General features: G+C 36.3%; 12 protein-coding genes and 1 long non-coding RNA gene across 20 annotated transcripts; 6 read left to right on the top strand and 7 right to left on the bottom strand.

Moving 5' to 3' along the window:
- Nucleotides 1-17,630: 17,630 nt before the first annotated feature.
- Nucleotides 17,631-22,376, bottom strand: hccsb (holocytochrome c synthase b). 2 transcript variants are annotated; one of them, XM_084103327.1, is made up of 7 exons: nt 22,296-22,376; nt 21,150-21,284; nt 20,908-21,062; nt 20,667-20,815; nt 19,549-19,668; nt 18,666-18,752; nt 17,631-18,573 (listed from the first exon to the last, which is right to left on the bottom strand). In XM_084103327.1, the coding sequence occupies exons 2-7, from the start codon at nt 21,268-21,270 to the stop codon at nt 18,375-18,377; spliced, it is 831 nt and encodes a 276-aa protein (XP_083959453.1). In that variant the 5' UTR covers nt 21,271-21,284; nt 22,296-22,376; the 3' UTR covers nt 17,631-18,374. The 2 variants fall into 2 exon arrangements, with proteins under 2 accessions (XP_083959453.1, XP_083959454.1); XM_084103328.1 differs by having other exon boundaries at nt 21,150-21,304; nt 22,296-22,366.
- A 319-nt stretch (nt 22,377-22,695) lies between these two features.
- On the bottom strand, nt 22,696-44,441 carry tlcd4a (TLC domain containing 4a). 2 transcript variants are annotated; one of them, XM_084103486.1, is made up of 7 exons: nt 44,131-44,441; nt 37,421-37,590; nt 35,864-35,953; nt 35,659-35,717; nt 34,117-34,211; nt 28,114-28,187; nt 22,696-25,287 (listed from the first exon to the last, which is right to left on the bottom strand). In XM_084103486.1, the coding sequence occupies exons 2-7, from the start codon at nt 37,573-37,575 to the stop codon at nt 24,972-24,974; spliced, it is 789 nt and encodes a 262-aa protein (XP_083959612.1). In that variant the 5' UTR covers nt 37,576-37,590; nt 44,131-44,441; the 3' UTR covers nt 22,696-24,971. The 2 variants fall into 2 exon arrangements, with proteins under 2 accessions (XP_083959612.1, XP_083959613.1); XM_084103487.1 differs by lacking the exon at nt 34,117-34,211 and having other exon boundaries at nt 35,690-35,717; nt 44,131-44,410.
- A 7,127-nt stretch (nt 44,442-51,568) lies between these two features.
- On the bottom strand, nt 51,569-64,360 carry cnn3a (calponin 3, acidic a). Its single transcript, XM_084102381.1, has 7 exons — nt 64,100-64,360; nt 54,756-54,877; nt 54,197-54,263; nt 53,720-53,857; nt 53,466-53,582; nt 52,897-53,043; nt 51,569-52,801 (listed from the first exon to the last, which is right to left on the bottom strand). Exons 1-7 carry the CDS (start codon nt 64,154-64,156, stop codon nt 52,460-52,462), a joined length of 990 nt encoding a protein of 329 aa, XP_083958507.1. The 5' UTR covers nt 64,157-64,360; the 3' UTR covers nt 51,569-52,459.
- A 3,447-nt stretch (nt 64,361-67,807) lies between these two features.
- Nucleotides 67,808-81,358, bottom strand: alg14 (ALG14 UDP-N-acetylglucosaminyltransferase subunit). Its single transcript, XM_084102382.1, has 4 exons — nt 80,992-81,358; nt 80,091-80,242; nt 76,544-76,666; nt 67,808-68,170 (listed from the first exon to the last, which is right to left on the bottom strand). The coding sequence occupies exons 1-4, from the start codon at nt 81,146-81,148 to the stop codon at nt 67,940-67,942; spliced, it is 663 nt and encodes a 220-aa protein (XP_083958508.1). The 5' UTR covers nt 81,149-81,358; the 3' UTR covers nt 67,808-67,939.
- Nucleotides 81,359-104,755: 23,397 nt separating this feature from the next.
- f3a (coagulation factor III, tissue factor a) lies at nt 104,756-109,767 on the top strand. Its single transcript, XM_084102011.1, has 6 exons — nt 104,756-105,021; nt 105,165-105,273; nt 106,071-106,264; nt 106,357-106,541; nt 107,870-108,038; nt 108,474-109,767. The coding sequence occupies exons 1-6, from the start codon at nt 104,943-104,945 to the stop codon at nt 108,620-108,622; spliced, it is 885 nt and encodes a 294-aa protein (XP_083958137.1). The 5' UTR covers nt 104,756-104,942; the 3' UTR covers nt 108,623-109,767.
- Nucleotides 109,768-109,989: 222 nt separating this feature from the next.
- On the bottom strand, nt 109,990-116,542 carry acp5b (acid phosphatase 5b, tartrate resistant). Its single transcript, XM_084102010.1, has 6 exons — nt 116,307-116,542; nt 115,931-116,121; nt 113,024-113,151; nt 112,740-112,931; nt 110,774-110,921; nt 109,990-110,611 (listed from the first exon to the last, which is right to left on the bottom strand). The coding sequence occupies exons 1-6, from the start codon at nt 116,374-116,376 to the stop codon at nt 110,366-110,368; spliced, it is 975 nt and encodes a 324-aa protein (XP_083958136.1). The 5' UTR covers nt 116,377-116,542; the 3' UTR covers nt 109,990-110,365.
- Nucleotides 116,543-118,023: 1,481 nt separating this feature from the next.
- Nucleotides 118,024-128,278, bottom strand: abcd3a (ATP-binding cassette, sub-family D (ALD), member 3a). 2 transcript variants are annotated; one of them, XM_084102993.1, is made up of 23 exons: nt 128,119-128,278; nt 127,530-127,563; nt 127,178-127,276; nt 126,684-126,772; nt 126,471-126,540; nt 125,746-125,843; nt 124,712-124,835; nt 124,537-124,593; nt 124,310-124,452; nt 124,151-124,220; nt 123,339-123,408; nt 123,153-123,250; nt 122,922-123,013; nt 122,701-122,792; nt 122,544-122,610; nt 122,400-122,463; nt 121,751-121,828; nt 121,577-121,642; nt 121,402-121,491; nt 121,171-121,290; nt 120,526-120,630; nt 120,343-120,399; nt 118,024-118,845 (listed from the first exon to the last, which is right to left on the bottom strand). In XM_084102993.1, exons 1-23 carry the CDS (start codon nt 128,226-128,228, stop codon nt 118,768-118,770), a joined length of 1,971 nt encoding a protein of 656 aa, XP_083959119.1. In that variant the 5' UTR covers nt 128,229-128,278; the 3' UTR covers nt 118,024-118,767. The 2 variants fall into 2 exon arrangements, with proteins under 2 accessions (XP_083959119.1, XP_083959118.1); XM_084102992.1 differs by lacking the exon at nt 126,471-126,540 and adding an exon at nt 126,113-126,182 and having other exon boundaries at nt 128,119-128,277.
- A 1,110-nt stretch (nt 128,279-129,388) lies between these two features.
- Nucleotides 129,389-135,382, top strand: fam168b (family with sequence similarity 168 member B). 3 transcript variants are annotated; one of them, XM_084103114.1, is made up of 7 exons: nt 129,389-129,523; nt 130,806-130,894; nt 131,051-131,134; nt 132,224-132,366; nt 132,684-132,879; nt 132,956-133,075; nt 134,190-135,382. In XM_084103114.1, exons 2-6 carry the CDS (start codon nt 130,825-130,827, stop codon nt 133,063-133,065), a joined length of 603 nt encoding a protein of 200 aa, XP_083959240.1. In that variant the 5' UTR covers nt 129,389-129,523; nt 130,806-130,824; the 3' UTR covers nt 133,066-133,075; nt 134,190-135,382. The 3 variants fall into 3 exon arrangements, with proteins under 3 accessions (XP_083959240.1, XP_083959241.1, XP_083959242.1); XM_084103115.1 differs by having other exon boundaries at nt 132,699-132,879; XM_084103116.1 differs by having other exon boundaries at nt 132,702-132,879.
- Nucleotides 135,383-136,308: 926 nt separating this feature from the next.
- Nucleotides 136,309-139,163, top strand: LOC311075376. Its single transcript, XR_014604482.1, has 3 exons — nt 136,309-136,380; nt 138,446-138,611; nt 139,029-139,163. It is a non-coding gene; the product is annotated as an uncharacterized lncRNA (long non-coding RNA).
- A 453-nt stretch (nt 139,164-139,616) lies between these two features.
- On the top strand, nt 139,617-144,323 carry cremb (cAMP responsive element modulator b). The gene is made up of 3 exons (XM_084103422.1): nt 139,617-139,755; nt 142,601-142,751; nt 143,190-144,323. The coding sequence occupies exons 1-3, from the start codon at nt 139,680-139,682 to the stop codon at nt 143,332-143,334; spliced, it is 372 nt and encodes a 123-aa protein (XP_083959548.1). The 5' UTR covers nt 139,617-139,679; the 3' UTR covers nt 143,335-144,323.
- Nucleotides 144,324-144,790: 467 nt separating this feature from the next.
- cpne3 (copine III) lies at nt 144,791-162,920 on the top strand. 3 transcript variants are annotated; one of them, XM_084102842.1, is made up of 17 exons: nt 144,791-145,013; nt 146,774-146,928; nt 147,015-147,194; nt 147,296-147,370; nt 147,982-148,053; nt 148,133-148,213; nt 151,332-151,421; nt 154,496-154,594; nt 154,684-154,770; nt 154,873-154,932; nt 155,621-155,754; nt 155,833-155,887; nt 155,965-156,016; nt 156,112-156,245; nt 156,325-156,561; nt 159,038-159,152; nt 159,760-162,920. In XM_084102842.1, the coding sequence occupies exons 2-16, from the start codon at nt 146,779-146,781 to the stop codon at nt 159,146-159,148; spliced, it is 1,617 nt and encodes a 538-aa protein (XP_083958968.1). In that variant the 5' UTR covers nt 144,791-145,013; nt 146,774-146,778; the 3' UTR covers nt 159,149-159,152; nt 159,760-162,920. The 3 variants fall into 3 exon arrangements, 2 of the variants coding, with proteins under 2 accessions (XP_083958968.1, XP_083958967.1); XR_014604495.1 differs by lacking the exon at nt 159,038-159,152 and having other exon boundaries at nt 144,793-145,013; nt 159,760-161,825; nt 161,858-162,920; XM_084102841.1 differs by lacking the exon at nt 159,038-159,152 and having other exon boundaries at nt 144,793-145,013.
- A 15-nt stretch (nt 162,921-162,935) lies between these two features.
- Nucleotides 162,936-184,986, bottom strand: LOC311075006 (uncharacterized protein; the record flags this gene model as incomplete). Its single annotated transcript, XM_084102059.1, has 35 exons — nt 162,936-163,932; nt 164,104-164,257; nt 164,344-164,496; nt 164,601-164,719; nt 165,483-165,566; nt 165,751-165,848; nt 165,989-166,148; nt 166,429-166,570; nt 166,890-167,012; nt 167,331-167,395; nt 168,714-168,800; nt 168,880-168,930; nt 169,014-169,222; nt 169,310-169,609; nt 170,326-170,486; nt 172,548-172,671; nt 172,991-173,048; nt 173,996-174,223; nt 175,819-175,978; nt 176,752-176,904; nt 176,992-177,110; nt 177,177-177,260; nt 177,345-177,442; nt 177,530-177,689; nt 178,888-179,029; nt 179,906-180,028; nt 180,414-180,478; nt 180,617-180,703; nt 180,803-180,853; nt 181,039-181,247; nt 181,484-181,852; nt 181,999-182,159; nt 183,791-183,920; nt 184,208-184,262; nt 184,861-184,986. The coding sequence occupies 35 exons, from the start codon at nt 184,984-184,986 to the stop codon at nt 163,900-163,902; spliced, it is 4,641 nt and encodes a 1,546-aa protein (XP_083958185.1). The 3' UTR covers nt 162,936-163,899.
- A 3,821-nt stretch (nt 184,987-188,807) lies between these two features.
- Nucleotides 188,808-224,510, top strand: cnbd1 (cyclic nucleotide binding domain containing 1; the record flags this gene model as incomplete). The annotated part of the gene is given in 10 exon segments (XM_084102060.1): nt 188,808-188,902; nt 191,179-191,298; nt 204,761-204,906; nt 206,869-206,960; nt 209,725-209,857; nt 218,672-218,754; nt 218,757-218,919; nt 219,083-219,150; nt 219,468-219,527; nt 224,397-224,510. Coding segments are annotated over 10 exon segments (1,050 nt in total). The 5' UTR covers nt 188,808-188,831.
- Nucleotides 224,511-255,711: the final 31,201 nt, after the last annotated feature.

Here is a 255,711-nt window from a genome sequence, read left to right on the forward strand (position 1 = left end):
CTAGAATTACTAGGATACCTGGTAACACCCTGAATAATTAATACATTTATGAATAAATATTTGGTTAATGCATTCTCTGAGTCGGAAACTAGGGAGCTAGGGTGTTCTGAGTGGTTTCCAAGGTGTAACTAGGGTGTGTTTTGTGTTTGCTAGGGAGTCCTGAATGGTTGCTAGGTGCTGATTCAAAACAGCAATGTAAATCTATGGGATTTTCCCACCCTTTTTATCATCTGCCAGATGAAAATTGTAAATCTGACCACTTATAATAATGATAGCATTAGGAAACCTCTTGTCATCATGCATAATTTGGGTAACTAACCTTAAGTATGAGCAATAGTAGCACATATACATACATATTTTATGAAGTATGTTTATTTGAATGCACACAAACTATTGATAAGCTCATTATGCAATGTGTGCTAATCACTTAAGTTGTTATATTTAGCTCTCATATGAATTCATGATCAACAGCAGACCTAAACACATGCACAGTCTCATTAATAGGCCATGTAAGTTATGTAAACTTTGAAATTCGTGTGGATTTGTTAATTATTCTGAAAAACACAGCCTTGATGGGCAGCCTGGTTATCTAATGATATGGGTTTATGCAGCATCCAGGCTCTCTGAATGCATTAGCTGCTGGAGTACGATCTGTGGACCGCTCTAAATAACGGCAGACCGCTGAAATGCTCATAGGCTCTGGAGAGGTGCACAAATAAAATAAATTCAGATCATAATCAAGAATAGCCACCCACAGTCTCTGGTGGAGATCGTAATTCACCTTAAAAACTCTGAGATGGGAAAACCCGTCCACCGAGCACAGCGAGGTTTTCTAAATGATAATATGAGTGATTGTATAATTTAGTGTTTATTGTCTTATGCCAGAACCTAATAACCTGCAGAGAATTCATCCTAAGGCTCAGGGCTATCCAATCCAAAAGAAACAGCAAAATGTGTTTATATTATATTGAATAAATCATAATAAGTCCATTTGAACTAAAAAGGGGGGCATTACTGTCTGCTCATTTTAATAAACAATTTTTGACTCATGAAACAGACAAATGAGTCCATGAGTGTTGCATCTGGATCTGGGGATCTGCAAATTGTGTCCTACATTTTTAATCCACTTCTGTGTAAAAAATGTTTTAATTTTTAGCAGTCTAATTAAATACTGGGGCTGCATCCAAATTCGCATACTTGTGGCAAAAGTAGTATGTACAAATTCACAGTACTCATAAGAGTAGGCAGAAAGCACCCAGATGACCTACTATTTCCGGCGAGATTCTGAAGTGTGCAAACAATGGACACTTTACAATCCCATGAGGCCACGGGAGAGGATTTGTGAATGGCAGTGGAGCAACGCAACTGACACTGGTAGGTCACATGATAATGACAACATGGCAAATGTAGTCCATTCATACTAAACACATGCATGCTATATAGAACATACTTTTTTAGCAGTAGCAAAGTAAGAACTTATTCAAAATCAGTACCTACTCAAGAGACTATCACTGCTGGCATTACTTCCAGTTCATTGGTCACACTGGAATGGAAGTCAAATGCATTGCATTGTGGGATCGATTCTGCCATGCAAGGCTAAATCCAGAATAGCATGCTAGCATACTACTTACAACTTCAACCAAAAGAGATATGGCAGAAATAGTATACACACTTTGCTCAGTGTAGTATATACTGCAGCAATAGTAAGAATAGTCTAGTATGCTATTCCTAATGAAACAAAAACTTTTTTGCAAGCAACATACAAATTGCAAAAATGTCCTTATAATATTGCAGATGTATATTTTTAGAGCACTCTTTACAGCGCGCAACAGACTGTGTCATTTACAGCTCAGGTCATGTTTATTGGCTTATACTGTATTGTCTCTGCACAAAAAGCTAACTTCACCTTTAGTGTACTGCTTTTTCACTCATTCCCTTTTCACCATTTCACTCTTTTTGTTCCTTTTCAAAGGTATATCCGCTCCCAGGGGTTTAAAGATCACAGTTATTGAACCTACATCTGAAAACCAAATGTCTCAAAGTCATTTTGAGTGGGAAAATTTCATCCGCCCCTCAAGATTGTCATGTGTAGGGTTATATGATTACAGCTATTAAAATCTATGCAATACAGTTTCCCTGATTCCCTCCAACCCACGCGGTTCATGGGCAGGTCTCAGAGTTAACCACCGAGAATTAGATTGCAAATGTGGAAGCAAGGTAAAGAATATGCGTTGTATACTGGCTTAAAGGGATATTTCAGCCAGAAATGGAAATTCTGTCATAATTTACTCACTCTCATATCATTTTAAAATGCTATCATTTTAATTAATCTGCAGAACACAGATAAGAAGTTTAGAATGTTTAGAGTACTCTTTGCATGCAATAAAAGCTGTTAAGCTCAGAAAAAAAAGAAAAATAACAGTTTCATAAAAGCATTCAATAAAACATGTGCACTATATTCTACATTTCTGAAGTCATACAATTGCTTTCTGGGAGGAACAGGACGAAATTTAAGTCATTGTTCAATGTCAATCTCATTCACCTCTTGGGTCTTTTATTTAGCAAATATGCATTAAATTTGACATATGTGACCACAAAACCAGTCATATGGGTAATTTTTTTGAAATAGAGATTTGTACACCATCTGAAAGCTAAATAAATAAGCTTTCCATTGATGTATGGTTTGTTAGGATAGGACAATATTTGGCCGAGATACAACTATATGAAATTCTGGAATCTGAGAGTGCAAAAATATCGAAACATTGAGAAAATCGTCTTTAAAGTTGTCCATTTATGTTCGCGATTGTGCTGCATTCACTCACAAAAATAAATGTTTTATATATTTACGGTAGGAAATTCATCGCAAAAAAATGTAAATAAAGAATTTAACTGTTTTCAAAATTGATTTCTTGAGCAGCAAATCAGCATATTAGAATGATTTCTGAAGGATCATGTGACACTGAAGACTGGAGTGATGATGCTGAAAATACAGCTTTGCATCACAGGAATAAATTACATTTTAAAATATATTAAAATATATTAACAGTTTTCTTGTATTTTTGACCAAATAAATGCAGCCTTGGTGAGACTTCTTTCAAATACATAGAAAAAAGGGTTACACTTTATTTTAAGGTGTCATTGTTACAGTGTAATTATATATTTAAGTACTGAGTATATTAATAAACTACATGTTCTTACTATAGGGTTAGGGTAGGATTAGGATTTGGTTGAGGGTTAGTTGCATGTAATTATGCATAATTTACTGTTATTACTATGGTAAGTACATGTAACATATGTAACAAGGACACTGTAAAATATAGTGTTACCAAAAAAAGTGACCAACCACAAACCTTTAAATAATATTTAATTTACCAAAAATTTTGAATATTGGTTATACAATACGTTAAGGGAAATTCAATTTTATCATTTTACAAACATTATGGGAACTTTACTTTTGAACGTTCTCTATCCATTCTGAAACAAGTAGCAGAATTACAAATTTTTTTAGATAAATAATGCTGTTGTGCTAATGTTTTGAGAACATTATTAAAGACCAGAATACTTTGAACAAACAATCTGTTAATGTTACTGAAATAATGTTTGTTCATAACTTTGAAAGAACATTGGCCAAAGTTTTGAGAATATTTTGCTGTTGGCTGGGGAGAAGTCGTTGCAAGAGGGAAGCGAAGTTCATCTGATTTTAAGATCAAGGGTGAGAACGAGGATGCACGAATAAGAAATGAGAAGCGCCCTATGAGGGCAAATGAATTTAAATAATACTAATAATTTGCACGGATAAATCATTTATAATAAATACAGCAATATTCCATTTCTCATAAGATTTGTCAATTTATTTCCAGCCGACTAAAGCATGCTCCCTCGGTTCCCTGACGCTCTCCTCACTAAGTGGCTCCACCGTGGACGTGTTTACCCAGAGGATAGCTTTGTCTGTGCTAATAGATGCTGTGTTATAAGTAGATGACCAGCTCAGTGTGTCGTGTCCTACCGGCTGCCCGTGAGCTTTCTAATCCAGGGAAATGTGGGGGTCTGGCCTGATCTCTATTCAACGTGGCACGGCAAAGGTCGCTTTCGTACAAGCCGCCCGTGTGAGCTTTCAGAAACAGCTTACGATGCTTCGGAAAGGAAATTGAAAAAGTGCTGTAATCCTCCCACCCCTCTGTGCTCCAAACACACTTACGCCGACATACACACGCTTATGATGGCGAAAAACCAATACACACACACCTCTCAAACACACAGCTAAGAGCATGATTATACGAGGTTCTAATCCCTCCCAAACGTCCACACTGCTGTCACCTTTGGAGTCCGAAGTTTGAGATTGTTCGGAGATCTCTTGCTGTTGTTGCTGTTCCTGTTTACCATTAGATCCTCTGTTTCCTTTGTCTTTCTCTGTCTTCAGTAGACTGTACTCCAAACAGCCTGTTGGTGGCTGATGCCAGCTCATGCTCGCCAGGCCCAGGGTACCGTCTCAAACGCTAATCCGTGTGGATGTACCTATTTACCCCCTCCTCAGCGAGCGAAGCCTCCCCACCTGCCATAATAAACACTGACAAATTACATTTGTTAAGAATTCAAACAGCTCATTCCACCCCGGTGTCGGGTTGAGCCAGCTTTCGTCGCGCTCTAATGACACCAGACTCCTTTGCGAGGGAACTTGGACTAAAACACAACAAATTACAACGTGACATAAAATCATTTCTAACAGGGCTGTTTTGTTCCACTCTTAAAGGTGAGCGTGAGGGTAATACGATTCATCAAGACGCTATCCTTCTGTTAGAAAAGCTAGAGAGCTGTCTAGTGCCACTATGGGCGAGATGCTTTCCCAAGCGTTTTATCACTAGAGGTCACCAGGTCGCTGTAGGGTTGCGTACAGCTGGATGCGGCGCTACTTTAGTCATGTTTTTATGAATATTTTGAATTCTCTTTAAGTTCATATTTTCAGTACTTTTGGGAGTTGATCAAAACAGTTCTCTTTTGGATATATAATAACAATGAGATATTCTGTAGCCTACTGATTATCAGTTTGTCGCATGTTTAGACCTTGTATGTGTGTTGCACAACACATGTTGCACTTGGCGATCACGGTGGGGATTGATATGGTAGTGGACCATGATGGTCACAGAAGAAGTGAAGGGGCAGTACCCCCCAATTATGGTGGGGTAATTCGCACTCTGGATACGTGGGTTCTTTAGGGACACCTAATCTGTAGCTCCGCCTTAGCTCTGAAGCAGGCTGCGATGTAAAGATTGCAATGCTGGAATATGTTGAGAGAGAGGTGTGGGCGCGATCAAAACGTCGCAAAGTGTTTACTTATATTTGTGTGTGTGTGTTTGTGTGTGTGTGTGTGAGGCGCGGGCGCGATCGAACAGTGGAAACATAAAAACATACTCCGTCATTTTGTTTTTACAGGACATCATTCAAACTGCAAAGTGTTTAAGTTACTGTGAAATAAAATTAAGGAAAATATATATATAATCTGAAATGTAGCAAATTAATTTTCAATACATTCAGGTACAATTACCAAACATATCTCAAGGTCTTTTTGTCTTTTTATTAATTTAATTAATAAACTAATTATATAAAACTATTGTCAGTGCAATACAAATAAACTGGTTATATGCCTTTACTTTATTAATAAAACTTATTTAAAAAATAAATACAAGGCTTAAGTAATTTATTTTCCTTTGGTGGTACAACCTGAGACATGCACAAGCCTTCTGCATTTTTGTTTTGCTTTTCCCTCCATTGTACCGAACTCGTACCGATGATGTCTGAACCGAGGTATGAACCGAACCGTGACTTCTGTGTACCGTTCCACCCCTAATAGAGAGTGCAGAGTTTTCAAAGAACAGTGGACCAACGATTATTTTTAAAGTGAAGAATAACTTTAATTAAAACAAAGTGTGAAGACTTGATTACTACTTTTGCAAACCACTAGTAAAGATAAACAAATATGTGCCAGGAATCAAGTGTTGATATAGTAGTGGGGATATAGTAGTGGGGATGGCTGTGCCAGGCTAGTAATCTCTACTACACAATGAGGCCTGCTGGTGGTCATTTTGGTCTGGGTCATACAATTCTATGTTATATAGCTGAGCCGGCCCCCCCATCACAGTCAGGAACGATAATGTGGCCCCCAGAGAAAAAAGTTTGGTGACCCCTGTTCTAAAGTAAATGGATAAAATCAAATGTTTGGGTTCCAATTTTTATTGTCCAAAATTTCTATTCATCAGAAGCAGAAAAAAATTCACAGGAATGACATAGAAATAAATTACTTTTTAAAATAAAATAAAACTTCCTTTAATTTGTAATAATATTTCACAAATTACAGTTTTACTGTATTTTTGATCAAATAAATGCAGCCTTGGTGAGAGACATCAAACTTTTGAACGATATTGTATACGAAGCAATATAAAGAATTTATATAATACATTTATAATCAGCATTTTTGCATTTGGTTAAGGACACATAATATGCTACCTTAATGTTGCTTCTTTTATAAATGAATTAGTGCCATTATGCAATGAAAAAAAGAAGGGGGAAAAAAGCTATATCTTTCCTCTCCATGTCCATCAGCAAAACATTTATGCAAATAATTGCACTTTAAGAAATCGACTAGTACAAAGGCAACAGACGTTACTAAATATGTGTGTGTCAGAGTTTGAGAGAGTTTTTCTCGACTGCTTCTAAAGGACCAGAAACCAGATCCAGCAGAGATGTGTTATCCGTTGCGCATTTAACAATGTTTGTTCAAAACGAGCTTGTTACTTAGATTATTGTAGAAGTGTAAAAAAATTGTCTGAGAGGCCACAGAGGCGCCCAACACAGGGATAATGAAAGCTCTTGCAATCTGCTTGATGCTTAATCAAGCTCACACACACATGCTACTACTCTACATTAATATCTGGCCACTGCATAAATCATCCAGAAATTCAGAGAATATGCAGGAACAAATTGCTAACTTCACACTAACTCCACATGGCAAAGAGAGAGTGACTGCATCAGAGAGAGAGAGATTGGAATATCGCATAAAACATTCGCGGATAAAGCAACGTTTCCATTCCATGTGTTCAAGAGAACAAAATGATTTTGAGAAAGGGGCGGGGTTTAAGCAGACTAAATGATTGGAGAAGTCTGGCATACATCACCAGAGAGGAGACATTAACTCAGAAGATCAAGTTATGACATTAAGGAGCTGCAGAATCAGTGGCATTTCTGTGGTGGAAATATGTGAAACGGTTCAGGATTGGGCGCCTGCATTGGCAACCTGTAGGTGGAAAAGTGGCATGAGAGGTTAATGCTGTCAAGCAGAGAGAGAAAGAGAGAGAGAGCAGCTTTCTGATTGGCTGAGTCTGCACACAGTGAAATGAAGCCACTCTGATTGGTTTGTCATTGATTGTTTCAGTGGCCTTCTGTCCCCTAATGCATGATGGGAGGGCACTGACCCTTCTGACAGACATCATCTATCAGTATTAGCGAGCAAAGGGCAGGATGAACCCAACGAGGAGCTCGACAACGCTATGTCCAACCAAAGGATTCACACATTTGAGTTTCCAGAAGGTGCTGGGACCCTTAACACAGATGTTAAATTCTCTTTCATGGTTAAAGGGATAGTTCACCCAAAAATGACAATTCTGTCATCATTTACTCACCCTCATGAGTTTCTTTTCTTCTGTAGAACACAAAAGAAGATATTTTGAAAAACGGTGGGGTGCAAACAACATTTGACACCATTGAATTTCATTGTGACAAATAAAAACGTAAGATATTTGACTGGAAACCAAGGCTGTGTTTGAAATCGCCATATTTATCCTTAAATAGGCCACTAAATAGGACCCTAGTGGACGTTATTGAGTGCACTCATTCAATCCCACAATGCACCACAATAACGAGTGTACAACCAATGTGCGCTTAACGTCTAGACTAGAGAATACCCATAATGCACTGTGCGACAACCCTTCTGGCGCACTCAATGTCCGAATTCACTCACTCGTTTTCATTCACTCTATCAAATGGACGATATTAGTGGAGTAATGTAGGGAATAGTGTGATTAGAGGCGATTTTGAGACTTTTTTATTGAGGGCTGCAGTGTTAGTTGGAAAACATACATCACTGTTTTATTTCAATAGAGCAGACCTTATAGAAAACATCTGACAAAAGAATGTGACATTTATGCTAATGAGTCAGTAGTATTTGTTAATGCTTTTGAAAGAAGTTTCTTATGCTCACTAAGGCTGCATTTATTTGATCGACTAAAGAGTAAAACATTATAACAACGCTACCACGCTTTACCAACCAGTCCTTTTCCTCTTTATGAACCTTAGTGAGTAAATCTGGCTCTTTTCTGTCAAAGTCTTTTTGACTTCTACATCTGTAAACCGTTTTTCTGCTCACTTGCACTCTCTCGCAGATCTGATCACGCCTGTAGTCCTCTGTCCCCTCGGAGCCTGATCTCAGCTGCACGCTCTGGGAATTACAGGGTCAAGATTTCTGGCCTTAATGCAACAGACCCAGGGCTGAGCTTGGCCATGCAAGGGCACGGTGCCAAACAAACAGAGGCCACTGCATGTGTCAGCCAAGAAACAGAGAAAGCGCAACGCAGAGAGAGGAAACACCACAACTCAATACAATTCAAGAGCCAAGAAACATGTTTGTTGTGGCAAAACCTGAAAAAGCCAAGAACACTTAAAGGGATAGCGCACCCACAAATGAAAATTCTGTCATTAATTACTCACCCTCATGTCGTTCTAAACCCGCAAGACTTTCGTTCATCTTCAGAACACAAATGAAGATCTTTTTGATGAAATCTGAGAGCTTTCTGTCCCTCCATTGACAGCTACGCAACTGACACTTTGACACTTCAAAAAGTTCACTGTAAAACGAATCCATATGAATTGAGCGGTTTAGTTCAAATTTTCAGAAGAGACTCGATCGCTTTATATGATGAACAGATTGGATTTAGGCTTTTATTCACATATAAACATTCATCAACTCACACATCAGATGTGGTAAACGGAAGCTCAAGCATGTTCACTTGACATGCGAGAACCAACAAAGTTCATTCTTGTGTTACGCAGCACGTTTGAGCTTCCGCAAGAGGTTTGTTCTCGCACATCTAGCAGGTTTGGTTGAGCTTCTGTTAATGTTCGCTGATCACTGTTTATATGTGATTAAAAGCCTACATTCAATCTGTTCATCATATAAAGCGATCAAATCTCTTCAGAAAATTTTGACTAAACCGCTTGATTCATGGATTCATTTTACAATCTCTTTATGAACTTTTTGAAGAGTCAAAGTGGTAGTTGCGTGGACTGTCCTCAATGGAGGAACAGAAATCTCTCAGATTTCATTAAAAATGTCTTTATTTGTGTTCCGGCAAAAGATCAACGAAAGTCTTACATGTTTGGAACGATTTGAGGGTGAGTAAATGATGGAAGTAAGTGAGGAAATCCTTTTTTGGTGAGCTAACTCTTTAAATAATCCGAAACACAATCGAATCGAAGAAATTTAACCTTTTAAGAAGTTGCAAAGAGTGGTTGATAAAAGTACAAATCAAAGCCAAAGCAAAAGGGACAAATAAAGAAATGCGTATTTGATAAGCTTAATCATATTGCTAATGACAGCTCGGTTAATTCGCTGACAGAAGACCCCATCACTTCATGCAAGAGTGGAGGAAGGCAGAAATAAACATTTCTACAGGCTTATACACAGTCTGACAGTAAGTGTTATTTAAAGAAGCCCAATTAAGCATAATTCAGTGCATAATGTGTCTATCTACTCTCATTAATTTGAGTTTATATTTAAAGGGACTTATGATCAGATGTGACACATTCACCCACGCAAAGAGAAAGCGGTCACTTTGTTAAAGGGCAATGGTGTCCTCTTGTGGCTCATGAGCAACACTACAGCTCAAAGAAATGAGTTGCATCGTGCACTAAAAGTCCTGAATATGCATTATTTAAAAATGGATTTTTACATAAAAGCGCAGAGAAGAAACCGTTTTATTCATAATTTGAGGTTAAAATGCAACCTGACCATGGCATATGTCATTCAGAAGAATGTGGCAAAATACTGTAGCGTTTGATTTGACACAAATTTCAACAATAAAATATATTGCATCCAATATATCCAGCCTCATTAAGCAAATGCAGGTGTTTGTCTCGTTACAACCTGCCTCGACTGAGTGAATACAAGACATCTGCACAACTTTGATACATATTTCATGAGTGCACAGGGTGCATGCTAATGAGCTACTGTAATCTGGCTGTTTTTGTAATTAAGAAACCGTAATGATAATTTGACAAGGCCAGGGGACTGACTTGTAAGTGCACTAAACTGCACACTACCAGTATAAAAAACACAGTGAGACTCCAAAGTCCACAGAAATGCTATTGTACTTCTCAAATATTTCTACATTATTCAAGAAATGGCTTTAAAATACATAGTTGTGAGAAGAAATTTGTAAACCCTCCAAATTGCATCTTAGAGGACATGTTTTAACTTAAACAATGCTTTTTAAAGCATAATTCAGTATATAATCAGGCAGACCAAGGCAATTCATCACCATCACATTCTCTCTGGAAGCAAATTTGCTTTTTAAACCATTTTTACTGGCACTTAAATAAAAATGTGTTGCTTGTTACTTATTGAATTACTACTAGTGGCTCCAAAAGCGTTTGCACACTTAAAATGTATGAATTTTAATTTAATATCAAACCCCATTTTTTATTTTCTATTTATTTTTTAAATACATTTATTTTCTTCTTTTAAATAAATAAATTTATTTGAATTAGTTTGTGTCATTTCTTTTAAAGAAAGATAGCACAAGCACATTATAAAACTACTTCTACTAAAATAGTCACTGAAAAGTTGGTTAAAACCCTTTGTAAAACTGGGTAAAAGTGAAAGTCTCAAGCATTATTTGTTTGCAGCAGTGTTATTTTAGTATCATAGAGATCATTTAAATTTTTATTATTAGTGTTTTTGTCATTTCTTATAGTTTTTTTCTGTATCTATATGGTTTTATTAATTTTTATTTCAGGTTTAGCACATCAAATTCAACTAAATGAAACATAAAAATAGGTTTAAGTTTTTTTTTTTGTTTTTTTTTACTTTGAGCAACATTTTTTTTTTTTTTTTATGGTTTTAGTTTTAGTTAACTATAATAACCATGGCCGGTCTGCAGTTTTGATATGTTGTTACCTAATTTTAGGCATGATTAAGGGTGTCCATACTTCTGAGGTCACTGTATATTTAAAGGCCATTACAGCAGAAATCTAGATGATTAGTTTTTCTCACAACTTTGTTTAAAGTACTTTATTCATTATGATATGTTTTTAATGAGATTAAAGCTAATAACCTAACTAATGAAGCCATGCAGAGAACTTGATGTAAACAAAATACTAACTTTAAAACCATAATCGCTTCTCAAGTGTTTCTAAAAAAAAAACCACTTAATAAAGCACAATAATCCACCCACACCATTTTAAAGGCCATCCATCTACAGTCATTTCACAGAGAACAGCAGAAATCTACACTCTAAAGTTAAAAGTTTTCATTCTGCTTCGACGTAGAGCTGAGAAAATGAGTTGAACCTTATCAGAAAAGGTTGGTTATGAGTTTAAAATCGTTCTGGGAAGCCAAACATCCAGAATCCCACCTACTGACGTGCCGCAGGGCGTCCGTTCATGTACTTTATCGTCTGATTACAGTAATCTCGCCACAGCCTGTGTCTCTCACACACACTGTTATTATTTAAGACCTGCGGAGATAATAGCAGCCGTGTTCGGAAATGGCTATGTGTACATCTTTCCACCCGGGGGCCACTGGGGCTCCTAACCTGAGGGAGCAGGAGTGTCTTTCCTCCTCTCTATTGTGCTGTTTGTCTTCGGTGGTCTATCTCTCTGTCTATCTGACTGGGTCCCTGTTGAATAGGGTCAGAGGTTCCTTCAGCCTTTATCATTTATCACAGCCACAGAGCTGATATCTGGGAATTGAGGGGAGGGGTGTCAATCTCACGTTTCCTTTTCCTGAGAAAACACCGGCTCTCGTCCCCTCCCGTGGACCTCAAAATCCAGTCCAATCCAGCAGGTCAGGAGCGGATTTATCCCGCTAATGAATCCAACCTGAGCCCACAAACACAGGTAGCCTCTCAGGTCACCAGCCAGTAATTGGATAAAAGATCATCATCAAAAGCTATTACCACTCATGGCCAGATAGGAGCACCATGGTCGGCCATTACAATGAGACGGGTATAATTAATCCACTGTGGTCTTCAGACACCCAAAAGAGCTCATTTTAATTCAACATCAAGGATTAATTCAACTAAAACACGCAGGAAGCTAAAAAAAAAAAAAGAGAGAGAGAAGGATGTGTGCGATTAGACGTATGGTCATGTGAAGATCAGTGGAAAAGAAACTTTATTGGAGGGTTTTTATATGGCATTTCTTTTCTTTCTCCACACTTTAAACTGGATACACAACTGGATATACAAAGTGGGGTCCATAAACTCTCTGACCACACTGAAAATAGCTAATTAAAATTTGAAGAAAAAAAAAGTTTTGGAATTTTGAAAAAATTTAAACAAAGAAACATTTTAAAGAAATAAATAATCATGAAAAAAAATTATATATATATATATATATATATACAAAAAAGATGTATTCTGTATATACAGTGGGGCCATACCGACTGAGACCCCACTGAATATAATTTGAATACATACACAAACACACACACACACATACAGTACATACATATACAGTATTCTTCACATTTCAACTCATTGACTCAGTGATCCATTTGCCATGGTAAAAAGTAGTTTAAAACGACATTAGAGTGAGTAAACAATGACAGAATTGTAACTAGTACTTTAAGCCTGATGACAGGCGGTCAAATCAAATAACTATTACAATCGTTATCACAATTTCAGAAACGTTCACTCGCACAAAATCATGAAGCAGCGGGGCTCCAAACGTCTGGTTACATTTGATTACTTCAACAACTAATCTAAGAAATAATTAGTGTAGGAGAGGAGTATGTTTTGGGTCATGAGCAAAGCCAATCAGACAGGATGAACATCCATCCAATCGTGATGAGACAGAAAATGAGGTCACGATGGCGCAAACAATCGAAACAATTATTCTACAGCTGCTGATATTCCATCTTTTCTGAGCGCGATAAGAAGCCCCAAGTGAGGGTGGGTTTATTGATCTGGGTGGAGTGTGAGATGTCTGATCATTGCAATAGTCATTATGCATGGGCTGGTTTCCCCCCTGCACTTATTAAGCTGCTTCGTTTTCTACCTGTTTCCATCAGAGCTCATTAAAAAACAATGCAGAAGGCCTGCCTATCTCAGCGTGCTGGTTGACTGCACTATAAAAGTCAAGAACTCATCACTTCCAGTGCTGCGATAAGCCCACGGCACAAATTGAAACCGCTTTGATTAGGCCTTGTGGAAGGCTCTCTCTCTCCCTCTCTTTTTTCCAGTGGGCTGCGTATCAAATCTCCCCTGAGAGTCGTCTGAGATGGATCCATGCCAATCCTTTGGCCACAAACTACTCGGGTCCTTTCAGAACATGACCTGTGGTGCACACATAAACTAACAGTGTGAGGTCCGGTCATGGCGCCTAATGTATTCAAAACCCCTCTGGCGGTGTGCTGTGTGCATAAATTATCTGAGGTGAGGAAGTCAGACTGGATGTTGAATGTTGACGTCTTTGGATTTCTGCAGCCTAAGGGCTGCTCGGACCGACTTGATGTTGTAAACGCCTTAAAGACCTCCCAAACTTTCTCGTGTCAAGGATAAATTTCTTTTTTCTAATTCTGGGGCCTTGCTTTTTCCTTGTTGCATGGAACCGCACGTATTCGGCTAGAGGAAATTGACACATTTTGGGCAAAGCAAATGAGAAAAAATAAGTCACAGAGTTAAAGCCTTCACAATCACACCTCTATAAGCACCATAAATATTGTTTTGCTACACACTTCAAATACAAGATGTAAACAGACGAAATAACAAGTATGTGTGTGTGTCCAGAGGGGTTATTGGTTTTTAATATTTTGTTGGTTCTCTCTTGTTTTTGCACGTGTATATCATTTCTTTGTATGACATCCTGGCCAACAAATTATGTCTGCACAATTTGGCATGTTTCATTCATTTGCAATATCCAAAATAAAACTATTAACTCCACAATACGCTTGTTACAAGATGTACATTTTTCTATGCCAGACATTACTTTTGGCCACTACAGTTTATTAAGTTTAGTATTTTTAGCTGTTGATCCGTTTCGTTTTAATCTGCTTTGGAACTATTTAAATAAGCTCTAAATAAATTAGAATTGAATAAATTGTACCTAGTTTTATATTGTATAAATCAGCAGAGAGACTATTTAGGATTTATTGTTATTTTGACAAGGTATATTATTACTTTTGAAAGGTATTATGGCTGCCAACTTAAAAAATGTACAATTAATTTTCCTGAAATTCTTGAAATAAGCATTGTTTCACTACTGAAACCTTTACTGAGAACTGTAATTGAAAAAAAAATAAAAAAAACCCTGATGTATAATATAACTGCAAAACAAAATGCATGATGTGTGCAGAATAAACTCACACTGATTGTACAAAATGGTAGTGGGGTGTCATAAAATTGTCTCCATGGTTACTGCATTTTACTTTCAAATAAAACTCTTAAGTGCAGTAAAGCTTCCTATGGGACTCTTGTCTTCCTGTTGTAGGCCCCAGACTGACAGCCCTTAAACACTCTGCGTGCATTCATTTTGTTTTAGCATAATGCTCTTTTCTTTATTATTATCATGTAGAAGAGCACAATTACCTATTCAGTGTGTGTGTGTGTGTGTGTGTGTGTGTTTTTACTGATGTGTGTTTATGGTGAAGTGTGTGGGAGAAGTGGTCCAGATGCAAATCATGCATGGGATTTGCATTTAAAACAGTTGCTGATAAACAAGCAATTTCACTAAAACTGGGGAGAAGACACAACATTATATGGATTCACTGTGACAGCTTTTCTCACTGCTCCAGATAGGGCAGATACATATTTTGTATAAATATGCAGTGACCCTAAAACCAATTTCGACACTTATGCCACTTAAAAATGCATGAATGAAAGTGTGCTTGCACTATCCTTCCTTCCAAAAAATGCCACATGGATTTATATAATTCAATGACATTTATACATTTTTAAGTGCGGCCTAAAGATTCAATAGCCTACAAATATGCCTGGTTTCACAGACAAGGCTTAAAGGAACAGTACACCCAAAAATTTGAATTCTGTCATTAACCACCCTCATGACTTTCGTTCATCTTCGGAACACAAATAAAGATCTTTTTGATGAAATCTGAGAGCCTCCATTGACAGCTACGCAACTACCACTTTGACCCTTAGAAAAGTTCATAAAGAGATCGTAAAACTAATCCATATGAATTGAGCGGTTTAGTCCAAATTTTCTGAAGAGACACACAAACGCTCTATACGATGAACTTAGGCTTCATGCATTTATCTTCTAACTGGTCACTTTTAGACAAGCTCGTCATAACTTAGCCTTTAAAATACAGTAAGTGAGATGGAATCGGCAAACCACAAGCTTTTTCCAACATCATCAGCATTTGCAATCAATACAATAGCAAACACATCGGCCAACATCTGAACGTCCATGTCAGGTCAGGACCACCACTGACCCGCTAGCTAGAAACTTTCCAACTGTTACTCCTTCCCATAGTTAATGTTACAGTTCTGCAATATAGACAAGGCCTGGTACTTGGCACAGCTGGGCATCTTTTGGTATGTAAATGAAACAGACTGGAGGGATTGCAGGGGGTTTGAATCCCCCGCCAGACTCGACTGCCACGGGCTGTTTGTATATCTGTTCTGTGCACTACAAGGGGCTTGTCTGGTTCCCTGCCAAACAGAAGCCCTGACAAAAAAAACAAATACAAACATACAGTATCTTTGTCGCCACACATACATTATTCAAAAGACCAGGCCGGCAAAATGAACTCAATGGACCCGAAAATATAGCATAATCATAGTCTAAAAACGCTGGACTGCTGAGAGATCAGTCACAATTAAAACTGCTCTTAAAACTCAGCAAAGTCAGATTCCCATCTGTAAAGGACGGAGAGATGGAAACTTACCCCAGAGGATGAGGTTATTCTGGGCCGCGAGTGTAGATTTCTTTCCCACACCTACTCACAGATATGAGGAACCTCTGCTTCTCCTCTTGGGGCTTCAAAAAGCTCTCACAGGATTGACTTAATCACCTTTAGGGTAAATATACTGTTAAACACCAAGTGGCATCATCTGAAGCTGCTGTTTTTGTTTCTATCTGTATACTATGGGCAAAGGATTCAAGGAGGTATGTAATACCAGGTGCAAAAGCACAACTAACAATAATAACTTCTGGGAAAAAAATATTGTGTGTTCTTTTACCTTTTTAATATAATTCTAAATGTGGTCACATATATATTTTAATCCAGTCTAGATTAGAAGCCTGTAGTTTTAGGCATTGGCAAATCTAACTACTTATCTCAGAAATGCTCAATGTAGCATCATGCTAACCCCTAAACCAACTTAAAAATGACTCATTGTAATATAAAACTGTCAGTGTGCAATACACATTGGACTACAGAAAGCCAAAAGGGTCCAAATCAAGGGCGTAGATTTGGTTTGAACATTGGGGGGGTTGAAGTTTGGGTATGCCTCCTTTTCATGTAATCATGGTATAAATATTGGGGGGGGTTGTAATGCATAGATTTAAATATTGGGGGGGTTATCTCCCCCCCAACCCCCCCACAAATTACGCCCCTGGTCCAAATTAAGGGCTTTTTACATACACTGACTTAAACACACTATGGTTCTGTTTCACAAATAAGATTAAGACAGGATTAGGCCTTAGTTCAATAAGGACATTTAAGTAAATGTTATAAACATGCCTCATCACTGCTGTGGATCTTGAGACAAAACAATGTCACTTCGCACAAGAATGTGCGTGCAAGTTGCTTTCAGTTAAAACAGCTCAAACATGCATTTTAGTCTCCTGTCCGTGAAACCAGTGTAAATGTTAGTAGTTCAGCTAGAGTATTATTTAAAGATAGACGTAAAAAATGCAAGTGCATCATATTTAAATAAATATAAATTATCCAGTGACACTAGTAGAGTCGCACCATGCAAAAATGCAATGTGATACTTGATATCAAAATAATTAATTAAAATGGCGTATTGAATAAACCTGCCCTCCATGGTTCTTGTTCTTTCCGACAACAAAGTTCATTGAATGAGATGAACTCGTAACCGCGACTTGAGAAGTGGGAAGTAGGAAATTTCAGATAGCACGTGAAGCTGACTGACTGACCTAAATTTCGGTGAACTCCACAAACAAACCATAGGTTCATGATTATTTCATAGGAAGCTTAAAAAAAAGTTAAATAGTTAGTTAAATAGTATCCTTAACTCCTATAAATCATAGGTGACTTTGGAAATTATCAGTATTAAACCACCATTTTCTGAGGAAAGTGCACCACCTGCCGGTGTGATCTGGAAAGTGGCAGAAATGAAGAGCAGACACCCAAACAAAACTATGAGAAACGTGTATTTGAACACTGTTGATTTACTTCTTGGAATTGTTGGTAAAGGTCAGATTTAAAACAATAGAAATGGGTTACAAATTGTATTTAGAGATTTTCTTTTTTCAGGAACACTCACTCAAAGAGCACAGTCAACAACACATTAGCATACACACAGACAAAAAAGCAGTTTGCGCAAAATAAATAACATTAGGTATGAGAAATGACATCATTTTAAAACTGAACTTCATAGCAGGATGAATATGGAAGAGCTGAACATGAGCTTTTAATAAAAAAAGCCACTATTTTATATGATTCATCATATCAATTCATGAGCAAAGACCACCAAACCGTTTCGCCAAGCTACAAACACTAACAGCTGCCAATCGCTCTGCATATGAACTAAAACACTCAATAACTAGCCTTTGAAAGAGAAAAACAGCCAGTAGATATGTTTGACCTCTGGGTAAGATCAGATAGCGAGCTTTCAATTAAATAACCATCACTCAAAAAGTAGAAAAAGAGATGATTGCCAACGATGAATTCAGAAACTTCATCAGCAGAAAACAAAACAAAACACTGATTTATTTTGCTCTCCAGCAGAGGATATTAACAACCTGCACTTTTCTCAATGTGCAATAACTTGCAAGGATTCATGTTAAAGTCAGAACTCAAAGAAAGTTGAGCAGCAACCAATCTCAGAGAACGTAGAATTTCTAGTATTTTGGTACCAATGTCTTATAGTGGTGTTAAAACTGTGTTGGGATGGATTCTACGATGTCCAGCGCCACCAGGCAACCTTCATCCGATCCCAGACGGCCCCCATAGAATCGATGGCCGGACGCACGTCCAGGATGGAGAACTGGTAGGTGTCTTTATCGATGTCCCCGTCGTAGTAGTCAATGACATAGCGGACTTCCTTTCCGCACCGATCTACAATCCAATCGTGTCGGTCGAACGGCAATTCATATCTACAGAGAAAGTTAGCAGAGAGAAATCAAGCACTCTGCAGTGTATTAAACAACATGAGAAAGATCCTTTGGGATTCACTTTTATATCTCACCCCATCCAGTGACGTATTCTGGCTCTGGGTGAAAACTCTTTGGCTTTGCCCCCGAATCTCTTCAGAGATGGACCGCATGGACACTCGCTGCCAGAAACAAACATGTGTTTGAAACTAACAGTAGTCTAGGGCGCTATGATCATTCTTGCATACTTGGCAGTTTGTAAAAACAAAGCAGATCACACTGCCAGTGACCATCAAATGACAAACAGAAGGCGAATAACACAATATTATCACCTCGTTTATCTGGCAGCAACAGGGCGGCAGAGGTGATGATGCAGCTTTTATTTGTGTTAACAATATAAAAACTGCATTGGAACACATTGTAGTACAACACAAAGTCTGTTATACTCACCAAGGCTGCATTTGTTTGATCAAAACTACTGCAAAAACACTGATATTGTTAAATATTTTAATTATTTAAAATCCCTTTTCTATGGAAACTCGTTTCCGCCATGGAATAAAAAAAAATTAATTGACTTTTTTCCTCACAATTCAGAGTTTATACAAAGTCAGAATTGTGAAATTCACACTTGGAATTGTGAGTTATTAAGTCTGAATTGTGTGATTAAAAATTCATAATTATCTTTTTTATTTTCTATTCTGTGCCACAAACAAGCTTCCGTAGTTTTCTATTTTAATATTTTGAAATATAATTTATTCCTGTGATTTATTTTTTTAAGATTCTTTGATGAAAGTTGAAATCTTTTGTAAAATTATAAATGTCTTTAGTGTCTCTATTGATCAGTTGAATGCTTCCTTGCTGAATAAATGTATTAACTTCTTTAAAAAAAAACAAAAAAAAACACTTTGCTCTCTGAATCATACAGTAAAGTGATTTCAGTCACTGATCATGTGGAAATGAGAGTTGTGTTGCAGTCACCTGGCATGAAGGGCTTCCCACTTCAGGATTTCCTGCCAGGCTTGATCGTTGTTACGATTGTGGATCTTGATTATATTGGACATGTCTTTGGGATCAAGACTGTCATCCTTCCAGCGCCACCTAGCAAAACAACAAATAGCAATGAGCTATTAACAGTAATTCATGACAACAACACAAAAAAAAAAAAGAGCATGAGCATGTCTTGTCTGCAAAGTACCTTAAACAATAGTTATGTTCCAAAACTTAGTGTGCTCCCTACATAGACAGCATTTTTAAAGAATCATAGGCACACTCATGACGGCTGTTGTTATTGTTGGTTATTATTTTTTTTTATTTTACACACACACACACACATACATATATATACATATATATATATATATATATATATATATATATATATATATATATATATATATATATATATATATATAAAATTTTAAAACTTTTTAGTAAATAAAAAAGTATGTTTTTATTTAATAATTTATGAATAAAAAAAAAATATATATATATATTTTTTTATTTTTTTATTTTTTTATTATTATTCAGCAAGGATGTATTAAATTGATCAAAAGTGATAGATTATTAGAATAATTTCTTAAGGATTATGTGATGACACTGAATACTGGACTAAAGGCAGCTTTGCAATCCCAATTAACTACTTATTTTAAATAAATTAAACTAATATTTTAAAATATAATAAAATAGAAAACAGTCATTTTAAATTATAATAATATTTCACATTATTACAGTTTTACTGTATATTTCATCAAATAAATGCAGCATTGTGTTATAATTTTATATAAGCATAAGAGACTTCTAACATTATAACATTAGAATAAATCTTACTGACCCCAAACATTTGAACGGTAGTGCATGCATACGCCCTAGCTCATGCAAAACCACTGTTGTTGTCTCTTTCTTGACATTGGAGAATAATGTACAATATTTTCTATCTGGGTAATCAAGTTACAGCACTCACAGACTTCCTGAAACTAAGCCAAATGACATATCAGTTCTCCAAATCATGACCAGAATGTATCTGGTTGTAAAACATGGATTTAGGAATCTTTATAAAAGCTATACTTTTGTACATAGTACAGCACGCCGAAACTCACCCCTTCCGCAGCATGGCATTCCAGAACATCTGTTCAGAAGGATAGACCCAGTTCTGTTCCGAGCCTGCTCGAGGGATTTTAGACTCCTCTCTGTTGATGGACAAAGGGAATGGCTGGTCCGGGGCGGGCAGCTGGTTTGGAGGGGGCATCTGTGGTACACAGAAAAGCAACATTAACACACATAAGCCACAAACAAAAATCAAAAAGAGCATCATCTTATTCAGGGAAGTGCCCATCTCACCATATTTGTGGGATCGACGGCTCCTTCAGAAGCTCTCATGGGACATTCGACAAACTCATACGCTCTCTCCTGGTGTGCTGGGCTGGCCGGAGTCGTCTCCGAAGTCGACGGAGACGTCTGAGCCTGATGCATCGGGCACTCAGGAGGAGGAGAGCCTGGGTTTATATTGCACATTACAAATTATTAGCCTACATACAGTCCTCTGATATACAGCTCATGATAACAGATGGAGTATGACTCACTTTTAGGGATCTCTTGATGCATGGGACACCCAGGGGGTGGGGTCGCCCCACCAAAATGAGCCGCTGACATTGCAGACTCTGCCCGGATATCGGGGGCAAGACTGGATACGGATGCACCCATGACAAACACCAGTGCTGAAGAGATCAAGGACACCCTGTCGCATCATTACTTGTGTTATGCTGTTCAAAATCTATATCACATGACTTTAAATATTTAAAAATATAGCCTATTGCTGAATGATGTTAAAGGGACAGTTCACATTGACTTCCATAGTATTTATTTTTTTAACACTATGGAAGTCAATGGGGTCCATCAACTGTTTGAGTACCCACATTCTTCAAAGTATCTTCTTTTGTGTTTGGCAGAAGAAATAAATTCATAAATTCAACTTGAGGGTGAGTAAATGATGACAGAATTTTTTTATTTTTAGGTGAACTATACCTTTAATGGAATAGTTCACAAACATGTACACGCAAATTAAATTAATTGTTTATTCATACTCATGTTGTTCCACAGCTGTATACTTTCTTATGACAAAAAAAAGACCATAGTTTCCATACAATAGTCAATTTGATCATATTCAATCTTCTGCTCTTAAGTCTAATTTGTGGGGTTTTAATATGTTGTTTTTAGTTATGAAAAGAAGTGACATTTGGAATAATTTATGTCAAACCTCACGTGAGAGTTTGATGTGTCATATTTGAATATGGGCAAAATATATATCCCTCATGCAAAGCTATCATAATGTTTCAGATGACTTGGAATATATGGCATAAATGGTATGAACCATTATTTATAGTGCTTTTTATTGTCATTTTTGGAGCTGGTCACCACTCAATTTCATAGTTTGTAAAATAACATCGTAAATATTCTGTCATACACATTCAAAACAATATTACAATGTTGTTACGGGTGAACTATTACACCTTTCACTATTCTTAAAAGTGATCTTTAAGAGACAAATCCTAAAATGTAAGAGTTACAAAATAAGTTGTATAACATCATCCATACAGTCATGTAACAATATAACTGAATACCAAATCACATATTCCACTACAAACTCCATTATAACAACCAGCTTTTTAAATATCTTCACATAACAATCTCGATTCCTGAAGGTCTACATATGTGAGAGCATAACTCACCTTTCTGTGGCTCTTATGTGTGGCTCGGACGCTCTGCAATGTCAACGTGCACCACTACTTCCGTTTCACCCAGCATGCAATGCGCGCGGGGCGGGACGAAGACGTAGCTCATGAATATTAATTAGTCAATGTCCATGATACACTTTTTAAAGAGGAAAACGTTTTATTTATTCATTTAACATTTTTTTTTCATGGAACATATATTTTTTAATTACAGTACTTAAATTAATAAGAAATATGTGAAATCTTTAAAAGCAATCTCCGTTGTGTGTGCTTTCTAGTGCACTAAAACTATGATTTTGTCGTTAAAAAAAAACACATTAAATGATAAATAGGGAAGGCATAAGCCTACAAACTGAACTGAAGAAGAAGGGACATACAAAATGATTATGGATCAAAATGAGCATATTGCTTTATTGAGGCAAATGGCATAATGTGACAAATTAAGGTGAAAGAATAAACATGTTCAAAAATAACTTGTGTCATTCCTCATGTACATGCACTTTCCTTTAGCATGTGGGAACATGATCCCTGTGGCCACTGTAAGAACATATGTAAACATTTACATGGCAACAATTTCCTGTGACATTATGGAACGTATCAGCAATAAAAACACATACAGTCATGATATTGTGCATCTCCACATTTATAAACCAAAAATAAATGCTGAATACTGAGGGTTTGGACCTTTAAGTGTTTAAAGTTGAAAGACAAAAATCATCAGAACTGGAAAAGTACAATTCAATATTGCCTTGGCAAAACAACAAACAAACTCTTGAATGACATTTAATGGTCCATAGATTCGTAGATCAATCTTGGAAATGATCTGCAACAGGTCATTACAATGAATAAACTGTCTTCCCTTGTTTTCCTTTGCTTGCTTCATATTATATTCGAACAGTGTTATAATGCATGCCTGTAGGCCTAAAACAGGTGTGTAACCACTCACTTGCTTAATATGCAAGATTAAGAACAGACTTCAAACAGCCATTCTTACTTCTGACCTTTGGTCGCAACATTTGCGAGAACTAAAAAGATAAAACAATCAAAGCGATAATCATTCATCCCTTACATGACTATATAATGAACCATGTGGTATAAAATGACACTTGAAGTAGTAAATAAAGATGTTTATTGAAGAAAACAAAAAGGCATTTTAAGTGATTGAATGCAAAGGCAAAAATCACAACATGGATTCCTGTATAACTCGTGCCAGTAAAAGACAATTCTTCATAGGTCTGTCTCTCAGAACAACGCATTTCAATATTCAAGTACCAAGTTCAATAAAAACAGAACCGATTTCAAATTGTTTCTCGATGTAAGCCATCTCTAGCTGTCTTTCATAGATCAATAAAACTACTCATGCACTCACATCTGTGCCGCCACTGAATGCATGTGTGTACAGCATGAATATTCTACACTATATTTGTCTTACATAGTGACTATGAATTTTAAAACGGATTCATATAAGTATCTCTGTATTGTGAAATCTCTCATATGCTGTATATCTACTCAGATACATTGACGATTTTTATATCTTTCTGTTAAAAAATAATAAATATGTTGTACAAACATTACCATGCCTTCCCAGTGTAAAACTGGTTCAATAAATTAGATACGATGCAGGAAAACTAATCGACACCGGCGTCGAGAACTCTTAGGTTCGAACATTCATGAGCTACACAAACCAAAGCTCTTTCGAATTTCCTTTTAAACCCCATTTCCAAAATCAAAATCGATAATTTAAGTTCAGTATTAATCGGATATACTGTACACAAACGTAATTAAAATCATTATTGTATGTTCAATAAAATTTATATGTACAACGCAAACATTCAGAGAACAACATTGCCGCATGCAATTAACTGTACAGTGCGAACAAATCTTGACGTCTGTTTCGTGGAAACACAACGGAATCCGAACGGAATCTGGAGCGAGTGTAAACCGATTTCATTCTTAAAACAGTTTCGTATTAATGTAATCGCAATAAGAAGAGTTCACTGCTCGTATCTGGTATACATATAAAATAATTTGGCTATTTAAACCCACATTTGACCACATCGACAGAAGTCAGATCTCAACAACAGTCCATCATTTCCTCAGATAAAATACCTAATACATCGCAAGTACAGCATGACGGTGGATTTTCCAAGAGATTCGTCTCGAGTACACTGATCCCGGTCGCTGATTTTCCTCGTTTAGTGCAGTGCAGTTGTGTGGATGAAACGTTCACAGTCAGTATATGCGGCTTTGAAGTAAACGTGAACATCGGGTGACTCACTGACCGCTTGGCCCCTTTGCACAGTACAGTGATTGAGGGAGACGGACTGAACTTTGATGAATAAATAATGTGGTTTACCTGCCCCCAGTTTGAAATTAGAAACATACAGTAAAATACAGTTCAGCCGGTGGTCTTGTACAGTGCGTCATTTGCACATCAGGTGTACAGTTTTTAAAACAAACACAAAATAAAAGTGAGCGGCCAGTCTTTTCTGGTGTACTAGAATCTCTATTTGACACTTTGTCAGAGTTTCAGGTCTTAACTCTGGGAAATATTGCTCTGGGGTGGTTTTCATTCTCGACCGGTCACTATCATGCAATAGTGTCCGCTTCCCTTGAAGACCGTCAATATGACAACGACCCTGTTTGTGAACAACACTCGAATGTCCCGTTTGCTCAATCGGTTTTTCCATTCTCCTGGATCTCAGGTTTGAGCCTCCGGCTGGATCGCAGGACTTTGTAGCAGCCGCGGGCGATCTTATGCATCCACATGACGTTCATGATGTCCAGACAGATGCTGGAGAAGATCCAGGCGCTACGGCCACCGAGGGTGACCCTGTAGAAGGCCTCCGTGCCGTACACGGAGAACATTCGGGTGTAGTATAGCGGCATGACGGCGATCCGCACCAGGAAAAACACAGCCGCCATCAGGACCCCGTTAGCCATGTTGGGCTTGGACACTTTGGGGTAACCTAACACTTCAAAGAACCAGCTGGAAAACACAGGTGAGCAAAGTGACATGCTGTAAACTAATTTACTAACACAACATTTCTGTCATTTCTTATTAAAGACAGCATGAAATTGCATTTGATACATTTAATTAGGGATGTCCCAAGTTTTTTGTGCCCCCGATCCGAGTCAGTGAATATGCCGATCCGATACTCTAGTCTAGTCTAACATTTGAGAGCAGTGGCGCCGGTGCCACTAAGTTCTTCAGATGGTGGCACCATCACCTGATTTGGTAGCACTGAGGGTGGATTGTTAATCATAAAGGCAATTTAATCATAAAATTACAATTGTTTTGCATAATAAGTGCAGTTAGGCCTACTAATAATATTAAATGTTTTTTCTTGGAAAACATTTGACAGTAAAGCACTGAGCATGAGTTGAGATGCAGATCAAATTAACTTTTAGAACCACCTCATTTTTATAGGGAAAATTTTAAATATTGTACTTTTATTAAAGTGTTCTTCTATAGCATTGTTCCATCTAAAGTATCATACTGAACTGACCAACAGCTACAGTGATTATAAAAGGAGCGCTCTTTGCTTGCTTTCTGTGTAATTCTGCGCAATTCTTTTAGTTTTGCAAATGGGGACCATCTTTGATAGATGAACAAATAATGTTTTTGGTCATCACATAAAAAAAATAAAACATTAAAACTGAATAATATTTAGAGTGTTGAAAAAGTGTGAAGCAATAAGGCTTGAATTTCAGGTTTTACAAACCAAGAAAAAAAGTCCTGCCGGTGCAGTCTGGAGCCCTGAAGTATATTAAAGTTCTTAAAATCAATCCAATGTATACAAGGCCGTGCAGAGTGTTTCCCAGGGATAGGGGCACAAAAAAGGGGCATCCATTACTAATAAGTAATTCCAATATAACAATTATAACCAATCCTTGAGAAACTCCTACAAATACATATGCATTTTCATTGTTAATTTCACACTGAAATATTTTCCTTAAATTAAATTCCTTAAATTTCACACTTAAATTTTGTTTCCTTAAATTCCATTAGGTGGTTGGTTATTTCTTTATTTCTTTATTTTCAAGGATAACCCCTTGAGATGCACCATCTCATTTTCGAGGGGGTCCTTTACATTACAAAGAAACCAGCATCAAAATGGAAAATCATAATTAAAGGAAATACAACACAAGACTATAACAAACGTTTAAATACAGTAACATTCACATTCATATACACGCACGCACTAACAATGCTCCCACAAACCTAATCCCTTCACTTTTATATTATAAGCCATTTATTTTGTTTACATTCTGATCTCAGAAAAGTTAACATTGCGTTTGCTGGTGTCGTGGCAGCAAGCTTTATGCATGCGCGCGCTTGAGCACTTAGTTTATATTTTAAATGCTCATTATTATGGTTTAGTATTTCTCCCCTGACTAATGACTTAAATGAACGACTAATAGTCAACTAGGCTAGTCGATTTATTCAGGAACATTTACTAAAAGGAAAAAGTGTTAATTTAGATTTTATGTTGTCTTTAACGGCTTTAAAGGAACACTCCACCGTTTTTTGAAATAGGGCTTATTCACCTTCTTTCCTACATTTAGATAGGTGGGCAAATGCATTTTTGTCTCAGTGCATGCATTGTTTTAGTTTGACAGGGTCGGCGCTAGCTTAGCTTAGCACAATGAATGGAATCCTTTGTTGCCAGCTAGCGTGTCCGGAGTAAAAGAGATAAAAAAATAAAAAAACCCACCTAATTACTTCTTGTGGCCTGCGTATTCACAACGAGTACAAATAGCGATGCAGATTAACACTAGGCGATTTCCTAGGCAGATATTGACTTGGGACTATATTATGGGGAAGCACAGGCGAAGCACTGCTGCTTAGGCGAAGCACTGCTACTTGGACACAGAGATATCACGCAACACATGAAATCCCATGATTTCCGTCAACATACCGGTGTGCAACACGCCAAAAAAACGGAAGAACATCATACCGGCGTGACCTGCACCGAGTGTCTTCGCTTTTGGATTGTTTATTTTGAGAAGTTACAGCTACAGTTACAGCAAACATGATAATTACCTGCGTAGCAAAAGGTTGTGAGAACAAGCAAAGGACATACACGAATGTAATGTTTCACAGAATTCCATCGAATGTGGAACTGAGAAATAAATGGCTAGCAGCTCTGGATATCTGTACTTCCAACGCCTCTCTACAAAATTAAACAGTATCGTGTTTGCGAAGAGCATTTTGCACCGGAGGACTACTTTGAAAAAATGGAATATGGGGCCAGAAAGACGGTACTAAGTCTGAAAGATACGGCCGTCCCCATCCATTTTCAAAGCACAGGCAGAACAAAGTGCACATGTAAGTTGTCTTTTATTACTCTTCCTTATGTTAATCTGTGTCTTTATTCGGTTGTAAGATAGATGCTGAGGGGCTGTATATAGACTACGGCTCAAATAGCCTCCTCTAGTATAACCTCATGTTGAATTCAACCTGTTTAGCATGAACAACCAAGCTACTATTCACGCTGGTATGTTGACGGAAGTCGTGGGATTTCATGTGTTGCGCGATATCTCTGCGTCCAAGTAGCAGTGCTTCGCCTAAGTAGCTGTGCTTCGCCTGTGCTTCACCTAATATAGTCCCAAGTCAATATCTGCCTAGGAAATCGCCTAGTGTTAATCTGCATCGCTATTTGTACTCGTTGTGAATACGCAGGCCACAAGAAGTAATTAGGTGTGTTTTTTTTTTATCACTTTTACTCAGGACATGCTAGCTGGCAACAAAGGATTCCATTCATTGTGCTAAGCTAAGCTAGCGCCGACCCTGTCACAGCCAAATACCTACCGCTGGTTTACACACGGTGTGGAAAACTCTGCAAGCAGACGGAAGTTAGCAAAATAAGGCAACATTCCTTGACCCTGGAAAAACAAGGCAAAGAACAAACAAACAATGACACAGACACGAGTTACATAGCACAGGCTCATGAATCAGCTCCATGAACAGTCCCAATCTCTCCTGCTGTCAGGTACCACAGTAATTGCTTGGGTGCTGAGTTATGATACTTCACTCTGACAGACATAAAAAATAATATATCTAAAAAAAAAGTAGAACATAGAAAGGAGGTTGCATGGACACTGTTATTCTATTAATACAGGATGTATTTTTTAGATCAAATAATGCCTTTTAGTATTTACTGCCTATATTTAGCATGTTATTTTAAGTGAATATGTAGGCTAGAGGTGATAAATTACTTGCATTGTGAGTAAAAATAATAGATTCATGATAATTACAGTGATTATGTTAATATATCAAATTTATGACTTATTAAAGTCATACATCATAAAGGAATGTCTATTTTCCCTAAATAAATAATGTAATAATTACTGTAAAAGGTTAACAGAAACAAGATCTAACAAATTAAAAGTTAATTATGAAATCAGAAACCAAAACTTTGTTGTCAATAATAACGGTCAGCATTTCAAATAAGCCACATATTGTCAGGCACATACAGTCTGAGCCCAAATATCTGAGACCACTAGTGAAAATTATATTTTGATTTATTCTATATAAATAGATTCTATATTCTATATAAATTATTTTATATAAATTATATCAGATAATATTACTGAAATTAATAAACAGTATTACACACACATATGTACGTACGTACGTATATTATATATATACATATACATATATATACATATACATACACACACACATTTATATATATACACACACACACATTTATATATATATACATATATACACATATACATGTATGTATGTATGTATATAATTTATAAAAAAATATAAAATATATATTATAATTTAATTATAATTTAATTAATATTAATAAATTATTAAATACGTATGCATGCATGTATGCATGTATATATATAGAATTTATACAAAAAAATATAAAATGTATATTATAATTTAATAATTTAATAATTAATTATTCATAAATTAAATAAAAACACATATATACACATACATATATATACACATACATATATACACATACACACATGAATAATTATATGAATAATTAAATAATATATATATTTTTTTTTTTAATAAATTCTCTATATATATTTATATACACGTACATATATACACATATGTATGTATGTATGTATGTATGTATGTATGTATATGTACGTGTATATATAGAATTTATAAAAAAAATAATAATAAAAAAATAAAATTATATATATATATATATATATATATATATATATATATATATATATATATATATATATATATATATATATATATATAATTTATAAAAAATATCAAATATATATTATAATTTAATTATTATTCATAAATTATTAAAAACACTTATTTACTAAAACGTTTTAAAATTAAAAATGTACATAATGTGATGTCATGTGCATGGACTCTACTCATGTGTTCAAAATAGACAGTGTTTCTTTACAAAGTGGCATCATCAAATTCTGGCATGCATAGTAGTGTTTTTATTTGTTTTTTGTGGATCCGTGTGAACGGGGATCATTTTGACAACGTTGTCATCTGTACACGAAAAAAGCAAAGGAAAAACCTTTCCGTTTTTAGTACATCATTATCATGTAAACGTATCCCTTAAAGGGATGGTTCAACAAAAAAAAATGAAAATTTGGTCATTTATTTACTCACCCTCAAGTTGTTCTAAACCCGTATAAAGTTCTTCCTTCAGTTGAACATAGGAGAATATATTTTGAAGAATGCAGATAGCCAAACAGTTGCTGGACCCCATTGACTTCCATCCATAGTATGAAAAATAAAATACTACGGGGACCAGAAACAACTTTTGTGTTCAGCACAAGAAAGAAATGAATACAGGTATGGAGAGTGAGTAAATGATGACAGAATTTTAATTTCTGGGTGAACTACTGTAATAAAATCCCAGATTTGCAATGTGGTCTCAGACTTTTAGATCCCACTGTATCAGTGCAGCAATGATCAGCCATGCATGTTTTGTCAGAGAACGAAGCCTTTCCTTGAGTCTGTGCCAATGAAACATTGCTCTCAAAAAACATGGTCATTCCTGAACATTTTTGCATCTTGGTAACACACTTACCTTGAGGGCTGCAATTAAAAAACACATTAGCATACTTACTGCAAAATGGACCATATATTATAAATAAAAGAATAAAATAATAGTCAGGTTGGCTAGCAGATGCATGCTGGTACCCCTAAGTACTGGTAAGTCCATACTGTAACTGGGCTTCAGTAACTGCTCAGAGTTCCATAACAGCAGAACAGCAGACAAGACAGGAGAGAGTCCATCTAGATCAGCCAAGCCTATAGCCCTCATCTCCTAACCCCACTAAAAGTGACACTGGTAGTTTTTGCATGAAGGGTTTTGCTGGTCAAAGGAAGTGAGGCTGCGTTATTCAAGAAGTCATGTTAGGTGGGACAGAGACAGACTGACAGACAGATTCTTGGAAAAAAAGGTGCAGAAAAAAAAAATGCAAAAAGAACGAACGACAAAAGCAGCAACAACATTTAAGACTCGTTGGACATGCACTATGAGGAACAAATCGCACGACACACTGACAAATTAATTCAAACTTACACTACTTAAAAATAATAACGTTTGAAATACTGTTAAGGTTATGTGCCAGCACTAAATATAGCGAAACGCTTTGTTCTTAATATGAAGCACATTTATTAAACGCTGAAAAGATTGATGGGGTTTATTATGCTTTAAATGTTCTAAAAAGGAGGCGAATGTTATAATTTTGTCTGGGAAGTACGTAATAACAAAAAGACACTAAAAAGTTCTGCTTTGAACACTAATAGCATTTCTAAACACAGGAAACAATAACAACGAATGACATTTCGAACGACAGACTTGACTACTCAGTGAGACCCAACAGAGACTTCCAGATCCATGTTAAATTACATCTATTATCATGTAATAATTTAGAAAAAGGCTTGTAAAGGCAGTCATAAAAGTGACCAGTGACAGTATGGTCTACATCCTGACAACAAAATGCACGTTCAGGTTTTGAGGCGATCCTCAAAGTTGCATTAAATCAACTAAGGTATACAAGCAACAAAGCCATGAATATCATCAGTCGCTGCCCCAGATGCATATTTAGGAATCAGAATATATATATATATATATATTTTTTGCAGCTGATTTTTAGAAATGTACACACTAAGACAACAAGTTAAGCCACCAGAAATCATTTGTCATGGTCATTGTACATAACGTGTGCCTTTTGAGTCCCTGTTGTTTAGTAATATATCACTGAAATTTACAATTGTTATCATCATCATGAAGGTAGATAGTGGAATTACAGCTGATCGTAAGTAATAATACGTTACAGTATATGACTTTTTTTTCTTTCTTTTTTTTACAATTCATGCGTTAGTGCACACAACGTGCAAGCATGACCAAAAAAAATATATGTTAGTTATGTCAGGTAACTCTAAGGATTATATATTAATGACTTGAATAAATAAAGGCTTATGCCAACTATATGTATACTGTTTATTGAAAAGATATTTGTCCTAACATCAGCAAAATATATTTGTATTTTTTTATATAAATTACCTTTCTAATACAAGCGTAATATTGTGGCGTATGAATGAAAGCTAGTAATATCTAAAAAAAATTATCTATCCTGAAAGTGAGCTGTGCTTTGCGACACAAGAAATGGGGCTGATGCAATATGACAAAACAAGATCATTTCAATTAAAAGCAAAGTGAAGTTGGAAATCTTCATTCATTTTAAAGGGAACAATCTAGTTGTCACATCGCATCAACCCTGTTACCTTGCTGAAATTACTAATATTAATATCTCAATTTAGCTTGAAATGGCACAATGCAATTTATTATCATTTCAAGACATTCTTTGTCTGATATACTGTTAAAAATATTACCAAAGGCACCCATTTCACAGAATCACCTATGCCAAACAACTGCGCATCAACTGATGCTGGTTTAGGTGTTGTTTGTTATCGTTCAGATTTCTATCAAAAAACTTGTGCAACAAGTTTCCCAGTTGTGCAACAACTAAATGCGTAGTTATTTAGAATTCAGTTGATGACCAGATCAACCTGTTATCCTTCAAAACCTGTGTGGATTACAGAGAATCTCGACACAGCCCAACAAACAAGAGTTTTCTCGCTGTTACTCATCCTGCAGTTGAGATGTGGATGTTAGATTTCAGAAGAGAGAGTTTTTAGGAGGAAGATCGGCTCAAAGCAGGGGAAGGAATCAGAGCATGCACACGGGAAACCCTCCAACGGCACCACAGGAGCAGCGAGCATCAACACATGCACACAGTCCGGTGCAGTCTGGCCCGAGACCGAGACCCGGGCCACAACTGACCGTTTAGAGTTGCTGAGGGGAGGGGGGGGTCAGTGAGGTAGAAGAGGAGTTGAAGAGAAGAGAATGGACTTCTGCATAACCGTCAATGAGCATTCCATGCAAAAAATACCATCATCATCATCATCATCATCAGCTACAGAACCTGGTGACCTAGAAGGTAACCGTACAACTGAACCAAGAGTGAACAGCAGTGGCCTCAGTGGGTGGTGTAGTCTAGTGGTTAAAGTTCTGGGCTGGTAAATGCAAACATTTGGAGACCATTTTAACAATAAACTAAGGATATAGTAAATAGGGATGAGCAAAAAATAAGTTTCTTAGAAACGGTTTGCATAAGATGTGTTATTGTGCTCAAAACTAGGCAGAGCACAACAGAACAGGACAGACTGCATAGCTTAAGATGCAGTAAAAAAGTCCAAAAATGTTAGCCTGAATGTGTTGTACGCAACGGTGGTGCTTTAAAAATTAAAAAAATACAACTTTTTCCAAGACAGTTGTACTGTGCAAACTAATAAATGATCCAAAAAAACTCACAGAATCAACTAGTTAGTTGGATTGCTCATCCCTAATTGTAAATAAACACATTTTTTACAAATGAGAACTTTGAATACATTAGTAAGAAGTAGTAACAAGGCCCTTATTTCTTCAGAGAAGGTCACAGGCCCAATATGGGGTCAAATTTTGTTATAAATTTCCAAAGAAGGTCACTAAACCAGAATGACAGTGTGCGGTTATTTGTACAATAATTCCTGGACATTTAAGAAATATAATGTACAGTCAGTCTTGCTAAATAAACCCTATAACATTGATACAAGATTCCCCTGTTAGGGTTTATGTATCCTGTTTATTACACTGCTACTTGCATGCATAGATAAATAAATGCATCAATAAATGCAAATCAGATTTTAGTTTAAATGATGTGGAAAAAAGACAGACCACAGATTGTAAATGACCCACATGAAACTAGCTACTGTTGGCCTGCTCCTGTCATTATACAAATATATTTGCTGCAATTTGCCTGCGATGCCACAGAAATGACCAATCAGATTAGTATTCCAGAAAGCCAGCAGCTAACATTAACTTTAAAGGGTTAGTTCACCTAAAAATGAAAATTCTGTCAGTAATTACTCACCCTCACGTTGTTCCAACCCCATAAGACCAGTTCAGTCTTGCAGGGTTGGAACAACATGAGGGTGAGTAATTACTGACAGAATTTTCATTTTTGGGTGAACTATCCCTTTAACAATGTTGGAGGAGTGCTCTAAATGCTTAACATGTGTGCAATACATTTTAAAAAGGTGTATAGTGAATGGAATGACACAAATGGGATAAATCCTTCTGAAGAAAATGACTTCCAGCAGAATTCTGTTCATTATGTTCCTCTGTTTATAGAGCTTTCAGCACCAGCTGCACACCTGACACTACCACTGCTCACTCTTGGTTGTCTCTTTCCCATCTTGCCTGCATGTTCTGTTATGGGACAACAGGGAACTCACCAGTACAAAGTAGTAAGCATACAATGCCGCCAGGTGGTGGATTACAAAAAACTTGTCTCCTATTGCTCTCCAATAGTAAAATATAAGCAGCAGATCTGAAAAACACACAGAACAAAAAAGGCGAGAAGTGTCAGAACTACTTTCAGGAATATGAATTTGCCAGTTTTAATTTAGCATGTACACAAAAACACTGCCACAAAAGTGACTTAATACATTCAAAGAGCTACTTTTTGGTTTCCATGTGAGATGAGGCCATTTTATTGTTTAATAATATGGCCTCATCTCACATGGACATTTATCTAGGGACTTTTGCAGCATCTCTGGTCATTTTAACCTTGTTTCAGAGTATTCCTTAAAGGGATGGTTCACCCAAAAATGACAATTCTGTTGTTAATTACTCACCCTCATGTCGTTCCAAACCTGTAAGACTTGCGTTCATCTTCGGAACACAAATGAAGATTTTTTTGATGAAATCTGAGAGCTTTCTGTTCCTCCATTGACAGCTACGCAACTGCCACTTTTGACACTTCAAAAAGTTCATAAAGAGATCGGAAAACTAATCCATATGATTTGAGCGGTTTAGTCCAAATTTTCTGAAGAGATTCGATCGCTTTATATGATGAACAGATTGAATTTAGGCTTTTATTCACAAAAACATTCATCAACTCAAACATCAGTTGTGGTAAACGAAAGCTCAAATATGTTTGCTTGACCTGCGAGAACCAACGAGGTTCATTCTCGTGTTACGCTGGTTCAGTTGAGCTTCTGTACATTTTTGCTGATCAATGTTTATATGTGAATAAAAGGCTAAATTCAATCTGTTCATCATATAAAGCCATCGAGTCTCTTCAGAAAATTTGGACTAACCGATCAATTCATATGGATTAGTTTCACGATCTCTTTATGAACTTTTTAAAGAGTCAAAGTGGTAGTTTTGTTTGGAACAACATGAGGGTGAGTAATTAATGAAAGAATTTTAATTTTTGTGTGAAATATCCCTGTAAAGTCTCTGTCAACATCGGATGACTTTGATGGCTGTGAAGCTGAGAGAATTTTTTTAATGCAAATATTACATTGCGATATCAACTTATATGGCCCTTACCCAGCATTACAGTCATAAGAATATAAGAATTGTCAAAAATTGAAATAAAATAAATAAAAATAGAGACTAAAGTAAAATCCATTATCATTTGAAATTAAAAAACATTGGTAACACTTTACAACAATGTCTTGTTTGTTAACATTAATCATCTAAAACCAGGTTAAAACGGTGAAATGTTGCTAGAGAGACATTTATTTTGTGAAACTGGACTGTCACTGACCAACAACTTAAATATGTCTGTCACATATATCTTTAAATATATCTATCAGAAACTCCCAAAAATGCAATCAGGGGGCAAGAACAAGAGGACATCACATGAATTTTCAAATCAAACTCTCAGTATTACAACAAACAAACATATCCTGCATTTCTATGCATGATGCAGCTCTCAAACAAAAACCCTCCACCTCCAAAGTCATACATCTGCCGTAAGCTCTCACCAGATATGAGGTAGCCTGTAGTAATGCTCACGTTTATCTTCACCAGAGTAGGATCTCCCCTGTTGTGGTAAAGATGAGAACAAGGCACTGAGATTACTGCAAGACCATGTTACGACAGTTACTGAAAGCGTCCTGCTAGTCTGTAAAGAGCAGTGCTTTCCCAGCATGCAGTGTGACGGGTCGGTCTCGAGGGCAGGGCGCTCACCATACGGGGTCCTGATTGACGGCCTCATCGAAGAACAGGATGTAGAGGCAGAAAAGGCCGACCAACAGGGCGTGGAGCGTGGACACTGTCCTGCAGACACACGCAAGGGAAAGGGTTTAATCACACATGACAGAAGTCTTTATAGTGGGTTGCTTCTCCCGTAGAACCATGTCAAGTTGAAACAATCGAAACGGAGCAATTGACTGCTGTCAATCAACCACATACTGTGTGCCCTACATCTAAAGATCTCCTCCAGCTGGCTGTTCTCTTGACAGCCCGCTGAAATGAGCAAATGATCACTGCAATCTTCCCTCAGTTTCTTTCTGCATACACAGACATTAGTCATTCTGAGTGACAGCTTACAACCTGCTCTCCGTAGGTTCTCCTGATAAGACCTTTAACAGGGATAAATTTAAAGTGCCACTGCGAATCCACTGGCTATATTCAACATACTGCCTGTTAAGAATGGCTCTTAGCCTATAGTTTGACATTATTGTAACTGTATGTATAATTGTAATTTTACAGTAGTGTGATTCCTAAACAAATGACTCAGTTCTTCTCAGTGAATCAAAAAACAGTTCCCTAAATGATTCCTAAACGAATAAGTCTGAGTCACTTAAGCATAGTACAATTCCTAAACGAATTACTTTTATGTTATGAGCAAGTTTTTTTTTTTTTTATAGAGAATCAAAAACATACAGGGCATACAGTGATTCTTTTTAGCGATTCAAACGGTGCAACCAGTGTAATTTAATTCCTCAACAAATGACTATTACAGAATGTAATTATTTTTTGTGAATTTAAAAAAACAGTGCAACCAGTTGTCTAAATGATTCCTGAACAAATGAGTATTTCAAGTTCTGTTTAGTGAATCAGAATTCCCATCTGATTCCTCAACAAATGGCTCTTTTGAGTAAATCAAAAACATACAGTGCAACCTTACCACTTTTGTCTAAATTATTCCTGAATGTCTTTTGATTCAGTTCTTTTTAGTGAATCAAAACCAGAGCAGAGCAACCAGGTTCATCCAATTCCTAAACAAATTACTTCTGAGCGGGTTTTTTTAGTGAATCAGAAACATACATTGCAACCAGTTGTCTAAATGATTCCTGAACAAATTAGTTATTCAAGTCAAATCACTTTAGTAAACCAAACACATACAGTGCAACCAGTTGTTTAAAAGATTCACAAATACCTAAACAAATGACTATTATGAGCCAGTTCTTTTAAGTGAATCAAACCATGTGTCTAAATGATTCCTGAATGAATGAGTCGGTTCTTTTTAGTGACTCAGAAACACAGTGTGTGACCAGTACAGTCCATTTCCTAAACGAATGACTCTAATGAGGCGGTTCTTTTTAGTGAATCAAAAACATACAGTACATACAGTGAGTCTTTTGAGTCAGTTCTGAATCAGACCTGCACAATGCAACCAGACTAGCATGACTCCTAAACAAATGACTTTTACGAACTGATACGTTTTAGTGAATCAAACACACAGATATATCTGATCATGAGAAGACAACACATACAAAAAGAACAAGCATGCTTCATTACCTTGAGTTCCACTCGATCTTCTGTTTGTGGGTGAGTTTGAGGAAGCCAGGGCTGATTCTGGACGACACCCAGGGGCTCACGCTGTGAAAGAGCCACTGGAAGGTGCAAAAACTCACCACCGAGATGAGCAGGATCAGCTGGCTGAAGGGGTCCATGGCCACCCGACCCCACTGCAAGAACAAGAGAGCAGGAGACTGTTGAAGTTGCTTTAGAAAAAGACATGAACATCAATGTGCCACAGAGATCACACAACGGAAAAAACTCTAGCCAGGAGAAAAGCTAAGTAAATGTTTAACAGACATGCCCTCTGCCATTACGGTGTTAGTGAGGAAAAACAAATGAGGTGATATGAAGCCCATGCCTCTATCTCACACTCAGAAAGCTAAAACAATCATTGGTTGATATTAATGCATCCAGGCATGACGTAAGAGTTTGTTGACCATTCCAAAAGACACCAAAAATCTCACATTCTGGTTACACAACTGTTCTGGAAATCAACAGTGGGCTTTTGTTTGTAATAAATGAGAATACGTACGTAATCCTTGATGGTAGCGCTGTATATACACATCACACTGAGCTCAGATCTAAATGTCAACCTTCTCCTAAAGGTGAAATCAGTCTGGGGTTTAAAAGAAAGCAAGAGTTCCTCTTTCAGCCTGGCTCATTGTGCACCAGAAAAACAAGTCGGTCCCCTTTGAAGCACATAAGGAAGCAGTGATCCATAATGATAATCCTTTGGCCAAAATAATCACAGCATTCCAGCAGTAAAATCAGCACAAAAAGCAAAAGGCAATGGGTGCTTCTCAATATCCCTCCTCGTCTCCTCGCTCCTCCGTCCTCCATCCTATGACCCGGAAACCGATCGAGCTCATCCATCTTGAAGGACATCTCAATTCTCTAATTGCACCGCGAGGAGTCAAGGATCGAGGAGTTAGGAGGCTTCCTGAGGAGTCATGAGCGAGGATACACAGGTGTATCCTATGCGGAAGAGTTTTATCGACTTAAACGTGACACACGTCTAAATTCTCCTCCCCCTTCACATCGGTCACAATCATTTTAATTTATACTTTACCTTTGCAGTTTATATAAACCACACATCTCACATATTTCAACAGGGTATCTTGCTTTATTATTATTTATTATGAATTTCTTAAATAAACAAACTTCAACAACATAAGGGCAGATCCTTTGAGCGCTGCTGATGACGCGATGAAGTGACGCTTGAGTGATCAAGTATTCCAATGTATAAAAAAAAAGTTACATTCGAATCCTCCATCCTCGCGTCTTTTCCTTGCAGCCTTCCCTCGCATCCTACAGGGGGCGGAGCTGAGACGCGAGGAAAGGAAGCGAGGAAAGGAAACGAGGATGCACAAATAAGAAATGAGAAGCACCCAGACACTGCATTCATGCTCACCTGAGCTATTCTCACTTCCTGTAACAAGCGCTTTTACTTTCTTCCATATATGGTGGTTCAGTAGAAATAAAAGCCACCGGGTTAACATCCAAATTGTCAGCTGGACTAAATCTAGTTCGAGGCTAGGCCATATCAGCCTTCAAAGTCACTGAGCAGGTTTTTTTACCTTTCATTTGTAAACAAGCATTTAATTCACTGAATTAAGCTTGTGTGTGTGTTTAACGTCATTGCCTGGAAAAATGAAATTTGCTAATTTTATCCATCTATATTAAATATGTATTCATACAACAGTATATTTACATGACACTGATTCAATATTTTTGCTGAAAAATTCTGTGAAATAAACTGTTATATCCTAATACATAAGACATACAAGTATGTCCTTGACAAATAGAAATTCTAAAATACTCATGGAAGAAGCATTATTTTACAAGATATCTTCCATTGGCCATCTAAGTGCTCGTAACATTTCCCGCTGATCTACTTTCATGACATCTGGCCCATAACGGCTAATGGAAAACATGAATTGCACACTTACCTAAGGCTACAAGTGTTCAAAGGACGATAGAAATATACAAAACATGAACCCTCTGAACTGAGAGTGTAGTGAAAAGAGACTGACACAGATTTGAAAACCATGAAATTGGAGTTTTGTGGCTTTTAGACCATGTGTACTAGCTTAGAGGTCATCTACACTGTACTCAGTACTCAGTTTAGCAGAGATGCATATTTAAAGGGGTGGTTGATTATGTTTTCCCTTTTCTAACTTTAGTTAGTGTGTAATGTTGCTGTTTGAGCATAAACAACTTCTGCAAAGTTACAAAGTTAACTTAAAGTTAAGTTTTTGAAATTTTCAGTGCATGTCTGTGTGAGTGCAAGCTGTTGAAGCTCCGCCCTCTGTGCCGGGAGCAGCAGCTCATTTGCATTTAAAGGAACAGACACAAAATGGTGCGTTTTTGCACAACCTCAAAAATTGACAGTTTTAACATGCTCAATTTCAAACATCTGTGGGGTATTTTGAGCTAAAACTTCACATACACACTCTGGGGACATCAAAGACTTATTTTACATCTCGTGAAAAGGGCATTATACCACCTCTTTAAAATGTACATTCTTTCAAATATTAATGATCCATCTTGTTCACGGGGGTGTTTAATTAAAAGTCAGCCACTCATAACTATCCTGACATGCCTTAACTTGCTAATTATTGTTACAACAAACAGTGCCTAATTAAATCTCCCCAAACAAGGGTATTCCAACGACCTTAAAAAATAAAATGTGTCCCACTAGCGGTACCAGAACTGCAGGTTTCCTTACAGTAGTCTTCCCTAAACTAATGTTACTAACGTGGCTGTCTGTAAATCGGACGGTTCATTACCATACGATCTGATATTGATTCTCGTAGCCAGCAATACGATATTTGCTTATGCCTCAAAAAATCCTGCGATACGATTTGATTAGATTCAAGGGTATATGGATCTATATAATGGTATGTGCCTATTTTACACAACCAGATACATTTTTATGAACTCTCAAATGCAACCAAAATATATAAAATGGAAATTTCTCTGAAAATTGTATATCCTGTGCAAGAAGACATGACAGAAAACTTGCTTTCTGTGGGCACGCTACAGATGTGTGCGCACAAAACTTCTCACACAGTGCACGAGTAAGGAATTTAGTTCTCTTTTGTGTCTTTTTTGCGCTTGAATAATTAAATTAGCAACGAAGTCCCTTTAAGACAAGTCATTTCACTCAACAGCCATCTTTGAAACTCCTCTCGGGCTTAAAAGTGCAGCTCCTTACTCTTTGAATGTGGTAACATCAAATTCTCCAAAACTGTTCGCCAAGCTTATGATTAAATTTCATATTTGAAGTCACCAATGAAATATGACGACAACAACAAAAAAAAAAGAATTTTCCAGGCTGGACCAAGCTAATGCGCATGCGCAATCATAACCGCACGTCTCGGAACACTGACTGTGATGACTTTCCCAATCAGTGATTGGCTCTTATTTAGAAGGCGGGACTTATTTAGCCATATTGCGCATTACACTTCCTCCCATTCATAGTAATACGAGTGCACCATCTTTCTAAATATAGTCTTTATTAGCAAGTCTTAAAACACATTCATCTGTCCTGAGCATCTTTGTGTTGTTTGACAAGGTGCCTTCATTGCATGAAGATGTGGTGAGTGTCAAAATAAAGGTTTAAAAAAAATATATATATATTATATATAAAAAATATAATAATAATAATAATAATATAATAATAATAATAATAATAATAATAATAATAATAAGAATTCAAGAATTCAACTTAACAGGTGAAACTAATATATTATATAGACTCATTACATGCAAAGTGAGATATTTCAAGCCTTTATTTGTTATAATTTTGATGATTATGGCTTACAGCTTATGAAACCCACGAAATCAAAATCCCAGAAAATTAGAATATTACATGAAATCACACAGTAATTACACAGTGATACCATGGTCATTGAACCAGGTTTTGGGTCTTTTGGCGGTGTGGGCAGGTGCAAATCCTGCTGGAAAATGAAGGAAGCATGAAGTGCTCTGGAAATGTCCTGGTAGACGGCTGCGTTGACTCTGGATTTAATAAAGCACAGTGGACCAAAGTCCTTTTTTCTGATGAGAGCAAATTTTGCATCTCATTTGGAAACCAAGGTCCCAGAGTCTGGAGGAAGAATGGAGAGGCACACAATCCAAGATGCTTGAAGTCCAGTGTGAAGTTTCCACAGTCTGTGTTTGTTTGGGGAGCCATGTCATCGGCTGGTGTTGGTCCACTGTGCTGTCCACTCAACGCAGCCGTCTACCAGGACATTTCCAGAGCACTTCGTGCTTCCTTCAGCAGACAAGCTTTATGGAGATGCTGACTTCATTTTCCAGCAGGATTTGCACCTGCCCACACCGCCAAAAGACCCAAAACCTGGTTCAATGACCATGGTATCACTGTGTAATTACTGTGTGATTTCATGTAATATTCTAATTTTCTGGGATTTTGATTTCGTGGGTTTCATAAGCTGTAAGCCATAATCATCAAAATTATAACAAATAAAGGCTTGAAATATCTCACTTTGCATGTAATGAGTCTATATAATATATTAGTTTCACCTGTTAAGTTGAATTCTTGAAATAAATCAACTTTTTGATGATATTCTAATTTTATGACCAGCACCTGTATATATGTATATATGTATATATATATATATATATATATATATATATATATATATATATATATATATATATATATATTTTTTTTTTTTTTTTTTTTTTTAGAATTGACATCAATTCTAAAATCCCAAGAATCAATCTTGTAGTGCAGGGTTTCTCAAACTCGGTCCTGGAGGACACACCTAGCTGTGAGTTTCTAGTGATCCTGAAGACATTGATTTGCTTACTCAGGTGTGTTTGATCAGGGTTGGAGCTAAACTGTGCAGGACAGTAGTGGCCCTCCAGGACCGAGTTTGAGAAACCCTGCACTACAAGATTGATTCTTGGGATTTTAGAATTGATGTCAATTCATAAAAATGAGAATCGATTCAAATCAAGAAATCAATATTTTTTTTCACCCAGCCCTTATTGAAACAATACAAAAGCCGGTTGAAAACTGCATAAGCATTTAAGAGGATATAAGCGATTGAGTCGATACTAGTAAACGAACATGGTTCACTTACCATCTATATTTTAGAACATGGTCACAGAACGGAAGGAGATGTGCTGTGACGTCAGCACATCTCCTCATGGGGTGATGGGAGTCAAAAAACATGCTGTGACTAAATTTAGATGTTCTTTATGTTGCAATAGGCTTCATGCAAACATGTCCACCCAACTCAGGGGGAGGGGTGGGGGTGAGTGTATTTACAGTCCCTATACAGGTTCATGCAGGTTGTAAAGGGCAGGCGCCCAAAGAGGTCACGAAGCAACGTATGGCAATGGGTGTGACATAACAGGAAGTTCAGCAAGTTCTCACATTGAACACGTGTGACTGCACGTCTTCTGCTGTGTGTGCATGTATCATGAACAAAAAACCCCACAAAAAAACAACAGTAAAAGCCTTCAGTGGCGGAAAATTGTTGGGTAGATTAAGATGCTTTCCATTCTGATGTACAGGTTTATCATGTAGAAGGCAGATCACAGCATTGATAAAGCTGCATTGCTGGCATGCTTTAGTGCATTGCGTGAATGCATCATATATTAAGAAAAGCAGTGTCGGCTTATGAATGAAAGATTAGCTGAGCAAAGCAAGGCTCATACAGCAGCAGAATGGATGAAATGGATGCTTTAATAACCCAGAGGAAACGGCAAAGCAAAAGCAAAAAAATCTACAAAGTACATACATACATATACAAAATGAGAATTATAGTCATGATTCAAAAACTCATGATATTTGTAAAATTATGTTTGTCTTGAAAAGACGATAGAGGAAATGCTTTACCATTGCCTGATGGTTGTACCACCAGACATTAACATAAAAGCTTCTGTTGAAAAATGGCATTAAAGTTTTTTTTAAACAAAACATGACTAAACATATTACATTTCTAAGAGACTGGCAAGTGTTTTAAACTATATATATATATATATTTTAAATCTCTTTTCATCGGTTATTTGTTACACACACAGCAGTTCTCAAAACTGAAAGTAACCAAATAAAGAAGAGCAGAATAAAAGACCCCAGAAGAAAGTTTTTAGAAGTCAGAATGAAACACAGTTTGATGAAAAATCTCAAACACCTCCGCAAAACCTGTGCTGCATTTCATATTTTCATTAGATAAAGTAAAAGTTCGTGTTTTTCAAGTAACAAACCTAAACAAAATGTTTTCCTTCATACTGACATGCATCTTCAGTGCAGAGTCGACCATATAGCCTATTTAAATGTTAAACTCAGACATTGGCCTTTAAATGTCATTTTAGCCTTCATTTGTCAAAGTCGGTCATTTAACTTCGACTGATATACTGCATTGAACCGCATGGCTTGTGTAACAAATGTACATGTATATCTATATTTTTGCTTAGATGTGCCTTTTATGAAGATGGGCGCGTGTCAAATATACATCGACTGCAATTCAGCACTGACTATTTGATAACACATAATGGATCACATCTCTATAAAAGGTCTCTAAAACATTGCGATGGACGGAAATCGACTCGTGTTGTTACCGACATGCCTTTCTTTAGGCCAAATCACACCGCAATGCTGGCTAAAAACACAGCGCTTATGCAATAAAATATTGTTTGATATCATATGCATTAACCCATAATATGCTTACCTCTTATCAATCATCAATAGTGTCTGTTGGTTAGTTGTGCATGGTGTCTGAAAACATGGGCTGATTAAAAATCCGTGTTTTTTCGTCAGTCAGACACATGCATGATTCTCCTCTCTCCACGGCGATATGAAATGCATGATTTCATATCAAACAGAAACAGAAGGTCTTTACAATATTCTCAATCTACGATGCGTGTGGGTTTTATAAACGCGCGTCGGTGAGAACATGTTGAGGATGACTGAAACTGATGATGGCTGTATATGGTGGTGGTGAAAGGATCAAATTTCAGCTTCATTCTTAAAGAGATATTCACACACAAGGATACACCTCTTCTGGTGGGAATTTTGATTCATCAGTGAGTCGAATCTTTTGGATCCGACCAAAAAGATTCGTTTGGAACGAGGCAATTTCTGCAGGATACGTCGGTTACGTCCATGGTTACGTCCAGTTGGTGTCGAGACGTGAGTGACTGAATAATTCCCTCAACCATTCGTTAAAAAAAAAATTCGAGTTGTTCACGAAATATGAGTTTTCTATGGAAGCTTGTTTCTGCCACAGAATAAAAAAGGTAAGTTAAAGGCACACTATGCAAGATTTGTACCTTAATATAACAGCTTCGAAATCATTTCGATGGTAAACGAACTGATTGTTGTAAAAACCAGCAATGCAAGTTTGAGAGGTGGCGTCCTGACAAATCTCGCGAGACTTTTTATCTCACAATTCTGACTTTTTTCTCACAAATACCAGTTTACATCTCAAAATTCTGACTTTTTTCCTCAGAACTGGACTTTATAACTCGCAATTGCGATTTTATATCTCGCAATTCTGACTTTATAACTCACAATTGAAAGTTTATCTCACGCAATTCTGAGAAAAATAGTCAGAATTGCGAGATACAATTTTGAGGGGAAAAAGTCAGACTTTTTCTCACTTTATAATGATTTTTTGGGGGGACTTATGCGTAGCTGTGATGGTAATATCATTGTACTTTGATACTTTTAATAATTTTACTAATTTTAAATTGAATGATTATTACCACATTCACCAAAATAAATCTGATTTGGATAATCATCTAGAAAGATGTTAAGCTATTTTTGTCCCACAAAGCTAAAAATAGCTAAATAAATATATTTAATTGACACACCATCCGTCAGTCCTCTCCTCTAATCACCATTCTCATTATTTAGATATTTTTAGGATATTTTCTATTTTTTGTCATTCATGAATTTGGGCCTACTGGATATAGAGTGAAAAGGATTTCCCATGACTGAGCTTTCACCTAAACTAAAATTGTATTATTAAGCAGTCCCGGTGTCAGAAATGAAACAAAAAGGCACAATATTTGCTCTACTGTTTTAATTCTAGAGCCATAATATAAAAATACCTATTTGTCACTTTTGGTATACCCTTGATAATTTCTGACCCATGCAAGCCACTTCACAAAAGACTAAACTGAGGGCAATTTTCCAGGTATTTTTCACCAACTTGGATTATGATATAACTTGAAGTTTGGTACATATGTAACAGGCCAGCTAGATCTAAAAAAGCGCACTAGAGACTGCGGTCTCTAGCTCGTAGCTCGGGAAGGACCGGAGCGGTTACACATACACACAAAGTTCACATTATATTGACCAAACAAACAGGTGGGATGTTAAAATGCTGACCCACTGCCCTGTGGTGGTTGAACTAGGGCACTAGAACAGCTCTTTCATCACACTTGGCAGAATGCTCATAATAACACACATGCCAAGTTTGCATCACACATGTTCCCATATCTCAGGACAACAGCCAGGTGCCAAACCATTGTGACAGTACAAGGGAATACAGACAATGAGATTCTGCATCTGTGCAGGCGCCAAGAGGCAGTATAAGCCACAATACATTGTTGTACATGACACCCAAACACAAATAATTGAATATGCAATTTCTTCCACTCACCACCAGAGAGCAGTCAGTCTACAGTGGTGTGATTGCGATTTTGAGCAGGAACAATAGCACAGATTTGATACAGCATTCTTATTTTCCACATTTTTACGCAAATTATTACAGTAATCAGATTAATACAGTAATTTAATTTTCTTGTTGACTATCCAAAAAACTAGTTCATGGTTCCAGGATTATTCATGCTGTGTAAATCAGATCCATCAACATGACTTTCCTGCATGTGTGTCACTCTCCACCCTCCACTTCATTAGGCCCCATGCGGAAAGGATTCCATTCTCCAGACCTTTTCCTGAGGAAATAGAGAGTGGGCTAACTTAGCTAACACGTACAAGAAAGATGAAACAGGCCTGACTAATAGGAATGTGATTATGTAAAATCTTCTTTGAGCTTTAATTTTTATTAATAGTCTGTGCTGTCTGCCAATGTACAATGTGAAATTTCTAGAACTCCAGCTGTCTGAAGACAATTATGAGTGTCAAGTTATAATTCTGGAATCAATTTTGGGGCCTCAGGAGGGAAACATTATGAGTGTATTGTTGTTGCATAAATCAGACTCAATTTTATATTTCACTGGCACTCACCTACTTGATCATGTAAAAAAATAAATATATAATACATAATGTTAATTAATGAGTTTTTTATTATTTTTAATTTAATTTAAATTTTAATTTAATGTGTGTTATTAGATATATATATATAGCCTAAATTAAATGTGTTCATCATATAAAGCGACCGATTACTTTTATGATCTCTTTATGAACTTTTTGAAGCATCAAAAGTTTCAGTTGCGTGTCTATGTCGAGAAAGAAATCTCTCAGATTTCATCAAAAAGGTCTTTGTTTGTGTTCTGAAGATGAACAAAAGTCTTACGGGTTTGGAACAACATGAGGGTGAGTAATTAATGACAGTATTTTTATTTTTGGGTGAACTATCCCTGAGCACTAACAAATCAAAACTACTTCTGTTCATTCATGACAACCTAAGCAAAAACCGGTTGTTTAACCAGAGGAACATTCCTCCCTCCAAGGAGAAGAGGCTCAAAGTTACAGACAACCCTCTGTTTGGATCAACTCAGTCCAGCATTCTGAAAAAATACTGATGTGTGTGTGTAAGAGAAAGAGAGCAGTGGTTTATGCATTCATAGCAAGGTTATGTAATGTTCCAGAACCTTAGACCAGAGAGGTCTGGGCTCTTCAGCTGGATTCCTCTTCAATAAAGCCATTCAAAATGGCTCTCATGCAACAGACTGGACTCTATGGCAAGATGCCAGCCAGCCATCCAAAAAAATACAGTAGGAAGGTCTGTTTTTCTTCCAGTGGATACACTGCCAAAGTGAACGGCGATTTCCTTTCTACCACCGTGTCTCACATGTGTGCTAGTCTTCCCTCTCGACGTGCGAGGACATTCCTCACTGGTTGGTGATTTATCTCAGAGGACTTTTATAGAAGTTGAGAGCATGTCATAATCCCCAGGGCCATAAATGCCCGTGTTGTTGTAAATCTGAAGTTAATGCATCTGCAAATGTGCTTCCATTGCTTTCAGATGACATCCACCAATGGGTTACATCTAGATTTTTTGCAAGTCAGTAGAGAACCCTTTTATTAATTGGATGATGAATACTGTCCAGTTCTTTCGAAAACCATCTATGAGCAGGAAATAACCTATCAATCAATATTTAAAGAAACTATAATGTATAGGATCATGCAAGTTTTTAATATCCTAAGAACCATATAACTAAATAATCAATTCGGCCTTCAATGAAAACTGTTCCTAAAAAACATCTTTACAATAAACTTTGACTATTGCACTGCAAAAAAAATAAATAATTTCCTCATCAGTATTTTTCTCTTGTTTTCTAGTACAAATATCTAAACATTCTTAAATCGAGATAAATAAAAAAAATGTGCACAAGACCAAGAAAGTGTTTAGAAAGTATAAACATGATCAATTTATCGATTTCACGCTTACTTAAACTGAAAGATATTTTATTAAATATTTGTTTTTTATATATTTATTACATATATTCTAACATTACCCACTGTATGGCCCCTGATGAAGTCCGGGATGATTATAATTCAGGCCGGTTGCTGTTTTCCGCCTGTTAATAGAACAAACTATTTGACTAATTGGTTGTAAAACAGAGGAAGTCTTACCTCCTCTTTTATAAGCTGACTAAATGTGAGAAGGTTCACATCATGCTGGAGAAATGTGTGTTCAGAAGCTGATGTCATAAACTTCTAGGTAGTCCAGAAACCAGAAATGCTCTTACTTTGCTGTAAATTCACCTTTGTCTGCTTGGGCGTCACGACATATGAAAATGACTTTGGGCTTCATGAAGATAACATATGATTCTCAACTCAAATCCAGCTGTTTTAGATTAACAGGAGGTACTGTAACAGAAACTCCTTTTAATTAATAAAGAAAACCTTTGCGCATTCCAACATACAGCATGATTTTCCTTCTCTCTGCTAAGAAAAGATCCCTCCCTTTCAGAGTTGAATATCTGGGGGATGAATTGAGATGGCTAGAGGCCAATGGTTTGGATTTGAAAGCTGAAGAATCAATACCGAACTCTTCGTTTTGAAAACCGTAGAGTCTGAGCGGCCAGGGAATGTGAGGGTTCTGCAGCAAAAAAAAAAAATATATATATCCACAGGCATGTGAGGAAGTCTCAGATGTCACAGACACATGGTTTCAGCTTGTATCCAGGGAAATTTAAACTGGGAGAGCTGCTATAAACCATCTGTGGTTCTCATTAAAGCCCACTTCTCAATCTTTCACCTACAATAATGATCGTAATAATGTGTAATATACATTTAAATTGATGGAATGGTTTGGTTAAAAGAAAACTGAGGCAATCTGAGCACAGACAAAACATTTGAATGCATTCCTAGAGCAAACGCAACCAGATTTTAGAAAAATGGGCAGCTTTGATCAGATTTTTTAGCTTGAACCCATAGTGGGCCGGAGAGTCGCACAAACAAACAATCTTCGCCCACGTATCCTCACTGATCTTTCATCAGGCCTGTTTTCTCACCAGCGAGGATTGAAGTCCATGGTGATCAGCAATTCCTCCAGGCATGCTTGTCTAAGGATCAGTATATCTTCGTCCTTCATCCTCTTCCCCTCTGTTCATTCCAGGCTGGTTGCAGTGAGGCTAAGAAACTGCTAATGAACTCCAGGCTGTTTCCACTTCTTCTATCCTTTATTGTTTTTGGGTCCACAATATGCCTCTGACCACCTTGGGATATAAAATTCAATAGACAGCTACTTTTATATATGTGAAGCATACCATTTAGCAAAGCTCATATCTTATAATCAGATACTATATATTTTCATTATGAGTTTTGGTTTGCTATGCGTAGGAGTTCTGGTTGTGTTCTGAATGGTTTTTGGTGTGTTGCTATGCGGATGCTATGATTTTCTGAATATTTTGTTGGATAGTTCACCCCAAAAATTTCTGTCATTAATTTCTCACCCTCATGTCATTCAAAACCTGTGAGACTTTCGTTCATCTCTGGAACACAAATGAAGATCTTTTTGATGAAATCTGAGAGCTTTCAGTCCCTCCATTGACAGCCTACGCAACTACCACTTTCAAAGCCCAGAAAGGCAGTAAAGACATCATTAATAAGTAATCCATGTGACTCCAGTGATTTTATGAAGCGAACCGAGTGCTTTGTTTGCGAAACAAAAAAACATAGGTCCAATTTACCACTTTATTTACAAAATATTAATCTCCAACACACGTTCAAGAGCAGCATGACGCATGCGTGTTGTGTTGACGCGAGAGCAGACGTTGTTGCGTGAACGCGCGTTGGAGATTAATATTTTTTTAAACATGGATTACTTTAATGATGTCTTTACTACCTTTCTAGGGCTTGAAAATGGTAGTTGAGTAGGCTGTCAATGGAGAGACAAGCTCTCAGATTTCATTAAAAAGATCTTGATTTGTGTTCCGAAGATGAACGTGAGTAATTAATGGAAGAATTTTCATTTTTGGGTGAACTCTTCGTATTAGCAATAATAATAGCAATGCTTGCCTTTACAAACACCATTAACTCATGCTTTGGCACAGTGATGACTGCACATGGTTTTGGCCCCGGGCTCCTCAATAGCAGCGTGACGCAGTATACAAAAGCTGCGGCACCGGTTAAGTTCACGTCTGCCTTTAAAGGCTTTCTGTGGTTGCTGGGGTAACAGTCTTTTTCGGACCTTCTCTATAATTGAGTCTTGCGTTTTTGTCCCGGATTCCACAGCCAGCACAAAGCACTGATTATGCCGGAGTAACTTAGTCGGGAGGGGCAAGGGGGCAGCACTTGAGTGAATGCCATTGCTTTCTCATGAAGCCGATTGTCCTGTACGCACGGTTATACTTTTATATGGTCCTCCCCTCATGTGGACCCACTTATAGCAGTTTAACAGAGTTCACGGACACCCAAATTTAGCACGAACATGTTACTTAAATTAGTAGACTCAGTTCTTCATTTATGACTGGAACCACGAGTGCTTTTCTGAGGCAATGAACTACGTATTGAAGAGAATTCTTACATATTACTGGCCTTTCATTGGCCCAAATCACTATGGAATCTCGGAATGACCCAGAATGCAACATGCAACATGTTATTTTCTGCACATATAAATCCCCTTCTGCTCTCGATACGAGCCTGCAGCCTCAATCCAGCTCAAACTAGTCCAATACTTCTGGAATGTTCCATCATGAGCCCCATCACACCATTTTACCATTCCGTCATGTTTCGGCTGACCATGCAGCCCATAATAATGGAGAAAGGTCACGGCATGGGAAGCGTAATTCAATTCAGTGGTGCGCTACCCCGTAGTTCCAAATCCCTCCACAGACGTCGGCTGAACTGAAGTCATCAAGTGCAGCATTTCATTCACTTAATTGAAGGTTTAGAATGCAAAGACGCAGAGCATTATTTTTTTTCTCCCCTGGACACAAACAAATGTTTTCAGTAATTCATTTAAAAACTAAAATATGTAAGAATATGACACATACAAGCACAAAATGCAGTAGTTCCACGAATTGCTGCACAGACACCGACTTGCTCTACTTTAGATTCTGGTTTTCACCACTTTGTGTGGTTATATAACTGTTTCCAGAAACTCTGGGCTATCGACACAAGGAGCAGCTTCCAAACGCCTCTGAGGCTAGCCTCAAAAACACAAGATTTATGGCTCCGCTGTGATATTCGGGCAGAGTCAGCGCACATCTGAGGCTCTGTGCCACTTCAATTCACCCTCATAAAAGATACAAGAGCAAAGAACCAAATAACAAAATCAGGGCAGTTTCAGAAACCACACCTCAGCTTTACAAAAACTCTGACTGCTAGGAAAAAATGTGTTATTTAATCCTGAGAAAACCGAAATCAATTAGGATTTATAGATTATCAAGCAGCTATTTTTAAATTTAAATGCAATAATGGTCAAAACAATAGACATGCATGGAGAATCAAGTATTGAAGACATTCAATACTTTATTTATAACATAAAATTTATTCATAAAAGAACCATATAACAGAAGGTTTATAATGAAAAGCAGGGCAATAAATACAATGGGAAAGATTTTTTTCCAAAATCATTGCACAAAAAACTAAGCAATAGCGAAAAGTTTTTGGTCGTCCAGTCAGCTAATCTTTAAAATGCTAACATTTGTAGCTTGTAAAATTTCCAGGCATTTGGAATTCTAAATGGAATGACTAAGGAAGGAATGTCTTCGGAAGGCTTTCAGTCCATAGCAGTCTGTAAGAGTGGGATTTCAGTGGTGGATTAGCTTTAAAACTAGTAAAAATACTTTTTCTGTGATGCAAGGCCAAAATAAAACTCGAAAGACAAGGCACAGGGCATAAAACAAAGAATCATACTGCAAAAACTAGATAATTCTCTTAACAGTTCTCCATACTTCATAAAAAACACTTAAAAAAATGATAAAAGATCAGTTTCACCATTGTTAATGTGTGGTCACATTAGCGATATTTCAGGGAAATTTTGCAGGCAAAAAAAGGTCCATTGTCTCTTGTCAATAGCATAGCGAAGTATAAAGCACAGCGTAAACAGAACTCACTTTCAAACCAAGCAGCTTAAACATGAGTGTTTTTTGCCCTCACGCAAAACTCAAGAGGACTCCAATTGGAATGACTGGATTTCACCCGCAAAATTTCACTTGAGCTACGGTAAATGTGACCGCACCTCTAGGATGGCAGATTGTAGATTATATCTCACCACTCACCATCATTTTACCCAAACACATGCGCTGGGAGGGGAAGGGTAACTGTGAGAAGCAAAAGGCATTGCAAAAAAACTGCTCTGTTGATATACATGGTTGGTGTTAATACTGCTTTGACTAACAGCGCAGCAGAGTTCTCTAGTAGTCGATACCCTGGTCGTTGTAGTGCCCTCTGTACTCATCGTGGTATTCGCCCTGGTACTCCTCCTCCTGATATTCAGCCTGATAGTCACTATCGCTGATTTCTGAGCCATTCGTGCCTGTGCCCTGGCTGCCATTGGCGTGGATCATGGGCTCCGTGGGGGTGGCGCAATACTTGGGGTCGTAAACCTGCCGTCCCAACCCGTACACGCTCATGCCCTTCTGGGAGGCCACCTTATTGGTTCCCATTTGCAATGAGATAGTGGAGTTGTCAACTGGTTGCAGAGCTGCCTTCTGGTCATAGATGTCCCTTCTGGTGCCTGGGGCAGACATACCAGCCTGGAGAGGGATAGACACAAGAACAACATGTCATTTTCGATAACTTGACCTATTTGTGTGCTATATTGTTGGTACAAGTCAATCTTTGGGTATACCTGGCTGGCTCCTTTATTGGTGCCCATTTGCAAGCTGATGGTGGTCTGGTCGTAAGGTTTCTCTGTCTGTGTCTTGGGGTCGTAAAGGTGTCTCCTGGTCCCGTAGGCGGTCATACCAGCCTGGCTTGCGCATTTGTTGGTTCCCATCTAAAACAAAAGTCAGAAACACTTCAAAAAGTGCTTCAAAAATCACCTGTAGATGATCCAAGATGGTCATTGTTACTCTCCAATCAACCTTACTCTTTATGAACTACTCCCAGAAGCAGCTGATACTGGTTATTTAGCTGTTTGATTCTAGATTTGGTTTTGTAATTAAAGGGTTTTAGGTTTAAACGCCACAATGGGCGATCCCTGATCTATCACTATTGTGGCCTTATAGCCGCCTAACCGGAGGTTATTCCAGTCGCTTTCGATAAAAGCATCAGCTGAATAAGTCATTCGTAATGCGCCTTCCCTTCATGCCCTGTCACAAATCAAATGAGGTAACACTGTGGTCAGGCTTCCTCTAAAAACAATGTATGATATTCATCCAGAAACATTAAGGGAGTTCCAGGAAAAGTGCCTATAACCTGAAGTCCGATGACACACTGGCCAGCCTTCATTTTCTCGTCATCAAAATGTCTCTGCTGCTTGTCTGCATATTTCACGCCAATGTCGACATTTGTTTCCATGCCTTTGGTCTTTGCCTGTTGAAAAAGAAATAAACGTTTCATAGTTGCAAAATTTAAAATGTCAATAATATGTCTAAAATGCCAATTTCTGGGTTTTACCGAATATTCAACAAGACTCAAATTTAGCAGAATTGAAGGACTTGTAGACGTACCATACTGGCCAAAGCGAGAAGTGTGGTCTGGACTTGCGTCAAGTTCCCATTTTCGAAGAGGTCGTTGGCCTCAAAGATGTCGTTGGGCTTCAGCCCGTAGGCTAGGATGGCTTTGATGAAATTCCCAAGGTTCTCTAGCTGAGGGAACAATGGTAACAGTAAGGGTGTGTTTCTCAGTAAAATTATTGGTTACCTCATTTTCAGATAAAAGAGTTAGAGATGAATCAAAGATTGCATGAATGGGTCCATTTATTCTTACAGATTCTTCAGAGCTTTTATACTATAGGGTCTATCTGCAGTTGTTAGGAGCTTCTTCTTCGTGCGTCATGTTTTCTCAGCTGCCTTTCCTAGTATTTGCCAATAATTTGATTTGAACGCTGTATTGTAAGTCACTTTGGAAGAAAAGCGCTTCTCACTTTTTTTAAAGGGACTGATGTGGATGAAAACAAAGACCTCAAGAATTTCTAAAACATTTACCTTATGCCAGTTTAACTGTGTATGGTTTATTTTCTTTATCGATCCAGGCTGAAGTTTGTTTATCAATCTGAAAAGAATAAAAACAGAATCATCTCAATTAATTTCTTTTCCATATCCATAACATATATAAGCATCTTCTATGGGCACATTGAAGGTCAAGTGTGTAATTTTGGTGCTACTAGCATCACCAAATTGAATCAAGAAAATAATGATTGAGTTTTCTGCCATTGGTCAGTCAAACAGTTAGTCCCACCCCAAATTCATGTCATTGGTTGAGCCACTGTCATAACATCTGACCGGTACGCTTAAACAAGCAATGTTATGATAGTCTTCAAGCCTGACAAAGCTGGTGTTTAGTAGGTTTAGCTGGTCAGACAAGTGGCCTCCCATTCTGACCAACTGAAAAGTGCCCAAAACCACTCTAAAAACTGACCAACTCTGAGAAAATCCAAGACCAACAAACTAGCGTAGGCTGGTTTAAACAGTTTTTTTTTTTTTTTGTATTTCAGCAGGGAAACCTTGCCCACATGGCCAAGTATGTTTATGTTTACCAACTCACTCGCACAGTATGACGCCATCCTTAAGGCCTTTCTGAAAGCTGTCTCCGATCGGCATGCCGGTCACCTCCTCGATCCAGAAACGAAGCTCCTCCTCCTTCTGTAGGTCATATTTCTGTGCGATCTGAGGAGAAATAAGCCAATCAATGAGTTGGCCAATACACATCAGTCAGATATGAGTCAAACCGGCTCTGCGGGATGTGACCAGGATAATCTTACTTCAGATTGTGTAGTTATGTGTCAGCATGCATGCTTATCTCAACAACTGTAATGTCAATACACTTTGCTGATAGTCGCACACAACGTTATTGACTTCAAAACACATGACACAGGACCAAAACAGCAGTTTGAAACATTAAAAACACCTATTTGCCTTTTAAAAGCTGCATTAGAGCAAATGGAAAATCATCAAATGCAGCTTAATCAAATCAGATTGCCAATAAAACCTATTTTTTGGCTTCCTTTGTATTTTTCCTTTATGAATAGAACTGTTTGCCTTTAAAGCATGTGATGCAACGCCGTCATGCGATTCCACCAGCAACAGAGCATAAAATCCCCACAAAGAGTCGCCGCATTAATCTATTCTGGCCGTTTCGCTCTTTCTCAGGACTTTTCTGACTGTAAATAGCACCGTTGACCTGCTGACATTGAATAATGTACTTAGAACGGACAACTACGACTAACAACAGAATGAACTAGATCTTTACAAAATGCCTGAATGTAATATGAGAGTTGTTTGCCTGTGCAAAAACATCCTATGAAATTTGCAAAGGTATTCGGAGGGCTTTTTAGTGCATTGCTATGGGGTTGCTAGATAATTGCTTGCTCTCAAAAGAGCCCATCCTTGTTGATATTCTGGTCATAAATATGGCCTCAGTTGTGCCTTTAATGGACGTTTAGTTGTCGATCCAGTAGGCGATAAAGTAAATCTTAGAAAAGTAATAGTACACCTCTAATTAACAAGCTGCATGATTGGATGCATCAAAGTTTAATAGTAGGGTTTAGTACGTTTAGTAATTGGTTTATTCAAATAGCAAACCCCAAGTATGAGTAATAGTAAAAGCAAAGCATGCCTTTGCAAGCACTTTTAATTAATACAGACCCTCAAAGTATGTTTTTCTTCTTCATGAGTGCTAAACACTACTTCATCTTCAAGTACAAATCTTCAAAAACAGATTGCATGATTTTTTTTTATTCTGTTAATAAATAAAAGGGCATTAAATGCTTCAGTTTCCACACTTACAGCAAGATTATACCCATTTAAAGCAGCTATTAATATAAGTTCCAGGAAATGGCTTTTATCACAGAGACTCCATTTCAAGTTCAGTGTTCAGGGTCAGACTGTACAAAGACAAAGCTTAATGTGGCCATCAAGATTGATCATGAGAGAGAGGGACAAAGAGACATACAGTACAGGGAAAAAGGGTGGAGATATTCTCAGCAGTTGGCGTTGGACAAAGGCTCCTGGAGGTCCTGGAGTCTCACTATACAGCCAAAACATGATAAGAGCTTTCCTCGCGTCCTTCAAGAAGTCTGCTATCTCAAACCTTATTTCCAGCACAAACACAGTCCTAACCCTTCAGATTTTACACAGAAACTCTTCCTTATTCCTCTTAGTGTTTAGCTTAGGTTCTATGCTAATTTCAAGAACTTCATTTCCTTCTCAGAAGCGGAGGGAAACGTGCGCCAACAACAGCAATATTTTTTGGTCATGGTAATAATATGTTACAAACTGCAAAAAATTATTCTGTTTCTGTCAGGTAACATATGTGCTTTGTTTATACTTCTGTTCAAAAGTTTGCGGTCGGTAAGATTTTTTACTGTTTTTGAAAGCTTCTTATTAAATTTCTCACCAATATTACAATAATTTAAAAATAACGTTTTTCTATGTGAAAACATTTTAAAATGTCATTTATTTCTGTGATTCAAAGCTGAATTTTCAGCATCATTACTCCAGTCTTCAGTGTCACATTATCCTTCAGAAATCATTCGATTATGCTGATTTGCTTAAGAAACATTTCTTATTATTATTAGGGATGCACCAAAATGAAAATTGTAAGCTGAAACTAAAACTAATTCTGGATGCACTTGAAGGAAAACTGTTTTTTTATTATTATTTATTTCTTAGCCTTTTTTGTATAATTGTATTAATATTAGAGTTTTTAATGAAATTCAGTCATTTTAATGATACTGAATTTAAAAAACACAAGCCAATAAATAAAAAAGTAACACTCTAAAATTGGACAGAAAATTATTTAACAGATTTATTTTTTGAGGATTTTTTGTAACATTGTAAATATCTTTACTGTTACTTATGATCAATTTAATGCATCCTTGCTGAATAAAAGTATTTATTTCCTTCAAAATGTCTTCTGAACCTAATTATTTTTCAAGTAAACAATATTAACATTAACTTTACTCTATTAACGAGACATTTTTAAGGGACAAATCAGGTGAAAACAGCTCCTTAGGGAAACAATTTCACAGTTTAAGTGGCACGTTTTTCAAACAAGTGCCATAAACACTATTATTATACCATTTAAACACTATGGTATTTGAATATGATACTAATTTAGAATCACAACATTATGAAAGAATGAACAATGTCTCAAAGTGATTTCAGTATGATACAATAATGTTTCAGCTCTAGACTCTTACTGTATGCCAACAACTGTCTCATTTGTGCCTATTTTTATTTCTCCAGAGGGATTTTAAGATATAGCTCGGGGCCCATAAACTTCCATAGAAGGTCTCTGAGTAAGCTGAAGATCAATAAGACATCCTCCCACACTAAAGCCCAGCAGTCAGAATATGAGACCACTAGGAAAAAATGGTGTGTGGGGTGTTGTGGCAGTTCACTTGTGCAATTTGAGGTCAGCCGAGATGACTTTTCTCCTATAATGACAGACAAAAAAGCTCAACCGTACACAGTCTCTCATCTTTGAAGAACTGCAGAACCTTTGGTATGCTTCAAATAGTTCAAAAGAGCACTGGATGATTTCAGATGTAGTGGGAGACAAAGAATGTTATATCTCTGATATAATGAACCATTGACTGGGGTGATTTATAGTAGACATAAATCGGAAAATCAAAACTGACAAAAAGGAGGGGAAAGAACAGAAGAGCTCCACAGAGAGACTGAGGAAAGATTGGAGAACCATGTGCCTGTCTTGTCCTTCCTTCCAGTCCACTGGGAAACCAGCCAGTGGTAGAAAAAAGAGAGAGAAAATGTGGAAAAGTGACCCTTGATGGAGATGTTGGAGGCATTTGCAGAAGAAGAACATTCTGGAAGGTTGTGGGCTGATCCCGCTGGAGTCCGACCTCTAGCTCTCCTCCCCCACTCATAATTCTGAGAGCTTACTGATCACAGCACAAAAACCGAGCAAACATCTGACTGAAAAAGGTCAGGGAGTGAAAAGGCTCGATCAATTCGACAAACAGTCCCTCAGAGATCGATAAAACAGTGATGACAACGGATGAGGGCAGGGGTGACCTTTTCACCTTGAGTTTTTAGGCTAACAACACATACAAACACAGAAATATATAGTTTAGCAACAAGAGAAACAATCTACAAGATTCTACAATCCTCTAAAAATAAATCCTATTCGTTTCCAAAATAAGCATAGCTTCTATTATCAAACTCAGTTTACAGAATGATTAAGAATTCTGCAAACTTTACTTTGCAAAAACAAACTATGAACAAAAGAACGCGCTCACTTACCCTTCCTCTCAGACTAATATTGAGAATTGTGCTGAAAACAAACATAAATGCCTACTTATTTGCATGTGAGCAACTAGTTCAGCCAGTATTAGGCAATATTTAACCATGCGCTCTGGAAATACCCAGCAGAACAGACAACATAGAATAATTTGCTCTACTATACAGTAGGCTACCTGTGAATTCAACTGAAAAATAATTCACAAAAATCACAAAATGCCAGACAACATTCATCCTGAAATACAGTAGTAACTAGTTTTTTTAATTTTGTGTTGAAAATGTGTGTAGTAAATATTCACGTTTAGCAATGCTAGGGGGCATAGCTAGACGATAGCTGAGTGGTTGCCAGGTTTGCGTAACAAAAGCATCCCAATTGCTATTCAAAACCCGCCACGGGAAAACCACGGAATTGGTGATTGATTGTGCATTGGGTGTTCTGAGGGGTTGATAAGGGGTTACTTACTGGCTTCAATCAAAAGAGCCCACCCTAACAAGATTGTTTTTATATTTTATGAAGAAAATGTGTGTAATATACCACAATTCAAGTGCATTGCTTGTAGGTAATTGCTAGGGCGCTCTGATTGCAAGGTGATTGCTAGAGTCAAGTATAGAGCGGCACAATTAATCCTTAAAAGATCACGATCTCGATTCAAACACCCACGCGACCTTATTCCTAAATAACAACGATTTGCTTGTGTCTATAAAACATTTGACAAAATCCCACCAGAACATTCAGATCTGCGTTGGCGCTGCCGCTGAGCCAGAGAGAACAGTTGTCATGTATAGGTATGAAACAGCTTCACAAACAGTCTTTTCAACCACACAGTATGGTTATTTCTGTTATTAATATTCATATTATCACAGAAGTACTGGGATAAACGTTTTTACTGTTGTCTACGGTAGCGAACAAAATAGAGTAAATAACATTCTGAAAGTAACTTGGCGCTTCATTGTATCAAATACAAATGACTGTTAAAAATGAAATTGTCATTGAATCATTCACTCAAGAGATTCGTTCAAAAACGCAGATTCAACCAGTAATGAAACAAGTGAAGACTTTATGTGAGAGTCATTGAATCATTCATTCAAACAGATAATAAAAAAAACTTTAAAAAAAACATTCATTTAAATTAAATAAACATTTTTAAATAGACTGCAGCAATTAACATTTTGCCAGAACTTCGAGTAGATAACATGTTTAAATAAAATAAATAAACCGCATGATTTTGTATCATTCATGCGTGCCATGAGATGAGTTAAACACCAAGCGGTAATAATAATAATGATGCTTGACTTAATCATCACCATATATATGACAATAGCTATGTTTCCATTCAAAGTTGTGAATTTAACTTGGGAATATCGCATAAAACATTTGCCAATAAAGCGGCGTTTCCATCCAGTGAGTCATAGAGAACAAAATCGTCACTTCCTGATAAACTGGTGCTAAATATCACTAAGAAAAGTAGGAAAAGCCACTGTATATGATAATTTTCATATATATTGTATTACTTGTGTCTCAGAGCGCGCAGACAAAATGCAATAAACAAATTTCGGAGGAAGATGCCTGCTGTTTGGGAACAGTAAGGCATCATGTAAGACAGTTTGACGACAGACTTTGCTCAGGCATTTCAGAAAACAGCATTTCAGATGCTGTGCAAAAAGATCGGTCCGGTGGATAGTCCAGTTATGCCGTCCCATCATGCAAAGTCTTTTTTGATGCGCATCGAGGAATTTATTCTGTAAATGTGTTTCCACCATAGTTTATGCGCATGCTTTCTTATTGGATACAATTTTTTTATCCGACTCAAACGAACGTAAGTTTTTTTATGCACATTTTTAGAATTTATGCGCATCTTGGTGTTTCCATCCAGCAGTTTTTTATGCGATATCCCAAAATGCGCATAAAAATACGTGGGTGGAAACACCACCAAAAACCACCAAGCTCTTAAAAGCTTTAGAGTGCAGAAAAAAGGTTCAGACAACAACTTTAGCCAAAAGTTGTTGTCTGTGAACCTTTTTCCTGCACTCTAAAAGGCTTTCAGACCTTGAATAAACGTTGATAAACTTAAAAAAAAGGCTTTTTAAAGATTTTTCTTTTCAATGTTTACACTGTTATAAGATCCTGCTGTACAACAGACGCCAAACAATAGCCTCAGGAAAACACACTTTCCTGTTCTTCCTAAAATGGCAACACGGGGTTAAATCACTGTGGCCACACTTTGCAGAGCCTCATACAATCCTAGAAAATATTGCTGATCAGCACATTGTGGGGAATGTATGGCCCCTCACTGGGCAAGCTGCCCATCAGCAGTAAAAGTGTTTTTACGCCAAGGATCAAGATGGAATGTGGTGTTAGAGAGCGACGGATCAAAGCCGTCAGGGTAACCTAAAGTCTGGGTTTACCCAAGAACCACCGTGACCTCCCCAATCTGACCCACCCTCTCCCAGGACACCAGTGCTTGAGCTGTGGGCCCAGTGCTGGCGTGTTTTCAAAACTGCAAGACGGACATGTACGCTAAGATAGATGCAGGATGAGATGAGCGTGAGAGCCAAGAATAAGTAAAATTTATTACAGTCTGAAAAAGTTTTCCCAAGTCTGAAATCAAGGTTTCTGTTGAACCACATCCAAACATTTCAGGGGGAATTCCTGCATATTTAATGTTCTGACAACAGAAAAGTCTTGGAAGCAACATACAAGACAATGTATTAAACTAACTACTAAACAGAGCTACCAAAATCAAAAACATTTCTATTGAACATTGCCAATGGCTTACAAAAGCTCACAGTCAGGAAAGGCTGTTCTTCTATCCATTACTTGGGGGAAACAACTGATATGATTAATATAATGTAACACGAATGGTCACAATAAAAATAGGTTGTTAACTGACATCTCTTCCATGTGTAAAAATAAACCAAGCCTGAACAATATCTTCACTGTGCTGAATTTAAACAGATGATCATGCTTTGGCAACAAGCCCGTAATGAACGACCCCTAGTCTCTGCTGTTACATAACCAGAGAGAGTCATTAATTTGGTAATACATCCTTTTCTATTATGTCATTTGTGGGTTATATTTTAAGGAATAATTCTATTTGACAAGGTGGGGTGATTCGTTGACATTTACAGGCTGATGTACTGGGAAACTAACATTTTTAAATCTCACTGTGAGCTTCGATTTCCCACATTTCCAAAGTTCAGCTTGCAGGAAAACAAAGGCAGAAAACAGCTCTCGGCTTTCAGCAGAGCAAGAGTGCTGATGAAACTCAAGAAACGAGACAAACAAGTCTTCGGAAATCACATGACCTATAAAAGGTTTGAAACAAACATGGTTAGGAACGTTCTCGTAGTTCCAGGTTAATACTGCTTGAAAGGTATAGGTTTTTATTATATGAACAGCATAAAAATGTTTGCTTATAAGAAGCGTATTATTTATCTGGACATTAACATGGATGCCAATCAGGCTTAATGAGCCACTAGGATGTATTAAAGTGTCATTAAAGTGACAGTAAAGATATGCATATGTTACATTTTTAATTTCACAATATTACTGTTTTTGCTGTATTTTGATCAAATAAATGCAGCCCTGATGAGCATAAGAGGCTTCTTTCAAAAAAAATTATTAACATAAAACTTTTGGACATGTGCTCAAAAAGTGAATTGTATAACATACATTTGCTATTGAAATATAAGGATTTTCAAATCTTTAACTCGCTGATAAATGCCTGAAGAGTCAGCACAGCAAGTCAATTCTACTAGTATTACACATGAAGAAGAATACACGCCAAGATCAACAGCTCTTTATTGCAATAAACCTCAAAAGCATACTTTAAAAAAGGACCTGTAAGGAGGCAAGGGACTTTTCCTGTAGCCTTTCATTGTCCAGACAAGTAAAATGGAAAATAAGTCATGGATTAAGAGGGGAAATGGTGTAATGGAACTACTTTCCACTAGAAAGTAGTCAGGATCAGCGTTGCAATTTTAGCCACATGCTTTTCATTTTACACATAAAAGACCCAAAAATTTGAATGCTGTCATCACTTACTCATTACTTTCATATGTCTTTCCAAAACTGTATGTCTGTCTTTCAGCTGCGGCACACAAAAAGTGAATTTTTGGGCAACATTCTGGCCCCTCTTTACAATAATAATTGAAATTGGAGCTCCAAAATGGCAAGAAAGCAACATGAAAGTAGCCTTCTGAAGAAATGATTGACATAAAAGTTAATGAAAAAAGTAGCAATTTGTGAATTAATCATTTCTTCAAGTTTGATGATTTGAATTTGATTCAACTCACTAACTCAATGATTCTGGATGCAGCTATTTGTTTGTTTGTCACACAAAGATATAGTTTCAGAAGAAATCTAGCACACAATTTATATAGACTATACTTTTATAGTGTTTTTGCATACTTTCTGAAACTTGAAAGCCTTCCAGCCTTATTGCAATTCTCTCTTTGTGTTGACGAAAGGTCATAAGGGTTTGAAACAACATGAAATTACAACATTTCTGGGTGAAATATTTCTAGTAACGCATCTGGCTAAAAAGCAACGTTGTTTCTTTGAGCTAAAGAGGTCATTATAGCAATGCACACTTTGACAGTTCAAAGCCATAAACTGAACTCGTCTGAATGAAACAGGATTATACACATCACAGCTGTTCCGGCAACGTCGTCACATTTTAGGAATGCTTAAAATTCCAAGATGAAATGCTTACTTCCGAAGGGGTTGGATGAAAGACGGACAGATACCTAACAGGATTGCTCACTTCAGAGGTGAAATATTAAATTGTCTACCAAAAAATAGTTTACTTTAATTTACCTGTATTAAAATAGCTCTTTAGCACTGATGATGTCATGCTTGAGAAATGTGAATGGGGGTGTCCTTCTTTACCCTGATTCACTGGCTTTACTTATCTTTACACATAATCCTGTCTGATTAATTTGAGGAATAATATCCTGAATAAATCACTACTTAGAGACAAGATATTAAACATGCTCCATTATGTTTTCCCCAAATGACCCTCCTGCTTCTTTTGATGGGGATGTTTTCACTCAACAACTTTTTTATATGACAGTCATATTAAAAATCTAAAACATGGAGATGTTGAACTGGGCAATCTCAACTTGAGGAGAATATGTCTCTTGTATTTAATATGATTTTTTTAAATCCTAAACTTTTTTATTGGGGGATGCTTACTTAGCACATTTTTCATTCTATCCAATTAACTCAATACTAAACACAATACATCATATTAAACATTTAAATAAAACATTATTAGTATTATTATTTACTTGTATTAGTATTATTAATGTGCCATTTCATTCAAATTCACATGGATTCAATCTCCACGTAACGTTCATGGCCATGCGTAAGTCTTACATAATCAATAATACATTGGGAAAACAAAAAGATAGGTTGAAACTAAGTTAAAACATATTAAAACCAAACTAACAATAGTATCAAGCACAAACAATAAACTACTTTTGAAAGGTAACGTTACAGTAGCCTAGTTTCCCCATCCTATAATAGATTCCAGATTGGATAACCTGAACCACACATACCACAAATGTATACATACAAGGCTAAATTAATATTTTTTTAAAAGAAAGAAATACAATTCAGTTTACCTTGTTTTTAACCTCTGCAGATAACCCGTAGGCTGGTCCCTTGTTAAATTGGGTCATGATTCACTTTTTGAGTTTTCTCCTTTAGTCAATGAACTGGCCAACAGAGAATGAGAAAAGTAAAGTCCTAAAGCTGCAGTAAAAATCACAGTACAGATGATTCGGTGCTCCGTGTGAATGAATAATCCTCGCGCACAGTGAGTTTACACACAACAGACACTCTCTCGCGCAAAAACTTCCAGCTACTATCGCGGATTTGGGGGTGGAGCGAAGTGACTGACGCGCCTCTACAGCCAATCAGAAGCCTAGGCTCGTCTATTGTTTCTCTGGCTCTTGGTGGCCAGAGTAATGGATCACTTGGCAAAACCATTGACGAGTTTCTGTTTACTGGAAAACTGTGGCTTATCTCTAAAACTGTATGGTGTAATAATCCTTCCTTTGTCTTTTCGACGTTTTTTTTTTTTGCAAGTTTAATAACTGCAATAGCAAGATAAGCATTTCATTGTAACTTTTTTAACTAAAGTTAATTTGTGAGGTAAATTCAAATATGACTATATTAAACTAAACGGAAACTATATAAATACAATTTATAAATGATGAGTACAAAATTATTTATCAATAATACATATAAATTAAAAAGTTAAAACCAATAATTAGTTTTAAAATTAATATATAGGCTATATACAGTATATATATATATATATATATATATATATATATATGTATATATATATATAGGCTATATATATATATATATATATACAGTGCAATGCATAAGTGAATACACCCATGCTAAAGTTGACTAAAAAGAGGAATAAAAAATCATATTTTGGAAATTGAACTTAATGCCTTAATTTAAAAAATTAGGAAAAATCCAACCTTTAAGGACACCAATTTTCTTTGTGAATGAATAATGTATCGTAAATAAATAAATGTTCTTCCTTAAAATACATGGTGCATAAGTGAGTACACCCCTATGTTAAATTCCCATAGAGGCAGGCAGATTTTTATTTTTAAGTATTTAAAAAAAAAAAAAATTAGGATACTATGCATCCTGATAAAGTTCCCTTGGCCTTTGGAATTAAAATAGCCCCACATCATCACATAGCCTTCACCATACCTAGAGATTGGCATGGTTTTATTTCAGTTAGCCTAAAAGCTAGTTTGATTTGCATTGAGAGATGATCTTATGGAAAGTACCCCATGCCAATCTCTAGGTAATCTCCAATCTCCAATCTCTAATTATATATATATATAATTAAATAAACCAACATTTTATAAGATAATTCTAACTATTTGACTGTACATTGATCTGATTAATGATGATTAATTAAACATTGCATAATTTAATAATATATTATATAGCACATAGGGCAAATTTATTAAAAACAACAGAAGCTGACCAAGTTCTTTCTAGATAAGAGTGAAAAATAAAAAAAGCAAATAAGACACCAGTCTTTTACTGCTGTAACAATACCTATGGTACAATATTTTGCCAAAAAAAAAAAAAAAAGTTACTGTGGTTTGTGTAAAGCATTGCTTCAGTATAGATTGTTATTATTGCCTGAAGGGAAGAAACCAGTTTTGATACAGTAACAACAATTCATAAACAGAAATCAAACGCACAACAGACACATGCAGGCTCTGTATGATCCAATTTCTTCATTATCATGTTCGGTATCATCAAGTAGCTTTAAATAACCATTTGATGGTTTGAGCATGATGTGAGGGCTCTAATGTCAGGGTTTGTTTTTGTCTGAAAGGTTGAAGTGAAAACATGGGAAAAAAACAAATATCATGGAGGTTGTTTGTCAAAGGAGATCAGTATCTTTCGCTGTCACGTAACCTGTGTTGAGAATGTGTTGCGAATAAAGAAAACATGAAGACATTTTTTCTAAGGTTGCTTTCTATGTGTGAATATTTCTAATAACTTACATATTAAAGATTAAGAAGAATAGCTGCCTGTTTGGAGTTTTGCCATGTGTTGTCCCTGACAACTTGATGTATTTTATCAGACACTGAAGGCCCTTTGCCAATTGAAATCAATTGCAACATAGAATAAAGCGAAACTGAAGGGACATTCTGCATGGTCGACTGGGAAAGATATTGATAAGAGGTGCTTTGTGATGTTAATACTAACCAGTCAGTCAATGAGAAGTAAAAAAGTTCCTTTGGAAAACAATCTTTCTTGATAAGAGTCCGTAGTTTATGACTAGGTTAGTCAGCATGTTTTTGTCTGCAAATCCAGGCGATAAGATGCACAGAACGCATGAGCATGTTAAATGTTTAGCGCAATTTTCCACCGGACAAAATTGCGCTTGTTAACTCATGATTTCTGTTCTGTGCGTCTGTGCGCACCAATCTTGCACTTCTATCTACTCCTCAACCAAACCACCTAGAGACTTCGGGTTTTCGGCATTATGTTAAGGAAGGTCTAATCTCGGGAACGCACAAAAAAAATCCAGGAAAAGATTTACTATCTCTTAGTGTTGTGATCCCATGAGGTGAGAAAATTGCGCTAAAACACTCACCGAGTTTTTATTACTTGTTTTTGTTGTTGTTGTTTTTTTTAGATAAGATTAGGATTTCAAACTCAATCTGGATTAGTTCTAGATTTACAATATTCTTTTCGGTTTCTCTTAAACTAAATCACTTTTGCTGTTGGCATTTGGTTTTTACCCCCTCCTTCAAAAACTGAGGTTCAATTCATGTGTGAAAATGATTCTTCATGCTCCCTCCTAACCATTCTTTCACAATTTGAGCCTGATGAATCTTGACATTGTCATCCTCGAATATGGCAATGATGCGTCTTCCTACATGGTGGTTTAAGAAATGAAAAGCTACACACCATCAATTAGGGTTAGAAGAACTGTTGCCAAACATATAACATGCTAGAAACATAATAATCAATAATGATCCAATCATAGACTCTTAAGCATTTAAATCCAATTTGGCCGGGTGGTGTTTCATCACTTAAAAAACAATTTCTCTGTGGACAAAATTAATGTGATTTTAATTTCTGCAAGACTCCATCCATGCTCATAATAACCAAATTATACATGACATCACATACCTGACAGACATGTCTGATGGGATCATCCACTTACAGATGTTCAGAATCGTCACAGTCGAGGAACTTAATGCTGAGAAGTAAATGACTTAAGTTACCTGCGTGAACTTGTCCTGGCAAACAAAAGAAACCATCAGGGTATGTTCTACCTCATGCTATAGGTATAAGAGAGCCACAAAGAATAACAGGAAATTACAGAGCAATAAAATAAGATCTGCAGCTGAGAATCGCAGTTTTTCCATCTCCTCTCTGTTTAGTCTTTAACTCACACCGTTTCCTCAACCACACGCCAGCACAGGAAGAGATCAACAATGAAGTACTGCTGAATAGTGTAGTGAGCTGGACAATATTTCGCAAAAACACTGAGGAAAAAATGTTTATACATACACATGTAAGAAAGAGGTATGGCAATCTAAACAAAGTCTAACCTTTGAAAGGGACAAACCTGCGTTCAAAAGCCGATCTTTTTCGTGCAGTGTTGGAAAATGCTGAAACTATGAATGGAATTAGAAGCACCTGCACATGTAAAAACTTCTCTTTGGTTGACTGTTCAAGGGCGTAAAAGGAAGAAAAGGTGTGATAGGATATTTCATCAGCCCTATCGTGACTGTTTGGCGTTAAAAAAAAACAGAAAACGCTGATGCAGTTGTCATAGTTGTGTATTCAGCACGTCTGTAACTGCATAGGAATGATTCGCATCAGCTTCACTGAACACTCAGTTGAATTCATGAAGTCATGCAAAAAGACAATTTGGGTTTCTGTTAATGTTCTCCTCACTCCAATCTCCCTAGGTAGATGGACTTAGGGTATTTGTCTTTCAGTGGTGCCCACTGCACAAAGAAGTAGTCAGAAAGGTAGTAGAGGATCTTCCCAGATAGAGACAGTGTCTCCACGCGACAGATGCTCTCCACGTAGACGATCAAGACCCTTTTTAGGCCCAGGACGCCCAGGAGCAGCCCAGCGGCACACAGTGGGACACACGTCCCTGGACCGTTACACAGCACCTGAAACACACACACATACACTTTAAAAATACAAAAAAAGCACACAATAAGATTGTATTAATTACCTGTAGTCATGAACTGACAATGAACAACATTGTTTACAGCATTTGTTAATAAAGGGTCATGTTCATTTATAAATATACACTATTGCTCACTGTTAATTCATGTTTGTTCATAATGCAATAGTCAGTGTTAATTCATACCATTTAAAATTTAACAACCAAACTAATTAAACGCTGTAAAAAATATTGTTAATTTTTTGTTCATAATACCTAAATGTATTAGCTAACATTGCCAAAGTGAACATTTATTTAATGGTACACAATGAAAAGTAATGTTATATTAAATCAATCAAGTTGTCTTAATTAAACATAATAAATCATTACTTAAATGTATATTTGAAATAAATTAATACTTTTATTCAGCAAGAATGCATTAAATTAATAAAAAGTGGCAGTAAAGACATTTACATTGTTACAAACCATTTATTTTGAATAAATGTCTATTCATCAAAGAATCATGAAAGAAAAATATTAAGCAGCACAACTGTTTTCAGCATTAATAATGATAATAATTTTTGATAAGGATAATGTTTCTTGAGCACCAATAAAATAAATAAATAATTATATATATATATATATATATATATATATATATATATATATATATATATATATATATATATATATATATATATATATATTATAAAATATAAAAATCATAAAAAAATAAAAGTACATTTTTGAAATAAATTTGAAATAAATAAATACATGTAATAATTAGTAATACTGATAACATCTCAATTTTAACTTTTTTTTTCTTCTTCTTCTTCTTTTGATTACTGATGATGTTTTGCTGCAATTGGAATAGTGTTTTCTTTCTATACCGTATGCTATAAAATGACTTATTTTAATTGAATTAAAATTATTAAGGGACGATAATGGTATTTTTATTAAAAATTCGTGCTATGCCAACTTGCAACAAGTTATCTTTACATAAATGGTTAAGTTGACTCTTTGAGATAAACATATAAGGTGAACTTGTTGACACACACTTTGAGAAACACCATTCATTTGGGGATTTACAAGTTTCTGTAAAGCTGCTTTTGGATTTTGAAAAGCAGTATAATTAAAAATGAACTGATTTGACTTATATAGGCCATAGGACACAAAAACAGAAAGACGTCTGCATAAAGTATCCTTCTGACTATCCTTCTATACTTCAGTCCTCTGAGCTGGAGAAATATGAGCTTTCTGGTTCAAAACTGGAGACAGAGCGCGGCACAGGAAGGCGGTTAGACTTCGGTGGAGACGAGCCATGGGGTCTGGAGAAATCATCTTACACCGACTGCTCAGACACATTAACACTGGAAAAATCCAGCCTCTGTCTGCTCAGAGCCGAAACTGATACGACGCAGGAACCGAGGACAACGACCGAAGTGAGAACATCAGCGGTGAGGGACGTTTCCACTCACATAGGCTTCAGTTCTTCCCCCCTCAACTCATTTCTGTCTGCTTCAAGGTCCACTGGTGCTCGGATTCAGTTTACTGCCAGTTTCCAAACAGTCTAAAACACTCCATTTCCCATCCAGCACTTGGAGACAGATGAGCGATGAGGATGGGCATGGACGGAACACCAGGTGGGCGATCTGTCTCGGCCCGTGTTTACATTTCACACACACCTGTGAATTCACCTCGGGGAATGAGATCACTCTCACCCAACAGAGAGACGCTGACTTCAGCTCTGAAGGGCTGCTGGATTGGGTACAGAGATTGGTGAGTGTTTGCTATGGGAAAAGGCCAAACCGCCAGAGTGCTATTTGAGTCTGTCATCAGACTGGTGCAAATTTAAATGGCCATTTTGTTAAACTTCAACACGACATAAATCAAACATCAGAAAAACTCAAGTCTCTCTATGTAATAAGGAGAAGAAAGCCTAAGAGTGAAAGCTCCATATGAGGCCGTTTCTTTTTAGCCTCTTCCGCATTTTCCCAAAAGAAACACATGGCACTACCAAACATGAACTAAAAAACACTAAAGCTAAATCACTGTTCCACCAAGCTTGACTTCAATAAAAATACACCTAAATAAACATAGAAATAGCTGGATCAATGGAACAATCTAAATAAAAAATGTATCCAATATTTGTGTGTGCTGCTACATATAGTTATGCTCATACTACAGCATGGTGCCGTTAGCAAAGCAACATGCAAAAAAAATCTACCGATAGATAGATTAGATAGATTAGATAGATAGATAGATAGATAGATAGATAGATAGATTAGATGATAGATAGATAGATAGATAGATAGATAGATAGATAGATAGATTAGATAGATAGATAGATAGATAGATTAGATGATAGATAGATAGATAGATAGATAGATAGATAGATATTTTTGAGCCCTGAAATGACTCTAGCAATCATAGAACCAGAACCACTAGTTCAAACCTCTACACTTCACCACATAAACACGACATTTAGCTCATACAAGCAGTAAGTCATCTTAATATCTGTTAGTGGCCAGAGTGTGTTTAACTGCAGCGTGGGGATTATACACTTATGAAGAATCAAAGGCCTTCTGGAGTGATTGTTCCTGTGATGACATCACTGTGAGACATGCTCGTGTCATGCTGACAGACAGGTGAGGACGCCAGAGGGAAGCCTCATGCGCAGGTGCGGAGACATAACTACTGATGAGGTCATCGAGATCAGGCCACATCATACAGAGCAGCTACAGGTGAGATTAAACTGTTACCAGGTTTTGTTACTTCTCTTCTCAGGCTTCAGATGAGTCAGCACAGACCAGACTGAAGGTGTGAGGTCAATAAATGACAGACGAGTTCATTCGGAGTTTTGTAAATCAGTAACAGAAGAAATTTGTCTACAGTGTTTTATGATTATGATTATTATTTTACAGGTCTGTATCTTCTACCGCAATAACAGCACTATTGGATGGATGGATGGATGGATGGATGGATGGATGGATGGATGGGTGGGTGGGTGGATGGGTGGGTGGATGGATGGATGGGTGGGTGGGTGGATGGATGGATGGGTGGGTGGGTGGGTGGATGGATGGATGGATGGATGGATAGATAGAATGGGTGGGTGGGTGGATGGATGGATGGATGGATGGATAGATAGATATAATGGATGGATGGATGGATGGATGGATGGATGGATGGATGGATGGATGGATGGATGGATGGATGGATGGATGGATGGAATGGGTGGGTGGATGGATGGATGGATGGATAGATAGATAGATAGAATGGGTGGGTGGATGGATGGATGGATGGATGGATGGATGGATGGATGGATGGATGAATATAATAGATGGATGGATGGATGGATGGATGGATGGATGGATGGATATAATGGATGGATAGATAGATATGATGGATGGATGGATGAATATAATGGATGGATGGATGGATGGATGGATGGATGGATGGATGGATGGATGGATGGATGGATGGATGGAATGGGTGGGTGGATGGATGGATAGATAGATAGAATGGGTGGGTGGATGGATGGATAGATATGATGGATGGATGGATGAATATAATGGATAGATAGATAGATAGATAGATAGATAGATAGATAGATAGATAGATAGATAGATAGATAGATAGATAGATAGATAGATAGATAGATAGATAGATAGATATTTTGTTTTATTTACAGAAGGAACTCATCATTTTAATAAGCCTAACAAAATTAGATTGCGTCCTTTCTGGCATCTTGTACATTAATGTTTAATGTACATTATGTTTCTCACTTTGTTATGGTTTGCTATTAGATTTGTGATTAGGAATACAAAACTGCATGCACGTTCTGACATATTCTGACATGCAGATCCTATTTTATGATCTATCCATCACTGATTCTCATCAACACACGGAGGAACATTAAATAAATAAAACATATGGAGCTCCGTCCACCGCGCTTTCCAACAATTTCCAAATAAGGCTAAGATGAAACATATGGAGTGCTGGGGTGCACAAACAAAAAACCAATGTGCAGACTCAGAACAGTGAGGAGTCTCTCTGGAATGTGTGGGACGTCCACCGCACAACATCCAGACCCCTGTTATTTGTTATTGTAAATCAAACCCCCCTCCCCCCCACACAAAACCTGTATAAAACAGATTCTTTAAATTGTTTTCCCAAATTCGTTCTCATTTTGGACTTGCATCACAATTTGACTCACTCATGAAACAGACTCCATTTTTCCGACAATCAGCATATCTGTGCATTTCAGTCAACGAGTTTAAAATACAAGCATCAAGTGTAATCTTGTCAAAGCGAGTCTAAGCGGGAAGAGATGAAGAAAATAAATAGCAGAAATCATAACACTCAACCTTTTTGATTACAATAGAACACTTTTACTTTAATCTAAAAAAAAAAATCATTTTGTTTGTGATTTGAGCTAAAGAAGCAAAGTATATAATACCATTGTTGTCAATTTTATTCAAAATAAATAATTAAAATATATAGACCTGATGTAGCCCCGCCCCTTTTCAGTGCTGCGCTCGTTCTGTTCTCTATTTCCACAGTATGAAGGTAAGATCTTACCGATTCATGAATCTTCGTTAATCATTTGTTATGACATCCCCTTCGAACATTACAATGCTCATGATAACTTTCGTTAACTCTACAATAAGTAAATTCACTTCACCAGCTAAATACTCTTCGACAGAGATGCTATATATTTATACAGAAAACTGAAGTTCAAACACAAAATTCTAAAGATTGATGCAAGCTTGTTTCTCTGGCGCATAAGCTCAACAGTCTTGAAAGTTTTGGAGATTTCAGTCTAAAAATGAGCTGTAATTATTATGCAAACATAATGTCTTTAAACTAAGCTAATATTTATGAATAATAGTAAAATTATACAAATGCAGGCACTTCAGTCTAGACTGACGTATTGATAAGCTGAAGCTGTAAATAACAGTGATCAGTAGTATTCACTATTAACTGCTCCTCACGGCATGCAGAATCCGGGACGCTTGGCTTGTGCTGACACATCTGGAGCTCATGAGTACCCATGACGCACTTATTTCCTTTTATGGCTAAAAGAGGACTGAATCCACCCCCTCTTCACCTCCGGATTTCAGACCTGACCCCCCGTTTCCCCCAATTCCGCTCTGGTATGTGGACGAACGGGCCTCGGCTCCTCACCGAAATGCTCAGGTTTGGTTAAAACAAACAGCTGACATTTGAGTCACGCTGAAGGACGCTCCCTCACCGCGCAGACACAATAGGGGTGCGGGACCCCCTAAAGAAGATCTTAGACATTGTCTGCTGGACTAAAAAGGAAATCCTGCTGTTGAAGTCCGACGGCGGATCAAAGGCCACCTGGGACTTATATTTTAATCTCACATTACAAATAAACAACAAAACGTAAGAATAAAATATATTTAAACATAAATTACATTTTATATTTAAAACATAAATAAAAAATAAAACAATTCTGGATATCTGCCATATTTCATCCTAAAATTTATATTATATTTTTTTAAATATTTTTTTTAGGAATTTTAAAAAGCATTTTTATTTAAAAAAAATAACAATAGTTATTGTGTCCAGATAGGGTGATTTGTACTGTTGAGGTATGTGCTACTTGTAATTAATGAATCAGTGCTGTTATTAAACTAAAAGTTTGTTTGAACTAAAACAAAGGGTTTTTTTTTTTAATTCAGTAATTGGAATAAATAATTGAAATAAATATTAGATAAAATAGAAATAGATATATATTGCCATGGCAGCTAAGATTACTAGAACTAAAAAATTAAAAATTAAAATGAAATAAAAATATATTAAGGCTAAATAAAAATGTAATGTAACAAAAAAATTACAAAACTTTAACATTAAAATAAAAAATAAATTGAACTAACATTAAAATAAAAGATTTTACTAAATACTAAAAAAAGAAAAATACTAAAATAAAATACTATAACAGTATATAAAGAATACTAAAATAACACTGCAATGAATGTCACAATGCAAAAAAAAATCGTAAACATAATATATTATAAAATATATAATATGATTTTATAATAAAATAAAATAAAAATACAAATTTAAATGAATTATTTCCTAAATTTCTTTTAATTTTAGGGAAAAACCTAAAAAAAAAAAAATTACTAAAACTTTAACATTAAAATAAAAAATAAATTGAACTAACATTAAAATAAAAGATGATTCAAAATACTAAAATAAAATACTATAACAGTATATAAAGAATACTAAAATAACACTGCAATGAATGTCACAATCCAAAAAAAATCGTAAACATAATATATTATAAAATATATAATATGATTTTATAATAAAATAATAAAAAAATACAAATTTAAATGAATTATTTCCTAAATTTCTTTTAATTTTAGGGAAAAACCAAAAAAAAAAAAAAAAAAAAAAGAGAGATAAAGCAATTTTGTCTAAACTCTTTTACCATGAAACGAATGTGACAACAGTCAAAAAAGGCCCCAATCGTTCTTTCATTTCCTAGAAATCTGTAAACCTCTTTCCCATTAAAAAACTTGCCTGACTGGAAACCTAGGAAATGACGTCAGCATGAGGAGAGAGGGCTCTAATTAGAGCTGAACAGAATACTAGTGTGGTGGTCCGTGAGAGATTTGTCTGGTTAGCTGTGACCTTTGAGCTCTGCTGCTCAAGCACTGCAGCGCGGGCCGCTTAGTCACGCCCCGCCTCCTCTCAGCTGGTTGCCACGGCAACACGGAAACCCGAAACTGCCTGGCTCCGAGTGAGAGGAGTCAGGCCGCTGGGCCAAGGAGCCAGTCAGGTCTCGCCACATCCTGAGAACAAGACCCCTCGGCTGCCCCGCTCACAACCCTTCATTACACAACCACAGGAGGAGGAGAGAGAGAGAGAAGGGGGCTCTGGATTGCGGATCATTCCTGAAAAAGGGATTTAACGCTGCCCATCCCTCTCTTTTTTTACTAAATCAACCCCCTCTCTCACTTTTTTATCTATCCTTGAGTGTTTTCCCAGCAGCTCTCTCTCTCTTGCTGAAGACAAGCAGAGAAACAGCAGGATTAGTGTTTGCTTATACAGCAGATAGTCTTCCAGCGGTAATATGATAGTCTTATCACCTGCTGAAGGAAGAAATGTGCTTAAACATTCCCTTTGCTGCTTTGTGACATGCACAACAACCACTGCTTTTGTGTTAAAGGGATTGTTCATACAAAAATTGCCATCATTTACTCACCCTCATGTTGTTATAAACCTGTATGACTTTCAAAAGAAGATATAGTACAAAAAACATCGGATCCTACTGACTTTTATAAACACATTTTTCTAAATATCTTCTTTTGTGTTTCACAGAATATAGAAAGTCTTACAAGTTTGGAATAAATAATGACAGAATTTTCATTTTTGGGTGAACTATCCCTTTAATATCTTGATTAGACATTGTCATCCTGGAATATGGCCATGATGTGTCTTCCTACAAATCGCAAACACATTGCTTCTGTATTTCTCTGGTCAAACCATTCAGGAAAAGTACAGAATTTGGACTACATTTCACAAATGACATGGCCTCTATAAATAATAAAGGGTGGAGATATTTATAAAAAGCTGTTTTCCAAAACAGTGCACAGGATGTTTGAATTCTCAAGGTTATGGACCGGGCAAAAGACGCCACAGTGTTAATCTGAAGGACACAGATCAGTTACAGAGATTTGCTTTAGAAAGCACATTAAAGAACAATGAACAATATAGAACATTAATAATACAGTATAATAAATGTGCATGTTACTTAAGCTGAATAATAACACTATTGTCTTCTGTAGAGCTGCTTACACCTGAACTGAACTTTTTGTCTTTTTTGTTTTTATAATTGATGAACTTTGCAACATTGACAGCTATGACAGCTGAAACCACACTGAACTAAACTGAGCAGAATAATGACACTATTGTCATATGTGGAGCTGCTAGAGATGAAATTAAAGTTGTTTGAATTGATTCATAATTTTACAACTGTTATTTTCCTGTTTATTAATGGGAATCTACTTTGAAACAATCTGTACTCGTATAAAGCGTTATTTAAATAAATGTGACTTGTCTTGACTACTTAATAACATTCTCGAATCTGGTAATGCAAACTAATATTTATCATATCCATAACTATGTTTGCATAATTTTTATATTTAAATATCCATCTAAATTTGAATAAAAGGCTCTCATCATCCTCAAAACAGAGCTGGGCTGCCCATAGGCATGATCTCATAAATATGTTATGATGTGCTATTTCTGGAGGGTGTTATACAGAATTCTCTGCAGAAAAGAGGAAATTAATACTTAATGAGGATTTGATGGGGGATGAATGAGAGGAGAAGTTACCCACCATATCCGGCTGAAGCCTAAAGACCAGCGGTACGGATGACATCAGAGCGCTCAGGGAACTCAGAACTGAGGAACTCCATGACTGACGAACCTCCCGACTGCGAGGAATCCGGTGGAGAGTGAACTGTGAATAGTAAAATAAAGGAAAACATGACAAATGTCAGGGTTTTAGAGAGAATATAAGCAGAAAAACATTCTACACCTGACTGAATAAGGGAAATCTATCTATCTATCTATCTATCTATCTATCTATCTATCTATCTATCTATCTATCTATCTATCTATCTATCTATCTATCTATCATTTCAAAACCACAGTCAATACATGAAAAGACAAAGGAACTGCTGCCATCTGCTGGTCAAAGTAAGACAAAACCAATGAGATTTTTGAGTTCCACAGAAGAAAGGGTTTTTTATGGAAGCTTGTTTCCGCCACAGAATGCAAAATAAAAAAGGTAATTGCGACTTTTTAATCTCACAATTCTGACTTTTTATCTCAGAATTGCGTGATATAAAGTCGCAACTGCAGGTTATAAAGTCAAAATTGCGAGATATAAAGTCACAATTGTGTGTTATTAAGTCAAAATTGCGTGATATAAAGTCGCAATTGCGTGTTATAAAGTCAGAATTATGAGATATAAACTCGCAAATGCAAGAAATATACTTGAAATTCTGACTTTTTTTCTCAGAATTGCATGTTTATATCTCGCAATTCTGATTTTATAATACGCATTTGGGAGATATAAAGTCAGATTGCATGATATAAAGTCGCAATTGCATGTTATAAAGTATAAATATTGTGAGATATAAACTATTCTGAGGTAAAAAAAAAAGAAAAAAAAGTTTATATCTCAATTCTGAGAAAAGATGTCAGAATTGCGAGATATAAACTCGCAATTATGTGTTATAAAGTCAGAATTGCGTGATATAAATTCGCAATTGTGAGAAAAAGGTCAGAATTCTGACTTTATAAGACACAATTCTGACTTTATATCTCGCAATTCTAAGAAATAAAGTCAGAATTGCGAGATGTAAACTCGCAATTGTGAGATAAAAAGTCGCAATTATCTTTTAAAATGTTTTATTCTGTGGCGGAAACAAGCTTCCATAGTATAAATAGGCTATGTGTTCAGTTCAGATCAATCACCTATTTTGGAGTAATGTTAAAGGGATAGTTCGCCCAAAAATGAAAATTCTGTCATCATTTAGGCTACTCACCCTCAAGTTGTTCCAAACCTGTATGAATTTCTTTTTTCTGCTGAACACAAAAGAAGATATTTTGAAAAATGTCTGTAACCAAACAGTTGATGGACCCCATTGACTTCCATAGTATTTTTTTTTCCTACTATGGAAGTCAATGGGGTCCATCAACTGTTTGGTTTCCGACATTTTTCAAAATATCTTCTTTTGTGTTCAGCAGAAAAAAGAAATTCATACAGGTTTGAAACAACTTGAGGGTGAGTAAATGATGACAGAATTTTCATTTTTGGGTGAACTATCCCTTTAATGCCTTGTGTTATGGTTGTGACTTTTGTCTGTTGTGGTTTCTGCTGTTGTCTTCTCCTCCTTTTAGGATTGGTCCTGGACATAATGAGAAGCTATTGCTGGTTGGACCAGAGAAGAGGCCTGGACTATAAATTCCCCAGAATTCCTCTTACAAGGAAATTAATCAACATTGAGAATAACCTTCAAAGGTGTGGTAAAAAAAAAAAGGAATACAGGTTCCAGACTTACACAAGAATAAATATAAATATGCCAATGGACTTCCTGTGGTCAATAAACATAAAATAAACACCACATCCTCATTTGTAGCGCATTTGGTTCAAAACTTGTAGCCAAAACCGTTTTTCGGACAGCGGCCATATTGAATTTAGGGAATTTGGGGGGTCCTGATATACCCAATCATAAATGTAAGTATTCCTATGGGTTTCCCATGGTCAAAGAAGGTAAAATAGACATCAAGTTTGTATTTGTATCTTATCTGGCTCAAAAGCTTTAGCCGAATCCCTTTCAGGTGGTGGCCATATTGGATTTGGCCGCCATCTTGGTCTCAGGGACCATTGGCTCGGGCGCCCTGGCTAAATCATTTCAGTATCCCCTCAGCTATACATCTGTGCCAAATTTGGTGCTTGTAGATGAATTTGCGTGAACAATGGGGTGTAAGGCCCCATACTACAGCCCAAACTGCTTTTTTGGACAGCGGCCATATTGGAATTGGAGGATCAAGGGGTCCAGATTTACTAGGTCATAAATATAAACATTCCTATGTGTTTCTCATGATCAATTAAGCTGAAAAACATATCAAGTTTGCATTTGTAACTCATGTGGTTCAAAAGTTAAAGCCGGAACCCTTTTCGGGCAGCGGCCATATTGGATTTGGCCGCCATCTTGGCCCCGAGGGTCGCTGGCTCCGGCGCCCTAGCTAAATCATTTCGGTATGACCTGAGCTACATCTGTGCCAAATTTGGCGCTTTTAGATGAATTTGCGTGAAAATGTGCTTAAGGCCCCCAACTATCTGGATGGAGCTCTCTGCCTCTTTGACTGCACTTGTTGTTGTACTGTGTGTTTTTTCTGGTGAAGATGTAGCACAACAGATTGTGATTGCTGTGCTCCTTTGTATGTTAACAGAGTGCTGTTAGCCACTTGTGATTTGTTCCTAAAAACATCAAGGCCTTAATGATTCCACCTGTAAAAGTGTACTTGTTGTGAGAAGCAGTAGGGGGTGAGTGCCTTGTTTTTCTTTGTAGGCCAAAAGGCCGTTACTTTTTCTCCTGTTTTTGGTTAGTTAAGGAGATAGGGTATGTTATTGTATGTTTTGTTTCTTTTATTTTATGATTCATAGGGAAGTTAGTTTTTTTGTGGGAGAGTTAGTTTCTGTTTGCTTATTGTTCTGGCATTAGCTCACCCCTGAAGATTTTTGCTTTGAATCTTTTCTTTGTTTGATTCTTTCTTTTCAAGAGATTGTTTTGTAAAAATTTGAAGTACACTGCTCTGAAGGCAAACAAAAGAGCAAGAAAAGACAATAAACAAGTCTAACTAAAAAGGATTGTTTCGTTATGTTGCATCCCTGACATAGACCAGGGATCATAACACTTGATTGTCCAAAATGTGCTCTGTGATTTTTCCATATCTTATAGACACATTCTTTTGGGGTTTTATATTAATGACAAGAATCTAATCAAAGTAAGTTTTTGTATTAACCTCCTTTTATTTATTGGAAAGTTGTATATCCATAAATGTAAAAATACAAAGAGTAAACCCCGCTTTCATCTTCAAACAAGAATTTAAGTTGTACTTAAATACAATCTAAACGTCTGTAAACAAGAAAGCTATAAAAGCATCTAGAATTTGTACCATGTTTAATATTCTTTCATAATATGCTTTTCATTTTTTTGTGCCCCCACTCTCTTTCTAAATAATTTTCAATAGATAAATCAGGCTTCTTTATATCATTTTTCTTGTTCTGATCTATAACTTGTTTATTGTCTGAAAGTTTGTCTGTTTTTGTATCTTACATTTGTTTAAAAATAAATAAATAGATCCATCACCTGAGAGGTTGAATCACTTTTCTTCCGCTCTGCTTCAAAAGTTCGGATCTTCTCTTCACTCATTTTGTCAGTGTCTGCGATCACATAATGTCGAGGGTTATAAGACTGAGATAAACTCCCCAACAGACGGATGATTTCGGTTGTGTGTCCTCCTAAGTGAGACAGAAAAGAAACATTTAAAGTTAATAATATAATGATAAAGGATTATTGTTGAAATATTGCTAGTTGGAAAATAAAATGCATATTACCTTTTTATTAATAACAAAACATTAAGTTAAAATATACAAATGTAAAAATTAAATGTAAGGATGAATCTATATCTATCCATCTTCTATCTATCCGTCACTATTTCTTTCAGCAACTTTAATCACATTAAAGCTACATCTTAAATACAATTTAGGTGAAATTAGAGAAATTATGTTTATTCAGTTTTAAAGTACAAAAAAAGTTAAATACACAGTAAAATTTAAAGAATTGTAAAAAAAAAAAAAAAATCACATAGGGGTAGGTTTCAAATAAATTCTACTATTTCGTTTTGAACTTATTTTCCAATCCCTTTAACTAATAAAAGCCAGTTCCTCAAAGGCATCATCCTGCAGGAAGTGACATCATTTTGGAGGATAACAACAACACAAATGGATTTTATGAATTTTGTGATGTTTTATGGTATTAATTGCTGTGTTATTATGATGCTGTCTATGCATGTACGCTGCTACGAAACAAATTACCCTCAAAAACAATAAAGTTAATTGGCTATATATATATATATATATATATATATATATATATATAAGCGTGTAATATTATAGCATAGTTAACTTTAGGCTACTGTTTAGGCTATTGTTTATTATTGTTTATTATTGTGGTTATTATAGTTTAGGTTTACGAGGTTGATTCTTACCTGATCCAGCCACCACCAGCACCGACACAGAACCCTTCTGTCCTGGTTTATATTCCGATCCATGTCGCAAAATCCCAAATAATCGTAAAATAAACACTGTTATTAATACTACAGCAGTGAGAATGACACCACTCACCACAGCATACAGTAATGCCATCAGTTCCCAAACTAAACGCTATCAGTTACTGTCTCAAAACGTTAGTAGACTCATGTTCGTTAAGAAAGAATGCACATTTATAATTTAAACTAACGTTACTTTATAAACTAAATCTGAAATAAGTGCTGTAGTTTTGAGAATGGACTGATTTGTACACGTACAGCTGCTACGGAAAGTCATAGGGGACAAAAATGATATTAAGTTTTCACTGGAGTTTAGAAACAGCGACGCCTACTGAGCACTTTGAAAACTGGATCAAATGTATCAGTGTGTACAGTAATTGTGTACACTTTTACGTGTTTTTTGTTTGTTTGTTTTGTTTTTAAAGTTTGTTATTTAGATTATAACTTATTATTATATATCCTTTTAGTCAAGTGAATATTTTCAGGTTTTTTTGAAAGTCATTTCTGCACAGACCATAGGCTTACCTTGAGGTAAAAAAAAGGCATTTCCTGATTTCAAACCCAAACATAAACAATATTCTGCTCGGAATCTTTCCGATGAATGTATTTATTTAAGCTTCTCTGAGGTTCTGTGGGAAGTTTTCTGTGTTTGTTGTCTCATGGAAATGGTCCTCGGTTGTTTTGTCTATAGTACTCCGGAAGTGCTTCAAGCGCAACATGCCACTTGAATGTCTTGTAAATCGGCATGAAATAAATATTTACTAGTGTGAAATTTTAGACTCATCATCACAGCTCAATGTCTTGATGAAAGTCCAGGCTATTTGTCATTGTCAGTTTAGTAATGGCTCGTTATTGTAATCAGATGAGACACAGTCTCAGTAAAAACTTTTCAGTCAGCTCAAAGCCAGACCATCCGCAGCTGTAACTGTCTGGGATTTATAAAGGGAACATTGTCCAACAATTGCTCTCAAGATGTCTTAAAACATGTTCAGGTATATTTTGTTTTTCAGTTTCAAGTTTGCATGGTTTGTGATGATTTGATGGGCTGTGGCTCGGAGGAATAGACTTTTCCTAACCAGGGCTGAAACATTACATTCGAGTTTTCTGGATATTGAATCAACTCTCGCGTCTATCTACTTGTGAATTTATTTATTATATTTTTATCTATTAGTGAATAATGAGAGTTTTGTATCATAATAGTAATAATGAAATGTTATTATTATAATTTATTATTATTATTATTATTATTTAACCATAAATACAACTCATAAATGCACAAATTAATTGTTGTTTTCCCTTGTACACCCGATATATATGGCATTTAAGCTTGAAGAAGGATACAAAAAAAATTATATTATAATAACACAATAATAATTTTATATATAATAACACACTATCTTAACATTATTATTATTTTGCCAATAAATATAATATCATAAATAAATAAATGCACAAATGGATAGATTATTGTTTTCCATTGTTCACCCAACAACATTTATGATTACATTGAAATGTAAGCTTGAAGGAGACCAAAAATTCAAATATTAATATTTAAATAATAATAGGTTTTTATTATTATTATTATTATCATTATTATTATTATTATTTAACAATAAATTAATATAATGCAATAAATAAATGCACAATGCGATAGATGAAAAATTCCTTTTTCACCCAATATACAATATATCATGATATCGGAAATTATTCATAATATTAATAATTCTAATAATTATTATTATTATAACATTAATAATAATAACAATAATAGTTTACCAAAAATACAATAATAAATTAATACATTCATATATTTATTAACATAAGTGCTAAAATAGGCACCATTTCTGATGGTCACTGAGATTCTACTTTTGGTCTTTTGGATAATATTTATCTAATATTTGGTTTGCCACAGCCAATCACAGCGGGTCATATAGATCCACTGACACGTGTCCTCTCATTTGACTGGGCCAGCAGATAATTAGCTTGAACTGAATATGTTTGGACTGAATTGCCTAATTTACGCCCTGTTTAGAGAACCAGTCTCTGATTAATAACTCTGTCATGTTGTTGGTTAGATTTTCATTCAGACATTTTGGACTTTATTTGTTCAATGTCTTTTCTGAGTCCAGCAAGATTCCCAGCAATGCAGCCAACTGGCTTTTTTTAAAAGGGTCATTCTCAGGGCATGAGGTATGTAAGCCTGTAATAATTCTTAAATGTACCACAAGGGGACAGACTACACAGGGCATTTTGGTTCAAATTCCACAACACAAGCCTTTGGACTAAAATAGAGTCTGATGGTAATTAGTGCAAACATGCATTGCTTTGATGTTAAAGATCATATATCTCATACTATCTTCCTCTCCCACCCACCAATGTTTAATTTCTGTTAAAAGCTTTCCATGCCCATGTGTCCTAATAAAAAATGCCTTACATCAATAACACAAGAATTTACAAGCTGCTTATGTAGAGAGACTCTGACCTTTGCACCAGATTCCAGACAATTACAGCTTCCCTTCATATTCAGCCGGATATGAAGGCTGACCCATTTCACTCAACACGACCCTGACTTTATTTCTCTCACTGATTTCAGTCAATCATTTCTCACTTACAACCTCTGTTCTCTGTCCAGAAGCACAGCAGCATCATTTGAACTAGTAAGGAACAAACATACTGTAGGGAAACTGGGGGTAGTTGTCACACAGGCTATATACAGTATATCAGTGACTGAGGTTTTGGGTTAAAAGTCCAATTGTGTAAATGCTTGTTTTCTTCAGCAGTATTTCATATGGTAATTTCTAACACCTATTTTAACACTGTCTTAAGTTTTTTTTAATTTCTGCTGTTTCATAAAATATTTTGTGTTTCATAATAGTTGAAAAGCTAATAAATACATTTACAAACTGAAATTTTGAGTGTGGGGGTGGAACGGTACATGTTTTCGTATTGAACCGAAGCGGTACGGGCGTCACGGTTCGGTGCATAAATTTACACAGAGAATACACGGTATAAAAATAAATAAAACTCGCGTGGAAATTAATGTAATGCGGAACTACTGTTAGATACGCGGGTTCTTAAGTCGCAAAGTGTTTACTTATATTTGTGTGTGCGTGTGTGTGTGTGTGTGTGTGTGTGTACTTGTCTACCTATCTAAGTGTCGTTACACACTCACCAACTATTTTTTTGAGCTCATCTAAAGTGAGGACTAGTTATGCCTATGCATATGCTTAATGTCTATGCTTTATAAATTACGAATTAACTGTTTATTAATGCTTAACTAATGATTAATAGCGTGCAGTTATTATAAAGTGTTACTTAACTTTCAAGTATTTTCAAACATCCCCAAACACATATATACAGTGAGGAAAATAAGTATTTGAACACCCTGCTATTTTGCAAGTTCTCCCACTTGGAAATCATGGAGGGGTCTGAAATTGTCATCGTAGGTGCATGTCCACTGTGAGAGACATAATCTAAAAACAAAAAATCCAGAAATCACAATGTATGATTTTTTAACTATTTATTTGTATGATACAGCTGCAAATAAGTATTTGAACACCTGTCTATCAGCTAGAATTCTGACCCTCAAAGACCTGTTAGTCTGCCTTTAAAATGTCCACCTCCACTCCATTTATTATCCTAAATTAGATGCACCTGTTTGAGGTCGTTAGCTGCATAAAGACACCTGTCCACCCCATTCAATCAGTAAGAATCCAACTACTAACATGGCCAAGACCAAAGAGCTGTCCTAAGACACTAGAGACAAAATTGTACACCTCCACAAGGCTGGAAAGGGCTACGGGGAAATTGCCAAGCAGCTTGGTGAAAAAAGGTCCACTGTTGGAGCAATCATTAGAAAATGGAAGAAGCTAAACATGACTGTCAATCTCCCTCGGACTGGGGCTCCATGCAAGATCTCACCTCGTGGGGTCTCAATGATCCTAAGAAAGGTGAGAAATCAGCCCAGAACTACACGGGAGGAGCTGGTCAATGACCTGAAAAGAGCTGGGACCACCGTTTCCAAGGTTACTGTTGGTAATACACTAAGACGTCATGGTTTGAAATCATGCATGGCACAAAAGGTTCCCCTGCTTAAACCAGCACATGTCAAAGCCCGTCTTAAGTTTGCCAATGACCATTTGGATGATCCAGAGGAGTCATGGGAGAAATTCATGTGGTCAGATGAGACCAAAATAGAACTTTTTGGTCATAATTCCACTAAACGTGTTTGGAGGAAGAAGAATGATGAGTACCATCCCAAGAACACCATCCCTACTGTGAAGCATGGGGGTGGTAGCATCATGCTTTGGGGGTGTTTTTCTGCACATGGGACAGGGCAACTGCACTGTATTAAGGAGAGGATGACCGGGGCCATGTATTGCGAGATTTTGGGGAACAACCTCCTTCCCTCAGTTACAGCATTGAAGATGGGTCGAGGCTGGGTCTTCCAACATGACAATGACCCGAAGCACACAGCCAGGATAACCAAGGAGTGGCTCTGTAAGAAGCATATCAAGGTTCTGGCGTGGCCTAGCCAGTCTCCAGACCTAAACCCAATAGAGAATCTTTGGAGGGAGCTCAAACTCCGTGTTTCTCAGCGACAGCCCAGAAACCTGACTGATCTAGAGAAGATCTGTGTGGAGGAGTGGGCCAAAATCCCTCCTGCAGTGTGTGCAAACCTGGTGAAAAACTACAGGAAACGTTTGACCTCTGTAATTGCAAACAAAGGCTGCTGTACCAAATATTAACATTGATTTTCTCAGGTGTTCAAATACTTATTTGCAGCTGTATCATACAAATAAATAGTTAAAAAATCATACATTGTGATTTCTGGATTTTTTTTTTTTAGATTATGTCTCTCACAGTGGACATGCACCTACGATGACAATTTCAGACCCCTCCATGATTTCTAAGTGGGAGAACTTGCAAAATAGCAGGGTGTTCAAATACTTATTTTCCTCACTGTATATATGCTGAATACTGTGTGTGTTCTCATTGTGACAACTTACCCCAAATAGTGCAAAAATAAAATAAGATTGTAAGTTTAAAAGCTAATAAACTATTCACTAGAGTAAAAAGTGCGACAACTAGCCTCAGTCTATTAAATCACAAAAAATATTAAATAAACATGTTTAATTGAAGTTTAATCTCAGAGCAGATCATTTATCAACTGTAAATCGAGACTCAGATATGAATATGCTGAGATAGACTGGCAGATCAAACACCAAACCAGTTTCCCTCGATTAGTACATGCCAAGATTCCTGTTCCAGGTTGCCATTCTATTTGCACAAAGCTCCTTTTGTAAGTGCATCTGGCAAAAGCACTGCAGGGTGTATCCAGCCTTCGGGGAGCATGTGACCCTCCGAAATAACACACGATTTCAAGAGTAAAAGGTGAGGATCATGTGCCTGACAATCAACAAGTTTTAATTGCAATGGAACATAATGAGTCAATCACCTGGAAAAGATTTCGGCAACTCCCTGGCTAATTTGTTTGCGGCTTTGTTCATGTGACTTTTGCTTTGACTACTGGGCAGGATGGAGCAACTTTCATGTCGACACACCTGTATGCTTTCTGCTATGAGAGAGGGGTGACTGATGTTTCATTCTGATAAAGGAGAAGTATCATGCCCGGCCTAGTCCCTCGCTTCTGTCATAAATTCTTTTAAGGAGTTTAGGATGTGGGCTTAGTGGTAGGTCACTCGCCGACCGAGGATATGAGCTTAGAATCATTGCTAAAGGTCCCCATAAATGTGTTGACGAATTTTATAATAGGATTTAAACTAAGCAAACTAAAAACTGATAAGAAATGGTTTGCTGGCATTGCAACTCTAAGCTGTTACTGCGACAGTTCCCTTCAAAAGGGTTCTAATATGTACTCGTTTGGTACCAATATGTAACTTTGAGGGACTTCTATGCACTCTTTAGGTACAAAGGTGTACTGTACCTTTTGAAAAGGTACCGCCACAGTGACAGCTTTTGTACCTTTTTTTCTGAGAGTGTAGTTTAGTTTATTAACTAATGTCAATGTTTTAATGTGTTGATGTCGTTTAGCGTTTAACAAAATAGCGTTTAATTTATATCTGCTCGGTCAGAGCTGTTGAGCTCAGTAAAGCTGCAGTTTCCTCACGTTAGTAACACTAACATGAAACCAGACTTAATTTGCCCCAATGGGAAGTATATTTATAAGTATACACTGTCTGAATCATTCTCTATCCCCTATATAGTGCACTATGTGCCATTCACCATGTAGAAAATAGTAAATGTGTGAACAAGTGACTGATTTTAGCCGCAGCTTTGACGACTATTTGGGGGCGGGACGCTGTAGATTCTAGAGAGCATTTGATTGGACAAAAAATCTGACGAGAAGCTGAAGTGCAGTGTGATGTCATCAAAATCACTGATTCATATTGGCAGAAGTGAGAGACTGTATGTTTTAATTGCTTATAACATCTAAATGCGAATTTTGTCATTGATTTGGAGCCCATAATAGCTTATAGATAACAGTAAGGCTAGATTCAAACTAAAAAACTTTGATTTCATGGGGACTTTAAAAGGGGCACTTCATCAGAGACATTTGTAAAATGAACCATGAGAGTCACTTCTCAAGAGTCAGGAGCTTGTCCTGAAGTGGACAAGCCAATCGCATTGAATTTTGATCTTGCGTACAGCCCGCGACTAAAGACCTTTCTTGCGACATTATTTCACGGAACATTGTATTTATTGCATCACATTCAATACAGACTCTGAACTATTCAGTAACTCAGTCATTCATAAATACTCAGCTGAATGAACTCACAAAGAAGAATCAAACCATATAGCTGTATCATATAGCTGTATATAATGTATCTTGACTTCATTATCTTCTTTGCTTAATTAGAGATGTCATCAAAGGACTGTAAGAAAAAACACCTCCATATATGAACACAGGGAGGTGTCATTCTGAAGTGCTTCATTAATAGCTCTTTATTACTCGTCAGTGTCACTCCTACAGTTTCACACACACTCACATAAGCAATCAGTGACTCCTCTTGGTCTCTCAGTATGATAATGCTGCAGTGAGAACGGTGATGTCATGCCCCGTAAGCAGCTCTGAGTGGACGGCTGATGACATGAACCATGATGAAGAAGCTTCTGGAATGCAGTGACCCCGTCAGGCCTCCATCTATGTCCACGCCTGATAAATACGTCACTCTTCAAACCCGTTCAGGGTCGTGGTGTCTAATTTGGCACTTACCTGCCATTCAAGGATGTTGTTTAAGTGGTTTGTCCTTATCTAAGCTATTGTGAAACGATCCAAGGCCAGTTCATATTTCCCTTTAGACGTTCCCCTTGAGGCCCCAGATGATTTTGGCTGAAATGAGGGATTCTGAGACTCCTTCACAGGAAGCTGAAGTGATTTTGAGGACCAGCGTCTGAAGTATTGTGAGAAAAAGCTGAACGCTGGACAGAAGTGATTTAGGCATGAGCTCTAGAGACTGAAGGACCACAGAAATTATGTGAACGTCTGATGCGTGGTTAGCTGGTTTAATGCTTCACACGGCTTTCTATGATTTTCCAGATATGAGAAGTATCAATGCTGGCCACCCAGAATTTTCACATCAAAACCATATTTCTAGTTCCAGTAGTTTCATTACTATTTTTAACCATGAACTACAATGAACGAATAGTAAGCAATGTAATATTTAGGGTAACGCTTTACAATAAGTTTCCATTTGTTAACCCCGTAAAGGCAGACATATGAAATATGTTTTTTATTGAAGTTTTTTTTTTAAAATAGAACAGTTGAACTTTTAGCAAAAGTTTTCATATGTGCGTTTAAAATTTATATGATTGCTCATATATTAGTAAGAATATAGAGTCACTCAAGGGGGAAAACAAACACCTCAATTGCATATATTTTATTCAGAGGCCCAAATGGAGCAAATATATGCAATCATATTATTGCATATAAGCACAAAAAGAATTACAGCTGTGTGTGACTGGGATCAAGAGGGATGGACAATACCAAGTACTGTCAAAACCCATCACTGATATTCATATCACCTCTATCATAATAATTCTATACATATATATCAATAAAAAGCCATAATTAAAATCAGTTAGGCCTTATCTTTTTAGTTTCCCCTTTATTAACAATAAAATATTACAAATTCCATAGTTTAAAGTTATAAAGTTTTAAAGTGAAATAAGCAATTTCAATTATGCTCTTCCATCAAGAACAGAATTCTTATTGATATTTGCAGTGAAAAAAATAAGATTTTCGCATTTGTACGTGTGCACTGAAAACTTGTGTGTGCGAACGTGTCACATTTAAGGCTGTCTAGTTTGCATGTGCGCACACACAAATTTTCCGGTGGGTGCTTGAACTATTTACCCAAATGGAGCAAATATATGCAATCATATTATTTCCATAAAATGCACACACACACACACATTTTAAATATCAGTTGTCACACTATATCTCCCAATAATATGTCTTAGTAAATTATATTTAAATGCTTAGTTTTATGATCAAAGCTCTGTAGTTTTATTCATTGGGCACAAAATATGAAATAAACGTTCCTTAAAAGCCTGTTGTATCATATTAGATACATTTTAACAAGATTTGTCTTAAAATTGATGTATGGATAATCAAGTAAACCATTGCTTCAGTCCAGTAAATGTTCATCTTGAAATATTAATAACAATATACAAGTTATTCTTACATTTACTTTATAAAAATCATGAAATATTTCACAGCAAAAAGTGTGGTTGATGAGTAATGTTAACAAAGATTAATACTGCAACAAAAGTATTGCCATAATACTGTGTAGAGATGTTTATTTGTGTTTGCTAATGTAAGCTGTACTAATTAGTATGGGTTAAGGATTTAAACAAACTCCTATCCCTAAATATTAAAATATACACACACACAAAACAGCTATAAAAAATATCTCGTAGATTTACAATAAAGAGATCAGAACATCATAACAACCACCTAGCATTCAAAACACCTTAACCAAAGTAAAAAGTTGGCAGCATGCGGTGGGAAGTTCTGTAGGCATGTAACTACCACCCACTAAAATTATGTAAGAATTTATCTTTTGTATCTGATGTTTCAAGTCTAAACGTTTAATGTTTATTTGAGTCACAAAATTGAAATGCTGTCTGGAAAGCAGATGATGACAACTCAAGCTCCAAGAGGAATTCACAACTGAAGTGGAAGGATTTGACCCCTTTGAGGCCCCTTTGAGCCCCAACACAGCTCACTAGCTCAGAGGATTTTCCCCTAAAGTTCCTCTAATTTAATAAGCAATCCAGACACATACCGCTTTAATGACAAAGACTAGTAAAATGTTGGTTTGATGATTTCAGACTGACGTGTTTTGTGTTTGCTTAGCACCAGCAATTTTCTTTACCCTGTGTATTTTGCTCAAAATACAAATTGTCTAAGATCCGTAATAAACCGGTCACTATTTCTAAAGGCTTGCGGAGGGACCACAGCTGTTTGTTACTCATGGAATGCCGCTCACCCCAGGAGAGCTACAGAACTAAACCTCTGGTCTGAAGGTCACTGTCAAACATTTTTTATGTTCCCAGATAAACATATTAATTGGGAAAGGCTTTTGTAAATTGTGAACTGATGTACAGTCAATTTTGTGATGGTAGAATATGTAAAAACTTATCATTGTTTTGATAATCACTTTTGACTTTATCGTTGCACTTATCAATATGAATTTTTCATATTAAAGCCAAATAAAATGAAGAAAAAAATTGAATGTGCTCAGATTTCACAAACAATCCAAAATATATTGGAAAACAGTCCAAAATACATCAGTAGCTGTCAAAATTAGTTATTTGAAGAAAAAGAAAAAAAATGTTTTTGCACATAATTCCCTGTGGGCATAGATAACATGTTAAAATCAGCTTTGATGAGAATACACCAGTCTGGGTTCCTGTAATGAGTTGCTGAAACATGCTCTTATTTTGCATTTTCAAACTCAAAACAAGCGAGGACAAAAGGGTATGTTGTTGTCAAAAGTCTAGCGATATAGGACTGTGAAACACAGCTCACGCAGAAATCACTTTTAAACCGAGCAGCTTAAAATGAACCTGTTGCAAATTCTTAATTGAGAAATATTTCTCGCCCTCACGCGATTTAAAAAATGTGAACTATTGAAATTACTGCATTTCGACCGTGAAAATTCGCTTTCAAGTAGGAATATTACATCGCGGACGTAGCCTCGTCGTGCGTTAAAATTACCTCAGAGTATTTCATTACTGTAATAGTGTTCTGTCATGTTGCTTGGACGATTGTTTAAGGATTACTTTTAAAGATAATTCAGATAAGATTATCCATCTACAGCACACATTTTGATGGCACATTATATAAAATATTCCACATCATTTCTTGGCTCATTTTGGAACATTTTATTGATAATTCCCCCCACCGCAAAATGTTTTTGCGTCCCGTTGTGTTAACATAGTAGGCTACAAAATTAACATAATACAATGCTCAGAGAGCAATACAAAAATAGCAAATATTTTAAAAAAAATGTCAAGAAATCATTAAGTAAACAGTTAAAGTGTAAATTTAATTTTTTTAAATAAAAAAAAAATGGAACTTTACCACGACGTCCTCACAACGTTCTCCATGGGATAAACTAGGGACGTCTTTTGAGGACGTGCCCACAACGTTTCTGGAACGTTAGCCAAGATTCTAAAAAATGGAACTTTACCACGATGTCCTCACAACGTTGTCATAAAATAATGTCACGCTGACGAAATGACGACTAAATGACGACGTCGTCACAACGTACTGTGTTAGCTGGGAAAACACTTAAAACACATTGATATTTGATTTGATACAGCCATAGGTTTGTATAATTGTCATGACATATCATATACTTCATGTAATGAGTTTTCACTCTGTGTGAAACTCCAAAAAGCAGTTCTTCTCTGCTTTCTTATCACACAGTATTTGCAAGTGTGAGGTAGGCTACTGTCCAAGACATCCTTGAAAAGTAGCTACCCTTGTCACACAACATTGCCCTGGGGCAACAAAAAGAAAAAGAAAATTTCTGAACATGCAAAATAAAATAAAAACTACATAAAACCTGCCAAAAGGCTTCTCTACACCTTCATACACACACATATTTTTATATACAGTTCATGTCATTTTTAATAAGATTACTAAAGCAAATAATCTTGCCTTCTTATTAAAAACATGTACTGAACTTAGGGCTTTGCCTGAGGGTTAAAACATAATTCAATTCAAATCAACATTTCATGTCCACAGGCTATTTACTGTCCTATATGTTGAGTTCTCTTAATATGAAAAAAGTTGTTGTTTAATGTAAGAAGTCATATAAGCACACATATAAGCATTGTGGCATGTGGCTTATTGCCCATTAGGCTATAAAAAAAATCATGATTTCCCATTAGAAGATATGGTGCTTGTTTAACCATGGAACATGACATATCAGTCTCAGACAACAGGGAATAACATTTTCATAATAACAATTAGAGGAAGTCAGACACTTGATGAGGCAGCACGTAATTCCTGAAAGTTTCAACTACTTCCACAATAACTTCAGGAGGCAGGAGCTGTTGTGTTTTTGGAACTTTCCTCATCACTTATACACATTCAGTCAAAATCTATGTCACTCTGTAATGTTCCATGTGTGAATCAATTTCCCAGATGACGGCAAGTTCAGTGTTTTTACAAATGGTCTGACAAACTAAATAAGCCCATAAGCACAAAAAGAATTGCAGCTGTGACTGGGATCAAGAGGGATGGACAATACCAAGTACTGTCAAAACCCATCACTGATATTCATATCACCTCTATCATAATAATTCTATACATATATATCAATAAAAAGCATAATTAAAATCAGTTAGGCCTTATCTTTTTAGTTTCCCCTTTATTAACAATAAAATATTACAAATTCCATAGTTTAAAGTTATAAAGTTTTAAAGTGAAATAAGCAATTTCAATTATGCTCTTCCATCAAGAACAGAATTCTTATTGATATTTGCAGTGAAAAAAATAAGATTTTTGCATTTGTACGTGTGCACTGAAAACTTGTGTGTGCGAACGTGTCACATTTAAGGCTGTCTAGTTTGCATGTGCGCACACACAAATTTTCCGGTGGGTGCTTGAACTCTTTACTAACATATACATTTTTTCTCACTTTGAAGCTTATGATACACAATGATTTTCATGTAAATGCATTCAAATAATAACTAATAAACAGTATTAAAAACAGCTAGCGTTGATCCTATAGTCACAAATATTGCTATTACTTGATCAATCTGCCCATTCATATAATTAAGAGATTATGAGCAAGATATGTATCTTCTCAGTAGTTGTATAACATCCAGGCAGTGAGCCATGAGACACATGGGAAGGCGTCTTCCTCCAATCAGAAAATAAGAGACTCAGAGGGCCACTTAAGCCAGAGGTTTGTACTCCAGGCCTGATCTTACTCTGCATGCTGGGGTTTCGGGAGTTACGACATATTTACAAAGATACATCCTGAAACCTTTTAGGTCAGCACTGTTGAGTCAGAGAGTTGATTTGTCACTAGTGTTGCTTTCGTCAACGAAAATTATGACGAAATATTGTCGTCAACGAACCGTTATCACCTGACGAAAACGAGACGAGACGAGACGTAAATGCTGGTCATGTGACGATGACTAAAATACATGTATAATGCAATATCGTTGACGAATAAAAACGAGACTAAATGTGATTTACACAATAAAAACTATGCTAAAATGTTTCTTCATTTTCGTTGACCAAAACGAGACGAGACGAAATGTTATAACGTCACGACGAATGAGAACGTTGTGCGTGAACCCAGCTTTGTCAGCTTTAAATTCTGGTTTGCGATCTGGTCACCCGACCCGATTATCAGCGAATTTAACAATATAAGTTAGTTAACTTAACTTAGTTAGTTATTCCATTAAAATGTCTCATTGGTATATTTGACACATTCATAATCATTACTTTTGCCGGTTCTTTGTGACAGCTGTTATGTGCGTTATTAGCAGTGTCTCTGGTTACATGAACGCGTCACCGCATCAGCACCAGAACATGGAGATTTTATTTTAGAGAATAATCGCACAACCTATTCAATATTCTAGAATTAAATAAACTAATCGAATATCCAAAAATCGTGACTCATCCCTGCATGGAATCTCTTGTTTCTTTTCCCAAATCTTCACTCACGTCTCACCCATTTTCTAAAGGGATTATAAACGTGTCTTCATTGGTTTGCTTTTAATTAGGCCTATTATATTCGTATTCTTTACTGTGGTAAAGTAGAAAAACACTGTAGGACAGATAGCCTACATTTGTACTTGCATGTCAAATTATTTTTAACACAGTTTGTGCTTGTTATATTAGACATAGGGCGCGTCAAGTTTAGTTGTAAAGCGCGTTTCACACGCGCGGGTGATTTTTAGTTTCACTTTCTCTGGCAGCGCAATCTCAAACATAGCCTAAATATCTCGCCCTTGTGGAGAATAAAATTCGCTCTTCAGACCAATTTACATCAAGTAGAAAACACGAAGATATCATAAAGAGATCGATGGTCTCTTTCCTGCTCGTGTCCCACATCCCTCTCAAAGCGCAGAGTGGTAGGCTATCACGCGTCTTTGTGTGGAAATATAAAACGAGTTTTTATTTTTTTAAATAACCCCCAACCACCGCCGGTAGTTGGTCCATTACCGCGGTGGTAAAAAAAACTGCCACCGTCACAGCCCTATACTAAATATAATAAGATAACCTTGTTTGAAATTCTATATTGACTGGGTTAAATAGAATTACATTACTAAAAAGAAACTAAAATACAATTTTCATTGACTAAAACTAGACTATAATGTCATCAGTTTTCGTCGACTAAAACTAGACTAAAATGTCATCAGTTTTCGTTGACTAAAACTAGACTAAAATGTCATCAGTTTTCGTCGACTAAAACTTGACTAGACTAAAAAGAGTATGAACGTGACTAAAACTAATAAAAACTAAAACGAAAGCTTGACACAAAGACTAGACTAAAACTAAAATTAAAACAGGCCGCCAAAAACAACACTATTTGTCACCTTGTAAATTCTCAATAAAGTCTTTGGTTCAAAAACACGGGCGGTAACATCAAAGTAGCAACTTTGAACCCAACAAGTTACGGCCAGCTAACAGGGAACGTTCTCAGAACTTTAGCTAACGTTGTGGCAAGGTTCTCTCAAAGTTATGAAAAAGCATTCTATCAGTAATGTAAATAAAACATTCATTTAAATGAATCTGGTCTTCAAAAATGTTCTCAAAAAGTCAGCACAAAAACATCATTCATGGAATTTGTGTTTACTTATGTTTAGTTGTTTAGTTGAATGTTCGTATAATGTTATTTAAATGTTACTACTGTTCAGAGAACACTCAAAAGTAACAATTCCATTATGTTGGAAAAATGACAAAATGGAATGTTCCCTAAACATCAAGGTCGGTCAGAAATCTTGGAGTAATATTGGATGACCAGCTGACTTTGACCAGCTGACAGGTTTCCACTGCACAACATCAGGAAGATCAGGCCTTTCCAAACTGAGCATGCAACACAACTTCTCGTCCAGGCCCTGGTCATTTCTAGGCTTGATTACTGCAATGCTCTTCTGGCTGGACTTCCATCATGTGCAACTAAACCTCTACAAACGATTCAGAATGCTACAGCTCGTCTTGTCTTCAACGAGCCCAAGAGGGCCCACGTCACTCCTCTGTTCATCTCTCTGCACTGGCTACCACTCGCTGCTCGCATCAAGTTCAAGGCATTGACGCTTGCTTACAGATCTATCACAGGCTCAGCTCCCTCCTACTTTCACTCCCTACCAGAAGCCTACGATCGGTCAACGAGCGACGGCTCGTGGTTCCATCACAGAGCCACAAAATCACTTTCCAGAACATTCTCATTCACAGTTCCATGCTGGTGGAATGCTCTTCCCACCCTCATCCGGAATGCAGAATCCCTGACAACATTCAAAAGACAGCTGAAAACCCATCTCTTCCGAGAGCACTTAACCTTTTCCTTTAATCCTCCCTTATTGGGCTTATGCTACTCTGAACAATGCCTGAACTTCGTATTTTGAGCACTTCTTGCGTTGTTTTTGCCTCTTCACGATAACTCGCTTAATTTAGTCCTACTTTGGACAAAAGCGTCTGCTAAATGACTAAATGTAAATGTAAACATACTTGGTTTACATAACCAAGAAAGAAAAAAACTGGGCAGAGGAAATTAAAAAATATATTTTTTTTAACTTAATGGGAATGTTAGCAAAACATATTTTTGCTATATTTTGCATGTTCTCTGTTTGATCAGATATAGAGATAATTGTCTGTGCAACAAGGCCGTCAGTTCCCACACACATAATGCAATCGCATTATATTTCAACAGCTTAATGCATTGTCATTTAGCGAGAAAGTTCAGAGGAAGGCCCATTATAGCTGCATGTTGAATCTAGTCTGTTTTTGTATAGTGAATCAGATTAACCTCCGCAAGGAACAATAATACCTGCATATTTCCCTAATGTCTGCAATAAGTAAATGAGAACTGTGCATTCCTTATCATGTCCAGCATGCTTCAGCGTGTTCTGAGAGAACAGATTGTGACAGTAAAGCCGTTCTGATCTACTGTATCATGCAGAGTACATGACTGTATCAGTCATTGTAAAAGAATGTGTTTTTTTAATTTGCTGTAGGCTTCCCACGGTTATGTTCATAGTTCATATCTTTAAAGAAACAGTTCATCCAAAAATGAAATGTAAAAAAAAAATCACTCATCCTCATGTCGGGACCTTAGCTCTCATCATGAGAGAATTGCTGATGTCCGACTTGTGAAGCAGTCGATTCTTGTCAGTGAATTGGTTGATCCAGTTCACAAAACTGAATGATTTGTTCACAAACTGAACCAGTCAATCTGATTCTCACCTAGTGGTTTTATAACTTCAGAAGATACTGAACTGTGCGTGCGTGTGTGTGTGTGTATTTATTACGCGGCTCGGTGGAATAGCCTACTTGATTCTGATTGGTCAATCGTGCCATCCGGATGTTATTCCCTGAAAAACTGATAACACATGCTCGTCTGGGTAACTGAAGCTGGCACTATATGCTTGCAAGGAACGTTTTTTCTTCGTGGAGGTTTTGCGTTTGGCGAGCTAATAAAATATTAAAACTTTAATCAATATTTTGTGTACAGTTATTTAATTTTGTCATCCGGGTATCGCGGATTCGCTCTCGTTTCATACAAACGCTGCTACCATTTTTTTTTCACGCCATAATAAACAAAGGAAGTCAAATACAGTTGTTTATACCTAAGTAATTACTTTCCACTCATATAGCATTCAAGCATTTTTATATTTAAGCATATATGGCATTACTTTAAAAGTAAGCAAAATAAGATTATTTTTAAAATAGGCAAATAGCAATATCAATATCCAAAACAATAGCTAAACTATCCCTTTAATTTGAATGCATATTAGTGCATGGGAACTAGTAAAACTTGAGTCACATCTTATGGGTGTGAATTAGCATAATTCTAATTTGTTCATGATAATGACTCCTCGATCATCCACTATTTCATGTTTTTTAATGTTTCCAAGCAGATGCGCTATTTATGGTTATCTTTATGTTTGGTGGAGGAAGCTTTACCATATTTAGGGGAGTGATGTGTCAGTTCTGCTTTTAGGCATTTAGTTTGTATTGAGTGTGTGTCTGCCTCATGGCACTGCTGGAAAGCTTTGTCATTTGATAATTTGTTGTGATATAGTCTTGCACAGTCGGCCTTTTTGGATAACATCTGGTTTAGTTTGCAGCTTATCAATAGCCAATGTGTTATATAGGCTACAGTATGGAAAATACTCAATTGTACAGCAGCGTCGATCACTCACTAGACACAATTAACCGTAAGCCATAGTGTGAACACCCACAGCATGTACATTGCTCATAGTCTATCTGCAAATGTTTTCTCTTTCGCTCTCTATAAACCTTTCTTTGTAATTGGCATCCTAGAGGGAGCACGCTAAGGTCTGAAATCTGGAGTTTTAACTTCTCTCCAGGATGCCTGTTTGATGAGGAAAGAAAGGTAAACAAATAACAGTGGATTTGTTCTTGCTCATTGGCTCAAGTTCAGTCACATGGCTTGGAAATGTGGACGTACCGGTAATTCGGAGCGCTTTGCATTCTGCTCAGCTAACAGATGTTCCTCGTGTTGTTTTGTCTTTGTGGCATTTGGTCAGTACAGAATCTTTTCTGATTGAGGATATTTACTAGCTATTCTCTGTAGAAAAAGTCCTGTAGGGATCAAATAAATATAGCATTTACTTTTAAAATATGAAAACTTATATTTAGATTTTTCGATTTTAAATATGTGTATGATTTCAGCAAAGAAAAAGCTATGTAAAAGTTTTTTTTTTTTTTTTTTACAGTGTTTACCACCATCGTTAATGACAGCCATGTAATTGCTCTTGCTCATAAACCAAAGTCCTCTAAAGTGTACAAATCAGTCTGCCACAAGTCTAGCCACATGTATGTGGTCGGTACAGATGTTAGTTTTCTCTTTAGGGACCCTTGAAGAGGGGCCTGTTTTGTTTCTGATCAGCCACTTACAGAGAAGGGAGAACAGAATGCTGTTATTCTGTTCTCCCTTCTCTGTTTTTCTAAAGGCTTTTCTACCAACAAACAAAAGAGTTAATGTAGTGTGGGGAAAAATGCATCTGGACCTTCTGATATTAACAAAAGCAGCTCTTTACATTTAAATACGTTTCAGACGTGCAAAACTCACCGCTACAAAGCTACTGTGTTGTGTGTGTTTGCCAGGGTGTTGCAGTTGTTAGAACTTTCCTATATGCCACATCTTTGCTTCATTATTAAATAAATTTCATTGTTTAAATGATGTCAGCTACTAATAAGTTCTCTAAACTCTGTTTAACATATTTGACCTTTTTTTTTTTTTACCTAAAATTTAGCTTGAACAATAATTCGGTCACCTATGCATCCAAACATAAGTCATATTGATGTAAATAAATGTCAGATCATACAATGGTCAATGAACATCTCATGAAGCCGTAAACACAATCTTTTTTTTAAATCCCAGAATAGGAAACATTTATCCACCCAAAAAATGAAATGAAAAAGTTATTCTCTCCATCATTTGACCATGTTTAAATCCATTCCACACAAAAAAATTGCTGATTTTTGCATGGATAGTTTGGATATTCCTGGGCCTAGCAATAACAAAGCAATGTTTCATGCAATGCCATGAATGAACTAATAAATCAACATCTAAGGCATTTCAGTTACTCATCAGCTACAGTGAGAGCAGGGCACAGATTCAAACGAAACTAAATATCTTTCTTGCTAATGTTGTTTTTGTTCTGATTTTAAGAGCATGCCAGTAAGATCATGCCAGCCTGCCAAGAATGATAATGGCAGGACCACATTCTTGCTTTTGTGGTTATACGCCTTATTTAAGTTTGCTAAGTTTCGTCCACTAACTTGAAAGAGTTAATATGCTGTTTAAAATGTTTGAATGCCAGTTTGTTTATTCATTGTAAACCAAGCATTTCTGAATAAATAATCTGTATTCTCTGTTTATGTGAACTATTGGGCGCTGAAAGACATTTTCTGAGAAAGTCTTTCTGAGTTATACATGAAGCTGAACACTGTTTTTTTTAATGCGGTATGCAGTAAAAACAGTAATTATGGTGAAATCTTATAACTAATCTTAAAATCTTAAATAACTGTTTTCTATTTTTATATACTTTAAATTGTATTTTATTCCTGTGATGCGAAGCTGATTTTTTAGCATCATTACTCCAGTCTCTTTAGAGTCACACGATCCTTCAGAAAGCATTCTAATATGATGATTTGCTGATCAAGAAGCATTTATCATTACTATCATCAATGTTGAAAACAGTTTTTGCTGCTTAATATTTGAGTGATAACCTTAATAGCCTACCATTCAAAACTTTGGGGTTAAGATTAAAATAATAATAAAAAGAAAGAAAGAAATATTTATTCAGCAATGATCAAAAGTGTCTGTAAAAACATTTAACATTTTCATACAAAACATTTTTTTCTTAGTTTAAAATATTAAGCTGCAAAAACTGTTTTCAACATTGATCGATATACTCCCTATGTACAAATCTTGGTTAAGATAGCCCTGTGAAGTGCACTTCGTAGGGCACTATTGAGTGATTATACGGTAACTTTAGTTTGCATTTGGAACACCTTCATCTGATAGTAGAAAGAATGTAAATTAACTGTTCACTTGTTATCTGACATCTGTCCTAAGCCTGAAGATAAGAACAGAGCTGCTGTTCGCTGTTTGACTCTGACTGCAGCTTTGAAAGGAGTGAGTAATGTCTGTTCACATGTGCACCAATCCAGATAATTAACATAATTGTGAAAAAAATGCAGCTATTGCTTTTTGTCCAGCCTCTGTTTGGACTAACAGCATAAAGTTGATAGATGAGACCCAGAGTTAAACAGGAAGTTGCTTCCAGACCTGCTATAATGGTGGGAGTGATTATACAAGAGTCAAGACATGCCATGTGAACCTTAAGCTGATGTGGAATTTCTGGAAGTACGTATATGGTTGGCGTATATGACTCCATTCGTACCGTCAATATGGAATTATATATTCATTGTCTGCGTATGCGTCTGGTGTTTCAGGTTATCAGGTGTTTTGCAACTTGTTACTGTAAAAGCCTGTCAGAAGTCAATAATAAAGTTTCAGGTTGTCTTCATCACGTCCTTATCAGAACGGCACAGAAGTCTGATTCAGGATGACACACGTAAATGAAGTGTACCAATCGTACCAAACACTGGAGACCGTCTGTCAAAACATAGGGGTTAAACTCAAAGCAATGCTTGTCTTCACAGTTTCTCAGTCTAGAAAACACAAAACAGTAAAATGACCTCATACCCACAAGAGTCTGTTTACCTGTCATGAAAAAAAATATGTTAATGTTGTGTTCTAAGAAGTTTTGCTTCACTCTTAAAATATACAAAACACTAAATTCTTTAGGTTTGAATAGGAACCTGAGAAAAGGATGAAGGTGCAAGCCAACACGCACAAAAACTTTGTCCTGGAATTTTCAAAGTAATAACAAATCTGTCATCAGCCCAAGGGACTTTCCATTTATGCAGAATTTATTGATCCTTAGGGATGTTATTTCCAATTCAGAGAGCAATAATGCCATGGAAATACATGCAGGAACAATTTGGTTATGCAGTAAGTTGACCTAATTTACCAGCATGACTTTTGTTAAAGGAATACTTTACCCAAAAATCAAAATACGCAGACATCATTTACTCATGTTGTATCATCGTTCACAAAATCATGTTGTTCCAAACCTGCATGACTGTTATTTTTCTTTTTCATACGAAGATGTTTCTCCAAGTCCTTCAAGATCTGAGGAAACAATTATATACAGTCGTTATACAAATATCACCCTTCCCTAATATTTTATATATTTAACTGGTGCTCATTCTTCCTAATTTCATATAAAGATGCAGTCAAATAAAATTAAATGTTTAGCAAAGTATTCATTTAATACAAATTGATCATCTTCAAAACATATGTATTTTTCATTGTATTTCCATTGTTTTGATGCCTTAATTCACTTTACAAAATAATTTATTTGAGTTTTTAGTATTTTAAACTAATAATTGAGGTTTTTAATATTAATAATAATTAGTCCTTTTTCCAGTAGTCCAATAGCAGCCTATAAAAGGAAACACTTGCAGAAAGGTTAATATGTCACTTCCTGAATATCTATCTCTGGAAAGGTCAAACAAACTAAAGCAGTTTTGGTGTTAATGTTTCTTTATAGATGTTTTCCTAAACCAATCATTTTTACAGTATAGTCTTGAATGTTTTCTTAAGCGGTGTGTGGGGTTTTTTTTAGAGAGTGTAAATGAGTTTAGCCAAACACACTCTGCCTATTGTTTCAGACCTCATATCCTCTCACAGGTTTCTCCAGGAGCATTTGTGATGATCTGGGTAATCTGAGAGGTCGGAAAACCCCCAGAGGAGTAACGCTCACTGCAGAGGATCCTTTCTATTGTAGAACAAAAATGGATGATGACTTCATTCACATGAGGACTACATGTGTGATAATCACATTTCTGTTTATCCAAAGCGACTTACATTGCATTCAATGTATTAATAATCATTCTATCAGCACATGCATGCCCGGGATTGGACCCCATGACCTTGCAATTGTTAGAGTCATGCTCAACTGGTTGATGATGCAAGGGCATTATTCATGACTCATTAGTTTTATCTCTGGATATTTGGAGATGTCTTGCATTCAAGCATGTTTCATTTACCATTACAGTAATAATCTAAAGACTTTAAAAAGGTATTATTATTCTGCATACTTTGAACTAACCCATAACCTTAAAGTCCCCAAATCAAGTGAAGTTTATGAATATGTTAGCCTTACTGTTATCTATAAGCTAGTGTGCTCCAAAACAATGACAAAACTCACATTTAGAAGATATAAGCATTCAAACCTTACAGTCTCTCACTTATATTCAATATGGATCAGTGATTTTGATGACGTCACGCTGCACTTCAGCTGTCCAATCAAATGCTCAAATGCCCCCTTCATTATAGATGCTGCAGCAGAAATGTGCAGAAATGTGTTTTTCTGACACTAATCATTTTAATTTCTATATATTTTTTTTAATCTAGATTGATCATTTTAAAATTGTACTCAATAGAATGATGGGGGGGGGGGGGGGGGGGGGGCGTTATTTCGATAGTCCACATTAGACACTAGCCTACTATAAGTAACTTTGCAACCATGTCAATTAACTCTCATTAGAGTAATATTAGACTGTCTGCTTAATATCTGCTAACACTTTATTTTGATGATCCATTTTGATGACTATAAGTTGCAACTACATGTCAACTTGTCTTATTCTACTAACCCGAACCCTAACACCGACCTAACCATAACCTAACAGTCTACTAATACTCTAATGAGAGTTAGTTTACATGTAGTTGCAAAGTTATAGTTAATAGAATGTCTAAAGTGGACCATTGAAATAAAGTGTAACCAAAAATTCATGTAGCCTAATTATATTGAAGGAGGACCTGAGACTTGCAAAACATCCGCCACTCAGCTCAAAGATGTTAATTTACGACTTTATTGTTTAAATTAATTCATTAAATTCATGTTTAGGCATTGAAATTCCCTGCACACTTGAAAAGGGTGACAGACAACTGCCTAAAAAAGATTCTCAAACCGTAAAGCATGATGAGGCTTACAAGAAAACCTGCATTTTCCAGTCTGATCTTGTCTCTGTGGTTTTGTGTGAGTTTCTCTGGAAGCGCTAAGTCCTGTGAGTGTTTTAACATGCAAAGCCACATGCGAGAGTGAGGTGCCAGTGGGTCATTAGCATAAGGATCGGAATGGGCAAAAGATCCCTGCTGGCATTCAGCGCTTTAGAGGTGCCAGCGTCACACACCGCTTGAAACTGGGACAGAAATGAAGTCATACTTCCCGAAATACCAAGTCATTAGCATGTCATGAGTAATTTTCTTGTGTTGTCATGGTGGTCAGCGGAAGGGCTTATATCCATAATGAGTTGAAAGCCTTTTTACGTGACACAATGCATGATTACATCATGGTGGCTCGTTTGTGTCTCATCACTTCATGACTTTTGTCATTCAAATACAATAATCTCAGAAGTGTTTTTTTACTGAACTAAATTATTTATGAAATCAGATTACTTTTTAATGAGATATGAGGTTGTGTTGCTCTCAGATTGCCTATGATTGTTGTTTTTACATAACCTGCAGAAAAGCTGATGCTGTAATCGAGGGGTTGCTTTGATATAAGGAAAGGAAATTCATTTTAAAATCCTTCATAAAACCTTGTTAATTCATCCATTTCTAAATATTCTGATATTGATGAAACTTGTTCATTTTGTGGTTTTGTTGAAGAAACAGCTGTTCATTTATTTTGTGATTTTAGTATGTATACATTTAGGGTTGTTCTTATGTTTTTAGCCCTACAAATATGACCCACACCTTCATCCTCACAGAGGTTATCTTTAATTATGAATATTTTTTCATTCACAAGCAAAAACGTCTCCTTTATGTTTTCCATGATATTTATGCTTTCTTTTTTCTTTTTTTTTGTCGTTATGATTGTTCATCGTATGTATAAGTTATGCACTAATAATAATTATAATAAAAAATGGAGATATAAGTTACATAAGTTGACTTTTTGTTTTTGAGAAATCTATTTTTGTGACTAAACACATCAAATGATGTACTGATCAACTTGTGTTTAATGAAACACAAGTGTTGGAAATGTTCAATATTTATTTATTCAATTATTTATTTATTTATTTCCAGCAATTTGATATAAGTGTCTATATAGAAATTGACTTTCAAAAATAAACCAAACTAAATAAATATTTTTTCTGCTGGGGTCAATTTCAAAACTGCATAGGTAGGCTAATTAATAAACTAAACTAAAATAATTCAAAACAAATACATACATATTATTTTATAATTAAGTAATATATGTATTTCCTTTTAAACGTCCGTTATTTAAACGCTAATGCTCTTTGGTCATTTTGTGTTAATGCGGAAATCCATAAATGGTCATAAGCAGACAGACTTGTTCTGGGCGGGGCTTAATTAGTCCCACTCGAATCCCAACCAACTGGTCTGACTGACTGGGTTTGTTGCGCTCACACACTAAATCAGGAGGACTTTATAAACCGCTTGGGAGCTGGATACACTTATCATATTTTTATCCTACCTGGTTAAAGGAGTTTTATTCAGTCTTCGCACTGTAGTTGGATTAGTAGCCTACTGTCACCTTGGGACAACATGGAAAACAACAGGCAAATTAAATTTCGCATTCTTGTATTGGTCCTGGTTTCATTTTTCACGAAGGCTTTCGCCTCAGGTGAGTCTCTTACCTGTGACAACGATTGTATGCGTGTTATTCAGTTTTTAACCAGCTATTTTAAACCTTTTCTATCGTTTTATTTTAGTTAATGTGTTATTTAAAACAATCCAATTGATTCATTTGCTTTGCTCTTTTTATAGACATCTTTCCAAAAGCACAGAGCGTAACCTGGTCCTCCTTCAATTTTAAATCCATGTTAAAATGGAGTCCAGAACCAACGAATTATTCCTACACTGTTGAATTTTCAGAGTAAGTCATGTTTTTATTACAGTGGTTGTTTGTTATTACATTCATTGTTCTGAATGCAGTATTATAGCTATCAAAAATGTGCAGGAATTAGCTAAACGTAATTTGTAATTTATTACATCACATCAAAAGATATAGTCAGAAAACAATAGTGAAAATGGTCTAAATCTTTTACATCCTCCACAAGTTTAATATAAAAGTGAAATGTACACATATAGAGCTTTATATGTAGTATATAATGTATTATTATAACTGGTATTGGAGTTATCTAATATTACTTGGATCATATTGATTTTGACCAATCAAGTCATAATTCATTGATTATCTCAAAAGGTTTCTCACTGTGTAATCTCAGCATGGCCATAAACCAATACAAGTGAATGGTGTATGGGCAATAAAAGTGTATATTATGGATTTTCTCATTTGTTACCATCTATTTACCTTGTCAAAATAATCTCTGCCATTTATACTAAATTTTTTACTAGTGTTCACCACTAATTTAATCAAAAGTGGACAAAAAAGTGCATTGGATTTAACCCTCCAGGTTGTAACTTTGGAACCACTTTTTAAGGCTGTGATTAAACTTACAATTTTAGACACTCTTTTATTAATGTGTAACCCATAAAAACCTTTATGAACAAAAAAATTCCCTCACATGTGTAGATTTGGCAACTCTAGCATAGTTCCACACCCTTGACTTGTTACAGCAGGCACCAACCTGTCACTGATTCTCATGTAATGTAATTTATTATTTCCAAAAGTTGTCTTTACATTCTAAATGTCTGTGTAAATGTTTGTAGGCTGGGCCGGGACAGAGAACGAACGCCACACTGCATCAGGACCGTGAAAACTGAATGCGACCTGACTGCGGCGTTAAAAAACCTGAAGGCCAGTTACAACGCCGACATCCTGTCTGAACCCACGCAGGGCTTCTCCTCGGATTTGGTCGAGTTCCCTCATGTCACTTCTGAGAGATTCTCCCCTTATAATGACAGTCAGTATTCTCAACAACCAACTTTACACTCTATTTAATGACATGAAGATTTTGAACCATTATAAAGATCTTCTGCTTTGATTGTCTTTCAGCTTTCATTGGCAAACCAGAGTTTAAAATAGAAGTAAACAATGACGAGAGGAAGACGACGCTGCTTGTAACGGATGTCCCCACAGCTCTCTTTAATAGTCTTAATGAGAGACTGAACATTCGGGATGTTTTTGGGGACGACCTGCTTTATAAGGTTATCTACAGGAAAGCCAAGAGCACAGGAAAGGTTAGTGTTGTCTGTAAAATGTATTATTTCTTTTCTGAGCGCTTTTGCCACTTTGTAAATTTCAATCCGGATTTATACCATGTTAACTAAATAATAAACACAAAGTCATTTAACCGTTTTAGCACCTTGCATTATTAAATGATTAGATATTAAATGAAAATGAACCATCCACATTTTCTTCATTTAGAGACTAAAAGCTTCCTCCACAAATATATATATATATGTATATTTATTTAAATATACAAGCTTTATAAAAATTATTCTAGTAGAAAATTTCAGATGGCACTTAGAGGCATTTGCATCTGAACTCTTCATATATATATATATATATATATATATATATATATATATATATATATGAAGAGTTCAGATGCAAAAGCCTCTAAGTGCCATCTGAAATTTTCTACTAGAATAATTTTTATAAAGCTTGTATATTTAAGTTAAGTAATTTCACTTAAAGGACAATTAATAGGTAATTTGTATTGCCATTTAAGTGAAATTATTGAACTTAAATATACGAGCATGATAAAAATGATCATTCAAAAATGATCAAAATTGATAAAAAATTATCATTCTGTCAAAATACATTTCACAATTATAAAAAAATATTACTCACCATGATATCATAGGGCACAATAGACAAAAATATAATATAGTTACTATATATAACTATAGTTTCTGCAAAATAATCTAAACTACTATTCAAAAGTTTTGGGTTAGTAAGATTTATAAAATAAAAAAAAATAGATACTTTTATTCAGCTAAGATGCATTAAATTGATCAAAAGTAACAGTAAAGACAAATGTTACAAAAGATTTCTATCTTAAATACATATTTTCTCGATTTCATCAAAGAATCATAATTTCCACAAAAAATAAGAAGCAGCACAACTGTTTTCAACTTGATATTAATAATAAACGTTTCTTGAGCTGTAAATCAGCATATTGGAATGATTTCTGAAGGATCATGTGACACTGAAGACTGGAGGAATGATGCTAGAAATTTTAATTTTTTTTAAATAAAAATAATATTTCATAGTATTATTGTTTTACTCGATCTTGTATATCAAATGAATGCAGCCTTATTTCAAACACTTTTTAATTTGTTAACATTAGTTCTACATGAGTTAACATGAAGTTACAATGATTTTATGAACTAACGTTAACAAAGGTTAATAAATACTCTAACAAATGTATTGCTAATTGTTAAAACCTTAAGTAATGGGACCTTATTATATTTAATTTTTAAGGTGTCCACTGTAAAGTAAAGTGTAACCTATATGATACACTGAACGTATTATACATCATTTTATGTGTTTGCCTCTTCAGAAAGAGAAGATCAGTAAAAGCAGCATCATTGAGCTGACGGATTTGGACCAAGGAGTGAGTTACTGTTTCAACATTCAGGTCTACCTCCCCTCCCGCGCTTCGGACAAACAACACGGGGAGCTCAGCCGCATCCAGTGCTCTCCGGGAGATGGCACATCTATCTTTGAAGGTAACGCTTTCACTCTTTAAATAACAAGACTTTAACTTGGTCTGTCAGGGATTTTCAGCACAACTATCCCAGGAAAAGCAAACGTTGGGAATTTTGTCTGATAGGGAATTAATCATTTTCCCAAAATAGACTCACTCCCCTGATCTGGACTCTCGCTGGAACGCATCCATTTATGAAGTGTCGGATAGCTGATATAGTATCATATCAGAGGATTATATGGACTCTATGATTGTGTGATTCACAGCGCTGAGACAATGCAACTCATAATTGATAAGAAATGTGTCTGTTGGGCGGATTATGATAGTAACTCGTCAATGAATCATATCAGTGTCTAGGGACCAATAGAACTGCAAAATTCCTGTGGTGTCCAATCAAACTCATCATTGAATCAAGTGTTTGTGTGACCATAATGACGATTATGTAATGTTTTTGCAGAGTACGGCATGGGTGTCATCGCCGGAGCCATTTTTATTATCATTCTGGCAATAACAGCAATCATTATTGTCATCGTGGTGTGCTGCAGGCGAAGAAAGGCACAGAAAGAAGACACAGGAAAAGAGGGATTACCATTGAACGGTGTATAAGGAATGCAGATGCTCTTTTTGGTACGTTTAAATTAGACTCTCCCTTATGAAGGGCGGATGGTGTAACGTTTTTTCTATAAAAAAAATAGTGTTTCTGTGAAACCTCAAAATGTAGATATGTTAGACATATAATTTAGCAAGACAAGACCTTTATACTGTCAGGTGGTGGGTTCTTTAGTCTGGCACTGAAGTGTACTGTATAAGCACTGTCTAATTTCATCTACTTGCTAACAAATGGAAATACTGTATGATTTAAGAGAGGTTTTTTGTACGCACTTGGGAGAATCAAAATCAGATCATATTTTATGAAATGAAAGAACTAATTTATTTTTTAACTAATATTGTAAACTGTATTTGTTTTTAAAGTATTTTTGTTGTATGTTGTCACATTGCAACTGTACATGGCTAACCATTAATCAAAAAATAATGTTATATCTGGTGTATTGTTGCCATTTTGGTGCAGAAACTTTTTCATTACACTTCAGACCTGTGAATCCAGTGAGAATGGTACTGATGTGGATTTAAAAAACACACACAAATACATAAATATACAAAAATACACATGTGGACTAATCAGCATTCAGATCTTTGCCTTTATATTTTCTAACTTCAAAGAACATGTTATATATTATGCCTTATATGCACGTTCATTTAGAAAGGTCAAACTCGGATATAAAGATGTTAAATAGCTCAATGGCGCCACCAATTGTAAGTTAGTAGAGTTACATTAAATGTGAATCAACTGTGAAATATTTACAGGTCCAAGTTGTTTTAGGGGTGTAACAATATATCGCGTCACAATATATCGCAATACAAAAATGCAACAATATGTATCGTGGATAGTGACAGTATGTATTGTGTATAGTTCACCCAAAATAAAAATTACTGTGTGAGAAAAAATTCAAGTTTTCAGAGTTTTAGTGTCAGTACTACATTAAACTACTATGTATAATGTTGAATATAATGTATAATAATGTAATGAGGGAGTATGTGTGGGTCCTGGTAATGCCAAATGTCTTATGTTACCAGTAAAAAGTGGCCTACATTATTTTAAATATATCTAGTCTGTGACTGATCATTACACCCCAAATATATACGTATATATAAATGAATATTTAAAGAATAAACATGTTCTTGAAACCGAATTGGCTCATAAGAGTTATTTGCTAGTGAATCAGACAACATTGGTCGCATTGTGTGCACAAACTCGTTAAAAAGTTTCTTGCTAAAAACTGGTCTTTTGCATAACATCCAATACAGACTGCAAACTCACATTCGCAACTCTGATAAAATACGATTTCTGCACATAGACGTAAAAAAAAGAAAAGAAGAAAAAAAGTATTTTTGCAATAATCTCAGCAAACCACTTTTTATGAAATATAAATGTTTTATTTTGTTCACCGCAAACTAAACAGGAATTGAACTAAAAACAACAATAAAATATACAACAGAATTATTAGTGCAATTAAAAAAGGACGGTAACACTTTATTTTACAATGTCTTTGTTACATATGTTACATGTACTTACCATAGTAATAACCGTAAATTATGCATAATTACATGCAACTAAACCTCAACCAAATCATAATCCTACCCTAACCCTATAGTAAGTACATGTAGTTGCTTAATATTACTCAGTACTTAAATATATAATTACACTGTAACAATGACACCTTAAAATAAAGTGTAACCAAAAGGACTTTCGACAAAGTGACTGTTGTGTTTATTAAATTCCTAATGATGTCAAAGTTGGACTTTGCGTTTAGGGACGGACGTCTGGTACACACACTTCCCGTCTGGCTGGATGTAACTTATCAGCATCTCATTCGTATCGACCTCAAAGTACACAAACGCTCCAGTCGTCTGATTCACAATGTTGGAGAAAAGTTGCCAAGAGGACGGGAAGCTGTTATTGTGGCCAGTGTAAATATCCTCTTCAACTCCAGTCCCGCTGACAACATACAAACTTCCATCATCTTCTCTGATAAACTAATAAAACAGAAATACTTTTTAGGACACATTTATAGTTCCATTGCTTAATTCTGATTGGTCAATACAGTAACAGCCATAATGTAAAAAGTCACTTTAATACATTTGCTTAATACAACGTTTTATTAAAAAGCTGCTTGATTTCCCGTTCAAGATACCGACCTGTAGACTGTGGTCATGACCACACAGATATAAAGAGACTCTGTACTTCTTCAGAAGGGGTCTGAGTTTCGAAACCAGGCACTTAGTCGGCCCATGATGGCCAATGGACCAGACTGGATAATGACCGGCCACAATGACAAAATCTGACCTGAGGATTAGAAACCAAAAGATGCATTTATTATAAAAGCATTTGATGAATGTCAACTTTGTTTGACTTTCTGATGTGGAAAACAGCTGTGGGTGTTATTCTCGGGGGGGATTTTGACTGTATTTTCCCCTGCACGTGTGAGGGCATGTGTGGCTTGACTGTAGTTTTATCTGGCTGCTAACAGTTTCTACATTAAACACAATCCTCTCAGACGCTTAACCTTTCGTCCTTTTTCAAGATCAGTTAACAAGTATTCACTCGTAAGAATTGTGTTTTCAATTCATAAAACTGGGCAATTAAAAAAGGTTTGATGTACATTTATTAGTGCTATAAACTGTCCTTGTATGGAAAAGAGTCAGAGCTGTAAGATTATTTAACCGTGTAAAGCCTGAAATATGAAATAATCATCAGAATTTTTTTTATTTTTTTTTAAACGGAACAGTTTATTGAACCTTTAGACAAAATATAGGAGAAAAAAAAACAAAAAATGTTTGCATATCATATTTGATACATCAGGCTTGTATGACCCATAGGCCTATAGTATGACAGTGAGAGTATCAGTATTATTCAATTTTATCCTATATTTTATTCTTAGCAAAAATTTGTAGTATAGATGTTATTTATATGGCCAAAAAGTAAGAAGAAATTCGAATAGCTTGAAATAAAAATCAGATCAGAACATTATAAATACAGAGCATCTAAAGGGACATGGTGGAGGAAAAAATAAGAGATGGAGGAAAAAAAGATATTTCAAAACTTTTGCGTTCCCCTGAGAAACTTTGCGTTCGCTCGCAAGAACGCAAAAAATATTGGCATATCATTTTTCCTCAGAACTCTATTTTTCCCCCTTTATTATTATTTCTCTTTAGGGGCTCCATAGTATAACCGACTACTTACATAAAATGCATATTACTATCAGTTGTCACTCTATATCTCCCAATAATATGTGTTAATAAGATGATATTTAACTGCTTATATTTATGATCAAAGCTCTGTAGTTTTGATTGTGGGGGCAAAATATAAAATGCAATGCAATGAAGATTGAGAGATGTACAAATGAATATTCATCAAAAACCTGAAATATATTTGATTCATTTTAGTATGATCTTTCTCAAAAACAACAACAACAAAAAAAAAATTATCAAGTAAACCTAAAGTAAGTTGCTTCTGTTCATTAAATATTCATTAATAATAATATGAAAGTTATTCTTACCTTTACTTATAAAAATCATATATTTCTCAGCAAAAAGTCATGTACCACAATGTTTTACTGAAGTACTAAAAGGCCTTTTGCTTGCAAAAAAGTATAATCTACCAAACACAGATGACAGAACACATATAGAATATGATATTTTTCAGTTTTGATCGTATTGATAATTTCGAGGCCTTTCATGCATGAAATATGATACATTAGGAATTTATAGGGTTAAACGTTTTCTCTTTGTGTTCCCCACAAAACATAACAGCAATTGTTGGGTGAACTTTGTCTTAAAGACTTGGTCATATTTTTAGGAATGAATGCCAGGAATGTTTTCCAGGTCCTATCTGGGATTTAAGAGAATGTGAGGGTGGATCTGAGGAGGTGAAAGAGTGAGAGAGAATAAGTGAAGGAATGTGACAATGGAGGAGTGAAAGGAGTGTGACAGGCCAGGGCCTTTAAAACATGTCCTAAAATTCCAGTTTCAGGACTAATGTTTGCTCAGTAAAAAACAAAACACCGGATTTCAGTGTTTGTTCACCTATATATTAGATATTGGGCCGCTTGTGCAAGTGTTTGCATTTGGGTGTTAATTAACTACTGTTGTGCTAATATCTCACCTGGTATTTTGAAGTTTCTGCTCGATCCACTTTAGCTGTTGGTTAGCAGCAACGTAGTCCTCGGGACCCACCGGGTCAACCCCGTCATACGTGTTGCCACACAAAACCACTGTGTCGATCATCAGGACTGTGATGGACGTGTTGCTGTGAGGAACCTTGAAGTTCAGCTCATAATAGAGGTCGGGGTAGATCCTGCCGAACATTAACAGCACCTCACTGTGGTCACCAATGCTCATGTTTACATTCTTTAATGCACAGATGTTGACCTTTGACCTCTGACTCACCATCTTTCAGATCTGTTTGAGTAGGCGATCTGGGCTGACACGTTTCCACGGTGATCGTGATTTCCTGCTACCAGGTACCATGGCACGTTCATCAGCGCGGGATGAGAGAACACACTCTCATAGGTAGACTGAAGAATTTATTAGAGCCTCATTAGAACATCATTTAAAAAAATGATATATTATACATTATAAATATTAAATAATATATATATATATATATATATATATACATGTATATATTACTGTATATATTATATTACTGTATATATATATATATACACACACACATTTTATATATAATTGCATATAAAGTATTATATATTATATTGTATTTTATATATATAAAATATACACAAATATATATATATACACACACACACACACACACACCTGTATATATTAGTAAAATAATATTACATTATGTAATTGAATTTAAATATATACAGTGAGGAAAATAAGTATTTGAACACCCTGCTATTTTGCAAGTTCTCCCACTTGGAAATCATGGAGGGGTCTGAAATTGTCATCGTAGGTGCATGTCCACTGTGAGAGACATAATCTAAAACAAAAAATCCAGAAATCACAATATATGATTTTTTAACTATTTATTTGTATGATACAGCTGCAAATAAGTATTTGAACACCTGTCTATCAGCTAGAATTCGGACCCTCAAAGATCTGTTAGTCTGCCTTTAAAATGTCCACCTCCACTCCATTTATTATCCTAAATTTGATGCACCTGTTTGAGGTCGTTAGCTGCATAAAGACACCTGTCCACCCCATACAATCAGTAAGAATCCAACTACTAACATGGCCAAGACCAAAGAGCTGTCCAAAGACTCTAGAGACAAAATTGTACACCTCCACAAGGCTGGAAAGGGCTACGGGGAAATTGCCAAGCAGCTTGGTGAAAAAAGGTCCACTGTTGGAGCAATCATTAGAAAATGGAAGAAGCTAAAGATGACTATCAATCTCCCTCGGACTGGGGGTCCATGCAAGATCTCACCTCGTGGGGTCTCTATGATCCTAAGAAAGGTGAGAAATCAGCCCAGAACTACACGGGAGGAGCTGGTCAATGACCTGAAAAGAGCTGGGACCACCGTTTCCAAGGTTACTGTTGGTAATACACTAAGACGTCATGGTTTGAAATCATGCATGGCACGGAAGGTTCCCCTGCTTAAACCAGCACATGTCAAGGCCCGTCTTAAGTTTGCCAATGACCATTTGGATGATCCAGAGGAGTCATGGGAGAAAGTCATGTGGTCAGATGAGACCAAAATAGAACTTTTTGGTCATAATTCCACTAAACGTGTTTGGAGAAAGAAGAATGATGAGTACCATCCCAAGAACACCATCCCTACTGTGAAGCATGGGGGTGGTAGCATCATGCTTTGGGGGTGTTTTTCTGCACATGGGACAGGGCGACTGCACTGTATTAAGGAGAGGATGACCAGGGCCATGTATTGTGAGATTTTGGGGAACAACCTCCTTCCCTCAGTTAGAGCATTGAAGATGGGTCGAGGCTGGGTCTTCCAACATGACAATGACCCGAAGCACACAGCCAGGATAACCAAGGAGTGGCTCTGTAAGAAGCATATCAAGGTTCTGGCGTGGCCTAGCCAGTCTCCAGACCTAAACCCAATAGAGAATCTTTGGAGGGAGCTCAAACTCCGTGTTTCTCAGCGACAGCCCAGAAACCTGACTGATCTAGAGAAGATCTGTGTGGAGGAGTGGGCCAAAATCCCTCCTGCAGTGTGTGCAAACCTGGTGAAAAACTACAGGAAACGTTTGACCTCTGTAATTGCAAACAAAGGCTACTGTACCAAATATTAACATTGATTTTCTCAGGTGTTCAAATACTTATTTGCAGCTGTATCATACAAATAAATAGTTAAAAAATCATACATTGTGATTTCTGGATTTGTTTTTTTTAGATTATGTCTCTCACAGTGGACATGCACCTACGATGACAATTTCAGACCCCTCCATGATTTCTAAGTGGGAGAACTTGCAAAATAGCAGGGTGTTCAAATACTTATTTTCCTCACTGTATATATATATATTGAGACAATTTTAAACATTTTAAAATATTATATATTGTACATTTTATTATTATACATTTTTCTAAATATATATTTTGAAATATTGTAAACATTTTAAAATATTAAATATTGTAAATAAATAAAAGTAATCATTATTAATAAAAGTTAATGTTTATTTATAAAAAGTACATTATGCTATTTAAGTAAATGTAAGTAATTTAAAATTTTTGTAAGAGACGTAAATGGTTTGTGCAGATTCAGTACTATATTACAGAATATATCAAAGGACAATGGCATTACCATCTGAAGCCTCACTGTACCATGGCACTTTTTTGTAATATTTTTATTTTATAGTTTCTAAATGTGTTTAGGTTACTAATAACAATTACCGTAGTTGCATCTATCTAAATATGGTGACAAGGAGCCATCCAGTTTTATCTGTGGTAAAACTATTATTACTATGCACAAACCACGGTAAAGAAGGCAAAAGCTTGAGTGTTCTGTTCCTCTACCACTAGAGGGACCTATTTGTCTTTCACACACACTATATCACATGTCCTGTGTAAATTCAGTTCACTGAGCTAAAGTAACCTGGACAAGGTCCCACTGTCTGCTCTCCAACCTGTCTCATCCTAGTTACATCATCAACACCAGACATCAAACCTTGGCATGAGGGCAGGGCAACCTGTCACTCACATGAGATCGACCAATAGCAAACCACAACCATCCAATCAATTCCCAATAGACAAAATCAAGTCCAGCCCTTTTTCACTAAGATATGCGCCACAATAGGGAAGAAAAGACTATCACCGTTCCCTTTCATGGCGACTTTAATAATTAAATGCAGGAGAAGAAACTTGATCACCTTAAAGCGGGTGTCATCTACATCCCTGACCCCACTGAAGTAGAAATGATCTCCAAGACTGAGGACAAAATCCAGACCTGAGCTCTCAGCAATTCTGCCCAGCTCGTTCGCTGTGTCAAACTCATGTGGCGTGTAGTAGGGGTATGAAGGACGTCCACCCCAATCTCCAATCCCAACAAACCTTAGAAAAGCTGGAGAGACATAAGACTTTACATCAGAGCACATTCAACAGAACCATAACATGCTAGATCACATGGAAAATTCTTACTGAACCGGTTTGTCTGCACATCATGTGGCCAGGTATATGATTACACTTCCTGACTTTTAAAATTTGTATTATACAGATCATGAAGAAAATACATCAGAAATACTCTACCTTGTTCATTCGCCTGACATGGGCTGAATATCTGAAGGCAGGAGATAAGAAGGAAGGCCAACCACGCCATTTCATGCCTTCAGATGGGTGATCTGATCCTGGAAACGGTCACAGTGTAAAGAGTCACACAGACACTGACAAGCCACAAACAGCTTAAGACTCTATTCTCTGCAGCTAAAGGGAAACTAGATGTGGTTTATGACAAGCTTCCTGTATTGAGCTCTACATGAAAGAGTGAAGCACATGATGCAGAGGACAATGTTCACCAGTTTACACTGTAAACAAATGCATTTTATTATCAGCTATCAGAAAAAAAGTGCTTAGAAATACAATAGCAATATTAGTACAATTACTTATAATATAAATTGTTGCTGGTAATAAGAATAATTTAATACAAGTTATTTTTAATTGTAATATAATTTATAATTATTTAATTGTTTAATAACAAGATCAGCTACCAAAAGTGTATAGCCTACTAATAATTAAAATAAAAAAATAAAATAAAATATATATTATTTGTTACTGTAAAAATAATAACTGTATAGTATTTTTATATATATATTATATTATCATTTAAAATTATATTTAATATAATGATATTTTTTTAGTTACAACACGAGTGCTTAATCATAATAACTACTATTAGTATTATTATAAATTAAATTAGTAATCATATCAAAATATATTTTTCTTTATTAATGCTAATGCTAATTATAATTTTAAATAAATATGAATATTAAACATTTTACTGCACTTACAACAGTGTCATATATATATGTGTGTGTAAAATAATAAAAAAAATTGTTCATAATTATTGTATATTTTAATTAGTTAAAAAGTATCTGAAATAGTGATTATTAGTATTTCTTATGTATTTAAAATTACAATTAAAATAATATAGAAAAGTAGATATGATTTATTTTATAATATATAATAATTTAATTAATATGATTTAATTTCTTATTATTATTAAGCACTTGTTTGTAATTGTTAATACGATTATTATAAATATAATTTAAATATATTTTTTACAAAAAAATTCTCTATGAAAAAAATGTTCAGTGTGTTACTATCAAACACAGTTAATCTGAAATTCTGTTTAGTGATCCATTTATAATATACCAACCTTTCATATATCAAGCAGATTTGTGTTTTGCAAGGCACTGGTTAGAGTTTACAGTAGAAGCTATCCAGCAGATCTCATAAATCATTAACATACACTGAATAGCAAGTCATGCACAGGCTACATTACAAAACCATTGCAGTCTTCCATGCGGTACCATGGTAAAGTGCTTGTACCAAATGGTATTACCACGGTACTAAAAAACATAATAATGCCAAAGACAAAAACTTTAAAACCAATAAAATAAGATAAGATTGTAGTTTAAAATATCAAACAGCACAATTCCTTAGTATCACTTTTGCCCAATAAGATGTCTGAGTTTGTGTTTTACCACCTTTGGCCAAGAACAGGTGACTATATGTAAAAATACATTGTCATGTGGAGGGTGAAAGGTCAAAGGAGTGTCTAATCTAAATGACCTTTCACTTACATTTGATGCATGTTAAAGGTCAACATTTGTCTTTTCAAAGATTTCCTAAAGTAACCAGCCTCATAATGTGCAATAAACCAGTTCAACGGAATTGACACTCTCTTGAAATCATCAACACAATCTACAACCGTTTCTTCAAGACAAAAAAAAAATTGCAGACTTCATAGTATCAATCTTTTTTAATGAAAACATACAGCAAAGTGGTTCATTTGCTTGATGCGTGAAGTGCTACGACAATGACGTTTCTTACAGTTCTTACGTACAACAACCGTTCTGCAGAGAAAGATTCCTTTCACATCAAGAAATGCCAACAAAGCTGGAGTAAACAAGTGCATAGGCAACCTCTCATCGAACAGTTGTTCTTCACACGGATTCCTGGTTTTTCAAATCACCATGCCAGGTAAAGTGCACCAAAAAGCAACTCGCACACATCCTAAACGCCCAACCATGCTGCAGTGAACACTAAGGCCACTTAGTAGCTAAAATAATTCATAATGAAAGTTTAGCTAATGAAAAAAGGCAATAACAGTTCATTATCCTGCTTCTAACATACAGTATTAAACGTTCGGTTCAGTCCGCTGGCATTGATTTGTTTAAACCTATACAGACACATTTAATTTATTAAACAATTTACTGTAGCGCACAGACACAAGACGTATATCCATGGCATACGTTCTCATGCGTACTTAACGGATGTCCTTTAAATTGGACTGCTTAAATTACAAAATTATGTACAATCGTTGAGGACAAAAGTAGTGTTAATACATTTCTAAACACATTTTCATCCCATTAAGGTTATTGATGATTAAAAACAAACTCCTAGATTAGGTTGGCATGTGACTCCTTTTGAAGTAAATAGCTAGGGCCCCTAACTAGGGCCGCTGATAGTATAGTGCTGTCGCTCCTCTTTAAGAGCCGAACTCCACAGTTTCAGGGGTGATGAGTTTGAATTCATAGTTTCCTCTGCCGTCCATATGGAGGTAGTGCTGTAAAGAAAAAAGGACAATTTGTGCTTAAAGTGTAAGTTCGGTAATCTTCAACTCGCTTTGTATCGTTACAATGTTGGTAGTATATGAAAATGTTTATTTGTCAGCAAAAGTCAGCCGAATGACGTTAAACGCACTTCAGGGTTTTCGTGAAAACTATAGATTATACTTCTGCATCTTTGTAACCCCACCCACAGGCGGTCGGATCGACAGAGGGTTATTAACAGAACAGATATTGTAAGGGTAGATTTATCAATGAAAATTGTATCGTACTTTACCCTTTAAACAGCATTATGGTAAAAGTGGAACACTATGCCAACAGTTTTCTTTCTTGTACGCAACAGTAGGCGCGTTTCCATTACAGATGTGCGCAAAACTTTTGCGACATCGATAAATCGATTTTTCTAAATATCGATAAAAAACTATTGCGAAATGACAGCGTTTCCATTAACCGATGTTATGTGACTAAAACGTCATTTTTTTTCCTCTCGCGATAAGTAATTCCAAAAATCATGCCAATGGACGTTGGTAGGTTTATATATATCACAGCCACCGCACTAGACATTATTATTATTAATGGAAAGAGACGAAGGCGTGTTATCCAGGCATTAATGGCAAGGAAAGACCCTTATACTGTGTATGAGGCGTTTCACACTGCGTCGAGGTCTTGATTGTGGCATTTCTTTGAGGTTTAGAATCCAGTATTCCTGTAATTCTTTTGTCTTTCATGAATTTAATAAAGAACTCTGTCTCGTATTCTGTCCAAACACACCGCGCCTTCTAAGTCAGGTGACTGTAAATGCGCAAAAACTGTTTCCATTGCAGTTTTGCGAAATATTTCTTTTTCGAATTGCCTGAAAAACCACCTCATGCGAGCGTAAAAACTTTTTTGCGATAAATTGGAGTTTTTGCGAAATTTACGTGTTTCCATTGAGCGTATTTTCAATTCGCAATTTCAATTTGCGCAATTTAAAGGGTAATGGAAACACGGCTAGTGTTCTTCCAAATTAATAGTTTCTTTCAGTTTGTCCCCCTCCGTTGGCCTAAAACACAGTGTCATCCAGTTTGAAATGAGACTCCAAACACAGAGGTTTGTATCCTTATTGGATCCTTCTCTGGAATCCTAACTCACACGCTCAATGTTTACTCTTTGAATCCTTGCACCTGGGAACAATACAAGTCGACAGCATTGTGACTAAAAGTTTGCTAAGAGGTGTTTTCTACTCAAACAAGGCACTATTTGAGTGGCCTTGGATGGCAACATGCCCAGTGCATAATGGGTGTTGAAGTTCTCCTAACTATTTTAGCATAAAAGGGAAAACAACATCCCTTTTTATCAGTTTTCTCTAGTAAGGTAGCACCAACTTAAAATATTTTTTCACCCATCTACTTAATTGACAGCCAAGTTGTGTTGCAAGCTCATTTTGTCAGCCGTGAAGGACCTTTTAAGCATATGGTGAATAAATATTGCTCATGGAGCAGCACCACTGATCTTACCTCATGATGCTTCCACAGGGACTTTCTGTGTGAGACTGTGAAAAGGGTGATGCCAACCTGCCAATTAAAAAGAATAAACCACACAAGCAGGGACATTTCAGCAAAATGTACTGAAATATGAAGGGGAAATTTATTTAGGATAGAGAAATCTCTTCAACGCAGATGTGATGCGATGTCCGGTACCTTTCTGCAGTGACTGTAGATGTAATCCTCCACGTCTACGCTCACGGCACTGGTGCACTCATCCAGGATGGCAAACTGGGGCTTATGGTAGAAGAGCCTGGCCATCTATGGAATAACATCATTTTAAAAACCTTAAAACAACTCTAAATTCTCATTTATAAACATACAAATCTAATTTACATAATTTACTAACCCCCAAAAAATGGTACTACCGTTTTTAAAACTTCGGACAAACTAGATTTCAGTGTGGGCGGAGCAAGTTGAGAACTCTTTTAAGAAAGATGTTATAAAAACTCAGATTTCTCTCACTTGGCTGCCATCATAACATCATTTAAATGAATATGAAATGAAATAAATAGAAAATTCCTGAGTCATTGGAGGAGTACAGCTTAGTTTAGAATTTCTAATTCATTACCTCATTAATTCTGCCAGGATGTGCTCAGTCTAAGGGTGGTAGTGTAATAGTATTGTAAAACATCTGGGCTTTAACGCAAATTCTTGGGCAGTGGTTCAAAAACAGGATGTTAATGAGGTGAAAAAATCAGTATACAATATCAGTATTGTTCCTTTGGCTTCTGTCCCTGCAGCTGCTGTCAGTCATTTTGCCTTACTGTATGTCAGACTTTGTTGAAAATGTTTCTTTACCGCCATTCTCTGCTTCTCTCCTCCACTGAGCACATCCATCCAGTCCTGAACCATGTCCCATGATCCCTCTCTCTCCAAAATGTGTCCTAACTGGACATTATCCAGGTACTCCTTCAGCACCTGCCACAAAAAAACAGGACGATGGCATGAAAATGTTAAAAACTAGACATGGATCATTATAAACTTTTTAGAGCTGTTTAGTTTAGATCGTTAAAAACTCGTTTACAGTACCTGGTCAGAGATGCCTTTTCTCTTTTGGTCCTCATAAGTGTCTGGGTAGATCACCTGATCCCTAAGTGAGCCAAGGGTCATGTAAGGCCTCTGAAAGCAGACAAAAAAGGGAAGTTATTCAGCTGTTGTGGTCCATTCAGATGTTCTGCTATGAGAAAGGAGGGGTTTTTTTCACCTGAGGGACGTAGAAGAGCTTCCCCCTCTCTGGTTTCGTCAAACTCCCACCGAACAGTGGCCACAACTAGAGAGAGACAGACAACCCAACATTTAGAAGACAAAATGGAAGAGTTTCCACAGAGAGCCAAGAACAAGGGCAGAATTTCAGTCTGAGTACCACAGAAGTGCTCACCTCTCCAAGAACCCGGAAAAGTGAACTCTTTCCACACCCATTGGGACCACACACCAAAACATTGGCTCCGGATTTCACCTTTGAAGAGCAATACAAAATGAGATGAGCACGAGCACACACATGCACTGTACCACTGTACAAACATCACTCTGACAGGGATGGAAGCCAGTTTCCAACCAGACTAAAAATATGAGACGTCTTGTGTCTGTGCGCTACAGTAAATTGTTTAATGAGATATGAAATCATCTTGTGAATAACAGTCGCAATTATGAGAAAAGTTGCAAATGTGAGATATGAAATCACATTGCGAGAAACAAAGTTACACTCGCAATTACAAGAAAATATATCTTACATGAAATGCAGTGATACAGTAATTAAAGGTGCAATTACGAAAAAAAGTTACAAACGCAAGATCATTAATCATCTCGTGAAAGTCACAATTGCAAAAATCTAAGTAGCAATTATGAAAAACAGTCACAATTACAAGAAACAGGTCACAAAATGTAAAATGTATGTAAAATGTGAAATGTAAAGAGATGTAAAACTGATATCAAGATATCAAGGTCAAAATTGTGAGAGAAACGTCATGAGCTGACAAAAATCGACTTAGCCATAAAATCAAACCATGTGATAACCATGTGGAACGCACCTCAAAGTTCAGATCTCTGATCAGAATGTCTCCATTAGGAGTCGCCAGGGGTGTGTGTTCGAACCTGATGAGAGATTGCATATTAAAAATTGATCATAGCTGGTTCTCCTGACGATTGAGAGGACTGAGGGAAGCTGCTCTTACTTGATGATATGGTCTACGTTGATGATTCTTCCACTTCCAGGGATCAGTGTGAGCTTTTCAGAAGTGTCTGTTCATGAAAATCATGAACAAACAGTTAAAAATCAACTATGTATCTCACTAAAGTTTGTTTGGGAGCTTGAGAGTTTCAGAAGCTTACCTTTCTCTGAATGAGACACCATGGTGCGTTCGTATTTCCCAGAATTCAGCTCTTTCAGGACCCTCATGAGCTCAGTGATGCGAGCAGTGAAGCTGAAGGGAAAGACAAACTCGTTTTATAGCATCAAATGTGTTGTTAACAGTTTTTAATTAAATGGCAAGCGATCAAATAACTTGATTAAACATGATGATGCACTGTGATGAGGATGTGTGAACTTTTACCCTGACAGACGTGTCATTTCTCTGCCTGCAAGGACGATTCTGCCCAACGCCTGCGACATACGCAGCAGCATACGCCCACTCTGGTAGTAGTCCTGCAAGAGAACATGCATAATCAAGCCCCGTACCTCATTATTTCAAATACATATTACGTTTTGCTCGGAAATAGCGTGAATTGTGAATGCAATCTAGGGCTACAACCTACTAATCACAATGTCAGGAGTGAAGTTTTACCTCCAGCAGTTCGGCATGGGTGCTGGTCAGGTGTCGAGGGTGAGACAAATCAAGGAATGGACGACTCACCACTAAATACCCAACAACGGTAGCAAAATCTGGAACAAGAGAACAACATTCATCTTTTACAGTCCATGTTCATGTGTATATATGTTATCTTGGCAAGATAATGAAACTTCTTCTTACACTTGGCGATAATGCTGTCCACCATACCCATGGAGAAACGGAAGAAGATGAAATTGTGCAGATGATCGACCTGCAAACAAACTCAGTTCATGAACCATGCCATGCAAACCTTAATTTTAAGGGTTTATATCGGTAACATACAGATTATAGGCCGATATTAGAGTATTATATATATTTAATTGTGGATGCTCATTTCATCGATTTTTACATTCAGATTACCTTTGCATGATCACAAAGGTAAATGCTAAAAAAACAACGCTAATAATGTAATAACACTGTTAAATGTAAACAAAAAGAATATAAATAAAATTTTCATAATGTACATTAGAATGTTGTGAATCCTAAATTCACTTGCATCATTTAAAACATATGATTTTAGTTATAAGTAGAGCTGTCAAATCGATTAATCATAATTAATCTAACATAAGTAAATACTGTATATAATATGTATACACACACACAATATATATATATATATATATATATATTAGTGCTGTCAAATCGATTAACATAAATGCATGTACTGTTAACATAAATGCATATCATGAAAATATGGACATTAGTAATGTTGTACAATCTGTAAAACAGTGTTTCTCATCTGATTTTGTTTCAGGAAATAATCCTAAAGAGTTTGATTGGAAACAAAGCCGCAATAGCCGTAATATTTTAATTAAATAATAATAAAAATGGAATAAAATTAATTAATAAATAAATAATACTTATAAATAAATAAATAAAACATACACATATACTGCTGTCAAATCGATTAATCGTGATTATTACAGCTCAGATTCATATGGTCACATACTCACCAGTTTCTTGAAGGTTGAATGAATGGTCTGTTTCTCCCTGACATTTCCATTGTAGAAGGCAATCTCCTCACTGTAATACAAGTGTGCATCAAAATTTGAGAAAAAACATTTATAGTAGACAAAACTATATGGTTAGATAGACACAACTAGAAAGCTCACCTGTTTGTGATGAGACGAGAGTTGACGTATCGGTATTCTCCTTCGTACTTCTGTTCGGTCACTGTCATCTTACCGATCGGCCTGCGCAGACGGGTCAGGAAGAGGCCGGAGATGAGTAGGTAAGCCATCATAGACGCGGGACCCTGTGCGAAGAGACCAACAGATCTTCAAAATATCCAGTGGCATTTATCCAAAGAAGAATTTCACATCGTCTTTCCTAAACTCACCTGAGCTCCGATCGCTGTTGTCAATTTGAATATGTACAAGCCGATGTCCAACAGTGGCTGGAGAGGGGTGGGGGAAGTAAAAAAATAAATCGTTGCAAACACAGTTCATCTAAATAAAAGAAACTGCTCTTAATGGGAAAGTAAAACTGGTATTTTAGACAAAAGCGTGTTGTACCTTGCTGAGGTTGGAGTAAAGCTCCACAACACTGTTACAGAACCTTTCCACATCCTGCGTCAGCAGCTGATCAGCATTAGCAATGCGGTTATCCAGGTTTCCCATTTTGTAGTACGTATATCCCCTAAGAACCCAAAGATAATGACAGTAGTAATTAGATTCTTACATTTTCTTCAGAGAATCATCAGTCCTATCACTCAGTGAGGTAAAAGCTGACTCTCCTCAACAATCTGGTGTCCTTATATTGGCACAATATCCAATATCGGTTATTGGCTGATATTAGTTTTGTTACTAATAGTATTTTTTGTTTAAAGTGTTTTTCATATACGTTTACATTTACTTTACCTTTGTACATAGTGGTCAGTTAATATTTTTAAGACTAAAATATTAAATTAATCTCAAAATGAAAGCATTATATACTTATTTTAAATAATAAATAAATATTTTTTCACAAAAATTTATATTTACACAAAATACTTCAGAATTTTGATGTCAATGCATCCATTTTAATAAATCAGAATTTAGTACATTACAACAAACGCATAATCCAGTATGAGCAAATATAATAAAAATGCATTGCTTGTGAAAATAGCATTATGCAGTTTTTCATTTTTGTAAAGAATATTTAAGTTGGAACATTAGCGCCTTTCACACATACAGTCTTTATTGGTAAATTACTGTAAAGAGATCATATGTGAACAACAGGACCTTTTCAAAAATGCCAGTAAATCAGTTCTGGCAATTTCCCGGTATGAGAAGTTGTAGAGAAGATTATGAGGTCTGAACATGCTGACGTAAGAAGTTTGCTTTGAGGAAATCATAAACCTCTGTCTGAGCTATTTACGGTAAGTTCCACTGCTTTTTTTTTTCTTCTATAAACGTGCTAGACGAACATGGTATCTTACCGGTGAAAAGACAGAATGCCATTGCATGTGTGAACAGCACGTTTGTGTATTTACCGAAAAAGTCAATATGGTAATTTACCGGCATTTCTGTGTGAAAGGGGCAAATGTCACGGCAGTGATGGGTCTTACTTCAGGTACTCATCGTAGAGATGTTTGGTAAGTCTCACACGAAAGCACAGCTTCAGTTCATTCAAGCCCAACTTCAGGAAGTTGTTCACCAAGGCAATCTGAAAGATTGAAATGCAACCATTTACACCATGTTTCTGTACCAACACACTCATACAATTCTTGCATGCAGCTCTCTTACTGATATTAAACAAATCCATTCTAGCCTCAAGGATGTCATAAAAGTGCTGATGTCAACAGGAAGTACATATTAAGGTTATTATTGGGAAGCAGTTTTAGTGTTGAATTCATAGATTAGACTGTTAATATTCTCAGAACTCCTCTGACTATTAACAATTACTACCGACTCTGATAAAAAGCAGAAACTTACAATTGGCATGGCCGTGATAAAGTTGAATAAGTACTTCTTGAAACCTTCAGTGGATCGACCAATGATCGCACTGCAAACCACAACGTGCACACAAACACATGCAGACATGGTCAGAGTTAATGCAGAAGGGAATAAACACACATCCTGCCATTCTTTCCTTCATGTGGATGAACAAAATTAATGCAAATTCTCTTTAAGGAAGCACACATTCATGACTACATTTATAGACCAGAGGAGATCTGAAAAGTGAGCATGTGAGGAAACACAATGGACAGGTTCAGTGATGTGAATTACATGATGCCACCACAACTGTAACAATACATTAGTTTTCACAGCACATGAAGGCACAGTAAATTACCCCAGGAATGACAGTCAGGTAGGAATAAAAGTGCCTCTTGAACAATTTGATATCTCTGCTAATGATTCCACTGTCAAAGATTAAAAATAAAATAAAAAATACAATCAAATCACATTAAAGCAATATTTAGCTGGGTGCATGGCGTCTTCACAAAGTGAAATAGTGATATATTTGACAGCACTAACAAATTTTAAGTCTAGATCCACACAGTACCTTTCAATCATAGTGCCGTTCTGAATCATCCAGACGTCGCAATAGGTCCGAGTCACAAGCATCACTGCGATCAGGAACAGGTACCATGTCTGTGACACACACACACACACACACACACACACACACACACACACAAATAAATAAGTAAATAAAGTGAAAAACAATAATGAACTGAAATCATTTACTTATATTTAGCAGATTTACACACAATATTATTTAAAAGTTTGGAGTTGGTACATTTTTTTTTTGGAAAGAAGTCTCTTCTGCTCACCAAGGCTTTATTTATATGATAAAATTATTATTATAATATTATTAAATATTATTAATATTTAAAAAACTAATATATTTTAAAATGTAATTTATTCCTGTGATGAAAAGCTGAATTTTCAGCATCATTACTCTAGTCTTCAGTGTCACATGATCAAGAAACAGCAAACCCAACTTCCAGTTTCAGTAACAACTGTCGTAGGTTAAAAGTAGGTTACAACTCTCACCTCTTTACACAACAATCTCGGCACCATAATCCTGAGGATCCGTGCAATCCGGATGAAAAAAAGCCTGTCCACAGCGGCTCTCTCTTTCTTGCCATCTTTCTGTTGGTTTTAAAACACAACAAGTGTTGAAAGTCAAAGGAAAGTCATGGAATATAGTCTCACACAGCCAGACCTTGAGCTAAAGATCATGATTGATGATAATAAATATGAATAGTGAAAATGTGTAGAAACTGCAGAAAAAAGTTCAAGGACATTCAGTACCTCGATTAAAACTCTGAATAACAGATTACTACAGCAGCAAACCCAGTAAAAGACTTGTATTATATATACTATACACATATAGTTCTCTCACCTCACTGTTCAGATCATTGGGAGAACTCTTCTTCCTGTTGAGAATGATGAAATAGATCAAAAAATAATAATAGCACCAGTAAACAATAGTAGTTGATTAGGTCTAATCATATTGAATATGAAGCGCTATATAAATATAGTGCATTTATTTTTTGGGTGAAAAGTACGCTTAATCCTCAGAAATCAAGCGAGTTCAAGGTGCAAGCATGAATCATTTTTGACTGTTTCAACCACTAAAAACTACTGTAGATATTTTTTTTTATTATGCAAACTGATGGTCCAACGAACTGTCCTTTATGAAAGAGTCCTTTGTTGGACAGTGAGACTGCAACAATTAATAATCATGTTCAATAAACTTCTTCATCTGGCTTTAAATTATTGAATTTCAATAGTTAAGGTCATGATATAGGCTGCGTCTTAAAACCTACAGAGCTGCCTACCTAGACAGCACATTTGGAGCATCGCAGTATATTAGGTATTTTGACACATGGCCATCAAACTAGACTAAATTTGCTGGGGTCACTCTGACACTGAACTCCAGTCCTTATCTTAATTCATGCATTAGACACTTAATGTGCGTTTTTAAATACCTGTTAAGTCCAGCGGATCTTCGTCTCTGCTTTAGGAAATATAAAACGAGTAGGACACCGCCAGCTACAGCTGAGTTCTTCGCTGTCAAGTACTTACTAACGGCCGCCATGTTTCCTACTGAGACGGTCAGGAGAACAGCGACACACACAAGCCCGGAAGAGAGAGAGGGAGAGAGAGAGAGAGAGAGAGAGAGATTCCATCCCTCTACCGGCTACCGTACTCATGATGACCTCATCATCACACCATCATCATGAACCTGCTCCGTGTTTAACCCTTTAGGAAACTGTACATATTAATACTTACGTACGGGAGCTAAAGCCTCATGAATTAATTACCATGTTGAAGTAACACAGGTCTTACTCGGAAATTACAGATTCTTATTCACTTTAGTAGATTATAACTTTTATTAGCATATTTTCCCTTTCAAGATTTTCTACATACTATAGTATGATGGAAATATTTTTTTTTATGCTTTAACAACATAACAACACAGCCAGGGGGTTAAAAGAGCGGACTTATTTTATATATAATAATTAAAATATATAGATAAGTAGATCCACAAATAAACTCTACCTTGGTATGCAGTGATGCTAAACAAAACACCTTAAAAAGACATAGCGATCTTTATAGCTTTCCTAGTACTAAACTGAATCACATAGTTTTCTATTTCTGAAAGCTATACAAAGAAAACTGTTGTGTATTGTTGGAAACATGTATACATTTTAATTTTTTTAACGGGCCTACCGTTATCAGGCTTTAAATAACCAAAGTTGACATTTTCAAAAAACAAAAACTTATGAAGATAATCAAATGCACAGTTGTCGTTTTTGCAATAATGTATATATACATATATATATATATATATATATATATATATATATATATATATATATATATATATATATATATATATAGTTTTTTAAAAACAATTATTTGCTGTACAAGGACAAAGGGGGAAAAAAATTTGAGGGTGACACAAAACCTTTCCACTTTTATTTAAAATATCTTACATATATTACAAAACATGCATATATATAACACAAGGTAAAACGAGTAAAATTGACCCACAACACGAACGTAAATACATGATTACACATTTAAACATACAGTGGCCTATTTCATAGCATGCGATTTTATTTAATAATAACAACCATTCAGAACAAATCTAGACATAAAAATTTGCTAATTACATATTTTAATAAAAAAAACCTCGGCTTGCATTCCCGATTGGATTTGAATACGTTCTTCCGCTTTGTACAAGATGCGGAAGTGACGCACGGTGCTGCCAGGGCTCGCTGCTGTGCGTAGCGTTCGCATCCGACGTAAGAGCGCGAGACAGACAACATCATCAGACGCGAGCGAAATACTGGATTAATTCGCAAGCTACAAAAACAACCAGCGACCGTACGTACCCGCAGTCACTATCCGATTAATATACATGGCTTTAATTGCCCACTTGTGCGGGATTTTGTTTGGGAAAAATAAGAAAAGGAGTGGGACATGTAACGTTAACGTTAGTGAATTGGTATAAAGTGGGATGCGAGATGCTGCTGTTGGCCTGTAACACCGAGCCGCTGCGCTGCATCCTGCGTGCACAATGTCACGTCTATTATCATGATGTGTTTGCGCATAAAAGCACAGTCGTCATATGCAGTGATGCTAAATGCTATGCTTTTATCCTTGCATGTAAAATATTAATCGGCCGACTGGTAGAGTCATTTTACAACCGGGACTTCAGGCTAATTGAAAACCACACTTGTGTTTCAGAGGAGGCACAGAGGCAGATGCATCGAATCCGATGCGTTATGCACATTGGCTTTGGATCAGATATATATATGTTTTTTGTTTTTTTTAATACATGTTGGTGCATGTTTTGAATCTCATATCTCGGATGCACTCAACCAACTCGACGTTGCATCTGACAACAGCACGCGGTTTAACACATTCCTTTTCATAATCTCGACAATTTCTTGATAGATCATTGAGTAACACAGGATCTATCTTTTTACATGAACATTTGCATTTACTGAACTCATGCAATGCATTAAAAATCGGTCAAAATATATATGGCTTTGTGTTTCCAGATATCAAATTTGATTGACAGGTCTAGAGAGGATGACTTGTAGTTATAGAGAGACTGAATTCATTAAAATACCCGTTACACATGATAAAACTGAACCTTGGCAAAGCTTTTTTTTTCTTCTTTTCTTTGTCCTTACCAATACTGATATGTATTATGTTGTGTCCAATAGCCAGTATGGAGAACCATTTTAATAATTTCTTAAACAGCCATGTATGAGACACATCATGGCCATATTCGAGGATGACAATGTCAAGATTCATCAGGCTCAAATTGTGAAAGAATGGTTAGAGGGAGCATGAACACTCATTTTCACACATGAATTGAACCTCTGAGTCCAGACCTTAAGTGCATTGAAAGTCTTTGGGATGTGCTGGAGGAGACTTTACAGAGTACTGGACTCTTGCATTGTCAATACAAGATATTGACCAAAAATGTATGCATCTCTCATGATGGAAATAACATCACAACATTTATTTACATCAAGAGGTGCATACATTTTTGGCTTGTAATTTTTCCAAAGAAAAGTGATGCACAATACAACTGTCTAGTAATAGGTCATTGTTTGGTTGTATGTAATGTCTTCTGCTGCCTTCCTCTTTAAAGGTGCAGAAAGATAAACATCATGAACCCTGTTTATAACCCTGCGTCATCAGGGGTTCCTTATGCCAACCCTAAAGGAATAGGATACCCAGGTAACCAGAGATGAGCTCTGTCTCACTTGCATGCAATCGATTGGAAGTGTTTGGAGTTTTCACACTATACAATTAAGTTCCAGCATATTGTCTTTGTTGTTATTGTTTATTGCTGTGATTTTATTTATTTATTTATTTCTCCTGGACTTTTTGCAGCGGGATTTCCTGTGGGTTATGCAGCGGCAGCTCCAGCGTACTCCCCCAGCATCTACCCTGGTGCTAATCCAGCCTTTCCTACAGGTTAGAGAAGTCCAAACTCGCTCAGCTTTTTCAGCCAAAACACAGCTTTTAATAATGCAATGAGTTATTACAGGGCTGTCCTTTGCTCAGCCAAGTAATATTTCCATAGGTTTTGATTTTTGCTATGTTTTAAGAAGCTAGAAAGTGGAGATCTTGGAGCTTACTTTGTTTTTAATTTTCAGTATTTGTCTTTAACGTTTCGTGTTATACATCAACAGTACAGTTTAAAGACAGTCAACTTGAAATGACATTCACTGCCCATTTTGCTTTCATAATCTTTAGTGATGCACCAAAATTATTATTTTTCTTTTACAGAAACAATGAAACCGAAGTTAAAGTTTTCATTTTGAGAAATTGAAAATCAAATGTATTTAATAATCAATTTACTAATCAAATGTATTTAATAATAAATAGTCAAATAAAAACTATTTTGTGTACACATTTAAGTTGCATGTAAGGCAGTTTTATATCAACTTTCTAATGATAGGCCTATAATTATGGATATATAATTTATATAAAGCTATAAAGACAACAGGTTAAGTAAAAATATAATGAATATGTAATATAGTGCAGTAAATAGCATCAAAACAACATTTTATTTGAATTTCCTTTTAAAATTGACAGAATCAGGCTTAGACTTTTTCATTTTAAAAGTAACAAAGCATATTGCGATTATTGGATGGTAGGTATGCTACAAATAATGTTACGTTTTGTTCACGCATCATCTGAAAACAGCATATACTAAAAGATCCCAGTTCATCAAAATGAAGATTGATTAAAAACGACAAATCGCTTACGAAATTGACACTGAAACAGTCAACACACACCATCGGAGAAGCGCTGAATCATGTCACAGTTTCGGTCGCTGATTTTGGACCGGATGAATATTTTTGTTTGCCAAAATTTCGGTGCATAACTACAAAATTGCATATTTCCAGTGTAAATATGTTCGAGAAAAACACAGGGTGGTACTTCATTTTATCCAACTACTTTTATTCATAGGGTCATGTGTGATGCTCACTTTTTAAAAGCAATGTTGCAAATTACTTTATATTCTTTACCTCTTTAAATGCATTGTCATCCCTACAGGTTATGCTCCCGGGACCCCTTTCAAAATGTCCTGCTCCCCTACAACAGGTGCTGTACCCCCCTATTCCTCATCACCCAACCCCTACTCTGCTGCCGTCTACCCTGTGAGAAGTCCCTACCCCCAGCAGAACCCCTACGCACAGGTAAGGCGATGTCACCATGAAATCAAAACGTACAATTCTTATTTTTTATGGAATTTTGCAGTATTTATTATGAATGATTAATCTCCCTCTTGCAACGACTTCACTGATGACGTGTTTACTCGCACGAGGGCGGGGCAACCTGTCACTCAAATGACATCACAGCAATAGCAAACGACAACCATCCAATAAAGTCCCATCCTAAATTTTTAGTTTCAGATTTACGTCACAATAGGAAAGAAAATACAATCGCAACTTCTGTTTCATGCCGTCTTTAAGCATAAGTAATGTCAACCCTGGCCTGTATTTTAAGAGATTAGATGTTTTTTCCACAGCAGCAAGGCACTTACTACACACAGCCCCTTTACGCAGCGCCGCCCCATGTCATTCATCATACAACGGTGGTCCAGCCCAACGGCATGCCGGCGGCCATGTATGCCCCTCAAATTCCCCCACCCCGTCCTAATGGAGTCGCCATGGGAATGGTTGGAGGCACCACCATGGCGATGTCGGCTGGTGAGTCTCATGGAAATAATCAATGGAAATTCATGTAGTTGGACAAAAAAGGGTGAAAATACTTTTTCCTTCGCAGGGACGTTATTAACTACTCACTCTCCAACCCCGGTCGCGCCCCACCCCTCAATGCCCACGTACCGCCAGCCCGCCACTCCTACCTACAGTTACGTGCCCCCGCAGTGGTGAACACGACACTGTGAGTGCAAATCCCACTTTTACCAGCTCTTAAGGTGCGCTCACATGTACCGAAATTTCACTGGTGAAATCCAGGGTTCTACACCATTGGGAATTTCATGTGAGGACGAAAGATTTCCCCATGCAGATTTCGATTTGGGTTCAGTTGGTCACGTGAATTCACCAAGTTGACTGACAGACAGCTACTTAGTTTAAAAGTGATTCCTGTGTGAGCTGTTCTTCATACATTGCTACACTATTTACAATACAGAAATTTTGCCTGTAAAATTTCACCAAATTTTGCTAATGTGATCGCACCTTCTCTGAGTTTATCAGGGGTTCTCAACTCTGGCCCTCGAGATCCGTTTTCCTCCAGAGTTCACTTCCGACCTTGATTAACCTTAGAGGGTTCAACTCGCCTTCCTACAACTTTCTAGTAATCCTGAAGACCTTGATTGGCTTGTTCAGGTTTGTTTAGCCCCGTTTACACCTGGAATTAAGATATGTTTTGTTCAATTGGATCACAAGTAGATGAGGGAGACACATTCCCGTTTACACCTGATATTTTAATCCTTCTCTTTTGTCCGCTTTCAACCACTTCTGTCCTGATTTCTTCGAGGGTAGGGTCTATAGGCAGGTTAATGTATAGGCTTTTTCAGATCTTTTGATCTAACGGACGAAGTAAGCTCACGCAATTTATATGCACCCGGAGACGATGGAAAAACACACGGAGAGCAGAAGCTTTTTGTTTCGTAATATTTACGCATTAAGTCAGTAGGCAATGAGAAAGGGGGTCTTTTGTGGCTGTTCGAACACATTCGACCACGTGTTTACACTACGAAAGCAATCCGGGCGAATGCGATTTTGACTACCTCTGGAAGTGGTTGAAAGCGGACAAGCTCAAAGTGTTTTAGACCCTGTTCACACCTGTATTTAGCGTCGTCCACTTGTGATCCGATAGACCAAAACACATCTTAATACCAGGTGTAAACAGGGCTTTTGATTAGGGTTGGAGATGAACTGCACAGGGAATTGGATCTCGAGGGCCAGAGTTGAGAATCCCTGGTATATACACTAACAAAATAACATGATTTTGTTGTCCCTATTTGAAATAATTGTCTTTTTGTCATCTTTAGGTCAAAAGATGGTAGATATGCATTCTCACTGTCCAGTATTTTACAATTGGAGCTGACACTACAAGTGCTATCAGCAAGTTGCTCTTCCTTCCAAACATAATGTGAATCCGACTCCAGTTGGCAGATGAAAGGAAAGAGTATCTTCCCAGTCCGGCTCTACAACTTCCCATCCTTCACTCATTCTACGACATATCTCACGGCCGAAGAACAGACAAGCTCTTCATGCTGAATTGTGTTGTGTGGACTGTCTTGCAGTTTTTAGCTAACTCTTTAATTGGTGAAACCGGAAAGGGAGTTGGAATTAGTTTTATTGGAATACCTATTGAATGCATGTATATATTTAAAAAAAGGAAAAAAAGAGACAAAAAAAAAAAAAATCCCATCAGCACTAGCTCATTCTACCACCTATGACAGATGCAAAACCATCAGCAGTTATCTCAAGCAAAAATCCAAAGGGATTGGGAGAAAAACAACTGTACATTAAATGCAATGTCTTAATTGTTATTTCATACAAGATATTAATAATGTTAGCATTTAAAATAACTTTTTTTGTTTGTTATTTTTCCTGGTTTTAATTTGGGTATTTGTAACTGCAGGCATGGTTCGTCTTCTCTGGGTGACGGTGTGTTTGTTACTGCTCTGCCCCGCTTGAAGACGAACCCTTAGGGTTTGTGCCTCCGCTTCATATGCCTGTTTTTAGTTGATAAGTTTTATCACTCTACACGCTCTCGCTGCAGTTAATTGTTGCACTAATTGCCTGTGTGTGTACATAAATTGGTTGATTGAGCTGTATTGGTGCTGAGAGCATGCTTACTCATTTGTGTACCTCTGGCTTGGTTTTCTTAACTTTTAAAGTCTGACCGAAAAATTAACATTGGAATCGCACCGAGTTTGCGAAATTTTAAATGGTAAATTGTTTATGTGCTTAATTCAAGAAAAAAGAAAACTCAATTAAGTTGATTTGATAACACTACTGGTGGTTACCTTTGAGGAGGTGAATTTGAGTTTAGTTATTATTGACCCAAAACTCTACATAACTTGTTTCCTCAAGATTACACAGTAACTGAATTTCATTGTCTTTTTACTTTAAACATTGCCTATGTCACTTCGGTTAAAGAGTGTTTTGTAATGTTTAATGTGTTTTTGTTTTGTATTTTCAAAAAAGACCAACAAATAAATACAATAATAAATTAGGAGTTTTCTAGTTTTAATTTTGATGTGTTAATTAAGGACACTGTCTTAAAGGTTCTAGTCATGGAAAACCCCTATCAAATGCCTTTTTTTAATGACGATTTATCAAATCTGTCTGAAATTTATTTTAAAATAATTATCTAGTAATCAAAAATGACTGGAGAGGACATGGAACTTAAGATACGTGAACGTGATTCTATTCAAACTTCTATCACTGGATGTCGCCATTAGTCCATCATGTCAATTCACTTTATTATTATTATTATAGAAAACGTTCAAGACAATGTATTAAATTTCCCAGCTCTCTTCCAGTGGTTTATTCTGTTAGTTTTGGCATCCCAAATTTGCACTTACATGCTTGCATTCCTAAAAATCGTAGTACAGATAATATATTTTTACTGCGCGCGAGTCAATTTACTTAAGAGCTCGCGCTTATTATGAAATTGACCGTTACAAACCAAACCGCTCGCCTCACTGTGTAACGTTACTCGACGACCACTCGTTCGCTTTACAACACAAACGACTTTCTCATTAAAAAAGAAGGTAAGAAATGGTTTTAAACTACAATATTAGATGTCATTCGACGAATACACTAACTTTTCTGCCCCTTGACACTTTTTTAAAGCATTTAAAGGACATCTCAAATTTGTTGTGAGAAGAACTAAGTTAACGCTAGTAAGTTATAACTTATTTTTGAAAAACATAAGTCATCTTCTAACACAAAACCTAGCCAGTTTAAACATTCAGTAACGATAGGGCTAACGTTACTGCTCACACCTTAAAATATTTATATATTACATCCTAATTTAGGCTAAATCCCTTTTCAAACCACTCCGAGTGTGATTTGTATTTTATTACTATTATTATTTAACGTTACTTATTTTCATTTTATCTGAGACTCCGAAATGCTATTTTTGTTATCTCTTTAGTGTAACGTTAAAGCAGAATGGATGCAGGAGATGCAAGACAAACAATCACTCGGTCTGCAGAAGATGCACAGGTAAAGTTGACTGAATGCTACAACTTAAAAGTCACTGTCTTTACTGCCACAATTTATGGGATTTCAGTTTAAATTAAAGGGTAATTCTGTGTAATAAATGTAGGGTTTGTCCTAATTGACGCACTTATTCACTAAGTTATGTAACTTATATGTGTACTCAACCGTGTAGTGTATGAATGTTATATGTGTCATTGAACATTGTAGTCTTTCTTCAGCAGCGCTGATTCCGGAAGTGACGTTAACGTTATATTTTCTATTCTTTTTTCCCATAGGGATTTTTAAAAAAATAGGGATTTTTTTAAAAATGGCCCATGAACCAAGTCAATCAGCTAACTTACGAGGCGAATCATAATATTACAAACTTTGTTTTGAAGCAAAAACTTTTTGAAAATCGGAAAAAATGACAAAGGTAAGTTACAAGACTGTGTACTTAAGCTTTACTGAGGAAAGGAACTACAATCCCATGTAGCACTGCGAACAGCATAATCGAATAATTTTTTGAAGAGATAAAATAAAAAAAATATGTATTTGAAGTGTTTTGCAAATCCTGCATATATATATATATATATATATATATATATATATATATATATATATATATATATTAGAGAGAGAGATTATATTACATACTAACGTTATTACATACAGACTCACTAATTTGGTCTAATTTTCTGTACAGCATCATGGGTAATGTAGTTTTTCACCATGAATTCTGCTGTTAGATACAATTAAAAAGAACAAGCTGAAAAAACGCAGGTTGATTTGCTTAAACAGAAATCAAATCCAAAACCAAGTCTCTTGAGTAGGTACTTATTTTGAATTAAATAATTACTTCATGGCCACTAAAAAGTACGTTCTATATAGTGTTAATGTGTCCAGTATGAATATAATCTGGACGTACTATATTCACCATGTTGTCATTATCATGCGTCAGTTGCGTAGCTTCATCTCATTCATAAATCGGCTCACGGGATAGTAAAGTGTCCATCGAATGCAAAAAGTAGGTCATCCCGGGGACTTTTTGCCTTCTTTTTTATGAGTACTCTGAATTTGGACATACTTTTGTCACATACTGTTTTTCGCCTGCTACATACTAGTAGGGAAGTATGCGATTTCGGATGCAGCCCAAGTCTATTCAGTAGGTACACTTCAGGCATGCCCATAGACCACAATGCAACACGATTGTGACATCACAGCAGATCACGCTTAATTTACCCCCACCCCCCACAACTCTATTGTATGATATTGGAGTTATTTTGACATACATTCAATTGTGTAATACTTATAGCTACCTTAAGCTGACTGTTTTTTTTTTTACACAGTTATAGTTTATTGTGTTGGCTAGGGCATTTAAGCACATTGCAAGGGTTCTGCCAGTAGAGGGCACTCGTGCAACTTAAACAATGATGTACATCTGAGTGAACGAGTTGGAGGGAACAGGGAAGTTAGCGCGGGAAGGGCATAATAAATGGACTTAAATGCAGTGTAAACACTACTCGCACTATTTATACTACAAAACAGGGAAGTTAGCACGGGAAGGGCATAATAAATGGACTTAAATGCAGTGTAAACACTACTCGCACTATTTATACTGCAAAACAGCACAGAATAGTGCATAAGTACTCAAATTGGGATGCACCTACCACCTCTGGTCACAGGGGTTCCCTTTAAAACTCAATTTATCATTTTTAATAGTGCACAGTCTCCTCTGAACAGCTTCAGTGTTATGTGGTGTCTCTGAGTGACTGAGTAAGTGGGTTCATACGTGTGTGACTGTGATCTGGTCGCACATGTAGGTGGCAGGTGGAAAGAAGCGTAGGAATGACCTTTTGTGCTTTGGAAAATCATGTGTGTGTGATCTAAACCTCACAGATTACTGTAGGTATTCATCACAAGATCACCATAAGGTCCTTCTTGCAGCCTATATGTGACCCTATGTATATGGCAGGAAGAAATCAGGGATTCAGAAAAGAAGTTTTTAAGGAGTAGTGCATAAAAAAAGTATTCTGATTATTTGTTTTATTTATTTTTTAAATCTTAATAATCAAAACCTCTTTTTAATCAGGCATCATCAGTAATTTGTAAAGACGAAAACGCTAGAGGGGATCTCCCAGACTCTTCTACCAGTACACATCTGGGTGACTATCTAAAAGATGAAGATACAGAAAAGAAGATTGACGCTGAGGCATCCTCAAGAAATAATTTCAACAACACCAATGCAGGCCCTTTCAGTGAGGCATTTCAAAGACATATTTCCCATGTACAGTGGCTCCAAAATCTATTTAGGCACTTTTGGACACACTCTTAAGTTACACTTTAAAATGAATAAATGTCATTGCATTATAAAATATCAAACCAAATGGTCCCAAACAACTAACTTTACTTTTCTGAGCCATTTTCTCATTACGTTTAACATCCAGTAAAAGTATTCAAATACTATGCAAAATTTTAAATCTATTTTATTATTTAAAACTCAGCAAACCTTTTTTGTGAAATGTTTTAAAAATGTGCTTGTGCTGTCTTTCTTTAAGAAAGAATAAAAATACCTTTTTGAGGCCACTGTAGGTGATTGTTTAAACATTGTAAAATCAAAAGTATGCAAATGCACAGGCTTGTCCTCATGTGACTTTTGTTTTATTATTCTGAAGTCTCCGTCAACCAGAGTGGCAGTGTCCAATTTCTCCCCTGCCAACAGAGATATGAAACCTTCAATTCATGGCCTAGGTCTCCCATAATGCAGTTTGCTGTCCACTCCAGGAATGCCACCTACATTGTGTCTGACAGTACGGGCCAAGGTAATGATGTTGTCATTTATTACATTCGGTCAATTTAATGCGTCCTTGCTGAATTTCTTTCACATCATCTTAATGCCCCAACAGTTTGAATGGTATTGTAATTCTTTCTTTTTATTTTTGGGTGAAATGTGATCCGTATATGTTCCTGACAGGTTTCATGCAATTCACAGCCTTCCAAAGAACTCTGGTGCTTAAATTCATGTCAGCACTGCTTGCTTGAAATGAAAAGCAGGCTTTCCAAAACAATATCACATGACATTGTACATAATACATCTTATTTCTGTTGAAACCATAATAGAAAACAAAATCTAGAGACAGTATTATACATAAAAAAACTGCCTTTGCTTCTGTAGTCTGCTTTGGTCTGACAGAGGGGGGTGGGGGAAGGAAGGGCTGGCTCCGCTAGCCACTGCGTTACTGACATCAGGAGGCCAATGATGTCATAGTGATGTCAATGGCCCTGACAGTGACTGCACACTTAGCTTGTGGTTTGGGCATCATTGCATGCTGACAGCAGAGAGAGACAGACTAGCTTTCAGCTCACTATATATGGCTGTGACTGGAGATGAGACAGAATCAGGTACGTTGGCTGTTTCTTGTGGTTATTATGCGCTTTTCACCACATTTAACAATACATTTAAAGATTGCATTTAAAATACCTCCGTTTATTTTGGTTGTTTTTCCTCTTGATTTGATTGGGTAATTTTAAATTTGATTTGACAGTGTTCAGATAATATGAACAGACAATCAATATTTCAAATGCCCAAACAAAACTTTGAAGTTTTGGTAGAGACACACAGAGATGGTACTGAGTAAATGATGTATGATTTTCTTGGGTATCGAATCTGTTTTCTTATTATATTCTTGCTATGGGTCATCTCTACAGCATGCAACAGGCTAAAAACCGAAATTATTACATTAGTGATTTTATTGCTCCCCGCTGAGTCCCTCTGTTACCCTCACTTGTTTCTTTCAGCACCTCTTTCGCTCTCTCTCTCTGAAACGCATGAATGCGCTGCCCACTCACAGTGCGGCTGACGTCATCTTGTTTCCTGGAATTGAACACCAGCAGGGAAATGTAAATGCTGAACAGAAAATAAGATGTACATTGACGTCAGTTCAGAGTCATGCTGTGAATACAAGCAGCTCCTTTTGCGAGAGCAAGACTTCTAAATTAATCATCTTTTAGACTGTGCCACAGCCTCCAAGGAGACAACGAGAATCAGAGACGTAAAGATATGTTGCTTATTTTGCTGTGTGTCATTTTTTAATTGTTCATAAGCTTTGTACATTTATTTCATTAGTTTCAGTGAAGAGAGATCAAAAAGTAAGAACTTTCAATCGTGCAAGTCTCCCATGTGACCTGCTGCTTGGTGTAATATGTGACTTGTGACCACATAGTTTGTGGCTTCTGGTGGAAATTGATTCACTCTGCTTTCAAAAGAGCAGGATGGTTGCATGTTGCGCGCTGCACAAATATGTTGGAGCCTTCGTTGGTGTGAAATCCAGTTTATAACCTCACCATGAGTAGATCTGTGTACAGTCTAACACTGTGACATACTCAGTGGCAACACAATGTGTTTGCTGATCTCTAGTGGGTATTAATTCAATGCCTGTGGACCTTGCAGACATTTGATTCTGTTGATCCTCAAGCCTGTTTAGTAGCATGGTAATATTCATGGACTCATGATATCAGACTTCAGAATAAACTCTGTCGTGGAAATTCTCAATACGAACACAACCTAAATCTGACTTCTTCACCATGGACAATTTAAACAACTTTCAGTTGTTAATAATAATAACAGTATCTCAAGGTAATTCCCTGAATACTTACAATCCAATACTTCCCTGAAGGATGGTGACGGCATCCCGTCAAGAAGGTACAATAACTACCTCAATCACACATGAGCTCACAGGTCTTTAGTATCTATACACTCTCACCGTCCTTCTCAGGTGTACGCTGGTCCGACACAGGATCATTAATACTAAGAGTAGTATAGCCTCACCCCGAGGTCGGCTCTATAATCTTCCAACACTATCACTGTCTCTGTGGTGGTCTTTTGAGCGTAGCATATACCTGACACGACTCCCAAGTTGCTCTTTGCAGGAATGAAGTTTTATTCACAGTCAGATCACTGGTCACAACAACCAAGTGAATCTCCTGAATAGAAAGATACATGTACATTTAAATCATACAGTTGAGTAAAAATCAATGTCACTCAAGTCTTTTTCACTGTGATTTGTTACGGTGATTGGTTTGTAATGATCTAAGATAATCATATGACTGTTAGTTCAAGTATGTTAAGCACTTTTTGGGTAAGTATATATGGTCTTTGACCTGAGCATCCTTAGTCTGCATTTCTCTGTACATTTAATTTTGAAAATACCCATTACATAAAATATTTCTATCACATCTCCATGCCAGTATTCTTTTATAATCTGTAAATATAAATAATAATAATAATAATAAAAAAAATCTATTTATGCTTAAAGTTGTGCATATAAGAATATGGAGATGTGTTTGCATTCATTCTTTCTATTTTAGACAAGTATTAACCACTGATTAACAACTCTCAACCACAATGACGTCTAAATGTCACCATTGGTATGCTTGTAGAGTTTTTCTCGATAATATACACCTTCTAGCTGTCGTAGGCAAAAAGTCATCAATCTCTGCTCGACCTAATTGACATGTTTGTTGCAAACTGTCAGGGGTTCCACTCATCCTGGAAAACCTTGACTTTTATAATTCATGTAAGAGGAAAGTTGCTTAGAATAAATTTCCTGGAAAGTAATTAGTTGTTTTTGTTGTAATGTTAACTCTACTAAACCATTTATTTTCAGATTTATTTATTTTTGTATTGCATACACAGTGCTTTTGTATAAAGATTATCTTGGTTATGAAGTGGGCCCAAAAAAGCTTTAGAACACTTCTTTTTGTGAAATGTTTTGTTTGAAATCTTGCATTAAAATGGTTTACAATTGTTTAATATTTTGCCTTATATGCATAAGTGTTCATAGCGTGCCATTAGTGTCCAAATACTCTCTGAGATCTCTGTACATAACCGGAATAGCAGTAATGCCCAGCACAGCCAGAACAATAACCACAACAATGTGCTGTTATTGCTTAAATATTGCTGGTGCAGGGCTAAACAATAAATATGACCTGGGACCATTGTGAGAGAGATTTGGGTCATTTGTTGTAAATAGTTTTATTCATTTGTAAAGAAAACATACAGTTTATTGATAATTCTAAATATAAAAATGAAATATTATTTTGGTATTTTTGTGGCCAATAAAAATATTAGCAGGGTCAAAAACTCAACTACTTGCCAGCAAATAAAAATATTCTTGTTTGTAACAACATTAAGAATAAAAGTCTTTGAAAAAAAACTGTTCCTCTGTAAACGGATGTGTTTTTGCAGCCACCCCTGGAGGTATGTCTGCATATCAGATTTCCTCTCCCGCATCTGGACATTCCCAGGTAAATGACAGCTCATCCGGGTCTCTTCCCAGCCCTCAGCAGCTGGATAATGACGCGTCACGCAAGAGGGAACACCGACTGATGAAAAACAGGTAATGCCCAGACATCCTTCCCCATTCCAGGATTACCACTGTATTCTGTCGCCTAAGAGCATGAAATCATTATATCAGCCTTTTCTTTTTGCATGATATTACAAGCAGCTTGTCTGTCTTGGTGTGTTTGTTGGTCTTTCCATCCACATCTGAGGCCTCACAAGTTCTTCTGTTGCATCCATTGGCTTGCTTTCAGCTTTCATACTTGTTTTATCTTATGCTTAGACTAGAAAAACTTGGCTTGTGGAATCATTTGCGTTGCACATGCACATATACAAGTACTCACAACTCAAGCTTTCCCGGTTTGGACTTAACTTGCGTTTCCATGCTTGCCACGATGATATTCTGCATTTCTGACTTGCATGAAGTGGGACCTGAAAACAATATGTAAGATTTACAGGACTCATGCTCACAGAGCCTCTCTGTTGTTGCTTCCAGGGAAGCTGCCCGGGAATGCCGGCGGAAGAAGAAAGAATATGTCAAATGTCTCGAGAACCGAGTTGCCGTGCTTGAAAAACAGAACAAGATGCTCATTGAAGAACTCAAGGCTCTTAAAGACCTATACTGTCACAAAACCGAATAACAGTCCATTGCAAGCCGAACACTAAAGACTATATCGTTTACAGAGCTGCCACAAATTGGCAAACGTGCTTTTCACGCAATGTCTAGCCACCGCTCGTAATATTCGATAAGATGACAGCTGCATGGTTGTGTTGTCCCGCGTGCGAAAGATGGTGACGTGTGCATGTGTGTTTGCTGGAGGCCAGAGGCTCCAGAGCCAGTCAATGTGGTGTGTTGCCCGTTTTGCTTGTGCTTTTTGCAGGGCGGCGGCCAAAGAGTACAGACGCAGGCAGAAGGACTATGTGCGGAGCTTAGAGATGCGCATCGCCATGATGGAGAACCAGAACCAGGAAATGACAGAAGAGCTGATCTGTCTAAAGGAATTGTACTCTGGGAAATTTTAGTGGCACACTAGACTGCTGCTATCTGTTTGATTCGGTTCCTGTTTTACTGTATAATATTGTGGTCATATGTGTGTTTTATATCTTTTGTGAAAATTGAACAGTAGACCAGCACTGCCTATGCTCATTAGGCTTTTTAAAAAAAAAAAAAAAAGTTTATATTGACAATTGGATTATATATTTCAAATGTTTCAAGGTTGACAACTATCTACTTTAAGATATATTTTTTTAATTTTAAAGGACAGCTTATATGAGTCATTCACAAATACACCAGCTCCAAAATGAATATAGCTAGTGTATAAACTTGCTGTAATAAATGTTGGCTGAATAGATATATGTTGCTTAGATCAACTGATGAATTTTTGTTTATTGCTGTTTATGGCATTTTAATAAAGTTTAGTCACTTTTAAAACAATGTAACTAAATAAAATAAATACTTAAAACGATGAAAGATTGTTTGTAACAAATATATTCTTGAATACTTCTTGGTAAGTGGCACAGTCCTTCAGAGTTTCCATAGAGACTATCAGCACAGTTTTGTGTTATTCTGTCTGAAATTATTATAGTACATAGCTTTTGTTTAAATAAATATATTGACTTTTCAATTTGATTAATTTTGCTGTTGTTGCTTTTTTATGTTGAGATAGTTTTGTGTTTGGAAATGTTTCACAGTAGCCTACTACCATGACTTATCCCTGTAACAATTCCCCCCCAAATACTGAATTACTTTTAAATGCTGTCTCTGTATTTCCTGCTTATTTTCAAGATATTTAGACTGGAATAATGTCAATTAGTTGTTACTGCCTGAAGTCACATAACCTACCTACTGCTCACGGCCTAATTTGAATTGGAGAAGTAGACTGATTACTACTGCTTGGTTAAACTACTATTGGCCAAAACATTGCTGAATTCAAAACCGCATACTTTTACTACTCTACTTTTACTACTTGTGCCATAGAAAGAAATAGGAAGAGTAGTATGCTAGTATGCGGTTCTGAATTCAGTGTGCAACTTGCCCTTTGTGGAGACACTCCCACTGACTGGCTGTCACAGTCGTTTCCTACTCTACCGCGCATGCGCAGTATTGCCAGCGGGGCGGCTCAACGGTGAACGGTCCCACACCCTCAAGTACAGATCAAAACAGTCGCTTTACTTAGGGTCTGGGGACTCGGCTTTCACTATACATTTACAACAGCCAGCCTCACATAATCGAGGAGGTTGGGACACAAGGAAAGAGAAACCAGACTAAATAAAAAACTATTAACTTTCCTTGTCAGACACCAACTGCTAACTACCCGAGGTAAGCTATTCCGACTATTTTCATGGCTTGAAATCGAGATCCTCACGTACAGAATTTCCGTAGCAACATTTTTTTTTCTTTTTTTTCCGTAGCAACATGCGTATTGCACAATGTAAGATGATGACGTCATTGTAAACATAAATGTGTCTCTAGCTGATCCATATCTATACCGTATGTGTCAAATGCAAAATCAAAACGGCTTTAATAGTATGTAACGTTACATGAATTATTTAGTTTTATATTTATAGATCAGTAACTTTTTATTTTTGTTTTATTATCTGGCACCTTTTTATTTATTCATGCTCTAATTTTATTGTGAATTTGTTTCTGCATAACCGTTTAACTTTATTTTAAAAAAAAATTTATTATTTTTTTAGTTATTTTAGTACATCAAATGAATCAAGCTTTAGTTAATTTAGTAGGCATACACTTAATGAAAATCAGCAAATAGCTGAAATAAAATATGTTTGTTTTTTATATTTTATTTCAGTTAACGTTTATTTTATTTCAAGTAACAATTCTTTTAATGTTTTTGGTTTCAGTTTTAGTTTCAGTTAACTATGATAACCCTGATCACGTACCAGTTATTTTTTTACATGCCCAAAGCTATTTGTGAGAAGTACCTTGGAGTTCATTTAGGCTACATACCATGGTATAATATTAGCCATTTAGTATAAGAAAACATTATGGTATATTGCCATCTGGTACCCTAGTTTACTGTAAGGATAAATAACGTATCACTTATTGAGCATCTATTAAAACAAGTCTTCGAAATCTTTGATCTGTGGTGAGATCTGACATGAGATGACTGACTGCTCTGATATTAAGTCAAATTTTCCATTCAAGAGCCTTCATTGTTCCTCTCACGCAGACAGTGACTCCTCACACACCTCCTCTCACTTTCTGTTTAAATTACTGTAGCCTACAGATCACTCTGCTCAACTCCACACACACACACCTGTCAATCACTGCAGAGGCCTAAATTACTCACGCTACTATTCACACTTAAATAAGATTATACACTAAAATATAACTATGATTATACACAATACAAAGTAAACTGCTTAAACACATACATAAACTTCGGCTTTATTATTATATGTTAGTATTACATGTGTTTGCTTTAACTCATGTGTGATGGGGCAGTTTTCCTTGTCCGGACATCACTTTTGGGTTTTGGCATATATACTGTAAATGTGTTAATTTAAATAAGATACATTGTGGTTATGTGGTTACCACAATAAGTGTGGTTATGCCATGTGTGACTAGTAATGTTATAGTACAAATGAGATGTTATGACCACCATTATCAGTTCAAATGAAACATTTATTTACAACGAAACAAAACTATCAACCCTGAATAAATCCTTTATTGATTCTAAACTATATTCACATTGTCATACTTTAGTTGCAGAACCAGTTGGATTCAAACAGAATGTGTTCTGACAAGTCAGACCATTCGAACAAATAAAAGTAGCGTGGGAAACTAAAACTTTGCTTATAACTCAAGCTATTTGGCCAGTGTTTCAGTTTCATTATCCAACCCCTGTACATGTCTAGGTGCTAAAAACATTAAGTAGGCCTAAATGATATATGACCTTATCATACATATTGCTGCTTGGCCTATTTAAGTAGTGGTTATAGAGGCCACATCATGTTATTGAGCACGAAGGGAAATACAGAAACCACTGGATTGTTCCTAATATGACTATTTGCCAGTTTTGTGGCTTAAAAATCCTCTTTTATCACAAATGCTTTCAGTTCCCATGGCAAGTTCAGCAAGTCCAATGGCAACTCAGTGTGTGTCCAAGGTGGAGCTGACGGTCTCCTGTGAAAACCTGCTGGACATGGATGTGGGGTCCAAATCCGACCCGCTGTGTGTCCTGCTCAATGCATCAGGAAACCAGTGGTTTGAAGTCAGTCGACTTGTTGTGCAAATTGTTCAAATGTCTGTCTATGTGAAAATGAATATTTAAAAACAGAACGTGTTTTTGTTTCGTAGGTCGATAGAACTGAGAGGGTTAAGAACTGCCTGTGCCCAAAATTTGCCAAGAAGTTTGTCATTGATTACTACTTTGAGATCGTTCAGAAACTCAGATTTGCAGTTTATGATATTGACAATAAAACTATCGATTTAAGTGATGACGACTTCCTGGGCGAGTTTGAGTGCTCGTTGGGTCAGGTAAGACAGTTGAGTATATAACAAAGCATCCATGTTTTAATTATTTTTTTAAAAATATTATCTAATGTGTTTTTTCCCCCTTTTTTTCAATTTCTGTACAGATTGTTTCCAGTAGCAAGCTGACGAGACCTTTGGTGCTGAAGAACAAAAAACCTGCAGGAAAGGGAACAATTACGGTGAATGTCCATGATATTTAACATCATATTCATATCAACTGAAAGTTCACATGAATATGTAAGGAATAATTGGTGATAGACATACATTATCATTAAATAGTATGGGGTTGGTAAGTCTCTTCTGCTCACGAAGGCTGCATTTATTTGATCAATTTTTTTTTATTTTGTAATATTGTGAAATGTACAAATGTCAAATGTACAATAACAGTGTTTTCTATTTTAATATATTTAAAAAATTTAGTTTATTCCTGTGATGCAAAGCTGAATTTTCAGCATCATTACTCCAGTCTCACACGATCCTTCACAAATCATTCTAATATGCAGATTTTTCTGCTCAAGAAACATTTTAAATGTTAATGTTGAAACCATGATACAGTTTTTCAGGATTCTTTGATGAATTGAAAGTTCAAAAGAAATCAAGCTTAGCATTACTTCTGGCACACAACTAAACTAAGAACAGAACCAGACCGCCAGTCCAAACTGTATGTCACTTTCAATTAATTTAATGCTTCCTTGATGAACAAAAGTTGTGCTGACCTTTTGAATGGTACTGTATGTCTTTGTCCATATGATCACTATTTGTTGTAACAGCAAATATTTGTTCACATTAGATCAGTGCAGAGGAAATCAAGGACAACAGAGTTGTGAATTTTGAGGTGGAGGCCAGAAAATTGGACAAAAAGGTAAGACGTGAGTTTGTGAATTCTCTTTACTTTTAAAAGGCAAAATGCATTTGATGTCTAAATGTGGAATTTGCTGCAGGATTTCCTTGGAAAATCAGACCCGTACCTGGAATTTTACAGGCAGACGGAAACAGGCTGGCAGCTTGCTCACAGAACTGAGGTGCATTGTGTGTTGTGTGTTTGTATGTAGATGTACACAAACTTACAGGGGTCCTATTATGCTTTTTTTACATTTTAAACTTTCTTCAGTGTAATGTTGCTGTTTGAGCATGAAAAATGTCTGTATAGTTACTAGGGATGCTCATTTCGATTAATTTTCCCGACCGACAACCGCCGCTCGTTAATCGATTATTAACCGTTAACTGATAAGATTATAATATTGAATTGACAGCCGATCTCACCAATCATAATACGCCATTTTGTCCGACAAAGCAGTCAGGAGAGATAACGTTAGCTAGCAGATTAACATGGGAGGATTTGAACTTGAAAAACGGAATGTACTGACGCCTTTCCGCGGTTTAAAACAACATTCCTTCTTATGTTAATTCATAACTTATTTGATGCTATAGAAGGAAGAGATGATCGGTTCACGAGCAGCTTTAGCGGATGCTCTACAGCGATCTGTCAGACACATTTAAGATCCACAAAACGGTATGTAGCCTATTGTATCGTTTAAATTTATTTTTAAAAATGACCAAATTTGAAAGGTGAGACTTTGTTTAATATGTTTAATATCAGAAGTAACCGAAAAGTAACCTGGTCTGTCCTGTCTGTCAGCATGTTGTCAGTCTCCTCTCTGCTCCGCAATGTATTTTTCACTGCGTGAGAACATGGTGTACGTGAGAGGAGCATATAGCTTGTCGGACATAGCGACAGTAACTAAGGGGGGCGGGTCTTTGCGAAGGGTCAATTGCAATAAATACAAATAAAATGGACGAGTATCTGTGACCCTTTAAAAAAAAGTTTTTATCAAAGGGTTTATTTTAACGTGTAAAGTGCAAACAGCAGCATACAGAACAGATCAACAACAGAACCTGGATTCAGTTTAAATTTTCACGCACCTGCAGCATTTCTGACAGTGAGAGAAAAACAGAATAAAATAATACAAATAAAAAACAAAATAGGCCTACACTAAATATATTTTTTAAACTTAAATAATTAACAAATTAAGATGACAAAAAGAAAACACTGAATCCGTTTGAACAAAGCTTTAGAAAAAAACGGCATTTTTTTTTTTTCGTTTTTCTATTTTAAAAAAGCAACATCAACGTGATGTGGGGTCAGTCTGGAGCGCAGCCTGTTGACAGTTAGACCCGCGGCAGAAAACACCCTCTCCGATGGGATGGATGTCCCATCGGACGGGAATACACAGGTAACGTCTCGAGACGTGTGTGGTTGCGCGTGTCGACCATAGACTGTAAAAAAGGTGTCGACGCGCTCCGTGAGTTAATAAATATATAAGCTATATAGTATTTTATTTTTAAACCATGCAGCAAACTAAAAAAAAAGATTAAAAAAAAACGTTTTAAACCGTTTAACTGATAATATTAATCGGTCAAAATTTTTACATTCGGTTAACGGTTAAACGGTCAATATGAGCATCCCTAATAGTTACACAGCACAAATCCACTCAAAAGGGAGTTATTCTCTGTATCAGTGCACACTGTTTCTGAACTCCCTGAAACGCCTTGATTGTAGTCTTGAGTTTTCTTCCAGGAACATACACGTTACAAAATATTCCTCATTTAAAGAATTTTTTCCAAGCCATACGCGAAAGAAAAGGAACGAGGCCTGGTCGAGTTAGTAGTCTGTTGAAACTCGCAATTATGGTAAGAGCGTAAACACACACGCTAAAAGAGGTTGACCAATCACAACACACTGGTCCAGTCGACTAATCAGAGCACATTGTGGTTTTCGGACGGAGGCTTTATAGAGACAGGATCTAAAGAGGGTTGCGTTTCCCATACAACAGCGTAACTCGCTGCTTAACTACCATAGTACGATGCATCGTTGAAGATATCAGCTAGCTAGTCACGACTGTTTCCTGAAACCATTTTGTCGCAAATTTGTCGTTCAACCACGTTGGATAATGATGTCATGCACGTGGTGGAGTAATAACTTCTTTTAATCAATCAGTTTGAGATCTTTTTTTTTTTTTTGCTAAATTACGGTGATTTAAGGACTGATTCCTAAATTTTGGCTTATTTCCAGATTCTTACATACTAGAACATGTACGCACATGCACACTCTTAAAAAACGGTGCTTTAAATATCTTGACAAACTAAAAGATGTAAATAAAATTTGTATGTATTCGAAATGAAATGTATAGATTGCACTGAATGTTAGCTTGCTTATTTTGTTCAAGATAAGGATTTAAAGGAGAACTCCGGTCAATTTTAACAGCGATTTCGGCCAGCGCTCATACCTGTATTTACATCCTGTTATAAGTCCAAAGTAGTCGATTGTCGAGTTCACGCGCATATGTTTAGTTACCTATGATCACGCGCGTGAACTCGACAATCGACTACTTTGGACTTCAACCGAAAACAGGATGTAAATACAGGTATGAGCGCTGGCCGAATTAACTTCATTTTTATTCATATCTTTCACATCTACTGCAGTCAGATTCACACGCGTTCACTCTGAAGGAATCACTCACATTGGCTGTAATGACACATCAAGGATGTTAAGAGGCTAAAAGCAGGTTTAAAACTTGCCCTATTGAAGTCAACAGGGTGCAAATTTTAAAAAGAGGATAACGTGGTGTAGGCAACACCGATTTTTGTCGTTGTTCTCTGTACTGACAGCACTCCAAATTTACAAAAAAATGAGCTCAATGTTAAAATTGACCGGAGTTCTCCTTTAAGTCCACATGTCATGCAAACAAGAAACAATGCTAATAACCACAGGCGAGAGCTGTCGTTACAACCACACAAATTTGTGATGATGCTTGCGAATGTTCAGTGGAACTATGGTTTCTGGAAACACTGACTCATTGAACTATGCTGATTACGACAGAACTTCCAACCATAGTTGGCTAAAGATGCTTTGGGGAAACCCCGGAGCGTTACTGACAGACTGGGAAGAGAGGTGCTGCAACAATGTCAAATATGTGAAAAAGAATGTGTTTTTGAACATTCAAGCATGAAGACCTATTCTAGTAGACCACAAAATCAAATAACAACACTTTGAAAGAGGCATAATAGGTCCACTTTAAAGTCTCTGAATGGTTGTTGTTAATGTTTATTGTAAGTGTTAATGGTTATCTTTCATACCAGGTGGTGAAGTATAACTTGAATCCTTGCTGGAGGCCTTTTAAAATCCCTCTACGGTCTCTTTGTGCCGGGGACATGGAGAAACCAATCAAGGTAGAGTCTGTGTTTATTGGTCCTTATGAAAATGTATTATAATGTTAAAAAGGCTCCCTGTGCTAACACAAGTGTCATGTGAAATGCTTGCCTCTTAGATTAACATTTTGTAATTGTTCTGGCTTAATTGTACAGGCTATGCAACTCTGGCTTTGCTTTGGCTTGTCAGACAGAGGGTTTTTTGGTGGCTTACAATCAGTGACTTTTTTATTTTTCTTGCAAAAGCATCTTAATGGGAAACTCACTGTCAGCATACAAGAAGGTATTTTTCATCAGAATGTCTGATTCATAAATGTGTGTGTCGCTGAATAGCTGCTAGTGTGTCTTTCATAGATCAGTAGAAGGGAGCTATTCTGTCAAACTGTTGTTTCCTGAATGAGGTCATTTCATGTGTGAACTCTTTAACTAATAAGGTCATTCTCAGGAAACAATGGCATTTGTATCGGAAAATTTTGAAATCCTAAAATCCTTAAATTTACATTTGAAAGGTTAATGCTAGACTTAAAGAAACAAAACCAATGAAAGCTATGTTTCTGCTATGGAATAAAAAAGGTAATTGCGACTTTTTATCTCACAATTTTGACTATAAAAAAGTCAAAATTGTGAGAGAAAAAGTCGCAATTACCTTTTTACATAGCTTTCATTGGTTTTGTTTCTTTAAGTCGCAATTATAAGTTATAAAGTCAGAATTGCAAGATATAAACTCACAATTATGTTTTATCTCCCAATTTTGAGTTTATATCTCAATTCTGAGGAAAAAAAAGTCAGAATTGCGAAAAAAAACCTTGCAGTTATGAGAAAAAAGTCAGAATTACCTTTTTTATTTTTTTATTTCCTGGTGGAAACAAGCATCCATAATACCCAAATGGTTCAAATAAGATGAAATATGAATAAAGGTGAATTGATAGGACGTGAAGGCCAAGTATCGCAACCCATTCTCGGAATTTGTCCTCTGCGTTTAACCCATCCAAGTTAGTGCACACACATTAGGAGCAGTGAGTATTGAACACACACACACACACTGCAAACCATGGACACACAGTATTTAGAATCGAACCCGCAACCTTCGAGTTACAAGTCCGACTCTCTAACCATTAGGCCACAACTGCCCCAAAGGTAAAATAATGGACAGAAAGTGGAGGGACAAAGACAATTTTTCTGGATATCTATAAGGCATTTAAAAGTACATAAACAGTAAAAGCATTTTAGTATAATTTTGGTCAAATTCATTTATTTATTATAACTCATTCAAATGAAATGGTGATAAATGGGATATACAAATTTACTGATAGATAAACTAAATTAATTAAATAGAATCTATAAATATATAGAATATATACAATTATATTATTAAAATAATACTAATAATTAAAAAAAATAAGTTTTGTATTGTAGATTTAAAAATCTTGCTTTTCCCCTGTTGTTTAATTTCATGGAAATAGACACCAGTTATTTTGTCAAGAGATCTCTTATTTATTTATTTATTTATTTTTAGTTCAGTTCTTATATGCTGACTAAAAAAAAAACTACATTACCAGATAAACATGTAGTTCCCATTAGCATAGGAATGTATATACTATTCCGGTGGAAACTACTATACACTGCAAATACTTTCAGTCTCTAACTCTCCCCGCACACAGTCAAAGTCACCCAAAGTCTCTCTCCCCCACATATGTTTTGAAGAACATTACGATTCACAAAACACAATGATTACAAATGACTATGAATGTATATAAAAATTAATAATACAGATACATAATATACTACTGATTATGAATAGTAATAAAAAGTAATAATAATACTAAAAACAATATCAAATGATGAAATTTTAGTCTTGAGTATAATTAATTATACTTATTTAAATGTTATATTTGCATTTCACATTAAACAGTTACTGTAAATGAAAATTCAAATGATATAACTACGTTCACAATACTGTTAATTACTGTATTTCAGTAGTAACTCATGGAGTACAAATGACGCAATTTCCTCAGAAAGACTCGCTGTTCTAGAAAAGAATTCAGAGAATGTTCTTTTTTCTAATCTTATGTAGACAACAGTGGAGATGGCAGGTTGCCCATCTAGAACATCTTTCATACATTTCCTCACTTAGGCCCTGTTTACACCTGGTATTAGTTTTGGTCGAGCAGATCACAAGTGGACGAGGGCGAGATATCGACTTCAAACCAAATTTGGGTCTTCGGCCGACAAAGTTTAAATCCTGTCTGGCTATCGCGTTACCCATAATGTTTATCCGTCAGGTCAGTAGGCGGAGAGAAAACGGTCTTTTGTGGCTGTTTGACCACATGACAAAAGCAATCCGGTCGAATGCATTTTCGACTACAGTGGTCGAAAGTGGACAAACTCAAAACGTTTTAAACCCCATCTACACCTGTGTTTGTGACCCTGTATCACAAAACCAGTCACAAGTAGCACGGGTATATTTGTGGCAAAAGCCAACAATACATTGTATGGGTCAAAATTATTGATTTTTCTTTTATGCCAAAAATCATTAGGATATTAAGTAAAGATCATGTTCCTTGAAGATATTTTGTACATTTCCTACTGTAAATATATAAAACATTTATTTTTGTGAGTGAATGCAGCACAATCGCGAACATAATTGTAAAGGCGATTTTCTCAATGTTTCGATTTTTTGTACCCTCAGATTCCAGATTTTCAGATAGTTGTGTATATCGACCAAATATTGTCCTATCCTAACAGACCATACATCAATGGAAAGCTTATTTATTGCGCTTTCAGATTATGTATAAATCTCAATATCAGAAAATTGACCCATGTGACTGGTTTTGTGGTCCAGGGTCACATTTAGCGTCGTCTTAATACCAGGTTTAAACAGGGTCTTCAAACTAACCTGTTTGGTGTGCTGTTTTCCTGGTGTCTAACTAGTTTTTGAATGAAGAGAAGAGAGTGACCCATAGATCTGTGCTTATCTATGGTTCTTCATTTAGTGGGCTTTTTTGCATGACCTCTCTCAATTCCCTTCTCTTTTATTCTCCAATATCATTCACCTAAGATCACTTCATGCTGTATTTTTCAACCCCCTTTTTTAGGTTGAATGTTACGATTACGACAACGATGGATCTCATGATTTGATTGGGATTTTTGAGACCACTATGAAGCGTCTTCAAACGGCCTCCCGCAGCGCTCCGGTGGGATTATCCTGAACACACTTTTGATTTCTGTACCTGATGAATGTGTGAAGGTTTCTGAACTAAAGCAGCTGATTTGTCTCCTGCAGGCCGAATTTGACTGTATAAACAGTAAGAAGAAACAGAAGAAGAAAAATTATAAGAACTCTGGAGTTGTGAGTGTGAAAGTTTGTCAGGTACGGTGGTATTTAAGCATACTCGTCTGATTTCATTTTAAACATTCCTCACATTGCATTATGCAAAACGCTTCTGGACATGGTTGTTTTTTGCTGTCTCAGATTACCAGGGAATACACCTTTCTAGACTACATCATGGGAGGATGCCAGATAAATTTCACTGTAAGTTCTACATTCAACTTAAATTATACAGAAAGAAACTTTTCTATTAACATATGTGTGTTGCTTTATTTTCACATAAATGTGACACACACACACACACACACACACACACACACACACACATATATATATATATACACATTTATTTATGAACAGACAGCATGTATTACATCGAGGCAATGTTTTATAATACACATAAAAAGTATTTTAAATTTATTATAAAAACAGTAATAATATTAATGAATAAATATTTAAGTTATATTTAGAATATAAATAATATATTTATTTATGTATTATTTCATTACTTAATTTATTATACATGCATACATGTTTGCATATAATTGTATTTGCTGACAAAGCATATTATTTAGTATATCATAATATATCGTATATCGTATTCATATATATAAATATAGATATAAATAAATATAAATATTATAAAAAAACAATATAAATTATAAAAACAGTACTAATACTAAATAATAAATTAAATAAAAGAAACATTATATATTTAAATATAAATACTTTTTTATTTGTTATTTATTTTATTTGTGATGTATAAAAAGACAGAAATTTTTGCAAAGACTTATATTTGTTTGTACTCTATCTTGATGAATTCTATTCCTTCATGTTGGAGCGAGGTTACTCATGTCATACCCATGTGGTTCACATCTTCCATCTCCTCCAGGTGGGCGTGGACTTCACAGGGTCAAATGGTGACCCCAGGTTACCTGATTCTTTACATTTCATCAGTCCTCAAGGTGTGAATGAATATCTCTCAGCCATCTGGTCAGTTGGCCTTGTGGTCCAGGACTATGACAGGTACAAGGGCGCCCGTTACTTTTTTAATTCATCATACAACAAAAACATATGCCTCATGCTTTTTTTCATATCCTATAGTGACAAAATGTTTCCTGCTTTTGGATTTGGCGCCCAGATTCCTCCTACATGGCAGGTAAATGAAAGTACATCTGCTGTTATTGCTGTGACAAACTCCCAGAAGCCTCAGTTTAGTATTGTTTTTTTCCCTAGGTGTCGCACGAGTTTCCTCTCAACTTCAATCCTGCAAATCCATTCTGTGCAGGTATGTTACAGTGACAATATCAGTCTTCCACCCTCTGGAGCACCAAGAAAGTGATTCCCATAACAAGAAATGGCGTGTGTAATCTGTTCCCATAGGTATTGAGGGAGTGGTGGAGGCCTACAGGATGTGCCTTCCTCAGGTCAAACTTTACGGGCCTACGAACTTTGCTCCTATTATCAACCACGTGGCTCGTTTCGCACAGCAGGCTTTACAGCAGAAGACGGCGTCGGTGAGGTTCAACCCAAACTCAAACATGTGATCCACTGGTTCTTTGATGTCTCTCTGACTCCGCCCCCTGTCTGTTTCAGCAATACTACGTCCTGCTGATCATCACGGATGGAGTGATCACAGACATGGATCAGACGCGTGGGGCCATAGTCGCCGCCTCACGCTTGCCCATGTCGATCATCATCGTGGGCGTAGGCAAAGCCGACTTCGGAGACATGGAGATTCTGGACGGAGATGACGGACGTCTGAAGTCTATCACGGGAGAACCGGCTGTGCGTGACATCGTGCAGTTTGTGCCCTTCAGAAAGTTCCAGAACGTGAGTGGAGAACTGGTTTGAGGAGTTTTGTACACAAACTATTTTGGGCTAGCATTTGCTTTTGCTTTTTTTCTTTTGGGGTCAAACTCATGCAGCTTTTGGTGTTTTCTGAGGTATTCTTTTTCAGATCTACACTACCGTTCAGAGGTTTGGGGGCAGTAAAATGCTCTTATGCTCACCAAGCCTGCATTTATTTGATCAAAATTCAGTGAAACAGTAATATTGTGAAATATTATTGCAATATAAAATAACTGTTTTCTATTTGATTATATTTTAAAATGTAACTGATTCCTGTGATGCAAAGCTGAATTTTTAGCATCATTACTTTTAGGCTTCAGGGTCACATGATCCTTCAGAAATCATTCTAATTTGCTGATTTTTCTGCTCAAGAAACATTTATTATTTAGAATTTCTGAAACAGTTGTTTTTTTTGGAACATAAATGTCTTTTGGCTACTTTTGATTAATTTTATGCATCCGTGCTGAATAAAAGTGTTCATTTTTATTTATTTTTTAAAATCTTACTGGCTCCAAACTTTTTTTGTATTTTGAACGGAACTGTACATTATTGTGTTTTGGCTGCATAGGATTTTTAATTTTTGAAGGAAAAAATTAAGAACTAATTGGAGTATTATTTCATCTTTAGCAGTGATACTACAGTTATGTGTATTTATATGTTAATTTTCATATGATTCATCATTTTATTTGCATATTCATGGTGGCCATAATTAGGGATGGGAATCGCAAGGAATATATCAATTCAGGTTCTAGATCAAATCCTTGATTCAACAATTATGGGTTCTTAATGATTCATGTTTGGGGAAAAATTGCAATTCAATTGCCAAGTGATTCGATAATTTCGACTAAATAAATATGTAATAGTTCTTGCAAAAGGTATGTATTTTAGAAGTAGCATAAATGCATTGTATATTTAATAACAGCAGAAACAAACAAAAGATGTGGTAACATTTCATTTATTAATTATTTTTATAAAATACTACTGTATCATTTATATAAAAGATATGAATAAGCAATCAGAACAAGCAAAAGTGTTGCAATGTATTCCTTTAATTCATTTGCTTATAAAAGTCATTAGTTTAGGATTTAGACTGCATTTATTGGTGTTCTGTCCAAATCGGTGGATAATGTGTGTGCGAAGACCATTAATGGAACCATAATTCTCAATTCATAATTCTTTATGCCAGTAGACACTGAGCAGAGCAGAACAACACAAACTTAATTCATAGTGTTTTATTCCCTTAAAGGTAGGGTAGGTAGGATTTTTCAAAAAAAAAACATTCCAAATTTGTTTAAACTGTCTTTATATACCAATACATAATTAAAATGTAAGTACTCTGAAAAAGAGAGTATAAAAATCGAGTGTCTGTAGACCTCTCACGACTGTTGTAAACACAGCTAATTATTTCCATTCACTCCACCCCCTCCCTTCTGGGCTCCTTCCAAAGCCACGCCCCCAAAACACATGAACGCGCGACGCCAAATGCTCAGGCTCAGGAAGACGTATTTATTTACCTGAGACGAGTGGAGAGGAAGGAGCGCAGTGCATGCAGTGACATCATGTCAGAATCACATGTAATAAACTTTATCACTATAAATATAAACAAATAAGATGGCTTTTAGTACTCACTATCAAGCTAGCATATCGATACTGGTAAAGTTTAAAATATATTTTGTTTGATTCGGTAACGAGCTATATTTAGGCTATAGGTAACGAGCTATAGTCATAAGGCAAAGCTAAAAACAGGTTGCATTGATACACGTTTTTCCATTACCATCAGTTAAACTGTGATGAAGGTGAATTTCATGTAAGAGTCATAACATATACGGTGTTTTGCATGTAAGAGTTTACATGATGAAAACATTGTTGACTCTGATGAGGACTAACGTTACACTCCGGTGACAAGTACCGCATCGTCGGTTCAAGGACAGGTCTGGGGTCGAGGTCGAAGCAGAGGAGGTCGTTCAAGAGTGCGGGCAACCAGGGTCCGAGGAAGTAGTTTTTGCCTTGTTTGCCTTCGCTGACTGCATATGCAGGTGCTTTGAATTTTGAATGCTCTTTCTCTCTGCCATAATTTTACTCTTCGTAGGTTCCGCGCCTCTCTTGCACTCCTCAAATCAAACGGGTGCGCGCGCATATGGGCAGATCTAGCAACAGTGGTGGTAGCCATGGTTGCGAGAGTGAGTGACAGTCGCCCAAACCAATCAATTGTTTCGTCCCGGATGGAAATAATGAGCTGTGTTTATTGCAGATTAAAAGGTCTACAGTCACTCGATTTTTAAACTCTCTTTTTCAGAGCACTTACATTTTAATTATGTATTGGTATATAAAGACAGTTTAAACAAATTTGAAAAAAAGTTTTTTATAAAAATCCTACCTACCCTACCTTTAATAAGTCCCTATAGCATGCAATGGCTTGTAGCGTCTCACCTGTACCTTTGTGTCCATTTCATTTCAGGCCTCAAGAGAAATGCTTGCCCAATGTGTACTTGCAGAATTACCACAACAAGTCACATCCTACTTCAGCTATATAAACCTGCCGCCTCCACACGAGCCAAAAAACTCATAGACATGTAGGGCTCTCTTCTTTATCTGTACCTGACCTCTGCCATGCACCTGTCTGTCTGAATGTTTTTAATGCACACTAGCGCTCCTCAAAGCATTCGGCTGTCAGACAGGAGGTTGTTTTTTCTCAAACTCATCTGTGTTATTGAAAGCAGCCATCACTGTTGCAGGATTAGTGGTCATGGATGCCATATTTGCCCTAAAACGGCATCCCAAACTGAGGCAAAGGAAGGACGTTGAATGATAATGAAATGCAAGGCATGAGGGTTTTTTAAAGCATGATGAATTTATGCTGCATTTGTCATATCACAATTATGAAACTGTTTGTAAAACTATAACTATTAAAAAGCATTTTTGTTAATTGAAGTAATGTCCATTACCATGCCAAACTGGTTAATTTCAACATGACATGACTGCAGCATAAGGTTTATGTTGTCTGCCCTGTCTTGACCATGCTCAGCTGGTGGGCAAAGACCATTAACGTAACCAAGCGCCTTTCCGCAGCATAAAGTTTATGTTGTCTGCCCTGTCTTATAACCATCTCAAACCATACTCTGCTGCTCATAGAGGAAAATATGATGACTAATGTTTTCTCTCGTCTCTCTCTCTCTGTAGGCTCCTAAAGAGGAGCTCGCTAAGTGTGTTCTGGCAGAGGTTCCTGGTCAGGTCGTCACCTTTTTTAACATGATGAAGCTTCTACCTCCGAACTCAAACACTCCAGTGGACGCTCCAAATGAGCCGACACAGAACTGAAGGTCCCGTTGCCTACAACTAAACATCATCATCACCATAATGTTAATCTAACTTTAGGCTTTCTTGAAGAGATTTACCACTTGGTTTGAAAATCAGTTTTAAATTAGTTTACTTTTTTTACAAAATCATTGTATATTTATTTACATGTTTTCATGTGCCAAATGATCTTGAAATGGTCTTATTTTTGTTTTGTTTTTGTTGTTATTTCCAGTAATTCCTGCTAACTCCTTACAAAATTACCGTGAGCATTATTATGTTTTTAAATTTTCATGTCATTATCATATACTTTTCATCATATTTTTTTATATCTGCATATGATTTCTTAATCAGTGCCTTGCAAAGCTATTTTGTTATATCTTATGCATAATGTCATATTGATCATGTTAATGTGCCTGATCATTTAAGTTGCAGTGCCTATACAAAAAAATGATTTCGTTTAATGGAGATCATATGGCAGCTTACATGCCATGTTTGACTGTTGACCAGAATGCGCTTAAAACTAAAGACACTGAGCAATGGTGCTCAAATCTCAATCTGCATGTACAGATAAAAGTCATAGAAATACTGACATCTGGATGGGTCAATGGTCCTGTCATGTGCCTGAATACACAAGTGTAACAAAAATAAATAGGCCTATAGCTGCGGGATCTAGGCCAACCAGAGATGTAGAGCTGACAGCCTGATGCCATAAAATATTCATGATGGAGAATATGTTATTACGTATACAAAAAAGAATGAAAGGCTTGAACAATAATACCTGATACTCTCTAAGCATGCTTGGACACACACGTGCACACACATTTTGTTGTACATATAGATATTTGAAATAAATGATAGGTAACTAAATGCGTATTGCAAATCTCCTTTGTATAACAGCATTTTCAGGTTTCACATTAATCATTGTGGCAGAATTGTCAAAACTGAGAGCTCAGTACAAATTAAGTGATAAACTCTGACAAAATATGATTATGTTATAATAGTAATTGTTATACAAGTGATTTTATAATGTCTAAATATGAATGCAAAAGCACCTGTGAAAAGACTTTATTAATAAGTAGAATTACCAGCATATGGCAGCAATCATTGGCTCACTTTCATTTTAAAAGTGTTGGTTTCCACCGGTAATCAATCACACACACACACACACAAATGTTTTTTCAATTGGGATATGTCATTCTGGAAATATCTTTTAATAGTCTATAAGCATTTCACATGTCTTTATAAATTATTATTCAGAATTTATTCAGAAACCTAGGACTACACACACACACATTCTGTTGTAGATACAGACATTTGAAATATATGATGGGTAACAAAATGTTTACTGCAAGTCTCCTTCAGGATTCACATTACTCAATATGGCACAATTGTCAATACTAATACTTTAGTAGTAAACCTTGACAAAATGTGACTTGTAATGTTATTATAATGATTTAATGAAGTTTAAATGTAATTTCAAATGAAAAAACCCTTGAAATAAACCATTTTAGTGAGCAAAATGAGCCAAATGCCATCTGGTGGTTTAATGGAAATTTAAGGGAATATGCCAATATAATCATATAGGAACATAGTAATGTTCACGTTTTAAACTGTTATAGAGGCACATTTTGAAATTTTGCATGCTTGTTTAGAGTCATATGTCACATGTACTTTCTTATTTTCAAGAAGATCTGAGCATTCCCTGAAGAGATATAGGCTTTCAGGGACATTTTGTCAAAGACACATTTTAAAATGACCCCGTTATAGCCATCCAAATGCAAAAGTTCAACATTATTCGATAATTATTGATCTAGAGAGTCCAGAGAATTCTACTGCATTGGTTTTATTCAGATTGAGCAAAAAAACCTAGGACTAGTTCGCAAAAGTAGGTTTTTAACATAATCACGAATATTTAATGAACAATTTGATTGATAGCAGTGGTTCTTAAGGTTGTTCAGTATGAGGAGCAGTGGTTCTTAAGGTTGTTCAGTATGAGGAGATCTATCAAATGATATGCATATTGTGTGGACGTGTGAAACACCACACGATTACAGAGGTATAAAGCTCTTTACCGCCAACTAGTGGCCGATTTCTTTCAAAATTCTTATAGACCTAGTCGTACATGTCCATCGAGTTTCATTCCGATTGGCCTCCGTTAACCTTGTCTAATAGGTGCTCAAACTTCATTGGCCGATGGCGGCCATGTTTTTTGAGATATGCCAATGTCCTCATAGACTATCATGGCACCTTGGACAAAGACACTGCATGCTAATTTTCATCAGACTTACGATTGCGTGGTTATAGCTCATTCGCAAAAGTAGGTTTTTGACAAAATTCTAAATGGCGGAAATAAAATCGGAGATGTACGTTTTGTTATATCCAATGATATAATACACTTTGAGTCTACGACAAATGGTCTTGGAGTTATAAGCGATTTTAAACTTTTGATCGCTATAGTGCCCCCTATTGGCCAATCAGGGTCATATCTTGTCAGCCTCTCCCCAAATTGAGGCCTACCATCTGGCCAAGTTTCAAGTCTCTAAGCCTTACGGTTTGGTCTGCACGATCAGTTTTACGGCAGAAGATTAATAATAAAAATCCTTAGAGTTACAATAGGGTTTCAAAACAGTTACAAAACAATATGAAAAGATAATCAGCTTTTCGGATCAGTATTAACTGTTTAAGATGCAAGTTCATTTTACATTTAATCACAATGTGTGTACCAGTCCATTGTGCGCAATTAGTGCTGAGAGGAATATATTAGATCATCTTAATTGTATTTTAATTAAAGCAATTTTTTCATCAGATATCTTTGTGTTGGCATTGTTAAGGCCATCTTTATAGTGTACATGTAAAGTGTCATCTCAGCGCTGTAGAAGTGTCATGTGTTTTGCTGTTGTATGTGTCTTGCATCTGTGGGCATGTAGCATGCCTTGTTCCACATACAGTAAATAAAACTGAAAAGCACCATTGTTTTATTTTTTCCAATATTATTGAGATGAAAAGGATAAAGATGACAATAAAAGATAATAATATATATTCAATATTTTTATTGTTTTATGCAAAACATTGTCCTATTTACAGTATATGAAGGCTCATCCACCATGACTCTGCTTAAAGTGTTGAACCGGTTGAGTAATATGTCCAAAATTATAGTTGAAAAGAGTCTGTCACAAAACTTTAAACCGAAAACATAAAGTCAGTATTTACATTTTTTTTAAATCATATTTATGTAGATCTGAATCCAATCACAACCAGCAGTAAAACAACAGAGGAGATGGATGAATGAGAGATGGATGGATGATCGATAAAGTTGATAAAGTAATGGATGGATGGATGAATGATGAAATGGTCAGATGGATTTATGGATGTTACTGTATATGGATGAATGAATGGATAGATGAATACACTGATGAAATGAACAAATGAATTAATGGATGATGTAATTTACGAGTGGATGGATGTATGAATGAATGAATAAATGGTGGATGGATTGATGGATGATGTGATGGATGGATGAATGATGTAATTGACGAATTGATGAATAAACGATGAAATGGTGGATGGATTGATGGATGATGTATTTGATGGATGGATGAATGATGGGATGGATGGATATGTAAATGTCAAATAGATGGATAGATGAATGATAAAATGGATGGATGTAATTGACAAATGGATGGATGGACAAATTATGAAATTAACAGATGGATGGATGAATGATGAAATGGATGGATGGATGGATGATGAAATGGATGGATGGATGGATGAATGAATGATGAAATGGATGGATGGATGGATGATGAAATGGATGGATGGATGGATGATGAAATGGTGGATGGATTGATAGATGTTATAGATTGATGATGTATTGGATGGATAGGCGGATGGATGAATGAGGAAATGGATGGACGGATGGATGTACAGGTAATTGACATGGATGGATAGATAGATATATGGACAAATGATGAACGGATAGATAGGATGGAATCCATGCAATTCATGGATGGATAGGTGGATTTCTTAATTCTTTTTTTCTGCTGCTGCTTGTGCTTGCTGTAAAGAGAAAATATGAATTATTTGTATGAAATCTAAGAATTTGTTGCTGTTTTAATCTTTCAAATCTCATGTGCTAAATCCAAACCTTTAGCAAATCCACAGTCAGACACATACCGCCTTAACTGTGTGTGTGTGCACTATTATAACTCTGATCAGATCATCACACACCTTGAGTTTTTCCAGAAAACCTCCTTTCCCGAAGCCTCCAAAAGCACGTAACATTTTGGGAGTGGGAGGTTTTGGTCCGAACATAGCCAGTCCTTTCTTCCTGTCTCCTTCATCTTTGACAGGAGCAGTTTTACCTTTGGCCTTCATCAGTTTCCTGAACAGAGAATGAATCATCCCTTATTGTAGCCATTGCATTTCAAATCTGTTCTTGAAGAAAAGGTGCATATTGCTTTGGCTCACCGTCCCTTCTTGGCCAGCACTTTCTGAGACTCGGGATAGTGGACCAGGATGTCATTGAGATCTTTCTTATCCAATACGAAGAGATTAGCGAATCCATGAGCCGCTACATTTGCTGTTCTTCTGTTGCCTCCATCTTTTGCTGACTGTAAGAGACTAAAAAAAAATGAATTTTTGTTTCAGAGACTTGTTTTTAGACAGTCTTGCCTTATCACTTAATCATTGTACACTAGCGTATATAGATGTCGTCTGTCCAGTACCTGATCTCCCCGAACACACAGCCTGCTTTCAATGTCACGAACACAATCTTATTGTCCGGCCCACCGATGACCTGCACCTCTCCGGCCTTAATAACGTACATTTCTCTCCCAATGTCACCCTGCGTAAAGCAATGGGGGACATTTGCCCATGAAGTAAGGAATAATTGACGATGGACCGTTGAATTATTCGAAAAATAATGTACACCCGAAGTAATGCGGTCACGACGCATTATTTTTCCAATAATTTAACGGCCCGGAGTCAATTATTCCGCTTATACTACGGTTACCACACCTCGAAACATTGTTCAGATTATGTATTTCAAGACGTTTGTCAAGTTTGTGTCATTAAAACGCTCTTGTGTGTAGGACTAATTTCTTACGCATTGAATCCCAAGCCTCCATTGCTAATTCCAAAACGTAATTTTAGAGCTAGTAACGGAGGATTGAACCAGTGATAGCAGACTAATGCAGTTATTAAAGAGAGAGAGAGAGAGAGATTGCAATAATGAGACAGAAAAGCATGCGTGTCAATGTTATTTTATTTATTTATTAATTAATTTGTTTTAATTCATTAGTTAATTCTTTTTTTTCTATTATTGACAGTAGGCTAGCCTAATAAATAAAACACAAAGCTGTTTTAATAAGTAAGTAATAAGTAATTTAATAAAATTGTCGTCCTATTTTCCGTTATTACAGTTAACTACGCGAAGTGATATGGAACTGTAATGCGGTCAAACCTGCCTGGAACTACTTTTGCCGTACGTTTCCCTGAAAATAATTGCACACCTTAGCACGTTTGTCAACCAATCAGATTCAAGCATTCAACAGCCCCGTAGTATAAAACATATCAGATACAAAAACGATTATATCTGATGTTCTCACCTTCTTGCAAACAAAGTCTCCTGGCAGGTACACAATGGATTTCAGACGTAATAACATGTCCACCAGCATCTGGTTGTCACAGCCCTTGAAAAAAAAAATGTTTAAAACAGCAAAAACTAATATGGATTCTTCTAATATGGATTTACTTCACCAGAATAGAGGAAACTGTTGGCAGCAGTAGGAAGCAATAGTTTTTTTCCTTCCACAAATCTTCAGTATAGAACCTCAACAGATGAATGCAGTCATTACTGACAATAACCAGTCTTACCTTGAAGAGGTCGATCTTCTGGAAAGTGGCGAGGTTGATATCCACAGCGATGGCTGTTCTCATCACCAGAGGCATCTGTTCCAGTAGCTCAGACTCATCTGAGGAAACATTCAAGATTTTTGCAGCTGATCCAGAAAAATTAGCATCTATTTAGATTAATGGTAATTGTATGAACTATCAGTCCAAAACTACCTCTATTAATTGAGCTCTTCTATTAAGATGTACACTAAGCACTTACCCAGCATGCCCTGGGAATCCCAGGTGTAGTTGTACCAGGTGCGCACTCTGTTCTGCACCAGCTTTGGAATGGTGTAGGTGTTCATATACGCCACACAGCAGTCCATGGAAGCGCGGAAGTAGGTCTGGCCCGCTGTAGCTGCTCCAATGACATCTCTCATCTGAGTTTAAACAGATTTAGATCAATGTAAACAACTTCCTTGTATTGTGAATTTATTAATCTGGGTCATCCCCGCTAATAAAAGTTAGACAACCATCTAACTAAACCGTTCCAGAAAAAAAACAAAAAAAACAAAACGGTCCATGAATGTCAGTGTTTTGAGAACATTATTAAAGACCAGATAACTTTCAATGAATGTTCTATTAACATTACTGGAAGAACATTTGTTCGTAATTTTGAGAGAACCGTGCCAAAACATTAGGGAAGTTCTAAGTTCTCACCTGTCCAATCAAGCTAGAGAAGACAAAGACTCCTGTGAAGAAGTTCACCAGCTGGAAGACGATCTCGAAGAGTGTATGGGGCTCAGGAAGACCTCCGATAGTGATCAGCGTACGGGTAGCAAAATAATAACAGCGGAGATACCTTGGCATCGAAATGACAAAATGATCAGTACAATGTTTTTTTAGAAAAATATATTTATTAATATTTATTTTGAATTAATTTAATTGTATTTAATTAATTTTAATTGTAAATAAATATATATTGTAATAATATTATATAAAATTTAATATATTATTATTAAATAATATATATTTAATCTATTTTAATTGTAAATTATATATATATATATATATATATATATATATATAAACCAATTTAACTGAATATGTAATTTTATTTATTTTAATTTATAAATACTTATTTGGAAATAATGACAAAGGTAAAAAAAAAGAGGTCATACGCATTTCCTTTTCCATTATATGTCCATTTAGTGCTGCCCAGCCCCTCGTATTCTGATGCTACATAGTAAAGGCAGGAGTTGATATGGAGACAGAAGAGCAGATATCCAGTAGTGCGTCCAACTCTGAAAAAAGGCCAGCATCACTATTATTACTGTTGTTCATACATACAGATATGGGTTTGAACACATTAACCCTTGCCATTTGTTCAATACTGTTTTGGTCACTAATGATACTGCCTGTTGAGAGGTTGGCTGTTACTTTTCTTGGTCAGACTTATAATTTTCACCTGGTGGGTGATAAAATGGGGGGATTTGTCCTGACCCATATCTAGATACTGGAATATCATGGAGACTTGGGACAGGATAGTAAGCAACAACAATCGCAACACCCTAAAAAAACATTCAGTATAGCATATAGAAATCACATATTTTCAGACATACCTCCAGATATACGCCTTAGTCATGATGCTTTCCAGACGATCGCTGAACTCAAAAAAGGATTGATACTGAAAAGAGGGAATATGCACATTACACAGAGCTCATTACACACCACCCAGGGAGCCAGTTTCCCTGAAGAGATTCTTACTAATGGGAAATCTCTGTCATCATTAAGTCGTTTGGCAACATTAGCTTCAGAATTTGATATGGTAATGCATGTAATCTGAGGGGGAGGTTGACTACGCAATTGCAATCAGTTGGAATCAGAAAATACTGGAGGAAATACTGGATTCTCAGAGCTATTAGAAAGGAACAATGTAGCTGTGCAGTGTCAGAAATGAGCTCAACCAATATCTCCAAGAATGGCAGATTTACCTCCAGCACGTTTATATCAGCCACCCTTCTTCTCTACAGGGATGGATTGTTTCGGGCCACTTATTAATTGGGCTGAAGAAATGAGAAAAGATTGGGAATACTATTCAAGACAAGTTTCTAAACACAAGAGCTGCACATATTGAAGTTCAAACCAGCCTTGATATTGATTCTTTATTGATGTCTTTAAGACATTTTATCTCTCAAAGGGGAAGGTCTGCAGTGTTATTAAAGGTGGACATTGAGAACTTACAGATGCATTCAATGCTCTTCACCCAGACATGAAAGCCCAATTAGCTGAGTATCAGATCAAATTTTCCTTTAATCCACCTCATGCACCACACTTTGGAGGCTCTTGAGAGAGGGAGATTCGGTCCATTAAAACTGCCCTAAATGTTAAACTGAATTCAAACTGTAATAGTCTTGACCACAGTCCTTGTGGAAATTGAAGAGACTCTAAATTCTAAACCTTTGGTTTGTGTCCACTGACCCTGTCACCTCATACCTTCTTCTAATGGACGGCGAGACCCTTCGCTCCCTCAGGCCATGTATCATAAGTGTGAATTACTCAGCCGACGATGATGGAGGACATGCCAAATACTTGCTAATAGGTTTTGGTCACAATTCATGAGAAATGACCAATCGACTTTACAAACCAGGGCAAAATGGCCAACAGACACTGATGGATTCCAGTTAGATGCCGTGGTTTTAGTGGTGGACTGGACCCCCAGCTACCAAGAGGAGGTCATGGGTCATATCATTAAGAGCAGTGTTGGCCTTGACTGAGGTATTTTGATATGTGAAATGTGTGCATGCATCAAGTTAACCACACCATGGCTTGATCCACATGTTGAGCCATCTCAAATAAAGGCAACTAATAGAACTTAGTGCATTATATAGACATTATATACACGCATACACACACACACACACAAACACCTACCTACATGTATATATATATATATATATATATATATATATATATATATATATAAATTAAGTTGAGAAACTGACCCGAACAAACCGGTTCACCCTAAAGATTGATGTAAACCCAAAGTGGAAACACAGCAAGTCAAATGGTATGATGCTTATCAGGTCTGTCTGTTGAGAGAAAATAAAATAATTTGATATAATTATAAATATATAATAATTATTTTTATAGATATTATTTTTTACACACCTGAAATCTGGCAGATTCTCTGTAGTTCTGTTTTGTCATTATTCTGTCTTTCTGAGGAAATAAATGTGTAGGTTTTTGAGTTGAAATCCTAATGTCACAATTTGAAAGGTGCAAGCGTCGATAAAAAGACTTACTATGATGTCTCCTGCTTTCACAAACTGTAAGCGTGTCTGAAACATGGTGATGTCTATGATGTTCACCAGGTCTGCCAGGACATCGAAAAAGATCCAGAAGGGGATTGCCTCAGGCGTGTGGTACGGGAAACACAGACGTGCCGTGACAAGCCAAACATTATAGTTAAAAGCGATTGTGACGACACTTAGCCATTTAATATACCGCCGATCTGATGAGAGAAAATGAGGCAGAACAAACATGTTTAGGCCAATGTTTTATACTTTAAAAGCCATCTTCAGTTCTCAAAGTGTCCTACCCGTGAAAGGGTCGATGGTTGTCCCCAAATATGAGTCCATCTTGTCTTCTAAAGGTTTGAGAAGTGTGTCTATGCATGTGCATTTGATTTTAGGGCAGATAGCTTCGGCCTCCTCCTTATCAGCCTTCTCCTTCTCAGCTTTCAGCTTTTCCTCTTTCTCCATCTTTTCTTTCTCCTCTTTTTCTTTCTTTGCAGCTGCTCTCTTAGCATCATCCTCTTTTTTCTTCTGCTCAGCCTCTTCTCGTTTTATTCTCTCTGCTTCCTGCTTTCTGTTCCAGTCTTCCTTTCGATAAACCGGTGCTGGAAATCAACAGCAGAACAGAGTTAGGAAACAGATGGATTCCCTGCTGGGAAATTCATCTAAAACCAGATAGGAGCTAGTTTTTCATGTTTTTTGCTGGACAAAACTGGTAATTTATGGGCATTAGATAGTCCAAGCTGGTCTAGATGGTTGATCAGAAGGACTAGCAGCTGGTTTTGACTTGGTAGATAATTTTGTTTGTCCACTTTAAGCTGGAATGACCAGGTCTTTCCAGTCGAACTGTTTAAAGTCACCATGAAATCAAAATCAAAAAAATTATTTTTAGAAATAATTTATCCAAGCATATCATTATTTATTTATTTTTATTCATGTGCCTCGTAATCTTTAATCAAAATAACTTCCCTTCCCTCTTGCAGCGACATCACTTCTCCGATGACGCGTTTACTGGCCCGAGGGCGGGGCAACCTGTCACTCACATGAGATTGACCAATAGCAAACCACAGCCACCCAACAATCCAATCAATTCCAAATGGACAAAATCAAGTCCCGCCTTCTCATCCGAGAAGCCATTTTACTTGGATATACGTCACAACTGAGAAGAAAAGACTATTCCAACTTCATGCTGCCTTTAAGAAACTTTAAGAATACAAGCCCTTGAGAAACAGATCAATGAGAAACCCCTGCTAGATCATTTATTTATCTTGCATTATTAACTTGTCTGTCAAACAGCAGGATTCAGAGAGACCGTACTCACTGACAGGTGGGCTGCGCTCTGGGGACGAGGCATAGGGATCAACAACTTTCTCCTTGTAAAGCTCTGTTCTCTCCCGAAGTTTCTTTACAATTTCTCGCAGCTGGTCGTCAGAGTATCTGTTGATGACGATGGGTGGAGAAGGTGGTGGTGCTCCTTCCTCACTACATGAAAAAAGAGACAGGAATTTAGGCTTAAATAAAAAAAATCCCTAGTTGTAGTTCTGGTAATGGTAGTAGTTTTAGTAGTAGTAGACTACACAAAGTCCTGAGGATATAGAAGGACCTGAAGAGGAAATGAAAGTTTGATTAGTCGAGAATATTCTAGTCAAGTCAAATGTATTTGTATTGGGCAATACACAGTTCCAAAGCAGCTTTACAGAAAATCATGATGTTAATGTTTATTTTAATGTTTAATGTTATTATTTCAAAACAGGGAAATTCTTTTTCACACAGTCAAAGCCAACAACAAATCTATTCTGAGCAATTCCTCTACTCACAGCCTCAATCCTCAGACAAACTTTAGCAGCTGAACTTAGACGACACCTCATTCATTCATTATATACTCAGGAATAGACAGTGTATGCCTGTACGTTGTCTATGTATTTTCATTTTAATCAGTGCAACTTCTGCATTTGTATCAAATCATGGGCTTAAACGGCTTCACGACTACTGAGTTAGGATGAGGACTGTCATGAAACACCCACAATTGCACATCTTTAATTCTGAAGACATGCCAGTTCTGGGTGTTCTTGATGAGCTGATGCTGTCCTGTTTATTAAAGTCAGCTAAAATGGGCCCACGTGCTAAATTTAGTCTCACTCCAGACATTAGTATCATCACATATAGCACTGTGACTGCTTAGAATTGTTTGCTGAAATCAATACACTGTCAGTACACTATGTACTGACACAAAGAACAATAAACAGTATAAAAAAGAGACTCCTGTTTGTGTGTGAGGCCGTTCCCATGATCTTCTTAAGTCACAAATACAGCAGATCCCCTAATCTTCTTTCAGCTACTTTTGGAGTCACACACTGCACATCTTTGAGATCCCACACATCCATACAAGCCAATGATTACATGATAAAGGGGCAAAAGTCACATATTTTAATTGACCCATTCAAACACTTTCCTAAAATATAAAACAACGCTATATATTTATACATTGCCTGGCCAAAAAGAAAAGTTTCTGTATGGATTTAAATAGTAAAATGCTTAAAGGAATAGTTCACTTAAAAATGAAAATTCTGTTATCATTTATGCACCGTTACTAGTTGTTTCAAACCTATATGAATTTCTTTCTTCTGCTGAACACAAAAGAAGATATTTTGAAGAATATGGGTAAGCAAACAGTTGATGGACCCCATTGACTTCCATAGTATTTTCTTTCCTACTATGGAAGTCAATGGGGTCCATCAACTGTTTGGTTACCGACATTCTTCAAAATATTGTCTTTTCATTATTGCAGTTATTCTTATGTTCCTGCATTTTATCTGTTTGGCAGCTGCTTTTTTAATAGTCCTAATTGATGGAGTGTGTAGCTTTTCATTTCTTAAACAACCATGTAGCAAGATGCATCATGGCCATATTCCAGGATGACAATGTCAAGATTCATCAGACTCAAATTGTGAAAGAATGGTTAGGAGGGAGCATGAAGAATCATTTCACACATGAATTGGCACCTCTGAGTCCAGACCTTAAAATCATTAAAAGTTTTTGGGATGTGTTGGAGGAGACTTTACAGAGTGCTGGACTCTTGCATTATCAATACAAGATCTTGGCCAAAAATGTATGCACCGCACCTCATGATAGAAATAACATCACAACATTTATTTCCATCAAGAGGTGCATCAATTTTTGGTCAAGATCGTGCACGAGTCCCTTCCCAACAGTTCTTTCACAATTTGAGTCTGATGAATCTTGACATTGTCATCCTGCAATATGGCCATGATGTGTTTTCATATATGTTTAAGAAATTAAAAGCTACACATCCTCAATTAGGGTTAGAAGAACTGTTGCCAAACATAAAACGTGCTAGAAGCATAATAATCACTGCAATAATGATCCAATCATAGACTCTTAAGCATTTGCCTATTTAAATCTTCAGTGACTTTTTTTTGGCCAGGCTGTATATAAAATCAATTATTGTTAGTGTTGCTCTACAAGTCTCACAGTAATACACTACATATAATGAGATCATTTACAGGTAGTCTAAACTCGTACCCCTCTGCAGCTTCTGCTCCAGGATTGGCTGGATCTGCTGTTTTGGCCTCTGGTTTAGGGGGCTCTGGAGCAGGAGCCGGAGCAGGAGCAGGAGCCGGAGCCGGAGCCGGAGCCGGTGCCGGTTCTTAAAAAGTACAGAGCTGAATTAGATGTTTTGAGATGCTGTTTATTTGATATTCCTGATGTCAAATATCTGCTTATTTCTGGATTTGCACATAAAGATAACAAACCTGTGATTATTAACAGTATATGTGCATGTGTTTGGTCATTCATTGCCACTGAACATGTTAAGACTCATTAATAGTGTCTTTTTGTTTTCAGGGGTTAAGCCTTAGCTTTTCCTGACATGCTAGTTAATTAATGAAGTATTCTAATACTATTTTTTAACAAAAATGTACACAGTGAATTGTAGTTTCCCGTAATGGAACGTTATGAAGACTCACCAGCAGGCTTTTCCTCCTCCTTTTTTTCTTCATCTTTCTTTGCATCTGACTTTTCCTCCTGTGAACACCAGAGAAAGATTTCTTTCTTTTTTTTCCCTTATAACACATTTCCAGTTTATAGCAATGACATTTGAACTAACGGCATCAGAGGTACGAACCTTTAGTAGCTTGATGTTGACATACAGTAGCAGTTTTATTTATTACTATATGACAATAGCTGACAAATAATAAATATAAATAAATATCCATTAGTTTTTTCCCCCAAGATTTTAGATTTAAAAAAAAAATCCACAATTTTTTTATTATATTTTAGCTTTTCTGTCTTAGTCTTCTGGTATGGCAAATAATTAATAAATGTTTACAAATATTCTACAAATTAATGTGAGGTCACATACACTAGATGCATAATAATGAGAGAAAAAAAAAATAGAAAAGAATTAAAGTATATCTGAGTCCACTATATAATTTACCTCGTAATCTCCATCAACTGACGTCCTAAATAAATAAATATATTTTAGAATATGGCAGTCAAATAATGAACCAGAGACTTGCCTTATACATGCATTTATGCTCTAAATATTTTTGATTTGTCTTTCAGACTAGTTATCAATTTGATCCCTACAAAGTTTCCCCCGGTTGTGCAAAAATTAAACACAGAACTGTCCAGACAACATCACTAATTCACAAGAAGCACCAGCGACGATTTCCTTTTTAAAGTGTAATTATGTCACAATCTCCACAAGATGACTTGCTCTTTTACATACAATAGATTAATGGCTCGGGATCCTACCATTCACATAAAAGTCAAAAACATCATTAATAAGTACATATTAGCTATTTAAACCCACATAGCTTATTCAAATCACATATCCAGTAAACCAAGCAGAGATATTTTTTTTTTTTAGCAAAATTTAGATTTCTTTATTTTATTTAAAGAAATTAGAATTGAGTTGAGTTGTACGTGAAGGATGATGTTGGTGTTGTGCTAAAGCCTGTTGGTCATACCTTTGTCGGAGCGGCAGATGCTGGGGTCGAAGCCGGAGCCGGAGCCGGAGCCGGCGCAGGTGTCGGTGGTCCTGGGATCTGAGCTACTGCGGCCACAGTACTGGGCCAAAAAATCTTTTTCAACGTGCTAAACATGGCTGCACTGCAGGCAATCCCATTCAGATTTATCCCTCGACTCCTTATCCAACTGTCGCTGATATGTGAATTCCGACCTGCTTCAATTAATTCTTAGAGCCCTATTAATTCCTTCTTAGGAACATCCCATTTCCCATGGTTCACCACAGTTTGACTGACCTATCACAGGCCTTCTCACATGCAGTCAACCAGTCACAATCCTTCTCTTAAACCTACACCGTAGAGGGTGTTGCAAAGGGCCACCTCTTTTTGTAAAGCCAAGAAAATACGCAATGATTTTTGATTGATGTGTAAGATGCTGTTTTCAAAGTGTGCTAGACAGGACTTAAATAGTGAGGTCGGGCAGGCTATTCTGGAGCTGTGAGCTATTCCTGCTCTGTTTGTACTGTATATTTGCTCTGGGTCCACATTTAGAATGACCATTTAGTTAATTAAAACTCTCAATGTCCCAGCCAGACTAAAGAGATTAACTGTGAGATCTCACGGCAGACTGACTCAACTACCAATCCTTGGCTAAATAAGAGCATATGTGAACTATGTGAACTCTCAAGGATAAATACTTGATATATTATATATTATACGTAGTTTTATTACATTTTTGTGCATTGACAAACTAAATATGCTTCAGAAATGAGGTCCAATGTACTATGGAATTACAAAATCATTTTTATTTAGGTTTCAGTACAAAATATATCTACAAACATACTGTTTTGGAAGATTGGTTGCAATCTCAATGCATGTATCGCTATTATTACAACTCACTGATTGGCAAGTACTGACGTTGGCAGGGAAAGGAGCTCATTTTCAAAACTTTTAGATACATATATAAAGATATTTATTTTGTAAATACATGACAGTAGATGATTTCAAAATGTACTAAATCCTCAAAGATAAAAATATAATGAATTGCATGTGATTATTGATGTTCTGATGCAGCCTAGAAAAATAAATAAAACAAAATGTACTCTTGTTGAACTGTCTTTTTGTATTATATTGTATTATACATCCAAAAGTTCAGAGTTTTATTCAGTATACACTACCACTCAAAAGTTTGGGGTCAGTAAGATGTTTTTGAAAAAAAATAAAAAAATAAATAAAATAAATATATATATATATAAAATAAATATATATATAAATATATAAATATATATATATATATATATATATATATATATATATATATATATATCAACAGTGCAAATCTACAGTAAAAAAATACATTTATTCCTGTGATGCAAAGCTGTATTTTCAACATCATTACTCCAGTCTTCAGTGTCACATGATCCTTCAGAAATCATTCTAATATACTGATTTGCTGCTCAAGAAATATTTATTATTATTATCAGTGTTGAAAACAGTTGTGCAGCTTAATATTTCTGTGAAAAACATTTTTCTCAGAATTATACTGATGAATAGAAAGTTTAAAAGAACAGCATTTATTTGAAATATTGATATTATAAATGTCTTTCCTATCACTTTTTTATTTATTTTTTTATTCACAATTTTTGTATATATTACACACACACAGCCCAACAACATCACACAAAACAGTAGGGACAATACAGCTAAATATATCGACAGGACAGTAAAGAAAGAGGGAAGAAAAAAAAAAAAATTTCCTATCAGTTTAATGAAAAATCTTACTGACCCCAAACTTTATACTTAATATATATCTGAGAATTTCTTACCTTAAGTCTGTCCAAAAAGCCTTTTTTGGTGAACGCTCCTCCTGCAAAGGCACGCAAAATTTTTGGAGTGGGAGGTTTTGGTCCGAACTGATACGTTTCTTTTTTCTTTTCCTCGCCGGCTTTAGCAGCAGGAGGTGGACCCTTGGCTTTCAGCAGTTTCCTGTGAAGAGTGTTAGCTGGTATTTAAGATTTCACTGTTGGTAGTACATTTTCGTTTTTGTAGGCTAGCAATGAGTCGGAGTCAAGACCAGACCCCTCTCTAGATACTAACACCAACACATCTACTCCAGCCGGAAACTCAAATAGAGAAATTTCAACCAGGCTGAGAGATATTTGAGATCGGGATTCTTGAAATTGAGACTAGGTGTTCTTTTAAATAAATCATTCAAACCATTTCAGTAAGAAAGTAAATTCTCATTTACTGGTGGTCTTTAAAATTTCACAGGCAAAACCCAGTCAGAAATCCATGCGATCATAAGTTTTGTGCACATGGGGCTTTTAAGTGATGATTAATTTAATTCAGTGAATTGGTTCATTAAAAACGATCCATCTGAGCAAATCAATTCGCTAAAATGAGTCAGTATTCTAAATCAGTATTTTGTTATCCAGTAAAAAAAAATTAAAAATACAAGATATACTTACTTCAAAAGCTAAATTTATGAAATATTAGGACTTTTTTAGAAGCTAATTTTTAATAATTGGCAAGTAGATTTTTCTTGTTTTAAGCAAAAATCTAACACAATCAAGTGAGGTCTTAATTTCTTGCAGAACCATATTTACCTTGTTTTAAAAATAATATTTTAAAAGTATATCTATCTGGTTTTAAGGATATTTAGACAAAAAGATCTGATTAAGAAAATGTCTCGCTGCTCATTTAGGTGCATCTGCATCGACATGAACTTCTGCTTGAAAGAATAATGTGACATAACTCACCGTCCTTTCCTGGCCAGCACTTTCTGAGACTCGGGGTAGTGAATCAAGATGTCATTGAGATCTTTCTTGTCCAGCACGAAGAGGTTGGCGAATCCATGAGCCGCTACGTTAGCAGTTCTTCTGTTTCCACCATTGGCTGAAGACTGTAGCAGACTGGGGATGATTATAAATACATGATAGTTCATATGTCACATTCATGACGTGTAGCTGTAAAAGCAGATTCTCATTTTAATACCTCACCTGATCTCCCCGAACACACAGCCTGCCTTTAGAGTCACGAACACAATCTTATTGTCCGGCCCACCGATGACCTGCACCTCTCCGGCCTTAATAATGTACATTTCCTTTCCAATGTCACCCTGTGGAGAACCAGGTATATGAGGACTTGATGTGTCTATGCATAAATAAAGTGCAATAAAGCTCACCTTCTTGCACACAAAGTCTCCAGGCAAGTACACAATGGACTTCAGCCTCAATAACATGTCCACCAGCATCTGGTTGTCACAGCCCTGTATGAAAAAACTGCAGAAACGTCAACCAACTGACCATGAGCAGCAGATCACTGTCTGATTCCTTCCTTAAATCAAGCCCACCTTGAAAAGGTCGATCTTTTGGAAAGTAGCAAGGTTGATATCCACAGCGATGGCTGTTCTCATCACCAGAGGCATCTGTTCCAGTAGCTCAGACTCATCTGAGGAAAAAAATAACCTTAATCAGAAGGACCCCGCTGTCATTGCTACTCATTTCAGATCATTTTAAATGTAAACTAAGATTTTACCCAGCATGCCCTGGGAGTCCCAGGTGTAGTTGTACCAGGTGCGCACTCTGGTTTGAACCAGCCTGGGGATGCGGTTTGTCACCATGTACGCCACACAAGAATCCATAGATGCACGGAAGTAGGTCTGGCCGGCAGTAGCTGCTCCAATGACATCTCTCATCTGTAACATCAAAGATTAAAGGGATAGTTCACCCAAAAATTACTCAACCTCAAGTTGTTCCAAACCTGTATGAATTTCTTTCTTCTGCTGAACACAAGAGAAGATATTTTGAAGAATATGGGTAAGCAAACAGTTGATGGACCCCATTGACTTCCATAGTAAGGGGAAAAAAATACTATGGAAGTCAATGGGGTCCATCAACTGTTTGGTCACCCATATTCTTCAAAATATCTTCTCTTGTGTTCAGCAGCAGAAAGAAATTCATACAGGTTTGGAACAACTTAAGGTTGAGGAATTGATGACAGAATGTTCCTTTTTGGGTGAACTATCCCTTTAACGTCTATACATCTGATAGGGATGCACCAATATTAACATTTTAACTGATACTGATAAACCGATAATTAAATTTCATGTTATGGTCGATAACTGATGAAAGACCTATATTAAAATTATACACTATTTTATCAAATTAAATTCAAAATACAATACTAAAAACTAAAATCAATCGTCTGAAATGCAACAAATGAATTTAGGCATCACAACATATAATGTACAGCATGAAAAATGGATATTAATTTTGAGATTTACTACATTTAACAATGTTATACAATTAATAGTATAGTTTTTTTATTAATAGTAAATATCATTATTTTTGTGCCCCTGTAATCAATGTGCCCCTGTAATCTAATTAAAATGACACCCCCCCTCCCTCTTTTAACGACTTCTCTTCTCTGATGACATGTTTACTGACGTGAGGGCGGGGCAAACTGTCACTCACAGACAACGAACCAATCAGTTCCCGATGTCCAAAATTAAGTCCTGCCCTACATTTTTTCATGTTCGAAAAGCCATTTCACTCGGGTATAGTCATAATAGCAAAGACTATTACAACATATAGTCATTTCATGCCAATAAAAATAGTGTAAATGAGCATACACAACTAAATATCCAATATCGGCTGATATATAAACAAACAAACAAATAAATAAAAATATTTCAATATTGTGTGCATCCCTAACATCTGGTAAAGATGTGGCACTATGTACCTAAGCCTATATACTAAGCCAACAGGAACACCATAACAATAAATCAACATGGTTACTGATGGAAGAACAGGTAGAGCTGAATACTATGATATGATTGGCTGCCTGGGATTAGGGGGAGGAGCTCATGATGTTTACATCATCACATCATGTACCTGTCCAATCAAACTTGAGAAGACAAAGACACCAACGAAAAAGTTTATTAACTGAAAGGAAATCTCAAAGACTGTGTGAGGCTCAGGCAAGCCACCAATGTTGATCAGAGTCCGCACAGCAAAATAATAACTGCGCAAGTACCTGTGAAAGACAAAAAGAGAGATAAAGTTAGTGGCTTCTAAAATTCAGTCGGTAAAGAATAAAAACATCTTGCATTCGTATCTAATCCGTATTAGAGATTCAAACGTAAATTACAACAACGTCAAAACAGCAGACTTCAAACACTGAGCAAAGCCAAGGCCAAGCAAGAAAGCAAAGGAAATCAAAACTGAGCAACAACAAAAAAAAAAAAACGCCGAAGCACTTCAGGAGCATAAGCTTTACAGACAAAAGCTTTGGAGACAAAATGTCTACCTGGCCAAGAATGATGGACAAAAATAGGGCACCAAAAAAATAGTTGGTCATCTGAAAGATCTGACCGAACATGGTCTCAGGGAAAGGAAGTTCTGCGATCATCAGGAGGGATTTCTCCGCATAGAAGAAACAGCTCAGGTAGCTACGAGAATATGAAAAACCCCCAAAACCTGCAATTACTGCAAACTACATTTTGCAATTTATTACTTAAACTTGAACTGTGAATGGAAGAAAAAAAAAAAGAAGGTAAAAATAACATTAAATTGTCATTTCAAGCTCATTTAAAGGTAATGCATGTTTTGTTTTTTTTACCTTAAATACTTTTGTCTGTCCCAGTTAAATATGCTGAGACTATAAATAAGCAATTCGTAGGTTGATTTGTAGAACACATTCTTGTACAGCAGCACTGGCTCAGCCAATGGCATGGGTTTAGGGGCGGAGCTTTTGTTTGTTCAACGAATGACAGATGGGGAGAGTGTTTGGGAAACCTCTTTGAATTGATCTTTATATTTGATCTGCCAGTGGTTACACACTTTACCTTTAAAAAAAATAGACAAATCTGCATATTCTGAGTGAATCAGAAGGGTATATGGAAATACATACGCGCTGCCATTTCCACTGTAGACCCATTTGGTCTTGCCGATGCCCTGGTAGTCAGATGCCACATAGTAAAGACAAGCGTTGAGGTGGAGAATGAACATCAGGTATCCAATAGTGCGAATTACTCTTAAAAAAGAGCATAGGATAATTGTGGTTACAATTATTTATTGAATTAGGAATATCTTTTAGATTCCACTTCAGTTCCTGAATTTGAATTGAGAGAGCAAACAGGATGTAGAATTTTAGAATTCAAATTTGAGGAGGTAGAATTATAATGGAATCAAGTTAAAACAGAGATGTGTGTTTCATTTAATTGTTACATTTACAAAATTAACATTTTTGGACCATGGTGAAATAATACATAAAAAAAATAATTTCCTCAAAATCTTCAAAAAGGAGCAAAACAACATTCCAATTTTTTTATGAAATGCAGTCATTTTGTAAATTGTAAAAAAATGTCCCATCCCTGCTGCAAGATCAACTCTTAACTAGTAAAGACGTGGTTACGCACCTCCAGATGTACGCTTTGGTCATTATACCTTCAAGACGGTCACTGAACTCAAAAAAAGATTCAGACTTAAGGAGAAAATGTAAACAAAACAAGGTTAGTGCATATTCAAAAATATAATCAGTTCATGAATAATTACGCATCTCATAGCCAATAACGTCTCCTTTCAAAACACAAGCATTTATAAAAACTGCAGTGTTCATTACCTTCATCAAACGATTGATCCTGAAGACGGACTTGAATCCGAACAGGAAACATGACAGGTCCGAAGGCAGGACGGATATTAGATCATTCTGAAACGACAGGAAATATTAAATAAATACTTCATTGCTTTTTACTGGGAGATAAAATTATATTTTAAAGCTGAACGTCAACTAAAATATCTGCAATACCTGAAATCTTGACGATTCCCGATATTTCGTTTTAATCACAACTCTGTCATACTGAAAGAAAATTATAAAAAAAAAAAAAAAAAGTTAGTGCACTTAAGAAGTCTATGGGGCAAGACATTTTAAACTTTGCTTTATATAAAATAATTACATAAGCATAAATAGATATTTTCCAGAAAAGACTGCAAACATAAAATGAATCTATCAATAAAGTGTGTTAAAAATAAATGTTTTCTTACAATAATGTCTCCTCCCCTACAAAACTGCAGTCGAGGCTGGAAAACGATCATGTCGATGACATAGATGATGTCAGCAATGATGTCCAAGGTGAGCCACAATGGAATGACCTCCGGGTCATGATATGGGAAGGCCATACGGACTGGTATGAACCACAGGTTATAGTTAAAGGCAATGGTCACCACGCTTAGCCAAGCGATATACCTGCGGTCTAATGGAAATCACAAGAAAAGAGCAGAAGAAAAATGTAGAAACATGGTGGTTGTTTTTAATAAATCTGAAGATTTATTCAGATGATCATTATTTTTCTGTCCATCTGTCCAAGTTGATTTGAAAAATGTAGGCCAAGTTGGACAATTAGAAATAGTCCCAATGCTTTGGTCTTAATTTTGGGCAAACATAATTTTGTATTCTTATTCAAAAGTTGGCATATTTGTGAGAAGTAACCTGTGAAAGGATCGATGGATTTGCCCAGTCTTTTGTCCACACTTTCCTCGATGGGCTTCAGAAGGAAATCTACAAAGGTGCATTTCATTTTTGGGCAGATGGACTTGTCCTCTTTGGCTGCCTCGTCCTTTTTCTGGTCATCCTTCTTCTCCTCCTTTTTTTCTTCTTTCTTTTCCACAGCCTTCTCTTCTTTCTCTTTTTTCTTCTCCTCCTCCTCTTTCTTCTTCCTTTCCTCCTCCTCTTTCTTCTTCCTTTCCTCCTCCTCTTTCTTTTTTCTCTCCTCCTCCTCTTTTCTTTTCTTGTCCTCCTCCTCTTTTCTTTTCCTCTCCTCCTCTTTCTTCAGGTAGTCGTCTTTTCTCAGGACGGGTGCTAGAACAAGCACAAAATAACTGGTGTGTTATGTATTTACTTGTTAGTGAATCTCATGTCATGCTATGTGGCAAAATGTAACATTTACATATCATTCAACTGTAGTAGTCATTAATTGCAGAGGCATAGGATTGATTTGTACTCACTGACAGGTGGGCTGCGCTCTGGGGAGGACGCATAGGGGTCAATGACCTTTTCTTTAAACTGTTCAGTCCTTTGGCGGTACTGCTGAACAATCTCGATGAGTTGAGCATCAAAATGCTCACTTATCACAATGGGCCGGGATTCGGGGGGAGGGGCCACCTCACTATAACAATCACACAGAGAATGACAAGAAGGTGAAATCAATGTATTAAAATATAATAACTAACTGCCACTATTACATATCAAAATTACATTTGAAATTGTCACACTAAAGAAAAAAATTATTTAAAAATCTTAATACTTAAAAAAAAAAAAAAAAAAAATGGGGGGAAAAGAAGCTTATTTTAAAGAAAATAATACAGATTTGTCCCTCAGTGAAAAACAGAATTATGTTTACAGTAATGGACTTACAATGGAAGTCTATGGGGCAAGGTATTCTGGGAATTTTAAAAGTAGAAATTTAAACCTTGTGTTTTTTAAATAGTGTTATATTAATTCCTCAATGCAAAAACAAATGATATCTATGCTGTGTAGCGAACTTGCGATATGACTACCTTTCTAAGCGAATGAACTTCCGGTTGATTTTCCTCTTTGTAAACAGGATGCGTATCATGACAGAAATTGTAATGACGGATTTAAAATTAAAGTGAGTAATATTATCACTCTAGTTCCATTTTATCACTTATAATGCTCACATTTTTGTAAACCGTGTATGAATTAATTATTCATTCCAAAATGTGTTGTTTGAGCTGTGAAGCCGTCTAAATGCTTTTAATTACGTATTTTTACGTTGACCCATAAGCTTCCATTGGATCCGTGTAAACACGACTTCTGTTTCTTCAAATGAACTGTGAGATTACCTGAGGTGAAAGGCAGCAAATGTAGGTCTACTGAACACTGAACAACGTGATGTTTACAGGAGCTGAAACTGTTGATCCGCATTTTGCTTGTAAATGCTGACCTCTACTGGTCATGAAGGAGCATTACAACATGAAGAGCCAGTGCCTCTTATTATGGGTGTCATTATATAATATACACATTATACACTGACACAAACACACACACACACACACACACACACACACACACACACACACACATAGAGATATATAGAGACTGATTTTAAATAAAAAAAAAAAAAAAAATATATATATATATATATATATATATAATATAATATAATATAATATATATATATATATATATATATATATATATATATATATATATATATATATATATATATATATATATATATATAAATATATATATATTTTTTTTATTATTATTATTTAAAATCAGTCTCATTTAAATTCAGTTCCATTGAATGTGAATATATTTTGAGGATCATATCCATCATAAAACCACTATGGCATTTTCCTATTTCGGTGTCGGCATTATTTTTGTTCCCTAAACTTAAGTAGCTTGAGAGATCTTCTTATATCAAACACACTGTAAATCTTTTAATCTCCTCTCAGCTCATGGTCTCATAATCTTCCAGGTCTCTGTTGGACAGTCTTGGATCTAATGTACAATGTTTGCACAGGCAACTTACTCTCATGGTCCTTATCAAAACAACGAGAGCCTAGTTAATTACCCTTTATTAATTAAAGCTTATCAACCGCGCTCAGGACATCAATAGTGTCTCTTGGCACTTGCATAGCAAAAACAATGATTTATATAAGTGAATGAAATCAAAATCTACCCTATTTACTCTTTTGCCGTTATATTAATTTTTTTTTGACCAAACTGTTACAGGGTTTATCAGATCAAATGTTTCTAGTATTAGTTTACCCTTCAGCAGGTGGCTGGCCGTTGGCTGGGTCTGCAGGTTTTTCCTCTGGTTTGGGGGCCGGTTCTGGTGCTGCAGTCGGGGCCGTCGGTGCTGGAGCCGGTTCTGGGGCTGTCGGTTTTGCTGCTGGTGCTGGGAAGCAATTTTAAAATATCTATTTAAAATGAAGCAATTTTTTTCTGCATGATTCCAGACCAGAGGAAGACTCAGGGCACAGGTGGAGGAGTGACACCTGAAGCAGCTTACTTACTGTTATATATGCAACTGAAGCCATTACAAACATTACTGCAAAGCAACCTGTGACAGACTGTAAGAATTATTCCAAATGCCTCTCATCTGGAACATATCTTCTGCAGGTGCTCAAGCAATGAATGATGAGATAATTTAGAGGCTAATTACAATGATTACAGATGACTTACCAGGGCCTTCATCATCTTTCTTGTCTTCATTTTCCTTGTCTGCAGGTTTTTCTTCCTGCTGGGTGCAGAGATTGATCATTATCCCAGAGCGGTTTTGCAGTTATGAAAACATTCTCATTAATGACATATGATGGCTTCCATTATTTTAAATTACTCAAGCACCTTAAGCTATAACTTTTACATTTTTAAATGATGTTAGAACACTGTTGGTCCTTTACATGGTGTTTGACATAATAGCAAAGCACCACCAAACATGTGTATAAAGTTAAGCAAAGTATATAAAATTGTAATATTGTAAAATTGTTACATAATATAATCATATTTATTAGTATATAAAAATATAAAAAATATACAATAGCCTACTTGTACATTATACATGTATAGACTATATATATATATATATATTAAATGCTTCAGAAAACATATGCTTTACACAGTAATGTGCTATATACACATGCATTTAAAAATGTAATAAATAAGCAGCATAAGAAGCATTTATCATTATTTGTGAGCAAAATTTTCCAAAAACATTTTAATTAATAGCTAGAAAGTTTACTAAATTTTTGTAATGTTAGCAAGTTGATTACTACATATGCTTGAGATACAAAGTACCAAAATATACATAAAGTCAATTACGGGCCACTTGTACTTACCTTGGCAGGGGCAGGGGCAGGAGCAGGGGCAGGAGCAGGGGCAGGAGCAGGGGCAGGGGCAGGGGCCGGGGCCGGGGTGGGACCCACAGTTGGACCCCCGATGATCTTCTTCAGCTTGCTGAACATGGCAGGCAGCGTCTGATGAGATCGCTGTCGTGTCGGTCCTTCTTATGTGACCGCGGCTCCTCCTAATGTTGTTGATGCAATTAGCACTTTTAGACCACTAATACCCATCTGCAAACAGACCTCAGAAGTGAGTCGAGGCCACAAATCATCACAGTGTCTGTAATCTGCTGACCACATTCCAAACCATGCCTACAGCCACAAATCTGATACATATTTTAATATTTCATTGTTGTACAACTAGCTATTATACTATTTTATAAAGTTATAAAACGTCAAATATAGAAAAAGTCATACAAAAAGGAAGTAAAAGTGCTTGTTTCTGGTCAATACAGTTTGATTCACAGTATGTTTCTGTAGTGTTTGCAGCCTTTTTACGTCTCCATACAGTACAGAGTATATCAGCAAATTGTCATAGCTTTGAGCAGATTTCACTGGTGGACCTGCGAGCTGTTCTGCTGGATTAGTTCGACTCATATGGGGAGGTGGACCACTTACTTAATTAAACCTTAAAGCTTTTAGTTCAGCTGAGGGGATTTACTGTTGTGGTTTCACAGGGAACAGACAAGGCTAACAAGAAGAAGAAAAGACGTCTTTGATCTTACTGGCCTTCCATCTCTTTATTCTTTCCCCTTTTAAAATTTATCTCTAAAATAGAGACATGTTCATTTTATATTTCTGTTTCAACTGGCTTAAAAAGAACAGAATAGTTACTCACCTTCTGTTATTTAAGGATAGCCTATGTTCAAGTTGTTGGTCATCCTTATTTGCTATTAACCAAATATGATTAAAATGTTTTTAAAATGTAGTTTAAAATGCAAATGTCAAATGTGTAATTTTAGTATTATCTATATTATAGTCTTTATTAATATTTTGAACTAGTTTTTATTTTTATAAAATAAATAGTTTTATATTTTTATTTAATTTGAGTTAAATTCATTGATTAGAATTTTTTGTCATTTTGTTTTTGTTTCTTTTAAAGCTCCATAACTTTTTTGGGGTTAAAAATTATCCAAAACTGATTTTTGAGCAAGTACATAACCAGTGTTCAAAACTGTCTGCTTGCCTTAGCTAGATTCAAGATGGTAAGCTAGCTTGTAATAATGTTTTTAATTCCAGTGGTACTGGTGGATTTCCGCGGGAAATTCGAGCATGTCTTTGCGTCATTACGTTGCATCTGTACACATAAAGAAGGCGTCTTGGCTAGTGCACTATATTGCGTGTGAGTATGGAGTCCAGTGGTAGATCTTTTGCCAAGCATGTCAGAGGTTCTGGGTTCTAATCCGCACTCGTATAGGTTTTTTATTTATTTATTTTTTATACATCAAAACCGATTATGTTTATCAGTGGTTGTATATCAGGCAGGGACACGTTTGTGTGCATTTTGTTTTGTAATTTCACCGAACTAATAGAGAATCTCCACAACGGATTTTAGCGCGCGTCCGAGTGAAGACTATGCCCGAGCCACAAGACAAGAGAACACAGTATGGCAGGGATAGGCAACTCCGGTCCTGGAGGGCCACTGTCCTGCAGAGTTTAGCTCCAACCCTAATTAAACACACCTGAACAAGGCAATCAGTGTTTTCGGGATTACTAGATAGATACAGGCAGGTGAGTTTTTATGAGGGCTGAAGCTAAACTCTGCAGGATAGTGGCCCTCCAGGACCGGAGTTGCCTATCCCTGCAGTATGGTTTAAACAGTATCTCCCGGTCGACTGACATTTATTAAGTCATCTGCTTTAAACATTACAGTCCTCATGATAACTTTCGTTAACTTTACATCAAGTAAATCCACTTCAAAAGCTAATTACTTCTGGACAGCAGCGCCATAGAAATATACAGAGCGACCGCAAAAACGGAAGTTCAAAGACAATATTCTAAAGATGGCGGCGCCCTCGTTTCTCTGGCTCATAAGGTCTATATTTAACAAACAAACTAAATGAATGCTCTGCTAGTTAACTGGAGATGTTTTATTTATTTGTATTGGTACATTCGTGCCGCGAGATGTTTCAAAAGTGGTGGGGACAATATCGACCTTAGCAAAAAGTGGTGGGGACATGTCCCACCCGCAAATTACGCCTATGGTAGAATCTGTGATTGACAGCTGCACATTCTCCACAAAACATTGGATTCATCCACGCTGTGCAGTGCCGAGACACAACCCACGTAAAGTTGATAATTCCGCGAATAACTGCAATTGCAGATTTCGAACAGAGATGGCGACAAAGGAAAAACTACGAACTGCAGCTTTAAAAATTACAATTTGGGGTTTATTTATCTTTATTTGCTACTTAAACTCAAATGTCAAAGCAACATTTTCCCTTAGTTTCATCTAATATTTACATATATTTTTTATTTCACCTTTCTTTCAATTAACAAAAATGTTTTTAGTAAATAATAATAACTCATGTGTTTATTTATTTATGTGTTTGATTTTTATTTATTCGGTACTGCCAATGGGTGGCGACAAACTACCGTCTTTATGAGCGAGTCATTAAATCATTCATTCAACAGAATTGTTCACAGAATTGTTCACAAATACTGATTCATTTTGGAACTATACAAGTGTCCTTATGAGTGACTCAATGAGTCATTCATTCAACCGATTCGTTCAAAAACACTTGATTCGCGGCACGCAACGGCTCTGTTCCTGTTTGGCTGGCTTCTTTTGGAAGTAGTTTTGTTGGCGAAGCAAATAGACAAACTAACTTGAACTATTTGTGTCTAAAATGTAAGTTACTCAATATGAAATTCTTGTTTACTGAGTTGTTAGCCTGTTGGCCCACTTGTACCTCATTAACTTAAATTTGAGGTGTCAACAGTTGTCGCTTTTTTATTTTGCGTGTGGAAGCGTGCCATCCCAACAAGAGACTAATAATAATGAACTTACATGTTTTATTAATGATGTTTTAACACGATAACCTGTCTGTAATATGAGTAACGTTAAGTTACATGGCTGTTGCCATGACGCACAGCGACGTTCAGGTACAGAGACATTTCATATCAACATGTTTAATAATGTAACGTTACGGAGTCAGTTATTGTACATATCATAGACCGTTTAGTTCATATTATAGGCTGGATTGGGATCACTCCCTTTTGTAAATGACAAGGCTATTCTGCATAGACCAGATAGAGGAGACGGAGCTGGTTGTCACACAGTCTATTGAATGTTTTAATTTGGTAAAATAAGCATTAGATTTGATTTCTGAAGTCTTACAAACATAATATTAGTGCATTATTTTCCTCATACTGTGGAAGTCAATGTTTGGTTACCCATATTCTTCAAAATATTTTTTTTGGTGTTGAGCAGAAGAAATAAATTCATACAGGTTTTGAACAACCTGAGTAAATTTGAGTAAATAATGACAGAATTTTCATTTTTGGGAGAACTATCCCTTTAAATCATTATTGCAGTAAATTATGTTAAAATAACTCACATCCCTAATTTTAAGAGAGTTTTTAAAATCAGCATATAAAACATGACTAGAGATGTACACACATTTGTGTAAACATAACAGTTAGATATAATCCTTGTGACAACTAGCCCTGATCTTCACAAAATAGAACAATTTTGTGTTGGTTGTTACTGATCTGCCAAATATGGCTTTTATACTTTTATCACAGCTGAGTAAAGACTCTCAGACATCGACTACACGCAGCTAAACCAGCTAAATGAAAGGTAGGAATGGTCATTAATGTTGTAAATTATTTTTTGTCATTTCCGAATGTATTAGTTGCTTGTGAACTTATTAAACTAGTGTTTTAATATTCCATTAAAAAAAAAAAAAGAAGGTCTCGCTTCTCTTCACAGTATCAGTTCTACTGAAGAGGCCCATAAAAAATTCATGAAACTTTATCAAGGAATATTCCTGCGCCCTCAGACATCTTTACCCAGAGTACAACTCAAGAGTAAGATGTGAGTAACCATGTCTTTAATATTTTAAAAATGACTAATTAATACAAATTACTAATTGGTAATCTATCATGAGATCATACCACTAAAACTAGTTTCACTAAGGAAAAGGTTTTGCATTGAAGTCTATGGCGTAGACATTATGGAGTCAGTTATTTCCAATGCAAGATTACCATTCCATCGAAGCTTGTTTCCGCCACTGAATAGAAAATAAAAAAGGAAACTGCGATTTTTTTTCTGAGAAAAAAGAATTAGAATTGTAAGTTAAAATGTCAAATACCTTTTTGCGGAAACAAGCTTCCATACCATTCCTAGTAACTCTTGTCTAAAATAAAGTGCAACTCATGTCTGCTTAGTTTCAGTGAGCTGTTCATGATCAGTTTCAGGTAATGCCGTAATGCTCTTACCTGGAGAAGTAGTTTATTCAGCTGCAAAACTTAGTAGTAAACACTGTAGCAAAGAAAACTTAGTAAAGCTCAGAATTAGATTAGATTACCTTATAAATTAAACAGTGATCAAATGTAATCAAAATAAAGATACTTTACAAACACATGAAAGTAAGATATATAATTCGGGACCGTTTTTGTTTGTAATTTCCCTTATGATATTTTAAAAGGTCATAATTTTGTTTATTGGGCGTACTAGAATTGGTTAACATGCTTTTCACATACTGTACATTATTGCAGCACCTTTATTCCCAGTCTGTCTGAAACACTACAAAGCCTCTCCTGAGAAGCCAAAGAGTGCTCTGATTGGATACTGACCACAAACCTTTGAACGGTATTGTACTTTGAAATCAAACTCACAGTTTTTTTTTTTTTTTTTAGCAGTCCTCTGCATTCAGTTGTAATATTACTAATTTTTTTGCATATTGGGGATGAATGAAAAACTGTAAACTGATCAGAGTGCGCTGGAGCAGTTTTAGGCCCTACGTCAAACTTGCGTCATTATTCTAAAAATCGCCCTTGTGTCCTTTTGGAAAGTCACATCTTGAAGAGTGAAAGTCACCAACAGGAAGTGTTTTCTAAAAGACACGTGGGCCGCACCCCTGCCGAGGCGTGACGCAGAAACTGAGGAGCTGTCAGTCATTTCAATCTCACTGTAGTCCCACTCATAGATGCTCTGAGTAATGTTTACTGTCTTCTTGACAGCCTGCTGGAGCAGCAAAAATGAATGTTCTTGCGGGTAGTGACATATGAGTCATGGCTCTAATTGGCTGGAATATAGATCTGCTCCCAGTTGGAATCGTCTTGAATAGCGCTGACAAAGAAGGGTTATTTAAGGATTGGTAAAAGTGAAAAATGGCGAGTGATTATCTTGTAAATCAATTTTGTGACTGTGGTTAAGGTAATCCTGACTGAATGCACTTCTTATGGCTGCACATTTTTAGTTATGCTGTTAATCAAAAGTTTGGTCACACCTACTCATTCTTTAATTATTACTTTTCCCACAATTTAGAAAAATATAAAGCCATTAAAACTATAAAATCAGACAAAATAAAGTATGGAAATTGTCTTATAAGTCATATCGGTAACATTTTACTTAAAGAATTTATGCATTATAGTATTTTTAATGCATTAATAATGCCTTGTAATGCATTGTGCAGTTAATGAATATTTGTAACCAATACATTATAATCCTTGGGTCCAATTTTCACTATTACTAGTTGCTTATTTGCATGCATATTGTAGGATATTGGTAGTTTATTAGTACTTATAAAGCACATATTAATGCCTGCCCTACATGGCCATATTCTACATCCCTTAATCCTACCCAATATCTACCTTACTAACTATTCATAACAGTAATTAGGAGTTTGAGGCAAAAGTCGTTGTAAATAGTTAATAGTGAGAATTGGACCCTAAACTAAAGTGTGACCTAATTCTTATCTATTCATTGAACATGCCTTTAGAAAGCATAATGCATTAAAACATGACAAACAACCAAGGAATCTGCGAATATTATAATGCATTTTAACTTTGGTTACAATTCTTTATAAATTATTACATGCATTATGAAATACCTTTATAATGAATTATACTTAAGGCTTTTGTAAAGTGTTACCGTAATATCGCAGTCTGCATGTTTGAAGTCTTGTCATGCAATCACTTAGAGTAAAATATAACCTCTTTTATTATTTCTTGCAGCCCAACAGTGTTAAACTACACTTTGTCATGAATATCCTCATTTATTACATTCTGATTCAACAGCACAAACTTGGCAAGTGATGGATATAAACTTTATGAGAATCATCTGATCTTCTCTATTCCTCTTGGCAGCCAACCTCCAGTGAAGCTGAGAGTATACGAGTCTGTCCAGGAGGTCAGCAGACATCAGCCACATGGAAAACTGGCTCAGGATTCCTTCATGAATCATGTGATCAAAGCCCTTAAGAAATTGTGAGTATGACTAATAGTTCTTTGTGGGTAGTTTAAAGGCCCTCTGGACATAATGATGACACAAATGACTGATATAAAATACTCATTTATATGGTTTGTCTGACCTGATTTGAAGCTGCTGGGGTGAAGTCTGTCAAAAAAGGTCACAGTTAAAGGGATAGTTCACCCAAAAATGAAAATTAGCCCATGGTTTACTCACCCTCAAGTCATGCTAAGTGTATATGACATTCTTCTTTCAGACGAATACAATCAGAGTTATATTAAAAAATGAAGGCCTTTATTAACCCCCCGTAGCCCTGTGGAGCACTTTTATGATGGATAGATGCACTTTTATGATGGATAGATGCACTTTTATGGACTTCAAAACAGAAACTGCCATTATAAAGCTTGGAAGAGCTAGGACATTTTTTAATATAACTCCGATTGTATTCGTCTGAAAGAAGAATGTCATATACACTTATAGGATGACTTGAGGGTGAGTAAATCATGGGCTCATTTTCATTTTTGGGTGAACTATCCCTTTAACCCCAGAAATAAAAGTGCAGTTAAATAAGCACAGATTCTCCTGCAGTTCTCATTATTTTACTGCACATTTTCAAAATGCAAAACAAAAAATCATATTTTTAGAATTTATTATTAAATCCATCCAAATCCAAGTTGTATTATGTTTCCAAACACATAATATTGTGTCCAAACAGGACAACTCTCATTACTGCATTACAGTAATTAGAAGATTCACAGATGAGAATTAGAAACACCCATATGCATTACGCTAATGAGAATTGTTGAATGTGTCAAGTCTATTGACTGCATTCATTCACTCTCAACCAGTTTATTATTATTAGACCGACACTGTTTTATCTGATTGTATTTTATAACATTAGTGATAAAACTGACATCGGACTGTCCAACATCCAGTGTTTCCATCTACCAACAGAGGGCAGTGTATCACCTTTTCAGCTTGTCAAACAATCATGATTTAATTCTGCTCAGGGCCACATGCATCCCAGAATTTCTTTGAATAATATTTGAAGCGACACAGTTTTAATTAGTTTTAGCCGTATGAAATCTTTGGCAAATTAAAATCGTAGCTTTCATAAAAAAAACAAGACGACATTTTTAGTATTCACTATTGAATGACGTTTGGTAACACTTCATTAATAGCATAATAGAGGATGGGAATAATCTCCTGCCCTCTCTGCCATTATCTTAATGCGTTATCTTAATTCATATCAATAGGCCCTGTTTCACTTTCCTGCTTACACAGTTCATTTGTGTGAATAGAGAGGGAGAGAGCACAATGTAGCTTTCTTTAGTTGAGCAGTGCAGGATTGTGGGATTGGAGTATCCAAATAGCATTTCCTCTTCTTATATGTTTCTTGTAGGTGTTTGGATATCGTTCCTTGTGATATATTTTCCCTTATTCATCTACTGAACTTCCCAGGATTAATGGATCTGTTTTTTATGGTTGTTCTTGAGCTTTGTAGGACAGATAGACACCAGAGAGACAGGAAAGAGGATATGGAGATCTTTCAGTGGAGGATCAGAGCATGGTTGGTGTGAAAAATTTATATGAACTAGATTTGTATATGTTCTATTGATAGAGGCCAACCCTAGGATTCTATGATAATTTGCTCCCCACATACTGTATGGCACAGATTCCACTTATAATGTACATTACTGTTCAACATTCTAGGGTTGGTACATTTTTTAAAATGTTTTTGAAAGAAGTTTCTCATGCTCACCAAAGCTGCATTTATTTGATCAGAATACAGTAAAAAATAATATTGTTATATTAACTGTTTTTGCTATTTTACTGTATTTTTGATCAAATAATTGCAGCCTTGGTGAGCATAAGAGACTTATTTCAAAAACATAAAAAAATCTTGCAGACCACAAAATTTTGGACGGTAATGTTTTTTAAAATGAAATTTATTTCTGTGATGGCAAAGCTGAACCAGTCTTAAGTGTCACATGATCCTTCAGAAATCATTCTGATATACTTATTTAGTGCTCAAGAAACATCTATGTTGAAATCAGTTGTACTGCTTAATATTGTTGTGGAAATAGTTTTTTCTCTCAGTATACTTTGATGAACAAAGTTCAAAAGAACAACATTTATTTAAAATCTTTATAACATTGAATGCCTGTCACTTTTGATTAATTTAATGCACCAAATTCAATACATGAGAGTTTTTAAAACCACTAAGCATTAGCATGCACCACCATCCCATAGAAGAAGCTAGTACCAGTGCACCATGGTAAAACATAATCAGCGTGAATTCTGAGCACTCAGTGTGTGATAGATGGACTGTGCCTTAGGCGGAGTTAATGAAGGCAGATGGCAAAGCATTTCTCCTGGATTGCTTCACTACTTTGATTTGCTTTGCATGCTTAGTTATAACAAGGGAACATTTGTGCTTTAATGTGCCACATTACAACTTAGTAGCATGTATCACATACAGAGAGCTTCATGCATGGGCAGTTGGAAGCAAAACTTCCCGTGATGCCCATTTTGCATTTGTAGTGACATTACCTACGGGGTTTTGCGATGCCCTTGTAGACGGTTCTTAATGCTTTTTCATGTCTTCACATTTTTTTCCCCCTTCCAGCTCTCAGTGTCTAGATATCTCGGTTGTGTATGCCAATTGCCACCGGGGGAATATGTTTGAAAGATGTGAGCTGGATAAGAGAAATAGGTCACGATTCTATTCGATTTGGGAGACTCAATCGTCTCGTCCCTGTGATGTTGCGCCTTGTGACATTCAGCGGACTGTATTGTGAAAGAACCTCAGCCATGTGGAAATGAGATTAGAAAGGGTAAAAAATCACAAGCCCACAGCGATAGACAACTCGACGGTGCCACTGGAAGCACTATCAAATGACGAATGAGTTTGCTTTAAAGGTAAACAAAATAACTGATTTGGTTTAAAGTCAACAAGAAATCCAAATTTACCTTGTTTACTTTTTTTTTAAAAGCACATTGCTGGTCTTATTGTGCACAATTCTTTAGTGCATGTTATTTTTAAAATATTTTTTTTAAGAAAAAAGCTTGTCTTTCTATCAACAATGCAATAATTGCTTTGATTTTGAATGATATGCTCTTACATTTCAACACTCCCATTTCATAGCCACATTCCAGATAAATCAAAGATCCAGCCTATGGTATTCTCATAGAATTTTCTGTTTTATTGTTAGTCATTGCTGCTAGGTATCGTAACTACACCTTTTGTCCCGAAAAGCCATTTGTCTTTGTCTGCTGCATCACAGCTCATATAAACATACACGCAAATATTTTATTGTAGTACATGTTTTGCCAGTGGCAGCTTTAACTTTATTTATATTTTATTAATGTTTTATTATTATTAATAATAATAATCATTAATATACATAAAAGCTTGAAAATTGAATATGAATGTTTATGTTTTTCTTTGTTTGCTGCTTTTCACAACTTGGGATAGTCGTAAGTGAAGGGTTTGGGACTGTACTTATTGTAGTGCCATGAGCCAATCAAGCGTTGCTGTGATGTAATTTTCTAGTGGTTTTACAGTGATTAGTCACTTGACATTTGTGGCTCAGCCGATTGGCTCTAAAAAAAAAAACATTGTGGATGTGAAACTGAGCGCCCGTGAGAAAAGATGGCAGATTTTAAATTGCATCATTCCAGGGTGTGAATGTAAATGCTAAGAGTAGTTTTCTTTATTATAAATATTCTTTAATGTTGAATATCCTCAGAAATATGTCAGATTACAGAAGTAAAATAGGTCGCTAAGTGCATTTTGTTTTGACTTTAATGTGGACAATGTAATGATCTTGAATTTGTAAGGATGATTTACACCACACTGTCATTTCTCAGCTCTTCTAAAAACATTTTAAACGCATCCAAAGGTCAGTTGGTTGATCTGAAGGTCATCCGGTGACCTGGTGTGTGTGTGTGAATACACTAACTTATATGGGTTTGTTGTCTAGTATGTCTTTACATCTGCTCTTGTCATAAAGCCAGTTTTCCTCATCCAGGTCTCATGGGGAGCTGGACCAACTGTGCTGGCAACTTACACACTCACACACACACACACATACACATACTTCCTGCTCTTGCACGCTGTTCCCGTGAGAGCTTGTCTCTCTGCCAGCTCTGGAGGCAGGAAGTGCTTGGCTTCCCCCCATGCTGGCTTTGCCCATGTCGCTCCACGTCCAGGAGTCCATTGTAACAGTCAGAGCAGGGCAGTGACGGGGGGAGGGTTGCTCCAGAAACCAGCGGAAGACGTTCAGCTTATTTAATGTAGGAAGCCAGCCAGCACAACCTGCTTTGTGTGCACTTTCTGACTGTATTTTTTAAATTTTTTTTATAGTTCGTGTATTTATTTTGCTCTGTGTTTCAGGGCCCTGACCCCTCCTCAACACTTCACCCTTTCCCACAATCCTCCTCTGTGTTTCCTGGGGATGTGTGCTGGACAGAGAAACACACTTTGACCCAGAAAAGATTTCAGTGTTACCTGAAACTCTAATCGGTGTAAATATGAGGCATACGTGTATAATATTTATCTATATAATACTATTACATTAAAAATGTAATTTAACATCTGTCATCATCTATATATTCAGCCAACAGGCGTGATTATCATCTAGTGCAGTTCAGATGTGTAAATCACATGAAATGTTTAGTTTTATGGTGTTTTCTTAGAGTTTAGATAATTTGGAAAGCTCTGGGGCTCATGTGTGTGGAGACAACGATTGGCCGTGTTCCCTATCAGCCTACAGTTCTAAACCGCTGATGTATTTGCTGTTTAAGATGTTATGGAAACGGCCAAATGAAAGCAGAGAAAGAAGCCTCCTAAACTTTGAACCTCTTTTGTATCTTCTTCTCTGTGGTTGGTGCTGATATTTGAATTCACTTCTTTTTTTGATAATTTGTTTTTAAATGAGGATTATTTTCTGATTTACAGTCTATATATTAAATGTCCAGTTCAAGGTCTTAGTGCTCAATGGACATTCAGATGGACAAAAACAGATATTATGTGGCATTTAAACAGCATGCCTTAATTCAGCTCAATAGTGTCTGGTGCAGCTTATTGGAGAAACCATGTCATATGATCTTAAGGTGTTAAAACTGATTTGTGCAACATGCTAGATGGTTTGTTGATGGTCCAAACTGGTCTAAACTGCTTCTACCAGGTCAAAATGAACCATCTATCCCGGTGCTCTGGAAGTTGAATAGTTTTTCTACCTGTGCCAGAAAATACTTTCTTCTCACTTTGCTGTGGATCAGTTTGTTCTTTCACAAGACATTCATGATCAGATATTTAATATGTTGGCGCATTAAGAAACTAGAAAACCCAGGATTGTATTACTCTTCTTCACAGTGGGAAAGGAGCACCAGAGAGAAATTAACCAGACTGTATTTTTTCTGGAAATATGACCAGCATCAGGTGCTGTTCACAAATGGTATCGCTGACGGTTCTGAGTGATGGAGTCAGGGGATAAGTGCACTGGTAAATCTCTTTACTGGAGGAGTGAGGTTTCTTTCTAAAGAAACTCTGAATAAAACAACAGCTGCAGTGGAAACTTCATCATCATCATTGGAAAGGTCGAATGGGATTGGGAAGAAGGGAAAGTCCGGTTCTGGGCAGGTCAATCAAGGCTTGGTGCTTTGGACCAGACTCCCTTGTTGTCAGACTTGAGAGCAAAACTAACACCTAAAGGATTTATTTGTCCCAATGCTGAGTAAATGAACTCATTGACTTAACTAGCTTTAATATAAACCAGGTATTGTCTTTTTCAATGCTGTTATTTAGTAGACTGGCCTGATTCTGTTGTTTTCATGTCAACTCTACAGCTTGCAGAAAAGAAAAATCATATATCACAATGGATCTTTTTTATGTTCTCAGATTCAAGATCAAATTATTTGTGCTTAACAATTTACGTTGTTTTTATAGCTACAAATTTGACTAATTTGTTTCTGTTTTTATTTATATAAGGAAGTTTTTGGGTCGGAGCCTTGAAAACTTTTGTTGGTGTAACCTAATGTATTCAGGTTGATTCAGTCATATTAAATTATATTTGACTTGAACAGTGTATGTTAACAAAAAAAATGTTTTTTTCTTTCAAAAGGAGAAATCAAATATAAATATTAGATGAAAAACGTAAACTTTAAAAAACGTAAACAATAAGGTTTAACTAACCATGACAAATTAACAAATAATATGTGTGTGTAATAAATATGACAAAAAAGTACAAAAGTACATAACAAAATTACTTAAGCTAAATTTAAAATGAATAAAAATGAATTCAAAATATTAATAAATACTATAATAGTATATAAATAATACTGGACCTGAACCAAACTGGTAATGTAGGAGGTACTACATGATAAACGTTTTTTGGTTGCCTGACAAAGGTTTATTTATTATATTTTTGTACAGGGCAAGTGAAGTCCATTAAGTCTTCTGAGCTATGAAAAAGTAACCTTTAAGCAATTATATTTTACTTTGGGATTTGTTGGTGAGTGTTTGGCCCAAACAAATGCAAAGCAGAAAGCTGCACACTTGTCTTAATGCTTTTGCTTCATGATTTTATGGCAGAAATTTCGAAGAGTGATTGATCCCTACAGGGTGCCGCTGACAAACCTCCCTCCTCACTTTGCCCAAAATGTTTATGAGATGCAATATCAAGTTTGAAAATGTGTTGTTGTTTTTTTTTGAACAATGACTTTAGTTTTTCCATTTAACAGAATCTCCTGCTAGGCGTGTGAAATGGTTTTGTTTTCACAGAGTTGTGTTTTGGTCCAAAAAAACGTTCCCAGTTTTGATGACATACACACGTGTTGGCTGTGGAGTCTTATTTAACAGCTCTGACAGTTATAATTTGTGCTTGAGCTCTGTTTTGTCAGGATTCAGGACTTTGGCTGTTAGTAGGAGAACCTCAGAACCAGCTGTGAAACTGAGACTCTGCTACACGTGAGGAAACGGATCACTTCTTCTCCGTCTCTCTCACACGTCCATGGCAGCCAAGCTCTGGTTGGTGGATTTCAATTAAGCCAAATCACAGAAGACCAACTAACTGTTATAAATACTTGTTTAGTTCTCTCAAACTTGGTACTTCTGTTTTGTTTGACTAGCAACCAGCATAATCTGCTAGTCAATCAGTGATGAAATGAAATCATTTACTCACTCTCATGTCCATCCAAACATGTATGACTTTCTTTTTTTCTGTGGAGCACAGAAGAAGATATTTTGTAAAATGTCTTGTTTTTGTCCATACAATGAAAGTCAATGGGTTCCAATGTTGTTACCAATATCTTCTCCCTTTAAGACTAGCACTTAACCTGCACTAACCAGAATAAACCAACCTGGACCGCCATTTTTCTTGTCTCTTTCAGCAGGGATATAAGACTGTAAGACTGCTGCAATTGATGTGCATGACGGATGTGGCATTGGACATTTCCGATAAAACAGATATTGGACCAGTCATTGCTGGATTTTAAAGAGCTTGTCTATTCTGACTTTCTTGGTGGCATAAAAGGGATGAAAAGCTAAATATTTTTTTCTTCTTCTAAATTCTGGCTTGACTTTTTACCTCCTATTTTACTTGAGCTCTAGAAAGGGTGAAGACAATTTAAGAAAAGACAGTGGAGGTTATCAGCAAGGAGATTTGCACGTTCAGATTGAATTGATTACCCGGAGAAGGTTTCCCTTTTATCTTCAAAGTAAAGTGGCACTTAGAATTTGAATTAAGTTTGCTGGCCATTCTAACCCCAAAACAGCTTTGTGGCTTTAACTTTGAGATAGCCCTTATCGATGTACCTCTTTCTCAGTGATTTATGTCAGTGGCTGCTCTCGGTTTAGTGGCAATTTTCCCGGTGCATTCTCTGGAGATAGTTCGCAGGAAAGTATTTGGTGGCTGATAAGATAGTGTTGTAAAGGCGGCCTGCTCCTCAGATAAGGACCATTACAGTTATTTGTTGAAAGACAAAGCCTCTCGCTGTCCGACAGACCCGTGAAAGCTGCTCAGTGAAAGCGGCTGGCCACTGAAACCTCTCTGATGCGGCTGTAATTGTCTCCCGAGCTGAGCAGCACAAACATGGAGAACGGTCCTTAACCCTTCTCACGGGAGGTGAAATGAGTGTCTTTGCTGTAGGCTCTTTGTGACACTACATTTCTCTTTGTTTTGTTGAGGTTATTGTTGTTCATTCTTTGCTTTGATAAAAAAGGGTCATTTGATGAAACGCTTGTCATTTACAATTTGATAAGGCTATTTTAAAATACTTTTTTGTAAGATTTGAAACATTGTTTTAAATAATAATTTAAAGGTGAGTTCACCCAAAAATAAAATTTCTGCCATCTGTCAACCATCCCTTATGTCGCTCCAAACCCGTAAGATGTTTGTTCATTTTTGAATTACAAATGAAGATATTTTTAATGAAATCTGAGATACAGTGGGTACAGAAAGCATTCAGACCCCCTTAAATTTTTCACTCTTTGTTATATTGCAGCCATTTGCTAAAATCATTTAACTGGAGAGGATCTGCAAGGAGGAATAGCAGAGGATACCCAAATCCAGGTGTGAAAAACTTGTTGCATCTTTCCCAAAAAGACTCATGGCTGTATTAGATCAAAAGGGTGCTTCTACTAAATACTGAGCAAAGGGTCTGAATACTTAGGACCATGTGATATTTCAGTTTTTCTTTTTTAATAAATGTGCAAAAAATGTCAACAATTCTGTGTTTTTCTGTCAATATGGGATGCTGTGTGTACAATAATGAGGAAAAAAAAATGAACTTAAATGATTTTAGCAAATGGCTGCAATATAACAAAGAGTGAAAAATTTAAGGGGGTCTGAATACTTTACGTACCCACTGTATTTCTGTCCCTCCATTGACAATCTATACAGAGCTACTTTGATGCTTTAAAAAGATCGTAAAACTAATCCATATGATTTGAGTGGTCTAGTCTAAATTTTCTGAAGAGACTCAATCGCTTTATATGATTTAAGATGATTTTATATGATTTTTTTAACAGATTTAAGTCTTTTATTCACATATTAACATTGATCAGCGAACATAAACAGAAGCTTAACCCTATACGTTGTAGAAGCACAAATGTGCTGTGTAACACAAGAATGAATCTCATTGGTTCTCACGGAAGCTCAAACGTGCTGCGTAACACACAAGAATGAATCTCATTGGTTCTCGCGGAAGCTCAAACGTGCTGCGTAACACGAGAATGAATCTCATTGGTTCTTGCGGAAGCTCAAACGTGCTGCGTAACATGAGATTCTTGCGGAAGCTCAAACATGTTGCGTAACACACAAGAATGAATCTCATTGGTTCTCGCACGTCAAGTAAGCATGATTGAGCTTCCATTTACCATAACTGTTGTGTACGTTGATCAATACTTATATGTGAATAAAAGTCAAAATTAAATGTTCTTTAGAATTTGTATTAAGTTTGCTGGCCATTCTGACCCCAAAAACAGCTTTTTTTAAAGAACTTTTTGAAGCGTCAAAGTGATAGTTGCGTAGGGACAGAAAGTAGTTGCGCCAGTGGAGGGACAGAAAGCTCTCAGATTTCATTAAAAATATCTTCATTGGTGTTCTGAAGATGAACGAAAGTCTTAGGGGTTTGGAACGACATGAGGGTGAGTAATTGATGACATAATTTAAATTTTTGGGTGAACTTTCCCTTTAAGTGTTAATCATTTCCATTGTTCATTAAGTTTTAATACATGTTAGGACATAATTATGTCTTAAAAAAACAACAAAGTTGACAGTTTTACAGTTAAAGTTGACATTTCAATCTTTTTAGGGCAAATGCTGTAATGCTGATCTTTCCACAAATCCAAAAGTTATAGAAAATAAAGACTAATTGCTAGCTTTTGCTTTCCTCAAAATGTGCATATTTTCTAATTCATCAAAGAGAAGCAGAGGGCAAAAAATGCATTGCATGATGAAAAGAAAATAATTAAACAAATTAAAATGACTGGATATGTGGTGATGTGTTTTAGAAAGTGACTCTATACTGTAAAAGTTAGTATCAACTACTATTTGTGTTGGTAATTTTTTGCACATATATGAAGAATACAAATGGCACTTGTTTTGTAGAATGGGACTCTTGGGATTTCAATAGTTTTTCCTCACTTTCTCAGCTCTTTCCTGTTTTATTCTCTCCTTCACTTCTGCTGTTTTTATTCAACACCACAGGCTCTGTATGTACCGCAATCAGAAGATATTCTCACACAAAAAAAAGTTATAATTCAGTTTTTACTCATTCATTCAGTGATAAGTGCCCTCCAGTTAATTAGAATCTTATGGAGGGATTAAAGCTTGCAATTATTATTATTATCTACAGAGAATTCATAATTAATGGAAGTATATGGAAATGTCAACGAGGATCCTAGAATTAAGCCAGAGACCATTTCCTAGTCAGCATCGGTTAGCAAAATTTCAACATAGAAAATGGTTTTCAGGTTTAATTTGGCCTTTGACATGAAATGCTGATGTTTCGCAACAATGCACTTTTATTAAAGTGAAGTAATATTTTATTCAGGTTTGAAGAAAAGTTGGCGAGATGCATATCTGACTGGTTGGACTTCAGTACCGTATTCTTAGACTAACAATCAAAGAGAGATCTGATCTGACTTACAAAGCCTATGGCTTTAGTTCCATACACTACATTAACCTGTTCTTACATTAACCACAATACATTAACATTTTCTGCATCTGAACTGAATTTTAACAGCTATTGTGGGTAGTAGGCAAAAATATTTTCCCATCCTGGTCCCATGGCTTTTCCGATTAATATAATTGGCTCAAAAATGCTTTCTGGAAGTGATTTGCTTGTTGACAGCAAGTAGCTTTTCTGTGTATTTTTTTAACTTAATTTTGTGTAATAAATCTGTTGCATTATTTTATAATCATCTCTCTTTTTGAGTAATTATATGTGGATTTTGTATGTAAAACCAAAAATGTCTCATCCTGGTGGCTTAATTTTCAAGGAAAGCCCTGCTTATATAAGTGCATATTTGTCAGCCAGACCAACATGAAATATACAGATTATTTTGAGCTAAAAATGCAAAAAAGAGCTTTACTTCCATGAATTAGCTGCGTTACCAAGATGGCTTTAGACAAATTTTCTATAAAAAAAAATTCTAAAAATGTACCACTGAACATAGAAGCGGTTTGCTCATTATGTAGAGGAGTTCATCGACATATCTTCGTAATTCTCATTAAAAACAAACTAATTTGGTACCATCTTTTGAATCGACTCGTTCTGTAGAAACCAGGAAGATCAGAACTTTCCATAATGTCTCTTAATGACCTAAAATGTTTAAATCAGGGCTTGATCAGGTGACCTGACATGAACATTGCCTTATTCCCATCCATAGATAGATGATGTTACTGCTAATTGTATCTTTTAACAGGCAGTTCTGCTCTCACTCCAGAAATGACCACAGTGTAAAATATGATATCCTATTATCTTAACTGCATAATGTGTTTCTTTTTATCCACATAGTGCTTTGGCAGGAGGATGGGGAATTACAAACTTGGTGCAGAGAGGATGTTTTCTGAACCCTGAAATTAAGACTGCCAAACTATATGTGAAACGTTCCTGTAAATTGTAAACTCAGGCTTGTACATCTCTGCTATTGCTATTAGGACTAAGCTCTGCCATCTGTGTAGTGTTTTACAGCAAATGCATTTGAGTTTATTGATTTATAGTCTGGAGTGTATCAAAGATAAAATAAAAAAAAGTAGGTGTATAATGCATTTGAGATGTTTGGAGACTCTTTGGTGAGTCATTTCTGTTGTGCAGTACTGTTTGACCTCAAATCAATAAGCTTGTGTAGTAATTTTTGGAAGGTAAACAGACTTTCAGAAATATGTTAGCTCTTGCTTAATGGGTGATTAACAGTTAACATACTTTAGGTAAATTTGGGTGTTTTTTAACTAACACATTTTGATTTCTGCGATTTTTAACAAACAGGATGGAATTAGTAAAACAGATTAGATAATATCATAAAATATTAAAGAATTCCTCAAATACATTACTTATATTCACTGATGTTAGTGCTGTGTTACTGTTAGTGCTTCCTGGAGGATGATGTCACTCAGGAATTGACTTTTGTTTACTAAAGGAATGTTACAAAAGACGGGATGGAAGGTGGGATTGCAAACATAGAAAAACACCTATAAACTGTTTACGAATTAAAACAATATTCCCAGCAAAACATTGAAAAACATTCACTAGAAACATTCACATATTTCTTTACACACACACACACACACGCATACACACACATATACACTTAAATAGTTTAATATTTCAAGATTTCAGAAAATATTATATTTCAGGAAGTGCAATAACAGGAAGTTTTTCTTGTTTTTGGCATGGAAAGGCTGGTGGATGTCAATCATATTTTAGAGATGGAATATTCCAATGCAAGGCCGAAGCCGGCTCTGAGACTGACACTGATTTACTGAACACACAAGCACACGCAAGCGCTCACAAAGGATTGATTGGTGGATTTGACCTTCATCCAGCATAAGCAAACTCGTGCGCGCACAGTCTATCGGCATTGTGATTACTCACTCATGCTGGCAGCGGTGGGGTCTTGATGGCTAAACTCCTCCCCGGCTATTGCGCTTGAGATTTTATCTCTTGGATGCCCATGGAACTAGACACCACGCTAAAACCATCATCATCATCACACTCTAAGACACTAGTTTTCCCTTAAGAGTTAGCTTTAAACATAATAACATGATGCAGAGGATTTTCTTAACAGCAAGTGTTCAGGTTTCATTATCTGAGATGGTGCCTGTAGGACAGAAAGGGTGTAAAAAGATTAAGGAGTTTTTTGTTTGGGTTGCAGGGCTTTACTTTTAATGCAGATGAGACTAGATTTTGAGTCAGTTTATCTTTTAAAGAATGTCTTTAATGGACTCTGAATGTGCGATTTAATAGCTGCAGGTCGCTAAATCGCTGTTCTTTTGGTCACTAGTAGCTGTTGCTATTAGACTGCAGTGCTCAAGGGTATCGAGGTGAATCAGTTGAGCATAATTACTAGAAAGTGAAGCTCATATAACTAGTCAGCTATTATGGTCAACTAACTAGTTAATGTGGATAGTTTCATTTACATTCATTTTTGTTTTTCTATTTTTCTATTTTACTACTAGACAGTTCATAACATATAACAAAATATAATATCATGTATCGTATCTCGTATTGTGTGACGTGACGTAACAACATGACATGACATAATTACTTCTGTGCCAGAGAAATGTTGCCCTGATTACAAAAATAAGTTACATCAAATAAATCGAATAGAAAATTTCAAAAAGGTAGTTTGTCTGTGGCTTAATTGCTTTAAAGAGTAACAGTTTTAGAGTAGCTTCCCCAACACTGGTGTGAACGCCCATTGAATAGAGTTTGGTGTTTAGTCTCCTGAAAAATGAATTTGTTATTCTTTGTGTGTTTTGCATCCCAGTCAGAGCATCATGTCATTTATAAACTGCTGAAGGGAATCCACAGTCTGACCTCACAGCTGGGCTCGCAGGAGCTGAAACAGATTAGTACCGTCACCACCGTTGAGACCTGGGACCGCGGACAGATCAGTGAGATATATATATATACACACACACACACAGTCACACTCTTAAAGTGCATACGCTCTGAAAGCGTTGGTACTCCTAAAAATGAACAATCATCATCATTTACTCACCAACATATTGTTAAAAATTTGACTTTTTTACAAAATAAAGATTTGTACGAATTTTTTAAAGAATATCCTGGCCATTATTTTCAAGTATAATAGAAGGACAAAAGAGCACCAATATCATAAAAGTGGTTAATTTGATCCATGCACTATATTCAGAGTCTTCTGAACTCATACAATAGCTTTGTGTGAAAAACCATTTAAAAATTAAGTAGTTATTGCGTAGTATGTTTTGTAAAATAATAACCCATAAGACTTGGTATAACACATGCTTTAATGCTTTAAGAGTGTAGTAAATCACATGGCTGTTTGACAGGGATTGACTTAGTCTCATCTGGAGATGATTTAATCTATCATTTTCATCCACCATTTGTGCTTTTACAATGACAGATGGGAAATTTACCACACTCATCTTATAGATGAATTGTGCATCTTTAGAAGTTTTCCTTTTTCTAGCTCAGCTATGGTTTTTTTTTTAGATTCAAGAACAGTTTATCCATGATATATAAATAGGCTTCATAAACAGTATTACCACACTGGCTTCTTCGGATGCAGAGCCTTGCAAAACATTTGGCTTTGAAATCACTCTCCAAAGAAGATTCTCTCTTTCAAATATGTTAGTTTTATATATTATATATATTAGTGGCCTCATGCAACACGATCTATCAAGACAAATCGAACACATCTTTCATCGACATCATCTTTCAGTCTTGCCTTTGAATATTGTCAAGTGTTTGGATGCGTTTCTAAAAGGTTGAGAGCCCAGCCGCATGCTTGATTTTTCTATCGATGTGTCCATTCGTCTGCTAATCTGTGCTCAATAACAGCCACATGTTCTTTCAAGGCCACTAAGCAAAAACATAAAGGAAAGACAATTTGATGAAAGTATGAATTCGTGCCTCCACTCTGATGGTTACCATTTTGCAAACGTCTGGTGTTTTGGAGATGGAGATTTCTTTATTGATTCGTCTGGAGTGGTGGTAATGGCTGTGGCGTGTTGTATGTCACAGATGGAGGGAGGGAAGGGCTTCGTTATAGATGCAAGTTTTAGCTGTAGATGATTACAGAGCATAAACACTGTGATTTGCTGTTGATAGACGTCTGCGCCAGGCTGAAAAGTTTGCGTGTGAGGAGTGAGAGATTTCTCTGTCTGTTTTTCGTTTATTGAGGGTTTGCTTTCAGAGAGCAGGTTTTCATCTCATTGAGATCTTTGTGTCAAGGTGATTTATTTGTCTTAAAATATAGATAGATGACTGAAGGATATGAAAACTGCTCATTCCATAGTGTCTGTATATATTCCTCAAAATAATTTTGAGGTTTTCACGGATTTGTGTTTTTATAGTTTGCACGGAGATGATAATGTATCGTTTTCAAAAGTTTGCATTTTCAGGCCCACAAAACGCCATTGTATTATAAATGAACGGCCAAGACGCATAAAAAGTTTTCTCTTTTTAGTTGATAACTGTGTTAGTTAGTTAGAATTTGAAATTCACTGCAACAGCAGCAGAGAGAATTGCTCATTTAAATGCAGTTGTTTGGGTTTATTTCACAAAGTTGAATGCAAGAAAACTTTCAGAACCCATCAGCCAGCATCCAGCGATTGTAAAAATGTATGACACATCTCTATTGTTGTTTTCTGTTCTGAATCATTGTAGTTTGTGGAATCTTATTCTGCATGTACATTATTTCTGCACATAACAGATACAGTGATAAGATTCAGTCAGCCTCTTGCCCGCCTGCATAATAGTGTAAAGTGTTTTGGTCCAAAACAGCTGAACCGTAACTGTTGAGTGGAGAGTTTTCAAATTGAGTATGTTGTCTTCTACCTTATTTATCTCTCCTTTTTTCTTTCTGTTTACAGTTTTCAGACATAATGGATTTTGGCTTATTCTGAAGGGCTCAGTGAAACCATTCAGGCATGAAACCATTAAAGAGGATTGGGCAGCCTCTATGGTAGAAAATTACACTACTTGTCTGTCAGTGGTTAAGTTTAAATTGGCCCTCTGATTTACCTTACCTTAAAAACATTGCCATGCCTACCTTGGCAATTGTTGCTGACTTCCTTATTCTCGGACATTCTTTTGCTTTTTTCTAATCTACAGCCATGGCCAAAAGTATTGGCAGTGACATCAATTTTGTGTTTTGCGAAGTTTGCTGCTTCAGTATTCGTAGATTATTTTTCACATGTTTGTAATATTTACTGGAAAACAATGATAAGGATTTCATAGGTTTTAAATGCTTTTATTGGCAAAAACATTCAATATATGCAAAAAGTCAATATTTACAGTGTTGACCCTTCTTCATAACCTCTGCAATTCGCTCTGGAATACTGGATATCAGATTCTAGGCAAAATCCTGACTGATGGCGATCCATTCCTCCCCTAATTAGTTCTAAGAGTTGGTCACAATTTGTGGACTTTTGGTTGTCCACTCGCCTTTTGAGTATTGACCACAGGTTCTCTATGGGATTAAGATTTGGGGATTTGCCTGGCCACAGATCCAAAATATCAATGTAATGATCTCTGAGCCACTTCGTTATCACTCTTGCCTTGTGACATGGTGCTCCATCATGCTGGAAAATGCTCGGATCGTCACCAAATTGATCCTGGATAGATCTGAGAAGTTGTTCTTGCAGGACGTTTTGATACCATTCTTTATTCCTGGCTGTGGGCAGAATTGTGAGAGAGGCCACTGTCTTGGATTAAAAGCAACCCCACACATGGATGGTCTCAGGATGCTTCACTGTTTGCACGACGCAGGAGTAATGGTAGCGTCCACCTTTTCTCCTCCGGACAATCGATTTGTCAAATGTCCCAAAAAGTTGGAAGGGGGCTTCATCAGAGAAAATAACTTTATCTTCTGCAGTCCAATCCTTGTGATTCCTGCTTAATTTCAGACTGTTCTTGATTTTTTTGGAGAGAAGTGGCTTCATTGCTGCCCTTCTTGATACCAGGCCATTGTCCAAAAGCCTTGGCCTCACTGTGTGTGCAGATGCACTCACACACACCTGCTGCCAATATTGACCAAGCTCTGCACTGGTGGTGACACAATTCCTTAGCTGACTCCTCAGGAGACAGTCCTGATGCTTGCTGGACACTCTGGGATGTCCTGAAGACTTCTTCACTGCAGTTGAACCTCTCTCCTTGAAGTTCTTGATTATCCGGAAAATGGTTCTTTCAGGTGCAATATTCTTTGCTGCAATTTCCTAGCATGTAAGATGCAAAGTGATTATGGCTGAACATCTTTCTTTGGAAGTAACCATTGCTAACAAGAGCACAATGATTGGAAGCACTTCTTCTCTCCTTTTATAGCAGTCGGTCTGCTCTAATAATCCAATCACTTTCCTCATCATCCAATCATGATATGATTTGGTTTGGAAAATTGGGATTTTTGTGATTTTTTTTTTTTTTTTTGCCAATGAAGCTTTTTGCAATTTTTAAAATGCGTTTGATCACTCTGCACAATAATCTAGAAACAATGTGAACAATGTATCGCAGGCGATACGTCCGTGATAATTAATGCGATATGGCTCAGCTTGTCAGTGAACTACGGCTCTGTGTAGTAAATGCCGCTCCATCTAAAAGCAGGTGATGGCGATTTACTACTAATCAAGAAACGGGCTTTACTGACGAGATGCGCATAACAATGTAATGCGATATATCGCCCAGCCCTACCATAGATTAACCTGCCCATAGACCCTTCCCTCTGAGAAATCAGAACAGTGGTTGAAAGTGGACAAAAGAGACGGATTTAAACACCAGGGGCCCTATTTTAACGATCTGAAACGCAAGTGTCAAAGCGCAAAGCGCAAGTAACTTTGTGGGCGGGTCTTGGCGCTGTTGCTATTTTCCCAGCGGGATAAATGACTCTTGCGCCAGGTGCAAATCTAAAATGGGTTGGTCTGAAGTAGCTTCATTATTCATAGGTGTGGTTTGGGCGTAACGTGAAATAAACCAATCAGAGCGACATCTCACATTCCCTTTAAGAGCAGACGCGCTTTGTTCTAAAGCGGATTCCTATTATAACGGCGGATTTGCCAGACGCGCGCCAGGAGCGGTTCACAGCCAAGGAGAGCAACGCTCTCGTCAGGGACGTTGGGGATGGAGAAACCCACCCAAATTAACTTCGGTTAAAAAGGCGTATGATAATTTGGGTAAATGTGTAAGCTAGATGTATGCTTTTATAATAAATTATCTATCTATCCATCTATCTATCATAATAATGTATGATTTGCAAAAATGAAAACTGCTGCTTCTGTGTAGATGAGAGAATCAAAGTGTATGCGCGTTGTGCACACGCTACATTGATTATGGCCAAGCATGCGCCCTTAAAATAGCATATGAATAACATGCGCAACGTGCCACTGACTTTAAACTATTTTTTCCTGGTTAGTGGCGCAATTGTTTTCTAAACCTGCAAAATAGCATGAAGGACCGTTTGCGCCGGAACACGCCTCCTTTTTTGCGCTGAACCGCCCAGGGAGCGCAAGTTCATTCCCTAGTTTAGCGACGTGCTTCTGTGGAGGGAAAAGCGCGCTTTGCGCGGGTGCAAAATAGGAATGATACATGCGTCAGTGTACAAAGTCAATTGCGCTGGGTGCAAGATAGGGCCCCAGGTGTAAATGGGACTGTCTCCCTCATCTGCTGGTGATTCGATCGATCTTAATACCAGGTGTAAACAGCTTTAATGATACAATGTACTCTATTGTTATTTGTAGGACATCCTGGCACAGGACCATCATGTTAAAATGTCTTTGATCCAGGGTTGCCAGCTGTACCTTCACTGGCCAAAGCTCTCCATCAACCACCTGGTCGACAGCATTCAGCTAAAAACATTCCCTGCTAATCAAGGTAAGTGGTTGTCTTGATTGAATATGTTCTGACACAATGAATCACAGCAGCCTCTAACACGCTTTAGTTTAGTTTTGTTCTGTTGACTGATGCTTAGCACCTGGATGGCATAATGGTTTTCCTCACTTAGTACGATACTCAACACGTTTGCCCCTAAATAAATGTGTTTATGGATGGAGAGCACTCGAATATGATTAGAGAAAAATACAAGCTGCTACCATTACCCCACACAGCTGACTTTAATTACCAGGACGGCTGCTTTTACGCTTCATTTGGGAAATATCGAAACCCACATATTCATTTAGGTGCATATGTTTATGTGTGTGTCATTGCAGGAGCGCTCAAATTGTGTTTGCATGTCTGATTTCACTCAACTTGAGCTGTAGTATGCATGAAAGACTTTGTATGCAGTCTCTCATATATGCACGAGAACGAATCTGAATTGAACACAAAATCTGGTAGGCTGTTCAATCTCAGTTCCTGTCCTGGAGCTGACAAGCAGGCATATGGTGTGCTGTGGTTGCATTGAGATATTGGGCGGAGATCAGCTATCATGGCTGAAATCTTTATTTAGTTGCTGTAATCTCCTCTTCTGTGGCTGCATCCCATTATCCCTATCCTCCCTCCAATTATACGTCTTCATTTGGATCTTCCTTTTTAATGAAAGGCTTCAGCTTTTAAGTACAAAGTAAATCTGTTTTCTTTCAAGACACTTCTAAGTGAGATCATTCCACGCTAGACCACATCTTTGAAAGGGCTTTTGTGCAAAACGTGCGAACACTTAAACACAAAAATCATGGTTCATAGATTAGTTCATACAGTAATATCTAACTTGTGTGTGTGTGTGATCCCTAAAACATCTAATATAATAATATTTATGTATTTATAATGTAATGCAATATAATAAAGAACAGGGCACATCACAGGCCAGTGGTCTTAGAAATGTGAAATTATTACTTTTGAACAACTAAGAATAAATTACTTGCATAACTATTAGTTAGAGAACCAATGTGACTGCGCTGGGGTTTTGTTCTTTGCAGACTGAAACCTGGTTGTATATATCAGCGCTCACAGTTTATCCTGCTCGGCTGAGGGTTGGGCTATCATATCATGGCTGTTCTTTATCAGACAGAGAGAGAGACCTATGGAACGAGACGTGATTAGAGAGGAAGACAGGTGTGTGGGAGAGGAGATTGATTGGCTCTTATCTGAGTGTGCAGCCGACAGCTGATGGATGTGCGAGAGCCCTGATCATTTCAGATGGCAGAGGGGTGGCTATTCTTGAACCAACTTCATCAGGAAATGCTGTATTTCATCCACCAGGCATCATCAACATTGTCACTTGGCATAAAACAAGTTTTTTGTGAATAAATACACTAGGCATGTCAATTGATTACAGATCAAACTGAATTAAGTACATGCTGATTAAAATAAAATAGTGATCATAAATAACAGCTCGTCAATATTTGCCAAATTAAGATAATTCATACGTTGTGGCAGATAAGTAATTAATTGAACAGACATTTTTGGCCATTGCTTAATTCTTTGTTCTTTTTCATTATCTCAAGTTAGAGTAAAAAAAGTTTTTTTAAAACACAAGACTCTGATGGGTTGGAAAATTTCTAATTAGGAAGGTGTGGTTTCATACATTTTTTAAACACTTAATTGTATTATTATTATTATTTCTGTCAGGACCACTATCTTCAAAGACGACTGACAATTAGCATATAGTTGGTTCTGTTCAGGGCAAGAACTCCCTAGCATGGATAAGAGTAGGGAGAGCACAATAACCCCCCTTAGGGTAAACAGAAGAGAACCAACATGAATGTGATGCAGATATGATTAATTCAATATTTTAATGTACAACATATTTCGAAAATTTTGTCTGATTCAGAGGGGAATCAGAATGTCAAATCCTGACTGACGAGAGGAGGAGCTGGGGATGGAGGAGGGTAATTAGCTCCTGAGAAACGTGATAGCTTCTGATAATACCGAAGGAGCTTATATATCTACACAGTGATAGGCGTCGTATTCCTATAGGTAGACGTGGATCAGCTGAGAGTCAGCTGATGCGACCTTGACTAACGTAACCTGCCAGAACTGACGCTACGCTTAATTATTATTATATTTTGTACTAGTTTTATATAATAGTATTATTAATTACATTTTTCATGTTATATATTTATAAGTAATTAACCATACTAAATTGTGTTAAATTGACAGCCCTAAAAAGTATTTGTCATCAAACTGTGTGGTGTGAGCAACTCTTTGAAACTTTTTCCTGTCATGTTTAGTTTATTTTACAGATCAAGGTATGCCCCTATTATGCTTTTTCGGAAATTAGTATTACCTTTCCATATACTGAGTAATATAGCTGTTTGTGAATGTAAAAGGTCTGCAAAGTTTCAAAGATCAAAGTGCATGATAAATGGAGCTATTGTCTCCCAAAAGAAAGAACCGATTCTGAACTTCATGAAACGTGTCGTCAGTTATTCCTGTCTTTCTTCTTGCTTGAACCTATGTAGGGTTGTTACACATTTGCATAATGCGACAACCTATGGTTTTCATTGGAAAGGAAAAGGAGGGGTTTAGAGAGACTGAATCTTTATCGAACCGTTTCAGGCACTGAGAAAAGAGATGATGCTGCAATGTATAGTATGAGAAAATATACAGTACTGTGCAAAAGTCTTAGGGATGTTAATATCCCCCCCCCCACAGTTATTTATATCTTTTGCTGTAGTGTGTCAGTAGGAAATATCAGTTTACATTTCCAAACATTCTTTTTGCCATTAATTGTAATAATCCAGTGAGATTTCTGTATGCACAAGGAGTCTGACAACAGCCAGGATGATCTGATCTCACCATCATCGAGTCCGTCTGTGATTACATGAAGAAACAGAAAAAACTGAGACAAACTAAATCCAGAAGAACTGCGGGAACGTCTCCAAGATGCTTGAAGAAACCTTCCTACTGACACACTGCAGCAAAAGATATAAATAACTGACTTAAAACCATTTTTTTTTGGTTGGGGGGGTTGGGGGGGATGCATGTAAACCTATTGCAGGAGACCTCCAAAACTACAGAATTGTAATAGGGGAACTTTAAAACTCAGTGGAGGCACTGGAGTGTTTGTAGTGTGTGTGTGTGTGTGTGTGTGTGTTTGGAGGTGATGGCGCAGTGTGAAGTCATTCTCTTTTACACTTTCATTGCACACTGTTCAGCACCTTGGATAGCAGCACAACACGTGAACACGGCTGTGAGAACAGGTGTGAGAATGACGATAATTCACATGTGAACACGATGGACTCAGCGTTCCAGTTCAGGGAGCATGCAGAGCAGGAAATCCCTAATGGGTTTTCCCTTTGGATGACTCATTGTGGACCAAACTTGACTTGTGGCCTAACAACCCATGACCACCCTGCCTCACCAAAGCCATTGTCCTCATTTGAACTTCCTCCTGACTGTGATGTATAACCAGTGATCCAGAGGCCACTGCACTTCCCTTGTTCAGCTGTCTGACTCTTACGGTCAGCTAAACCACAAACTTCAAACCATTAACACTCTCCTTTCCATTACAGCCTTCTTAGTGGCTCCCAACTGCACTTATTTCTATACCTTTTTTTTGTGTAGAGAGATTGTTCAAGTTATCCAGAGAGTGAAACAGTTACTGGGCATGATAGGCACAGTGTGGATAGATGTTTATTGATGCATCTCCACACTAACTATAGTTGTGTCATCTGATTTTTGCCCACTGTAAGGAATGGTCCTTTTAGTAAGAAATAGTATTTTTCTCCCTTCTTCCCCAGTTTTTTTTTTTTTTTTTTAAATTCTCCCCTTAAACAAACTTGTCATCGAAGATCAGAAGTGAAATCAGTTCATCAGTCTTGCTACTCAAGACGTCTCAGTTTGCCTCTCCAGAGACATGAGCTGTACACTGTAATATCTTCTGTTCTACAGCAGGATAATGTCAAACAAAAGCCTGTTATGTTGTCTCCATCACTGGACTGCGTCAAACTGCGTCCACAGCTGTCCTGTTCTCATTCACTCTGGCCTGGACTGCCACCCCTAGGCTATAAATCCAGTCAGGCCCAGGTTTTTCTAGCCATCTTTGCATCTTGTTCCATGGCTGGACTTGCAGTCCAAATATCCAGTCCAGCAGGACTGTTTTTGATTATCTGAGCAGAAGTTTACTTATCTGTTGCTGTTTGGCCCACCCAGTCAGAGAATATCCACTGATGGCGTCAATATTTTATCTTTAAGGCGAGACACGGCAGGCAAAAACATAGATTTTTCATGCAGTGGTCAGTTTTGATATTTTGGGCTAGTTTACTCCTTCAATATGTGTTCTTTCAAGCTGCTATAAAGAAAACGTTGAAAATATACATTAAGATGTTTATTTTATTACATTTTGTTTACTTGCGGCAGTAAGTTTCTCCCGAATTTACCAAGAAGTTAGCATTCCAACGGGACATGCCGAGTTCCATTTGTTTACTGAAGTCTGTCGTGACCGGTATCGTTAAAGCTCTGAGTCTCCTGCACAACGCTATGTAACCCAAATATGGGCATTTCCTTTCTATCAGTAACCAATTGTGATTGTCCAAAGGGGGATTTAAAGCTAATGACGAAATCTCATTTAGAGCTATTTAAATCTTTAACTGCCGTTTTCTCAAAATTTGTTTTTTGTCATTCTCCAGTACAAACATCTCAGCCTATGTAGCACCTGTGTACACCAAACTTTCCAGTTATACACTTAGCAGTATTCTGAAGATATTTTCCGAGGGATTTGTTAATAAATCATTCCTGTCCTGATTTATGGGACATTTTAATGGCCATGGACACTATATTTTGATTTCCTAGGTAATGAAAGCATATATCCTGAAATCCCTCAGAATTATTTTTTTTTTTTCATCTTGTGTGTAAGCAAAATGAAAAAAGAATTTTGCACCTGGCTTTATCTTATGTTCAGATCTATCTACCGAAAATATATGCAAAACTGTGCATATTTAATGAGATAATGCCTAATTTGCATAATTAAACATACAAATTTCTAAAACTTGTAATACATTTTTTTTATATACTTGTGTAAGTAATCAACTGAGGAAGTTTCATGGTGATATCTATTATTTTAAAATTTTACCCTATTCACCTGTAGTGTTTCGCCTAGAGAACTTCTACCATTGACTTCAGCTTTTATCATAGAATGTAGATCAGTTAACAGTGTTATCACGTCCAATTCCAAATAACATGCTATGAGAACACTACCATTCAAAGGTTTGGGGTCAATAAGATTTTTTTTTATGTTTTTGAAAGAATCACATATTCTCACCAAGGCTGCATTTATTTGATCAAGTAAAAACGGTAATATTGTGAAATATGATTACAATTTAAAATAAGTGTTTTATATGTGAATACATTTTAAAATGTAATTTATTCCTGTGTTGCAAAGCTGAATTTTCAGCATCATTACTCCAGTCTTCAGTGTCACATGATCCTTCAGAAATCATTACAATGCTGATTTGCTGCTCAAGAAACATTTCTTATTATTATCCGTATTATGGAAACCGGGATTCTTTTCAGGATTATTTGATAAACAGGAAATTCAAAAGAACAGAACGTGTTTGAAATATATATTTTTTGTCACTTTTGATCAATTTTATGCATCCTTGCTAAATAAAATTATTAGTTTCTTCATAAAAAAAAAAAAAATCTTAATGACTTTCGAATGGTTTGTGCATTTTATATATATATATATATTTATACTACAGGGCCGTTGAATGCTTGAATCTGATTGGTTGACGAACGTTCTAAGGTGTGCATTATTTTCAGGGAAACGCACGGCTAAAGTAGTTCCAGGCAGGTCTTGACCGCATTACAGTTCCATATCACTTCGCGTAGTTAACTGTAATAACGGAAAATAGGATACAATTCATAACAAGAAAAAAACATGCAGCCCCATGCGCTTGATCTGCAATTTTCAATGTCTAGCTTCACAATCAATAGAAACATGCAGTTTAATTTTAATAAATAAAGTATATAGTCCTATCTATATTATAATAAATAGAAAATTAAACTGAATATAGGCTAAATAAATGGATAGTCCTGCAGTACGGATTTTTATTGCAGATAATAACAAATAAATAATTATTGATAGGCCCACTTGGGCTTTGTGTTTCATTTATTTGGCTATAGTCTACTGCCATCTGTCAATGAAAAAAAAAGAAGAATGAACGAATTAATTAAAACGAATTAAATTAATAAATAAATAATAATATTGACGCAAATGCTTTTCTGTCTCATTATTGCAACATCTCTCTCTATAACTGCTGCATTAATAACTGCATAAAGCCGGGGACACACTAAGGCCGGTTATGTAATTTGATACTTATGACTGATCATGTCCAAACGCGTGTTCAGCGCGTTCAGTCTGTGTTCAAAGTCGTGTTTAAAATCTGCTGCTGCGATGAAAACAGTCAGAGAATGTGTCAGCTAGTCGTGTGTCCCCAGCTTTAGTCTGCTATCAGTGGCTCAAACCTCCGTTACTAACTCTAAAATGACGTTTTGGAATTAGCAACGGAGGCATTGGACTAGATGCGTAAGAAATTAGTCCTACATACAAGAGCGTTTTAATGACAAAACTTTACAAACGTCTTGAAATACATAATCTGAACAATGTTTCGAGGTGTGGTAACTGTAGTATAAGCGGAATAATTGACGACAGGCCGTTGAATTATTAGAAAAATAATGCACACCCGAGGTGGTAATGCGGTCACGACGCGAAGCGGATATATATATATATATAAATATATATTTATATATATTTATATATATATAAATATGCATTTTCTATTTTTGTTCTTATAACATTGGGATTACTTTATATTAATTTTTACATTTTTAAAAACAGAAGTATTGCAAAAAACGATTTAAAAAAAAAAGTAATCCATAGTACTGTTTTGTATATGATACATGGTAAGCTGTCAACGTTTTTTAAGGGCATATGGGCCATAATTCCCCTTTCCACTCCGGCCAATGATGGTAAATTGAGAAAATTTACCACAATGAATATTTCTTACAGGTCATGAAACTGTATTTTGCATAATTTTTATTAAAATTCCAAAATACTTTGGGATTTTAAAGTGATACTGCCGACGTAGGGAAGTTGGAAGAGTATAGTTACGTAACAGAGCAACAGTTTTATGCTGTTCTACAGGAATAATAGTGTTGTGCAGTACAGAAATGCAGAATTTTGCCCTGTGGGAGGAGGTGTGACTGCGGCGTGTTCATCTAAGAAGACAAACGGCGTGTACCAGAGCCTGCTGTGATTTCCCAAGTGATCCAGACATTTGCTTTTTAATGGCTTGCGAAGACATACGGAGTGGGCGAATAATATAGTAACGGCAGTTTTGCTCTGAAAAGAGGGAGAGTGTGAAGGATGAGATTAAAAACTCTGTGTTGAATCACGACTTCCTCCTGCCTCTAACACTTCTGAAGTGGAGGCCTAGGTTCTGTCAGCGGCCAGACAAATGGACTCTGCTTGTCCCGCTCCCTGCTTCACAGAGATGGGATTTACCTGTCAAGGCTGATATACAGTGTTTCCCCCCTGATGTTAAAGGCTCACTGTAAATCAATTTAATCCTCACCTCCACAAACCAACCTCAGGTTTGTCACAATAAGAAATAATCCACCGCTTTTGGGGCTGCTGCCAAAACATAGATTACTTCTGTCGTAAACAGTCTGTATCTTTTTTTCTCATTCTTTCCTGCCTGGGTCTCTTCTGGTTTACATTGAGATGCATTTATACGGTGGGGAATACCTTGCTTTTGCATGGCACCTGATGCAATGAGCGACAAACAATTAAGGGTGCTTTCACACTGGCATTTTCGTTCATCTTGGGTCATCACAAACGTGCACGGTCATGATCGAAAACAGGACGCGAGCCAATATATTGTTTTTTATTAATGTGGTGCTATTATGCACAGCAGAGTTAATTATATTTTTCTGTATGTGCGTTGCATGAAGCAATCCAATAATGAAGAAAAATTTAATAAAATTTGATGTTGATATTTTGATCCATTTATCACTGTGGAAATGGAAAGTCAAGTTGAGCGCATTGTTTTGTGGGGTTCATTAGTGTACTCTGGTTGCATAATGCACAGTTTGGCACATACAGTATGTCATCCAGGTGCTCCATTCATACCAAAAGTGTGCGACTGTGTGCCACATGCATTCTGGATATTGTAAAATAACACGGAAAGCTTGGAACTATATTATTCAGACCATAACTTTATATTACAGACCTACTTTTTCTAATCTACTCGACTGTTTAAACATTTAAAAGAAAAAAAAAATTATTCAGCAAGAATGCATTAAAGTGATCAATAGTGACGGTAAAACATTTATAATGTTACAAAAGATTTCTGTTTTACATAAATGCTGTTCTTTTGAACTTTTGTATTCGCCAAAGAATCCTGAAAAAAAGTATAATGTTTTCCACAAAAATATTAAGAAGCACTGTTTTCAACAGCACTAAATCAGGATGATTGCCATCACAGAAATAATTTACATTTTAAAATATATTAAAATCTAAAGTTTTTAAATATGTAATATTTCACAATATTACTGTTTTTGTTGTATTTTTTATAAGTAAATGCAGCCTTGGAGACATTTTTTTTATTTTTTTTATCGTAATGACCCTAAACTTTTAAACGGTAGTGTACACATATAATATGTTTGTTGAAATTGTTTATTGATTACAATTTAATTGGAAATGTCATTGTTTCCTGCTTAAGCAAATTCTTAAATCTGTATTTACAGTGCTGGTGAAGGAGGGAAAGATCTGTCCATTTGTGGCCTTTATTGGACGTGGAGAATGTAACATCCTTCAGGACGTGGGATCGTGTGTGATTTGCAGGGCTGCAGCATCAGATTCGTGCTGGTTGGTAAACTAGGTCCAAAGCAGTCATTTGGAGAGGTCAGCATCCTATTGAACCAGCCCTCCCCTTGTACTGTTATCACTGCCACTGAAGTTCATGGTGGAATCATTCAACCGGAATGTCTTAAAGGTCAGTCGCGACACTTTACTGCTTTCTATAGAAACAAGGCTAACCATGACATTACACCTCAGAGGTAATAGCTTTGAACTGACAAGCTCGCAGTAACACACATTAAGGCATGTGTTTTGTATTCAGTTGTGAATCTGAATGAGGTTTATTTACCCATGCACAGGTCTGGACTCAGTGACCACCTCTCTTATACCGCAGACTGCACAACCAATGTGTGGAAAGCTCAGTGAGGTAAGAAAAAAGGAGAATTTGGAGAACAGCATTTGAAAGACCTTTATGAACAGGAAGCTCTCTTTTAGTGTGTGAATTTAAATTGAATTGGCCACGTCCCTTAGGATCTTGAGTATGAATTTAAATTAGAATGGTCACACAACAGAGAAATTTCATTTGTATCGCATCCTAAAAATGAACAGCATTATTAGAGCATTCTGGAAAATGAAATGTTATTCCTGCATAGACCATAAAATGCAAGTTGCAGATATAAGGTTGTTTTACCTTGAGGGCTGTTTGCTGCTTTTTGTTTCTCATGAATGTTTTTCTTCGTGTAGGAGGAAGTCATGAAGGAGTTCCTGACACAGGAGAGGATGAAGAAATGGGAACATGAGAAGGTTGTTCACTTATTAATTTTTCTCTTTGACCCTTTAACCCATAAATGCTATGTGTGTCCTCCTTTAGGGTGTGTTGTTCATGGAGAATGCCCAGCGGGGTAAATTATAGTGCCGAACCCTTCTGGAACACTCCAAATCCTCCAAACAACGCTCCAAATAACAAAAACAAAACAGAAATCGAGCAATGAGTTCATGAGATGTATAAGCTGTACTTACTCCCAGACACCCGTTCAACTTTGACTTTGTTCTCAGAGACTCCAGACTCTGCCGTCTCTGTGTTCATGTGCCGATTTGCCAAGCGAGAGAGACCCACACGCTCTGATATTTCACAGCATGGTCTGGTCCTCTCTGGTAAACACAAAATGCATTTGAAACGCTTTTCCTTTTGACGTTGTAAACCATGACTCAAGTGACCATAGTTATTGCTGTATCGCTTTTACCTTGGTATGCATTTCCACACAGCGAAAATGAGCAGCACTGCTTTACTATATTTATTCATGAGAGCGATAGAAAAACATGGAGATGGTCCCAGACAAGGAAAAACTTTTTATTAAGGGGTATAATGTGAGGCAGAGTTGCTGCATTAATAAATTTAGAATCAAAACTATGTATTTTATATGTTAGTTTGCCTCTTTTAACATTTTTAACTGAATTATTACATAATATGAAGCTATTTTTGCACCAATGCCAGACCTATCTTTCATTGTTTTGTATAATTGTATTTTTTTTGTTTGCATCCATTTTAAAATTAGAAAGTAATCAAAAGAGATGAAGTACCTGTTAGTTGTAAAGTATTTAATTCACTAGATTATCCCATAGGGCCTACAACATGGTTATTTATTATAGAAACTTTTTTTTCTTCCAATTAATTTCCTGTGGAAATGTCCTATATCATTAATCGTGACACTCAAATATTCCTCTCTGGCAAGCAGGTTTTCTAGATTCCACGGCCTAGTGGAGATCTAAGTGTGTGTGTGGTCCGTGGAGCTGTATGGAGCTCCCAGCGCTTATAAACACAAGAGACTGGCGCTTTGTGTGTGTGTGTAAACATTTCCCAGCGAAGTGCTCTGATCCTCAGAAGCGCTCACTAGAAATGTTTTTCAGATGTTCCTATATCGTTCACAGTATATAACTGTGCCATCTGGAACTCCTGTTCAGGTGTAGCTTTAAAGTTACAGTTATGTGCTTGTCAGATAATAATCTGTCTATATTCTACCTCTATATACTGTAATATCACTCCCTTTATATTCCATATAAAGCTTATAAGCCTATGATATAATTATAATAATGTAAAATATAATACAATTCTGTTTCTTTTGTAATATAATGAAAATAAAATGCTTTATTATATTATATTATATTATATTATATTATATTATATTATATTATATTATATTATATTATATTATATTATATTATATTATATATGTTGTTATTCTCTGTCTGTTCCATCTTGAATTATACATGTGTGTTGATTACCAGACAGACATGATGGATGGATGGATGGATGGATGGATGGATGGATGGATGGATGGATGGATGGATGGATAGATAGATAGATAGATGATAGATAGATAGATAGATAGATAGATAGATAGATAGATAGATAGATAGATAGATATAATGCGTATCATAAACTTCATTATCTTTATCAAAAATGATGAACTGGATTAAATTGGTTGTTATATTTTTTATTATATTTATCATTTAATTTTAGGCGATTTGTGACATTTTGCATTTGTATTTTTACATTTTTTTAAAGCAGCCCAATAAGTTAAATAATAATGTTTAATGACTATAGTTATTCATTTTACAAAGACTCATTTTTTTGCATCAGTATCAGCAGTATTTGCCTTGGTGCAAGTACTTGGTATCAGAGAAAAAACTAAGTAGGTGGTGCTGTAGTGCAATGGGTTGTGGGCAATATTAGACCAATAAGGATGTCTACTACAAAATACCACCACAATAATATAGTATATTTCTATGAAGCACAGATGCACACACTAATCCTAATGTCATGTTTTTGTTCAGATGGAAAGCAATTTAGGATGCAGTTATTCTTTGTATCTTCCATATAGTTCTGTACATACTCCTTAACTGACTTTGTATGAGATCCAGCCTTTCTAAACTCCCTGGAGTCATGTAACCTCACCCCACTCTTCGCCCCGTGCGCATTCACACCTGTTTCTCATTCTCTCATCATTACACTCAAGGAACAGCATATACTAGGCCAACGGAAACACACCCTTTATTAAAACAACTGTTTTTGCGATGTGATTTGGACCTTGTATCATCTGTTCCCAGTGTAGTTTGCCTTCCATCAAGGGTACCAGGCAGGAAAAATAGGTTAATGTAAATAGTCGCTGGTCTTCGGCAGCCAGTGATTATTCAGTTTAATGGTTAATCTGAAAGATAAGCTATTAAGAGTGAGGTTTCCCATTAGTTTTTTAAAAAGATTTAAATACAGTTTTACAAATTGTCAGTTCATATTTGAAGACAAGGAAGGAAAGCATGCGTCATTAAGTAGTTAAATTAGTGCGCACTGCGTATGTGGCAAAAGACTTTATTAAGTGGGATACATGTCTCCAATAATGTAAATACATTTGGAATGTCCTCTATGCATTAATTTAATTACACTTATTAAAAATATTACTCGGTGCCATATGATAGCTTTGTGTCAGGAAAAGACCATTTAGTTTTCAGCATCATTACTCCAGTCTTCAATGTCACATGATCCTTCAGAAATCATTCTAATATGCAGATTTGAAGCTCAAGAAACATTTATTATTATTATCAATATTGAAAACAGTTGCACCGCTTAATATTTTTTTGAAAAATGTGATACTTTTTATCAGGATTTTTTGATGAATAGAAAGTTCAAAGAGAAATATTTGGTAACATTTGAAATGTCTTTAATGATGCTTTTGATACATTTAATGAATAAAAGTAACACCCCCTGGGACTTAAGTCTTGTCTGTGAACCCAGGGGAAAGCATCTAGTGGCGAGTTAAAATATGCATGAGCAACATGAGGGTTAGGAAATGACAAAATTTGCATTGTTCAATGAGCTATTGCTTAAGCAAGATACTTAACCTCAGTTAATTCTAGGTTGACTTTCACTGCAGTAAGTGTAGTGCAAGTGACTTTGATGGTTAATCATTATATACTTTATTGGATTATGTTCACAGAGTACCTCTGGAGTCTGTTTAGAAATATGAGTATGAAACACAGTTCTGAATGAACTCAAACATGCCTGTGAGCTTTGAGATGTAGGAAAACAATAGACATAAATTAATGAATAGTGAACATAAATCATGCAAACTCCTCAGGGCGAATTGAGTGTGTTTTTACCGTCTGTGTAAGATGTGCATGTTTTTGTTTAACCTTTTTTGGCCATGTAGCATAAAGCAAACAATACTATTATAGTCAGATAATGTACAAAATATGTATAAACACCAGCGGCTTGTAAACAGTCGGTCTCTGGACGGACTCATTTGTCTTCAAGCAGACACAGTAAATCTCTGCAATCTGTGTCATGTATTTAGGGGTGTCAGACGAGAGGTTTTTAAAATGACTTATGGGCTTGATACTAAACACATGGCACTGTACAAATTATGCTGATGGAAAATGGAAACACTCCTGTTGTTGGAGTTGATTCATACTTTATTGCTGAAATAACAAAGGAAAAGAGGATAATGAGGAAAAAGAATAGCACAATAAAATGATCAGAATAGCAATGACAATTGTAAAGACATCTCCTGCCCAAAACATACCTGAGAGCCAGTGTGACCTTAGTTGTGACCAGGGGCCGTAGCTGGGGTATCCGGGGCCCCGGTGCAGGTTGTTGCTTTGGGCTGTGGGATATCTCCACATTCTCCAATCGTGGGGGCCCACCTAAAGACGGGGGCCCCTAGAATCGTCACCACCTTTTGTCCCGCTAGCGACGGCCCTGGTTGTGACCATCTGATGCATATTGCAAATTTTGCTCATTGAAATATACATGTTCACAATGTACTGGGTTGATATGAGTGCTTTGAAATAAACTAGAGTTTTGTTTGAGCACTTGGTAGCATGTCAACTCGATATCCACAAGTAGAAATGTTAAATTGTAGTTTTACAACAACAAAAAAACCTGCACTTGGACAGAAATTAGACTTTTTTGTGTGTTTTATGGAGTTTTTCCATTCCATTATTTGCTAGTTTGCTGCTGTATTTATTTCTTAACTAGCTTGTGGACTTGACCTGCAATTTTGTACCACCACCACCATGCCAGCATTAGTCAACTTTGACCAAATATGGAAATTCATTTGGTTTTTTATTATGCATCTGGTTACATTACACTGTCTACACCGGACACGAGCGGCTTGATGCGACAGAATGCGACACGACAAATCCCGGACAGTAAACTGATACCCTGCTCTATTTTTTTTTTTTTAATCCAAGTGCCTGCACTACCTTTCACACGAAGGACAAAAGTATTTGCAACGTTAGCTTTGTCCTGTCCAGTGTGGACAGCCTCAAGCTGTTGCGGCACGACAATGGTCACATAGACATGGTGTTAGAGGCATTTTGGCCTTTTTCTTACATTTACCAAATTGATTGGTACTGGATTTTTTTGCCACTGAGTCATTAGATGCTTATCGTAAATGAACCCTTATTTTGGGCCCTTTTTGAGCTGATTAGACATTGTTCTGCATGAAACTCTTCTAACTATTGTCAACATGATTGAAAAGCCTCATTGCACAAATTGTATGTCTTATCAAGGGGTTTAAAATAAAACTTTTTGTGAAAGTACAATACATAATCTATAGTATTATGATGCCATCTGTATTTATATATTCTCTCTCTCTGTCTTTGTCTCTCCCTCAGAGCAAGATACTTTCCGATGCTTTGTTTTATAATGGTGTTCACCCAGGAAGAGGCAAGTGGACTTTTAACAGAGGACCAAGAGGAGAAACTGGGAAATCCAAGAAGTCCATTTGAACTTCAGCAGATAAACATATACACACACACACACACACACACACATATGGTTTATTGGTTAATTTGGTTCGTATACAAGCTTAAATTCTTGCCCTGAAATGAATCCGGTACTGCCCTAAGAGCATGTGTTTTTTGTAAAGTTTATGACAGTTAAAGAAAACATGAAAACTGTCATTCTCTCCACTCTCATACTCTATGTCATTGCTGCAGATAATGCTATTATGGATGCGTGGTCGGCTAGTAAACAGAAGTAATCATGCAAGCCCTGAACGATGTACTAATGAACATATCTGATGCCTTCATGAAGAAAACCAGGCTGAGCACATTCAGAGACCTGTCAAAATGATTATCTTCTGTTTTAGCTGGAAGTGGTTTTCTGGATCCCACAGCTGATACCCGCTCCAGAGACACAGATACTGAGAAACAGAACTCAAGGGGTTTATTTCCTTCACTACAGCATTATAATCCTTCACCTTCTTCTTTTTCAAAAGCATTTCGATTCTGACAATATGCAGGGTTTTTCTGCGTACAGCTGCCTAGAGGGATTGAAAATACAGACACACAAGGATGCAATTAAACCCACATGAATCGACAAAATGGGATGATCCCCAGGTGCGTTTACTTAGCCCAGTCAAGGGTGATTCAAACCTTTGGGTGGCTGCAAAGATCTAGCCACATCACTGACTTCTGCTGACGTCTTTATACTTTCATACGAAGCATTGTGCTCCTACTGTCACAGCTTCTCATGTCAGTGACAAAAGGACAAATAAGCCCTTCAGTTGCCATTCAGACAATTGCAGTTTACCCCAAGCATGTGTGAATTCATTTCACATTATGCTGTCATGTCAGCCCTGACGTAATCTTGGTGAATATTTGGAGACAAGCTCTGAAATCATAATGTAAGCAAGTGAAAAATTATTTCAAACATTAACATATATAGTAAAGACTACAAAATGATCTTAAATTATTGCGTCGTATCAACTAGACTGCCATGTCTTGGATGCATGCTATAAACTTTATTTAGCAATTTAGTTCTTAAGCTGAATACTTTTTGCAACTGCCTTGTGTCAACTCATGTCTGACAGGCCTTAAATTAATAAATCCGTATGGAAACTCCAAGCCTAGAATACTTTAAGTTTGTTTAGGTTCAGGGAACTTTAACTGCCCCCATTGGGGATGGCTAATCTCAGTTTCCTGAAGGAAAACAGCTATACTAATTCTTTTTATAACCATAAACTCTTATTTAGTCTACGTCTGTCCTTAGATGATTGTCTCCAACCTTAGATGACTGACCTCGCATGGTTTCTGTGACCTGGTGACTGAATGTAAACTAATGTTTGTGGTTGATTGGTTTTGATCATTCTGACGGCTTAATTATATTAAGTAACTCCAGACAAAACAAACACTAAAACAGGTCATAGTAAACGTCTCAGCAGGATGCTAGATGTTTTGGGATTTAATTTTTTTAAGTTTGTTTTCTAAGTCTTCTGTCATGGTTTTGATTCGCTAATGAACTAATACTCTTGCAGGTGAACATATTTTTCCATTTAGTGCATTTGTTTGGAAAAGGTCACGTGACAACCACAGAGAACAGATGTTAGAGATGATGCGAGGAATGTTTGTAGACATGCTTCAATGACCTCTGAACTCTCCTTTGCACCTGCTACCAAGGTATTTGCATGGTACTCCAAGATACTTCCAAGAATATTTTGGTAGTACTTTGATGCTTTTTATAAGTGCATTGTATAAATCCAAAACAAAATCAAAGTATTACCATGGCACCATGTTCAAAACTTTGGTGTTTACATGGTACCCAAATAATAGCATGGTTTTGTGGACATTTTCAATAGTAGTAATGTTATTTTTGAACATCCTTGGGATACCATGTAAATACATAGTGTACAGTACATGTCTTTCAGTAGCATAATACTGTATGACCATTATAGAACTATTATTACAGTATTTTTTGTAAGGAATGGTACTGTCATGGTAAATGCCCAAAAAACAATGTATTGCCATGCATGGGACATGTCCAAAAACAAGGGTATTACCATAGTATCATGTCCAAAACTATGGTTTTTACATAATACTCAATTTGAACGTCAAGGAATACTATGGTAAATCTCTAAAGCATAGTATTGTTATAATATATATTCAAAAAGCCTTGGTAGTACCATGGTAAATCTCCAAAACATAAGGTATGAATCCAAAAACAGTAGTAATATAGTAAATCTCATTAAACATTGTGTTTCCAAAGTATATGTTTCCAAAGTATATATTCAAGACATAAGACATGATACTACCCTTGAACATATCAAAAAACATAGTATTTTCATAGTATACTGTATTTCCAAAAAGCCATGGTATTATCATGGTGAATCTCCAAAGACATAGTATTGCCATAGTATATATTCAAAAAGTCATGGTACTATAAATCTCCAAAGACATAGAATTTCTAAAGTATATATCCAAAAAGCTATGGTAGTACCGAGGTACTTTGGCCTCTTTTTGTCTGTGAACAGTTGCGAATCCTAAATAGCAGGAATTCTCCTCATAGTAACTGAAATGTGCCGTAGGTGTTTTACAGTGTTCAGCTTCATTTACCACAGGTCTCATGACCTCATAACTAATGTTTGCCAAACAACAGGAAGCCGATATTTCGCAGACACAAACACACATGAACGCACCCGGTGACATCCACCATTGTTTTCCCTCAGCCTGACATGAACGGAAATAGTAATGGATAAACAATGCAATTATCCTGGCGCTGTGCCCGTCTCCCTCCAGACCAAGACCTCTGTAGCCTGCAGAACATCCATCATGCTGCCTCCACCATCACTACAAATACCTCGCATTCAAATAGAGCAAAGACACGGCGAATCCATCTCCCCGTCCTCCCCAGACCATTAGATGCTTATCATCTATGTCTAGAAGTCTCACGCCATTTGTTATATTTGAATACATGTCGTCAGCCATTGTTTCACATCTCTTTTCTCTTGAAACCCAAAGATTAGTTCAGAGTTCAGATTAAAGACAATACAAGGCTTTCTTTTGTGTCCTTTGAAAAGATGATGAATGAACGTAAATTAATAATTTCAGGCACTTTTGTGATGCAGTTTTCACTTGTCTTGATTGCTGTTCTTCATATGACTGTCCCATCTGTTCTGGTCATATCAAGTTCAGATATGCGTCATATCGGGGGAAGGTTGAGACTTCCTGTAATTTTAGATTCTGTCACCGTTTAATGTCCTCTGATGTGCTGTCATCCATCTGTACCGTCCGTCAATAAAGAAAAAAAAAAAGAGTCGTGTGTTCACATTGATTTAACTTTATTGCACTTAAGCTCAGTGTTAGCTAGCATTTACATGAAACGGTGTGAAGGCATTGTGGGAGATTTTTGACAGCACAACTGTTTTCAACATTTATAGTAATAAGAAATGTTTCTTGAACACCAAATTAGTGATAGCAAAAATAATGAATGGAGCATCATGTGACATTGAAGACTGATGATGCTGAGAATTCAGCTTTGCCATTACAGAAGTAAATTACATTTTAAAATGTTAAAACAGAAAAAAGTTATTTGTTGTAGTAATATTTTTACTTTACGTTTACTTCATTTTTTTATCAAATAAATGCAGTCTTGGTGTGCATAAAAGACTTCTATCAAAAAAAAAAAAAAGTCTTACCGCCTTCAAACTTTTGAACAGTAGTGTACTGTATATATTAGCATTTAAATGTATTCAGCATTTCTTGTTTTCTTTTTGATTTCTATAGTTGAAATTTAAATTTTTTTAGCATATATGGTTGGATTTATCTCAGATGAGAACAGAATACTTTTAAAAGACTTAAAATACCTTAAAGGTCCATGTCTGTTAGCTTTGATGTCATGTATGTGCTAGTGTACTCATGAATGTTGATGAGAATTTTGTATTAATTTTTTTGTTGCAAATTTACAGATCTAAAACGTACACTCGTTCTATGATGACGATACTTATGATGACTCTGACTCATGTACTATAGATTTCTGTCCAATCACATGCTCAGTAGAATGTGAATGCCCCTCCCCCTCATACCACCTGCAACAAAGTAGCAAATCATGGTTTATGGCTGATATTAAATTATTTACACAACATCGTGTTCAACTAAAAACAGATTTTTTTTTAATGCGTTTTGGCCATTCATTTACACGACAACTGCGTTTTTGGGGTCTGAAAACAGAAGCTTTTGAAATCGGGTTTCAAAGTGCACGTTTTTAAAAACGGTACCGTTATTGTCTCCATTTAAACAACAAAAGCGTGAATTTGTGAAACGGTGAAGTCATGTGCATGCGAATTACTTGTTCAGTCTACAGGTGTGTCGTTTTTTTTTTTTTTTACAAAGTGACATTGCCAACTACTGGCCTGGCAGCAGAATACAGCGTTTTTAGTCATTTTCACGGATCTGTGTGAACTGGGATTGTTTTGACAACGTTGTCATCTGTACGCGATAAAAGCGAAGGAAAACTTTTACGTTTTTATTACTACGTTGTCGTGCAAGCGCACTCTAAATCTGATTGGCTAATATTGAAGAAAAGGGAAAGGCTATTAGATAAGTTCTGTATTAACACAGGAAATAAAAGTGGCATTGTGTACCAGACAAAAGTTCCCAATTCGATATTTTCTTTGTTCATTAAGTCTGGAAATGCAAAGTCAGGCAGTCATTTAAGAGCTTGGATGAGAAGCAGTGGGTAATGCACCAGGGCCTACAAATTAGAAAAGGACAGAGCGAGATTGATTTACCAGCAGCCCCACAGTTCAGATCCATTGAAGGATTCAAAAATAATTAAAAAGTTAGAGAAACAAAGGAAGACAAATCTTAATAACCCGCCTTTGTGCTAATTTTCTCCATACACATTTATTGTTGTCCCTCTAAGTCAATAAATAGCAAGAGAGGGGGGAAAGTAATGTAGAATTAGCTTAAGATAAAGAAGTGTTCGCTTTCACTCTTGGCTCCTTTCCTACATTTTATATTCAGTGGTGATTCTTCACTGAAAATATACTTTAATCTCAAACCTAATTTTGTTCCCGTGCAGGAAACATCCCTCGGGTTGTGCATGCTGGTGCCGTCAGATTAAAATATCTTAAAGCAAACAAGCCATCAGATTTAATTGTATTTATGTATTCTTTCTTGTTTAGCTTTATTAGTGGCTCTTGTTAAGGGAACTAACACTATTTTTATAAGTTAGGGGTTTAAACAAACCTTTATTCCCAAGTATTAAACTTCAATGCATAATTCATCATACACCGTTTGTGCTATGGTCACAAAGGAGACTTAATATTATGTGGCGCGTTGACTGGGGTTATAATTTTACAATTCAAATCAGTTCGATTTATGGTTTTTATTTTAAATATTATAGAATTTTTGTAACTGAAATAAAGCTGAAATAGAATAAAATACAAATATTACATGAAAAACTAAATTAGGAATGGAAATATTAAAATAAGTATTAAAATTACAGCAAAAAAACCTGAAAATAAAATAAAATAAAGCTACAGTATATAGAAATATTACAAAATTTAACTAAAATGAAAACTTAAAAAAATATAACTATAAAAGTATTGGTAACACTTTAGTTTAGGGTCCAGTTCTCGCTATTAACTATTAGCAGGCATATTACTAGGATATTGGCTGTTTATTAGTACTTATAAAGCACATATTAATGACTTATTCTGAACGACCGTATTCTACATCCCTTTATTCTACCAAATACCTAAACTTAACAACTACCTTACTAATTAATAAGCAGTATTTAGGAGTTTAGGCAAAAGGCATAGTTAATAGTTAGTTAATAGTTAGTTAATAGTGACCTTAATCTTAAGTGTGACCAAAGTATTTATCAATACATAGTATATAAACAGCACTGTACTGAAATAGCACTGCTTGATGATGTCCCAGGACATCCTAGCATAACCTTGGCAACCAGCCACAACATCCTAGCATCATGGTGGCATTTTTTGCACACGCATTTTTTTTTTATGTGTCATTGTCCTGATTAGTGTAACTATACGTTTTGCTTGTAACATGGAATATATCTTCATAAGAACAGTATGGAAAACAATGTGGAAGCAGTTAATGTGTTTTTATCTGAGCTCAAATATCTGTGTCTGTTCTGTTATCTGTTATGTTAAATATCTGTTCTGTGTCTGTAACCGCATCCTTCTCCAGTCTGACAGATGCAGGTCTCGACTCTCCGGAGATCGTGTTGTCGGCAGGACAGTTTGTCACTCTGCACCTCTTCACGGATCAGGTGCTCTCTCCTGAAGGAAGATGTCTGGTCAATAATACCTCACTGTTGCTTCCATTAAAGGCATGTGTCCAGCAGTGATTCAGGTAAGAGTGCCAACAAAGCCTGAAAGGCCTCCATGATATACACAGCAGATATATATTTGCTTAATGTGCATTTAAAATGAGCATTTACCAGCATACATAGAATTATATAATTTATAAATATAATTTTCAGTAGTTTCGGTTCCCATCCCAGCTTAATAAGACAACAGCTAAGTAAGGCACACATGTTCTAAGATCTGTTCGGTGGCACTAGTCGAGCCCATTGCATTGTGGGATTTTGTATATAGCACTATTCTTTTGAGTGTATATAGTTTGCACATTATACTGTTCTGGTTTCATACTACATTTGCAAATAGTTTTCTATACTAAAATGTTCATACTGTGTGCAGCAGTCATACTGCATACAACAGTAGTATATCGTTCCAAATGTTCCCTCAGCGCACATAATGTTTAGCAACTCTCATCTTCGTCTGCTCCAAAACAGTCCACCATAGTACACCTCATGCATGCACTCATGGTGTTATAGTTTCACTGGAGGAGAGTCACAATAGTGGGTTTATGGCAACAGTGGCGAGGCTCAATGGGCACCAGGTGCGGCTCATCACAAGTTGCCAGCAATGTTCCATTTACGCGCGTCTACCTTTAACCACTGTTGCGGGCTTGGACACTAGCCAGCATCAGGAGGGCCACGGGATGATTATTGGAGACATGGAGATTTCACTGTCGCAGGTGTTAGAAGCAGGAGGAGTGGTGTGATAAAGGATTTCTCTCCAAGAATGAAAATGAAAGGAGAGGAACACACGCTCCCCTCCCTTCATAGCCGGTCTTTTTTCATGTATTACCTCTTAAAATGTTTCTAGAATTCCAATTTTCTCTTGTGCAATTTGTTCTTTTGTGGACTGATGAGGTTTAGATTAAGGCAAGACAGCCCAGGTAGAATAATAATAATAATAAAACACGTAATAGATATCACCTAACATCTCAAGTTGATTGATTACATTAAGAGTTGTAATGCAAAAAAGTTTTCTGAAATGCTGTGTTTAAATATGCAAATGATGCATGATCTAATTAAATATGTGATTATTTACATGCAGCAAACAGAAAATCAGAACATTGGTTAAAGCCAGGTTCACAATTCTTTTCATTTTGTTGATATATTAGAGTCAGGTTTTTACAGAGGGTATTTTGAAAATCTCTTTTTATTATTCCATAAATCAGAAAATACTGTCAACAGCCAGAAGAAAAAATGTCATCGTGTTTTTAGGAATGAAATGTCTCAAATCAGACAAATGATATATGAACAAACAAACCCCTCTGTAAAATCCTTCAGAATATAGATTAGAAGAATAAATCTGTAAAGTTTTGTTTAAGTGATGTGGAGATTTCTGGCTCAGTGCAGGAGAAAAAGCTCATTTTGAGGAAATGGATTAAAGATATGTATTGTAATTGAAATCTACAGATGCAAATAGATATAAAATAAAATAAACACTTTAATAAAATAAACACAAGTGCATTTCGGATGTTTTCTTCCTACTAGTCTGAAACAATACTTCATGAGAAGCCAAATAGCTCAAAATTGACCAGTGCATGAAAAAATGCCTTGCCTTAATTAGAAGGATCAAAGACGAATCATTGCCAATGAAATCACCCCATTTGGATGAGCTTGCATGTCTTTAAAGGGGGCCTAATTATGCCCCTTTTTACAAGATGTAATATAAGTCTCAGATGTCCCAAGAATCAGAATGTGTCTGAATTTTCAGCTCAAAGTAGCCCATAGATCATTTATTATACCATGTTATAAATGCCTATTTTGAGTGGAAAGCAAAAACATGCTGTTTTCATGCATTAAATGCAAATGAGCCGTGTATATTATATATGTGTATATTAGATCTGTGTTTTAAAGTGAAAAGCAGCGTAATATACAGTACCTACTGCTGAGTATGCTGTTAACATGAATCAAACATCAAAAGAAAAACAGAAAATCATTCACTGCTCTTGAATGAATAACTTTAGTAGCTTTAATAAGAATACATTTCTTGAATGCTGCTATTAAAAGCTCTGGCGAGGAGATAAACGTGGTGGACTGTGTACAGCTCACTCAGGGGAGGAGCTAAGCTAATAGAGCAGATTTAGTCACTAGTTGTGGGCGGGGCCTGTGCAATGTGATGTCACTTTGGAGCACATTCCTGAATGGCTCATTTTGAAACACTGTTTCAGATTTATGGGAAAAATAACAAATGTAGTGGATGGACTTTTAACACAATAGGGTGTTTGTAGGCTATACACACCTTACGGACACATAATTATGTTTATAATTACAATATAAAACTGAATTTTGCATAACAGGTCCCCTTTAATATAATGGAAAATATATTTTTTTTTTTTGAGTGGTTGTCCATGTAGAAAGATGCTTTATGCCCACTAAATTGTGTGGTTACTGCATTTAAAAGGAGGGCTGACACAAGTCCTTGACATTGACAAACTAACTCTGAACATGTAGCTTCAAATAATTTAGCAGCCATTTTTTAGTCTTTAGTGTTTTTGTCTCCTCTCTTGGGGTTTTTCTTATATAGACCTTCATAAATGATAACTAGAATGGTGTTCTGTCCAGTAATTATTTATAATTAGCTGAGATGCCGCAATGAAGCACTTGTTGGAGACCCAAGCCAATTTTAAGCACTCTGTCAGGAGACCAGAGCATGTGCTAATAATTCTGACCTAATTCTGCCGTTCGCTGCATTGCATGAGGTCATCCATGACAAATGGGGATCTGCTGTCCCTATGGCAACCAAGGACAAATTGCTCTGTAATGCAAACATACAGTATTTGTTTGCAATTGGTCCACGAGAGAGATAAAGACCTTGAAGAACTTTAAATGTTTTCAGTTTGGCTGGAGCCTTGCAGCCATTTAGTTGCTTTTCTATGAGAGTAGATACAAACTTACACCAGGTGCAACATTTTGAGACAGACACTGTTTGATCTTCTACATCCCAAATCTGGGAATCTCATTTTATCTCAAACATGTTTTTATACACTACCGTTCAAGTGTTTCGGGTCGCTAAGATTTTTTAAAATGTTTTTGTAAGAAGTCTTTTATGCTCACCAAGGCTGCATTTATTTGATCAAAAATACAGTAAAAGCAGTAATACTATGAAATATTGTTACAATTTAAAACAACAGCATTCTATTTTAATATAACGTTATTTCTAAAATGTAATTTCTTCCTGTGAGTTTTTCAGCATCATTACTCCAGTCTTCAGTGTCACATGATCCTTCAGAAATCATTCTACTACTTAAAATGTATTATTATTATCAGTGTTTAAAACAGTTCATAGTTTTGTGCTTCAAGACTTCAAAAGTACAGCGTTTATTTAAAATCTTTTGTAATATTATACATTTCTTCATTGTCGCTTGATCAATTTAATGCATACTTGCTAAATAAAAGTATAAAAGTATTTTTTTTAAAATACTTTAATCTTACTGACCCCAATAATTATAATTTGTATTCACGGTGTATACTAAAGTTTAAACCAGATTGAGAGGTCTTAAATAAGCACAATGTCACAAACATTTCACCCCGTTTCACCCCATACTCACTGCAAAACACAAAAATATTTTTTGTGTTTTGTAGTGGGTTTGGGGTGAAACGGGGTGAAATGTTTGGGAAACGCTGTGATGTTTCTCTACTCTCTTGAAGCACAGTTGAAGATTAGCCACCTGTTAGAGATCCAACTCTCTGTCTCTCTCCCCACGGGTTGAACCGGGCCAGAACTCGACCCTGCCTCTCTTTAACATCCAGATCTGTCAGTGAGCTCATCTTTGGCTTTCATCTGTGTGCTCAGCACCACTCGCTTTTAAAACAACCCCGCACATCTGGCGAGATATAAAATCCCATCTATAAATCTCATAGGAAAAAGAATGGACTTTATAAGATACTGTACCAGTTTATATGAGACGCTGTAAAGCTTATACTCCTCACTCTTTTGCCAGAACCTTTAAACCTCCCGTTATGCAGCCATCTGCATTTCACACACTGTACTAACCCACTAACCACTAGCTTCACACACTGTACACCACTATCATGCATAACAGACTACCCTCAAATACTACACTTCACCCTTAAACCCTACAATCAGAAATAGCATGCTATCATGCTATTTTAGAAGTATGCAGTATGCATTTTGTGCACAGAATATGACAATTTTCGATATGCATAGAAAACTTGAAAGCTGTACTACATTTCACAAAATGTGCAGTATGGAACCAAAATGTTTGTATCCCATAATGCAATGCGCCCTACTTCAAAGAGGCTGCATCCTTCGAAGGCTGAATGTGAAGGCTATCCCAATTCGAAGGCTTCTTCGAATGCGGCCTACAAATGCGTCCTTGGTTTCCCGGGCTGTGAAGGATAGAACGGATGGATCCTTTGCAGCCTAGCCTATCCCAAGATTCATTGCACGACAGCATTTTTTTGAGAGAAAATTCCAGATTACACTTTTAAATGTAAGTATTGTTTTTGAACTCACTTGAATATCTAATGATACAAATGTAAAAAAAAAAAAAAATTATTCTGTTATAGTTTAAAATTACTTCATAAAAAGTACTGAGTAACGTAATCCAAGCACCACAATACGAAAGTAATGTAATCTGATTACTTTTGGATTCCTTCAAGGTCACATGTAAATAAAGTCAAGTAAAACGCAATATTTTAGTGAATGACTGCGCATGCACCAGTAGGTAACTATCCTCCATAGGCTAGACTGTCCCATTTAACAACGTTTATGGTTCAACCTTCTTGGACTTTGAAGGAAACATTATTTTAAATTTTAATAATATTTCACAATATAACAGTTTTTACTGTATTTTTGATCAAATAAATGCAGCCTCAGTGGGCATAAGAGACTCGTAAGATAAGAGACATAAGAGATATTTTAAAATGTTAAAATATCTTACCGACCTCAAACGAAGTGTATATTGCTCAAAGTTTAAAACCTTAAAATACATATTTAAAGTGGAAAGTATCTATGATTATAAAGTAGTTTATTAGTTTAATGTTGCTTGACAGTTTTAGATTTCACAATAAATAGAGGCTGCGATGTCAAATTTCATGTTAACAATTTAGTTGTATTGACTTATAATTTGAAATATGTTCATTAAAAATATCGTTTTATCCATGTGCTTGTTGGATACTCCAGATCTCCCAAGCTGACGTCACACAGGCAGAAGTGAGGATCTTTACAGCTCCGTGGCTGATTTTGAGCTTCAAACACGAGGGCATCAAGTTGATTTAAAGTGCCGGGAGTCTGCGAGCAGCTGGCCAGTTGTATTCAGACAATCAATCCATCTGCCAGCCAATCCCACGAATCTAACCGGCAACGCGGGGGCACTTTGTGCCGCCCGTGAAGGTTTGTTCCACAACATTACGCTCCTTTTTAAGAGACGAATACATGCGAGAGACATTTATCAAGAAGGGAAGACGTGAAATGAAATGCACGATGTTGTATACTCTACACCATACTGAGTTTCATCCATATCTGTCTGCCTTTTTTCCTTACTTCCTTTGCTTAACGAACAAAGGAAAGTTAATGAAGGAAGTCTACAGGCTGAAACTTTTTCACATGTGCTCGATTTAGTCATGCATTTCCAACCTGTCATGATATGACTATGATACCCAGATAAACAAACACAGCACCTGTCCTGACTCATTCAGACGAAACTCACGTCAGGCTGTGGACATTTTTAACACAAGTGCCGAATCAAAATGTGACATTAAAACAGCTTACAGTCACATTATATAAGGCTCACAAATGTCAGAGCTGCAATAACCCAGAGCTCTAATTTCTCCTCCTTAAGGTCAGCAGGTGTGCATAAATTTCTTCCGCTTGTTCAGAATGATGGATACCTTCATTGTTTTGAGTTAGGAGTTCAGCTGTCCACCTCACATATGGACTGCGCCATCATGGCATCTGCCGGCCGGAGAGATAGAAAACCCTCAGGGTTCACTGAGGTTTTAAAAGTGCATCAGTTGGCATTTGTATCACTATCACAAGGTGACACATTCTGATGGTTATCAGAACATCTGTTATGTTGTCATTTTCCCTCATCACGTTTCTGCTCCATATTTGGCTCCACAAAAAGCTGTTTTTGAGAAACTCTTCAAAACACTTACAGGATGCAAATGTGAACTAAATACTCTCTTTTCTTTTCAGAAATGTTTTAAACTTGGAATATCATCAGTCAAAATATCAAATTTGTTTTTTGGAGTCTAGTGGATTTAAAAAAAAACTATATATATATATAGTGAGGAAAATAAGTATTTGAACACCCTGCTATTTTGCAAGTTCTCCCACTTAGAAATCATGGAGGGGTCTGAAATTGTCATCGTAGGTGCATGTCCACTGTAAGAGACATAATCTAAAAAAAAAAATCCAGAAATCACAATATATGATTTTTTAACTATTTATTTGTATGATACAGCTGTAAATAAGTATTTGAACACCTGAAAAAATCAATGTTAATATTTGGTACAGTAGCCTTTGTTTGCAATTACAGAGGTCAAACGTTTCCTGTAGTTTTTCACCAGGTTTGCACACACTGCAGGAGGGATTTTGGCCCACTCCTCCACACAGATCTTCTCTAGATCAGTCAGGTTTCTGGGCTGTCGCTGAGAAACACGGAGTTTGAGCTCCCTCCAAAGATTCTCTATTGGGTTTAGGTCTGGAGACTGGCTAGGCCACGCCAGAACCTTGATATGCTTCTTACAGAGCCACTCCTTGGTTATCCTGGCTGTGTGCTTCGGGTCATTGTCATGTTGGAAGACCCAGCCTCGACCCATCTTCAATGCTCTAACTGAGGGAAGGAGGTTGTTCCCCAAAATCTCGCAATACATGGCCCCGGTCATCCTCTCCTTAATACAGTGCAGTCGCCCTGTCCCATGTGCAGAAAAACACCCCCAAAGCATGATGCTACCACCCCCATGCTTCACAGTAGGGATGGTGTTCTTGGGATGGTACTCATCATTCTTCTTCCTCCAAACACGTTTAGTGGAATTATGACCAAAAAGTTCTATTTTGGTCTCATCTGACCACATGACTTTCTCCCATGACTCCTCTGGATCATCCAAATGGTCATTGGCAAACTTAAGACGGGCCTTGACGTGCTGGTTTAAGCAGGGGAACCTTCCGTGCCATGCATGATTTCAAACCATGACGTCTTAGTGTATTACCAACAGTAACCTTGGAAACGGTGGTCCCAGCTCTTTTCAGGTCATTGACCAGCTCCTCCCGTGTAGTTCTGGGCTGATTTCTCACCTTTCTTAGGATCATTGAGACCCCACGAGGTGAGATCTTGCATGGAGCCCCAGTCCAAGGGAGATTGACAGTCATGTTTAGCTTCTTCCATTTTCTAATGATTGCTCCAACAGTGGACCTTTTTTCACCAAGCTGCTTGGCAATTTCCCCGTAGCCCTTTCCAGCCTTGTGGAGGTGTACAATTTTGTCTCTAGTGTCTTTGGACAGCTCTTTGGTCTTGGCCATGTTAGTAGTTGGATTCTTACTGATTGTATGGGGTGGACAGGTGTCTTTATGCAGCTAACGACCTCAAACAGGTGCATCTAATTTAGGATAATAAATGGAGTGGAGGTGGACCTTTTAAAGGCAGACTAACAGGTCTTTGAGGGTCAGAATTCTAGCTGATAGACAGGTGTTCAAATACTTATTTGCAGCTGTATCATACAAATAGATCAAATAGATTCTTTTTTTTAGATTATGTCTCTCACAGTGGACATGCACCTACGATGACAATTTCAGACCCCTCCATGATTTCCAAGTGGGAGAACTTGCAAAATAGCAGGGTGTTCAAATACTTATTTTCCTCACTGTATATATATATATTTAAGCAATAAGCCCCGTAAAGAACAGCTCGGAAGGTGCTCCGCGTCGTGCCTAACAACGCCCCTTAGCTGTTCTAAATCCACTGTAAAACACAGCTTCACGGGGCTTATTGCTTTTATAAAACGGTTACTCCATAAAAATATTCATTTTAATATTTATTTTATTCATAAAATAAACACCAGCAACAAAAAATATAACGTTATAACACATTTATTCCTCCGCCAAGCAATGTGGTTCCAAAGCAGTTGCCAAGCAACACATGCAGCAACAAAGAATCACAAACGGCAGTTGCACAGTAATACTAATGTAATGCGGTCACAGGTGTGTGTTTGTTGAGTAATTTACAACGGCTTTGAACGCGGCTCAACCAATCAGAATCAAGGACTGGAACTATCCGTTTTATAAATATATGAAGAGTTCAGATGCAAAAGCCTTTAAGTGCCATCTGAAATTTTCTTCTAGAATGATAATTTTTTATAAAGCTTGTATATTTAAGTTCAGTAATTTCACTTAAATGACAATTAATAGGTAATTTTCATTGCCATTTAAGTGAAATTACTGAACTTAAATATACAAGCTTGATAAAAATGATCATTCTAGAAGAAAATTTCAGATGGCACTTAGAGACTTTTGCATCTGAAATCTTCATATATAAATATACAATTTGAAGAAGTGAACAATGCAATACTATAAAAAACATACATCCAATGTTTTTTTTTTTTTTTATACTTAAAAAAGTAATATTGTATTTTTTATATATATTTTTGTAGTTCTTTATTTAGTTTAGTTTTATTAAATTTATTACATTTTTGTTGTTTTTTTAAATCAAAATTTCTAATAATAATTTGTTTATTATTTTAGTGTATATATATATATATATATATATATAATAATAATAGTCCATATTAGAATAGAATAGTTGTTTTTAATTGTAATAATATATCTGTTTTTACTGTATTTTTAATCAAATAAATGCAGCCTTGTTTAGTCTCTTCTTTAAAAATTATTATATATTTTTTTATATTACTAATTAACTTTTGAATGTGTATATATATACAAAAAATACACCACTCACTATAAGCGCAGAGGAGAATCAACTCACAATTGGTTGAAATATATATAGATATCAATATATATATATATTAGAATCAAATGTGAGTCGAGACTCCTGTGTGAGTGGTGTTTTTTTATGTGGTGTACATATGTAGTCAGTCACTTGCTGTGCTCCATGATGGTCAGGATTCTGTCTTAGAAGGCAGCTGCCAATGTAGTCCGTGAACAGCGAGGCAGCTCACTAGTTTTTGGTGTCATACTGTACCAGGTTTTTTTTCTCAACAGTCCACCTTCCCTTCATCACAAGCCCCTTCACAACCCTCTATGTTCTCTCTGAGTAGGACATGCGATCCCACCCTGAAGGGAATAGTTGGTTATATCTTTGAATGATTTATTTGTTGCTAATGACATCTAAAACCATCCTCTGACAGGGTTACCATCTGTACAGTCAATAAACTGAGCTGTCTCTTATTACTTATTGATTGAAAGCTTATTGCTACTTATTTTGCTTATGCTGTGGTCGTTGCGATGAGCTGAAACACACCGCATGAAAAGAATTTTGTACAGAGGCTACATGGCAATGAATTACTGATATAACATTTTCTCTTTAATTATTTAGCTTGAGCTAAACTCAACTGGTCAGCATGTGGTTATATTATGATGACATTTGATAGTGTAATATTAAGGCACAAAATCATTTTATATATTAAAGCACTGCTGAAATTTCATCCTGTGGAAGTACATAAGAAAGAAATTAATTCATTATTTTATTCAGCAAGGACGCATTCAATTTATCAAAAGTGGCGAAAAGACATTCTAATGTTGCAAAAGATTTGCATTTAAAATAAATTGTGTTCTTTGAACAAAGAATTCATCGAAGAATCCTGAAAATATCACAAAATTCAACTTTCCCACCACATAAATAAATAAGTATTAAAATAGAAAGCACTTATTTAACGTTATAATATTTCACAATATAATATATAATATAATATTCTTTACTGTATTTTTGATCAAATAAATACAGCCTTGGTAATCAAAAGAGACTTCTCTCTCCACAAGAGGTTGGGTTGTTTAAAAAAAATACTATATATATAAAGATCTTGAACAAAAATTGATGCACCTCTTAATGGAAATAAATGTTATATGAAGAGTTCAGATGCAAAAGCCTCTAAGTGCCATCTAAAATTTTCTTCTTGAATGATCATTTTTATCAAGCTCGTATATTTAAGTTCAGTAATTTCACTTAAATAGCAATGAAAATGACCTATTTAATTGTCATTTAAGTGAAACTACTGAACTTAACTATACAAGCTTGATAAAAATGATCATTCTAGAAGAAAATTTCAGATGGCACTTAGAGGCTTTTGCATCTGAACTCTTCATATGTTATTTAGGTGCATCAATTTTTGGTCAAGATCTTGTATTGACGATGCAAGAGTCCAGCACTCTTTAAAGTCTCCTCCAGCACATCCCAAAGACTTTTAATGATTTTAAGGTCTGGACTCAGAGGTTCACTTCATGTGTGAAATGCTCCCTCCCAACCATTCTTTTACAATTTGAGCCTGATGAATCTTGACATTGTCATCCTGGAATATGGTCACGATGTGTCTTCCTACATGGTTGTTTAAGAAATTAAAAGCTACACACTCCATCATTTAGGGTTAGAAGAACTGTTGCTAAACATACATCATGCTAGAAACATAATAATCACTGCAATAATGATCCAATCATAGACTCTCTTAATCATTCGCAAATCCAAACAGTGATTTTTTATTTATTTTTTGGCCGGGCAGTGTACTATATCAGCATTTTTTTCAACACAGATCATCAATATAACCTACATCTGTGTGAGAGAACTATCCAAGAACTATCCATGTGTTTCCTGTGCACTGTGTGAGATTGACTAAGTGAATGTCAGTCCGGAGTTCCCTTGTTTTATTTACAGGAACATTTGACCTGTTTCCCAGCTTGACTCATCGTTTCCAGTCTGGCATCAGCACAGCGCCTTTGTTTCTTTGTTCCTCTCTTTATTCATCTTTCTTTTCCTCCTCATTTCCACAGCACACCTTCCAAACCGATCCTAACCTTTAAAGCCAAACCGTGTCCATCCTCCCATTCTGTGGTCTCAGCAAAATGGTTCAGAGGCCACAAAACCAAAACAAAATCATCTCCTTTGGAAAATATTGTTGGGCCTTGGCCGATGTGTTCTTTCTGTCTGCTTCTGTAGTGCACACAAACACAGATGACTGTTTGCCGTCTCTTTGGCCCGCCAACAGCGCACGACTGGGAACGTCCTGCTTCCATGAGCTGAGTTATCTTTCCTTCTGTAGCCGGAAAGGATGTGGAGGGAGGTGAGGGGAGTATCTGAGGGAGTTTAGAGGAAATTTGGAAACACAAAAGGCTTTTAAGTGGGGGACGAGAATGAATCCAGAGGTGTAGAGAACAGGTCGTACAGGAAAAATGAGTCAGGTGGGAGTTTCTTGTAAAGCTGATGAAGATTGAGTTATTGAAGAATTATCATTGTGCTTCTCCAGGGGAACATCAGCGCTGATGTGACCGCCTGCAGAGACCAAAGCAAACACAGTTACAGCCCGTAGTCTGTCTGTTTATCAGGACTGTCTGTGTTTATTTCTATCAGTGTCTTTGTCAAGCTCTCGTATTTCTTTCAATTTATCAGTCATTTTCTGCACTATGGTTCAGTCACTTTCAAAGAGAAAACAGGGTGAATCTCACGAAAAAAATATTTCACCCAAAATATGAAAAATATGAACTAAATATATATATATCACTCATATACTAATTTATATAATTACGAATTAGTTATATTTAGGTGGAAAATGTGCTTGACTCTCATTCAGTATCACTGCAACTTTTTTTATTGTTCTAAAGATTTCCAAGCGAAATGTGATTTCTTTATTTTTTTATTATTTATGTATTTATATGATTATTTTTGGTTGATAAATCTAAAAAAATTAAGATTAGAACATTCTTATGTAGTTGAACTGTCCATTCAGAATAGAGGTATTTGTTGTACACATTTCACATTAAATTTTGCCACAAACAAAGAGATCTTGCCAGCAGTTTCTTTTTATGGAAATTACTGTGTAATTATGCTCTGGGATTGTTAGAGATATGATTGTGGTTGTGCTTGCATTCAACTGGAATCATATCACACTGTTTTTTTTGTTTTTTGCTTCTCCTCATGACCACTTGTAATGTTAGTAAAGTTTGTTTTTCAACCATTTTTTCAACTTTTCTCTGACCGTTTTTTTGCTGTTGCTTCTGTGTAAACATCCTCTTTGTGAAAAAAGCAGTGTTTTGCTGTGGGTTTGCAAGTCTTGCATTCTGATAGTATAACGGATGCTTTTATTCACAAGATCAAGGCAAATTTGATTTCTCATATGGCACCTTTAATGGATGTTTCTGTACATGTGTGCATGAGTGTGTCTTCATTGTGTGATTGGGTTTGACATTCCCAGGACAGGAGTGAATTAATGTCATGCTTCCCGTACCTGCTGATGGTCTGGGATGTCCCACTGCACTCAACAAGACATTCATTTACTGTGAGGATTTAGATGTGCGTCATGGGGAGAATATGGAAATGTTTTACATTTACTGTGCAACTATGTCACCTAACTCTCATTAAAATATTAGTAGACTGTCAGCTTAATATCTGCTAACACTTTATTGGTACTATAAAAAGATTGATAGTAATAAATACAATATAATAATAAAATAAATACATATTTTGCAAATTAAAAAAAAGTCTATATATTATGCAGTGATTTAGATACTGCATATGACCTGTTTGTGGCCTCAATCTCTCTTATCATTGTGGCTCAGTCTTTTATAAGCTGCTGTCTCATAGTGGCTGATCTCCGAAGCTCTCATTGATGTGGCAAATTCACTGTGAAATGAGAAACTTTCTCCTGCGTGCTTGTGTTGATGAGTCAGATGGTCTATGCAAAGTCTCCTGCATGTAGAAACAGACAGCTGTCCCATTTGCAACGAATTTGGTTTTTTTAAAAACTGATTTGCACTTTCTCTCAACAGGACTAATTACCTACAAGCTGACTGATGGGGAAAAGCAGCGAATGAAATTAATAATGGTAAGAGTGATATCATCCATCTTTGGCAGCATCTCAGGGGAAGCAATTTAGACCTTTTTATACACGCAACAAGTGTCAATTAAAATGACTGACTGTGACACCCGTAGCTACAGATGCTGAGAGAGGATTTGAACATGAAGTCAATGGTAGAGGCCTGAAGCAATTGCTGTGTTTTTGAGTGTATTGTTGACACCCACCCACCACTGAAAATACACTGCATAAAAGTTCATTTATTTCTTCCATTATATAGATAGTTCATCCGAAAATGAAACTTTTGTCATTAATTACTCACCCTCATGTTGTTCCAAATCTGTAAGACTTTTGTTCATCTTCGGAATACAAATGAAGATCTTTTTGATGAAATCTGAGAGTTTTGTGTACCTCCATTGACAGCTTTGCAACTGACACTTTGACGCTTCAAAAAGTTCATAAAGAGATTGTAAAAACGAATCCATATGAATTGAGCGGTTTAGTCCAAATTTTCGGAAAAACTCGATCGCTTTATATGTTGAACAGATTGAATTTAGGCTTTTATATGAAGCATCAAAGTGGTGGTTGCGTAGCTGTCAATGGAGAGTAAAGCTCTCAGATTTCATCAAAAAGATCTTCATTTGTGTTGAACGAAAGTCTTGCGGGTCTGACGAGGTTGAGGAATTAATGACAGGATTTAGTTTTTTGGGTCAACTATCCATTTAAGCAATTTAATCTTTAGTGATATTGAATATTTTGGATACTTCTAAAATATCATATTTTATGCTTATAGTCAATGACTTATAGTCAACTCTTTTATATAATATTCTTGCTGATTCTGATACATCATTTGCAATGCTGGTATAAGTAAATCCCTTTTTTTCTTTTTTTTCTCCTGATTTTAGAATACCTTTGCTTCAAATCAAATGTTGTAATAATTAATTTTCTATTCCGTGGTTCTTGAAATAGTTTTTCAAAATGCTGAGGGAGAAAATAAATGGAAAATGTATTTCCAGATCCCCCAGGCTGCTGAAAATGTGGCGGTCACAGTTGTATTTTATAGGAAAATTTGCTTCTTTAAATATCATATTTAATAGGGTCTATTTGATGACTGTGATATCAAAATAAGAATGCAATTATCATTCTTTTTTTGAGGATAAAAACAAAATTAATAATAATTAAAAATATATATATTTGATTAAAGTAACAATATAAATAAGTAACATAATATAAATAAGTAACAATAATAAAATTGAAAACATAAAACATTTATTTTAATTATATTAAGTTGGTATATTTTAAAGTGTATTTTTTAAATAAAAAAATCAGCAATCAGAAACAAAAGAAAGTAACACGTCACGTTAAATGTTAAATACACATAAAACATTAATAACTCACAGTCGCTGCATTCATTTTCATGTTAACTAGAGTTTTGACTTTCATGAGCAGGCAAATCAATAATGATTGAACTTATGAAAACAAGAAAGCAGCAAACTGTCTGTGTGATGAACAGGCTTGTCAACTCTATTAATATACTTAATCAATGACTAATGAGGCAATGAGTCAATTCTTATTTATCAGAAATGCTGTCTTCACACAAACTGACAAATATGTCGGGATTCTCCCACACAGTTTACTAATATTTATCAGAACCGACGGGAGCTGCAAAAAAGTCTAGGACAATGTGCTGACGTATCAAGTCAGCTGGTAAGCAAACAGTTATTTAATCAAGTGTTTCCTGTGATCATCATTGCGTTTCTCCGATGTGTATCAAACACTTTCCTGATTTATTCTCCTTCCTCTCAACTTGCAATTGGTGTGTTTCCGATTAACAAGGCAACTCAGCTGATGAAGAAGTCTTCAGAGACCGCAGCCAATCAGAGCGCAGCTCCTCACCGTTACCGAGTGTGGTCCATTATGTGCTCTGATTTGCATGAGGTAACTGACAGAGTCTGTCATATCATATGAGATGCAAAATTACTCATAATTTTATTTAGAAGAACAGAGTGGATGAGATGGGAGAATAGCCACGCTACTATATTTTCCAAATATATTGGTTATAAACGTCATAGTGTGTGCAACAGGGGTGTGAACCATTCATAACTGAATTGAGAATGCCTTTAGTTTCAAATGTAGGATGCAGAATTGCAATTTGATTTTGAATACAAGGAAGTAGAATTGAAATTCAAAGAAATTCATATAACTAAGATTTAAAGGGATAGTTCACCCAAAAATGAAAATTATGTCATCATTTACTCACCCTCAAGTTGTTCCAAACCTGTATGAATTTCTTTCTTCTGCTGAACACAAAAGAAGATATTTTGAAGAATATCGGTAACCAAACAGTTGATGGACCCCATTGACTTCCATAGTATTTATTTATTTATTTTCATATTATGGAAGACAATGGGGCCCATCAACTGTTTGGTTACCGATATTCTTCCAAATATCTACTTTTTGGGTGAACTATCCCTTTAACTAGAATGGCAAGGCTGGTCCAGACAAACTTTAAATGTTGGCTTGACAAAACTTGTTTAAAAGTTTTGAAAAAAGTTTTAAAAAAACATGAAGTTTGAAGTTTTATAGGCCTGATGGATGGATGGATGGATGGATGGATGGATGGATGGATGGATAGATGGATAGATAGATAGATAGATAGATAGATAGATAGATAGATTGATTGATTGATTGATTGATTGATTGATTGATTGATTGATTGATTGATTGATTGATTGATTGATTGATTGATTGATTGATTGATTGATTGATTGATTGATTGATTGATTGATTGGATGGATGGATGGATTAATTTCACAAATAATTGCAAAGAAACTGCAAGTAACATTGAATTAAGCATGACATTTTGAAGTAGAAAAAGTGAATTAGTATTTTCTTGTAAAACACACTCCAATAATCAGTTTTATTTACAACTTCAAAAATATATATATATATTTTTTTACAGTGTTTAGATAGAGATATAGATAAAGCCAATTCTTCTGTTTTGAACTTTATACAACCCTGATGTACAACAGTTCAGTTCTGTCATGTTTGAGTTTTGGAGGCTTGTTTACCAAAGTGGAATCAGGTTCACAAACACTTAAATTTGACAGTAGTAATATTTCCACATTTTCTACTAAATACAAAGATGTTTTCTTTTCATTAGTGATTGGAATTATGTTAATGAAAATTCCACAGTAGGATTTTGCAATCTTCACAGCATGAAAATCAAACGACGACATAATTTCCCCCTCATTTTACCCTCTGACCAGCTCTCATTTATTCCCCATCAGTGGCCCCTGGGCTCCAATCAACATAATCTGTTTCAGTTTGACCCACATCTATAGCCAAAGAATAAGACTTGACTGAGATTTTGTCTGTTTTTCTCCTGTTGTAAAACAAATTAGAAATAAATCAACCCGCTCGTCTGAACATCAGGCGGCCCGGATAGGCATATTAACGCAATTTACATGAGCACCACAGGAAAATCCAGTCGACCGCTGGCCAGGTCTCATTAAATTAACGCGATAATGTCCCATTCTAATTTACAATTACTCCCTGCCTTCAAAATGATGCTATTGAGCCCCGGATCCACCCTGCTGTCATTGAAAATCAATGATGTTACGTTTGCTTGAGCTCACAAGAGGTACAATTAACTGATCACATTATCCTAAAGAAAACTCATTCCAGCTAATACAGTGTTTATCTTGGTCCTCTGAATGATTCACAGTGAACTCAAGGAGCAAATGGTACGTGATCCGTGCACTATTGGGATAATCACTATTACGGTAATACTTGGGGTTAAGGATTTGAACAAACCCGTGGGATGATCTGGGATATATTTAATAATGATCTGAATACATCCCAGATTGTGCAACTTAACCACGTTCAACTATGCAAGTAATATACAGTACACTATCGTTTAAAGGTTTGGGGTCAGTAAGTTTTTTTTTTTAAATGTTTTTTTTTTTTTTTTATAGAAATTAATACTATTACTAAGCAAGGGTGCATTAAATTGATAAAAAAGTGACTTTTACATTGTTTCAAAAAATAATTTTTCAAATAAATGCTGCTCATTTGAACTTTCTATTCATCAAAGAATCCTGAAAAAAAAGTAGCAACTTTTTTCAACATTGATAATAATTAGAAATCATCATATCAGAATGATTTCTGAAGGATCATGTGACACTGAAGACTGGAGTAATGATGCTGAAAATTCAGCTTCATGCATCCCAGGATTGAATTACTTTTTTTAAAATTTGTTAAAATAGAAAGCAGTTATTTTAAATAGTAATACTATTTCACAATATTACTGTTTGTATTTTGATCAAATGAATGCAGCCTTGAATATGAACATCATACCAACACTAAACTTTTGAGTGGTAGTGTATAAAGAGGATTTTTCTTTTTATTCTGCCCTTGTTATTTTAATTGTTGTAAAAATACAACAGACATGGTTTACCTGAATTGATGCAATGTTTTATAATATATAAGTGTCATTTTGCATTTTTGTGTTGGTAATGTGGCTGTAAATACAATTCAGCTCAAGATTGGCTCAGTATGAAACCTCCTAGAACACCCTAGCAACCACCCAGAATTCCCAAGCAACCACATAGCAACGCCTTGGCATCATGGCAGTGAAATCTAGGTCATTTATTCACAGTTGATTATGTACCATAATTAGCACTGCGCCCTGTTAAAGTCCCATTAAACATTGTTACAGCAAGATGATAAAAAACGAAGGAACACAGTCTTTCAAATGCATTCCATCCATCTGTTCGCTCTCCTCTTTTATGCCATGATATATTTTATCCTTGGCTATTTGGTTTATGTCCATACATTCCTAGAATAAAGAGTTCACATGACTGTAAAATGAGATTTGCTCATTACGAGTTACAGCAGATTAGTGGCCCACAGGTCTAAAACTGCTCATTTAGTTTCATCTCTATCATTTCTCTCTCTCTGTCCTTTATTTGCCGTCTCTTCCAAGGTCCTTTCTCTGTATCTGCTCTCCTGACTCTAACTGTATGAATATTTGTGGCTACAGATTACATCAAGTCTGTGTTAGCTTTGACTGGTAGATTTCAGAGGATTAAATAATTACCAGAATTGCAAAAAAAAATGTTTGCATTAAAGTAGGGCATCTTTTCTCGCTTTAATTCGGTGTTAGATGATTTCTGAGGAGCGTGTCAGTCTGTTGATGCAGATCTAGTGCTTAGATCTATTTTATATTGACTTATCTGAGAGAGTTTTGGTTTGTGTGAGTTTGGCGTAACTGTTTTGCTGGATAGGTCAGTGTTGGTTTTCTATATTCATGTTTTCTTTTTTTTCATGTATTTATTCACTCATATTACCTAAAACCTCCAACTAAACAAAGTGGTCCAGTTACCGTTTTTTCCTCCATGGCAAAGATTGGATTTGAAAAATCTCATGGATTCTGATATTCTCAGATCGGTTTCAGGCCTCATTCATATGTGGAAATAAATCTGATATGAATCGGATATGTTCATTTGCATCCGCCATGCAAGCGGACAGATCGGATATTCCCCGGTCAATATGAGCCTTACGTCATTGAAAAAGAGATGGTGGTGAATGACATCAACTCATTTGGACACCAACCGCGATCACATGACTCTTTTTCAATGGCGAAATGGAGGACGAAGGCTCAACCCAGTGTTTTGCTGACCTGTTGCAGCTTGTGTCATTTTGTCTGCATCCATTGCAAATCGCGCCGTTTTTTTACTTCCTTTTTGGTCTAAGCTTTTTCGGGTCAGTACGTCTACCATGGGTTGTTTCGCCAAGTGTATAGTGTAAATGCAGATATCGGATATGGGTCACTTTTAAAAGAAGATGTAAACTGGTTGTCAAAAAAATTGTAGATAGTCAACAAATTGGAATTGGTCATGAAGTCCTGCAGTGTAAATGTGGCCAAAGTCTTCATCCTCACTAAATGTTTGTACTATTTGTTCCCTGCAGGTCATTGAAGTCACTCCTTGAACTAATATGCTTAAAAGTATCAGCACAGCCACTTTTGACATGATGGTTCCTTCACAGACCATTGCACATCAAGAGTGCCAGGTCAGCTTCAATAAATACATTTTTTCCTTTTCTTTTTTACCCTTCTAATGCAGCATACATCAATGACTTCAGAAACACTTGAAAATATCTGAATGTCATTGCATTAAATAACACATGACTGCAAACAAATGATGCTAGAACTTCTCTGAAGCATTTATGCAATGACTTTAAACTGGTTTCAAGGTGATTTAATCACAAAAAATTTGAATGTGTTTCAGGAACAATTGACAACCTGAAAGTTTTGCAATACTTTAGTAAAATAGTACTTGCTTTGATATGTTATATCTAACGTAATGGCATTTATTAAAGCAATAAGCTCTGAGAAACAGTGGTTTACATTGAATTTAGAACAGCAAAGGGGCATTGGTAAATCACGGCTTCATGGGGCTTATTGCTGTTATAACATATGGAAGGTTGGTCTATAAAATATTTATTTTAATGAAGTCATAGGTGTATGTTCATAGAGTCATTTACAACGGCTTCGAACGCGGCTCAAGCAATCAATCAAGGAATGGATTTATCCGTTTTCTTAAGTGTTTTAAGTGTTGCCTCCATGCCCAAATAATTTCCAGGGTATGAAGCCAACACACATACAGTTGATAATGTTTTTTTATACCATGGTCTGTCTGAATACTCGATTATGATTGGCTGGAAGGTGAGCAATAAAACCGTTTAATGCACAGGTAGTCAGTCAGTAGTCAGTTTAATCACCGTTCTATATTAACTCTTTCCCCACCAGCGTTGGGGAAAAAACAGATTATTCAGATTATTCTTTACATATAAACTTGAGAATCAGATTTTTCAGATACTTCCATTTAAATAATCCAAAATACAGGCAGGGGTTTTCATTCTGTGTTCTGGAGGTGCAAAAAAATGGGACACAATTATTATTATTATTATTTTGTCTTAAAAAATGTATTTTCAGATCTATCAAAGTCAACATGTTACCTTATGATATAAATAAAATATTTAATTTAATGCAGTTTTACACACTTAATGCATTTTATATTTTTGATGTCAATTCAGGTTCATCTATCCTTACAGTTGATATAATACTTTAGTACAAGGAAAATATAAAAACAAACTATTTCATTTTGGAAACAAGTTTAATATTTAATCATAATGTTTTATTTAACACAATGCTTAATATTTTTCCACACATTTGTAGTACCCTGGTTTGAAAAGTTTGAAAACCCTTCTTACTGTATATACTTACTAATAGCTGATAAAGTGGATGAAGTTATTTGTAAACTATTTTTCTTTTTTTCGTATCTACTTAAAGAGATTTGGTTACAATAGCTTTCTAAATTGCTTCTCTATTCTAAATGTGAAAATATTCAGAATTCTTTTTATTCAACCCCGCCACAAACAAAAGGAAATGCTGACTCCATTCAGTGCTATTAATTGCTTTCCCATTCGTCCTGCTGATCTCCTGAAGATTAGATTGTAGCGCTTTGTCAGACGGACTCGCGTTATTAATTATCATTCCACTGCAATTTCGGTTCAAGGAAATCATATTTTGGGGAGAATCATCTGAAATGCAATAAGAGCTCTGGGCATATTGTGCATTAGAAATGAAGTGTGTTAACCTGTTTAGTATGCTTTTGATTGTCGAGTTTGTTTGTTTTTTAACCTATCATTTTTAAAGATAATAATCATACAGATAAATGTTATGATGTTTTTCCAAAGTGCAACCTTAGACACTAAACAGCTGTCTTGTTCCATTCTTTCTTCAGGTTGGAAACCACAGTTTTTCCAAAACACCTCTGACATTTTTGGAAAGTGTTTAGAGATCATGAACTTAAAAGTGCACGAACACTGTGTGTTTTACCCCCAGTTGGTTCAGAACCACTGGGGGAAATAGTGAGGAACACACCTGCTGTGAACATCAGTCGAGCGTGAAACCGACTGAATAGAAGGTACGTTTTTCACTGAGTATCTAAATGTTGGTTAAAGTTTGTCTGTTCCTCTCACAAAGCTGCATATGGCTTCAGATGACATGGAATATAGTGGCCACTTAAAAATAAAGGTTATTTATTGGCATCTATGCTTCCATGAAGAACCTTTAGCATGGTCATGAACTTTGATGGAAATAAGCTATGTGAGGATTCTTCAAAATTCTCGTTTTGTGTGGAAGAAAAGTAGCGACACAGGTTTGGGAAAACTTGAGGGTGCTTGATTTTTGCAGTACTTTTATCAGAACGTTTTATTCACCTCATTGTTCTTGAAAGTCTAATTGCTTTATTTTGCATTCTGTCTTTTCATTCATCCATATTTCTCACTATTTACACCATCATTCTTTTTTCCCCCCTCTCTGTTCTAAGAAAGCTAAATGTTTCAGCAACTACCGTCTCTGTGGCAGGTTAAATTAGGCAGAAATCACTCCTGGGAGCTGAGAGGATGAGTAAAACAGACGGAGGAAGAATCCCAGTACCTGGAAACACATGCTGGAACACATCTCTATAAAGACAGCTGACCTAGGTATTAAATGTAGAATGAAAAACTCCTCCATTATATAGTATAGTGCCGCTGATTAATGTCTCGCGGTCAAGTGAACCATGCCGTGTATTGATTAGTTCCCAGAGAACATGTTTCCAGCCTGCAGGCCTCCAGTTAAATGCTGATCATTAAAGCAACAACAAAGGTTAGAACCATTAGCAGGGCCACATGCAATATTACACAAGTCCCTGAGAGGACTAATCAGTTACTGGTTTAATCAGGTTTTCTTTTCTAATGCATTGAGTAAGTCGCAAGATATTTAGGATGTGTGTAGAAGGTGTCAGTGAGTGCAGAATGCATGATGTGTTTGGAGGTGGAAAAAGTGAGTGGAGTCTGTAGTTTATGCAAACACGATTAACGACTGCAGAATGAATTAAACCGAATAACAGAAAAAAAGTCATTAGACTGATTATGCAACAAGCAGATGGAAACCCACTGTATTTTAATACATATATTTACCCCCAGTTTCACAGACAAGGCTTAAGCCCAGAAATGTATGTTTGAGCTTGTAAGTAACTTGCATTGACATATCTTAAAATATGTCAGTGCCATTGTTTTGTCTCAAGATGCACACCAGTAATGTTTTTTTCTAGAGCACGTTTATTAAAGCTACTTGCATGTCCTAATTGAACTAAGGCCTAATCCTGGCTTAATCTAAACCCTGTCTGTGAAACCAGGCCTTAAAATAACAACCCAAAGGTGGGTCTGTGAAGCGGGTGTTATATCGAATTCTGTGACGACCGAATTATGTGACTGCTCATCACATAGGGTTAGGATTAGCTCAATACAGCTCCTATGTGTAACACAAAGAGCTGTGCGAGTAAACCTCACTCCCTTGGCCTCAAGAGGAACATTAGCGATCGACGAGGCTCTAGATTTTAGTGTCCTTGTTAGCGTGCACAACTCTCATGCCGGAAACGCCTGTTCGAATCCTGCTTGGACTGGTGCGAGTATAACTGGAAGTGTTACATACAGTCACAGAATTCGGTGGGTCACATAATTCGCCACAACATGGTGCGATTCAGAATCATTGCATTTCAGTTAATTTTATTGTCTGTGCTTTAAAAATCCAAACTTGTCCAGAGTGACATCGGACTAACTAGCCTATATCATGTTTTTACTTTTTGGAATCTTTGTTATTTCTTTAAAAACTTCTGAGTTTTGTGCCTCAAGCAGGCTGCACACTGTGGTGTTTTGTGTATTAGCAAATCATTTGAGTGAACAAATCATGGATGAAAACCGAGTTAGGGCTGGTTTACACAGAATGCATTTTTGCTGTTAAAAACGGATGGAATGAATAAAAGCGCAAGGTCTAGATGCGAAGTTGAACTTCTTTTAACTTGAGAGCCTACGTTTTTAGAACGCTGTGTCATGTGCGAGACGCTGCAAATACGTGAGGCAACGGTTATGCACGTTCATGTAGCGTATGTTTACATTGAAAAACAATGGAAAAGTAGCGTTCTGTGTGAATGGCCCCTTAGAAGTGTTTGATCTTCTATGTCATCATCATCCAGGCAGTATTTTAGTAGATTTGTAATCGCGCAAGTTTAAAAAAAACAAAACAAAAAAAAAATCATGAAACTACGACTAGTTTTGCATCTAAACAAGTAGCTTTTTTGCGAATCGTTTGAACAAATGATTCATTGATTCATTTGCAAGACAATCGTGGCAAAAAAGTAACGTTTGTCGCCACCTACTGGTGTAACTAACGAAGTAACCTGCTGTATAGGGAGGGATTCAACAGATTCAAGATTGCATTTTTTATCAAATTTTTTGTAAAAATGTCTGAATATGTGGCAGTCCGAATAATAATGAGTACAGGAATCTATATCAAGCCTATTTGTCAGGAAATTAACGCGATTGAATGCATTGTATTGGGGTTCACAGTAGACTATTATCCACACCGTAATCTCTTTATTGTCCTGCACATTTTGGAAAACTTTTTAGGTTATGCCATTACTCTTTTCATACAAATTTAGTTTTTAGTAAGCATAGTATAAAATATGCCATCTGTTGGTAGCTTGTGTGGTTGTTTGCTTAGCGACGGTAATCATTTCAGAAAAGTCAGTAAGGCGTGGAGAGTAGAATGAACCCCACGAGCAAGTCAATATTCTGAGAAATAGAGCTAATTTCTTCCTGCCGTTGGAATCACTTTAGCACAGTCCGACTAATGAGGATAATGAGCTCTCACTGCAGTTGTGGCTCCTAGCTGGGCTGCATCGATGCACATCTGCCTGGAGACACTCATAAAGACATTATGTATCAATGTTTTCAAAATCTCATATATAATGTTATTTAAAAGAACACTAAGCGCTTTAAGTAAAAGAACTTGGTAATTACAGCAACATATTTACAGTCTATCACTTACATTATGAAATAGAACGTTTTCATAAAAATACCATGGAAATGGTGCAAGATAAGAGGATAGATTTGGCAACATCTTAATAAGCCTTAATATTAATTTTTGGCATGAAAAACATGCCTGGTAAGAACAATGTGATCCTAAAGTATGTCATTCTAGAATTATTTTCTTCCATTTCTTTTCTTTCAGAAGATTTAGGGGTGTGAATATTTTTGATAAATTTTTTTGAGCAAATGTTTTATATTTGATACATTCTCATATAATTTTTTTTTTATTATTATTTTCTATTTTATTTGTCAATTCGTTTTTTTAATTTAGTTTTAGTTATTGTATGTTTTTACATTATATTCTGTTTTAGTTTGTTTTGTTTCAGAGTTTTCTAGTTTCTGTACAGTTTCTAGTTTTTTGTGTTAACATTTTTGATGCAATTGTTGTGAGCAGATGTTTTAGACTTATATTTTATACATTCTCATAATATTTTTTTTAGTTTTCTACTTCGTTTTTTTTTATTTTATAATTTTAATTTTTTATTTCCATTTTTATCAGTTTAGCTATTGTTAGTTTTTCAGTGCAGTTGGGTTTTACTAAAACTAGAATTTTACATTTTGACAAAAATTAGTTTTTAAAAAAAATCATTAATTTGTGGTGATTTTATTTTAATATTAGTAAATTATTTGGTCATGAAAATGTATTTTTAGCTTAGTGTCAGTTTACATCAGTTATGTTCACAGCTGAGGGTGAGTGATGTTTGGACTTGGAAAATGAGGAAACATGATGATGGTAAAGGCAGATGAACACAAAAATGCTCTGGGGAAATATGTTCAAATGTGTTTATTGATCAATGAAATGGATCGTCAACAGATACATCACAAATACAGGGATACAGACAGAATGAAAAAAGTATAAACATG

The sequence above is a fragment of the Abramis brama genome, assembly GCF_963993115.1.
Source record: "Abramis brama genome assembly, chromosome: 24".
NCBI lineage: Eukaryota > Metazoa > Chordata > Actinopteri > Cypriniformes > Leuciscidae > Abramis > Abramis brama.

What these genes read in the sequence shown, in the direction of transcription:
- abcd3a (XM_084102993.1), bottom strand. Translation starts at nt 128,228, where the DNA reads ATGGCGGCCGTTAGTAAGTACTTGACAGCGAAGAACTCAGCTGTAGCT. An exon ending in AACGGCACTATGATTGAAAG is followed by an intron (nt 126,541 to 126,683) that starts GTACTGTGTGGA and finishes AATCTTTGACAG; the next exon opens with TGGAATCATTAGCAGAGATA. An exon ending in GGTGTCTCATTCAGAGAAAG is followed by an intron (nt 122,611 to 122,700) that starts GTAAGCTTCTGA and finishes TTTCATGAACAG; the next exon opens with ACACTTCTGAAAAGCTCACA.
- tlcd4a (XM_084103486.1), bottom strand. Translation starts at nt 37,575, where the DNA reads ATGGACCCCTTCAGCCAGCTGATCCTGCTCATCTCGGTGGTGAGTTTT. An exon ending in AAGATCGAGTGGAACTCAAG is followed by an intron (nt 35,954 to 37,420) that starts GTAATGAAGCAT and finishes GTGTGTCTGCAG; the next exon opens with GACAGTGTCCACGCTCCACG. An exon ending in ATGCTTACTACTTTGTACTG is followed by an intron (nt 28,188 to 34,116) that starts GTGAGTTCCCTG and finishes TTGTTTTTCCAG; the next exon opens with GGTCAAGGAATGTTGCCTTA.
- cpne3 (XM_084102841.1), top strand. Translation starts at nt 146,779, where the DNA reads ATGGCAAGTTCAGCAAGTCCAATGGCAACTCAGTGTGTGTCCAAGGTG. An exon ending in CAGGAAACCAGTGGTTTGAA is followed by an intron (nt 146,929 to 147,014) that starts GTCAGTCGACTT and finishes TTTGTTTCGTAG; the next exon opens with GTCGATAGAACTGAGAGGGT. An exon ending in AGCTTGCTCACAGAACTGAG is followed by an intron (nt 148,214 to 151,331) that starts GTGCATTGTGTG and finishes CTTTCATACCAG; the next exon opens with GTGGTGAAGTATAACTTGAA.
- cnn3a (XM_084102381.1), bottom strand. Translation starts at nt 64,156, where the DNA reads ATGACCCAATTTAACAAGGGACCAGCCTACGGGTTATCTGCAGAGGTT. An exon ending in GATGGCGTCATACTGTGCGA is followed by an intron (nt 54,264 to 54,755) that starts GTGAGTTGGTAA and finishes TATTCTTTTCAG; the next exon opens with ATTGATAAACAAACTTCAGC. An exon ending in AGTGTGTCATCGGACTTCAG is followed by an intron (nt 53,044 to 53,465) that starts GTTATAGGCACT and finishes CTTTTGTTTTAG; the next exon opens with ATGGGAACCAACAAATGCGC.
- f3a (XM_084102011.1), top strand. Translation starts at nt 104,943, where the DNA reads ATGGAAAACAACAGGCAAATTAAATTTCGCATTCTTGTATTGGTCCTG. An exon ending in CACGAAGGCTTTCGCCTCAG is followed by an intron (nt 105,022 to 105,164) that starts GTGAGTCTCTTA and finishes CTCTTTTTATAG; the next exon opens with ACATCTTTCCAAAAGCACAG. An exon ending in AAGCCAAGAGCACAGGAAAG is followed by an intron (nt 106,542 to 107,869) that starts GTTAGTGTTGTC and finishes TTGCCTCTTCAG; the next exon opens with AAAGAGAAGATCAGTAAAAG.
- cremb (XM_084103422.1), top strand. Translation starts at nt 139,680, where the DNA reads ATGCTGACAGCAGAGAGAGACAGACTAGCTTTCAGCTCACTATATATG. An exon ending in TGGAGATGAGACAGAATCAG is followed by an intron (nt 139,756 to 142,600) that starts GTACGTTGGCTG and finishes GTGTTTTTGCAG; the next exon opens with CCACCCCTGGAGGTATGTCT. An exon ending in CACCGACTGATGAAAAACAG is followed by an intron (nt 142,752 to 143,189) that starts GTAATGCCCAGA and finishes TGTTGCTTCCAG; the next exon opens with GGAAGCTGCCCGGGAATGCC.
- acp5b (XM_084102010.1), bottom strand. Translation starts at nt 116,376, where the DNA reads ATGGCGTGGTTGGCCTTCCTTCTTATCTCCTGCCTTCAGATATTCAGC. An exon ending in TCAAACAGATCTGAAAGATG is followed by an intron (nt 112,932 to 113,023) that starts GTGAGTCAGAGG and finishes AATGTTCGGCAG; the next exon opens with GATCTACCCCGACCTCTATT. An exon ending in CAGAAACTTCAAAATACCAG is followed by an intron (nt 110,922 to 112,739) that starts GTGAGATATTAG and finishes TCTAATCCTCAG; the next exon opens with GTCAGATTTTGTCATTGTGG.
- fam168b (XM_084103114.1), top strand. Translation starts at nt 130,825, where the DNA reads ATGAACCCTGTTTATAACCCTGCGTCATCAGGGGTTCCTTATGCCAAC. An exon ending in TAAAGGAATAGGATACCCAG is followed by an intron (nt 130,895 to 131,050) that starts GTAACCAGAGAT and finishes GACTTTTTGCAG; the next exon opens with CGGGATTTCCTGTGGGTTAT. An exon ending in CACCATGGCGATGTCGGCTG is followed by an intron (nt 132,880 to 132,955) that starts GTGAGTCTCATG and finishes TTTCCTTCGCAG; the next exon opens with GGACGTTATTAACTACTCAC.
- hccsb (XM_084103327.1), bottom strand. Translation starts at nt 21,270, where the DNA reads ATGGGTGCATCCGTATCCAGTCTTGCCCCCGATATCCGGGCAGAGTCT. An exon ending in TGGGAAGCCCTTCATGCCAG is followed by an intron (nt 18,753 to 19,548) that starts GTGACTGCAACA and finishes TGTTTCTGGCAG; the next exon opens with CGAGTGTCCATGCGGTCCAT. An exon ending in AGAATACGTCACTGGATGGG is followed by an intron (nt 18,574 to 18,665) that starts GTGAGATATAAA and finishes CTTTCTCTGTAG; the next exon opens with ATATGAATTGCCGTTCGACC.
- alg14 (XM_084102382.1), bottom strand. Translation starts at nt 81,148, where the DNA reads ATGGCATTACTGTATGCTGTGGTGAGTGGTGTCATTCTCACTGCTGTA. An exon ending in AAAGTGATTCAACCTCTCAG is followed by an intron (nt 76,667 to 80,090) that starts GTGATGGATCTA and finishes TACTATTCACAG; the next exon opens with TTCACTCTCCACCGGATTCC. An exon ending in TTAGGCTTCAGCCGGATATG is followed by an intron (nt 68,171 to 76,543) that starts GTGGGTAACTTC and finishes TGTGTGTTTCAG; the next exon opens with GTGCTGTGTAACGGTCCAGG.